Source organism: Brachionichthys hirsutus, chromosome 18 (genome assembly GCF_040956055.1).
Source record: "Brachionichthys hirsutus isolate HB-005 chromosome 18, CSIRO-AGI_Bhir_v1, whole genome shotgun sequence".
Lineage (NCBI taxonomy): Eukaryota > Metazoa > Chordata > Actinopteri > Lophiiformes > Brachionichthyidae > Brachionichthys > Brachionichthys hirsutus.
Window position 1 is genome coordinate 8,422,634 of NC_090914.1, and position 222,466 is coordinate 8,645,099.

At 42.9% G+C, this 222,466-nt stretch overlaps 23 protein-coding genes, 1 non-coding gene and 1 pseudogene across 27 annotated transcripts; 14 read left to right on the forward strand and 11 right to left on the reverse strand.

Annotated features, from left to right (window-relative positions):
• Nucleotides 1-4,284: 4,284 nt before the first annotated feature.
• Nucleotides 4,285-11,078, reverse strand: LOC137908006 (4-galactosyl-N-acetylglucosaminide 3-alpha-L-fucosyltransferase 9-like). Of its 2 annotated transcripts, XM_068752370.1 has the most exons (2): nt 11,056-11,078; nt 4,285-6,275 (listed from the first exon to the last, which is right to left on the reverse strand). In XM_068752370.1, the coding sequence occupies exons 1-2, from the start codon at nt 11,076-11,078 to the stop codon at nt 5,219-5,221; spliced, it is 1,080 nt and encodes a 359-aa protein (XP_068608471.1). In that variant the 3' UTR covers nt 4,285-5,218. The 2 variants fall into 2 exon arrangements, with proteins under 2 accessions (XP_068608471.1, XP_068608470.1); XM_068752369.1 differs by lacking the exon at nt 11,056-11,078 and having other exon boundaries at nt 4,285-6,298.
• Nucleotides 6,640-10,403, forward strand: LOC137908007 (4-galactosyl-N-acetylglucosaminide 3-alpha-L-fucosyltransferase 9-like; annotated as a pseudogene).
• Nucleotides 11,079-15,326: 4,248 nt separating the features above from the next.
• Nucleotides 15,327-16,476, forward strand: LOC137907314 (4-galactosyl-N-acetylglucosaminide 3-alpha-L-fucosyltransferase 9-like). Its single transcript, XM_068751630.1, has one exon. The coding sequence runs from the start codon at nt 15,327-15,329 to the stop codon at nt 16,404-16,406; it is 1,080 nt and encodes a 359-aa protein (XP_068607731.1). The 3' UTR covers nt 16,407-16,476.
• A 6,000-nt stretch (nt 16,477-22,476) lies between these two features.
• On the forward strand, nt 22,477-25,072 carry fhl5 (four and a half LIM domains 5). Its single transcript, XM_068751547.1, has 6 exons — nt 22,477-22,556; nt 22,731-22,908; nt 23,014-23,188; nt 23,465-23,634; nt 23,824-24,010; nt 24,113-25,072. The coding sequence occupies exons 2-6, from the start codon at nt 22,747-22,749 to the stop codon at nt 24,262-24,264; spliced, it is 846 nt and encodes a 281-aa protein (XP_068607648.1). The 5' UTR covers nt 22,477-22,556; nt 22,731-22,746; the 3' UTR covers nt 24,265-25,072.
• Nucleotides 25,073-25,611: 539 nt separating this feature from the next.
• On the forward strand, nt 25,612-29,669 carry si:ch211-266g18.9 (transforming growth factor-beta receptor-associated protein 1). The gene is made up of 11 exons (XM_068752120.1): nt 25,612-26,299; nt 26,443-26,637; nt 26,776-26,924; nt 27,362-27,444; nt 27,563-27,907; nt 28,085-28,142; nt 28,227-28,370; nt 28,568-28,702; nt 28,793-28,937; nt 29,012-29,433; nt 29,535-29,669. Exons 1-11 carry the CDS (start codon nt 25,612-25,614, stop codon nt 29,667-29,669), a joined length of 2,499 nt encoding a protein of 832 aa, XP_068608221.1.
• Nucleotides 29,670-43,216: 13,547 nt separating this feature from the next.
• Nucleotides 43,217-46,789, forward strand: col10a1a (collagen, type X, alpha 1a). Its single transcript, XM_068751964.1, has 2 exons — nt 43,217-43,343; nt 44,955-46,789. Exons 1-2 carry the CDS (start codon nt 43,217-43,219, stop codon nt 46,787-46,789), a joined length of 1,962 nt encoding a protein of 653 aa, XP_068608065.1.
• A 3,883-nt stretch (nt 46,790-50,672) lies between these two features.
• Nucleotides 50,673-52,153, reverse strand: LOC137908000 (myristoylated alanine-rich C-kinase substrate-like). The gene is made up of 2 exons (XM_068752362.1): nt 52,007-52,153; nt 50,673-51,209 (listed from the first exon to the last, which is right to left on the reverse strand). The coding sequence occupies exons 1-2, from the start codon at nt 52,100-52,102 to the stop codon at nt 50,694-50,696; spliced, it is 612 nt and encodes a 203-aa protein (XP_068608463.1). The 5' UTR covers nt 52,103-52,153; the 3' UTR covers nt 50,673-50,693.
• Nucleotides 52,154-57,754: 5,601 nt separating this feature from the next.
• On the forward strand, nt 57,755-62,547 carry LOC137907429 (tyrosine-protein kinase fyna-like). The gene is made up of 11 exons (XM_068751764.1): nt 57,755-58,001; nt 58,763-58,859; nt 59,039-59,137; nt 59,338-59,441; nt 59,782-59,931; nt 60,041-60,205; nt 61,052-61,231; nt 61,468-61,544; nt 61,655-61,808; nt 61,993-62,124; nt 62,339-62,547. The coding sequence occupies exons 1-11, from the start codon at nt 57,755-57,757 to the stop codon at nt 62,545-62,547; spliced, it is 1,614 nt and encodes a 537-aa protein (XP_068607865.1).
• Nucleotides 62,548-65,505: 2,958 nt separating this feature from the next.
• si:ch211-266g18.10 (axoneme-associated protein mst101(2)) lies at nt 65,506-83,668 on the forward strand. The gene is made up of 53 exons (XM_068752123.1): nt 65,506-65,823; nt 66,443-66,616; nt 66,701-66,784; nt 66,870-66,974; nt 67,070-67,225; nt 67,602-67,715; nt 67,807-67,950; nt 68,121-68,264; nt 68,600-68,713; nt 68,904-69,023; nt 69,123-69,257; nt 69,495-71,930; nt 72,225-72,320; nt 72,565-72,651; nt 72,977-73,018; nt 73,120-73,152; nt 73,327-73,422; nt 73,667-73,753; nt 74,079-74,120; nt 74,228-74,260; nt 74,435-74,530; nt 74,777-74,863; nt 75,189-75,230; nt 75,332-75,364; nt 75,539-75,634; nt 75,879-75,965; nt 76,291-76,332; nt 76,440-76,472; nt 76,647-76,742; nt 76,987-77,073; nt 77,399-77,440; nt 77,548-77,580; nt 77,755-77,850; nt 78,097-78,183; nt 78,687-78,728; nt 78,836-78,868; nt 79,043-79,138; nt 79,297-79,344; nt 79,419-79,460; nt 79,542-79,610; nt 79,746-79,793; nt 79,910-79,954; nt 80,239-80,280; nt 80,397-80,438; nt 80,529-80,585; nt 80,783-80,827; nt 81,089-81,136; nt 81,214-81,255; nt 81,344-81,388; nt 81,494-81,535; nt 81,616-81,657; nt 81,734-81,769; nt 81,891-83,668. The coding sequence occupies exons 1-53, from the start codon at nt 65,814-65,816 to the stop codon at nt 81,974-81,976; spliced, it is 6,159 nt and encodes a 2,052-aa protein (XP_068608224.1). The 5' UTR covers nt 65,506-65,813; the 3' UTR covers nt 81,977-83,668.
• Nucleotides 83,669-84,887: 1,219 nt separating this feature from the next.
• Nucleotides 84,888-86,116, reverse strand: fabp7a (fatty acid binding protein 7, brain, a). Its single transcript, XM_068752261.1, has 4 exons — nt 86,007-86,116; nt 85,598-85,770; nt 85,408-85,509; nt 84,888-85,164 (listed from the first exon to the last, which is right to left on the reverse strand). The coding sequence occupies exons 1-4, from the start codon at nt 86,077-86,079 to the stop codon at nt 85,114-85,116; spliced, it is 399 nt and encodes a 132-aa protein (XP_068608362.1). The 5' UTR covers nt 86,080-86,116; the 3' UTR covers nt 84,888-85,113.
• A 1,764-nt stretch (nt 86,117-87,880) lies between these two features.
• usp40 (ubiquitin specific peptidase 40) lies at nt 87,881-95,855 on the reverse strand. Its single transcript, XM_068751892.1, has 31 exons — nt 95,669-95,855; nt 95,527-95,594; nt 95,337-95,450; nt 94,877-95,041; nt 94,595-94,741; nt 94,259-94,402; nt 94,043-94,171; nt 93,749-93,865; nt 93,514-93,621; nt 93,211-93,390; nt 92,899-93,037; nt 92,616-92,697; nt 92,350-92,518; nt 92,188-92,272; nt 92,039-92,109; nt 91,513-91,901; nt 91,290-91,434; nt 91,114-91,174; nt 90,800-90,853; nt 90,478-90,566; nt 90,278-90,364; nt 90,149-90,185; nt 89,963-90,027; nt 89,634-89,708; nt 89,324-89,545; nt 89,080-89,198; nt 88,845-88,910; nt 88,549-88,759; nt 88,277-88,372; nt 88,103-88,197; nt 87,881-87,983 (listed from the first exon to the last, which is right to left on the reverse strand). Exons 1-31 carry the CDS (start codon nt 95,853-95,855, stop codon nt 87,881-87,883), a joined length of 3,819 nt encoding a protein of 1,272 aa, XP_068607993.1.
• A 1,053-nt stretch (nt 95,856-96,908) lies between these two features.
• Nucleotides 96,909-102,500, reverse strand: LOC137907851 (thrombospondin-type laminin G domain and EAR repeat-containing protein-like). Its single transcript, XM_068752204.1, has 13 exons — nt 102,416-102,500; nt 101,622-101,845; nt 100,994-101,352; nt 100,556-100,646; nt 100,311-100,467; nt 100,046-100,171; nt 99,883-99,953; nt 98,784-98,939; nt 98,511-98,688; nt 98,184-98,416; nt 97,400-97,578; nt 97,171-97,272; nt 96,909-97,062 (listed from the first exon to the last, which is right to left on the reverse strand). Exons 1-13 carry the CDS (start codon nt 102,498-102,500, stop codon nt 96,909-96,911), a joined length of 2,115 nt encoding a protein of 704 aa, XP_068608305.1.
• Nucleotides 102,501-106,911: 4,411 nt separating this feature from the next.
• sumo3a (small ubiquitin like modifier 3a) lies at nt 106,912-108,319 on the reverse strand. Its single transcript, XM_068751610.1, has 4 exons — nt 108,299-108,319; nt 107,310-107,438; nt 107,112-107,183; nt 106,912-106,974 (listed from the first exon to the last, which is right to left on the reverse strand). Exons 1-4 carry the CDS (start codon nt 108,317-108,319, stop codon nt 106,912-106,914), a joined length of 285 nt encoding a protein of 94 aa, XP_068607711.1.
• An 835-nt stretch (nt 108,320-109,154) lies between these two features.
• Nucleotides 109,155-113,830, reverse strand: pttg1ipa (PTTG1 interacting protein a). The gene is made up of 7 exons (XM_068751950.1): nt 113,655-113,830; nt 112,938-112,990; nt 112,551-112,659; nt 112,066-112,168; nt 111,136-111,201; nt 110,263-110,309; nt 109,155-109,881 (listed from the first exon to the last, which is right to left on the reverse strand). The coding sequence occupies exons 1-7, from the start codon at nt 113,767-113,769 to the stop codon at nt 109,844-109,846; spliced, it is 531 nt and encodes a 176-aa protein (XP_068608051.1). The 5' UTR covers nt 113,770-113,830; the 3' UTR covers nt 109,155-109,843.
• A 2,483-nt stretch (nt 113,831-116,313) lies between these two features.
• Nucleotides 116,314-133,286, reverse strand: myo10l1 (myosin X, like 1). The gene is made up of 43 exons (XM_068751704.1): nt 133,266-133,286; nt 130,021-130,119; nt 127,938-128,096; nt 127,322-127,509; nt 127,032-127,166; nt 126,822-126,946; nt 126,664-126,677; nt 126,466-126,550; nt 126,284-126,390; nt 125,873-126,002; nt 125,676-125,794; nt 125,439-125,585; nt 125,263-125,363; nt 124,914-124,980; nt 124,642-124,734; nt 124,470-124,538; nt 124,303-124,385; nt 124,125-124,227; nt 123,766-123,846; nt 123,496-123,620; nt 123,270-123,390; nt 123,043-123,149; nt 122,717-122,960; nt 121,762-122,586; nt 121,471-121,594; nt 121,213-121,354; nt 120,576-120,680; nt 120,379-120,474; nt 120,206-120,299; nt 120,051-120,106; nt 119,667-119,809; nt 119,335-119,529; nt 119,021-119,178; nt 118,812-118,932; nt 118,573-118,721; nt 118,265-118,413; nt 117,972-118,179; nt 117,755-117,891; nt 117,532-117,655; nt 117,097-117,450; nt 116,826-117,002; nt 116,540-116,731; nt 116,314-116,418 (listed from the first exon to the last, which is right to left on the reverse strand). Exons 1-43 carry the CDS (start codon nt 133,284-133,286, stop codon nt 116,314-116,316), a joined length of 6,177 nt encoding a protein of 2,058 aa, XP_068607805.1.
• A 4,790-nt stretch (nt 133,287-138,076) lies between these two features.
• On the forward strand, nt 138,077-145,348 carry atg9a (ATG9 autophagy related 9 homolog A (S. cerevisiae)). The gene is made up of 18 exons (XM_068751795.1): nt 138,077-138,179; nt 138,266-138,309; nt 138,403-138,467; nt 138,543-138,692; nt 138,793-138,934; nt 139,041-139,181; nt 139,290-139,410; nt 139,546-139,721; nt 139,830-139,952; nt 140,064-140,251; nt 140,541-140,694; nt 141,344-141,523; nt 142,465-142,677; nt 142,776-143,008; nt 143,177-143,294; nt 143,425-143,695; nt 143,972-144,114; nt 144,205-145,348. Exons 1-18 carry the CDS (start codon nt 138,077-138,079, stop codon nt 144,211-144,213), a joined length of 2,574 nt encoding a protein of 857 aa, XP_068607896.1. The 3' UTR covers nt 144,214-145,348.
• A 393-nt stretch (nt 145,349-145,741) lies between these two features.
• Nucleotides 145,742-145,814, forward strand: trnak-uuu (transfer RNA lysine (anticodon UUU)). Its single transcript has one exon. It is a non-coding gene; the product is annotated as a tRNA-Lys (tRNA).
• Nucleotides 145,815-146,482: 668 nt separating this feature from the next.
• Nucleotides 146,483-176,887, forward strand: pcnt (pericentrin). The gene is made up of 60 exons (XM_068752124.1): nt 146,483-146,530; nt 147,174-147,203; nt 149,020-149,196; nt 149,649-149,786; nt 150,704-150,853; nt 150,954-151,747; nt 151,831-152,151; nt 152,342-152,579; nt 152,969-153,382; nt 153,470-153,688; nt 153,978-154,073; nt 154,329-154,448; nt 154,785-155,031; nt 155,220-155,299; nt 155,436-155,661; nt 155,808-155,908; nt 156,092-156,182; nt 156,364-156,490; nt 156,805-156,924; nt 157,248-157,326; nt 157,562-157,654; nt 157,768-157,879; nt 157,955-157,995; nt 158,202-158,448; nt 158,573-158,723; nt 159,032-159,485; nt 159,590-159,787; nt 160,008-160,079; nt 160,397-160,501; nt 160,910-161,062; nt 161,703-161,849; nt 162,866-163,026; nt 163,304-163,476; nt 163,610-163,791; nt 163,933-164,095; nt 164,234-164,476; nt 164,908-165,140; nt 165,314-165,421; nt 165,727-165,747; nt 166,112-166,348; nt 166,429-166,602; nt 166,749-166,901; nt 166,983-167,162; nt 167,267-168,205; nt 169,066-169,236; nt 169,422-169,605; nt 169,833-170,161; nt 170,247-170,349; nt 170,691-170,863; nt 170,944-171,210; nt 171,358-171,485; nt 171,671-171,800; nt 171,948-172,739; nt 172,964-173,164; nt 173,358-173,576; nt 173,788-174,014; nt 174,100-174,179; nt 174,244-174,382; nt 174,515-174,642; nt 176,420-176,887. Exons 1-60 carry the CDS (start codon nt 146,483-146,485, stop codon nt 176,461-176,463), a joined length of 11,871 nt encoding a protein of 3,956 aa, XP_068608225.1. The 3' UTR covers nt 176,464-176,887.
• A 1,193-nt stretch (nt 176,888-178,080) lies between these two features.
• On the forward strand, nt 178,081-183,078 carry senp2 (SUMO specific peptidase 2). Its single transcript, XM_068752153.1, has 17 exons — nt 178,081-178,251; nt 178,461-178,522; nt 178,605-178,717; nt 178,993-179,059; nt 179,146-179,227; nt 179,357-179,531; nt 179,995-180,101; nt 180,184-180,251; nt 180,381-180,429; nt 180,515-180,587; nt 180,688-180,834; nt 180,909-181,040; nt 181,133-181,357; nt 181,557-181,636; nt 181,748-181,832; nt 181,928-182,023; nt 182,107-183,078. The coding sequence occupies exons 1-17, from the start codon at nt 178,082-178,084 to the stop codon at nt 182,167-182,169; spliced, it is 1,794 nt and encodes a 597-aa protein (XP_068608254.1). The 5' UTR covers nt 178,081; the 3' UTR covers nt 182,170-183,078.
• Nucleotides 183,079-183,645: 567 nt separating this feature from the next.
• Nucleotides 183,646-186,401, forward strand: LOC137907768 (transformer-2 protein homolog alpha-like). The gene is made up of 7 exons (XM_068752125.1): nt 183,646-183,678; nt 184,841-184,974; nt 185,108-185,261; nt 185,348-185,536; nt 185,690-185,805; nt 185,921-186,091; nt 186,263-186,401. Exons 1-7 carry the CDS (start codon nt 183,646-183,648, stop codon nt 186,399-186,401), a joined length of 936 nt encoding a protein of 311 aa, XP_068608226.1.
• Nucleotides 186,402-187,671: 1,270 nt separating this feature from the next.
• On the forward strand, nt 187,672-190,581 carry LOC137907224 (obg-like ATPase 1). Of its 2 annotated transcripts, XM_068751528.1 has the most exons (11): nt 187,672-187,737; nt 187,984-188,081; nt 188,193-188,336; nt 188,430-188,557; nt 188,871-189,046; nt 189,148-189,228; nt 189,463-189,560; nt 189,640-189,783; nt 189,966-190,062; nt 190,242-190,364; nt 190,447-190,581. In XM_068751528.1, the coding sequence occupies exons 2-11, from the start codon at nt 187,984-187,986 to the stop codon at nt 190,546-190,548; spliced, it is 1,191 nt and encodes a 396-aa protein (XP_068607629.1). In that variant the 5' UTR covers nt 187,672-187,737; the 3' UTR covers nt 190,549-190,581. The 2 variants fall into 2 exon arrangements, with proteins under 2 accessions (XP_068607629.1, XP_068607630.1); XM_068751529.1 differs by lacking the exon at nt 187,984-188,081 and having other exon boundaries at nt 187,689-187,737.
• A 2,235-nt stretch (nt 190,582-192,816) lies between these two features.
• Nucleotides 192,817-196,753, forward strand: sp3b (Sp3b transcription factor). The gene is made up of 8 exons (XM_068751527.1): nt 192,817-192,963; nt 193,873-194,103; nt 194,183-194,767; nt 195,022-195,207; nt 195,298-195,490; nt 195,611-195,800; nt 195,993-196,189; nt 196,414-196,753. Exons 1-8 carry the CDS (start codon nt 192,895-192,897, stop codon nt 196,665-196,667), a joined length of 1,905 nt encoding a protein of 634 aa, XP_068607628.1. The 5' UTR covers nt 192,817-192,894; the 3' UTR covers nt 196,668-196,753.
• A 1,488-nt stretch (nt 196,754-198,241) lies between these two features.
• fbxo30a (F-box protein 30a) lies at nt 198,242-203,292 on the reverse strand. Its single transcript, XM_068751958.1, has 3 exons — nt 203,127-203,292; nt 200,393-202,431; nt 198,242-200,315 (listed from the first exon to the last, which is right to left on the reverse strand). The coding sequence occupies exons 2-3, from the start codon at nt 202,382-202,384 to the stop codon at nt 200,112-200,114; spliced, it is 2,196 nt and encodes a 731-aa protein (XP_068608059.1). The 5' UTR covers nt 202,385-202,431; nt 203,127-203,292; the 3' UTR covers nt 198,242-200,111.
• Nucleotides 203,293-204,180: 888 nt separating this feature from the next.
• Nucleotides 204,181-206,413, reverse strand: LOC137907673 (pancreatic secretory granule membrane major glycoprotein GP2-like). 2 transcript variants are annotated; one of them, XR_011105938.1, is made up of 4 exons: nt 205,615-206,413; nt 204,819-205,063; nt 204,611-204,725; nt 204,181-204,495 (listed from the first exon to the last, which is right to left on the reverse strand). XR_011105938.1 is itself a non-coding variant. In XM_068752029.1 (4 exons), the coding sequence occupies exons 1-4, from the start codon at nt 205,692-205,694 to the stop codon at nt 204,326-204,328; spliced, it is 534 nt and encodes a 177-aa protein (XP_068608130.1). In that variant the 5' UTR covers nt 205,695-205,805; the 3' UTR covers nt 204,181-204,325. The 2 variants fall into 2 exon arrangements, 1 of the variants encoding a protein (XP_068608130.1); XM_068752029.1 differs by having other exon boundaries at nt 204,895-205,063; nt 205,615-205,805.
• A 4,523-nt stretch (nt 206,414-210,936) lies between these two features.
• On the reverse strand, nt 210,937-220,582 carry shprh (SNF2 histone linker PHD RING helicase). The gene is made up of 29 exons (XM_068751658.1): nt 220,019-220,582; nt 219,735-219,864; nt 219,379-219,597; nt 219,045-219,123; nt 218,747-218,897; nt 218,493-218,595; nt 218,144-218,403; nt 217,413-218,051; nt 216,981-217,232; nt 216,793-216,871; nt 216,549-216,712; nt 216,182-216,438; nt 215,882-216,003; nt 215,557-215,645; nt 215,124-215,216; nt 214,864-214,971; nt 214,411-214,553; nt 214,155-214,328; nt 213,951-214,013; nt 213,636-213,861; nt 213,290-213,427; nt 212,853-212,954; nt 212,706-212,777; nt 212,238-212,426; nt 211,970-212,062; nt 211,794-211,880; nt 211,472-211,650; nt 211,216-211,296; nt 210,937-211,121 (listed from the first exon to the last, which is right to left on the reverse strand). The coding sequence occupies exons 1-29, from the start codon at nt 220,580-220,582 to the stop codon at nt 211,025-211,027; spliced, it is 4,953 nt and encodes a 1,650-aa protein (XP_068607759.1). The 3' UTR covers nt 210,937-211,024.
• Between the last annotated feature and the right edge of the window lie 1,884 nt (nt 220,583-222,466).

The following is a 222,466-nucleotide window of genomic DNA, read 5'->3' on the forward strand; positions in this document are numbered from 1 at the left end:
TGTACAGGTCTCACTATGGCATTTTGAACAGTATTCCCTAAGAAAAATAACTGGATTCATCCCACTTTAAACAAATGGTCCCTTTGAAATTGAAAATATATCAAAACAACACCTAAACGTGAAACACGTTCAAGTATGTTGACTGAGAAGATCATCTCATCTTCATCTTGCATAAAATGTCGTTACAATGTTTTTGTACAGCACGTTTTGTAAGGATGTCAGTAGCTGCTGAGTGCTATTGAAATGCATTACTCTGTCAACATTTGAAAGCAATACAATATTTACAGATAGTGAGTTGTTGTTTTTTTTTGTAGTGAGATCTTGAGTTGTGTAGGTTGACTGGCAAGTCACACTGTAAACAGGTGTAAACAAACAATCTAGAAAAATATATGCCATATGCAACCTCTAACTCCCCAGACACTGCAGTATAATTGTACAGAAATAAAAATGAATGTTTCACATTGTCCTAACAGGTTCCAAATCAGTGGCTATATCTCACATGATCTGTGTTTCACGTGGTGGTTTTCATCTGGCTGAAAGGACCAGTCCACTATTTCAGCTCACATTGTGGGATGACAGTACAGTACTCACAGCGAAGTAGCTTCATCAAAAGATCGGGTACAACTTTACATTTGTGCTGATGAAGATGATGAATATATTTATTAGATAGAATGTTAAAGCACAAGTACAGTCACACAGAAGCATGTATTACAGTACAAATAAAGTCAAACATCCTGTCTAAGAGGAGCATTTCAAAAAAGCCCTTGCAGTCTTGTTTCCGTTGAAAGTCCTGCTCTTTCCCATAACCGTATCCATTTAAACATTACCTACAATTGTACAGTAGATCAAATCATTTATTTATTTATTTATTTATTTCGACCACGTAAACAACCAAGAATAAAATGATAAAACAATGCCAAATACATGCGCACACATATACATAAACATAAATACACATATATACTGTACACACATATGTAAAGACATATTCACACACACGCAGCACATGTAATATTAATTAACAATAACTCAAACAATAAATAATAACCATAATGCACTAACTATGCAATTTACGTTAGCGAAAGGGAGTAGGAAGAAGTAAATACTTATTTAACCCTACCCCTTCTAAACTTAAACATCATCTTTCCTTATCAATTTACTAGCTAATGTACATAAAATTATTTTCCTTTTTATAATATACATTATTTGCTATTAAAGATAGCAATTCACACCATGTTTGGACTCACGAGTGATATTGTCAGGTATTGTCCCTGTATGTTTGCAAAATCATTTATTTGTGCCTTCTTTTAAATAAAGTCAAACTCAACATATTTTTCATTTCATTACTCAGTCTATTCTACAGTCTTATTCCACAGACAGTAATACAAAAACCCTTCTTTGTTGTGCGTATTCTACGGACCTTTAGATTTGACATATTTCTGAAATTGTATCCCTGGTGTCTCTCATGAAACATTTTTTGTATATTGTGTGGTAATAAATAGTGTTTTGCCTTATATAAAACTTGAACTGTTTTGTGCTGTACTAAATCAAAAAATTTCAGACTTCGAGATTGCCAGAATAAATCATTAGTGTGTTGTAGGGGCCAAATGCAACTGATGGGGTGCGGTTCCTATTTTGTGCACTGTGTGGCACTGTGGCCATGTGGGGTATATAAGGCACGGCCAATCAGGCGGTGAATAGGTGTTGACCCAGAAGGGCACATAGGTTTTGACCGCTCTGGCGGGATCGCTGCACCCAGATGCTCGGGTTTATTGAATATTTTAAGTTGTTGTATTTTGTAATAAATTAGTGACATTTTATTCTCTTAAGCCCGCTTCTGGACTCTCCTTTTTTTTGGATACGGCGAAACCAAGACGTAGCCACAGAGCGCGTCGAACCGAGAACGACCGGCAACACTCCAATAGCCCAGCATTGGGCTGGCTATTATATGTGTGCTTTATAATCCACATTATGAACGATACGTATAGCTCTTTTCTGCAAAATAAAAATTGGTTGGAGTGCAGTTTTATATGTGTTTCCCCATATCTCTGAACAATAATGTAGATATGGCATGATTAGAGAGTTGTATAGAATAAATAAAGCTTTATGATCTAAGACATGCCGAGCTTTGACAAGGACTAAAATACTGCGAGAGACTTTTGATTTAACATATTTAATGTGAGGTTTCCAGCAAATGTTGTTGTCGATTATCACTCCCAAAAATTTTGTTTCCTTTACTGTTTCAATGTTCACACCATCAATTTGTACCTGATTCTGTATATTATAATCTCCAAAAAACCTAATTTTTGTTTTGCTCAAATTTATTGATAATTTATTTTTGTCACACCATATTTTTATTTTACTTAATTCCGAAGTGATAACATTCAAAAGTTGCTGCAAATTCTCACCCGTACAAAAAATATTTGTGTCATCAGCAAACAAAATACATTTAACCAGTCTAGATACGTTGCATATGTCATTAATGTAAAGGAGAAATAGTTTTGGTCCCAATACTGACCTCTGGGGGACCCCACACGTAATTGTCAGTCTTTCCGAAGAACAGTCACCGACCTTAACATATTGCTCTCTATTTTCTAAATAACTTTTAACCCAATTCAAAGCCACACCTCTGATCCCATATAACTCCAATTTCTTAATCAATATATCATGGTTAATTGTATCAAAAGCCTTCTTTAAATCAATGAATATTCCTGCTGCATATTGCTTTTTATCTATTGAATGAATGAATGAATGATTCGTTTATTTAACAGGGACAGCGCACATTAATAAACATTTCTGTCAATGTGCCTCTGGTGGAGCGGTTTAACCGTACCCTGGCCACCCAGCTTGCCATCCTCACCAGTCAACACCAGAAAGACTGGGACCGTCACTTGCCGCTGGTCCTGTGGTCCTATCGGTCTGCTGTTCAGGAGTCCAGCCAGTGCACGCCTGCCACTCTTATGTTTGGGAGAGAGCTCCGGACACCGGTGGACTTGGTGTTTGGTGCCCCGCCAGAGCCGGAAATCCCTGGGGGGCAGGAGATGGACTATTTTCGCAGGCTGAGAGAGCGCCTGCTGGTAGTACACGACTACACCCGCCAGGCCCAGGCGAACTCTGGCGTTCGGCAGAAGAGGGGCTACAACGTCCGTTGCAGAGGACGGGCCTTCATGCCAGGGGACAAGGTGCGGATCTACTGCCCTGTCCGCAAAAAGGGGATTTCTCCAAAGCTTCGCAGCCACTGGCAAGGCCCCTGTGACATCATAGACCGCTTGTCTGAGGTGGTGTATCGGGTGCGGATGTCCGGCAAGGGACGCATGGTGGTGCTGCACCAGGACAGACTCTCACCGTACCGACCCCTCGCCCCGGATGCTGGTGAGGCGAGTGGTGGCGGTAGTCCGTGCGCCGGCCCCTGTGACTCTCCGCCTGGCACGGCTCCTGCCAATCCTAGACGGCCTGTTCGCCGCCGTTGCCAGCCGGGGTATTTAAGAGACTTTGTGTTGGGTGATGGGGTCGCCGAGGACGTCTGACCCCTCAGGTGGGGGCTATGTAGCGATCGCGCGAGATCACGTGAGGCGCAATGCATCATGGGAGTGACTGGGTTGTGTTTTGGCACCATGAGTGAGAGGGGTGTTGCGTTGAATGTCCCCAGCGCAGCATCCACGTGCAGTCAAGTTGTCCTGTGTCACAATAAAGGCACTTGTTGACGCAAGCTCAATTCCAGTGTGGTTCTTCTCCTTGAGCTCCCTACGGTATATAGGAACAACACCTAGACGTGAAACACGTTCAAGTATGTTGACTGAGAAGATCATCTCATCTTCATCTTGCATAAAATGTCGTTACGATGTTTTTGTACGGTGCGTTTTGTAAGGATGTCAGTAGCTGCTGAGTGCTATTGAAATGCATTACTCTGTCAACATTTGAAAGCAATACAATATTTACAGATAGTGAGTTGTTGTTTTTTTTTGTAGTGAGATCTTGAGTTGTGTAGGTTGACTGGCAAGTCACACTGTAAACAGGTGTAAACAAACAATCTAGAAAAATATATGCCATATGCAACCTCTAACTCCCCAGACACTGCAGTATAATTGTACAGAAATAAAAATGAATGTTTCACATTGTCCTAACAGGTTCCAAATCAGTGGCTATATCTCACATGATCTGTTTTCACGTGGTGGTTTTCATCTGGCTGAAAGGACCAGTCCACTATTTCAGCTCACATTGTGGGATGACAGTACAGTACTCACAGCGAAGTAGCTTCATCAAAAGATCGGGTACAATGTTACATTTGTGCTGATGAAGATGATGAATATATTTATTAGATAGAATGTTAAAGCACAAGTACAGTCACACAGAAGCATGTATTACAGTACAAATAAAGTCAAACATCCTGTCTAAGAGGAGCATTTCAAAAAAGCCCTTGCGGTCTTGTTTCCGTTGAAAGTCCTGTTCTTTCCCATAACCGTATCCATTTAAACATTACCTACAATTGTACAGTAGATCAAATCATATTGCAATATAATGAGGTGTGCAATAATGCAGTACAGTACAATGGCTGTACTGTACACATGATTCTTATTTCACTGTGATACATCACATGTGACAATGAACAATTCACACAAGGATTAAAATAGTAACCTCCCCCTTGCAGACTTTTTTTTTTTTTTGCCATTATAGACTTCCCCGGTAATAACCTCCACTCTAAAGACATCATCAATATGGAAAGATAAAGAAACAGCTGGTTTAACAATACTAATGCAAACTTGCACAAGTATGGGAAACTACAATTGCTCTCAGCAGAATGCTTACTTCATAAAAAATAAAAATAAAAATAAAAAATCTTTCACCATGAATGTCATCTGTTACACGGGAAAACCCATGCAATAAAGCACTCATACGAACCAGAAATTAAAAACAGCAGCAATGTTAAATGAAATATGGATTGAAATAACAAAATAAAAAAATAAAGAATGGATCTGTAACCCATGAATTCTGTAACTGATAAAAAATTAAATGAATGGGTGAAAAAATTCAAAGTAAGGCTTAGCAAAATTGGTTGGCAAGTGAAAAATCAGACGGATGATTTACTGTGCCACTGAAACATGGAAAAACATCGTTGATAGCTCAGAAAAAAACAATAACCTTGTTGAAGCAAAAAACAAACAGCTAAAAACACTGCCTTTAAATTCCGAACAAACACTGCGCAGCCTTCAGAGCATGATCATCCCCAGTACCACTTCTCAAGATTATTGAGTGTCTTGTACTCCTTGTGCCGACGCAGGTAATCACAAGCTAAGCATGTGTGTTCGGCCCAGAAAAGGGCCTTCTTTACTTTAAAGTACCGTCGCCAGTCAAAGTACTTGAGGTACATTTCCTCATTCTTGTCCAGCAGCAGCAGGTAATCAGCCAGCTCTTTAGGCGAGGCGAAGTCGTCCACGTGGATGAAGGCGTCTCCCTGGATGAAGTTCTCATAATTCTGTCTGGGTGGGCCGAGAACCACTGGCACTGTTCCCACAGAGAGTGGGTTGTAGAGTTTTTCAGTAATGTAGTCTTTGTGGATGGAGTTCTCAAAAGACAGGTAGAACTTGCAGCTGGCTATGGTGGGGAAAAAGTCTTGGTCAGAAAGGCGTTCCCCAAAGGCTTGTCCATATGCATTAACCTCAATGTGTTTGTACAGTTCATTGTAGTATTTCACCCGGACATGATTCTGGTTCCAGTTGCTCACAATCCAGCAGATCAGCTTGTTTTTGCTGGGTGGGATAAAGTCTTCCTCACTATCCGCTACTACAATGGACCCATAAGGCACTTCAATGTCAGCATCCCTACGGTAACTGAGAGTCAGATTGAACAGGTTCTCAATCCCGGGCAGCTGGGTGGAGTGTGTGGGCGATTCAAAGTTCATCCATATCCATTTCTGGAAGGATGGTCGCTGGAGCTGTGGCAAGTTGGACAGATCGCTGCTGATGTCTCGATGGTGGATAATGACCGCATCTGACTTATTGTAGAGGTTTCTGTCTGCTGTGAGGAAACAGCCATCAATGTTGAAGAGAGAGCTGCACACGCTCAGCTCATAATTTTGACCGAAAGGCCAGAGCCAGATCAGTACCGTGGTCACATTTTTGCTGCTCTTGTTGGAGAACAAGCTCTTGACTTGGTCTGTGGGTGCAGTTGAATCCACAGAACCCAATAACCAACTGGTGGATGGTTTAAAATACATCAAGAACAGCATTGCAAAGCATCCCACTATGGAAGTGCTGACAAAAAGGAGTTTTAGACTCCTTTTTGTAGGTAGAGACGACATGTCCATTCCTAGAAAGGGCACATAAAAGAAAAGACAAGCCAGAATAAAGTCAAGGTCAAAAATATCCAAAATCCATCCAATGGTGTCAAAGTGTTGTACATTACATTACAACATGTGTTTATGTCTGTTTTAATTGCTCATTGATTCATTTGTGCTTCAGTTCAATATAATTTGCATATGAGGTTCTACAGGAAGAGACGGGGTACACCCTGGACGAGTCGCCTGCTAATTATAGGTTTTGGAAATATGCCATAAATTATCAATCAATCAATCAATCAAATCTTTATTGCAGACACAATGGTCCAATTAAAAAGCACACATAACATTTACAACATTTACAACGTTTACCCATTAAACACAGTAATCCTATAATAACATCAGGTACCAATGACATCAAATACCTGAGTTAAACTTCACAGCACTTAGGCTTGGCTGAGTCAGTGTTCTGATGATGTCATTCCCTGAGTCATGCAGCCGACATGTAAACCTGTATGACAGGTGCCTCAGCTGAGCATTAAGTGTGTTAACCCCGACACCACAGAACATCTCACTGGCGCTGGACCTGAATTAATTGCATTCAGATTTCTTATTATGTTCAAAGAAAAGATTACATCGCCATCTTTAAGTTAGGGTCACGCTGTTGCTACCGCACAGTGATATTACCTCCGCCAAGGAGGTTATGTTGTTGTCTGTGTTTCTCTGTCTGTTTGTCTGTCTTTTAGTAACATATGTCAAAAAGTTACAGACGAATCTTAATAAAATTTCCAGGAAACATTGGGAATGGATTTTATAAAACGGCAATACAGAAACAGTAAAGTTAGAGATTAAAAATTAGATTAACGCGATTAAAAATCATAACACGCTAAATATGACTAATTATTTCATCACAATTAACGTGATCATTTGACACCCCTAAAATCACAATAAAGGGGGACTGAGGTGCTTGGCGGAGGTCTTGACTCTCTGAGTGCTTTTCTAGTTCTGTATTTCCTTCCCCCTTAAATGAACCACAGCTGAATAAGTGACAGTCACGGCCGCGCTTGTTGATTTTCGAAGAAGGTTTCGAAGCAGTAGAATTTTCTACTTTGTAATCACAAACCTGAGTTACACACTAAAATGTTATAGTAAAAGTTAGGCAATAGATTATTACACAATTCGTTATTAACAAGCACTGAGGTGGAATATTTCAATGATGGGTCAACATTTTCCAAGTTTTACAGTTCAACAGCTGGAACCACGTTCCCTTCCAAAAGTATGAATGTTGTTTGCCCTCATGAAATTAAATGAAGACTTTTTGTTCATGACAAACATGAAACAGATCCCTGAAGTAAAAAGCAGTACAATTCCAAATGCATATAATATAAATAATGTAATAAAAAAACATGAAAACTATTTAGAACTTACGATTAGAAGATAGCATTGTCTCAAACTTCTCGCTCACCATCTTTTTTACGTACTACGAATATTGCTTCCAACTGCTTTTTGATGGTACATTTATGAGCTCTGCTCAATTCATCAAGATGTCGCAACAACCTGTCTTTCCACAAAGAAGTCTCAGTCACGCCTTCACTGAATTTCAACCAAGGCAGAGGATAGAGAAACAAAATTAAATATATGAGACATTAAATATCATGAAGTAACATGACTTAAGATGAAAAACACTTTAGTCTTTGGTGCTTCGACCATAAAAAGGTAAGGTAAGGTGACTTTATTTGTACCCGAAGGTAGATTTGGTTTACAGCAGTTACACTCTGCTGCTGGTCGCAGCGTGCGCATGCGCCCGGGCAATGTGGATGAAGTGTCTTGCCTAAATACACAACGACAGTGTACACATGGGTGGAAAGTAGATGGTAAATAGAGGAAGTAAACGAATACTGAGGTATGTGGCTACACAGCACACTAAAAACACAAAGGAGTAGCCAATTTACTGCTCTGAGGATGAAACTATTTGTTTGATTAAAATTGCTACCTCAAAAATTATTTGAGGTAGGATAGATAAAATAAAGTTTTTCAACAAAGTACGTTTTTCACTGCTGGTAGTAACATTTAGTTATTGTGTGACACACTTAAAGGAAACACACAGACGCATTAGCCATGGAGCTATGAGAGAACCACAGCTCTGTGCCACGCCCACATTCTCCCTGAATCAGGGGCAGAGACCTGTAGAACCTGCAGAACCTGCAGGTTCACGCACTGAATGGAACTCAGACACAGTGAAAAGAGAGTTACTTTTCCCTTGCGTGGGTAGGATGGCTGGCGAGCTTGAGTTTAGATTCTGCAGTAGATGCAGAGCTACTAAAAGGCATCCAGCATGCAGGCCTAAATGTGAGAACTTCTTGAGTGGATCACAATTGAATGAACTTCAGCCAGAAAACAGAGGAGGTTCTGGTGGCCTGAAACAGAGGCTGGATGTTCTCCCAAAGATATATTGTCTCTGCACAACCTCCTTGATTCAGACATGTTTCCCTCTCTGAAGGTTCTACCCAAGTTGCCCTAACAGTGCCCGTAAGCAGCTGCTCATGTGAAAGGTCCTTTAGTGCCCTGCGTCGGTTGCACTGCGTCGGTTGCACTGCGTCGGTTGCATTCCTGGCTGCATCAAACGAGCCAGAAAAGACTTCATAGTCTTGCAGTCATTGAAGAAGACGAGCTTCAGAATCACAACAGGGTGATTGACTCTTAGAAACAGACGGCGTTCTTTGATGCTTCCATCCACCAAGTAACTTGTAATTTGAGCCATTTATTTTATTGTTAATGCTGTGAACATCCTCTTACTGGTTAAACCTGTTTGTTGTTGTTTAAAACAGACTGAAATAATAATAATGTATAATTTCTCAGTCCTTGTTAGCCGTTTGTGAGGTTTTGTGCTCGTACGCTACATTTGCTCACATCCTGTGCATCTCCTGGGGGCTAAGCCCCCCCTGTCCTTAAAACCTAGTGACGCCCCTGGGCTCAATCCTATTTTTATATTGATATATTTACGTTCATCTATATAATGTAACTAAAAAACATTAAAACTATTCACGACTTACGATTAGAACATAGCATAGTCACAAACTTCTCGCTCCCCAACTTTTTACGTACTACGAATATTGCTTCCAACTGCTTTTTGATAGTTCAATCATGAGCTCTGCTCAATTCATCAAGATGTTGCAACCATAACATAACATAACAATAACCTGTCTTTCCACAAATGGACTGCATTTCAATCATGGGAGAGGATAGAGCCTATTATATTTTATTCGTTTTATGTCCTGCTTTCTCCCGTAGAGGGCTGTGCACACCCGAGTAAAACATGGAACATACAACCTGGACTCCCCACTCACATACACACAACTGCCCACCAACCTCCCCACCACAAAAATCCACTGCACTTTCTCCTCAGAACATTGTGTATTTGTCACTTTTTGTTTGTCCATGGATATGAATGGATTTTGAATCACCCTCACACGACTCAAAAGTACCTGGAATTGAGAATCTGTTCAATCTCACTCTCAATTACTGCCGTGATGCTGATATTAAAATACCTTATGGGTCAATTCAAGCATTGGATGGCGAGCAGGATTTTGTCCTAACCAGAAAAGACAAGCTGGTCTGCTGGATTGTGAGCAACTGGAGAGAAGACCTTGTGCGGGTGGCGTACTACAATGAACTGCGCAAACATATTAAAGTTAATCTCTATGGGAAATCCGTTCAGTAACTATTTCCAGACATTGTCATTATGACCAGCTGCAAGTTCTACCTGTCTTTTGAGAACTCCATCCACAAAGACTATATCACTGAAAAACTCTACAACCCACTCTCTGTGGGAACAGTGCCAGTGGTTCTCGGCCCACCCAGACAGGATTATGAGCGATTTATCCAGGGAGACGCATTCATCCACGTGGACGACTTCAGCTCACCGAAGGAGCTGGCTGATTACCTGCTGCTGCTGGACAAGAATGAGGAAATGTACCTCAAGTACTTTGAGTGGCGGCGGAACTTTGAAGTAAAGAAGTATACCGGTAATTGCAATCTCTGGGCCTTTCGTGCATGCTTAGCTTGTGATCACCTGCGCCGACATAAGGAGTACAAGACACGCAACCTTACTGAGTACTGGAATGAATAGTGTTGTGAAGGGCTGTGGAGTGTTTGGTTTGAAATTAAAGGCAGTGCTTTAAATGTTTTGTCCTTAACCAAGCAACAAGGTTCATTATTGTTCTGTCCTGAACGACAAATGTTGTTTTTCTGGGCAGAGAAACATCTCTCGGATTTTACTATTTCCCAGAAGCAATATTAACCAAATATGCTTCCAAAAACATTGTCTTTTGTTTCATTCAACGCAGGTGGACAAAAAGGGGGTGGGGGGTTGATCCGGAGAATGTCGTGATAACTATCTCCATTTTTGTCCCCCTAAAAGGTGTATTTTTAGGGCCGTTTTGAAGGAGGCCAAAGAGGTGCATGTTTTGAGGACAGGAGTCAAACAGTTCCACCCTTAGGTGGCAGTATTGTAAAAAGATGATTTACCCATGTTTGTCTTATAGGAGGGTGTAACCAGGTTGTTGTTTGAGCTCCCTCTCGTATTCTGGCTGTGGGTGTCACCTTTTTTGTGTGTGTGCGTGTGTGAGTGTATTTTGTGTTTACTGTTTTGTGTATGTTGTGGATAATGGAATTAAAAAAGCAGTATCACAAACCTCTCTCTCCCCAACTTTTTTCATGTACTGCGGATAATGCTTAACCCAGCCCAGGCTCTGTCTGACTCCATCCAGCTGCCTTGTAACTCATATAATGTTGCACTGCTCATTACCATGTTATTATCCCATTTAATGAAGTAAATTATTTATTATGAAGTTTGTGGATTTTTTTTTTATAGTGCAGTTCTGGTCTTCAATTCAAAACTTCCACCTGCCACATTCTATCGCATTGACCAAAAGAAAAAGAAAAAAAAAAAAGACATCGGTAGTCAATTTCTGTCATAATTATGAGATGAAGAGATCATATTTGCATACAAATATATTTTGAATATGATTATAAGACTATGAGATTCCACTCATAATCTCACACGTCCCATTTAATATGGATTTCCTCATCAATGCAGATAAGTCATATAATATAGGGACGAAGTGAACGGCCTAATGGCCTGGTGCAATTCACGCCTCCCCATCTGGTCAGGCTTCTACATCAACAATCGGTCAGTGGATGCTGTCCCAAATGTTATTACCATTTGGTGTCCGCCAGGGTGGGCTTCTTTCGCCGGTACTTTTTAACTTCTACATGCATGATCTCTCTGTGCAGCTCAACAGCTGTAACACTGGATGTATGCTTGGTGACACCTTGATCAATCACTTTATGTATGCTGACGACCTGGCCATATTGTCACCGAGCAGTGCTGGCTTCCAGCAGCTTCTGGACATATGCACTGGCTATGGTATCAGGTTTGATGTAAAGTATAATGCCAAGAAGAGTGCCGTCATGGTCTGCAGAACCAGAGAGGATAAGGGTTTGGACGTCCCAAAATTTTATCTGTCAGGGCAAGTGCTGTCTGTCTGCAGCAGAACTAAATATCTGGGCCACATCATCAATGACCAGCTGGGAGATGATGATGACATCATCAATGACCAGCTGGGAGATGATAATGACATGTATAGACAGCGGCGGATGCTGTATGCGCAGGCTAACATGCTCTGAAGCGGTCAAAGTCACCCTCTTCAGGGCCTTTTGTACGCCACTCTATACTGCCCCCTTGTGGATCAAGTACAAACAGGCCAGCATGCAGAAGTTGAGGGTGGCATACAATGACTGCATGCGGATACTTCTCAGGAAGCCAAGATGGTCCAGCGCCAGTGAGATGTTCTGTGGTGTCGGGGTTAACACACTTAATGCTCAGCTGAGGCACCTGTCATACAGGTTTATATGTCGGCTGCATGACTCAGGGAATGACATCATCAGAACACTGATTCAGCCAAGCCTAAGTGCTGTGAAGTTTAACTCAGGTATTTGGTGTCATTGGTACCTGATGTTATTATAGGATTACTGTGTTTACTGTGGAAACGTTGTAAATGTTGTAAATGTTATGTGTGCTTTTTAATTGGACCATTGTGTCTGCAATAAAGATTTTGATTGATTGATTGATTGTTAATATCAAATAATTAGTAATGATAACGATTACTCTTAATTAGCATGAGTATTAATTCTTATTATTTGATATTCATTACATTACTCTTACTCATCGTGTTTGTGACTATTTTTATGTGCTTCTTTTTTTTTGTTTCATTTTATATTGTTTAGTATACTGTATTGCTCAATACTTCTTAATTCGGTACTTTTTAGTTTGTTTGTATTTGGGATGCAAAACAGTATCTCATATTTAGATGGACACAATGTTAGACATCTGAATTCAATAAATCTATGACGCATTTGCAGAGACTAAATTAATATGATTTATTAGGCAATCTTCTCAAAATATGATTTGTCCCTCCCATAATAGCACATGCATTTATTTATATAAAATATAAAACTATATATAAACTTAAACTGGAGTATGAACCGGAAATATTTTCTGTTACATTAAATGAGTTTGAGTTTATAAACATAATACATTTTTGACCAACGATGAAATATATGCTAAGTCAATCATTATAATTGTCTGGTGCAGTGTCACTTTCGCTGCGCGCTCCCGTGAGGCGGATGCAATTCGCGGCGGGTACGCGGAATTCAGTACAACATCAGCAGTCATAGTCCAGATAAGAAATAATCTGCATTCACACACCTCACATTAGATTCTTTGGCTCTACGTGACACGCTCAAACAGATGATGGAAGAGGATTTGCACTGAATCCCACTCACTCACATGCGCGCACGCGCGCACGCACACACGCACACACATACAATGAACCTCGGCCGGCTGCAGCTGCATTGACAGAAAACGGGACAAGGTAGCGCATGGGCAGCCAGCAGGGAATTATTCCACATCGCATCACATCCCTGAGCATGCATGGCGTCCTTACGCACCGACTCTGCGCATTTAGTGCGGAACGCGAAGAGAGAGGCGCCGGATATTTTAATTCTTTAACGTTGACTCGGCGTGCAGCATCGGCGCAGAGTCATCATCGCGCACTGCCGGCGCAGGTGCCATCACTTTCTGACGATGGACGGTGGATTCACATAAATGTATTTCTGCATCCACGTCTTCTCTCCTGCGAGGTGTCGAGAGGACTGCGGGCATCTGGGGGAAATGAGAAGAAAGGTGTATTTTGACTTGCGCCTGTCGAGATGGTGAGTGAAATGTCTCCAGCCGTTCTTCATGCAGATCGACCTGGTTCTGGTGCCAAAGCCAGCTATTTAGAAAATTGCGTCCCATTAAATTCACTAACCGTTGCTTTCCCATTCTCCTTTGGGATGTCTTTAATGCAGCGTGATTTATAGCCTCTTTTTCCAGTGGATGTGGAATCTTACATTGCTTTTTTTTATTTATTTATTTTTTTTTAGCTGTGGTCGCATTGCGAGTGCACATTTTACATTCAATCCTTCACGCTCGGCTATTATTTGTATTCTGCGCGTTTTCGGTGCGCGCCAGCGAGGATCTACATTTCTCATCAACATCATGCAGTATTCCGCCAAAAGACAACCATTTTAACCAGAGGGTCGACCTCAACGCCGATTTCGTTTAAAATGACCTTCAGTGGTCGAGCGCTGGGAATTGATTCTCACCTGGGATGGCGTGTCCTTTCGTAATCAGCGTTATACGCACATGAACATGAGGATGGGGGGGGGGGTCTGTGTTTGCAGGGCATGATCTGTTTCATTTTGCACTTCAACTGCACCTGCTACCAAAACCGCATCAGGGATTGGCAGCATCGCTGTGGCTGATGCTACACCAAAACCTTTGGTTATGTGTTTTTCATTTCAAACGCAGCCTCGCTGCAAACTACTCATCTATGCTGGTCTCTTTCCGTGCCCCAAATACATCACAATGCATTTGACAAGCTCCAAGTTACTCTATGCAAAATAAGGGCAAATGTTTGAGCTGCACATGTCTCACTTAAGTCTTATTTTTGGGAAGAAGACGAAAGGGAATCAAATTTGTGAGCCATATCACACTCTCATTTTAAACAACGTCACTGTGGAGACACTAATTTTACCACGCCGCATATGGATACGTAAGATATTATGTGAAGTATCAGAGCTCTTATTTGTTAAAACGTGGATCATAGATATGTGGAATAAAAGAAAAGTCACAACTCAAGGGCTGTTTCTGCACTTTTCAATCTGTTTGTGGGGCATTTTAATGCAGCACAGGTGAGTTGAACCCCAGGGAGCTGTTGAATCAGAGGGCCTTTCGACTCTCCTCAGCCTTAGGATGGCAGCATTCTCTTATAATAAGTGGTCCATGCAAAAACTAGCACAGCCCCACCTTGAATCCATGCTTAAGGAGCCACTTTAAAATAACATCTGATTAAATGCGCATGTTGACATAACATCTGTCTTTTTATTTCATTTTACAGCCAATTTTAATTGAGATAAAGCTCAAATCTGACTGTTGAATGCCTTTATCCTATAGACATGGCACTGCATGCTGTTCAGTTAATGATGCTGAATTTTCTTCCCCTCCTCTGGCACTAATTGATTCTCTCTATCTGTTTCTTTCTGCCCACCTGAAGGAGGAATTATTAAGAAGACCTATGCATTCAAGATCAAACTCACCTCATACGATAATTATGGATTATTGTCATTCAGCACAAAAGCAAAGAGCCATGTGTGACCGGAAACTTTATTTTGTTTATGATCCCTGAATCAAAAAAGAAGATTGAGCCCACTGTCAGGCCATTGTAGGAACCGATATCTCAAAAGGTCTCTGCTCTTGTTTGGATTTCAGCGTTCATTCTACTCCACCAGGTTTGTATTATTATGTTAATTAAGATGTTTTCGTCTTTTAAAAGATGTCAACAGATTATGGCGGTCATGTGCAACAAAATCACAATATGAGAGGGTCATTCTGGAGTTTGCTTGACTTTATTTTGGCTTTTCTTTTATTCCCTTTCCAGGACAGAGCATGTCATCTGCACCCACTCACAGAATTCTACGACTCCTTCTGCTTGGCACTTTCATACTGGGATGCTTTGTAACTCTGTTTTTGATGTATTTTAAACCATCCACCGGTTGGTTATTGGGTTCTGTGGATTCAACTGCACCCACAGACCAAGTCAAGAGCTTGTTCTCCAACAAGAACAACAAAAATGTGACCACGGTACTGATCTGGCTCTGGCCTTTCGGTCAAAATTATGAGCTGAGCGTGTGCAGCTCTCTCTACAACATTGATGGCTGTTTCCTCACAGCAGACAGAAACCTCTACAATAAGTCAGATGCGGTCATTATCCACCATCGAGACATCTGCAGCGATCTGTCCAACTTGCCACAGCTCCAGCGACCATCCTTCCAGAAATGGGTATGGATGAACTTTGAGTCGCCCTCACACTCCATCCAGCTGCCCGGGATTGAGAACCTGTTCAATCTGACTCTCAGTTACCGTAGGGATGCTGACATTGAAGTGCCTTATGGGTCCATTGTAGTAGCGGATAGTGAGGAAGACTTTATCCCACCCAGCAAAAACAAGCTGATCTGCTGGATTGTGAGCAACTGGAACCAGGATCATGTCCGGGTGAAATACTACAATGAACTGTACAAACACATTGAGGTTAATGCATATGGACAAGCCTTTGGGGAACACGTTTCTGACCAAGACTATTTCCCCACCATAGCCAGCTGTAAGTTCTACCTGTCTTTTGAGAACTCCATCCACAAAGACTACATTACTGAAAAACTCTACAACCCACTCTCTGTGGGAACAGTGCCAGTGGTTCTCGGCCCACCCAGACAGAATTATGAGAACTTCATCCAGGGAGACGCCTTCATCCACGTGGACGACTTCGCCTCGCCTAAAGAGCTGGCTGATTACCTGCTGCTGCTGGACAAGAATGAGGAAATGTACCTCAAGTACTTTGACTGGCGACGGTACTTTAAAGTAAAGAAGGCCCTTTTCTGGGCCGAACACACATGCTTAGCTTGTGATTACCTGCGTCGGCACAAGGAGTACAAGACACTCAATAATCTTGAGAAGTGGTACTGGGGATGATCATGCTCTGAAGGCTGCGCAGTGTTTGTTCGGAATTTAAAGGCAGTGTTTTTAGCTGTTTGTTTTTTGCTTCAACAAGGTTATTGTTATTTTCTGAGCTACCAATGATGTTTTTTCATGTTTCAGTGGCACAGTAAATCATCCGTCTGATTTTTCACTTGCCAACCAATTTTGCTAAGCCTTACTTTGAATTTTTTCACTCATTCATTTAATTTTTTATCAGTTACAGAATTCATGGGTTACAGATCCATTCTTTATTTTTTTATTTTGTTATTTCAATCCATATTTCATTTAACATTGCTGCTGTTTTTAATTTCTGGTTCGTATGAGTGCTTTATTGCATGGGTTTTCCCGTGTAACAGATGACATTCATGGTGAAAGATTTTTTTATATATTAACTTTTTAAAGTCAAGTGGTACACAGTGGACACTTGAATAGTATTGACTGTGGATGGAGACTGGCATTAAAAGTAAAATTATTTATGTAATATTATTACAATGAGGCATTATAGGACAAAAGTGTTAGTAACACAGTCACCTATGCATTATCGAGTGAATCGTGACAGTAGTTCCATTGTGTCATGTACATATTGGGTATTTTTATTTATTTATGTAGCTTTCGTTTTTACCTCTGCCTTTGAGTTTATTTCAGTTTGTTGCTCGATCGGTTGTTTTGGTGCAAATCCCGATAAAGGTGCATCCAAGAATCTCTTATAACTTTCCTGAAAAATGTCAGATATGGCATTTTCCTTCCTTTTCCTATAACTATTGAACTGATTCCCACAAAACATGGTGGAGAGGTGGATCCCGAATCAGGAACATTAAATAGATGTCTGCAGGATTGTTATGAAGTAAGCATTCTGCTGAGAGCAATTGTAGTTTCCCATACTTGTGCAAGTTTGCATTAGTATTGTTAAACCAGCTGTTTCTTTATCTTTCCATATTGATGATGTCTTTAGAGTGGAGGTTATTACCGGGGAAGTCTATAATGGCAAAAAAAAAAAAAGTCTGCAAGAGGGAGGTTACTATTTTAATCCTTGTGTGAATTGTTCATTGTCACATGTGATGTATCACAGTGAAATAAGAATCATGTGTACAGTACAGCCATTGTACTGCATTATTGCACACCTCATTATATTGCAATATGATTTGATCTACTGTACAATTGTAGGTAATGTTTAAATGGATACGGTTATGGGAAAGAGCACAAATGTAACTTTGAACCCGATCTTTTGATGAAGCTACTTCGCTCTGAGTACTGTACTGTCATCCCACAATGTGAGCTGAAATAGTGGACTGGTCCTTTCAGCCAGATGAAAACCACCACGTGAAAACAGATCATGTGAGATATAGCCACTGATTTGGAACCTGTTAGGACTATGTGAAACGTTCATTTTTATTTCTGTACAATTATACTGCAGTGTCTGGGGAGTTAGAGGTTGCATATGGCATATATTTTTCTAGATTGTTTGTTTACACCTGTTTACAGTGTGACTTGCCAGTCAACCTACACAACTCAAGATCTCACTACAAAAAAAAAACAACAACTCACTATCTGTAAATATTGTATTGCTTTCAAATGTTGACAGAGTAATGCATTTCAATAGCACTCAGCAGCTACTGACATCCTTACAAAACGTGCTGTACAAAAACATTGTAACGACATTTTATGCAAGATGAAGATGAGATGATCTTCTCAGTCAACATACTTGAACGTGTTTCACGTTTAGGTGTTGTTTTGATATATTTTCAATTTCAAAGGGACCATTTGTTTAAAGTGGGATGAATTCAGTTATTTTTCTTAGGGAATATTGTTCAAAATGCCATAGTGAGACCTGCACATAAACCTTGTAATGAACTGAATCATCCTCCACAACACTAACACAGATCATTCCTGTCTGTGCGCCAGGAGGGATTTCCTACAGTTTTGCATTAATGGGGAAAATAATCAAAGTGCTGTATATATTTTTAAGTGTTGTCATGTTGTGAATGTAATTTTTGCTGCCCCTTTTGAAGTTTTGAGGCGATTGGATAAATACTTGAAAAAGATAAATGTGACAGACAAATATTTTGTGTTTCATCAAGGGAGGCAATTGTTATTATTTTTTACCAAAGCTTCCCCCTGCCCCCTCCTTGAGATGTGTTCCTCTTGGCATGACCTATTTGAGCATGTCGTGCCAAAATGCAGCAGAGATATAGCACTTTTATTCACAGTCTAGATGGCGCCATTGTAAGTTAATTCATCCAAGCCCTTGGCTGTCCCACAGATAGACCATGAAACTCATGGTTTCATATTATTCCGTCCAATCTCATGTGTGACCAAAAGGTTTCTTGTCAAATGTAGTTGGTGAATTAAATGAAAAATGATCTGTTTTTTTGTGATGTTTGTCTCTTTTTTTCTTTTTTGCACACAAACGAGCACGAGCAGCGATGCCCCCCCCTTAGAGGTTGTGAGCGTCGCATCGGGTCTGGATAGTGTCTGATCTGCTACTGAGTTTGCTGGAGTCCTTAAAAACACTGCATACTGGGTGGGATTAAATATTTTATGGTGTGTTTGAATGTGAAGTGAAATCCAGAAATAATAATTTTCTGACATTTTACTGAAATCAGTGAGTCAATCAGTATAAGGTTGTTTTTTGTCTTCTTACATCTGAATTGCCACGTGATTTCCATCGATGTTGCTCACACTGTAGTCCAGTGCCATGCGATGCAGGCAAATCTATAAATAACCACCCAAAAGCCTTGATAGGCGATTGATGAGTGTGAAGAGAGTGTGTTGTGGTGGTTACGCTTCGATCGTCCCGCTGTTGTTAGTTACTCTATATCCTCGCTAGCACTCTGGCATTTACAGTCACCTCCTCTACCACACAAGGAATACATAACTTTGTTGACTGTCCTGAAAGATGTGTGTGAAAGATGTCCGCATTGCCAGGATCAGCGGTGTGGATAATCCATTGATGTCAGTTGGGGATTAATCTAAAAGTTCAGATGGCATGAGGGCGTTTGCGTCCCCTCTATGCAACCCAAGATAAAGTCAGGAAAGCAAGATTTCATTTTAAGCATTAGATCGTACCACACAAACTTCAAACGTCCTGTTTCGAATCCAAGCAGAAGCTGACATTTTAATGACTGATGGACTTTTTGCATCCATACAGTGTGGTTCAATTTGTATCTCTGCTTTACAGGCTGGGACTAACTAAAGTCATATTTATAAATGTCTTATCTTGGTGATACATTAAGTATTTATTATATTTGTACTTGTTATTGTTGACATTTAATGGGTTTTGCATTCCTAAGGGTAGACAACTTTCTCTGCTCTTTAGTGGCGGAGATTGTATATCTGGCTCCGTGATAGGTCTTACCTCCCACTCATACCATGACTCATTTTAGTGAGAAATAGGAAGGGGGCGTCCCACAGCTTTAGCAGAGGCATTACCGAAGTCTTCACAGGCATCCCAAAAGGGGTGTAAGGTTTTGCGAGATAGTGGGATTGTAGATTAAATCTCCTTGCCCCCTGGCAACCTCCTGCGTGGTTATCCTATTCAGCATTGAAAGCGAGGTCTCCATATCGCAAAAGAGTGCTCAAATACCCAGGTGTGTGTGAGTCCTCTCAATTACTATTAGAGCTGCCCCTCTTCTCCACCTAATGGATCCCACTTATGCTGTCATCACCATGCCAACCAACTGTCTGCTCCGGTGTGGTTCGACTTTTGTCCTGCACAAAGTTGCAACTGTGTTATGTTGATCATCGCCTCAAAGGGGCCACCAAAGTAAATGTTGTTCCTTCATTGAGATCAGTTGGCAAAGAGCGGTGGAGGGGGGGGGGGGGGATTCCTCTGACACCTTATTGTAAAAGTGAAATGCACAGGATAAGGGGACACCTGAGTCCAGGTGAAATAAAGGGCTATTTATTTGGGGCTAGACAAGCTGCGTTTGAAATCTGTTGGCAGCCGCTCAGTAGTTCACTTCAGAGGATGAAGCAGGCATTAAAAAAATATGTGAGATCAGCAAGATTTTCTGCTCCACAGAGATGGCGCTGTCTGATGTAGAAGTTCATAATACATGAGACAAAAATCAGCACCTCTAATCTATCACATACCAATCAGATCAGTTGTAATACAATTACTAATGGGCATGCAAGAATGCAGATGAATATGGAGCCTGTACAGAAAATATACAGTTACATCCTTTAATATCCTGCACAAGAATGCCGACATGGAATTTGTTTCATATTATCTTTTTGTTGGCTGGTGAATATAGGTCACGACCATCGCTTGATGCCACATGATGACTGACATACTGTGCAGCAGCCAGCAATGCAACAAAGATTAGAAGCCGGCCTGAGGCTGTGACTATACAAGTCCTACAGTTGGTTCTGGGTTTATTTAAGGTCTGCATTGCTTTGTGATTTGCAACTGCTGAGCTGGACAGCAGCATGGAGCGAGGGTACAATGCAGCAGCGGTAATTTAATCCAGCACACCAGATGACTCAGTGTAATCCGAAGGATCCACCTTCTTAGAAAAAAGTATAACCTCTGAGGGATGGCACCGCGTCAAATCAGAGATATTCCCTGAATATTTCATTTTTGGCACATGATATGCTTGTATTGCGTGTAAAGGCATAAATAACATGAATCGTCTATGTAAAAAGTCTTGCTTTATTCCTTAGAAGACTGTTGACACCGCCTATAAACACCACAGATACATATTCCAAAATAATGATCCAAATGTCCTTCTGATATTTTTATTTTCAGGGGTGTAATTCCAGTTGAATTTCTTTAGGAGGTGGTATTGAAGAGAAAATAGAGGTGAAGAGAGTTCATCCCTGTCACTGTCCTTCTTGTGTGCATGCATGTATGAGGGATTAAGCCGGTGGGCCGGGTTAATGGTCTTCTCAGGCTATTTTTACAAAGATCTTTTCCCACTGGCGTTTTGGAAAATTGATGTGAGCACATGTGCCTTGAATGAATGTAAATAACTGACTGTCAGACTTGGGATCGGGGACTTTTCTTCAGGTTGTTTTCCATTATGGGATAGTACTTCCACTGAGCAGGCAAAACTGTCTTGGTGCAACATTTCTCATGTTCCTCTCATCACGTTTCAAGGACAGGAACATCTGCAGTAAAGAGGTTTTGCCGCTTCAGTGTGGCAGCAAATGATGTGCATGCACTGCACTCTGCGGGATAGTCTGTGCATGCCAGACACTGACCGAACAGAGGTCTGTGATACTTCAAGTGACATTTTAGCACCAGCTCAGCTTGCTTGGAAGCACAATAGAGGCGGTAGGTTAAAAGAAGTACCAAGTATCAGATATCTTTTCCGAATGGGAAATCTTTTTTACATTTAAAAACCTTATTGTAAAAAAATAAGATGAGTGTTACCATGTAAAGTGAACCAGTTTTTGTGTCAGGGGTACAACATATTGTTCAGACTTTTGCTTATTTTTCAATGCCTATTCTATTATTGTGCTTTTAATGAGGTCCCTATCAGCAAGAGGGTCGCCATCAAACTGTCCTCCTTTATTTTCTCATGGAACCCCCACTGACTCACAGTTTCGCCATTCTGATCTGCTGCCAATGTGCTCTCAATAGCCACTGAGAGCATCCTGGCATTGTTCAATACCTGGCAACCACAAAGCTGCAGGCGCCTACCTCTCATAAGCCATCTGCAACTGCTTGTGTGTGCCATGCAAGGCCAAAAGTCTGTTCAGACACATCGTAGCATCCAAGTATCTCGTTTCTGCTATGTACAGATATCCAAACTGATATTAGTAAAGAAGAATCTCATCTTGTGTTTCTATGTGAAATTGGTTCTTGTGCATAAATGTTAGCTGTCATGTTTTCCAACAAAGCAAAACTGCATTTTGTCATTGTGTTAATGTATTTCTGAAATGATTAAATCAGGTTAGAGGTTTTGCCATCTCTGCACCATTAGCTCCCTTAAATGGTGCCCAGTGATGTAGCGGCGCATGTTCATTCTCCACAGAGATTAACACTAATGAAAGAGGGACAGTATTTATAGAAAGCCCCCTCCCAGTAGACACCCCTAATCCTTGCTCTCCCCTTTTTTATCCCTGCTCCATCTCTGTGTCAGGACTTTTTGTTCTCTGTAGCCACAAGCATCAGCTTCATCCTTCTCTTCATCAACTGAGGTATTGACTTATTTAACATTCAACACTGCTTCTTTTTTTTAAGATTTGTTTGACAGAAAGGTGAAAATTATTTCACCTCCTGGCTTGCTTGATGGGACGTGCAGAAATTGCTTTAAAAGGGCATTTCCCATCTTTCTCAATATTCCTTATTGTCTAAACTTTGTCCTCCTGCAGCTAAAAAAAACCTAAAATGTCCATAAACGAGCGTTTCGATTGCCATTACTGCAAAGATTCCCTACTGGGTAAGAAGTACATTATGAAAGAGGATACTCAATACTGCACAAAGTGCTATGAGAACCTGTTTGCCAACTGCTGTGAGGGCTGCTCTTCACCCATTGGCTGCAACTGCAAGGTAATGTAAGAATGTATGCTGTTTATTCATAGAAATGCCAATTCTCTTCCATATTATTCTTATATTTCTGCGCTTGTACATTCTAAATTAATTTATTTCATGTAGGACTTGTCCTACAAGGATCGCCACTGGCATGACCAGTGTTTTAAGTGTGCAAAATGCAGCCGATCTCTGGTGGAAAAGGCCTTTGCTGCCAAGGATGATTTGCTGCTCTGCACTGAGTGCTATGCAAATGAGTATTCCTCAAAGTGCACAACCTGCCAGAACACCATCATGCCAGGTATGTCGAGATGATGATCATGAATGCAGCTGGAGAATAAAAATGTATATAATGATGCACTGAGACATGTATGTAAATGTCAATAAATGTTTTTAAAAGAAAATGTATTGAGAGAGAAAGTAACTTTTCTGACATTGAAACCAGCAATTGACAATCTTAATATGTAGATTCCATTTTGCTCTCTCTACTTATTAAGGAAGAGTATTTCGGGCTGTAGTGTATTTCTGTCATAGACATACCATATGCTGACAAAGCTGCTCTCATCCCCTGTGCCAGGTTCCCGCAAAATGGAATACAAGGGGAACAGCTGGCATGAGACCTGCTTCCTGTGCCACCGCTGTCAACAGCCAATAGGAACAAAGTCCTTCATCCCAAAAGACGCCGGCTACTTTTGTGTTGCCTGCTTCGAGAAGCAGTTTGCCTACCAGTGCTGTGCTTGCAAGAGGGTAGGGTTACAGAAGGGTGTCATATGTATTGACTTCTGCAGTACAGTAAATCCCCCCCCCCCCCCCCCCGGCTCTAGTACTTATATTTTACTAGCACTGTGGCTGCATAGTAAAATGATGCACATCAATATAAATGTCAGTACTTGTTTTCCTTCACTCTTGCCTTGTCTGGATTTGTGTTACGTTTAGTCCATTACGACAGGTGGAGTGACCTACCAGGAAAAGCCCTGGCACCGCGAGTGTTTCCTTTGCATCGGCTGCAGAAAGCAGCTGTCGGGTCAGCGCTTCACCTCCAGGGAAAACTACCCCTACTGCCTTGAATGCTTCAGCAACCTGTATGCAAAGAAGTGCGTGGGCTGCACCAAGCCAATCACCAGTGAGTCAAAGGCCGTGCTCATGTGTTCATTTATTCATGCCCATATATGAAATGCATCAGTATGCACCTTATGCAAATACACAACTATTAAATTGTGTGCAGGTCTGGCAGGTGCAAAGTACATCTCCTTTGAGGAGCGCCAGTGGCACAGTGAGTGTTTCACCTGCATGCAGTGCTCCGTGTCGCTGGTGGGACGTGGATTCCTCACCCAGCGAGACAACATCTTGTGCACCGACTGCGGCAGGGAGAAGTAACCTTTCAATAAATGGATGACAGATACAGCAACAGAGTTCATTTTCTGATACAGATAAATAGCATGCATATGCAAATCGCCATATTGTGTAATCACAAATATTATTCTTTAGCATGTCTTGTAGATACACTCATCAATTCAGCTGTTTATTTTGGTGTTTAAATTAAGTTTAGTCCTCTGGTATTTCCCACGTTTCCATGAAGGCATGCGTATGTCAGGAATCAATCTTCCATTGTTTGATTATTAATTCTAATTCTTTATTATCATTTCACACAGTGATGCAATGAAATTAAGTAGGCTCCACACAAGTACAAGAAATAGTGAAGGTGAATTAAAAAAAAAAGAACAAGAACAATACAAAGGACAGAGGACAGAGCAGGCATATTTATTAAAATTATAAATGTCCATCAGCGAGCTATGTGCGTTAACTCCAAACAATGCAATTACATTACAAAGCAAAGCATCATAAATGAAATAAAGTGTGTAAAAAAAAAAGAATGTGTGTTGTTTTGGAGAAATTTACACGAATGTCACCGAACATGAAGAAATAGCATCACTGGCTGCAGCTGATTATGTGGTTACCATTACATGGTTTGTGAATGTTAAGCTTAATAAATGTATTTGCACTCATGAAACAAAAGGTGCATTTAAAAAAAAATAAAAACATCATAGTAGATCTTGTGTTAATATGTCTAATTTCATTCTAACAAAGCCTACATTGCTGATATATTTTCCCGATGGGATTACAAAAATATTCTGATTCTGATTCTGATAAGTAGTAAGAAAAATGTGTTAGGTGGGAGGTTTGAATACAGATCTTTTTATGACTGTGTTGTCCTTATTTCTTAGTGATTTATAGTCACTGCTATAAAACAAACCTCTGGAGTGTTCCTGTCGCCTTTTGACCTCATTACACTCATTTAAATTTACATTGTAAGCAAACAGAGCAACCGAAGATGATTTGAACGGTATCAATTCCCACTTTGATCCATGCTCAAGAATGCAAGTGGCCATGAATGTTGCCGCTTGTTTTCTTCCCTTCCTGTTTTGATACTTTTAAAATTGGATTTGTTGGTGAAGACTGCTGGATGAGTTGTGCAACTTGTCCCGCACGGAAGAATGAGCAGCGTAAAATGCTGACATAGACTTCCTGTCAGGCTGTAGTCACATGGAGAGAGGAGGTGAAACTACTTCACACTTCATAAACTGAAGAAGGAATCAGAGAGAAAGTGAGAAGAGCAAAGAGGTAGGGACATTTTATCCTTCATAGATATTTGACAGGAGACCTCTTCCTTTGATCCTAGATACTATCATAACTTAACGAACATAACAGGTTTACAGGTTTATAATGGCTTTTAGAGCATTTACACTGACACATATATATGCAAAACAAGGAACGGCAAAAGAAATGGGCAAATCCAGCATTCAGTGCATTGAGTGCTGTGATCAAACTATGTATATAGGGAGCAAAGATGCAACTGTCCAGCAGCTTGTTTTCCCCAGTAGCACAAATCTAGGTCTGGATCAGAGCAAAGCCACAGAAGCTAGGGCAAGAAAACTCGGGTCAAACGTCCAAGTGTCCAAACTGAAGGCCGTCCCACTTTTCAATCATCTGCTGGTGCTGTGGGATCGAAGCCTGTCTGTCCTCAGCATGTTCTCCCTGGAGCCTGTTCCAGCTCTGAAGAAGATCCCACATATATCTCTGTTTGAGGTGTGCGACTCTTTGCCGGCAGCCCAGACAGATGGCAATGGTGTGCAGATGGTGACTTCCTCCAGCCGCAGAAAGGTATTCCAGATCCACGTGGTGAAAGTGGACCAGTGGTCGGTTCTAAGGGAAGTTCCTCTCCTCCTTGACCCTGTGGCGTTTGCCATAGATGGTGATATTCTGTGTGTGGCTACCATCGACAAGTATCTCCTCTGTGATGCTAAAACTGGGAACATTGAGGAGCTTTTTCCTCACAATCTCAGCAGGCAGCAAGTAATTACTGCCTCAGTAGGGTCAGGGGAATTCCTCCTGAATGGGCCTGGCTCCTTAGGTAAGAGCTACAAAATTATATATGGCACATGTTGATCTGCATGCCTATTTTCTAGTTCATTTCTCATCTTAGATTAGTCCCACCTCTAGCCAGAGGAAGTTTATTTATTGCGAAGAATCAATTGCTCCATCTTCATCCCTTAGGCATGTTTGTGATGAAGACAGGGATATGCCAGCGGCCTCCTCTGCAGTGGCCCCAAGAGGTGCTGGCAGCCGGCGTGTGTTTCCCTTACATCTTAACTCTAGAGTCCCAATTGTTGTCTGTCTACAGCGTAGTAGATCAGCAACACAAACAGACTGTGAGTCTCAGCGGCGCAAAGGGTCTCCTCTCTACGGCAGGTAAAGCAGGCAACGTGAATTCATTCTGATCCTGGCAGACGTCTGACCGACAAGCTGTCAGATAGCAGTTTTATTCTTGCTCCTTTTATGCACAATACACTGACCCCCCCCCCTCAAAAAAAAAAAAACTCCCTTCAGATGGTGTGTTAGTGTTCACAGAGAGAGACATTTTCAGCCTGCGTCTGGTGCCATTCCAAGAGCAGATCCAAGCACTTGTACAGCTTGAGAGGGTCGAGGAGGCTTTGGTGCTGTTGGAAGGAGTTCAAGGCCAATTTGACTCACACAAGGTGAAACACACATTAAAATCTTTTTCATACACCATTCAGCATTGTTAGAATGTCATTGTTTCCTGCACATCTAAACGCTGTGGATAAATTACTGGACCCTGAATGGTAGTGTAAGAATTTAACATTCTGTAACGCACATTGGGCCGGGCTGTTGAGGCGTAGGCTGTCTACATTGTTGTGAGTTGCTATAATAGGTGTGTTCCCATTGGGTGAATGCGACTGATAGCAGCAGATGGTGTTGGGGATTTAGTGTAATCTGTGCCAGATCTCAGGTTACAGGTTAGAGGTGAGTTTGTCGCAATTATAAGACAGTGAGTCACAAGTCATTCCTTTGTGGTGTTTTAATACTGATGATTACTCTCTGAATGATTTTACTGACAAATCAGTCCATGAATAAAAGCCTGATTTTAAGAGATCTATTTTTATTTTGCTGGCAGGAGCTGCTGAAAGGTGTCACTTGCCTGACTGGATTTGTTCATTTTTACCAGCAGGGGTTTTCCAAGGCGACAGATCTATTTATGTGAGAGAAAATCCCCTTTTCACGCCACGTTGTATTACAAACCTGCAAATAATTCTCAGAAAACTATGGTACTGTGTGAATTTTGTGAATAGTGGTTATTTTCTCATGACTTGAACAGCAAAGGTGAGCTGGACCCCAGAGAAATAATCGATCTCTATCCTGCTATACGGCCGTGTCTCCGCGAGGACCTTCAATCCCAGCATGATCAGGTGAAAGCCGGGATCCTCCAGGCGCACTGGCAAGAGGACAGGGACACGTTTCATCGTTATCTTGGCTTTCTGGGAGATTTTCTCACAGTAGTAAGGGAGACCCCGCAAGCCCTGAAGTGCATTATGGAGGTGGACTGCGCCCTCCTGAGGTTGTATGTGGAATTGGAGGATACTGGAAAACTGCAGCAGCTCCTGGCAATTCCCAATGAGTGTGACCTGGATCGCTGTGCTTCTTTTTTGGAGGAAAACAAACGGTGAAGATGAAAGAATATTTAAAATGATTATTTTAAGATTGATTATTAAAAAGTATGGTTTATTAGAGTCCAGCCTTTTTTTTTTTTTTGTTGGTTGACAAATCATTCTTGAAAAAGGTTGCAATTCAATGTTGACTGTTTTTGAAGCAGCATGTTTTTCATCTTCTTTTTTTTTAGATATTATGCATTAGGTTGCCTCTTTCAAAGCCATGGACGTCACGTTGAGGCAATTCAGGTAAAACATCGAAATAATACAATGTCATTCCATAATAAGCAACAGAACAAAAGAAGTGTGTTTTAGCCAGTTATGTTCTTCCAGACTTGGGTGAATATTGCTGATGGCATCCATAAAGACCCATCTTCTTCGGATCCATATGAACACATAGTGCGGACTCTGAGTCAACTGCAAGACGGAGATCTTGTCTGGAAATTTGCAGACTGGATTCTGGAAAGAGATCAGGAGGTGATTTTTCATTCTCCAATCACTCAACAAGGGACAGAATTGTTCAACCATGTCATACATTCTGAAACACAGCAATTGAAGTCCTCTGTGAAATCAATTGGTTTACTTAAAAGGCAGTTATTTGTTGTTATTAATATTTTTTTGCATTCCGCAAATAATGACCACTAAAAATGTGGTATTTCCTTTATTTGAAAAAGACTGGATTGCAGATTTTTACCAGCCACCCTCAAGTCGATCAAATTAAGACACAAGAAGTTCTTACTCTCCTACAGAAGTACCCGCTGGCATTGCTTCTGTATCTCGAGTTTTTAATCTATGAACTGAATAGTGTGGTGGGTAAACCGTCCTCTACTTATTCCGATAGCCCGATCCTTTATTAAATGCAATAAAACATGTAATCTTGATGTATAATTTTCCCCCAGGAGGAGGAGCATCACAACCGTCTGGCCCTGGCATATGCTGCTCAGGCATTGCAAGAGGAAAAGGAAGCAGGTTTCAGGAAATCCAACTGGAAGTTGCAGCAGCTGCTATGGGAGTCCGGATTCTATGATATCGCCACTGTGTATGGTGCGTCTGTGTCTCATGAGACAAAGCATTACTGATTCCTTACTAAAATATAAGATGTTTTTATTCCATTTCAGAAAGTGTTAAGGCAACGAACCTGCACAGAGAGAAAGCCATTCTTCTAGTGAGGATGGGTGAATACAGTCAGGCACTACAGGAGCTTGTTCACCATGAGCAAGACCCCCGGGCTGCTGAGGCCTTCTGCTACAGGGCTGCCCAGGGTCATGACTCCCAGTTCAAGCAGACCCTGCTGCTCAATCTGATCCAAATCTACCTGAACTCAGAGATTCTCTCAAGTGCTGCTGTTGATCTGCTTAACAACAACCCTCAGGACTATGCATCAGAGAAGGTCCTCCAGCTCCTGCCTGATTCCTGGTCCGTTCATCTCGTCTCCCAGTTCATAACTGGATTCCTCAGAGACACCTTGCACCAAAGGCGGATGACAAAGCTGCAAATGGGTTTGAGCCGGGTGGAGCTGATGCGGCACCGGGTTGTTTGGGTGAGTTAGATTTGTTTAGTTTGCACAAGTAAACATTGAATGTACCGCATTGTATTCTTCATGTCTTACATTTCTGAACCCTCCTTCCTTAACTGCTGCAGATGCAAGCCTCAAGAACAAAGCTCAGTCTCCACAAGGGACAGAAGTGCATGGTTTGTCAGAGAGAACTCATAGAGCCACACTTCGTCTGGAGTCTTCACAGTGACCCAATGCACACAAGCTGCAATGGGCCATAAAGACAGTTTGACCAATCTGTTGTCTATTTATGCAAATGCATGTGTCTCTGCAATTGAAGAAGTGACTGCATCCCACCCAATAATTTATCTCAATTAGTGTCATCTGGGCAAACTCTGCAAAAGGAGTCAAGGAAAAAACACTTTCCATAATTAGAAAAAAGAAAATAAATTGTGTAAATAGCTGGTTTCAAAATGCAAAAGAGCATACAGTGCACTTTTTCAGGGCGGCATGTCTGAGCTATTTCCTAGAGACACTGCAGACAGCAATAGCTATAAAGTGAATTGTGGAGGACACACCAGGGGCACATATTCACTGATCAGACTGTGGTGTTTTACATGGAAACCACCTGTGGTCGACCAGAGGGAATTTCACCATCCTCCATCCGTGTATATATGCATCCCCACATCTTGGTTTCCACTGTGTATATTTGTCTGCTTAAAGCTGGAGAGCGAAAGTCAACAAGTGAGAGTTTGCACATGACAGATTTTGTTCTATTCAGCTTGTACATTAATATAAATTTATGACCAGGAAAAAAGAAAAAAAAAAATCACAATTACAGGTTTAAAAATGAAAAGCAAACAAGTCAAGGAAGTGCAGCATTTTTAGCCATGTTTGATTCTTATAAGCAAATACAGACAGATGTCTGTGCATGATCTGTGTCTGGAGCATGACATCACCAGCAATTTGGCCCTCATTGCCATTCATTATGCGGGAACATGACAAGCATGTACTCCTAATAATAACACCCAATCAACCGTTTATAGAGAATGAAAAGATTAAATGTACAGTATAAAATATGCAATTAAAGACCTATAATTAAGTTAAATGACGTTCCAGATGAATTTGTCTATTTCTGTTGGGCGGAGTGGACAGGTCCGGTCCACTCCACTCCACTCCGCCCAGGTCTGCCCCAGGTCTACCCTGCTATCCCTGCTCTAGCTCAGTCCTGGAGTGGAATCTGAAAACAGTGCCCGTTTTAAACAAGTCAACAATGCTACCAACTATGCCACCGTGTTGGTGAGGAAACCCCCCAACTGTAGCAATGACAAAAAAAGTTTGATCCTCATGCTTCCAGGAAGCATGTGTTGGACCACTATTCGGAATGTATCTAAATGTATCTTCTGATAAACAAACAGTTTCATAACCCAGAAACCACAAGAAAAACACCTTCTTCACGTTTCTCTTTTGCGGTAGCAGGAAACTTGTAATTTTGATAATCTGTGATTTAGTTTTAATCTACTGTTCAGTCGCTGTAAACCCCCCAGGATAAACTGATCATCGTATAGAGACGCCTTTCAGCAGCTTCTTCCTTGATGTTCTGAGATGTGAACTCTCAAGAGTTAAGGACTGACTGTGTGGACTGCTGCTCTGTGACTGGTGGAGATTTGGGCTGTGCCTGTTGACAAGTGATCACGGGTTGGACCTGAAGGCAGGATTACGGTCTCCTAAATTTCCCCTCCATGGACAACCTCAGTTCGGTGCAAGTGCATTCGGAGGTTCGGGATCGCTGCAGGGTTCCAGTCAGATAGACCATAAAACATGAAGGAGCTGGAACCAAGAAGGAGCAAGAGGAAGGAACAGGATATCCAGACATTGGTCTCCCATTTTAATTATCTACACTGCCACAAACACTTCACAGAGGGAAAACAAACACATTTTCTTCCTCCACTTTGCTCAATTCAAGTAAAATTGTTGGTCAGGCCGTACCATAGAATGTTATTGTTTACATGCTGATATAGACTTCTTTTTGGAAGCAGGAATTAGACTTTTACATCATAGAAAACAGTGAACCCTAAGGTTACTTATGACAAGTGAAATTGATGGTGTCTGCTAAATAAAATGAATTACTTCTCTGTTTGGACTCTGACAGACTTCGGCTGTAAAACATGGTTGGATTTATTTTAAATAAGTTTTACCGATAGTTTGTTTACGAGGGGCCTCAAGGCCTCTCTGGGGTGTAATTAACTGTAAATAGTGTTGCTTTGAAGGGCGAAGTTTGAATTTATAGACTAGATATAAAAGGAATATATATATTACATGGCAATATGCAATATTTCCTTATGTAGTGGCATGATTATGCTTGATGAATTCCAGTTTTCTCATGTGTTCATGATCAGTTTGTTGTGACTTGCAAAGACAAAGATATAAACATGGAAAAGGTTGGAGAAAAGAATGCAGGAGTGAGCTACATGGAAACTACGAGAAATGACAACAGTCATCAAAATACTGTTAGAACTGTCATGAAACCCAGTGAACCGAATTATTTGTTCATTATCATGAAAACAGATTATTTAAATGCTGCCTCGGGATTATGATGGGTATACCTCACTAATGGGGTCTATGAGAAAATGAATGCACAATGCTTCACTGTGCATCATGCATCATATTTATAGTCAAAGCCACAAATTACTGTATCATGTCCCTTATGACGCATTTTTCAGTCTTTTAGTGGTTGCACAGAGACAAGGAGAATCTTAATTTGCAACCCTTTTGGTAGCAATAATGGTAAGGTAGCAGAAAACCTAAATGATTGAACTTTAATTCCAACTTTCCCCAGCAAAGCTAATTCTATAGATATTTCAGAACAAGCTTTGGAATAAATAGATGAAGATGGTGTTTTTGTCTTTTTTTAACTCCTAGGGCTTTCATTTCCATGGCTTGCTACCTTGGGGTTTGGCAGAATGCCACTGGGAGAAATGTGTCAGATCGCCCTGCCTAAGGAGACTCAGAGGGCAGAGAGTGACCACAGACACTCACTCCACCATGCTGCATGGAGGCAGAGGTTATATGCATCCTAATAGAGAGGCATAGAGAGATCAAACCACGCCGACAGGGATTATGCTGTTCACTGCCTGCTTCTGTTATGCTCAAAATTGACTATTTGAGAAAGACAAGGCATATTTTAATGTTGTGCAGGGTTTATCCAGTAAGTGTTGGAACTATTCTGGTGTCATTGGATTTATTCGACCAATAATAACATTTGATTTTATTGTCCAGTTTTTCCACATAACAAAACTGTAAGTCAAGACTTTAAAGGTTTATTTATGTTTATAAAAATAAATAAAAAACGGTCCCAGTATGGGACAGAATGTTTTGAGAATATTTTCCCAATGGTCTTTAGTTTATTCAGAACCATAGCCTCCACATGGAAGAATTCCCTAAATAGAAGTATTCCTAAATGAACAGCTGGTATTTGCTTAATGATCTGTATTCTGTATAACTAATGACTGAGTTTTGTATGAAATGACGAATGAAAGTTCATTTTTAGAGTACTCTCTGGCTGGTTCATGTGCTTTCACTGTTCTTTTATAATGAGTGAATTTCAGGTGGAGAGCTAAATGCTCGGCCCAAATGGTCAAGCTGTGTTTTTTATTCAATCTTCATGCATATATCTCATTCCCAGGTGCAGCACCTTTCATCTCCGGACCATTTGGGTTTCTGGGAACAGAAACACAGACCAGCTGACTAATCTAAACGCCGGGCAGAAACTACAATCTGATGTGTAACTGCTCCATACCCATTTATTCACTTCATTAGCTATATGATTTTAAAGCATAACAAATAAGATTTTGTCAATCTTGTTGAAGGGTTTATTTGAACATATAAGTAGCCTAGAAAATTTGGCAAGTGCAAATCTCATTCCCTTCCTAACTGGATTTACACCGTCCACATGGTGATCTGGATCATGATCACAAGGTTATATATTATTCTTGGTATCTTTATATACCAAGCATGAAAAATAAAAGTGAATCAGAGTTGATGTCTATTTTTAACTGATTTTTGAATCCATAAATTGTTTTTTTCATCAAGATCCATCCGGCAGTTTTTCCATAATTCTGCTAACAAACAGACAAACAACCTCCTTGGCATATTTACATGTCAGACACATTTAGAGTTCTACCTTTCGTAGATCTTAAATTCTCTTGCTGGCAAGTGATGAACACATCACCACAAAAATGACTTCTTGGTTTCTACTCTGTGTAACAGACATAAATAAATCTCTAACAGCAGACAGGACGTGTGTTCTGCACCACAGGGTCCCCGATTCTGGGATTTATCTGGAGGACTGGGCTTCATGTGGTATTTGGCAGTGATTACAGAGCATGGCTCACATTAAGTTGCTGTTACTGTACCCTGGGAAAGTTGAGAACGTGGGGTCGCATATAATTAGACATTTAGCACCAATCCTCACAACTAAACACACCCTTCACCACAACACACAGACCAGGGAGTTAAAAATGTCCCTGTGTGCCCCAATATCAACCGCCGGAGTCAAAAACGCCCTCCCTCTGCTATCTAGGACTGAACTTACTGTAACCCACACAATAAAAACCAAAGAGCAGGGCGAAAGCCGACTCCAAGCCCAAAAAGGCCTCGTTCAATCTTCCATTTGAAGCCACTGAAGCAGGAATCGCTGGTAATCTGTATTTTAGAGCAGAAAAGCACATTCATAAACTAATTATAGTAAACAACGCTCCAATCAGCGCTCGGACAAATTAGAGGTGCATTGCGTTTTAGCATAGAATTACAATTCTATTTCTACAGATCGAACATCTCTGAGAGTATGGCACCGAAAGCATTTCAAGGCTTTCATTAAGTCTTTCAGGAACCCTAACTACCCCCGAGTGCCGAGGAACGGACCGATTCTCGGCTGATGCGAAGCTGCACGACAGCTCTGTGGTTTCATGCACAAACACACACCTATACTTGAGGCTATTTCAAGAGCACTTCAATAATTTCCCTCTAAAAAGGCAGTTCCCAAAGAGTATTGAATGTTCTCTGACCACAAGGGTACCTAAGAAAAGCTAATATTTGTTCTGTTTGGCTTCTGTTGCGGTGATATTTTAATTTCAATCCCATTTTAAGGTTAATAATAATTTGTGCAGCAGGAATTCATTCTTTCTCACTCATGAATCATCTAAACTTGATCGAAGGCATCAAGCTTGCCACCTCCTCTTTCGATGGCAAGGCAAATGCCAGCTCACAGGCTTTTGTTCACAGTACAGATTGTCCTCCCACATTGCCTCCACAGACACAAAGACCATAGAGAAGTCATTTTATAAAGTCAGATGAAACTAATGAATAAAGATTCTGTTTCTGCACATATTTTAGCGCATTGTTTAACTGTATGGGTGACTGTTGTTAACAGGAGTATTGCATGTGTTGCTTATTTCTTGTCAAAGGCATATTTCAGCTGTTTAGCTTACATACAATGCTCGCGATCGTCCGGCCGGGTTACTGTTTCTCACCAGCGCCATCTTTGATGGATTATTTGCTGTGTGTTCGGTTAGATTTCAACATATGCTCAACCCCTGTGAGTCCAGATACAGCAGTTTCACACACTGAATCACAGCGTCCGGGAAAAAAAACCTCTCCATTGTCTAAACACCTAAACCAACACCAGGCTTTATTACATTATTGCATTTCATCACACATCAGGAAGCTTAAACTGTCTGAAGGAGCTCGCCTCAGCTCTCCTGCAGACTGGAGGAGAAGACCCAAACTGGAGCTTATGTTTAAGCTGTGTGCTGACAACTGATGCCAACCCACTGCTGACTGGAGAGACCGGGCACGTTTTCACTCCTGACAACTCCACAGCTTATAATGTCAGGCTTTGGCACATTTCCGACCTTTAATTTGAAGAGGGTGTTTCACAGTCATGAAACCTTGAAGAGATAATAGAGGGTGAAAGTATACCTTACGGTAGTTGCGTGTGTGCAGGCATGGAATATAATTAGTTTAATTTCAATGAGGCAAACCGCTTGTCTGTGAGCTCGATGGGATCAAACTGCAATCAACGGTGGGGGAGAGGGGGGGGGGGGGGGGGGGGGGCACATGGGAGTGAAAGTGGAAGACTTTGGAGAAAAGAGTGCAAACAAAGAAACTAATCTTATTTAGGTTTTAAATCTTGAATTTCAGATCTGTTAGGAAAGCATACGCAGCACATGTAAATGACTAAAGAGCCAAATAACAGGAAAGAATCATTCTTTTCTACGTACGTAATGCAACGCCAGACTACAAACGTTTCCCGTCTGTGTGACTTCCTGCACGATGGAACCTGCAAATGCGAGCTATGTTCAAAGAAAACTTCTCCGTTATTTGAAGCTTACTTGGTCGGTTATAGTTTTAGCAAACGATGAGTGTCCAGCCTAAATGGAGCACTTCTAATCAATATTTCCAAAGGACATGTCCGGAGGAACAATACCACCGTCAAATCCTGATCTCCAAAACGTTTAACCTTCTCTGTCCCTCTTATTGCCTCATTTCTAGTCCCTCTTATTGCTTCATTTCTAATCCTATCCAACTTGGTCACTCCCAAGAAGAACCTCAGCCTCTTCATTGCCGCCACTTCTAGCTCCGCCTCCTGTCTTTTCCTCAGAGCCACTGTCTCTAAGCCGTCCATCATGGCTGGTCTCACCACTGTCTTTCCCTTCATCCTCGCTGACACTCTCCTACCACAGAGCACACCTGATACTTTCCTCCACCTGCCTGCACACAATTCTTCACTTCCTGTCCACATTCTCCATCACTCTGCACTGTTGACCCGATGTACTCAAAGTCCTCTGAGAAAGCTGCTGCCATTTATTCCTACAGGTGTTTGAAGGCGCCGCCTGAATCCACCTGTCTGTCTGGCATGAAACATGATTAAACAGCAACTACAGTTTAATTCAACCACGAGCTGTTGCAATTTGACCAGAATGAGACAAGACCAACGTAAACTCTGTAGCAGGAAAGTGAACCAGTATTCGTACTGTGACTCTCTCTTCCTTGACCACAGAACCGTAAACTTCCACATTTGGAGATTTTGTTTGAAATGCAGACCTTTAATAGCTGAGAAAAATACCAACTGTGCAGATGTAGCAGTTCACCTTGTGCCAGACTCTGTCCAGCTCCAAAGGCATACACTTACTGGCTTAAGCTGAGCCTTAAAAGCAAAGCCCGTACCTTTGGAAAAATGCTATTTACAGTCGATGCATTATCTAGGAAAAAGAAAAAAAAGATTTGGTGCAGGAATTATAGAGGAGATTAACAGAGGCTCTTTGTTGGGAAATAAGGTCATACCAAAACATTCATCAGGGCTGTCCTAAAAGGATCTTTCAGCAAGCTGCTGGAGGCAGAAAGGTCTGGGAAGTGGCATTATAATTTATGTTTAGAGGAAAGGAAAGTTTTACATGTGGATCAATCTGGTTAACAGCTGTGGTCACTTAAGACAGCTCCAGTGTGCCCTAATGACTAGCAGTCGCTTGTCATTAAAGACCACTTGGCTCTGTTCTGGATGGGACAGGCAGACAAACCAGTGGCTCACTGGAATAAAACAAAACAAAACTGACAACTCAGCCTTAACCTTTAAACACAGGGGGGGGGGGGTATGCATGCCCGTGTAAATGTTAAAACAGAAGATTACAAATGTGCAACCTGCTCAAAAAAGAACTGGTTTAACAGCCCATTTCATTTTAATGAAGGTCTAATAGCTCCATTAAATAGTTTTTCAACCATAATTTTTGTATGTGTGGGGAAAATAAAGTTTAAATCACTGCAGAATAATTTCTCATTATCCTGAAGAACTGCTCACACAAAAGTTCATTCATTGTGTTTTATACAGTTCTGAGAAAACACAAATCGGCCAAATTTAGCTTGTGAGAAGTTTGACTTCAGATTTGTTTTGTCTAAATGTCAGGGACGTTCTCGGATGACCTGTGGCGAGACATGTTTAACGCTCTATGGTATCCCTTATGGTAGGTGTTCAAAAGAGACACTGAAGTCAAGAAATATCTTGGGCGCATGCATTTCCACCATCGCAGGCCACTTCAGACTCTGGACATACTCACAACACAACACAAGTGTTTTTGCAACTTGGATCCACCTTTGGCATGAATCTTCAGAATATCCTACAAATATGACTTCTGGTGACCAAAACCCTTTAAACAAACATCAAGACGCCAGCTACCAACTTGTAAACCTTGTGGAATGAATCTTCACTTGTGTGTTATCCAGATTTAGTCTGGGATTTTCTCCTCTCTGTGGATTACCAATAACAAATTCCAAAACATCTGTAGTGAACCACTCGTCTCAGTGTTGGGTTTTCTGTTTGTTTATTTTTTTCCAAATTGCAGAGCCAGATGAAATGTTTTTGTTGTTTTTATTATAACACAGACCGGCAATGTTATATATATATATAATCAATCCGATCTGATTTCCTCTATTTTAACAGAAATAAATCTGCTGGTATATATAATACAGTTCAAACAACCGATTTCACAGAAATGAAGCTTCTTGGGTGAGAAATGATATCTTCAAATTCTGATTTAACCTTTGACGACTGCCATAATCCGGATGATAAGAAAACAGAGCAATCATTTTATATGTGGGCCCCTACTCTGTTCCTTCTATGTATTTATCCTGTTTTTAAAACATGTATTTGAGTCCATCGTCAACGCAGAACTGCCTGAATGGCGACTTTAACCTGAGCAACATTATGGACATGTTGTGCATTACACCCCAGCTGATCTGCTGTGGTCATGTCTTTACAAAGACTATGAGCAAAGACACGTGAAATGTGTGGGCACTAACTAGCAGTTCAGCTCCTACGTTGGCTCCTTCCTTTATTTTTAGATGACTGGACACGAACCGAAAACACTTGTCCTGTCTCTCCACAAGCCATTATGTCGCAGCTCTGTCTCAGAAAGTGAGGTGACATTAAAATGCATAAACATTGTTTTTCCAAGCATTTCAGTCGTTCGCCCCACACATCCCACATGCAGTTTGTGTTTAAGTCGAATGCAATCACGCACCGAGGTCTAAAATAAATCCACCTCTGCAATGAAAAGGAACGGGGCGTTTTCAGCCTGCTGTCTTTCCCTTCTCCACTTTACTTGTGAAATGGTTGACTCTGCCTGATACAGAGAGCGGAGCCTGACATTTTCACAGGCTTAATGTCTCTGATTAGTTAGGAATCCACCGCCTTCACTTAAATGCTAAAAATCTCTTGATGGTAGTTTCTTTTTTTTTACTTTGATACCACGATAAGTAGATGCTCCCAGCAGTCTGTCTCTTTGATGGGGAATATTCTATAAGAAAGCAAGGCCATTAAAAGTATAGTAGACTGATGAAATGGAAAAAGCAACTGTTTTCCTTGCTGGATAAAATAATATCTTTATATGCTATTCTGACCTTTTTACCTTTGTAGTAAATCATGAGAGCAACATAAACTGTCTGGCTTCTAGTTCAATGGTTTTTTTCGCTGCTGCAGCTATTAAAATCTGATTTCCTCAAATGGGCAGAAATAAATGTTGGAAGCATTCAAATCTCACAGTCGAGATCAAGCAGCACATGGTTGACTGGCAGTAGGCAGGTCCCTGCTTCCAGAGGTATGTGTGAAAACGGTCTGGTGATAACATCACAGGAGGCAAACGAGCGTACATTTCCAAGCATTTTTAACTTAATTACAGAGTGAATTTCATGAGTTTTCACGATTAAACACATTCACGGTGTCTGGCTGTTGAACCTCAGGACAATTTGCCTGCTTTAGATTCAAGAGCTGACATGAATTCACACATGGATGTTCTTGAGGGACATCGGACGGTTTCCGTCTCATCCATGTCCCCCCGTTTTCCTGCCGTTCTGGGACTTCAAACTGGTGACCTCTAAAACATATCAAAGGCTGCCATCACCACCACCATTTCTCAGTTACTTTTACACTTCCGGCTCCATTTAGGTCCATGTTTGTTTTCAGGACCCTGTAATTTCCCCACCAATCACTCACGAGGGCCCCCGTCAAGTCTGCCATTCATAAAGTTTAAAGTAGCTCTTAGTGGTCCATGGAGTTTATTGAAACATTAAATTTGTATCCCAGCCATGATGGTATATCTTTAGCCGTTGCTTAACTCACATGCTCGGTCGGATCCCCTTATATCAACTGCCAATTATGTTCTCTTCTTGGGTGTAGGTTGAGCCTCGGTCCGCAAGGCAGAGAAACCAGAAACGTCAATTCATGTCTATTGGAGAGAACAAAATGTGAAAACCTTTCTTCCAAACACTGTTATCGTTATAGAGTAAATTCACAAACATGACTAACATTTCCAGAAACAAGGCCCAGCTTCGGCAAACTCTATGGGATGTTGTCAGATATGAATGAAAGCCTCAGCAACAAGTAAGACCTCAAATGCCATCATCTGTCTTGTGCAGAGGCAAAAAAGAAAATGTGCATCGTCACAGCTTCCCATGCTTGTTTTTTTCCCCATATTTATTTTGAATCTATAATCTGTACAAGTTAATAAATCATTCTAATATGAACCCAGTGGTGGATGTCTTTTTTTCAATATTCTTCATTTTAAGTTTCAACATTGGAGAGGTTTGAAGAAATTTAGTTTTGATGCCTAAGAGAAGCTTTAGTGTGCTCTCTTTGGGTGCAGAAAAAAGAATTTGGGTGTGTGCTGTTCAAAATTACCATTTTTCTTCTCCTCAAATGCAATAAAAGCATTTCAGGCCACGTATTACATGTTTGAAGTGACACAAAACTGAAAGACCATGCGTATTTCACACCGAGGGGCTCCCAACAATATGAGTGTAGATCGACGTCACGGTCTTCGGTTTGAAGACTGTTAACGTAAGTCCTGATGGTTATTTCAATAAAATCTGGCAACCACATCAAGCTGCTGTGGTGCTGTAATGAGCTGAGCAGAGAGACTCTGGCATGTGTTTTCATATAGCCTTCAATTCTGCAAGCACATGGAGACCAGAGTCTTTCGCAAACGAGTGTAGTGGCGTGTTTGGAAAACAAAAAAATATGCTGCGAGGTTATAAACAACATCCAAATTACACTGTTAATTCAAAGTCTTCCTCAAGCTAAAGTACACTATGGTTCCAGCGCTGAGGATGAGTGTGTCTGCGTCTTCTCTGGCTCACGTGTAGACGTGAAGCTGTTGTTGCTTTTTTATTCAGAAAGAGATGAAACATTGTTCTCAGACCATTGAACTAAAAACAGCAGAACTCTGGCGGTGGTTTGGCCTGCAAAATGCATAAAAAACATGAACTGAAATCATTTGAACCTAAAAACACGTAAAGTCCAAACGCCACCGTCTTTTGCTCATTTCTTCTAAATTACACTAAATTCGGCATAGTCTCCTCTTGGGCCGCAAGTATAAAGATTTTAGAATAAAATAATGTATTATCTATAGAGTCACCATCTGCATGCTGAATGCATGCTGGATAAACACCATGTTGCTCTGCTGATAAAACAAGAGCAAATATCAGCAACCGCCAGCATTTGTAATTTTGCGTTGAGATTCATCTTCTATTTGCTTGACTTGTACATGCAGTTTTATGTTATTTTCTCAATGCTCAACAGCCACAGGTCGTCAGTCAGTCTGCATGTTTTGCTGCAGGCCAGTAACTCATGTCTCGGTTCTCAAATTTCAAGCATTTGGAAATGAAGATCACAAATTACTTTATTTTTTATTGGACAGGAAGAGCAAACTCAAACATTGTTTGCCAAATGTGATGCAAGGCAACACTTTGGAAAATTGCAGATAATTTTACCTAATTCGCAGGCTGAAAAAAAGGTAGCATGCCCCATTTTGTAGAATCTTTAATTATACCCCAGTGAAAGACGCCTGTCTGTCAAACACGTGTGGTATGGCCGCCTCACATAGAAGCCCAAATGCTCGTCATCCTCCTTTCTGCAAATATATTCATGTTGTCAGCAGTATGTACATTTTAAGAGCACAAGATCATTCCGGCATGGTCCTCTACACAACATTTATGGCTTCTTGTGTATTTGGCAACATGTGATTATTTGGGTGTATGCATTTCCCATGTGGCTGGGCTGAAATTGAGAAATTACAGTTGGAAGATTTCAACATAAGCAATGCAAGGTGGAGGGTTAGGGCGAGGGAGGATAAGAGAGGATGGAGCTGATTGAGGAAAATACAGCATCACAACAGAAAGTATATGTAATTGTAGGCCTGAATCCTTTGATGTTGTGTGTAGGCACCCAGGGAACCAAAAATAACAAGCGGCCACAGCGGCATGGCCCCTTCTCCACAGCAGCAGCATCATCATCGTGTTCCAATTGAGAGAAGCTGCCCAGTGGTAGAACCTGCCCTCTGGTGTGCAAATAGTAAACTACAATTGAGGGCTGAAGGACATTAGGTGGCATTCACAAGACAGTGCAGAGACAAACCCAAATGCCTTCTCCAGTGGCTCCTTATATAGATTTATAAGCACTTTGAAGGGTAGCCCTTTTTAAAAATACATAAGAGAACAGTGTCCATCCTGAAATGGTCCAAGGCTACTTTGTGCAATAAGCCAAAAAGATATGACCAAAAAATACCGTGAGGAAAAGTGCTAAAATTAAATGAGAATCCCTACGAAGATGGGATTCTATTAGGACTAAGCATATGTATTTTTTTGCTTTCAATCCAAAGCAATTAGAACCTGCTGTGCATCTCTCGCCAACGTTTCCCTTCTTTACCCCATCAATGCAAGGGTGGAGGAGATCAGACAGTCAGGATAGGTATGGGTGAGTCTCCACCAGCTGGCTGGACGAGATGCAAATGAGTCGGGTACTGTGCATCCTCAATGCAGGCTTTGTGAAGGTGACACTACAAATATGGTGCCTTTTTTTTAGAGACGTGCTTTGACTATTTTCAGAAGTTGTCGTATTTAAACAGGGGGTCTTGTAAACATTCAGAAATTTAAATGTATCCTGAGCTCATGTTGATGAACAACAGTTTAGACGAGTGCAAAACAATGTCAACGTATTTCTGGATTACATTCGTTCCTCCCGCATTGCTTTTGCTTGTGTTCTTTCTCATGTATTAACTCAATTTATTTATTTATTTTTACTTTGAACGTGATTGTTTTGTAGCTCAAAAGACGACTGGAATAAGGGATAATCATGTGTCTGTATACTCAAGACATGGAGGCACCTTGATGTGACATGCCTGCTTTGGGCAGATCTGTTTGTTAATTGCAGCCTAGCTCTGAGGAGGGAGGTACTTGCCTGGTGGGGGCTTTTTCTTTTTTTTTAATGATGCAAGGAGTAGATATGGTATAAATACCCACATCATTGTACTGGAAAGCAGCATATCCTCAGTAGAGCGCATACTCTAAGGATATACAGAAGCACCAGGAGACCGCTGGTGCTGAAGAGACTGACCTTCCCCACTTTGGATGCTGGTATGTATATTTTCTCTTCACCTCTAAACAGCCCTTTTAACTCAGCGGGAATGCTTTGGGGATCTGGGCTTTGTTTAGGCCTTGAGTTGTTCCTATGGAAAACTGGAGAAGTGAGCATGAGTTTGACTTACTTTAACAGACTGACGAAAATCCCAGAAGTTACAGGATGCTCTGAATGATTCCATATCAAAATGTGCATCAATCTATTTGCTAAACATGAGCTTATGGTAAAGATTTGCAACCTGTACACTCAGCAAAGTCTCAACTCGATTAATTATATATATTTTTATTTTTTTATACAGCGAAGGCTTGCTAGTAGTAGTGCTGATTGTTTCCTTGTTATTCCGTACAGGTTGGACTTTGTAAGATGGACTTACGAGTAGCAAGCATCTTCCTCGTCATGGTGGCCTTGACTGCAGCCACCAGGGAGCGGTATGTGGTAAGGGCGGTGAAGGCTTCCCCCCAGTACCAGCCCTACTCTGTAAAGAGCCAGGGTAAGAAAGCATATCTCTCTGCAGTCTGTGCAACATGTTTGGCAATGGAGCATGCTAGCATTTGAGCATTTGAGTTGTTGTCATCTATTTTGTCCGTAAATTGCTTCTAAAGCCAGATTTTCTTCACTGAAGGCAATTTTACTTGACCAACATTTAAGACAGTCCTGCATTACCTCTGAATATTCGACTCAGAAATCAGCATCTCAGGAAACCCATGCATTAATACTGGTCACACATAGATGCCTATTTCTTTGAAAACTCAAACTCCACCTTGCTCTGGTGTTGCTGTGTGCTCTGATTGGCTCCAGCAGTCTGCATGCTTCTCCAATCACATCAGGTCAACTTAGAGCTAAGTTTTGAATATTATGGGATTAATTTTTTAAGAGTCTTTCATTCATCCTATGGATTTAGCTTTATTAAAATGAAATTATAATGGGACATTTTTTTCTAAAGTGCTCTGCATGCTCACCAAATTTGAAGAACTGATTATTGTTTTGATTTACTTGAACTAAATATCTAAAGTTTTGAGGAACATTAAGTTGCAAGACAACATGGATTCCCAAAAGAGGTTCTCTTCTATATTATAGTGTAAACTCTATTCTCTTCATAGTTCTGTTAAAAGTGTTTAGCTGCCTTTTGAAGATGTTACTTAAGATGGGCTTTTGGGTGATGGCTAAAATGCTGCATGAAACATGAAATATTGCTTTTTTTTAATGAATCAACATGCTGCTATATTTTATTCGAGAATGTAGCTGTTACTGAATTATTTTTAGTTTGACACCAATAATTATAGTCCAGTCAGTCACCCAAGAGTGTGGTTTGTTTGGGTGTGCCTTTTTCACGCAGAAGTAGAAACATCTGTTTGGGTTCAACCAAATGCAGCAGCAGTGAACCACGGATCGAGCCTTTTACGCTCGAAAACATGTGACCACATTAAGGCAGCAAATAAAAAAGCTCCTTTTCATTTAGATCTACTGCTTCACAGACAAAGTCGCACAACACATGTCTGTGCATCTTACAAAACAACAATTAAATTAAATAAATAGATGAATTTAAAATATTGCAAAGTTAATCAGCACCATTAAGTGAACCCTCCAAACTACAAGACTGTTCCTGGGAATAAAAACTGCTTCTCCTATAGTACTCAAGTATCTTTGAATTAGAACATTCAATTGTTTTTCATGCATCAAACATTTTTAATTATATAATGACATAAAAACATTTGCTGCATATTTGATTATTGAACATTTACCCAATAAGATTTAATTGACCCTTGGCATTCAAATCTGGCAAATGCATCTCTGTTCAAGTGATCATAGGCAATAGAGATATTAGACCCTTGTTCCGCGAGGCTACTGTCTGAATATGTTTATGTATATAATATAGCTTTACATTTCCTTTAACATCTACTGGAAAGTGTCTGAAGTGTCTGTTTTATATTTCCACTCTTATTTGTAGGTTTACATTTGTTCAACATCATTTCATTACTTTACAAGCACAATTTTGAAAGTGAGAGTAACAACACAGTTCAAGAGTGCTTCTTCATCGCAGCTTTATGTGCTTGCTTCTTTGTTTGTTTGTTTGTGGTACTAATGATGGTCACTTTTTCAGTTGCAGGCGAGCCTGGTCCTCCAGGTGAGCCCGGACCTGAGGGACCTGCTGGACCTCCTGGACCAGCAGGTGAGAACGGTGAAGGCTTCCCTGGACCACAAGGACCACCTGGGTCCCCTGGATCTCCTGGTCGCTCAATTGCTGGCAAACCCGGAAGCAATGGTGGACCTGGCAAACCTGGAAGTCCTGGAGCGCATGGAGAGAAGGGAGACACCGGGGCCAGTGGCCCTCAGGGACCAAGGGGAGCCCCTGGATCTCATGGAAGCCCTGGACCTGCTGGCCTCTCCGCTAATGGAAAGCCTGGACCTGGAGGTTTGCCTGGAGCAATGGGACCCAGAGGAGAATCTGGTCTGAAAGGACATCCAGGTATACCTGGACTACCAGGAGCAAGGGGTGATAGAGGGCTGGGAGCTCCTGGAGCTCAGGGAGAGACAGGGCCTGAAGGACCCGTGGGAGCAACTGGTGCACCAGGTATATCTGGAGTTGGAAAGCCAGGAAGAGCAGGTATGCCCGGTGAGTCAGGAAAGTCAGGTAGCCCAGGTAGAGATGGTGCCCCAGGTCCAATGGGAGCAATGGGAGCCAAGGGACACACTGGTGCCCCAGGTGTAGGTGTTTCAGGAAAACCAGGAGAGAATGGAGCCCCAGGTCTGCCTGGTCCAGTTGGCCCTAAAGGTCACCAGGGACCCGCTGGAGCTTCAGGTGCCCCGGGAGTCCCCGGATATGGAAAGCCTGGTTCAAATGGAGAAAAGGGAGAGAGGGGAGCTACAGGTAGCACAGGTGCCCCAGGTACAAAGGGTGAGCAAGGTCCAACTGGTTATACTGGAGCTTCTGGTGCAGCTGGTGCCACTGGTTCTGCTGGACCTCAGGGTGCAAGAGGTTTCCAAGGTGCACCTGGTTCTGCTGGTGCTAAAGGTGATACGGGTCCAAGTGGACCTCAAGGATCTAAAGGAAACAAGGGAGATCAGGGATCACAGGGATTTACAGGCAAGCAGGGTTATCCAGGTGCAGCTGGTCCTCCTGGACCCAGAGGAGGCACTGGAGCCACAGGTGACAAAGGTAACATAGGAGCTCCAGGTACCCCAGGTTCCCCAGGTATTCCAGGCCCTGCTGGACCCAAAGGTCACACAGGCCGTCCGGGTGAGACAGGCGTCTCTGGTTCCGATGGTGGTCCAGGCGCAAGAGGGCCCACTGGGCCTCAAGGTCCTACTGGTGCTCCCGGCCTTAAGGGACATTCAGGTCTCCCTGGTCCTCCTGGCCCTGCTGGTTTGTCCGCTAAAGGTATCACTGGACCAGAAGGTCCTTCAGGTCAGCCTGGTGAACCTGGTGCTGATGGAGAAACAGGCCCAGTTGGCCCTCCTGGTCCCCCTGGCCCTCCTGGTCCTCCTGCTGAAATGGTGTATGAGAAAGGCATGGAAATGAGTGAGATTATGGTCAAGTCCCCCATGTCTGCTTTCACTGCATCTCTGACCACCCCCTACCCTGCCGCTGGCAGTCCCATTAGGTTTGACCATATCGTGTACAACGCTGAGAATCACTATGACCCTGAGTCTGGCATTTTCACCTGCCAGATTCCTGGTGTTTACTACTTTTCCTATAGCATCCATGTTAATGGTGCTCATGCCCTGGTGGCTCTGTACAAGAATGGCCAGCCTGTTATGTTCACGTACGATGAATACAACAAGGGCTTCCTGGACCAGATGTCCGGTAGTGCCGTGCTCTTGCTTGATGAACAGGACACGGTCTACATCCAAATCCCTGATGAGGAGGCTAATGGGGTCTTTGCTGCTGAGAATGTTCACTGCTCGTTCTCTGGATTCCTTATCGCTTCAACGTGATAGGTTGATACTAGTTCCAAAAAGCCACCCAACTAAATTTGCAATCTATTTCTCAAACTAAAGTAAACTCCCAATTTTTTTTTTCCCCTTCCCTCATCCAAACAGACAGGTTGTTCACCCTTATTTGAGGAATAGTTGCATCACGACTTGAAATCTACAAGAAAAGGGGGCTTAGGAGAAGTAAAATTAATTTATGAAAACAGGTAATCAGGGATGGAAGAAGCAATCCACAAAGTTACCAGTGAGTTTTAGCAAAGGAGACAGCGTGTGAAATCGAGGATTTATAACTGTGTTGTGACCTGACTTTTCTTTTCCACTCTGTTCCTTTTATACTGACCTAAACTGATGATTCTTAATTTAGTGTTCGTCCATTTTTTTTTTTTACATTTTGTGCCTGCTTGTTTTTGTTTGAGTGACCAATAATCTTCTTAAAAGTAAAGAAATACTTTCTGTGCAACACGTTGTAACTGTAATCCTTGTATGTGACTTGAATATTGTGAAATGGCAATGGTCAAATTGACCATTATAATGAGTCACCAGAATACTGTCATACAAACACCGACTACCAGCAACTTTGTTATATCCCTGAGCATGCGTCATGTCATGTAAAGCATAATTACCAAAATAAAAGATGTCTAAACAAAAGTTTTTTTTCTCAGAAGTACTTGTTGAATGATTTTGAACATTTATACAGACACAATAATTGGAAGCACAAATGAAATATCTTGTGCAAAAACACACTTACAAATCATTAACCTTCAACTCATAGTTTTAAGATGAAAGAGCAGAGTTAGAGTTCACTCCACAATCCCCACACCGGATGAGAGGATGCAGAAAGTGAATAAATGAAAGGTAGATTTCACCAAACTGGATAGAACTGAAAATCTGACACTCTTGTAAATTAACTGAGCTCCTTTTCATTCATTCATCCATTTTATTATGCAGATTTTGTTTTTTAAACTTCACCCTATGAATTTACCTAGTATGACCTCCAATATAATCCCAATCTCACTGAATTTTACAAACAAGCTACTGTGTTGCACCACAAGTGTGAAACACATGGTATCAATCCAAAAATTGCTGCAACAGAGACATAACTGAGCATGGGAATGGTCATCCTGTACTTCCATCATAATGTTCTAAGGTCTTTTGCACCCTAAACGTCCAAGGCATTATAAGCGTTGACATTGGAGGCCTTCTGGAAGCATTAGGCTATATGAGATCACGGACATATCTTCAACACAGTTATGGTCTTTAATCACTATAATCGCACAAAGAAAAGTTTATTGTGTTCCTCATGTTGATGATGTTTGTGTGTGGGACGGACTTTTACTTCAGAACAAAATCTTTGAAGAATTTGATTCCCGCACCACAAAAAAAAAAAAAAAGAAGCAAGTGATGTGTATTTCCTTCATTGAGCTGCATAAACTAGAAATACCACGTCAGTACTTGAGAGCAATAAATATCCTTCACACGACTGCTCTCTGTATAGAAGCTGAGACGGATAGGGATCATAAAGTATAAGTTCCTACCCACATGACGGCCACTGGGTGCTTACTTGACAGCCAAATTTTATGCCGAATGTTACCCTGCCATGCATGTCTGAATATAGGTACGCTGAAAATAGTCCTAGTGTGTGGGATGAGGAACAGGGATGGTCCCCTGGCAGGGCAGCTGCTGTTTGATCTTCCCCGGGAGAGAGAGCAAGACTGCGGTTAGGTGAGGGGCCCGAGGTGAGGTGAGGTTAGGTGAGGGGCCCGAGGAGAGAGGAAGACTGCTGAGGGAAACCGCTGGAGATGGCCGTCTGTCATTCGGAGACCGCCTGCCAGCCCATCAGTGCATGAGGTGCAGAGCTACTTGTTGGTCAATTTCACAAGCAATACTCTGAAATTAAGATGCACTTCCAAGAATATGTTTCCCTTTAATCTACCGTATATCTGCTGTCTAGCAGGCGTGCATAGATATCTGTCCGAATTTGTGTGCGTCTGATAAGTATGATTCAGGATGTAGAGTGCTGCATGGTTACGATCCCTGAATGAGGGACACTATAGTCTGACAGGGGAAGAATATCCCTAAAAGAAAAGCTGACTAAGATGCACATGAAGAACAGAAATAGAGATATTATGTGTGGCACACACCCTTCCTGTGGTGGCCATGGGTTGGATGACTCAAGGTTAAATTGGGTGCACAGGAAATAGTTGGTTTGAAACGAGCATCGGTCCAACTGTGGGTGGCTAAAAACACCCACAGGACTCCAAGAAGGTGCTGTTTGTATGGGCTTTGTAGAATGAACTCCAGCACATCGATGGTGAGCACAGGTGTTGGGTTTGTGCTGCCGTAGACACTATAAAAATGTTTGTTTTAAACTATCATTAAGGGTCCAAACGCTCCACGTCTGAGTCGAACCAAATGTCGTCACATTGCAACCAGTCGTCTGTTAAAAATATCTGCGGGGAAGCAAGCATCTTTGTCATCGCCCAGATTTCAGAAAAAATGTTTGCAATTATAACTTGAATTTTAGGTCCTAAAATGTGCTAAAATATAGGATGTCCAGACATGGCTGGTTTCATAAATACATATTTCGCCGTTTCTTTCGGTCTTATCGCTCAAGATTTTTTTTATTACCTCTGTCAAATAAGTTGTTTATACCAGTGATTGCATAACAGTACTTTGTGACAAAAGTTCAACCACACATCAAAATATGACCAAGATTATAGTTATATTTCAGACCCCATGTATGCGTAGGGGTCACAGAATAACGCTGACACGAATCGCAAAAATCGGAATTGAGGCCGCGGCGATTCAATCGGGCCTCTCCTTGGATGCCCTTTTCATTTTAATCAACTTACATTTTTTTGTGATATATTGCATCATCTTGAGTATAGGTCCCAAATCCTGCCCAACAGATGTTTGGAATACTGTATCTCCACACACTAAGTGATGCTTTCCTCCGCCACAAGAGGGAGCTGCTAAGTACCTGTGTGAATTCATTTTCCCCTCAGTGCTGATTTGTCAAAAGTCACCATATAAACCCCTCCTAACCATCTGGAGCCACCCGAGGTCTGCTCAACACGCTGAATCAATGAGCTGCTTCTCACTTCAATCCTTTATTGTAGCATAGCTTTCAAGCAGAACTGGAGTCATCACAACTTGCAAAATTTGCTTAAAACATCTCCCAATTTTATTCAATCTTACAAATGGTGAAAAACAAGAAAACTTCATTTACAATGGGTTATCTTTTAAAAACTTCAGTCATCGCGGTACATCTCAGTCATAAAACCAGTTATATCAAATTCTATACAACATGCATTACTACAGTTTTGAAATGGTGGAATCACGACAGAAAGTGATGAGCACCAATTTTGACAGTTCACTAAATCTAGGTGGGTTTTTTTTTTTTTTTTTTTTTAAAGAAATGGTTGTGTCCACAGGAGCATCGAATGTAAGAGTTGTAAACAACTGTGCACTGCAAAGACGACATTAAAGACTTGGTTTGGGGCTTTCCCTTTAAATAGCACAATGTTTCAGATCTTGCAGACACAGCTTTAGCGGCTACATCCAATCGCCCAGCACCAAATAGTTTGATAAGACATGTCGAATTCAGCAAAGTGTCAACACAGTCATGGTTTCATGTAGAAAATCATCCACGCTCGCTCCCACTCACCATGTCACAAATGCAAGCACCAATGAGCAGTGAGGAAGCAGCATGAACGCCAGTACACCTCCTCTACATCACTGCCAAGAACATTGCAGTCATTATGGATGAGATGGTTTCAGAATAAACAAACACCAACAAAACAAAAAAAAACATGGAGAAAAAAAAATCCCTGGTTTTAGACAAGTCCTCACATTCCTTCACTCGGGCTCCACGGCCTCCTTCATTCTGGCTTCTCGCTCAGCAGGATTACTCGGCGGCGGCTGCAGCCTCCGCTGTCGTCTCTGGTTCAGCAGGTGAAGCTTCAGCTGGTTTCTCCTCTCCTCCCTCTGCGTTCACCTCCTCCTCGGCTGCAGCTTCATTGGCTCCTTCCTCACCGCCCTCTGCTTGTTTCACCTCCTCGGCAGGTGCTCCCTCTGATGCCGGCTCTCCCTTCGCGTCGGGTGACCCTTCCGCCGCTGCGCCCTCCTCAGATTCTTTCTTGGCCTTCTTAAACGAGAAGCCGCTGAGCTTGAAGGAGGGCTTCTTGAAGGAGAAACGCTTCTTCTTCTGTTTCCCGTCCTCACTAGTGGACGGAGTGCCTTCCTCTGGCTTGGCCGAGGCCTCTCCATTTGTGGCGGCGGGCTCCTGCTCGCCATTGGCATCGGCACCCTCTACTTTCGGTGCCTCCTCAGTCGGAGTGGCGCCATTGGCCTGAACATCAGCCTTGTTGGCGTCCTCTGCAGCCGGAGAGGTATCCCCATTGGTTTTGGCGTGGCCGTTCTCCTTGAAGAAGAAATAAATGTCCATTTAGAATGAGAAAATTTAACAATGCATCAAATTTTAATGCTTGCGAGATTTGTTATTAAGCATAATTTAACCAGCAGTGGTTACCAATAACCAAAAAATGCAGCAACATCTGTTACTCCGTGCGTGACGCATGCGGCCTGTTAGACTGCAGTCCCACCGGGACACGCCAGGGGGCGTTCGGGATGGAGCCGGTAGCTTCAACATAGGAATTATTTTTCTTTAAATGAGCTTTTTCGTCAAAAGGAAATGTGACTTAATCATAATTCAGAAACATCATTCACGCCATTGTCTGTGATTTCTGATTTCCTGCGCGTTTTAAAGGCCGCGCGTTTGTACGCAGATCCGGCTTCTTCCATCAGCCTGGCAACAAAGGCGTGGTGGCGTTTTGTAAAATGGCCATGCCAGCAGTGAGAGCGACCACGAACCCCTCTGCACACATTTTAAATATTGAGTATAAAAGATGCCCTCGGTGCTGAGGAGCGCCGCAGCGCGGATCGACAACGAATACCTTTTTGAATATTTCCATAATCAATAATCAGGTTTAATCGTTTCGCCGCGCGTTGGATAAATGGATAAATTAATTATCTTAAATTGGCGCGATTGATGCGTTAAAACATTCCAGCTGGAGAAGCCGGATACATGTGCCCGCTGTCCCTGCATGCCGGTGAGCGTGCGGGAAACATCGCGCACGCCATTGACGCAGCACGCCGCTAAAACGAGACAAAATCCCCCCCTCGATCATTTAAGAGTTGAGTAATTTGGATGTTATCTACCTGTCCGTTTGTTTTAGCCGCAACAGCTGCGCCTTCTGCGGGCTTCTCCACTCCGGCGTCGCCGTTTCCAGCGGTTTTGGAGATATGCGCTCCCATGCTTTTTTTTTTTTGGCGCAACAAAGGATCCCAGCCGATCAAATAATCGAACAAAGACCGCAAAGCTTCTCAAAAATTCAAGCCGACACCTCCTTCTCCGAACGAAGCCGAGGAATCAACCCGAAACCGAAATGGCCGCAATTTAATGTTTGCCAAAAAAATATATATATATATTTAAGGCCGAGACGAAAAAGACACGAAATCTTCCCCCCAAAAAAATTATTCTCAAGCAGAGTTTGTAAACGCAGAAAATTTGGCCCCACCGCAAATGAGATGCGGAGTACAACGCCCGAGTCGGCTGATGAATGGACGCGTGGGCCGTGACGACACAGCCGCTGCGTCTCCACCAATCACAGGTCCGTGGGATTGGTGGAGGGGGAAACGGTGACGCGTGGACAATAGAGACAACAACATGGCCAAGAACTTCTCCTCAAATCCACTTAAAAACCGGACTAATGTGGCAAAGGCAGCGCAGCAATAAGTATGAACGGGCCCGCATCTGAAGGGCGCATTAAAGGAGATTAAAGAGTTTAAACCAGAAACTGATCAACAGTTTCTCTACAATAAAGCCAAGATGCCCAATTGATGTGGTTTAATGTTAAATTGTGTTTTTTTTTAATTCTAGCAAACAGGCTGGCAACTTCTAAATGTCTAAATACAGAAGAACGATAAAGTTGTTTCTTTTACAGCATTTTGGTCCGTTGCCCGGCCTGCATATTGCAGCGCTTTTAACCTAATGTGCAGCAAAACACATTTGTTAATGTACCAAAAACAAAATGGTTGAAGGAGTCGTTTATCACAACCTTTAGAGATACAAGGATCAAAAGAACAGAATGATTTGGACGACCCCTGTAGCTGTAAGTCCGACTCCTCTTGCATAATAACATCTTGTCTGCATGCTGCAGCTGGAGCATCTCAGTGACCCAGATATAATGAGAGTTCATGGTCCTCTCTCTCTCTCTCTGCAATCACTGCATGACCCACATCGCTATGGTTACCAGTTTTAAATGGCTCTTATGAAGAGGCTGCAAGTCGTGCGCATAAAGCGACCATGACTACTTGTTTTAGAGAAGCGGGATGAGCATGCATTTAAAAAAAAATAAGAAACACCAAGCAGCTCAGACAACAGTTTGGGGATTAGGGTGACTTCTTTCACCGACCGTCTCTTCATCAGGCTAACGAGGCCACGCTCATTGTTGTGATATTCTGATTACATGCAAAGCTCCCATTATTATGGAAAGCCCCTCACGAATGTGTAAACTGGGTTTCAGGAACACTTTGCAAACACCAGACACCCAGAGATTAAAATGTCACATGTAAAGAACCCCTTGTCAGAAGGTGGTGTTTGTGAGTCAGCACCTCGCCAGATTAAAAGCAGAACACATAGAGTATTAAACGGGTCCAAAAGTTTCCATTGAACTTCTATTATATAGTTTTTCACTGTCCCAAACAAAGAAGTGTGAACAATCACATACCTTTTCTAACTCTTCTTCATATGAGTATGCAGCTTGATGGTAAATTAATTTTAAGTTGTCTTTAGGGAGGGACTGCAATCTGATTTGTGAAGTTTGGGGCCGGTTGGATCATTAATAGTAGAGTTAAAACAATTTATTGATTTAAAGTGAAACACAAAACATAACACAAACTTTGTTGGAGGAAACTTTAAATCTTCAATATATGTATTTGTATATCTGAGGCTTAAATAAATGCAACAAATAATATAAATGTAAAAACATGCACGTAAGCAGGGCTTTGAAATACTAACCTTGCCTTGTTCTTCAGGACACGCACGAGGAGGCGGTGTCCATTAACAAATAACGTCCTCTGATTGGACCGAACCCTTGTCAATGACAGCTGTTGGTCGGCGTGCGTCCGCATCAGCTGCGCGCAATCACTGCTGCGTAAAGACGCGCGCAGAAATACCGGAAATATTAGTCAAAATAAAAGCACGAGACATACAGCCTATCGATAAATAATGCAATGAGCGTCTGTAACAATATTAATAAGAATAAATTCAGTAGAGCATAAGTGTCCTATAAACAGTTTGACATATTGAATTGCTTTTTTCTTTGTTCTTATTCCTAACTAAAAGGCGCACGGGCGCGTTCCTGTTCAGGCAGCGTTTATTCTGGTGAGATTATCCAAACACTTCCGGTGTTGTTGTTGTTGAATTGACGGCTGGCTGCCGTCGTCATCTTCTGCGAGCACGGCGGCGGCAGGAGCTGCTGTCTCTGGGACGAGTTTCCCTCCGCTGCCTTCTCTCAATGCGAGGAAGAAACAAACCCGGGGAGTAGAAAAATATCAGTGACCCCCCCCCCCCCCCGACGGAAACGCCTCCTGGAAACCGATGGATTAATCTGGTCTTCTCTGTGGTAAGAACGCGCCCCCCCCCCCCCCCCCCCCTCTCTGTGTTGAATTTCCATCGGTGCACCCGACTCGTCCCTTATTTTGCGCTGTGGAGATGGAGTCAGCTCAGGAGAGAGAGAGAGAGAGAGAGAGAGGAGGTGATGCATGTCACATTCCGGGTCACCCGAGTCATGCTCCGGGTGGAGGTGTGTGCGTTCTAAAGATGACCTGGCCTCCAGAAGTGAGCAAACAGGCGCCGTTGTGGATCGGGGATCATGTTTTGCTGAGTCTGTTGCAGCAGCAGCAGCAGCAGGGATGGATGGATGGATGCATGGATGGATGGATGGATGGATGGATGCGCTGCAGAGCCAGAACTGACCATTGAGGCCACGCCACCACAGCCTGCAGACGACCTCCATTGATTCACCCCCCCCCCCCCCCCCCCCCCAGAATAATGGTTGTATTGCTTTCAAATAAAAAAAATGACAGACGTGCTTGTTTTAAAAGCTGACCTCGCCGGGTTAGCAGATGCGGGCGGAGGTGTAGCTCCCCATCATGGAGGCGAAGAGGCTCCAGCCACCAGAGGTGCGGAGCCACTTTCATCCAAGTAAGTTGATGCTGAGTGTCAATTTTGCACTCGGCACCCTGAAGCCACGAGTAGCCGCAGCCTGCCATTGGTCCGTGAATGGATGCACAACGAATCGCATCAAATGTGAGTGAAAGGAGTCGCATTAGTGTTTCATGGACCCCCCCGTATCCATAGAGACAGACGGGCATTTATCAGGTCTATCTAAGATTATGTCATCACGGAGGTGAAGCATCTACTCTCGTCTGTTAAATGTTTGTTTGTTTGTTATTTATATAATATTAAGTTTCCACCCACAGCCGTAGCCGTACGTCTAATCAAGTTTTCATTCATTTTGTCAAGTTGCCAACCAAGTTTCCAGATACTCGACGGGTCCGGATCCTCAGATGTGACGTTCAGCTGCTTTTCTTTGTCTTAACGTGATGTAATCTGCGTATTGATGCTTTGATCCTGTAATCACAAGGAGCTGCTTGGTGACGGGCATGTGTCGGGACTGGAGTAGTAACGTCTGTCAACTCCTTTTTATATACTGTAGTCTTCAAATCCAGCAATTCAGCTAATTGTACGGATGGTACGTGGTTTTTCTGCTGCTATTTTTAGGTTAGGTTAGTTTCATGTTGTCTTCATTTACTTTAAAGTAGTGAATGTATTTTGCGAGGCTCATTTTCTATGCTGTTTCGAGCCAGTGCCGTACAGCAGATGACCGAAGGGATAAACCAGTTGATAAAATTGCGAGTCTTTTCTATGTTCGTGTGATTCTCAGGATTCCCCTTGACTTGGTACGACGCCGGATTTAATTGCTGCGTTGCACAAGCGGCTGCACAATAATTGCCCGTTTTCAAAAATAACCTGCAGATGATTCAAGACATGAGGACTGAAGCTAATTCTTATTTGAGCGATCAAGCGAATAAGGTAGATTAATCCACAATCATATTGCTCATATATTGTCAGTCGCTGCATCCCAAAGGTCCTTGTCGATGTTTTCATGTCTTGTTTTGAGTTAGTAACAGTAAATGGAGAGAGATTCTCACTCTGCACATTTTCTTTCTGTCCAGATCCACCAGTATTTATGGTTTTCTGTTAAAAACCCACGAGTTTGATTATGGATGAGGCTTTATTGCATTAAATGGGACTGTTTGGACCTTGGCAATGATTTTCGTGCAATTGACTGGCGTTCCAGTTTGGCCTTGCGCTAATTGATGAACCATCTAATTCTTGCAGCTCAACGTACCGCCCTCGCGCTCCATGTGGCTTCTGCATCATTTACCCTTCCACCAAAAGCTGCCTACCCTCCATACACTGTGGACCCACCACATCATTATTTCCAGTGGATTCTTACATTGCCCTCCACTGGCACAAGATTTGGAAAGAACCGTTAAACCCTCAGTACAGACTGACAGGCAGAAGAAGCAAGAATCTGATCCGGAGTAGACAACGTTTTCCTATTTCACCCCTTTTCTCCCATTTGGAAAATATTCATCTACTATAGGTACAAATCTAATTTACAATGACCTCAGTGATTTAACAACATGACTCAGCATATACTCAACCGTGAACATTGTGACTGTTAGGCTTAAACCCACACGTGCATACTGTATGAAGCTCAGCTGTGGGATTTACAACTACTTCATTCACTAGAAGAAGAATGCTTTGAAAGCCTTAACAGTGAATTTCATTGTGCTGGTGATCTTGTCGGAGAGTGAAAAGTGGTCATTGTCTTGTTGTTGGTTCGCTGAATGAACTTAGTTGTCTGATACACAAGCAAATATCGTAACTATTTGGAGAATGGCAGCCATAAAGACGAGGTTGTCCGGCCTGCGAACGCATCGCGGAGTTTCATGTGCGTCGAATTGCAAAATGATCGCGTTACGAAGAGGTTTGCAATTGTATTAGGGTTAACCTTTTGGGTTAAAGAGTTTGCAAGTCAAATGCAAAATGTTACAATGATTTATATGTTATATGCCCCCCCCCCCCCCCTCATGGAGCCAAAACAAGAACAACATTTGTTTATTCTTTCTAGAACTCTGCTCTTTATTGTCTCTGTCACTTGCAGAAACATTTGAAATAGGATGCATCTGTGCTCCTAACGTGGATCTGAATGCAATAGTTTCCATATTCCTCTGCGGCGGCGCTGCCATCTGACCCCTACGCCACCGCTCTCGACCCTCTGCCACTGTAAACAAGTGTGTTTCCAATTAGCCGCCTCCAAAGTCAGCTGGTTGCTGAAGCTGATGAAAGACATCAGTGCTGTCAGCGGCGTCTTCCTCGCTGCGTCTGCTTCATGAGATTCCAGCGCTGTGAGCTGAAACGTGCATTAGTTTAACTGGGCCTTTAGAGATAAGAGTCATTTTAATGGGCAGATTGCCTCATTCATTGCAGTAAATGCTGCACGTAAAACCATAATGAATTGTTTCGCTGCAAGTCCTGGGCATGAAGTATTTCACATCAACATCGACGTTTGAACACGCTCGCCACGGTCCTCGTATTATCCTCGGGCTTCAGCCCCGTCCTGTTGTTCTCCTCTGCATGATCAGCAGCGGCGTTTCAAGCGTCGGGTTTAATCTCAGCCTAATTGAAAGACTTTTCATAAGATTCTAGCCCGCAGAGGGAGCGTTGAACTAATGGAGCATCGACTCACGGTTTCCCCCAACGGAGTCGACTTTTACTTCACCCATTTACTAATTCCGTCTCCGTCTCTTTCCACCTGCAGAAAGTAGAGAATGGGTTGTGTCCAATGTAAGGATAAAGAAGCAGCAAAACTCACGGACGATCGGGATGCCAGCCTGTCTCACAACTCGGGGTATCGCTATGGGTCCGACCCCACGCCACAGCACTACCCCGGCTTTGGGGTCACCACCATCCCCAACTACAACAACTTCCACAGCGGCGCCACACAGGGGGTCACCGTGTTTGGAGGAATCCACACGTCCTCGCAGTCTGGGACGCTTCGGTCTCGGGGGGGAACGGGTAACGGCAAATATGTTTTTTTGCTACAATACCGCGCTCCTGTCTAAAGTACCTTTTACTTGCAACAGCACGTATGCATGCGGGTCAGTTTAGCAAAGCGTCAGGTCCAGAAGTATGAAGAAAGAGCCTTCCTTTTCTAAATGCCAAAATGTCAACGTGTTCTCTTAGAGCAGAGCGACACTAGAACATTGTAATTCTGTCTCTCGACAAGTTTCAAATTAAAGAGAGGCCAGTTAAAAGAACACGAATGTCCAAGTGAACACTAGTCAGCTTGTATGAATAAGGACTGACCCGAGGAGGACAGCGCTGCACAACGTTTGTGTTTGAGAGACAGTGAAGGATTCAGCGAGGACGGAGCGGAGGCCTCGTCAGGCCCCTCCGGTCTTTGTGAGGTCCGTTCGGTAAAATTCAGCGAATTGTGTTTTAAGGATTTTCCCGGGACGAATGAGATCATATCAGAAAATGAAATCATTCTACAGTTTCAGCCCCATTAAGAGATGCCAGGACTCCAGGGCAGGTCCAGATCAGCCTCACCGTCCCCAGAGGACTCTACATCCAGTTATGAATTCAATGCTGGTCGGTTGGTTGGCTCACTTGCAGGATTACGCAAAAAGAAATCCTCTTAAATGGATCGACACAAATGTTGCTAGCAGGGCAACAATACAACCCACTGCATATTATAATAGAAGCAAATAAAACCTTTCATCCATGCACTCTGCCTCCTCTAATTGTAACGGCGGTGTTTTATCCTCGTCCTGCAGGGGTGACTCTGTTTGTGGCTCTTTACGACTATGAAGCCCGGACCGAGGACGACCTCAGCTTCCGGAAGGGGGAGAGGTTCCAGATCCTTAACAGCACGTAAGTATGGGAGGCAGACGCTGCTAAAGGCACATGGGCCTCTCTCCGCTAGTCCTGATCCGGGTTATCGTAATGTTTAGTGTCTATTTGTGACTGCATCACATATCAGAGCTGATCGCCCTCTCTTATTATTCCATCCTGCCTTCATTCTTCCTCTCTCTTTATCATTCTCTCCCCAGTGAGGGAGACTGGTGGGAGGCTCGATCTCTCACTACAGGTGGAACCGGTTACATTCCCAGCAATTATGTTGCTCCAGTAGACTCCATCCAAGCCGAGGAGTGAGTAGTAAAACACTTTTATGAGCTCACACACATTCCCCGATGCACAGCAGCTTAATCAGCACGTCACACACACATCTGAGGTCGCTCCTCTCCGACGTAGCAGCGAGGCCGAAATACTCCTCATGGTTTTATTTAGATGACGTATACTATCATAACTTTGATTCCTTGTGGGGTTGTTTTCTTATTATTTTTTACAGCTGGTATTTTGGTAAACTAGGCCGAAAGGATGCAGAGAGGCAGCTGCTCTCCAACGGAAGCGCCAGAGGCACTTTCCTCATCCGCGAGAGTGAAACTACCAAAGGTACTCGGACATCCAACAAACTGCCATGGTGAATGACTTGGAGTATGGAGGAAATACATGCGTGAATAAGCAAATATGCAGGATCATCCTGCTGAAATGTGCTTTGTCGTTTGTAAAAGCCATTTACTTACTGAAAAACGTGCAACGTGGACGGAGAGCGCAGCTATAAACTCTGATTGAGGTCACGCTCCATGTTCATTGCTATGAGTATTTGCACTGCGTGTGCATCATCATGTACTCCCCACGTGTTCTGCGATTTCTAAGCCTTACCAGATGTTTTGCTATAATCGGCCTGAATCTGTCTCTTTTTCTTTCAATGGCTCTGTTGTGTCCGTTCCAGGGGCCTACTCTCTATCCATTCAGGACTGGGATGAAATCAAGGGAGACCATGTCAAACACTATAAGATTCGCAAGCTGGACAGCGGCGGCTACTACATCACCACCAGGGCCCAGTTTGAGACACTCCAGCAGCTCGTACAGCACTACTCTGGTGAGACGCTCGGGACGTGATTAAAATCGAGCTGATTTTCCTCTTCAGAATATAACAGTGTCCTCTGGTGTTATCTTACTTCATCTAAACATCTCAACGCTCGATCCAGCCAGGGCTGCAGGGCTGTGCTGTCGACTCATCGTGCCGTGCCACAAAGGCATGCCTCGTCTGACCGACCTGTCCGTCAAAACCAAAGACGTGTGGGAGATCCCGAGGGAGTCTCTGCAGCTCATCAAACGCCTTGGCAACGGCCAGTTCGGAGAGGTCTGGATGGGTGTGTATCTCTCTGCCGTCGTCTTTTTGGCGTGGAAGAGGAAATGGACAGCTGTGAGCCGTGTTGCGAAACATGCTGTATGTGTTGGATCATTCAAAAGTGAGACCGAGCCGAATCGAGGCGAATTCGTCGTCAATTATTTCATTTAGAAATTTCGATTCTGGAGAGACCTCTGAATGGAGTCATCGTCCTTTTTGACTGAACCTCCCATGAGTTGAATCTGGCATTTTTCCTGCTGGACATGTCTCTTCTAAACGCTGCTCAGGCACATCCTGTAGTTATTGTAGTTTAGCTTCACTTCAATTAAGCGTGTTTCCTTCCACATTTAGTTGTGTAAACTCTCTGTGTGTGTCTGATCTGCTGCGATCTGATCACGTCGGTACCGCAGACATGCGTCAAGTCCTTAGAAAAACATTGTCTCGCATTAAGTCCATAAATGGAAGCTTGTTTTTGTCACAAAAGCTAAAATAAAGTTTTTATTTAGCATTTTTTTCCCCCCTCAATAACATAGGAGTTCAGAATGCAGGGAGATGTTTGTCATCAATAAATAAACTTCCATCTTAGTCTTAAGGGTCCATGAATGTTAAAGAAAGTTATCAGTTGTACACTTTGAAATTTTAACTCATATTTTATTTTTGAGTTATGGGATTATTCTGGCTTTACTATATTTATTTCTACCTAATAGCAAAAAATGCAAGCGTGTGCGTTGGTGCAACTTCGCTCAGCGTGTTTTTGCAGCAGCCGAGCGGATGCACCGTCGCTAAATGGCTCCTGCTTAAACGTTAATATGCTTGCGTTTTCTTCCTCTCCTCTTTCATTCTGTCATTTTAACGGCGAATACCTCAGGGACGTGGAACGGTACCACCAAGGTGGCGGTGAAGACTCTGAAGCCCGGGACCATGTCTCCCGAGTCGTTCCTGGAGGAGGCCCAGATCATGAAGAAGCTGCGACACGACAAGTTGGTGCAGCTCTACGCCGTGGTGTCCGAAGAACCCATCTATATTGTCACTGAGTACATGTGCAAAGGTAGACTATGGATATTGCATACGCTTCTGTGCATCCACCTACACAGCGTGCTCATGATTTATGCAGTGGCATTGACAGTTCTGTGTATGTCTTACTTTTATACAGCAGAGATCCTCACACAGCAATAACAAACAAATACAAATCTGACACAAGAGCAGGGATTCCAGAAGCGATGCCTCATCGGTTCCAGTGAGACAACAGATCTTATTTCTTCTTCTTCTGTTTTTCTTTTTTAGGGAGTTTGCTTGACTTCCTGAAAGACGGAGAAGGACGAGCCCTCAAACTGCCAAACCTAGTGGATATGGCAGCTCAGGTTTAAATAATTAACAGAGATGAAAAAAAAAATAAACAAATCGTTCTTATTTCATCATTAAACTGTTCAAGGATGCAATAGTCATTGGAAAAATCAACTTCATTTCCCAGGTGGCAGCAGGCATGGCATATATTGAGAGGATGAACTACATCCACAGAGACCTGCGATCCGCCAACATCCTTGTTGGAGAAGGTCTGGTGTGCAAAATCGCCGACTTCGGTCTGGCCAGGCTCATTGAAGACAACGAATACACAGCGAGACAAGGTGCGGGAGGCCTTGAGGCCGGGTTGCACCAGTTTTCAAATCCTTGTGTGACATCCATTTGTAGTTGAAAACTTTATTCTTGCGCGAATAAAGACGACCCCCGCCCTACTTACTGCTTTGAAATGGCACAAATGTGGCTTTACGTTGTGAAAATTAGAAATTCATGCATCTGAATTTCTTTTAGGTGCAAAGTTCCCGATAAAGTGGACGGCTCCTGAGGCGGCGCTCTACGGGAAGTTCACCATCAAGTCAGATGTGTGGTCGTTCGGCATCCTGCTGACAGAGCTGGTGACCAAGGGCAGAGTGCCCTATCCGGGTGAGTGTGTCCATCCATGGATAGGGTCATCCCTTCTTGACCGTAGGCCACTGCTTGTGTTTGATTGATGCAGCTCGCACGCCAAGTTTGAAGTAGATCAAATGTATTCAAGTTAGCAGAATTCAAATTTAAAGGAGACTGTAATGGTTGCGCTGCTATTGTGCAAATGGGTGTTTGTCCACCTTTGCCTGAGTCTCTGTGTTCCTCTTTCCAGGCATGAACAACCGTGAGGTGCTGGAGCAGGTGGAGCGGGGATATCGGATGCCGTGCCCACAGGACTGCCCCATATCCTTGCATGAGCTGATGGTGCAGTGCTGGAAGAAAGACCCAGAGGAGAGGCCCACCTTTGAGTACCTGCAGGCCTTTTTGGAGGACTACTTCACTGCCACAGAGCCACAGTACCAGCCTGGAGATAATCTCTGAGCAGCGCTGCCTTTTCCTTCATGTCATGTTACTGGCTGCCCTGCAGAGGGAGTCAGACCCCACCTATTTCCTCATCCTGCGTCACTCTTAAGAACTCATTTACGGTACTCTTTGACTTCCAAGCTTCATTCTGCAGGGACCGTGCAGCTCTGGCAGCGTACAGACGTTCAAATCAAAGGATGCTTTGGAGGAAGAGGGGCCGCTTAGTTAAAAACGACTGCCATCCATGACTGAAATGAGTCGCATCGTTTAATTTGTATGTAGTGTAAATATGAATTGCTTGTTGATTTATTTCTTTTTTTTGGGGGGGGGGGGGTCATTTTATATTACTTTTGATATTTTGGAAATGTGCGAATTTTTTTTTTTACTCCAAGGTTATTTCAGATTCGCAGATCATAGAAAAACACGCAAAGCTAACAGCAGATGATGACTTGTGACAATAATTTTAGGAATGGTAATAGTTCGAAATCTTACGATGAAGTATCTCGGAAAGCTTTTTTTTTCTGGAAGTCTACCTACCTTTTTTTACAAGGTTAATATAACAATGCTTCTCTCCTCTTCTCAAGGAACTTAGATGTACTATAACACCTGTTCTTGCCTTTTCTTGTTTAGTAATATTCTTATAACGTAATGGAATGCCTTCATGCTTTCTACACATTAACTTCATGCATCATGGACTCTTACATTCAGACTTGTACGCCATCTGCACTAATTGTAAGTGCATTCATCCCATTTTAGCTTCAGCCAATGATTTATTGATAGGCCTAAAGTAACTTTTAGTTCCTGCTTCTTGTAGTTGACAAGGAAGATGACATTCTCTCCAACTGTAACCACCGTTCGGCTGACTGCTTATTATACTGGCGATATTTTAAAGTGTGCGTTGAATTATTGTATGGCATTAGGCTGTGTAAGGCGTTTTGTCTCTTTGCTTCAGCTGCCAAACATACAACCTGCCACTCACATGGCAGGAAGTGAAGTGTGCGTTTGCCCTTTCAAAATGTGTATCTAACATATTTTTTTTAACGAGACCAAACATGTTTAATTTTTTTTTTTTTAATTCTCAGCATTTATCAGTTTAATGCTGATAAAACGTGACATTTTTATCATCCTGAAGTGTCAAAATTCTCCCTGGGTGAGAAATTCCATCTCAGGCTAAGACTGGGATGGAAGACTTCACTGCTATTTCAGTGTGTCTAAAAATTAGCAAAAACTTCCATTTCAAATCGCTTTGATTTGTAGATATACAGAAAGCTAGTTTGGTCTCTACATTATTTATTGTCTGTCTGTCACTTGTGCACAACTGGTTTTGAAATAAACAATCTTGCCATCACCACATTGTGTATTTACATGAACATAACTGTAATATTAGTTTGCTTTTAAGAATAATCCATTTATTCCTAAACCATGAATCATCCCCTGATCCTTAAATCGACCGTTGTGTTCCGGCTTCTGTCTGCTTTAGTTGAATATGTTTACCCCCCAGAAACACGGCAGAAGAATCATGACCTGCATGAATCAATCATCTAAGCATAAAGAGACACTCCTGCGTGTTTATGAGCTTGGTTCTCTGGGTAAAAATCACTCGAACCAGTCCAACCAGACTGGGATCGTGATTAATGTTGCAGTAAACGGAGCTTCAAAAATGTGTTCCACAATATCTTGATTATTGACTGATGTTTATGGAATTTGACACAGTCATGTAGGGTGGGGACCTCTGTCTATCTTTATATTTATCATTTTCAAAAGGGTCGATGGGAATAATGAGTTGTCTTTGCCACTAAGATCTGATTCCGATTCCTTTGTGTCTCTTCACTGCTGAGCGTACAATCATGCTAAGGGCGCTTTTGTTGTTTTCTTTACTGAAAATGGAAACAACTGCTGAATTATTCTGATTCCTAACGCAAACAAATGCAAAATAAAAGTTCTCAGTCAGTTTCAGCTTTAGACTTTTGAATTAAATGTAATTTTCAAGCAGTAGATGACTCTGAAATATTTTCAACAGCCTTCAACCTTGATCATCATCGCCGTCAGTCCACTGCACGAGGCAGACATTGAGAGTTCTGCGGTGGACAGCCGTGGACGAACCACCAGATATTTTCACGCCACAGTGAGTGCATGTTTGGTCTTCGTGCAAATGAGGCACGACGGTCAGAAGAAGAATTGCAAGTAGGTGCTTAGGCTTTTAATTCTATTTTTGCCAGATGTAGAATGAATTCATCCTGCAAGGAAGATTGAATTTCAGATTCATTTCCTGAAAGCATCCCTGGTCAGAAAGAGGATTTTTAACATTTACTCTTACTGAGTTTTGCAGTTACTTCACTCTTTTTCTCGTTTTCACTCAAACATTTCTTTTCTACAAAAAAAAAATGAAATAAAATTATATAGTATGAGAATTATGCATCTATATCAATTTAAATCCATGTACAATCTCCCGCGACTTGAGGGGATGGCTTTCCTCCGCTGACGTAACCCAGCACCTGTAACGCTATAAATATTTTAAGAACATTCTTGGTCCCCAGAGGGATCCCAATGACTTTGAAGAGCTTCTGAGCGGCGACAGGCTGGATTAGCATGGCATTATTGTGACATTTGATGAAAGTCATGAATGTGAGAGTAATGTTTGCTGTTGCCGGGCATTGAATCGTTTTACAGTTTCCAGCGGTATTATTGTTATTCCTCATCAAGAAGCGCTGATATATTCCGGGTTAGTGAGCAGATCATCCCACCAACTGATAGGACACACACCCCTTCAAACGCCAAAAAAGGCCCGGCAGAGCGGCTGGTGTGCAGAGCTCCAGCTAAGAATAACCAAGACCTTCTGCGGGGTAAAGTTACCTTGAAGCCCCCCATGCTGTGCTGTGACATGTCACCCCCTCACCCTACCCAGCCCTGTGCTTAGCTCGGTTCTTTCCTTGTCTTGTCTCGCTTTGCTTTGCCCCACCATTGCCAGACCGCCCTCATCAATGCTGCCCCGTCGGCAGCACCAAATTCCCCAACATCTTGAGAAACTTTCATGTTTGATTCTCCATTTCCTTCCTTTTAAAAAAAGAATCTGTTCTTTTCAAGCTGCGGACTACATGGTTCATCGAACAAGACTGCAATCGGCGCATTGAAATGGGATAATTCAACAACTGGGACTTTTTTTTTTATCAGCTGATTGGATTCCTCCCTTTGATTCCTATCGTGGGTTTTTTTCCATCGCTTCTGCATGAGGAGGCTTTGCCCCCATCTCCAGGGATAATACTTGAAACTGTCTCTCTGCCGCCATGGCTGAAGGTAGGACTGTTATGGCTTGCAGCGGCACAGACAGCCCAGGTGATATCTAACAAAGAAGTTGCTGTAATGGCAGGAGTCATCGTGGGAAGACGTGTTGAAAGCTGGCTGCTATAAATACAGGATGTCCTGTAGCCAGAGTCTCTGCTGTGACGGACAGTCCTGCTGCTGAGGCCGGCCTCGGCTTTCCATCAGCTTGTAAAAATAAGTCTGTGACTGGCCTCAACAAGTTCTTCTCATCAAGCAAGCCTTATTTTTGGTTGAGTCAGAATTTAAAATGAATGCTTGAGTGGGCAAAAGGAGCTTTACTGTGCATTTAGTTTAGGAGGAGGAGACTGTTTTGAGTTTAATCCAGTATTTGTAAATGAGGAAGTGACTCATGAGTCAAGCATGCACCGCGGACTGTTTGACGATGTCTCTAACAGATTGTTGATGCTAGTAAGGATACGGTTTTTAATGCTGTTTAAAGACTTTCCCCCTGCATATTTGCATTTCTTTAATCATTTGGATCCCCATTCGCCGCCACCAAGGTAGCAACCTTTTTTCCCCCGGGGTCAATATGCTCCAACACTTGTTGGAGCATATTTGAGCATATTTGAGCATATTTAATCTTCCTCCACAGCCGATGGGGCCAATGGAGTGGCAGCACGGGCAGGATCCGTCAGGGCCAAAGGTCTGGGGCTCCTTGGGAAGCTGAAGATGTCCGCGGAGCTGCTGATTGCTCTGGCTGCTCTCCTGTCCTGGGTGGTCGTGGGAGTAGTGATGTTTGACTTTGTGGAGCACAAGACGGTTCCTGGTGGGTCCCAAACGTTCACAAGTGATTTGTTTCTGATCTTCTATCGTGACGCGTGATCCCCTTCATGTCCGCTGTAACTCCCAGACATTCAGCAGATCATGACGGACCCTGTTCAAGCCGTCAACGACGCCGTTGACGAAGTATCCAGTCTGCTTCATAAGATCCAAGGTTAACAAAAGAAGGACATGCCGCATGATTTTAGTACTGTTGAAATAAGCAGCACAATAAGTGACTCTTATTTCTGTGCCACTAGAATGCGCGCCTGATTTAAGCGATCCCATGTCTGCTGCCACTTACGCTGCCGAAGAAATAGCGGAGGCAAAAGATGGATTTGTTCACTACTTTTCAGATGAGGAAGGTAAGACGGCAATCAACCAGGAGAGAAAGGTGTCTGCATGTTCAGCATTCCTGTGTCGTACCTCACAATAACTCTGCGCCTCATGGAAAACTCAGGGAACTTCTACCTCAGCTACGTTGACCCCGTGACCATCGGCAGAAGAGCTTTCCACTCAACTAATGAGTTCATGTGTGGAGTCCTTGGCTCCTTCAGGGACACACTTTGTGCTACTGCGGATTCAGTTCTGGGAACTATATCGAACATAAATATTGGTATGTACTCCATGATTTCATTTTTGTTACCTCTGTCAAAGAGGTTATGTTTTTGCTGGCGTTTATCTGTCTGTTAGCAAGATAACTCAAAAAGTGACGGACAGATCTTGATGAAATCGTCAGGAAAGATTGGGAATGCTACCAGGAACAGATTATTCCATTTTGGTGATGTTCCAGAAGAGATCCTGGATTCTGGATAACTTTAACATTTTCATTAACATTGCAGTAAACGTTTCTAGTTTCTGACTGCATTTCTCCTTCATTTGCATCCAAATAAACACAAAAGTAATCCAAATAAAATGAGTCAAGACGATTGATTCATGCAGTTAAAGGAAGCATTAATGTGTGTGTTTTGTTTGACCTTTTCTCGACCCAGTGGTCACAGGCAGACGTGCCTTCAGTGTGATGAATGACTTCATAAACGGAGTGGCGGGCAACATCCGGGATGCGCTGTGTGCCATTGTGGGCACGGTTCTGGATGTGGTGAAAGGTGATTAAACTCATGGCCTCTATTTAACACAGCGCGTTACACGCTTAGCACTTTTGTCCTTTATGCTCATCATTCTGTCTGTCTTCCAAAGGAACCACTGATGTTAGCTTCATGGACCCCGTGGCCGTTGGCAGACGTATCTTCAGTGTGACCAACGACACTGTGAGTGGAATAGTGGGCTCCATCCAGGATGTGCTCTGTGTCATCATAGACAAAGTCATGGACACAATAACAGGTTCCGGCTTTATATTTTAACCTTTATAATGCTAAATATGATTCTGTCTGTATTATTGCATCTTTAGATTCATTACTAAATCAACAGGTTTTACTTAATGGCACTTTTAAACGGCCGACGGTCTTTTCATGTGTCTGTATGTGTGGGTGGGTGCGCACTGCTCTCCTCAGGAATCACTGAAGTGAGCTTCATTGATCCCGTGGTAGTCGGCAGGAAGGCCTTCAGTGCTGCGAATGACTTTGTGAGTGGAATGGCAGGATCCATCCAGGATGTACTCTGTGCAGTCGTGGATGTAATATTGGAGACAATACAAGGTGCAGTAACTGTCACGGTTTTTATCCTTTACCTCATCTATGTAGTATTTGTTCTAACTACAGACATTACCCAGAAAAATGAGTTTATTATGCACATTTTAAATGTCATTTAAAAGCAACATGGATGCATCAGTAATCCAAAAACAACATATGGAATAATTAAACACTGACATAATCTATTTTTCTGTACATTGAGTACATTTATTTTTAATGCTTTAACCCAATATTACTGGTAATACCTATACATACTTTCATGAAGTACCATAACAGGCTGAATACTTCTTCCATGTATTATCTGCTGCTGCCTGTTTTCACTTTGACTTTTTTGTTAACAGAAATCCAGAAAGCTGTGGGGTTCAGCCCAACAGCAGTTCTGAGCAGAGCAGTAGAAGCCACTAAAGAACAGATAAGCGTCTTTATGAACTACAGCTCCACAACGCTGACCAGCGGTAAAGGTCTTTCTAAACATGTCAGAATATATCAGCTCTGTTCCATGTGCAGTATATTGTAATGCATTGTGTATTAAAGAGAAACAATAATATGATTAAGCATGGAGGTGGAAGAGAAATGTAATAATATGCAGATGAATGTTTTAGTCTTATGTTGTGCAGCTGATGCTTTGGTGTGATGCTGTTTCAGGGATCATGCCTGAAGTGTCCATTGACCCCATGAAAGTTGTTGAAGATGCCTTGTTGGAGTTCACAGACAAGAAAGATATGTTGTTGGCTTACATGTCGAGCATGCTTACGAGTGATCAAGGTATTTATTTGTATTTCTTCACACACACATGTATATATATTGATGCATATTTTACTGTATTGTATAGTTTTTCCTCTGAACACATGCTGTTATTTACAGACCTCAAAGCCACAGAAACTGAAAAGGAAGTGGGGAAAGAGGAGGAGGACACAATCGAGGACACTATTGAGGTAAAATTAAAGGAAGAAGAGATAGCAGCTGTACCGCTTGACAAGAAGCCACAGAAGGTCAAAGGTAATAATTACACATGAAGGACAACGTACAAAATGCTGTGCTTGTAAAGGGACAATGATTAGAATAAAACTGTTACTGTAAGTAAAGCTTACAAAATGTGATTGAAATATAGCCATAATTACAAACCTTGGTTTGTCAAGGGTGTATAAACCACCTAGAGCACTATTAGCACTCAATAATAATTGTATTGGGATATTTTTTTTTTAATTACATGATTTTAAAACTAATTGTTTTCAGATGATGAAGTAAAGCAACCACTTGTGAAAGAGACTGAAGTCAAGAAATCAACCAAAGATGTAAAGAAGCCATCTAAAGAAGTGAAAAGCAAAAAGAAACCATCTATGGAGGAGAAAGAAGTAAAGCAGCCATCTAAAGAGATAAAAGAACATAAGACATTACCTAAGGAAGAGAAAGAAATGAAGGAACCATCTCAAGAAGAAAAAGAAGTTAAGAAGCCATACAAGGAAGAGAAAGAAGACAAGATACCTACTAAAGAATATAAGGATGTCAAGAAGCCATTTAAAAAGAAAGAGGTCAAGAAGCCATCTAAAGAAGAGAAAGAAGTTAAAAAACAATCTAAGGAAATGAAAGAAGTCATGAAACCACCTAATGAAAAGAAAGAAGTTAAGAAACCATACAAAGAAGAGGCAAAAGTCAAGAAAACATCAAAAGAAGAGAGAGAAGTCAAGAAACCATCTAAAGAAGAGAAAGAAGTTAAAAAACAATCTAAGGAAATGAAAGAAGTCATGAAACCACCTAATGAAAAGAAAGAAGTTAAGAAGCCTTCTAAAGAAGAGGCAAAAGTCAAGAAACCATCAAAAGAAGAGAGAGAAGTTAAGAAGCCTTCTAAAGAAGAGGAAAAATTCAAGAAACCATCCAAGGAAGAGAAAGAAGTAAAGAAACGATCCAAAGAACAGAAAGAAGTCAAGAAGCCATCTAAAGAAAAGAAAGATGTAAAGAAAACATCCAAAGAAGAGGCAGAATTTAAGAAACCATCTAAGGAGGTGAAAGAAGTAAAGAAACCGTCCAAAGAAGAGGCAGAAGTTAAGAAACTATCTAAAGCAGAGAAAGAAGTCAAGAAACAATCCAAAGAAGAGAGAGAAGTCAAAAAGCCTTCTAAAGAAGAGGAAAAATTCAAGAAACCATCCAAGGAAACGAAAGAAGGAACGAAACAATCTAAGAAAGAGAAAGATGTACAGAAAACATCCAAGGAAGAGGCAGAATTGAAGAAACCATCTAAGGAGGTGAAAGAAGTAAAGACAACATCAAAAGAAGAGGCAGAAGTAAAGAAACTATCTAAGGATGAGAAAGAAGTCAAGAAACCATCCAAAGAAGAGAAAGAAGTTAAAAAACAATCTAAGGAAACGAAAGAAGTCAAGAAGCCATCTAATGAAAAGATAGATGTAAAGAAAACATCAAAAGAAGAGGCAGAATTGAAGAAACCATCTAAGAAAGAGAAAGAAGTAAAGAAACCGTCCAAAGAAGAGAGAGAAGTCAAGAAACCATCTAAAGAAGAGAAAGAAGTTAAAAAACAATCTAAGGAAATGAAAGAAGTCAAGAAGCCGTCTAATGAAAAGAAAGATGTAAAGAAACCGTCCAAAGAAGAGAGAGAAGTCAAAAAGCCTTCTAAAGAAGAGGAAAAATTCATGAAACGATCTAAGGAAATGAAAGAAGGAACGAAACCATCTAAGAAAGAGAAAGATGTAAAGAAAACATCAAAAGAAGAGGCAGAAGTCACGATACCATCCAAAGAAGAGAGAGAAGTAAAGAAGCCTTCTAAAGCAGAGGCAAAATTAAAGAAACCATCTAAGGAAGAGAAAGAAGTCAACAAACCATCTAAAGAAGAGAAAGAAGTTAAAAAACAATCTAAGGAAATGAAAGAAATCAAGAAGCCGTCTAATGAAAAGAAAGATGTAAAGAAAACATCCAAAGAAGAGGCAGAATTGAAGAAACCATCTAAGGAGGTGAAAGAAGTAAAGAAACCATCCAAAGGAGAGAGAGAAGTCAAAAAGCCTTCTAAAGAAGAGGAAAAATTCATGAAACAATCTAAGGAAACGAAAGAAGGAACGAAACCATCTAAGAAAGAGAAAGATGTAAAGAAAACATCAAAAGAAGAGGCAGAAGTTAAGAAACTATCTAAGGATGAGAGAGAAGTAAAGAAACCATCCAAAGAAGAGGCAGAAGTTAAGAAACTATCTAAGGATGAGAAAGAAGTCAAGAAACCATCCAAAGAAGAGAAAGAAGTTAAGAAACCATCCAAAGAAGAAGTAGAAGTAAGAAGATCATCCAAAGATGAGAAAGAAGTTGAGAATCTATCTCAGGAGGGAAAAGTGGTCAAGAGGCCCTCCAAAGAAGAGGCAGGAGTAAAGATGCGTTCTAAGGAGGTGAAAGATATCATGAAGCAAATCAAAGAGAAAGCAGTAAAGAAACAATCTAAAGAAGCAGCAGAAGTAACAGAACCATCAAAGGAAGAATTAGGGAAACATTTAAAGGCGCCTTCCAAAGAAGAACCAAAGAAACACTCTAAAGAACAAGAACAAGGGGAACGTTCCAGCCTGGTTGATGTCAAAATGAGTCCCACTGAAGAAACGGAACCAGATAAGAGCTCTAAAGAAAAAACCCGGCCAACCAAGGCTTCCAAAGAACCTGTCAAGAAGAGAGACACAAAGACAGGTTCAAAATGCAATTTTTACAATGATTACACAATATTAGGAGCCACTGACTATCATTGCCAAAATCATTAAATATACAACGGCTTTAACACTTGAGGTAAATTAATCGTGCTTCTGCTGCTTCTTTAGAGTCACTAATTATTTATACATAAATTCACTTGGCAATCCATCCAAAAGTTATACTGTAATATATAGAATAATATCAATATATAACAATATGAACCTGGTGGGGGAAAGTAATGTACTTATGTTTGTATATCTACATGATCTTGTTCAATCATCTGTTCTGTTTCAGACTCTAAACTGAAAAAACTTCCAAGGAGAATCCAACTATTCAAGGAGGAGGTCGTGTCCGTCCTGAAAAAGGAGCATCTTAACATTACAAAAACAAGTGAGTCCATTCAGCTGAAGAGGAGGTCACAGTCACATTTTCAGATGTAGTTGCTCTTTGAAGGATGTTAAATGACCTTTCAGTCATGTATTTTTGACTCGGCCGTCACAAAACTGACAAAGTTGCTCCGACTTCATCAGAAATACTGTATAATGGGGTGTAAAATCAAACTAAAATATAAAGAGTAAAATGTAAAAACTGTCATCATTCTGACACGATAGAATAAGCCTTCTGTGCATTTCAGCTGATGGGCCCAGGAAGGAAGTAAAAGCTGTCAAAAAGCAGATTGTTCCTGTCCTAAAGAAGAAACATGTGACTGCTACAAGAGCAGGTCAGTAAGGGATCAGGGCGAGTTGCAGTGTGTCATCACAAACAAAAGATGTATTGACGTGACCTATCAGGTCGCATTTTGAGTTCCACCATCTTTAAACATTCTGGCGTCACACAATCTACTGTAACTATGGTTTGCTCATAGTGTAACCATTACATGTAATTATGCAGTTTCACAGCAAGACAAATGGAATATGTTATTAAAGAGAAACTCATGAAGTTTCTAAGATAAAGACCAAACAAGAAACTGAAAATAATGTTTTAATGATGCTTTAAAATTATTTTTTTAAATTGCAAAGTTAAAACAACTTTGTGTTTTGTGACAGAAATTCCAAAGGATAAAGCAAACGCAGCTCCTGCTAAGAAAGGTAAAATAAACATATTGTTGGTTCATGAATTAGAACTTCTTGATTTCATCACAACAGCAAAATAATAATCACAAAGTCTAATAAATGTTTTTGACACACAGAAGCTGAAGTCAAACCAGTCGTATCGGCACAAGGTAAAAGTGGTGATTCATGTTAGCATTAACTGCATTTTAGATTTACATCCTCACATTAGGCTCCAAAGAGTCATCAATCGTTCTCCTTTGTTCATCGCAGAGTATAAAGTATTTATGTCTACATATCGATATATTGATATGCGATCCTGTTCAATCATCTGTTCTGTTTGTCAGACTCTAAACTGAAAAAGCCGCCAATGAGAATCAAAGTGCTGAAGAAGGAGGTCGTGTCCGTCCTGAAAAAGGAGCATCTTAACATTACAAAAACAAGTGAGTCCATTCAGCTGAAGAGGAGGTCACAGTCACATTTTCAGATGTAGTTGCTCTTTGAAGGATGTTAAATGACCTTTCAGTCATGTATTTTTGACTCGGCCGTCACAAAACTGACAAAGTTGCTCCGACTTCATCAGAAATACTGTATAATGGGGTGTAAAATCAAACTAAAATATAAAGAGTAAAATTTAAAAACTGTCATCATTCTGACACGATAGAATAAGCTTTCTGTGCATTTCAGCTGATGGGCCCAGGAAGGAAGTAAAAGCTGTCAAAAAGCAGATTGTTCCTGTCCTAAAGAAGAAACATGTGACTGCTACAAGAGCAGGTCAGTAAGGGGTCAGGGCGAGTTGCAGTGTGTCACCACAAACAAAAGATGTATTGACGTGACCTATCAGGTCGCATTTTGAGTTCCACCATCTTTAAACATTTTGGGGTCACACAATCTACTGTAACCATGGTTTGCTCATAGTGTAACCATTACATGTAATTATGCAGTTTCACAGCAAGACAAATGGAATATGTTATTAAAGAGAAACTCATGAAGTTTCTAAGATAAAGACCAAACAAGAAACTGACAATAATGTTTTAATGATGCTTTAAAATTATTTTTAAAAATTGCAAAGTTAAAATAACTTTGTGTTTTGTGACAGAAGTTCCAAAGGATAAAGCAAAAGCAGCTCCTGCTAAGAAAGGTAAAATAAACATATTGTTGGTTCATGAATTAGAACTTCTTGATAATCATTTCATCACAACAGCAAAATAATAATCACAAAGTCTAATAAATGTTTTTGACACACAGAAGCTGAAGTCAAACCAGTCGCATCAGCACAAGGTAAAAGTGGCGATTCATATTAGCATTAACTGCATTTTAGATTTACATCCTCACATTAGGCTCCAAAGAGTCATTGATCGTTCTCCTTTGTTCATCGGAGAGTATAAAGTATTTATGTCTACATATCGATATATTGATATGCGATCCTGTTCAATCATCTGTTCTGTTTGTCAGACTCTAAACTGAAAAAGCCGCCAATGAGAATCAAAGTGCTGAAGAAGGAGGTCGTGTCCGTCCTGAAAAAGGAGCATCTTAACATTACAAAAACAAGTGAGTCCATTCAGCTGAAGAGGAGGTCACAGTCACATTTTCAGATGTAGTTGCTCTTTGAAGGATGTTAAATGACCTCTTTCAATCGTGTATTTTTGACTCGTCCGTCACAAAACTGACAAAGTTGCTCCGACTTCATCAGAAATACTGTATAATGGGGTGTAAAATCAAACTAAAATATAAAGAGTAAAATTCAGAAACTGTCATCATTCTGACATGATAGAATAAGCTTTCTGTGCATTTCAGCTGATGGGCCCAGGAAGGAAGTAAAAGCTGTCAAAAAGCAGATTGTTCCTGTCCTAAAGAAGAAACACGTGACTGCTACAAGAGCAGGTCAGTAAGGGATCAGGGCGAGTTGCAGTGTGTCATCACAAACAAAAGATGTATTGATGTGACCTATCAGGTCGCATTTTTAGTTCCACCATCTTTAAACATTCTGGCGTCACACATTCTACTGTAACTATGGTTTGCTCATAGTGTAACCATTACATGTAATTATGCAGTTTCACAGCAAGACAAATGGAATATGTTATTAAAGAGAAACTCATGAAGTTTCTAAGATAGAGACCAAACAAGAAATTGACAATAATGTTTTAATGATGCTTTAAAATTATTTTTAAAAATTGCAAAGTTAAAACAACTTTGTGTTTTGTGACAGAAATTCCAAGGGATAAAGCAAAAGCAGCTCCTGCTAAGAAAGGTAAAATAAACATATTGTTGGTTCATGAATTATAACTTCTTGATTTCATCACAACAGCAAAATAATAATCACAAAGTCTAATAAATGTTTTTGACACACAGAAGCTGAAGTCAAACCAGTCGTATCGGCACAAGGTAAAAGTGGTGATTCATGTTAGCATTAACTGCATTTTAGATTTACATCCTCACATTAGGCTCCAAAGAGTCATCGATAGTTCTCCTTTGTTCATCGCAGAGTATAAAGTATTTATGTCTACATATCGATATATTGATATGCGATCCTGTTCAATCATCTGTTCTGTTTGTCAGACTCTAAACTGAAAAAGCCGCCAATGAGAATCAAAGTGCTGAAGAAGGAGGTCGTGTCCGTCCTGAAAAAGGAGCATCTTAACATTACAAAAACAAGTGAGTCCATTCAGCTGAAGAGGAGGTCACAGTCACATTTTCAGATGTAGTTGCTCTTGGAAGGATGTTAAATGACCTTTCAGTCATGTATTTTTGACTCGGCCGTCACAAAACTGACAAAGTTGCTCCGACTTCATCAGAAATACTGTATAATGGGGTGTAAAATCAAACTAAAATATAAAGAGTAAAATTCAGAAACTGTCATCATTCTGACACGATAGAATAAGCCTTCTGTGCATTTCAGCTGATGGGCCCAGGAAGGAAGTAAAAGCTGTCAAAAAGCAGATTGTTCCTGTCCTAAAGAAGAAACACGTGACTGCTACAAGAGCAGGTCAGTAAGGGGTCGGGGCGAGTTGCAGTGTGTCATCACAAACAAAAGATGTATTGACGTGACCTATCAGGTCGCATTTTGAGTTCCACCATCTTTAAACATTCTGGCGTCACACAATCTACTGTAACTATGGTTTGCTCATAGTGTAACCATTACATGTAATTATGCAGTTTCACAGCAAGACAAATGGAATATGTTATTAAAGAGAAACTCATGAAGTTTCTAAGATAAAGACCAAACAAGAAACTGAAAATAATGTTTTAATGATGCTTTAAAATTATTTTTTTAAATTGCAAAGTTAAAACAACTTTGTGTTTTGTGACAGAAGTTCCAAAGGATAAAGCAAACGCAGCTCCTGCTAAGAAAGGTAAAATAAACATATTGTTGGTTCATGAATTAGAACTTCTTGATAATCATTTCATCACAACAGCAAAATAATAATCACAAAGTCTAATAAATGTTTTTGACACACAGAAGCTGAAGTCAAACCAGTCGCATCGGCACAAGGTAAAAGTGGTGATTCATGTTAGCATTAACTGCATTTTAGATTTACATCCTCACATTAGGCTCCAAAGAGTCATCAATCGTTCTCCTTTGTTCATCGCAGAGTATAAAGTATTTATGTCTACATATCGATATATTGATATGCGATCCTGTTCAATCATCTGTTCTGTTTGTCAGACTCTAAACTGAAAAAGCCGCCAATGAGAATCAAAGTGCTGAAGAAGGAGGTCGTGTCCGTCCTGAAAAAGGAGCATCTTAACATTACAAAAACAAGTGAGTCCATTCAGCTGAAGAGGAGGTCACAGTCACATTTTCAGATGTAGTTGCTCTTTGAAGGATGTTAAATGACCTTTCAGTCATGTATTTTTGACTCGGCCGTCACAAAACTGACAAAGTTGCTCCGACTTCATCAGAAATACTGTATAATGGGGTGTAAAATCAAACTAAAATATAAAGAGTAAAATTTAAAAACTGTCATCATTCTGACACGATAGAATAAGCTTTCTGTGCATTTCAGCTGATGGGCCCAGGAAGGAAGTAAAAGCTGTCAAAAAGCAGATTGTTCCTGTCCTAAAGAAGAAACATGTGACTGCTACAAGAGCAGGTCAGTAAGGGGTCAGGGCGAGTTGCAGTGTGTCACCACAAACAAAAGATGTATTGACGTGACCTATCAGGTCGCATTTTGAGTTCCACCATCTTTAAACATTTTGGGGTCACACAATCTACTGTAACCATGGTTTGCTCATAGTGTAACCATTACATGTAATTATGCAGTTTCACAGCAAGACAAATGGAATATGTTATTAAAGAGAAACTCATGAAGTTTCTAAGATAAAGACCAAACAAGAAACTGACAATAATGTTTTAATGATGCTTTAAAATTATTTTTTTAAATTGCAAAGTTAAAACAACTTTGTGTTTTGTGACAGAAGTTCCAAAGGATAAAGCAAACGCAGCTCCTGCTAAGAAAGGTAAAATAAACATATTGTTGGTTCATGAATTAGAACTTCTTGATAATCATTTCATCACAACAGCAAAATAATAATCACAAAGTCTAATAAATGTTTTTGACACACAGAAGCTGAAGTCAAACCAGTCGCATCGGCACAAGGTAAAAGTGGTGATTCATGTTAGCATTAACTGCATTTTAGATTTACATCCTCACATTAGGCTCCAAAGAGTCATCGATCGTTCTCCTTTGTTCATCGCAGAGTATAAAGTATTTATGTCTACATATCGATATATTGATATGCGATCCTGTTCAATCATCTGTTCTGTTTGTCAGACTCTAAACTGAAAAAGCCGCCAATGAAAATCAAAGTGCTGAAGAAGGAGGTTGTGTCCGTCCTGAAAAAGGAGCATCTTAACATTACAAAAACAAGTGAGTCCATTCAGCTGAAGAGGAGGTCACAGTCACATTTTCAGATGTAGTTGCTCTTTGAAGGATGTTAAATGACCTCTTTCAGTCGTGTATTTTTGACTCGGCCGTCACAAAACTGACAAAGTTGCTCCGACTTCATCAGAAATACTGTATAATGGGGTGTAAAATCAAACTAAAATATAAAGAGTAAAATTCAGAAACTGTCATCATTCTGACATGATAGAATAAGCTTTCTGTGCATTTCAGCTGATGGGCCCAGGAAGGAAGTAAAAGCTGTCAAAAAGCAGATTGTTCCTGTCCTAAAGAAGAAACACGTGACTGCTACAAGAGCAGGTCAGTAAGGGATCAGGGCGAGTTGCAGTGTGTCATCACAAACAAAAGATGTATTGATGTGACCTATCAGGTCGCATTTTTAGTTCCACCATCTTTAAACATTCTGGCGTCACACAATCTACTGGAACTATGGTTTGCGCTTAGTGTAACATTACATGTAATTATGCAGTTTCACAGCAAGACAAATGGAATATGTTATTAAAGAGAAACTCATGAAGTTTCTAAGATAAAGACCAAACAAGAAACTGAAAATAATCTTTATAAATTGGTATATGAGGAAATATAAATGCAAATCCCGTGTAATGAACTTCATCTCATTAAGACCTATTAAAATACTCCAAGGAAGAATATTTGAGATGTGATTGTTGCCTTCTCATAGCAACACAGAGATATGGTAACTTCAGTCAGCTTACAGTCTCAGTCTCAGTGACGATATTGTTTTAATGATGCTCAAAATTATTTTAAAAATTGCAAAGTTAAAACAACTTTGTGTTTTGTGACAGAAGTTCCAAAGGATAAAGCAAAAGCAGCTCCTGCTAAGAAAGGTAAAATAAACATATTGTTGGTTCATGAATTAGAACTTCTTGATAATCATTTCATCACAACAGCAAAATAATAATCACAAAGTCTAATAAATGTTTTTGACACACAGAAGCTGAAGTCAAACCAGTCGCATCGGCACAAGGTAAAAGTGGTGATTCATATTAGCATTAACTGCATTTTAGATTTACATCCTCACATTAGGCTCCAAAGAGTCATCGATAGTTCTCCTTTGTTCATCGGAGAGTATAAAGTATTTATGTCTACATATTGATATATTGATATGCGGTCCTGTTCAATCATCTGTTCTGTTTGTCAGACTCTAAACTGAAAAAGCCGCCAATGAGAATCAAAGTGCTGAAGAAGGAGGTTGTGTCCGTCCTGAAAAAGGAGCATCTTAACATTACAAAAACAAGTGAGTCCATTCAGCTGAAGAGGAGGTCACAGTCAAAAAAATTTGTTTCAGTGAGTGGGATCAATGATCGCACTTACGGCGCATTTCAAACAACCGCATGTGCATGAAATTGGTCATCTTTGTTTTCCGCTCTGAACGTCTCGTTATGTGTTTTCCAGCAGCCGAGGTTTCAAAACAGAAAAGCAAACCAGTTTCAACAAAGAGAGGTGAATCCTAACTCTTGTATTCATTCAGTGTTATTCCATTTTCTGGTGTAATAAACATGAATCTCTTCAAACAGAACCTGCTCCACTCAAGACAAAACCAGCCCCAGTAGTAAAAGGTGAGAGGAGGAGACTGATCAACACTTCTGATCCTACATAATCAGCCCATTGATTTTCCTACTGAATGCTTGTTTTGACAGAGGCAGAAGTACCACACAAAAATGTGTCTTTAATAAAGGAGCGGGCCAAAGCTGTGCCACTAAAGAAATGTACGTCTGTTTGGTTACACACAACAACGTTTAATATTTGTACTGTGTACTTGCATTAGAAAGTGTTCAACATCCATGAGTGACTTTTGAATTTTAAGCAAAGACTAATACTCATTTGTAATATTTTCTCTTCAGTACCTGTAACACCTAAGAAGAAGGCTGAATCAGTGACCGCTGCAAAAAGTCGGTTTTTCTTTTATGTTTAAAATCTGTCTCGCCAATAGTTTTAAATTACATTTTATTTTTGTAAGATGACATTGTACACATTAGAAATATAATACTGTTGTGTGTTTTTCTAGTATCTGTTATTAAAGTAAAACCTAGATCTGCAGAAAAGAGAAAAGGTATGCAGTGTGTGTGTGTGTTTCTGTACAGTTTTAAGGCTTCTGCTCGTCCACGGCTCGTTTACCACCACGCAACACTTGCATAGGCGTTGCTGATAAAGTTGCTTTAAAAATACCTTTTATATATTTTGTAGATGCATACCTTTCACACAGCAAAGATGACTCCAGGCTCTTTAGAATTATTAAAGCTAAAAGCTACAATAACGTAGAATTGTTTCTTAGATTTGCAGCTTTTAAGATACTTGTTGAGATATTTTTTTCTTTTTGTTTTTCTTTTCATGTAGAAGCTGCAGAAGAAAAAGAAAAAGCAAGAACTTCTCAGAAAGGTAGCTGACATTCTGCTTTCAGAACTCTGCAGTTATAAAATGATCATCACTTTTAGGGACACAGTTATTTACGTTTTACATAAACCTAACTCATTTCCATCGTGTGTTATATCCAGCAGCTGGTGTTACAAAGGAGAAGCCAAAGATAGAACAAAAAGGTAAAAGCTGAATTAAAACAAGCCTTGTACACATTTATTCTTTTATTTTTTTATACTAAAATGTTTTGAAAATGTCTTCTTTTGAATCAGCTCCTAAAATAGCTGCTGAAAGAAAGGAAAAGGTCAAATCACTCCTAAAAAAGAAAGGTAGCATGTTAGCATCTGAGTGACACTGCGTCAGTCTGCACTAGTTGTAGCTATTGCTGCTCATAATAAAGTGGCAGCTGAGTGTTTATTATTGTACTGTAGTGTTACTAGTGACAATCAGAACATGCCGTCACTTATTTATTATTATTTATTATTTACTGATTAACGATAGCCGTTCGCATTCTTATTTCACTCAGGGCCCAAAGTCCCAGAGGACAAAGTCCAACCAGCTGTTAAAAAAGGTACCGTCAATTTCACGTCTCGTATTTCCATGTTTAGTGACAAATACATGCTTTATTCCTAAAGCAGAATATAATGCTTGCAATGGGTTTTTAATGTACATTAAATGGAGAAGGGTTTCTCTGCAGCAGCTCCATTACCAGACAGATGCTTCTATTCAGTGATGAGAACAAGATTATCACTTAAAAACAGTTCAGTTCAGTTCAGTTCAGCAAACATATTTTTCTTTTCTGCTTGTTGTTTGTTTCAAATTTGGGAAACAGTGCCTGAGGTTTCAAAAGAAAATGTCAAACCTAGTGCAGCGAAGAAAGGTATTGCACGCATTCCACCTGAAGTGCATGAAGAAATCGATCGTGTGCAGCTGGTAACCATTTGTGATTCATTCCAGAGAACAGAGTCGTTCGAGAAAATCCGGAGCCTGTGATGAAAGGTACTTCACTGTTAAGGAACTGAATGTTTTACTTATAATACTCCAAACATCCCTCTGATCTGTTTGTTTGTTTGTTTGTTTGCGCTAGAAAAAATGGTTGAGCAGAAAGCAGCCAAGGGAGAGAAAGCTAAAGGTACACCGAGCAACCAGAATGAAACAATGCAATCATCAAGTCATTAAAATGTCTGTGTGGAATATGAGCAAATGTGTAAAATGAATATTTGTTACCCAATTTAAGAAGACAGAGTTCTTAAAGAGATACAGGAGCCAGCAAAGAAAGGTACAATTGTAAATAAGCGACTCATTCTGAAAAAGATCTCCAGGGCCTTTATTCACCCCCGCCGTCCTTTCTTTGTGTAGCAGATAGATCTGCCGAGAAGAAAGCGGCCAAAGAGGACGAAGGTACTTTATAGAGGAGCTGCAAGTAAAGGCCACATGAAATCATCTCCTGGTTAACATGTAGCTCTCGTTCTGACAGTGGAGCCTTCTGTATCAGGCGGCTTTCCAATGGGCGGTGAGTCCAGATTCCCTTATCACGAGTGAAATATCGTACAAGTGTGCAAACTTCACACTCTTCTCAGAATTCCAGACAGAGGTGAGGAACATATTGTGCTGAGCCGTGAATTCCTCCACAGATGAGCTGCCCTACTTCCAGTGCTTCTTTGTGGACGAGGACGAGGCCCAGTTCCCGTTTTACGCCTTCTCGCCGCTGCAGGTCTGAAGCTTCAGTCTGAATCTGAGATTTAGCCATGATGATAAGGTCACGTCACGCCCCGCGGTGCTGAAACTGCTGGCCTCCCCCCGGACAGCAGGGAAAGACGGGCGGTTTTATGTGATGGATCGATTTTATTTCTATTTCCAAAGTTGGTTGAGCTCTCAATAACAAATAGTGTCATTCCTCTCACTTACTTCTATTTATTTATTTATTCCCTGTGTATATTTGTATTCTTTTGAAAGGTGGATGTCACTGGAACATTTACATGGAGCAATATGCAGCATGCATTTATGCCCTCGCAGCGACGCACGCAAATCAGAACGATGACTTGTTTATAAAGAGGAAATAGAACGCAGAATATGTTTCACTATTGTTTCAAATAGGTACAAAATGCCACTGGTGTCTAAGATAACATGTACTTGAAAAATACCTTGTAGAGTAATCACACAAGTATTTTACCCTCATTTATTTGGGTAAGTTTATCCTTTTTCCACTGCAGACAGTATTCCTATTCAAATATTCCTATTTCTTCCCCCAATGGGTGCAAACCAGGAATCAAGGCGTTAACTAAAGGAATACGTTTTTTTTTTTCTTTTGTCTTTTGATTATGTGTCAAAAGGAATGTTGCACACTGTATATGAGAGCTCCCAACAATACCTGACACACTGCATTTACAGTCCACGTAGACGTGTGGTCACCAGCGCCGTGAGTTCAACGCCGGTGCTGCAGTAAGAACAAGCGTTTCTTGTCTGCACCGTCAAAGTGGCTTTTACTTGACATTTATTTTTTTCTATCAAGCATCAGATTCGTTCTAGAATTGGACGGCACCGTTAGAAACGTGAAGTCTTTTCTTGCACTGATATCAAAGATGCCGAAGTACAGCAAGGGCACAAGAGATTCATCTTCAGTCACAAGGGACGACGGCACTTCCTTTGATCGACCAAAGCCACTCGCCGCTACTGGTCAGTGACTGTTAGTCTCTGTGCGCAATGCAGAAACACAATCGAGCTCAGCGACCTTTTGATCGGCTTCTAAGGAACTGCAGCAGGTCTTTGAAAGCATCATCTTTTTGTATATATATATTTAACATCTTATTAACTGTGACGCTAATCATGAATCCACTTATCTTTTCATTGAAATAGCGGAAGCACAGTCTTTATCAGTCCGTACTGTGGCAGCTGATCCTCTGCAGGAAGCAGCCGCTTTAGGGAGATGCTCCGTCTGACTGATGAAGTTGTGGGAATTATTTCTATGAGTTGCTGAAAGACAGCATTTTCTTTCACGGTAACAGAAGATAAATATTTGTTTGTTTGTTTTTAAATCTTTTTACCAAAATAACATACAGTACATACATTTTTGAACACTTGATCAAAATATTGTATGTTTGTCCCTTGAATGAAATGCGCATGATGTTTTTTTGTGTTTTTGTTTTGCAGTCCCAAATCTTTTTGTGACGATTTACCCAACTTTAAGAATAGCAACACAAAGTGCTGCACTTGAATGTCAGTCTGCTTGCTAAAATACAAAGGCAATAATTTATTTTTAAATCATCTTATTGTAAATAGCAACATTAATGGGAAAAATATATGCTGAACGATTAAACTAAAACTGCTCAGTTGAAATCAGATGTAACATTTGACAATTATGGTTTATGTTTGTAAAAAAGTAGCAATCTGACATTAAAACATAGCAATGCAAGTGTTTCTTTGTTGGATTGTGTTTTTCCTCCGATGATACCAACCACAACATTATTAATGCAAAGAGAAATGCAGATTTTCGTTTTCCTACAGGTGACAGAAATGGTCATTCTAGTACTCGTCTACAGGTGCGGGTAGGAATTCCCCCCAATTTAAATGTTGTTATTGATATATTTTGATTGATATTCTTGAATTTCTGTATGAGTTTTAGCTGCTTTTGTTTTTCAATGCAAGTTAGGGGAGATGGTCACCATGTATTTCCTTAATAAAGCCAAGACGTCACAACAGGCCAGTTTACACCAAGGACACAGATTCCACACATCCTTTCCTGGGATGCAGAAGATGCTACACCGAATTAATATTATTTCTCTCTTTCTCCAACACGGAATGCGATTAGCTGCCCTGTCCTGGAGGGAATACTGTGATCTGACCATGTGTTTTCACACCAAATGCATATGCAAATCATTTGACCTGATTCCGTGGGAGCTGGGAAACTTTTTCGCATGCGCTGCTTTGAGTATAAGAATGGATTTTAATTTAAATTAATTCAGCTAGCAATGGCCCAATGAGTTCCACTCCAGTTACCACAGTTTCTTTGTGTCGCAACCTATTCAAAGGAGTCAGGGGGGGGGGGGCGAAAACTTGGCAGCCCATGTTGCGATGAGAAGAAGGGCCACTTGTTTCACACAGCTCACAGCAGATGCTTCTCAAAATGTGGGCGAGATGAGGGAACTTTCCACCGAACGAAAGCTTTAAAACAGTGCCCTGTGATTGAAAAGGATACTTGGATATCATAAACACTTTATTACTTTTAGCTACTAACAGTGGGATACTGGGCAGAGAAGCTACACAGTGTTGTTCCTCACCGTGTCAGCAGCAGCATTCATTCGTGGTTGGTCCGCGCACCGTCGAACGATGCCTCTACGTAATGACACCACGACTAAAACCGGATTATCTCCAGTGACATCACCGCCACCCACCCCTACTCATCCCTGTCCATCTGGAGGTTACTGGAGGACATTCGCACCCGTGGGTTCAGTGGTCACACCGGCTGCTGCTGCTGCACCATAACCCTGCAGCTGTCACCTGGAGCTCACCCATCACAGGGACAGCACTGTTCCCACGACGGAGAGTGAACGAAACGTAGGGCGCTTTCAAGCACACACACACACAAGAACCCTCTAAATGAGAGCTACAGCTCTTAAAATTACCACAAAAAATGCCTGTGACAGCTATATTCAGCCAAGTGTTTTATATTTTCCTTCTTTCAGACATGATACACAGAGGGAAATAGTTTAGGTTCGAATTTCAAACAAATGATCTTACAAAAAAGATTTTCACAAAATTCAGATCTCATGTTGATAGAGCAAATCACTGCAAACCGTAGAAACGTTTTTGTTTGAATTGTCGCAGTGAAGAGATGACTTAATGGCTCGAGTGCTCGAATCAGGCTTTCTCATACGTGCGGATCGCCTGGACTCCCTCAAATGTCAAAGTCTGAGGGTAGAGAAGAGAAAAAGCAACAGACAGCTTGAGTTACATGATGGCAGTTTAATTTAATGCAGACTGGTTGTTAAAGCTTCAGTCCGTCAAACATCTCAATTAACCCTTTGGATAATAAGGGCCCAAGTTAGGTTATAAAGCTATAAACGCACCCGCAATGACAGAAGCAGAACGATTTCTCCTTAGCTGTAGATGTAGACGTTGATATAATCATCTACACGTGTTATTGAATCTTACCATCACCATCTTTCCGTCCTTTATTTCTCTGACAAATTTGGTTTCCTTGCCATCCCACTTCTGTACTTGCACCAGGTTGTCTCCCTCCATGGTGAAAGTAGACTGCAAGCAAAAAACAAACACAAAGATTTACATCATCTCAGGTTGACCTCCAAGTCAGAGACATGGAGCTGATGTACCCTCTGCTCACTTTCACATGTCGGTCATCCGGTGTGGTCTCATCAAACTCCTCTCCCAGCTTGGTGGAGAGCTCGGTGTTCCTGAAGGTGCTCAGGGTTTTCACCACCAGTTTGTCTCCGTCCTGGCTGAGTATTACAGTTGGTTTGGTGACATTGCCCACTTGTCTTGTGGCAAAACCAACACCTGTTACAAAACGAACAAAAAGACACAAGAACAACGCCTTTAATTTTATATTATTGAATTTTCATAATTTCTCCAATTCAATATGAATATGAGAAAGAATAAGCAACCTTTATCCCTGATTTGAAAACAAATTCTCCAGCGCAAGTGCAGCCTAAAGTTACAGCAGACATTTATTACAATACCTCCTCTTATTTGAAGGTGTAATATTAATTAACAACAAATCAAATTAAGCTCACCAAGTGCCTTCATGTATTCGTCAAAGTTCTGGCTGTCGACCAGTTTCCACGTAGCGCAGAAAGCATCAACCATTTTTGCAAATGTTCTTGGTCCAGTTCGGTATTAAAGTGAGAGACAGGCGCTGCGCTCCCGGCGCGTCCAAATCCACTGGAGCGGGAGGCGGGGTTGGAGCTGCAGTCTAAAAGGTGATTGGATGTCCCGCTGTCCCCGCGGGCAGTGATTGGTCATAGATTATTCAGCGTTATTCCATTGCGACTCAAGACAAAAACTACTCTGCATGTACTGTATTCCAGTTTTAAAGTTCTCAAGTTGGGCCAATGAGTGCAAATGATTGGTGCATTTATACATTTTTAGAGTCTAAATGAAAGTGTTAATTTTGCTGACATTTGGTCATAAATCAAATGAAAATGACAACCAATCTGATAATAGTGCTGCATGTCTGAAAGGATTTTCTCTCCACTCCAGTAATCTTTAGGGGTTTCCGATATGTATTCCTAAAAACTTCCCCGCTTTCTATTCCCTTAGAATAACGTCATCCACACTTACAACAATCATTTTGCTGGCTGGTAGAAGGACGATGAGTAACAAGTTATCATTATCAGTGCCAAAGTGATTCATTTTGGGACAAATTAATACGAAATGACTGACAAATACCACCACAAAACTTTAATCTCAGTAAAATACTTCCTGTAGATACAATCTGACACTGATAGTCGTCTAGAGTACCAATGGCAGATGAGTCCTTTCATCAATTATACTAGTACATAACAATAATATACTGCATGATTAAACCTCAATGTTCCAGGGAATATTAATATTCTTCCTGCATTGGCCAAAGAAAATTAAATTTCTATATGGCACCACACAAAAGAAAAACACTTGCAGTGTGAAAAACATTTTGCAATTAATATAGTATACAAAATAAATTATAACATCCCTGAAATTAATATAAGAAGAACTTAAACACTCTCCAATGAAAGCCCATGTTACAGCTCAGGGATATTTACTTTTTCTTAATCAAGGAGAATAATGCCAGAGAGGCATCTCCGATGCAGCGACGTCCTCTCGTTCTGACATGTTGCAGTTCACTGTTTGGACAAGTGGGGGAGGTAGAGAGCGAGGTGGGGAGGGCAGAACAGCACTGAGGCTTCTTCACATTAAGGCCTATCGCTCCTCCTTTATCAACCTGAAATAAGCCCGTGATTATGACTCTTGTTCTTGGCACACAGTGGTTTGTCATAAAAACGAATGAGCATCACTATAAACACAATTCCTTATGGGAAACAATGAGACTTCATGTAGTTTGTCGTTCCATCTTAACGTTACGAGACAGATTAAACATATTAGAGGTCAAAAGTGGCTGGTTTGTACTCAGCAGTTTAGTTTTCATTGTTTACCCCAATTACTTCTTCTACGCAACAAAATCCAGAAACTCTTGTTAACACGTGTCACCATATAACCAAAAAACTAATCCCCAGAGATGTTTACTCGGGTCTTATAATGTCAGCTTCAGGTCACAAATCAACTGCTAACCAGCAACATTAAAGTCAATAAAAGATTTTAAAAAACATTAAAAAAACAAAAGGCATGTGTGGTGGCTCAAATATAGAACATAACTACATTAGAATAAAGTTAATAACTGTAAATTGTTACTTAGCAGCAAATCAAGAAGCCAATATAAAATTAATTTTCTTCCTGCCAACAAATTAGGCCAATGAGAAGGAATTACAGCTCGGCTTGGATTTTAAGTATTTTAAAACGATAACACAGGGTTACCGAGCGGATTGTCTTACAGTGCGAGTGGCACTGTGTGTTTGCAAATGTCCTTTGACAGGCAGTTGTGATTCATCCACACAGCTGAAGGAGCAGGCTGCTATCTGAATACGCCAACGCTGATCGACAGCGCCACCTCCGGTTTCCTGACTTTGTTCAGTCCAGTCTTTTTCTGAGGCCCGTCACCGCCTGTAGCCTGCTCTCTGCAAAACAAACAGAAGAAAAAAATAAAAGGGTGAAGCTTTCATTTCATGGTGTCACGGGTGCAACATATCCCGAAGATGGCCGAATGACAAATGCTATAAAAGGTTTGACATCTCACCCTTTCCGGCGTTCCTCTGCCTGCTCCCTGAGCCTCTGCTGGCCCTGCTCGTCCTCAAGGGTGACAAAGTCCCTGTTGTTGTCGATCAGAAGATTCTGAGAAAAATATTCAAGTTCCATTCAGTTCAATCAATCAATCAGATTAGTTGATAAAACCAGCGGTTTAGCCATTGACCTTGATGCCGATCGTGTCGCCATCTTTAAAGTGAAACGGGGCACCCAGCAGCGATTCCGCTTTCTTCTTCCTTTTCTTTTTGGAAACCTGCTGGCTCTGAAGCAAATACGACACGATTCATTGATAATGAGATGAATTACCAAAATATACCAAGGTGGAGTTTTTTCGTTCGTCCCGTTAGATGAGGTCACATCCATCATTTGCTGACCCAACCTTTGTAGGCTTTCCCTCAACTAATTCAACAGGAGAAGAAAGAAATGATTTAATGGTACCCAGTTTGAGATCTCTTCCCAGGTGTGTTTGGCAGGCTGGTGTTTGGCCAACAGCAGAGAGTCTGGGGAGAGGCCATAGTGTGCAGCCAGACAAGAACGCAGAGAATGAGGAGCGGAGTCATGGGACGCATCCCATATTAGCTCTTCTGCAGGGTAGTAGCGCCTCTCCCCTGGTACTCCCATTTTAACATGAAGCAACATCTCCTTAGGGCTTAGGAATAAAAGGAAAAAAAAAAATTCCACCATGAAAAAAGATTCTGCATAAATTAGAAACCTGATGATGTCCAAATCCTCACCTAAGATCTTCCTCTTTAAGCAACTGTTGCACACAAAGGTCCGTACCACCGGTCAGCTTCAGCTTCCTGATCAGGAGGCAACATGTAAACAAGCCTGCATTATCTATCATTAGAGATGTGCAGTGTGACCGAAACGTCATTGTGATACACTGAGAATAATACATAACAACATGTAGAGTACTTCACTGTAAAGAGTACGATGATTTGTGGCAGGGAACGAAAGAAGTGTGCGTACTTGAGCGTAAACTGTTGCCCTCTGAGGATTCGTGCCAACTGCCCTCCATCAAGCTGCCACACACGCACGAACGCAGCGGTTGGCACGCACACATCCTGAAGGGCAGGCAGAGTCAACACCTGAGAGCAAAATACACAGCAAAGTAAAATAAGAGGAACATTTCCAAACTTTTGGTTAGAAGAGAAAATTCGGTGACGGTCGACTCCTGCTAATGACGACGCATGCTGTAACCTTCGCGTCCTACCTGAGTCTTCAGATCCTCCAGGGTGGCGTCTTCTGAGATCTCCACCTGTCCCGCGTTCCTCAGCTGTGCCCTGTCGTCAGCACACAGAGGAGGTGAGCGACGGGGCCGTTCCATCACAACCGCCAGCGTTGGCTCCTCGGGGCGGCCGTCGTCAGTGTGATTGAACTGCAGGGCGGCGTTAGCGGGATCCAGATACAACCACACGGACAGCTTGAGAAAACCCTGATAAAAACACAAGACACCACAAAGGCTAAAGAGAGAGGTCATATTACAGCACAGAACGAATCCCCAGCCAAAAACATCCAAGCACCTTTGGCGGAAGCTGTCCTTCCGTGATGATTAATATCTCTCCGTTGATTATCTTCAGCTCTGACAGAGAAGCATCCTGAGAATTGGCAGCAGTCGGTCCAGAGTTAGTATTTCAAACATACATTTGTTTGGGCATGCGAGCGAGTTTTGCTTTCAAATACATTTCTCCTTTGGGCAAATTTCCATTTGAGTTTGCAGATGATATTCTATCTACCGGTATGTATTTTGTTCCATGGAAAATACCATTGGGGCAAAAAAAAGTATGTTCAATGAGAAGTGTAAAAATGTTAAAATTATCCGTGTTCCTGATTTAATGAATCAAAAACTCACCTCATCCATAAGTGGCTCTCCTACTTCCTCACACCAGTCGAGTCTACTCAAGTGCCAACAGGTGCCTGCAAACACATGTGGAAGTATAGTGTATTGTAAGATCTGTTTGACTGCAGCCTCACACATGTTATGGTAGTCATCACACAAAAAACAAAGGATGAGCCTGCAAAATGTATTCCATCTTACCATCAAGTCCAACGCAATCCAGCATCGCCTTGAGACACTGAAAATAACAATCGTGATTTTCAAAAGTACAAACATCTCACACGGGCAAATTTTTTCCCCCAACATTTAAATTGTACATTTTCTCCTCACCTCTTTCACAGTACAACTGTTTTCCACAATTATGTCCATCTCTATGCCAGCAGGGGGCGCTGCGCCCACAGAGAAGTGCAAAAAGATCTGTACCGCAAGCAGGAAAACGCACATCAATGGCGCTGAGAGATTCTGTAGCATTCATCCATGCAGCTGCAAGTACACAAGGTTTACTGAAGACTTCAGATTAATAGGCACACCTGTGAGGCCTTAGGGGCATTTCCCGGACAGAGTGTCAGCGTGGTCATGAGTCGCACGCCTGCATCCCGAACACTCAGCTCCTCACACACTGCCGGGGGGGAAGCAGGAAAAACAAGTGCGCTGCGTAAATATGCATTAAAACTTCAAAAACAGACGATGAGAAGAAACATTAGAAGCAGGGGGAGTACAGATTAAACATTTTATGGAGGTTCCGGTGTCCAGGAATGCATGCGGTAATATTTTGTTACAATGGGGGGGTTTCCAGTCCTTCAAGTGATCTTCAACATTAAACTCTCTGCCAGGTGAGAAATGAGTCGGTACCTGGAGGAAGGAGTTTCCCTGTGCAGTCCATCTGCCTCAGACAGAACCGTGCATCTGGTCAGAGACGGCAAACAGCTGATTTAAGAATGCATGCAAACAATCTGATAATATAGTAGATGACGCGATATTAGACAGTAATAGTGTACGCACTTATTTCAATGTGGTACAGACTATAAAGACCCTTCAGTCACGCAGCAAAAAGCGACTGATGAATTACATTTGATGCATCTGACGGATGCGTGCTGCTGCTCTGCTGCTGAAACTAATACCAACTGGGACTCTTCATATACAAGTAGCTGGTAACGAATGCTTGCCTCGGGGCTGCTTGTTCAACTGCAGCTCCTCTATGGCCCTCCGTTTCACCTCCCACAGGAGCTGCAAGAGCGGCACCAAACCAAACGTGAAGTTTTTAGGAGCGGCAACAGGACACTCAGAAACTTAAAGACAACCGAGTGACACGCCGCAAAAACAGCAGCACACAATGACGAACCATATTTCCCGTAGCAGGAACCTTAATCTTTCTCCTCTCCTCCTCTTCCTCTTCTACTCCCACAGGTGGTCGAAACTCCACCATGAGCCATCGGCAGTCAGACGGCGTAGTCACGGTGACTATGTCTCCGTTCAGAGTGAACACACTGAACAAAGTTAAGACAACAGCAGTAAAACACGCACTTAAAGGACAGGACACGAGCTTCTACCGCAGAGAAACTCACCTGCTATCCAGAGACTGCGGCTCCAGCACCAACAACGCGTCGCCATCTTTCAGCGACAGCTCCTTCAGCGTCCGCTGCATGTCAGCAGGGGGGAACAGCCTCCATCCAGTCGCCCCGCCTCCTTCTCCCTCACCCTGCTCACCTCTCGGCCCCCCCTTGCGCTCCTGGCACAGCAGAATCTGCTTGGGCTCCCCGAGTGCCGCCCTCACCTGCCCAAGCGTCACAGCACCTGCAAAACCTCTCGCCTCCCGTTTAAGTCTAGCTCCCCCATTTTCCGATCCTCCACTCCCCGCCTCACACTCTGCTGCATCTTGCCCCAAAAAGGGCCGAACTACGGTCAGCAGCACCGGCTCCCACTCAGCTCCAGTTAGGACGCTCACACCACACACCTGAAGAGGCACACGAAAAACACGCAGGCTATGCTATGCTAACCACCCCAAAAACTCTTAATCAAACCACTTATTTATGACCACTGTCGGGTGATCTTCCTGCCTGAGGTCTAACGTTTTGGACTGTTTGTTCTCACCTCTTTGCCGTTCCACACAAACAGGTCAGAGTTTGTCTGGATACCTGCACCGTACAGGGAAACGCCGTCATCTGTAAAAAGTGGAACAACCAGAATGTACTTGGAACACAAACTCCTTTCATCTCTTGGAAGCATGGCGAGTATCTCACCTGTCATGGTGTTGTACAGGTGCAAACCTGCAGGAAGACTCTTGGCCATAGTTAGAGCCATATCCCCTTCCCACAGTTCCTGCATCTATTTAAGAAATGGGAAACGTATATAAAAATAAAAAAATAAACGCATACAGCCGCTGATTTTGGACAAGACCTTACCTGATAAATAGCTAAACGAAGATCTCCCACAGTCTTTCTGCGGTCAAAACTCAGAGCGCTGCTCCCATTCTGCTTGCTGATTGGCTGCAGTGCTCCATTCTCCAGCCTGTAACGGTGTGCCAAGTGGAGACGCAGCTCTATAGTATTGTTCGTAGCCTCAAACTTCTCTCTGGGAAAGAAACAAAGTCGACTGCGATTAACAATTTATGTGAATGCATGTATGAATGTATCTTTTGTTTGTTCGATGGAAATGTGCGTTTCTCTACCGCATCTGCTGGAGTTTGACGTTTTCCTCTTTGGCCAGTTGGATGAGATGAGGAGGAACTTTATATTGGGGATTGTTCAGTGCTGCAAGTGTAGAAGAGAAACAAAAAACAATTTTACCTTCTCTGTATTTCATGTCCAAACAATAAAACAAATAATACTAAATGTAATACATTATCAAAATCAAATCAGGGCCCCAATGCTAAATAGCGGAAAAGTTATCTTCTGTATGTGAGCTCCTCACACACTTTTCCAATGCTAATGCCCTAGCATGGGGTGCATTACCCTCACTGGGTCTGTGCAGCTGTGTTTTTCTATAGAACAGCATGTATGCACTCTCCTTGCCCTGGAACTGCTTCTCTATGTCAGACTTCCTGATGGATGTCACCGTGGAGTCGTTCAAGTCGAACCAGTGGCTGCCCTGCTGACAAGGCAAAGAAGAAACAGCGTGAGAAACGGGCATGAAAGGAACCACGGAAGGCCAGCAGGCGCGCAGATTAAAAGCAGGACATAACTGGGTGTCATTTTGTTTTTAAGGGGTTCAGTTTCATTTTTAGAGCACGCCTTCCGGCTGAACTGCGGTTGCTGGTGTAATACCTCGTCTTCGGGTTCTTGTTGTTTTGAATCTTTGGGGTTTGCATGTGTTGAACGGTCAGCGTTAGTGGCGTGGTCTGCTGGGCCAGGAGGTGCGGTCACAGGGCCCGGCGTGTTTGGCTTCAATGTCACTTGAGTGCCGTTGGATAGCAACATAAAAACATCATTGTGGGACTTCAGGAACTACACCGAGAGAGAGAGAGAGAGAGAGAGAGAGAGAGTAAAGACATGCCCAGTACAATGCACAAAGAACACCAGATTTAAAAACAGCATCAAAATTATTTAAAACAGAGAAAGTAGTCTTACCTTTCCAATAGGACCGTAGTGCTTTCTGAACCGTTTGCTCCAGGATGAACCAATCTTATCCATGAGTTTCTGTCCCAGTTGGTCCAACAGAACAATCTTTGATGGCTCCTAGTGGATAAACAGTAAAGATCGCCTAATTAACAATTACCCACAGCTATCAAACTCACGCAGAGACAAACCCAGACAGAATTCAGACACTACAAAACAGCGCTTTTTAGATTTGCTGTTAAAATACCTGGGAAACAATCGCAGTGAGGACAGACAAAGGGTCATCTTCTTGTAACGTTGGCCCGCATGCTTCGTTCTTGATCTCCTCCACTTTTTTCTGGGTCTTCAGTTTACATTCCTCCTCCTGAGAACAAGGCAGAGGCCTTTCGTGACATATATACGTGCACAAAAACTACCAAGATGTATGCAATGCTGGCCGTAATGCAAGTCAGAAGAATCTCGCATTAAACGGCTTTTAAGGTGTTTCATCAGAAACGAGGGGAAAAAAGCAACACCTTTTACGACTTTTTCTTTTTCTTACCGGTGGCTCCCACTTGAACAGCTGATCAATATCCCTGATATAAACATGGTAATGGCCGCCATAGCAGCCACCCTTATGGATAATCACCGAGAACAGGTCGTAGGAGTAATCAGGGTCCTCCCCATCAGTCTGTAAGGAAGAATGTTAACTTATGTAAGCGCTGGCCTGGAACGCAAGAAGAATCCTACAAGTCTAAAAGCACGTGAGGCAAAGTACCTGCTCACAGAACGGCTGCAGGTTGATGGCGAAGGGGAAATTGTAGCGTCCCGTCTCCTTGTAGCGTTCACATTTAACAAAGTCGAAGCTGAATCTCAGCAAAGACATGGTGATGAAGGGGGGAAGCTTCCTAAGCTTGGCGGACTGAGTGGGAGCAAAACACAAACCCTATTGAGGTGAAACACTTTTTATACAAAAGGGTTAGCACAAGTTCTGTGCATGGCTAGCTCCTCCTCTTTTTTTTTTTATTCAACTGTTTAATATGCAGGATTTTAACATCTCAAGGTCCACTGCATCACGCCCTTTGGTGGCCCCGGTCCGATATCTGGCACTGACCTTGGCAGCTGTAACCAGCCGGTCACACTGTCCACAGCGGTACAGGTTATTACCCTCAAACAGCTCTTCCTCCACAAACATGTGCCACAGAGTCTCCTCCAGGCTGGACACGCCGCAGACACACAGCGTCAGGTCCAGGAAGTCCTCCTGTAAAAACAAACAACCTTCACTACATCTCACTGAACCAAAGACAAAAAGATATTTTCTGCCGAATTGTATTTAAGCGAAATGATAAAAAAAAAAAAAGAACTAGCGAGAGAAGCCCCGCCAACGCCGGCACACCTGTCTCTGGCTGACATTGCCACACTCCTTGCAGACAATGCTGTTGACGATGGTGCCGTGGTACAGCTGCTGGATGAAAGCGCTGCCAGAGGTAGCCACGAGAGAATGCTCCAGGGCACTGAACAGGATCCTGTTCAGCTCCTGCACATCGTGCTGGTTCGTTCCCTGAAAGGGGAAATGTTACGTACATAGTGTCGTAATTACAGACGATTTGTTAATGGTGTGGTATACAAGCGCATATTAAATTACACGTTGTATACATTGCTCATGTCGTTACTTAATACAAACTCATGTACCTCGCTGTACATGGATGATCTTCCATTGGACTCGTAGCAGGATACATTTCTCATCTCTCGTCTCTATTTTCAATCCCATCATAACAACCTTGGGTTCTTCCATTCATTTAAATAGGATTTAAGTAATTCTGTCTGGAATGCAAAGCACAATAACGGACCCGAACCTCAGTGCTGTTCCAGCCGAAACTATCGGTGAGGTCTGCAGTCGAGGCGCTCTGCTGATCCACCAGCAGCAAACTGGCAAACAGTCTCTGCAGCTCCAGCGGGATTACTCTGACCTGCAAAGAAGGGACCAAACCCAAGTACGCATCGGCGGCGTGCATCAGGGGCGACACACGAAGGAGACAAACTTACTTTGGCCCCCGGCTTCTCTTTGTCCGACAGGCTTCCGAGTTCTTCTGGCCCCAGACTGAACAGCTTCTCTGCAAAACCCAAACGCATGGAGTACCGGCCTCTATTCATCTGTTGCACTGGGGGGGGGGCATGATGGACTCACCTCTGAACTCTGGCGTGAACAGCAGGGTCTGCAGCAGAGAGTTGAGGTAGCAGGTCCCCCCTTGGTTCTTGATGCCGCACACATTGCTTCTTCCTCGGGGCGGAGGTGGCTCGTCTCTCCCCGTGGAGGAAGCCGCTGCGAAGCCGTTCTCCTCTTCCTCCTCCTGATCGAACAGATTGCCAAACATCCTGAGTTTCCCCCCCCCCCTCCCACACCAACCAGGTGTGTCGGTATCGAGCCTTGCTTTAGCGCCCCAATGTGCCCTCTTGTTATCTCATCTTGGTCTTCCCGAGTTCTCGGTTGACAATGATTGGACTGACTCTGAAATAAGAAGACTTGACGGGGCAAAACATGGCGACGATACCCGCCTCCGACCTGAATGCGTTTCACTCGGACTCGCGGCTTTTGTGTATCTTAACGCGCAAACGTAAATCGGTCGCGGTCCGGCACTGCCGAGTATGTTGACATCTCGCGAAAATGTGAAGTAAAAGACTGTCGGCAACGCGAACGGTGTCACTGCGAGCGGAACAAAATGGCCCTTCTTCGCGAAATTCTATCGACTGGCTGCAGAGCGTCGCTATCGCTGCAGACGAAGTCTTGTTTCTTCTGCTGTGCGCCATAAAACGCGTAACAAGCGAAACGTAAATAACACTGTCGGCTGTGTGTAGGCAGCCATGTTTCTTCCAGGTAGCGCATTGAATGGTGCATTGTGGTCTTTGTAGTCCCATATTTAGCTCCGGATGCGTTTTCATAATGAATTGAATTGGTTGGTCGCTAAGTCGTTTAAAAGCCTTCAGATGAAGACGGATATAATTATTGTGGAGTATACTATTACTTAATGTCATTGTTTATTAATTATTTTACCAAATGTTGTCAAATGTAAGGTTATTTAAATCCAAGAAAAATCATATTCTTCAAAACCCACAATGTGAAATTATATTTTGAAATTGTTGAATGTGGAATCCTTGTGAGGTTTATTTTTAGAATCGCAAAAAAAAAACTACAGAAAGAAAACAAAAGTCATGAACTTAATGGTTCCTAAAGTCACTGACTCCATGCAAATTGTGACCTTTATGCACAATGGCACATGCACACACACACACACACACACACTTGCAAACGTTCCATCATCAGCACACGCATTTTCTCTGACAGGGACACACAGATACTTACAAATAAAGGCATGTATACACAGAAAACTACACTACACAACGCCACTTGTGCACACTGTTTTTCCTCCCTAAAATGTTTTCAGTTTGAAAACTTTGGAGAGAGGTGCTTTAGCGCTGGAGTAGATTAGATATGATTCCCCTTTAGAGCTGAAAAATTCCCAGTCACTGCACCCAATTGTTGGAAGCCAGTGAACAGGAACAAAGCCTTCATATCCCTGCCACCTAAAAAAAAAAGAGCAGACAAATCAAATAAAAGGTGTATTTGAATATTTAAAAAAAAAACATTGACCTAAAATTTGTTGTGAGTGAGTGTGTTAACAAAGTGCATACCTGTAAATGATGCTGTTGAGAGAGTAGGATTCTCCATTGAAGGAGTTTGCAACAACCAGAAAATATTCTTTCCCAAGACTGAAGAACTCCCAGTCCACTGCACTGGAGACACGGAAAAGCTACGTCACCATGACATATGGTTGAAATGTGCTCTTAACTCGTGGAAAACTAAAAGGTGACTTGAGTTACAGAGCGGAAGCTATAGACTGCCATGTTTGTATATCCGTACCTGTAGGTGACGATATCCTGGAAGCGCACGAACAGCTGTCCGCTCATGTCCAGTTCGTAGATAGTGGAGTTGATGGCGTACTGACTCGGCCCGTTGGCATGGTGTCTGTGTCCGTTGGCAACTGCTAAGAAGACTCGACTGTCAATCTGAAACATCTCCCAGTCTGTGGCGCAGAACGTCTGCATTGACAGAGAGAGAAGGAAGCCGTTAATCTGTGGTAGGGTGAATTGTGTTTAACAGGCTTGCAATGACAGAGTGATACTCGTGTTTACTACAGTGAGAGAAAAAAATACATTTTCACTTATTTCTGGATTAGTTGAGGGAATTAGTTTCTTGTCCCAAGGTGTTTATGTGAATCCTCATATCCAGCTGTGGAGTTCCCCTTAGTCGTATAATTATGTCTTCAATGTGTCAACACTCTTTCCTCACTTGTGGCTCTGTTTGATGATGGCTCACTATGATGAGCACGATCACTCTTGCAAATTATGGCAAATCACATGCTCCGTTTCAGGCACTTTGTTGCATGTCCTTTTCCCTCACCGCCCTTAACCTTTTATCTCTCCCTGTTTGCATTCACTTCCTTCTCTGTGTACAAACAAGGTTTCATACTTTTCACAGAGACACAGGTCTCAGCAAAGCCCACCTGGTGAGAAGGTGCAGAAACCACACACAAATGTGCTCAATTTTTAGGATTATTATTAAGTCTCATTGTTCTGCGGTGGCGGTGCAAACCGAATCAATTACACAGGATCAATTATGCATTGCTTTTAAGTTCACTGCATACCTTAATTGTCTGGAACACCTGGAAGGTTCCATTTACCCAAATATAGATGACTGAATCTACAGAGGTTGTCGTTCCATCAAAGGCATTTGCAACCACCAGGAAATGATACGGTCCGACCGTGAAGAACTCCCAGTCGTACGCCCCTAAGGTCGGCAGCAGCTGGTGGACCTCAAAAGCTTTTCTTAACCTGTTCCATTTGTATATCACACTGTTTATACTGTGATTATTATTACCTGGAAGATCAGAGAGGGAGAGAAGACAGCGGATTAGCTTGGCTATTTTCTGGATGTCAGGTTGATATTCATTCGATGGACGTTTACATTTTACCTTGTCTATGATTGGCCACAGCCAGATAGGTTTGCCGATTAATGCTAAAGGCCTCCCAGTCCCGTGCACAGTGGGTCTGCAGAGTCTGGATCTGCACAAACTGTTTTCTTCTTTTGCTCCACTTGTAAATCACAGAGAAGTCGATCTCTGTGCCAGAGTTAGACACCACCATAAATCCCTAGAATGAAGAGCCAAAACACAGACGTTCAACTCACCAAACTGTTTCTACCGGGCGCCGAAACCATCACGCTCAACTGATATTTGATATCACACCCTATTGCCCATGCTGAAGTGCCTCCATGCAAGAGCGCCATGTGTGCTGATGTTCTGGTAGAGCTGGAAGCCGGTGTGGTTCCACAGGTACACAGCAGAGGCCGTCGAACGATGAGCCATAGCAGCCATCAGACCCACGCCAGGTACCTGGAACACCTGGGCATTAAAGAACAGCAAACCCTGTAACTGAAAATGGCACCAAGGAAACAGAGAAATTGAAGGGTTTTTGAAAGTGCGGTAATATCCTCATTGAGAATTTGATGCCGCAAACACATTTCAAGAAAGTTGGGACAGGGTTTGCTGCTGTGTTTCATTCCCTCTTCTTCCAGCAAACATGCTTCAAACATTTGGGAACTGAGGACACCAGTCACTGTTTTAAAAGTGGAATGTTTTCTCATTCTGGCCTGATACAGGGTGATCAGGTGCTTCAGGGTTCAAGAGTTCAGGGTGTGTTTCTTCAAATTTTACATTTCACAATAAGCCAAAAAATATTCACTGGATGACAAGTCGGAAATGCAGCGTAGCTAGTTTGGCACCCGGACTCTTCAACTACGGAGCCAAGATAATAAGGAATCTGCTATGTCTTGTAGAAATAAGCCTTAACTGAGCAAAATGTCACTCACTTGGCATCAAATGCATTACTCTGCCGTTTACCCACATTATGCACTAACCTGCACTAACGTCATCACAGGTGCGTGTTTGAACTATATCCAAAAATATGTTTTACAAATTTGATTCACCAGACCAGAAGACAGGTTTTCCACTTCACTCCAGTCCATCTTAAATGAGCTCCGGTCCGATGAAGGTGTATCTGGCTCTGGATTACGCACAGTTACCTCTTTGCATCGTGGACTTTCACCTGTCGGTTGTGACAGTCCATACAGTGATGTCACTGCGTAATCATGTCTCTTTTTAAATGCAGCGCTGTCTGGCAGGAAGATCACCACCAATAGTTTCCGGGCTTGTCCCTTGTTTGCAAGATTTGTTTATGCGTTGCCACCAACAAAAGCAAAATCCGTTGCTGTTTAGATTTTACGCAATTTTGCCACACTTGTTTGGGTTATACATATGTATTAATGTTCAAAAAATGAAAAGATACCTCCACGTCATGTGTCTCTGAGCCGGTGGTGATGACCTGATGCTCCACCACGTAGTCCAGCCGTTTCTGATCTGAGGAGGCGGAAGAGATGAGAGTCAATGTCAATTTTACAAGCTAAACTGAGAAAAGACTTCGGGGTGGATGTTTAAGCTGGGATGCCTACCTTCCAGCACAGCGATCCACACTTTACCGTCACAGAGGTAGAGGCCTTTCCGAAGTGGATTGAACCACAGCTGGCCTTGGAGCAGCTCTGAGCACGACTGCGCCGGTACCGCTGACACTCGCTCCACTGTTTTAACAGTTTGTGATTAAAATAATGGCAACCAGACAATCAAAGAAGTAAAAAAAAGCTTCCACCAGAAGGCACATATGTCATGTCTTACATCATTCTGTACCAAATATCATATAAAATTAAATCTGCAAGTTACCATAGGTGGACGTCTGTCCAGCACCCTCCCTCCTCATCGAGGGCGGGCCTGAGAGAAGCTGTGGTATGGATAGGACCGCTAGCTGCGGGTCGTTAGAGGGGCAGATGTGATGGGTGGCATCTGACCCGGGCACCAAAACCAGCTGACGCAAGAGACCCTGTGCACAGGGCATCAATTAGAAGTAATAAGAGTGGATTCAGAGAAAACAGTTCAGCAACTTACTCCTTATGAAAGGTGAGTCTTACTGTGTACAAGTCTTTACGTCTCCCCCGACTACCGATGTGGAAACTTGATCCCTGAATGCTGAGGACTGAAGGAAAAGGCCTGGAGGGAACACTGTTTGCCATAAAAAAAGAACTATTTATATTTAATTGCTGGGATGAGATGTTTTTCACCTATAAATTAACTATTAGCTTCTGTAATCAAAGTAATACACCGACAGGAATTGCATGCAATGTATGGCGGGTGATTCCTCCCTTCTGTGCACCAGAGGGAGTTTCCACGTCAAACCATCCATCACATGCTGTCAGCCCACTGTGATATAGCTGCAGGGTGTTTGGAGCAGTGCCATTGTACTGTGTTGACAGATATACAGCAACCGACTACAGTTCAAAGGGAACAGGGAACATGGGAGATCATGTACCCCTCAAGTGTTTCGGATCACACAAAACATAGGAGCTTACATTTCCAGTGGCGGTCTGCAGTCCACCGTGAGCCTGACATGACGGCTACCAGTGGACAAAACCAAAGTATGCCACTGGTTATCAGCCAGTCGAATGTCTCGAAACCTCCAATACTCCATGACCCCTCCATGACCTCTAAATAAGAAGCGCAGACTTTTTCTGGACAGCCTCAGTCCCAGGATGATCCGTCCACGTGTCCCGTTACCCTTCATCCGCATCTTTTTATCCCCCTCTTCACGTCGCTCCCAGTCCTGTTGCCTTCCCAAATCTTTCTCTGTATTGTTCCGCTCTTCCCCCACCCCCACACGTCCTTTCTTTAATTGTTTTGGCGCCATCAAGGATAACAGGTATTCATTTCTCTGAAAGGTAAATGGGAAAAGCAACGTGTTTTTATTGTGGCTTTAAATATCATGGTCCATTTGTGAAGCTACTGCACTCTGACACATTTGAAAGGCGTTGCATGTAATTGACTAACTAATAATTAAAATAATTTTCACATGTATCACAACAGACAGCAATATTGCTGCTGCAGTAACTTTAGTTCATATTATTTCTGTATATTACAGAAATGTGGTATTTTTTATTTAAATAAAGAACACTAACCTGTTTGTGTGTCAAACATGCTCACCTTGGCCGCACGGCGATTGACCTTTAGAGTCACAACAATGGAGAACTCTTCAGGAAAGACGTCGCAGTCCACCAGCAGCTGGGAGGATGGAAAGCTCATGGAGTTATATGGAGGTCGTGAGATATGCACACCTCTCACCCCACCAGCCTGCTCCACTTGCACCCCCAGAAGTTTGGAGGTGTCCTGCTCAAGGACGAAGGAGAGAAGATCCAAAGGGAACAATTCTGAAAGGAATGAGTGAATAATGAAAATTCTTATACCATTCATAAACCAATTGTTCCTAAACTTAGGCTCAGCTGACTTAGGAGTGCAACATACATATTTTCCTGTTGTTCCCCATCTTTAAAATTGAAATAAATAAACGGCAGAGTGGGTTAGTAATAGCGTTGGGTGGCAGTAAAAATACAGAGGATTTCCAGAATAGTCGTTTTTTTAAGAAAGACACTCCTTGAGAAGCCAGATCCATAAATTACACCACAACTGAAGAGGCATTATAGCAAAGTGGACTTTGGCTTGTTTTGGAAAACCTAACCCCGTCCTATGTCTTTACTTGTGCGTGGATATTATTTTTAAATTAACACTGTACAAAATGATTTGCACAGAAACACTCCCGCTGTGAAGCAGACACTGACAGTTGGATTATCCAAAGGAATTGTAGCTTGAGGGGCATCCCAGATTTTAGATGAGACTATAAACTCTCCGCCTAATAATCATTAACTCAAACATCAGCTGCGTTGAAATGAACTGAAGAAAAGCGGAATGTAGGGAAAGATAAAGAGCAAACAGCAGCGTACCTGTGCAGTGTATCCGTGCGTCTGTGGTGGTGTCGATGACCTTTAACCCCAAGAGAAGGAACTGCACAAATCTCAGTGATGACATCACAGGTATCATGTTAGGGTTAGTTGCCAGCTGGTACAAATATCTCCATGATGAAAGTATCTCCCGATGTCTCGCTCTCTTAGTTCCTGCCTTAAGTGACGACGCACTCCGAACGACGGCACGGTCTCCTTACTGGCACAAGTGCGAACATTCAGAGCTTCCAAACTCAAAAGAGACCCTGCTGAAAATCATCAAAGTTCTTCTGTCTGTGGAGCATTCATTCTGAAACAGGACGTCAGCTCCCGGAGAGTTCATGCATCTGTCTGGTGGATTCTGCACCTGCAGCTCCTTTTAAACATCAGAGCCATGCAAATCACTTACCGCGCTGTCACTCAGCCTGGAACTGCCTCTGAGGACGTGACGGATCTGCCAGAGGGGTGAGATTCTCCAGTGCGTGCATGCGCATGTGAATGGTAGTCCAGCAGAGTCGTTCGTGCACTGACGCAAGAAATGTCTCCTACAGTCATAAAAAAAAAGAGGCCTCACTATACAAAGGTGTGTTTCAATCAAAAAGCAGTCTTTAAATAAGTACATGAGGAATCTCTGGTTTGAATCTGTAGCTGTTGTCCCGTAATTTATTACCTGACAAACTGAGGTATGTGTGCCATGATTTAAGTCTCAAACTATTACCGGTACCTGCAGAAGAGTGAAATTACCAGTACATAAAACACTGGAGTATTAAAGTACTATGAGGGCCTGAGTCCAATAATATTTGGTCTCCCAACGATTGCCGCTGTAACTAACTTTCTGGGCCCCTTATCCCATGGCTATTTGAGCGATATTTGCTGGTTGCTAGGTAAATAATCCGCGTGTGTTTTGAGGCGCCAGCATGTGTCAGATATCTGAATCCTGTCATACTTTGGTTGGCACAATTACAAAACAAATACAATAAGAAAGAAGGGCAGAGATTGTAGGATGATAACCTGGAGGAAGATCAGGAAACAACCTGATTCCCTACTTGTTTTTCTTGTCTTCAAATGAATCCTTTAATCTTTCTTCCTTCCAGACATGGCCCGGAGGAGCTGTTGCACCCTGATGTGCGGTTTCGGAGGGAGGCGTTATAATAAAATTCCATAGAGATATTTTTCTTCAGTGAATTCATCACCTGCAGCAACTTGTCGTGATCATCATTCAGGAAGTATCCATATTGCATATACACTTTTTGGACATAAGTATTGGGACACGTGGCCCTCACACAGGCAGGAGACTTTGTGAGATCAGAGGAGGCCTGGCCCGCAATGTCAGTTCCAGTTCAACCCAAAGGTGTTTGGTGGGGTTCTGAGGTCAGGGCTTAGTGAAGCAACTCAAATTCTTCCATACCAAACTTACATCTTTGTAAAAAGCAGGCAGAATGATGAAGTGAAAGGCTGCATACACTTGTAATCCAAATAAAGGACATGAATGATGTTGTTGCACGTGTTCACATAAGGTATATCTTAGCAGAAGTATGAACAACCTTCATCATACCTCCTGTTATACACCTACGTGTATATATATATAAATATTATTTTGCATTTTAGATGCTAGTCTGCCTTTCAGCGTCTCACTTTGAAATGACATTATTATTCAATCTCATCTCCTCTTCTGAAGGTTCCATAGCAGAACGAAACTAGACCGAAGGACTTTCAACGGAAACAAGACCGCAAGGGCTTTTTTGAAATGCTCCTCTTAGACAGGATGTTTGACTCTATTTGTACTGTAATACATGCTACTGTGTGACTGTACTTGTACTCTAACATTATATCTAATAAATATATTCATCATTCATCATTATCACCAGGAAGACGTGAGATCAGCATAGATCTTTGTCTCCACCTAGCGGGGGGGGGGGTGGTTCCCTCCACAGCAGGAAGGATCCCTGGGGAAACTGAAAACCTGCCTTGTAATGCATCATACAGTAAGAATAACTGACTAAAGCAACTAAACTAAAGTATTCACAAAATATTCTGATATTTCTATTTGGAGAATATAAAAGAACATTTAACACAACAGCACATTAAAGATTGCAGCTTTGCTTTTGCTCTTGAAATCAATTGTTATTGATTAGTTATGTGGCCCCCTCTCTGGAAAATGAATTAAAATGTTTCCACATCAAAATAACCCAAAATATACTAGTTAAGTGTAAATACCATTTCAGCAAATCAGTTAATTAGATGGAAATGAAGCACATGACAGCAAAGCAAATCTGAGTACCAAACTATATTTATTGTATACAGTAGTAAAAGACAACAAATAATGTACAAATCAGTAGAGAAACAAATAACATGGCAAGACCTGGGACCCGTTCTTCATACAGTTCATGGTTAAGATCGAATGTCAGCCAGCTTTGTCCAGATTCGTTAATCAAATGCAAATGGATATCAGTCTGTGCTCTTAATTTATGAGACTGGAAACACGATCATTGGCTGGCTTGTGTGGAGAAACGTCAGACTTTACATTTCTGTGGAAGAAAGAGTTGCAAAGCGATTGACGTTAATGACTGTGGGAAAGAAGGTTGCGAGACCTCCGGTTAGAATATTTCAAATGGCAGGCAGTAGTCCAATTTAGCGGCTCCAAAGTTGTCAAATATTAATTACAAAGCAAATTAATTTGAGTTGTGAATTTATTAGAATGTATATATAATGCAGATTATGAAACATCTGGTCAACAGCAGGACATGATTAAATAGGTCACGGTCAGACGTTAATGTGCTGCAAAGCTCTGAGTAATTAATTTACACGGTGTCAAGATTTTGTTCCTTGCAAGTTTTGTTTTGTTCCCATGACTACTGCACCCAAGATTCTGTTAGCCTGTGATAATACTGACGGCTTTAAAAATAAAAAATAAAGAGAAAGGTGGAACCTTGTCAAAGCAAATTGAAATTGCCTAAAGCTATAATATTCTGGTACATTTTAATTCTGATTGAACTGAATAATCTGAGCTCATGTCAGGCCATCAACAATCAAATCAAGCCAACTCATGTTATCCGTGTACAGTACAAAGAACAAGGCTGTTTATAGAACATTTATCTCCCAAATTATATTGGTTTGACCTCCCTGCCCTCCTGATACGCAGCAAACTGCATACATCTTCCCAACGTGTAAATAACTAGAGACACTAATCACCATTTGGGATATCCTGACTGTTAGCAGCACTGCAGTCAGGTTGGGATTTTGTTTTTAAATTGTTTTAATAAACGGCCTACAACACCTGAATTTTACACAAGGAACAGCTCCAAAGATGACAAAGCAGTGAAAAGTCTCTTCATTCTGCTGGATATCCTTGCTCAAACCGGAAGCCATTCGCTTTCAAAACGCATTTAGAATCACTTGTCTCTTCGGCAAACACAGAGATAAGACATCCGATTCACAAAATGGCTCCTCCCAATAACCTCCCAGTTATTCCCCACCCTCCCAAAAATTAACACCCACAAGCAGGACAGCTTGCGAGCATCGTACGGACTGGCTTCTGTGGAAGATAGAGAAATGAAACAAAGATGTATGCGTCCTGCGTGACGAGACTATCACACAGCTAAGAGGAGGAACACAATTCTAACAGATTAATTCAACTGTCCACCCCTTAAACAGGCATTTATCTGAATGAATGAACAAGTCTGAACCAGATGACCAAAATGGAAACAAACTCCCTTAAAATATGACCTTGCATTTTGCTTTTAGGGTAATCCAAGTACATCACATGTGAAAGAAAAGTTCAGTCTTTTCCCCATAACATTTATCTAACATCCACTCTGATGCGTATGTACAGAAAGGAAAAGACTTCTGCTGGGTGTTAATTCTTAAAGGAAACAAAAAAACAAAAAACATTGCAGAAGCCTTAAGCGACAATCTAAAATGCAAAGAGAATTTAAAACACCTTAAATACCTTATTTGACAGGAGTCACTGTTAAGAACAAAATAACAAAACAAGGAAACAAGAAATTGAAGTGAAATGGAAAGCAAGTGTGTATTAAGTTCAAATCGTGCTTCCATCTCCAAACATTTTCATTCTCCCTGACTGTGGACGACGACCCCCCGCCCCCTCCCCAGACAAAAACTCGGGAGAGTCTTGCATTCGACCAAAAGTATGAAATCCAAGACAAACTACTGGATAAGATTTCACTGCACAGTAAATAAGAAGCACTGACAAACCAGGAAGAGCTGTGACGCACTGTTGGACCAATCACAGCCCGCAGTGCCGAGGAAATATTGTCCCGATTGGCCAGTAGAGACTGCCGACGTCGTTCAGTGCCGGCTGAAACTGTACAGACACATCTGAGGAGCCCCCCCCGCCCCCCTGACGGAAAACGGTGACATCTTCAAACAAGAAAACATAGTAACAATAATAATAATATAATGAGCGGAGAGGAGCGATGGGGGGGGGGGAAAGACAGTGAAGGTGGCTGAGGGTGGTCGTCGATGAGGTGGGGAGGACTCTAGCAGCATCCGCCCGTCTGCTGCTGGAATACATCTATGGTGTCTTCGTCCTCCATCTCCAGCTAAGGGGAGCAGAGGGAACGAGGCTCGGGTCACCGGACGCACACGTGAAATGACTTCACACCACTTAGGCCGCCGACACGCGACCATTTCAGCGAGGCTTCAAGAGAACACGCGACCGCCGAGCAACAATCTTTACCTGTGCAGGTGTGTCCATCTCGTTGATCGGCTGGCCATCGAACCTGAACCTGATCTGCCTTATTGCAAGGCCCTGGAAGAAAACGAAGGTAACGATTAAGGCATGCACGGAGCCTCCTGATGCAGAAAGAGCAAAATAAGGGAATATTATTACAGCATGATTTTATATATTAGCATCCATCTGGAGCGTTTAGCTCACCTGTCGTTCGCAGTACGCCTTCATTAGTTTGTTGAGAGGTGTGTGCCTCTTGATTTTGAACTGGACCACAGAACCGTCCTGCCCCGCAACCTTGAGGTTGATGTGATCGTTCTCGGTCTTCACTCCCTCCTGCAGAGACAAACGCGTTCCGTAAAATAGCCGTTTCATTTACACGAGATAAAAGGCCACCAGAAACCATTGAAAGGCTGGACATATGCCCAGCAAGCTAAGGTGCGTGCTACATGTAGCATGAAGACCCACGACCCACATAAGCGGTTTTAACGTGGCGTTTATCCAATTAATGAAGCCGCACTACTTTTATTTTCCCACATTTTGGCCGAAACAAACCCGCCTTGCCCACATTAATCCAGGCAGGCTCCACAATTGCTAGGCGGACAGTTACAGATGCTAACGGTGCCGGGATTAGCTCCGGGCTAACCCTCCAGACACCGACGTCTAGCGGGGCTAGCGGCTAACGTTGCGGGCTTTTCGTATCACACAGCAGGCCAACAAACCCCGGCAAGTCACAAAGCACCAGACCCACGACGGATGCGAGGTTTTTTGGAGTTTATTCGGTACCAGTGCGTCACCTCCATTAGCGCCCTTTTGTCGCCGCTATGGCTTTTTTTTTTTTTTTTTTTTTTTGCGTCATTCGGACGTAGCGTGGTCCCGACAAAGGAAAAATCCGCAAATGACAATCATTGCGTTACCGGCGTGAATTCTAACAACACCGTAGCCGGTAGTTGATGAAACACAAACACTTCGATTGCCCTGCAGTGTTGTTGGGTGCGTATAAACACACACACACGCACACAAAAAAAAAAAAAAAAAAGAGGCTGTGCTGGTAATCATTCATTTGCGAAACAAACACTGCGCCGTTTCAGAGAAACGTGCAAACCAGGCCATTTTGCGCTGCGCGTAGATGGTTGGCAGGACCTCGACTGGGGCATCAGTAAAAACCCGCAGCCCTCCGGAGCTCGACGCCTTACCTTCGGCTTCTCGTCTGACATCCTGGCTTTATTTCGTGCGCGTGTTTTCGAATAGTCGAATAATTGATCTTTATTTGCCTTTCTGCCGCCTTCTGCCTTCTGCTCTCCGCCGTCGACTGGAGCGCGCTTTGGACCGCTGTTATAAATAAATGATTGGCTCCCCAGAACTACGTGACCACTTACACGCGGGAACGCGGACGCGGGAACGCGCCCCAGTGCAAAACGCGCGGTCACGTGAACTGGAAAGCCTCCATAGGTAACCCACTGAGAATATTGGATTTTCACAAACGCAATCTATAATTGGCTTTGAAAGAAATATAGAAATATAATTATTGAAAAAAATGTTTTGTTTTGTTTGTATTGTATTTGTACATGCGGTTTTGATACCTGCTGTATTCTACAGGTGCAATCCTTTATGGTAGCTGTTCACATTTTGCAGCTATTTTTCTTCATAAAATTTTGAAATAGACTACGGCATCTTTGTGAAGTTCATGTTAAACAAATGGTTTGAAGTAAAAAATGAAATGCGATATAATCAGCCACCTCACATCATTAAAGTCAAAATCTATGTAACATATAAAGCTGTGCTAAAACTTATATTTACATCAAGGAATTTCATTCATGCCTATTCCTATCAATTCCAACAAGACACTGGAATCACTGATAAGTTCCATGAAAGAAGTTCGATGACCTAATTTAGCAAGATTGAAAAATGTCCTTGTCAAATGGAAATAATTCCACAATATCAAATATTTCCATATATAAAATACCTCAAACCACTGGAAAATAAAAATGTCAAAAATTTAATTCAAGCCTAAATGAAGCAAAACACAAATGGCAGCATTCTATTCCATTCCAGACTTTTATTAGTATTGTTTAATGGGATATACATACAAATTCGAAACATGGCTAACATTCAAATAAAGTTAATGATTTCCACATAAATTCACAGTGCAAGACTAAATACTTTATTTTAATTAACACATTTTCAAAACCCATTAACCTGCAATAACATCTTTTTCTACAAGTAACATTTAGGAACAGTAATGAGCCAATTTGATATAAAAAGAAAATCACACCAACTAAAAAAGGACTTAATTTTTTGTGTATTATTGCCACATCATCAACTCAAAGAAACAAAACTTTAATCTAGAAGTTTGAAGAGGCATTCGGGTTTCTGGAATAAAATAATATAACCACACTGGACTGCTTACATAAATATGTACTTCATCTTATACAAAACATATCGTTAGACTGATAAGGCAGAAACCACAGGATGGGGAAAGCACTTGAAAAACACTGCTTTTATATACATCTATTCTCGCTTTCATTTCAAGCCGTCGTCATAGAGTCATCACATTGAACATTGTATAGGCAGTCATTGGCCGACTGTCTATACAAAACGCTTTCATTTTTCCAAGGTCGTCTGGGTTACAGTCATGCGAGGTTGAGTCTACTTTCACAACCACAGGACAGATTTCTGATTTCGTTCAAAAGGTCAGAATCCGGTGAAAAACAGAAGCGTTTTGATGTTCACAGATCCCCTTATGAGAATTTGGAGTACGGATTTGGCCCAGTTAGCCCTGGAAAGACATAAAACAGTCAGTAAAGTCAAGCAAAAATATTTTATAGCTTACCGGTACATCCCCACCATTTCCCCTGAACAATAATAATTCATCATTTCAATAACCATTTATTTCTCACCTTGATTTTCTTGCAATTATTCTTTATTTAGTTTAAGAAATTATTCATTTAGATCAAGGGCTTGTCTTGCCTGTTCATTGTTTCATGAGAAAAGAAGGTCAATGTGAATGAATGAAAATGCCACCATAGGAGAAATAGCTCGACTCCCTTAAAACTTAAAATCATGAAATTCAATAATGAAATTCATTCCCACATTCTCTGAATGGGTAAATGAGGGGGGGGGGGGGGGGTCCAAGGGAAGAAAAAACGATGAAGCTCACCAAATTTCTTCCTGATTTCCTCATGTTTCACTTTCATCGCTGCTTTCCTGTAAGAGCAAAACATTCTCTTTAGAACTGATAATATGTTCGTCTCAAACATTCCCAAAGCTCATATATTTGGTCACAAACCAGTTTGGCACCAGAACAGTTTGACGCATGTATCTATCTTTTGTTTGTGGTGCTTTTGAAACTGACGTCGCTCACGACCCACAATACAATGTGGGCTGCTGGTGAGTCACGCAAATTGAAAACCAGTAAACATAGAAAGAGACAATGCATGATGAATGACGGATAACATGTGTTCATCAAACCAGCACTTAATGCAGCTGCTAAATGTGACGTCTCCTCGAGTGGATGTTTAGTGGCTTGAACAGCTTTCATTCTTCTTACAGAGAGAAAATATTTTGTTTCACCTTTTATCCAGGAAAAGGGGAATTTAAGGGATATTAACTGGCCCTGGGGGGTGTCTAAGATTTTTGTTTGGGTTATTTAAAATTTGGGTTAGGCCAAACATTATCTCTCATTTGTATCTATTTTAATATGTCATATCCGTCATACTTGGGAATCTAATGAGCATTATTAACATTCTAGCATAACTTGGTATTAATCATATGCCATGAGAAGTGATTCAGAGTTATGTAGTCACACTAGTTCAGATTAATATTAAAACACGTTAAACACATTAAATACATTAAAACAGCAGCGTAAACCCTGAAGAACAGCGGAGAGTTAAACATTTAAAGGACTACATAAAAAACATCAAGGCTGGTGAAAACATACAAAAATTACAAATTACAAATGTGACGAGATGCTTTTCTGGACAGAAGAGTTTCTGGTTTTAATCTCTAACACAAGGAGAACATTCCTGCTCACCTGTCTTGCTGCCTGGTTCTCGTTTTATCAGCCTGCTTCTGCATCTTGGCCTCAAATCTTTGGCCACTGAAAAGACGGTTAAAACCCAACATGAATACAATGACAGTACGGTACGTGCTTAAGGTGCAGGAAAGCAACCCCACCGGAGCTAGTCTGAAATGTACAGAATGCACTGCAGCCAGGTTATGTCATCAGGATCAGATTATCTCATCAGGATCAGATGATCCCGACACCATCTTGTTGCCACTTCAGGACAAATGTGACAAACCTCTTTCATGACACGTGACAGGCGTACTGCAGTCATCCTACAATGACTTGTTACGCTGGCCTTAACTGTGACGAGCACATTCTTACGCGTGCACCCAACAGAGTGCACGCCTCCGCTGGGCCTAGCCGTTAAGGCATGGAATCAAAAGAACTCAGAGTTCTCAAAATATTACAGAATATAAAAAGGAAATTCTGCAGGAACTTTTTTTTTAAACAAACATGACTTTCACAAACCTCCAATATCAATGTTTAAGCACGTTTAGAAAGGGCTGGAAGGGGAGGAGGATTGGGATGCAACTCCCAAAACTCGTGATGCAAATTAAATACAAACCCTGTGATCCAAGTAGACAACTTTCAGCTTTCAATTTCTCAACTGACATATGATGTTGGATTTAGTCACAGGTTCAAATACACTTTAAAGAAATGCAAGTATTTGAGATTAAAAGTCTCTTATTTCTTCCAAATTTCATATATACACTAAGCAGTCGCTAAAAGCATAGAAAGTCATGTTTGAGCTATTTTCAAAGTTCATTATGAAAGTACTGTAAATATGGCTGCCATAAAGATGATATTAATCTGAGACTGAGTTTCACTAAAATGACCCAAACGTGCACTTTATTGCTGCGAGGGATGTGTGTCCATCCCAGCTCGCTGCACACTTACCCAAAGTTCTCACACTTGCAGCAACAGAACAAGCAGATTAGGAAGGCGATGATGAGAATTCCACCGATCACGGCGAAGGTAATGATCAATATCTGGAAATTAACTGCAGACAGAGGAAAAAAAATAAGAAAATCCTCAGTAAAAGTTTTTCGACTCTATTGTCTAGTTTATGATTCTATACAAGGGATTAAGCAGTGATGATAAAGTTCGACAGGAACCCACAACCGTCTCTGAAATAGAAAACAAAACCTGCTTAAAATTATTTATCTCAATGACTTTTTTATATATCGTAAATGAGAAGAAAAAAACCCTGAAATTCAAATGCCTTAGGCCAAAATAAATGAGGAAACAAACTCATGTTTGAAGTGAGGGTGTGATGGATTTGTATTTGGTTTAAATTCTAACCTCTCGGAAGCTTTTATTTCCGTTTCTACACACAAATGCGGTATAAAGCTATGAATAAACCCGTGCATATATTGTCTTACTCCAGCATTTCCCCCAGCGAGCATCATTCAGTGGGCAGAGTGAGTGGGGTGGAAGGATGGTCTTCACTGGATATGTTACACAGGACTTAGTTGGGATACACCACAAGCACTGTAAAGACACCAAAACACGTGATGACCTCTTTTGTCTGAACAGACAATGAATCCAGAAGACACTGGAAACACACACACACACACACACAGGGAGAGAGAGAAAAAGCAGAAAACGGAGAAGGGGGATGGGAATAGCAGACATAGCTGTGACTCCTCAAACCAGTCAAACCGGTTTGCAGACAGGAGGAGTCACTGGAGGCGCTTCCACACAAACACACGGTGAAAACCAGATCAAGATCAACCCGGCAGACAAAGAATGTTTCTGTCGCTTCTTACCGAGACGTTCCCCAGACATTCCTCACAGCTGGTCCCATTTTTCGCCTCACAAGCTGAGAGAGAAATTTAAGTTTGGGTGAAGCAGTCAAAGAATAACACAGTAGATTGTATGAAAAAGGAGGGTGGGGACGTGTGTGTGTTCCGGTGCCGATCCTCCTGGGGAATTTTCTATGGAAACACAGCCAGCAAACAAGCCTTCAGATCAGTCCAGTGATTTACTCAGGTCGACCACTCTGTGTCCACGTAGCTACTAATCTGTAGAACAACAGCATAAGAAAACAAGGCCTCCTTTTTGGGTGGTCTGTATGTTTACGTGTTTGCTTATGCCATCTCCACCTGAAACAACAGGTGAGCTGAGACTCGACAGGAGGGCCCACACAGGGACCCAGTGTTACCAGCATTCATTACTTGGTTTTGTTTTAGTCTCATAAACTGTTGAATTGTTGTTGTTTTTTTTACAATAAATGACACCAAAACACACAACACAAAGGTAAATATGCAATTTGTCGATCAACAAGGTCAAAACAAGATTGCCTTTGCTTTGCGTCATCCATCCTTTTTATTCTAAGACACCTGAGCTCTAGCTTTGGTCCCAAACTGAGAAGATCCAATGTAAAGTCACGACATCTGGTGACTTTCTACTTTTTTTTTTTGGTGACCTCGAGCTGCCTTGAATTCTTCAGTCACCACGGAGAAGTCGCTGCTTTGCGCTCTTACCTACGCCAGGTGCGGGAGTCTGAGCCAAAACCGTGGCCAAACCGAATCCGAGCAGGAGAGCAGCGACAGAAATCCGCGGATTCATGGCTCGACCGAGGAGACGCAGATTATCCATGAGTTGTTTCTCGGCTGGAACCTGCGAGCACTAGAAGAGGAAATGCGAAACTCACTGGAAGAACTTGCCGAGAAGGAACTAAACGCCGAATCATGACGCACGCTCGTCACGCACCGTGGGCAGAGGCGGGGAAGCGCATGCCTGCGTCTCTGCGTATTTCTTTCTTGACGCAACAGGTAAAGGTAAACAGGTAAAAGCATCACAATACTTCTTACGCCCAAGGCTTTTACTACTGAAAACCTTATGTAGACATACAATTATTTAATGGGTTTAATTTCAAACATGTAAAAATAGAATTTTAACTGTTAATCACATTATATTTCCATCATTGTTTTTAGGCTTCGGTGTGTCACAATAAATTCACAACTAGACAACATAACAGAGGACAATAGTTCCAATAATTTATTAAAGCATCATTTTGTAAAGCCAGTTACAAATAAAAAGAACAGCAAACACATATCTCTCTCTCTTTTTTCTTCTTTTTTTTCAACAAGCACAATATATACTACGTGATGATGATAATAAGCCTAACATAAGAGAAGGAGGGGCCCCAGTCCGGCCGCCTGCGGCTGATAACAGGACCCTTTGTGATGAAGTTGCCCTTGGAAACCGATAATGCAGACTCCTACTTCAGGAGCCGCCCAATATTAGAACCATTTTCAGGTGAAATTCTGTGGAAATTATTGATTTAAAACTGGTTTGCAGACTTGAGTTAAATTAAATAAATATCGAACATGCTGTGAAATTAGAAAGTATTTGCTTTAAGATATAGAGAGGCATGAAGGATATCATCGACCTGCGGTGTCGCGCAGTAAAGTGATATTGCCGGAACAGTGACTTAACTTTCAGTCCATGAACACACAAAGCAGTGATGGCGTTCCATCATTCATCATTAGCTCATACCCTCGCAGTGTCCCATCTGCTCCTCTCACACTGGGACTGAAAAATCACCTTCTATATAAACGTTATCCTCCAAAAACACACTTTGCAATACACAGTTCAAGAATAATTAAATAACCCACAACCCTCCCTCCCGATCCCATGGTTTTCCCTTTAACTCACGATCAAAAAAGTATTCTTTGCAAAGGTTAGTCACGTAAATACGTCATATTTCCAAGGAATACACTCAGTAAACTTCACCCGTATTTTCTCCTCTCCCTTTTCTTTTCCAGATTTTTGGGTCACGCCATAAATACACTCGTACACACACACACACACACACACAGCAACATTCCAGACACAGTACTTCATGGTGGTTAAGATAGTGTGGGGTGGCATACAATAATCATTTTCACATTTTCATAAAGACTTTGGAAACACAGACAAACTGGTGCTCTTATGCATTATTCTTTAAGTCACCGAGCCTAGCAAACAAACAACAACAAAAAGTGACAAAAGCATGAGCAGAATGAGATTTGCAGTATTTATGGCTCCAACGAACGCTGCTGAGCCCCGCAGCCAGTCTCATTACAGCTTAAGAGTTAATGCTTATTTCTCTGTGAGTCACATTAATGGCACAGCCAGTGAATGATGCATCTTATTCAGCACCATTTACCTGCATGTATTTCACTCCATTGCATTCAGTGCGACATCTGTACAGTGCAGTGACCACATAATACTTCTTCTGTCTTATACAATACATATTGAATTCATCTGTATGTGAATATACAGTAGATAATGTGTGTTATACAGTATGTGGACATTATCGGGTAATGTCTCCTATTCTGGTTTATAGCGTCCTCCTTATAGAGACGTTCTCTGTGAAGTCAACCTTCACTCTTTCGTACCAAAAACACCTTTTTCATATTGTTCATAGATATTTGAAGCTGTATGATATTCTAGTGGCCACATGGTGGCACTGACGAGTGAGAGGATTTAACCTCCCTGCCCTGTTAGCCCTGATGAAGAATCCACATCGAGTCATTTCTCTCAGTCATAAAGAGATGTGATAGCAGCTGATGCTACAGATAAAAGACAGACCAAACAACAACAGACAGACAGACAGAAAGAGAGTCAGAGGAAGAATGCAATACCAAACAAAGATGGAGGAAGAATTAAGAGAAAGAGAGAGAGTGAGGAAGAAAGAGATTTAACTGGGAAATGTGCCTTTCTCCTATCTGGCAGTGCGCTGCGGGGGGGTCGTTTGCCTCGGCCTGGGACGGACCGCGACTTGGCGGCTGAGTTGTGCTTGTTGTTGAGTTTCATCCGGAAAGGAGAGCGGAGAGAAGTTTGGAGTGCGCTTGAACATCTACATGCAGGACTAAAGCTGGGGGGGGGGGGGGGGTGTTATGCATTTGAAAGGGATGTACACATTTGCAGGTCGTTCCTTCTTTTGATCCATATTTCTGTAATCCCGATGCCAGGCCGATGGAGTGTCCATGTGGCTTCCTGTATCTTTCTTTTCCCCACCACCCTTTGATTCAACCATGAGATTTAGCTGTGTGGTGCGACTGCCTCCACGAAGACCAAGCGACCACTGCTGGGGTATCTGCTACCACTGGTTGAACCGCGGGGGGGGGGGGGGGCTGACCTGGAGGGTTGTAATCACCTGACCCAGGAACTCGTCACGCTGCTTACTGACATGATACTGCAGCGTTTCTTTACCACCATGTTAATATAGGCCCTCATTATTTTGGTGATCTCCCCAACCTAAGGGCAGAGAAACAAAACAAACCATGCCTTTATCGGACTGTGCATGCACTATAATCTTTAGCTGCAGCTAAACATAAACAGGAAGAAAAACTCTGAGAAAAGAAATAAAAGCCCTCACCAGCGGCGTCTCAAAGAACATCTCCCTCTCGTCCACGATGATCTTGTAGGTGCAGAGCTGTGAGGCGCCAAAGAAGGTGATGTGTTCGTACTGGAAGGTCTCCAGTGGCTTCGGGTCACCCCGTTTGTACACAGATGTGTTATCAGCGCTCACACTCAACCACAGGTCGTGAGGGAACCCGCCTTCTTTACACTACCGGGGAGAAAATATGTTTTTCAGTAGGTATTTGAGCAGATCTCTGACATCCATCATTTATTTTAATTTTTTGTTTCCTTTTTTTACATGCCTCCACGTCAAACAGAGTGGATCCGTATCCGGGCCATTCCTTGACGATGCTCATGTATTTGAGCATGGCCTGATGCTGCGGCATTCCCTGCAGCCGGGTCCACTTTTCCAGAACGCTGGTTCTTGTGGCTGACGTCTCCTCCTTCACCCACATCTCCAACATCTGCTCCTCCTCCACCTGCGACAACACAGGTCATCAGTCAATCAAGGCTAGAAGGACTTGGCTGACCAGATATCATATCATATCAGCTAAAACCAGTTCCACCACTGACTTTCTGCTTCTTCAGTGACCCAGTCTTGAAGCTTCTCCTCAGGGTGCCATCCAGAAAGCTCGGCGTCTTTCGTTTCTCTGGCCCGACCGGGACACCTCCCTGTCCCCCAACCAAGCCCTTTCCATCTCCTGGTCCTCCTCCACCAGCTCCTCCAGCTCCACCTCCTGCGCCCACTCCTTGTTTGGTGGAGTGGAGGATACGATTACGTAGACGTCCAGTTGGATAAACGCTTCCCAGGCTCCAGCCGGCCCGACCTGCGCCGTCACCATGGAGATATTGAAGCCGTAAAGCGGCTAAATGCTGCAAGGTCTCCTCTGAGGCTGGGAAATGACCGCTTATCAGCGATTCGTGGGCCTGAGAGCGAGAGACAAAGAAGCAGGTTCGGTTTTATTGGGAGATTTTGAAGATGAGGCAAACCAAAGCAGGAAAGCTCACCTGCTCAAACATAAAGGCAAACTCCACTCCTTCTTTTGGCATGCTCTCCACATCCAAGAAGCAGTAGAGCTTGAAGTAAAGTTTCCATTCACCTTCCTCTTCCTCTTCTTCACTGCCTGCCAGTCTGGAAACAAATATAGCAGGCCCAGAATGAATTACCAAACAGATCAAAACAGAGCCGTTACTGTTATAACGTATTTAGACCAATTAAAAACGGAGTTACCTTTCAAACTTGGCCAGAACATCGGCCACAATCACTCTGCTCTCCAGCGCTCGGTCAGTAACGGTGTTGTGTTCAAACAGAGAAAACAGATTCTTGCTGTCCTCCATGGCCAAACCTCTGATTAGCTTCTCCACAACCTGCAGGAGTGACACAAAAACATGGATCAGCTTTTAACAGCCTGCCGTTCCAACATTATAGAGGAAGATGTGTCCTCTACCTCGCCGGCTGTGGTGTGTGAATTGATGGAGATCTTGCAGGAGCCTCCTCCATGGCAATAAACCGTTGTGCTCATCTCCTGTCTCACCAACAGGGCGGCGATCTCCTCTTGAGAGGGAACAAATTCACGAGTCTTGGTCTGCTTCAGGGATTCTCCGATGAAAGTGGCGTATCGTTCGATATCTGTGCCAGGAAATCTTTCACGCACTCTGAATCAGATCACATTTCACATCTGTTACGCACATCAAGAATCATGCAGCGTGTGAAGGAAAAGTGAAGCCTAAACAAACAGACCTCTTGAGGTGGAAGCGGAGGTATCTGAGGATGGCCCGGCTGGGTAGAAAGGTGCAGCTCATGCAGGTCAGCAGATGCCAGTGAGCCCGATTGGCTGGGCTGTTTGGCTGAGACACATGATTGGTCTGCTTGATCACCTGACAGTACACCTGAAAAACATTTATCAGCAAAAACATGTCAGAAACCCAAGCAATCAGCAGATCAATCAATTTCTTTAAAACTCAATAACCAAATCGCTGTTTCTCTATGAAATATTAATTCTATTTATCCTCTTTTTTTATTATCCATGACGAGATTTAAGAAGGTACCTCGTCCCTGAGAGGACGCAGGTCCTGGCAGGTCTGCAGGATGCCCTGGATGATGGGCACCGTGTCTGCCAGAGTCTCCATCTCCTGCAGTGAGTTGAAAACTCGCACTGCCTCGTCCTGCAGACTGGCATAGCCCTGCTGCCTTTGTGCTGCGCACAGACAAGGATAAAAGAAAAGGAAAGAGTGAGACAAAAACAGAGAAGTAGTCAGTTTTAAGGCCGAGTTGACCTTTCACTCACAGCTGGTGACCTCTCCGTAAGGGAGTGGCAGGAGGGGAGCGTGCAGAGGATGCTGGGTGTATCTGAGGATAGGATTCCTCCTGTACATTTGCTCCACGATGTCCGGGTTCACACTGTTCTCCTGAGGGGACGGGAGAGAACAGATGAGATTCTGGAGCGACTTTGTAAAGCCCAACGCCTTTGTGTGTGTTCGTCGTTGTGCGTCTCACCTTGATATCTCTGATGAGCTGCAGCGTTGGCGTTTCTATGGGAGTCTTGCTGTCTATGACTCCCTGGACGGCAGCCGTCCACCGTATGGCCTCATTAAGCATCTTGGTATAGAGGCGGTAGGAATGCTTCCGCCCGTAAACGATGATGTTCCAATACCCTGAGGAAACATTTATTATAGTATTGAATAGAAATGAAGTATTACCGCCAAGGGGAGATAAACTATTTATATTGGACATCAGCTAATACTTTCTTGTGTCTAACTGTGAAAATGGTTGCAAAAATCTGTCATAATTGCCCACTTCTCTTTCCTCACCTGTCTCCCTGTGCACCCGCTCGTCCGGCTGAATGATGGCGCAGAGGGAGTTGAGGACCAGGGTTCCCATCTTGGAGGAGTTTCGCTCTGAGCTCTTGTAGTAATCCAGGGAGTTGTGGGTCAAGACGAACCAGCGCTTCTTCAGCTTCAGGGAGGTGCTCTTATTGTTTGTCTTCATCTCCTTTTGGAGCCAGCCTGAGAGATGAGGAGGCAGGGGGAGAAACACATGGAAGAATGTAGCGTAATGCCGTGTCTAAACTCAAAGGTTTACATTTGCATCCTGTAATATTCAGAAAATCCTTAAACAGGAATACAATCTTTTCTATTCCCACCTCTGACGAGGAATTCCTGTCCGTCTATCCTGGCATCTCCTTTGGGTTTCTGCAGAAGGCTAATCCAGTGATGCATCTCCTCCGGCGTGTCGCTGTTGCAGTGGATCACACGGTTGGCTGTAATGATGACGAAGGAGTTGGGCCTGTAGAGGACAAAAGGAAAAACGCTCATCTTCAGATAATTGAGGGTTATCTTAGTAAAATAAACACGGATGGCTTTTCAAAGTAAAATAAAAAATGAGGTTATAGTCACATTGCATCATGGTTTATTGACACAAAACTACATGGATGGATTGACTTTTCTACAAAAGCATAAAAAAAAAAAGACACATTTAACAGGAACCAGCTTCTCTTCTCTTTTATTTTGCGGTTCATTCAACTAACCGATCAGGGTTGTCGGAAGCACAAACGGAGTCGATCAGCCCCACGTCTAGAGTTCCCTGAAAGAGGACACAAAGGGGCAGGGAAGAACAATTTAAAGGGTTAATAATTATTGCTGCATCATTCAGGTGCAGCAACACATACAAGTTCCCTCTTACCACTGCGTTCTTTGGGTTGGCCTGTTCATGGGACATGTCCAGCAGCTGCTCAGGGGTGCACACGCGAACCTTCCTGAGCACGTTAAACCAGCCGCTGCGCAGGGAGGCAAACGTTAGAAGAACATATGACATCTACACAGGTGCAAATATCAGTCTGGTTCCATCCACCTCACCTGGCATCCTCTGGTGACTCGGCAAAAACCTGATAGGTCCTCTCGTCTGTCACAATGTTCAGGGCGTTCTCCTTTTCGTGATTATCCACGATCTCCCTGCAAAGATGCAGGAAGCGTCTGAGACAGGCAGGTCCGGTCCAGACGGTGGGAATGCCAAAGAGGGAGTCATGCGTGCATGAATGGGCTACAGATCTCACTTGGCCGCTCGGATGTCGATCGTTCCCTTCAGCTTCTCTTCACTGTCGTTGTCGTAGTACATCAGTTTGCTGTCTCTCAGCACAAACCAGCGCATCTTCCAATTTCTGACACGGAAGAACAAGACAGTCCAACATTATAAAAGTTTATGCGAGTTCATAAACAATGTGTGTTGAGAGCGCCGTTTTCTTTGAACAGTTCTAACATATGTGTATCCTGTAAATTCGTGCGCCACTTCAGACAGAGCTCATTCAGTTGTCAGTATTTGTCTCATCCAACATTGGTCACCTTGTTTAAATACACTACAAAAATACATAGATAATCTTAAATGTTATTTCTTTGCATGATATGTAGATTTTTTTTATTTTACTTTTTGTCTTGTTTTTTTTTCATGCCTGGACGAGCTTGTTTCTGTTCATGATAGAATGAAACCAAGCAAAGCATCAAGTTGATGAGCTCCAGCTTTGGAGGGATTCTGCTGTCTTCAAGCGCCGCAGAGGGTTCAGAGGGTTTATTCAAACAGAGAGACACGAGGGTTATCGATGAAAGCAAGCGAACGCTCACATCGTGTCTTACACAAGCGTCTTTATAACAGTCAGGCCGTTAGTAATTACTGTCACGCCCAGTGACAACTACAACAACCTGCGCGAGAGGGTGGAGAGGCCTCCTCCCTTCTTGTAGAGCCATCCGGACTTGAGCGACTCTTGTTTGGACCGGAACCACATGAAGGTTTCATCTTTCAACACACACCAACGCCTCCTCCACGGGATCATCAGACCAGCTGCAGGAACAGAAAATAAAGCACATGAAATGACCAGAACTATTTTAAAGTCACATTTCCCCCCCCCAAACATTACCTAACAATTAATCAGCAACACACAAACACACAATATATACCTTTCATGTAGAGGTAGCCGTGGAAATAGGGTGGTCCGTTCCCATTGAGCAAGGTCACTCTCCCATTAGTCACTTCTTCATCGGTGTCCATCATGCCATCGTGTTCGTCGTCGCTGTCTGCGTACTGCAACAGCAAAGGATCGTTGAATGAATGAGCTCGCCATACGGATCGTCGTCATCCGATTTTCAACAGAACTGAGTTAAATGTAAAAAAAATCGGTCACGGTGCAGTGCTGCTCATACGTATCTGCGTGCACGCGTGCGAGGATGCGTGTGAGTGTGTGTCCTCACAGAGTCGGAGCTGCCTCTGTAGGACTCCATGCTAGCGTTGGTGCAGGTTGACTTCCTCGGGTGCTCCTCATCCGTCACCGTAGCGCTCCCGCGGTTGCTCCCCGATACCGAGCTGTCGTCTCCGGCAGTGAGGGACCCCTCCTCCTCTTCCTGATCGTAATCCGACTCTGTGTCCGCGGGCATGCTGTAGATTGGCTCCTCCCCGTCCACCAGACTGTCCACCATGCTGACCTTTCTCTCTGACTCTGCTTTGGCTCCATCTTTCTTCTGCCCCTCTCCCGGAAGAGGTGGAGAGATGGTGGAGACATCCCCAAATGGAGGTAGAGGAGGAGGGGGAGGAATCCCAGTCACACCGTCTGTGGGCAGGGGAGACGGAGGAGGAACTGTTCCCTCTGCAAAAGCAGGAGGCGGGGGAGGGAGGTGAACAAATATGTCCTGATCCAGAGGAGCATCCGTCTCCGCAGGAGGAGGGAAGTCAGGCAGAGGGATGCATTCCTCCTCAGCGTGAAACCCTTCATCCACCTCATCTTCTTTGGACGCACTCCTCGGGGCACTGGGAGGTCTCGCAGCTTTCTGCTCTGCGGCAAATGTCTCTGAGGCCGCTCCTTGTGAAGGATCCACTCCGGCAAAGTTAAGGAGGTCGATGAGCTCTGTGGCTTTGCGGGACGCCACCTTCTTCATCCGTTTGAGTTCGGCATCGCGGCGCAGCTGCAGCTCCTGCTTGGAGGACTCACACAGCTGGGACACCTCGTCCTCTCTCTTCTTCTGCAAACGTTCGATTTCTCGCTCCAACTGCAAAATCTCCTCCATCTGCTGGGCGTCATCCTGGGCGGGAGGGGGGAGACGGAAGGGACAGATGAAGCATGACATTGGCTCGAAAGGTGATTTGCTTCTCAACCTCAAAAGGAAAAGAATGTTTTAATTTAAATGGATTCTAAAAATCTAAATATTTAACCTTTGCCTCATCACTCGCTTCCTCCTGATGCCCATCGCCCAATAGCTTCTCCTCCTCCTCTTTCTCCCTCTTCTTCTTCTCGTCTCTGAGTTTTCGAACTTGGGCGCGGGCCACCTGGCCTCGCCTGTGTCTCTGCAGCACGAGCACCGCCTTACGTTTCCTAACGAACCGTCTGTGATGGAGGTGCTTCCTGAGGTATTTCTGGATGGTGAGAATACCGGCACAAACACGCTTGAAGTGTTTCCTGTCGGAAGAACAGATCAACAGTCAATAAGACCTGACAAATATATCGGTTTTAGACATTGTTTCCTTTGTTCATTTCTTACTTGGCAGAGAAAGTGAGTAGATGGCCTCGAATTATCATGGCAGCTTGGCGTCGGACTTCATCCCTGTCTTTCTCCAGGCGCTGCTCCAGACATTCTTTCATGAACACCTGCAGCACAAAGGCAAATGTTTACCGGAAAATATTTAAAATACAAGTACCTCAACTCTGTACTTCAGTAGTAGATTAAAAAATACTTTGGATCACAGACAAAATGCGAATAAATCTCACCTTGGTCTTGCCCAGCTGCCAATCTCTCTTGGTCTTGTCGTATTTGTAAAGAAGGTCCGTACTCCTCTTCTTATCATCTGCTGCTGCATTTGGAACTTTCTCTTTCACGATAATCTTATATCTGACAGAAAACAAGTACAGCAAAATATGGGGGGACAACAAATGAGAGATCTTAGCAATAACCTCTCAAAAGGAATAAAGTTCAGAACCATGCAGAGAAGCTTACCGAGAAAAGAAATCTTTGAACGTTCTGCGGACGGGGAATCCAGCTCGACGGATCTTCACGGTCTCCAGCATCCCAGAATACCTCAACTGGTTCTGGACGATCTCTGGGTCAAACACGTTTGGATTCTATGCGTAAAATGATAGGAGAGGGATGAATTGATCCAAAAAGCACACTATCTAAGGTTTGGGGCAATACTTGGATCAGGCATTTTCAGCGTGTTAAACAACATGCTGGAATTCTTTCAATAAGAGGTGCAGGAAAGAAACCGACCTTTTCAATGTTGGGCTTAATGCAGCGAATGAAGAAAGGATTCGATACACTCAGCGTTGCCATGAGAGCATGGAGGGAGTCCTGAGGGAGCAGAGAAAGGATTCCTATTTACAGTCCTTTCAAATGGCAGTGTGTTTATATAGCCCATTAAAGTCCGACCAACTTGTTGAAGCATGTTTAATGATTTGATATCGACGTCAGGGACATGATTTCATGTGGTCAAGTCAGACACAGTTCACTGTCGGCTGGCAGAAATGTCAGAACAGTGCAAGCTGGAACTTTGCAAATGCTTGAATCTCATTTCTTGAATCTCCAGTCTGAACTGACGTTACAGATCTTAAGCTGCTTGCATTACTCACCCTGAACTGGGAGCTGACAGTAGGTTTACGTCTGGCCGTTCCCATCTTCTCCTCACTGTTCCTGCTGCCGACCTTTTCAAACAAGTCGTAGATGAAGTCCAGTCTGAGGGGCAACAACGTCAACACTTTTCATCACAGCTCCGTGAAGCTATTTGTTTTGTGCATCTGCGTGTCCTACTTGCTGTCCTTGAGCATATTCAGGATGTCGTCTCTGAAGGTGTCTCTGTTCTTCTCAAGGATCCCTCTAACGTCATACAGGACCTAACCGAGACGAACAGGGTCACACTGAGTCTCCCCGAAGACACTAAATGCTGACATGATGGGATTCAGTTCCTTATAACTCACCTCCCCAGCATAGTGTTTGATGCCGAACTGATACTCAGCAAGCCTGGGCTTGACATAGTAAGGGTTTGTCTGCAGACATAGAAAATAGCCCCCCCAAAAATACATCATTATGTGATGCTTTGGCACATATTTGTGCTGATGATGCATTAAGTTTGTTTGTGTAATAACTCACGGAGTGTCTGCTGTGCAACTTCTCCAGCAGAGTGAAGTCAGTTCCTTTGGGGAATCGACTCTCTTCATTCACGAGCGCCAACAAACCCAGTTTCTAAGAACGATAAGGGGGGTGGAAATCATGTTACTGCATCAACTGTATGAAATCAGAACCGCTCCCTGAAACTGCAGCCCAGTAATGTTGCACAGAGAGCATCTGAACCAAGAGTCCCACACACCTCGGCTTACATCGGATGAACAGAAGCTATTGAGTTTGTTATACCAGTTTCTTACTTTCTCTATGAGGTCCAGACACTCGGCATTATCCATCCAGTCTATGGCGTCCCACTGGACTCCTTCCCTATGGGGAGTAAATCTCAATGTTAGAGATGGAAAACTGATGGGCACTATTTTAAATCATTTTTGTTCTGTGGCCACTGCTAGGCATGTGCTCACATACATATTGGGATATCTTTCAGTATATCTCTGTGTATCTTCAGTAAAGTTGTTTGAACTTTTTTATTTCTTGCCTCTGTCTCTGCATTCTGAGGTCCACCAGCTCCATCATTTCAGCCTGCCATTCTAAATTAGTTGTATTACTGAGTTTTTTAAAAAATAGCTAATGCTGGTTTTGAGGGTGTACCTGTTGTACTCGAGCTGCTCCAGGGAGAAAATGTGCTTGTTGAAGTACTCCTGAAGTTTCTCGTTGGCGTAGTTAATGTTAAATTGCTCAAACCGATTCACCTGGAAGCAAAGACAGTCTCACACACAGATTGACCAACTGACACTCAAAAAAACACAGTCGAGAGAAACAAGCACCTCAAAGTTCTCAAAGCCAAAAATGTCAAGGATGCCGATGGATTTGAAATTTTCCTTCCCTTTTATCTTCTGATTGATCTTGAGGATGATCCAGGAAAAACACTGGGAATACAAAGCCATGGCAACAGAGTCTCTGCAATCCACAGCCTGTAACAATGAGAGGGGAACCGGAGAAAGCGTTAGGGTGGATGTGATGGAGGGGTCAGGCCAGAAGGGGGGAATAGATGTCTGTGCTACCTGCTCTATGGTGAGGGGGGAGCAGATTTCCTCCCCTCTGAGGATTATGGAACGCTGAGTGAGGACTTCAGACAGCTGGAAGGGATCCAGGCCCAGAAGTTCACTGGCATTAATGACAACTGAGAGATGGACAAAGACACTCCGGTAATATCTTCATCGAGAATAACCTTTCCTACGTCACGCTGCGTTGAACTGACCCTGATTGGTGGTGATCTGGGCGCCTCCAGCGGTCATGAACTCAATGTTTCCCAGCTGCAAGACTCCCGACAGCAGCTTAAACATGTCTCTGATCTCCTCCTCTGTGAACTCCAACACCTTCAGTGCCTCCTGCACGGAGAAAAGCATTGGACAAAACCGGGAGTTGGGCAATGATATTTAATTTGGCAGGAAGCATATCAACGTCAAGCAACGCCATCAGAGTTTGCTATGCCTGAGGTGCAATGATTTTATTATTGATAAGCAATAATTGTCCTAGTGCAGGCATCCACTGTAATTGTACTCCAGTTTATAGCTGTTGTTTCTTATATAATGCAGTTTGCAGGATGAAATAATATGTTATAAGCTTGAAAATGATATAGAAATGGAACAAGATGGATGCAGTGACAGACCATAACACTGTTAAACAGTTCTTTGTCATTCAGGCTCTTGTCTTTCAGGCATCCTGATTGGCTGAGGTAGTGGAAAGATTCAGGATGGTCTTCCAGGAAGTAAAGGCCTAGTAGAGGAAACACATGACAGTGAGATGACAAAGAAAAAAGCATGACTGATATAGCTTTCTGTTTGTCCTCACTCTTATGATTCTTGTTCGCTCCAGCCAGCAGAGCATAGAAGATGTGGTAGTTTCGTTCTCCGGGGTTTTGTCGTACCACTCGGTTCTGCAAAAAAATATAATAAACATAACTTAACATAATTTTATGATTCCCAACGCAAACAGACAATATACTCCCGACTTTTAAATGGACACGTCCAGGCTGGTCGACTTGGTTACCTTCTCCAGTAAATCTGAAATGTGGAGAGTAAAGGAAACAAACTCGTGTGCATCGTTAATTTACTCCACAGAGGCATCTCAAATAATAACACAATAATAAATCCATACAAAAAAAAATGCATCAATTAATTATTTCATATTTAAAAATATAAGGATACAGTCAATGACACAGCCTCCCTGGATGTTGCCGCATTCAGAGAAGTGAAGCTGGATGAACTTCCCAAACCGACTGGAGTTGTTGTTATAAACAGTCTTAGCGTTACCAAATGCCTCCATTATGGGACTGCAGGGAAAATCCAACACAGAGTACAGTCACCATATGCAGTCTGACTTCAAAAACGCTTCTTATTCATGCGCCTCAGCTGTACCTGCTCTGAACGATGGCCTCCTCCACTCTCGTACTTTTCTCGGATGGAGACGTCCCGGCTGAATTCTGGCTCATCACAGACAGGAACTGAAGCAACAGTTTAGTACTTTCCGTCTTCCCAGCACCGGATTCGCCACTGGAGTAGACACACAAAGACGACCCAAATTCATGGGATGGACTTACATATCATATGGTTAATTAATAATAGATTAATATCTTAACAGACAGAGTAAGATGAGGGGGAGGGGGGGAGGCATCATCAAAACAACTTCCTCCACGGTTGAAACTCACCTGATGAGGACGCACTGACTGTCATGGCGTTTCCAGATGCAACGGTAGCATTCGTTAGCCACGGCAAAGATGTGTGGAGGGAGCTCCCCTAAATGGTGCTTGGAATACAGATGCACCCTCTCCAGGTCATAGAGACCCGGAATCTGCTTGTAGGGGTTCACAGCTGCCAGGATGCTGCCAATGTTAGTCTGAAAAGAGTAAAGGACCATTTCAGGATCTGTAAATATCACTTTTTAGCTTTTGGTCTCTTCCTAATTTTTATTTGCATCATTCCTTTGGTTGTGCATTTGAAACTATTTTTCACAAACATGCAAACACATTGGATATATCTTCAAAAAAAAGATTTAAAGAAGTGGATTAATTTGTAAGTCGTTTCAACCATGCAAAAACCTTTTCATTCCGGTCTTGTCGCGTTAAAAGGATGTCTTTGCTTATTCCACTGAGGGAACATGTTTCTTAAGATGATTTGTGCTTCCCACTAAAAGCTTTTTCCATCCAAACAATACTGGAAAAGGAGGAGTGGGGGAACATCAAGACATGCACACACATCTTTAGCCACATACATGCTCACACACTCTCACACACTATCCAAACATGCCTATCTGGGAGCACTTACATATATGTTATCCTTCTGGTAGCGCTGGTACAGGTTGTGCATGATGGCAGCCTCGTGCAGCTCAGCCAGCGCTGACATATCCTCCACCCCATCGATGCTGGACTGGTGCATGGCAGACACCCGCTCCCTGGTAACCTCCGCCTGTTGCAAGTACAACACCTGGAGGACGACAACGCATGCAATCGCATTCAGATGCAGAATAGGGTGTAATTTCTCTCTTTGATTTCTTTCTCTCTCACATTTCCCAGTCTTCATTTATTAATCCCTCAGACCCTGGCTGCACGGCCCACTTTTTGCAATGAAAGGGCTCGTTATGATGCAACACGATGAAAATCCACGATGAGAATACAAAGCTTAATGTCTCATCTGTTATCTTAATGTCTCACCCCTGTATCATATATGCAATACTAACCTTTGCAATAAAAGGTTAGTGTGTGTGTGTGTGTTTGTGTGCACATGCATGTGCATGTGCATTGCTAAAACAGATGTGTTGGACGTCTGTTCAGACTGGCAGGGGGGCATGCTTGCAGTGAAGGGATTGCTAGCTATTACTGCTTTCCCATTATCATTCGCTAAAGACACTTGTGCATCTCAGTGCGAATACAATTTCACACTCGCATAGAGCGGCTGGCACAGCTTTATTTTAAAACCCTCTGATGTCTGAAGCTGCTTTACATGATTCAGGAGAGCCAGGGGAGGAAAGCCTGCTCGTCTGACTTCACATATTATCAGCAGCCGGAGTGAGGAGAGGGGGCGATGAAGATAGAGCATGGCGAGAGAGACCTGTGGGCACAGTGACCTACATATTCTGCAGAGCTCAAGATGTAGTACCAGAGAGCGGGCGTGCATACACACACACACACACACACCTGCAGCTCTCCTCACTGGTCTTGGGTCAGAAGTTGGTGACCTCCACAGGACAGAGTAGAATTATGGAATGGACTGTGATCTAGTTCCTCAGATCAGATTATATTTAAGTTTAAAGAAAAGGATCCGCTGGAAGCGCAGGGGGGCCGTCGATTTACGACTACAATTGGTTCCGAGGGTTTTGTCGTTAACTGACTGGGGCGTGCTTACATTTTCTTCTCTTTTCGTTTCGCACCGGTTGTACCGTTTCATGTTTTCATCTGTTTGTATTTTGACAGTCTGCCCTCATCCCTACCACTACAACTACTGTATATTGTTGTGTCCAGTTCCCCGTTGACCTAGTTCACCACAGGTTCAATAAAGTTCCATCTGATCGGATCAAATCTAATTGTGTTCTCTGTGCAGTATGTAAGATATAAAGACAAAAAGGAAAGAGAAAACCTTGGATTATGAGCTATTTGCCCACAATGCAGAGTTTAAACAGTCCAGCCTGGGACCGCCAACAAGGGCCAGCTCCTAGGACAGCAGGGAAAAGCTTCCCAACCTGCTGATTTTCTATCAAATATTCACCACCTCCCGCAGAGCTAACATTTATGCACAGCATTTAAGCAAAGGGGGGAGGGGGCAAGGAGAACAGGATTCTGCCTGGGGAGGTTGAGCACTTTCATAATCCAGAGAATAGAGAACGCCTGTTCCTATAACCAGAGCGCTATTTTTGGAAATGCCTGTATGTCCCTGCTGTGTCCTCTTACAAGAACAATGAACCAGCCACATCAAAGGCCGATGGTTTTAGAGCACTAATTAGTATGTTCAGGCCGTGAAACACGAATTCATTGTACATGTGACAATGAGGAAGCAGATGCGGACCCTCCATGGGTGTGAAGGCAGAACTGAGACTCTGGAATTCAGGCTAAAGAACTCTTTCTATTATTAGTTCCCTCCAAATGCTGCTAACTGGAGCGTGTGCCTGTCCTAGCTGTCCTACATACTCAATAGGTTTTAAATATCAATTTCCATCACGGTGTGGTGTTAAACATCAGGGCTGACATCTGACGCCTGGCATCCTAAAACAAACCAGCATGTGCTTTTGTGTTTGATCATCCTTTCAGTCTCATCCACATATAAACCATATCTCCACAGGCAAATATGATCTGACATTATATGACATGAGCCATTGGTGTGGATGTGTGGATGTGTGGATGTGTACGTTACGTACCTCTCCATAGTCAGTTGTGACAACCAGTGTTCCATCTCCACAGGAGTTGACCGTGGCAGGAACCAGCTGCTCCTTCTCTCTGACCCAAACTCGGGCCCCCTAGAATGCAGACACACAGACTGAGTACAGCCAGAAGAGTATTTGATCTGTTACCTCATCCAAGGAGGTTATGCGTTTGAGGGAATCTGCCAGGTTGTTAGCAGGATTACTGAAAGACACTTCTGGCCCCAAGTCTGCATTGTTTTAAACATCTTCGGCGCCACCAAGCTTGTTTCAATGACCTTGATAATCCACCTGCACAGATGCGGCGTTCCCTCTAATGATGTCAGCTTTATAGGAGAATAATGAAGATGAACAAACACAAACATTTTCATCTCTTAAGTGTAATTGTTCTGCTTCGTGGAGCACAGTCTGTTGGTAATATCAGCTTTGTCTGCCCTGAACTTGGTGAGGAAGTCCTGTTGGACGCTGTCAAAGAGGCTACCATGTGCAGTCGCCTTGTTTCATTATTGTGCCGCCTCTCTGATCCATCTCCTCGAGTGAAGCTTGTGTCAGAGACCTAAACTGTGTCAGTAATATTCCGTTAAAGGTGATAATACAATTGGGCCGGCAAGGCTTTCAGCAGATTATAGCAGCTGGAAGGACATCAACATGTGTTTATGTGTGGGTGTCACCTGATCTATGTGAGTCACATCTGGGCAGTGAAAGAGATTACGCTTACAAAATAAAATAAATAAAATAAATACCAAACACATACACACTCCACAAACGCACACAAACAGTCAGAGCCACTTTAGATATTGGAGCATCAAGAGATTTAAGAGCCTCATAAACCCAGTTTGGCGTTGCTCTGAAATATCTGACGCTTTAGACGGGAAACCTTTTAACCTGTCCTGAATTCCAAAACCAACACGTGAATGATTTAGCCAAAGTAAACCAGATGCGTGTGTGTTTGTGTGTATGCATGTGTGCGTGCGTGCGTGCACAGTATTTTGAGACGCCCGTTTTAAGAAGCCTGCTAATTATCACATTTTCTCTCATCTCGGATTAGACTACAGTTGCACGCCCCCACCCCCACTGTCACTCGAGCAACCAAACTCCACGGCAACCGTATGGAAACAGGGCACCATGGAAACAGCCTCTCTTTTCTAAGACACAAAGGATTCTGGGAGATAGTGTTCGGGCACGTAGAATTTTGGAATTTAGTACGACAGCCTCTTAATTAAGTTGATGTTATTTACTCTGTAGATTTATTGTGCATCTTGGACAATTTTCAGTTGAAGAATTTTTACATTTGACAATATATTAGGTGAAAAGGTTTTATGTCTTTAACTTTTAAACTCTTTTAAAACAAAACAATTATTAATTAATTAGAATTATTAGCATTTTGTACTTCTGTGTTTTACATTTAAACTAAATAATTCGATTTTTGTTTTGTTTTCCTTAGACCAAATAATAATAATAATAATAATCATAATTTCAGTTCAGTTCAATTCAATGTATTTATTTTGTATCAAATCAAAACAGAAAATTATACCAAGGCACTTTTTATTCTACAGAGATCCAACAATCGCTCATGAAATAAAAATAAGAGGGAGAATGGCAAGGAAATAAATAATACCAGAGGGAGGAGAGACACTGGCAGATCTACATCAAAGTGGTTTGGTTAACTGAGATGGAGATGCACCAAGTGAGTGGCTGCAGGGAGGAAGACTGCATCAGAGGGAAGCGACTGAAAGAAGAAAGAAAGAAGCAAAGCTGGTGCAGCTTCTGAGCAGAACAAATGCGTTTGGAGCGGCTGAATATAGGTCACACATCTCCAGTGACTGTTCCCCCTCCACTGAAGCAGTTTCCTGCAATATAAGTCTTCGTTTACATTTCTGTGTTCTGTTACTTACATTTTACATTTATTAGGAAAGAACATGTACCAAGGAGTAATAATCTAAATTGCAATCTGTAATTTTGATTATTACATTTATAAAGGTAGAAAAATATGCTGGGATCACACTCATCACACATCTTACTGCAATAATTTAATATTCTTGTCCTTTCTTAGTAAATTGTAACGTACACCTAATGTCTTGTTCTGTTTCCAAGTTTAATAGCTATACCCTAACCAGATAAAGATGGATTTTTATTTGTATTTACAGCACACAGCGTCACTACAACTTGCATAAACCAATCCAGTTTCAATATGAGGGGATTATACCATGGTGCACTGCCACCTGACATTTCATGCTTGGCTGGTCGGCCAACTATCATGTTTTCTGCCTGGCTTGAGAGAAAGCCAAAGAGAGAGATCAGCTGTTCCCTCTGTCTGATTAAACGAATATATAGTGGACAAATGGAGGGATAGAAAACAGCAGCATGAACTATTTATGAGTAACAAATATGCATCTCATTCACAACTACAGGCTTGAACATCGCAATTGAATAAGTTACCCCATTTTCAAGTTTCACATATCGGCTTTTGGGGTCTGTACCATTTGTGGCTGCAGGCTTGGTGATGTGGTGGCCAGCTAATCGATGCTATGATCAATATATCACAAAGAGGCTGGTGGTGGCGAATGGAGCAGAGATGCTGATTTTTGCATTTAGCTCTTGCTGGATTGTCTGAACCGGTTTCGTGGTTATAACGCGTTATCAGATGCCATTTTCCTGTTCCTTGGAACGCCATTGCTCACCAGGGATTTGGTACCAACTCCTAAACCGCACACACCAATAAAGTAAGAAGGACATTTGAATGGAAACACATGTGTGTATAGGCTGAATTATGAAATTTATGATAAACCAAATTAGTGTTTGTCTACGATTCCACTCACACACGTATGCCTCATCCCTCTCCTCCTTTCCCCCACTTTTTAAATAACCAGACACCCTCCTCCACCACCGCCACACACCCCCACCCTCACCCCCAATTCCAGCAAGCAAGCATGTACCGGCACACCCATGGATACTCCATTTGCAAAAGAATAATGGTCTTTTAACGACAGCGTGGTGTGGATAGGACCCACAGATTGCTTTAATCCGAGTGTCAGCCTCGTATGAATTCATCTGCGGTGATGAACATAAACCGGGTCTGTGATTTATTTAAAGTCTCTCCAACGTGAATAAAACCAAAACCCGTAAAAAAGCATCTTCCATCACAGGCCGCGCCGCGTCGCAAATGTGGACCGTCTCTCGCGCAATCTGCCGGTCACGTTAAACGGCGTTAAAAGAGATGAGGCGCATCCGCCGTCGCTTACCTCTACAAAGAACGCGTCCATCCTTCCTTCGCCTCGGCCGGGCCCCCAGAGCAGAGACACCAGCTCCGGTCCCGGGTCTGTTTATCTCCCCGATGGAGGGATGAGCGTGCCTGTCGGGGTCGGGGAGAGGTAGCAGTGCCTCTGTGTTTGTGACTCCCATTCACCGAGCGGTAATCTTCATCCCCGGAATGGCTCAGCTGCTCAAACGCACCTCAGCAACAGCCGGGCGCTATGCGCAAAAAAGGCGCATGCATGGGAAAAAAAAAAAAATCATGGGTGCGATGTGATGAAAAATTTAAAACGTCCACGGAGGAGCGCTAATTGAAGCTCTCCGGCTTTAAGGGCCTCCTATATGTGCAATGTGCCACTGTGTGTGTGTGTGTGTATACAGCATGTGCGTGAACGCGTGCGTCTTTACGCGAGGGGGGAGATTGCGAGGGCTCACTTGCCTTGCCGTCACTCAATAGAGGAACAGATTTTGTATGATGATATTAGAAAGGTTAGGTTTTAGTTTTTGCTTGTGTGTTCAGAATATTTGATCTTTATATTTGTGTATTATTCTTATTATTTTATATTATAGTATCTCTGCTCTTGTTATTTTTTTTTATATGATTGTATATATTTGTTTTGCCACTTTTAAGTATTCCAGTGTGTTGAAGGAATTACACAAATGAAGGATTTGTGTAATTAGTGAAATGTAAGTTCTCTCCCTTCAACAGGGCGCTCAGAGGGGATCTCGCCTGGGGTGTTATTCCATGGAGAACTGCCAACTCTGTCACATAGTTTTTAATGTTGGTGGAGGTGAAGGTATCTTTATCAAAAAATAAGGGATTCAGTGTCTTGGTCAAGATATCTTGGCCAAACCAATAGCCATAATCTAAAATTAATGAAACATTTACTTGAAAAATCAATCAATTAATGAATTTCTAATTATTTTATGGTCTTTTTTCATCTTTAATCCACTCCTCTAATGCATTGTTAGCTATACTCCAAATGCTGACCATAAACACGTGTTTGTGGGCTTGTATAGTATCAACAAATGATCTGATTATCATTATATTGGCATTAGATCTGAGTAACGCAATGTCGTCCTGGTGACGGGTGTAATGATTCAATGACTGGTGGCCTTTTCACAGTGCTACAAAATGCAAGTGTGTCTTCTTGTATATATGCTGATGGATCTGAAAGGGCTCTAATGTGAGGAATCTATTTCCTGATTGGTCAGGATTTAGTGTCAAGCCTCTCCAAGTGATTGTGAAGGGCCACCGAACATCTGAATCAGACTCCAGTTATGAATAATTAATATTTACAAATGCAGTCTTGCATCATTGCAAGATCTCCCTCTTATTGACTCAAATTTATGGTTTCTTGATTGTGCTTTATTACCCTTTTATTGATCTATTGTTAACATATATTGGTGCAGCTTTGTTTATTACCTTTATCTTGTGGATGACTCTTAGGTGTTGAAATTATTTATGATCTACGGGAAGCTGAAACAACACAAGGGAAGGAATCATTTGCAAAGAGGTGTCACTATGATCTATAATTGTATCATACACACAAAATATGTGAACTCCTTGTCCCTTTAGTCCATGTTGTACAAAACAAATAATCAAATGCATTTTTAACATGCATGGAATTTAGAACAAATTCAAAAGAGTCCCAGAGGAGTTCATCAGAAGTTGCTGCTGTCCATAATTATATAGTTAGTAGCCATCAACCCAATATGTATATGAACACATGCATGCATTGAGATGTGCATTGCAATAGACAGATATTAGAACGTCTAGACTTTTAAATTATCATTGCGATGACATCATCAGGACAAAGTGACCTACAGCAGTGAATTGTGGGATAGATTTTGTTCTCTGTTAGTCAGGAGCAGAACACTGCTTACTCATCTGACCACAGCGCCCATGTCTCCCTCCTCTCTCTTTCTCCTTGATGTCTCCTTCTCCTCTTACTTACTTACACCGTGTGTGTGTGTGTGTGTGTGTTCGTTTCAGACAGATCATCAATATGTTCTCTGGTTTCCTGAGTGAAGACATAGACAGATGATCGTAGAGCCAAGACCCCTCGTCAGGGCATTCACATATTTAGTGAAGCACAATCACCAGCAGAGATTTTATCACATGTATCCAGTACCGGGTGTCTGAGTGTGTCTATGTGCACGCATGACATATGCTGCATGTGCTAGGAGCCCTCATTCACAATGTCACAGCCAATCCATTTTATGGCCAAAGCATCCATAAATCTCTCTTCGGTTATTAACCTCTCTCTATTTCAGTAACCCCTCTTCTGTTCCCAGCTCTCTTCCTGCAGACACGTCGGTTTATGGCAGTCTAGGAGACCACACTGAGACAAAGTCAGTGGTTGTTCGTCAACCTTGAATTGTGCTGGTTAAACTGAAGGCCTGGCGGCTAAAAGCTCTCTCGTACCTTTTTAAATGATCCCAGAGGGACAAAGGGGCATCTTTTCTGGTCAAATTCAAAGAAAGTTTTGGAGTAAATTAAAAAAATCAAGATTTAAACGTTAAAATGTTCAATGCCTTGTTCCTTCTCATCCCAAATATTTTTAGCATGGCTGTGCTCTGCTTCCCTTTACATTTCAACATAATGTATAGCCAATGAACAAATCCCATTTAACAACAGGGATCTATCAGATACACATGTCGCCATGTGTGTGTGCATTCCATACCTGCTGTGTTGGGTTTAAATGGGTGCATGTACAGGATGAAGCTTTATCTAATTAAGTTACCCCAGGGAAATGACTTCATCCAGACTCTCTTTTCCCTGCCCCCTTCCCGGCACACCCACCCCCCCCCCCCCCCCCCCCCCCCATTTACCACATCCTGTCCCTCACCCCTGCTATCTCAGCACCCCATGGGTCGCTTGGCAGCATGATGGCACATCTTTTAGACAAATTAGCTGTCAATGCAACCCCCTAATTCCCAACAGACAGAGTGGTAATTTAATCAGCAAGATGAATCCTGCAGTAGATTAGGTTTACCAACATGCACACACAATATTACAGAATTATCATATAGAATAAAACAAGACGTAAAGTTAAAAACATGAAATAAGTAACCTCTTGCCAGCTTCCCGTATTTATTCTTTGCAACATTGGCAATTTTACGGTAACAAATTCCTGTACAGTTAGTTAAGAAGAATACAATTACATCAAATGGTTTAAGGTGGAAATTCCTGTTAATTTCTGTTGGGCACCTTTTGAATATAGTCCTGCTTTGTTTTACGGTACTTTTATGTTTATGTGCAGTTGCATTATTGTGTTCGTCAGCTTGTGAGCTTCATTGTGACAGACTTTTCTGCAGGATTATACTGAAGACTAATCCTAATCAGAACAGATTAAATTACCCTGATCACAATAATAACTAGATTACACAGAATCCCCTTGAACTCAAGGCAGCCCTGGCCTTTTTTGAAATATCCATTTAGACAGTGCAGCTTGTTATTACTACTACTGCTACTACTACTACTACTACTACTACTAATAATAATAATACCATTATAATAAATAATTTTTGACCATCCTGGAAGGTTTAAGATCTATTTCTTTTATGTATAGTAGAATTTCAATAAAGGCATCACTTTTTGTGCTTACGGTACCTGACACCATTGTGATGAAACCTAACAACCAGACGGTGGAAGCAAAACGTCATTTTCCGCATTCATTTTTTAAAATAAAATGTTATTTCAAAACGTATACAAAACAGTATATAAAGATCACAGAACAATTGCCAGGGGGTAATATGCAAAACCATTATATACATTCAAATAATTGTAGTTGATACAGATATTGAAAGTTTTTTAAGCCTTTTTATTCAATAAACCACTAATTAATTTTAGATGATTATAAACTATCATTATAAAAATGTTTGAAGGCAGGTCTTTTCTTATTTTTGTGGATCTATAACTAATTTCCCCCATTAATTTAGGGCGTGCTGTCGAGCTCGCTGACGTGCGTCACTTCCTCCTGGAGTCGGCCTCTGCTTGCGTGTGATTGGCTGATGGGCTAATCCTTTTCCTGATTGGGTAGCGCTCCTGCCAGTGAACGGAGACGGACGCCACACTGCTAGGCTGTTTCGAAAATGAAACTGGACTCGAGGTAACCGAAAGAAAACGAAACCCAGACGATCGTCAGATAAACTCGACTTGGCTTCGGCGTTTTAAATGGCGTCGCGAACCCGCAACGACGTAACGACGCGGAAGCGCTGCGGGTTTTGGGCGTGACGTTTTTATGGCCTGCGCTGTCACACCGCGACAACAACACCTGAATCAGTCCTGCCGTGTTCGCTTCATGTGTGAGTTCCCCCCCCCCCCCCCCCCCACTAATGATCAATTACTAATCATTATCAAACACAACAGCATTTTCTTTCCGTCTGAGAATGTCGATCTGAATCCTGTACTGCTCCCATTGACATAAGAGCACAGTGGTAACTCTTGTTTACAGCTGGGAATGCTGAGAAAACGACTGAGCTGGATGACACGTACTGAAATGCAATGGAGGTAAGAATGCATATCTTTACTTTGACAGTCAATAACTATATCGTTTCCCCACCTCTCATGTTCTGTACACAATATGATCTTAACATCTGGCCTCCATTAGGATCAATTAAAGTAGATGTTTTTCCTTCCAGATCTGGTCTAGGTGTAATGGTGCCGGTTCCTTCTTGGCATGTTGAACTACTTGTTAATACCCATTCAACCTGCTTTTCCTCTCCCTGTGGTTCTCCCTGCTCCAGTCTGTCACAGTGTGTTTAGTGACCTGGTGAGACTGAAGCTGATGTCACTATGGCACACTTTGACACAGAGTATCAGCGCCTGGAGGCATCCTATAACGACTCCCCCCCTGGAGAGGAGAACTTGTTGATGCATGTACCTGAAGGAGCCAAATGTATGACATGCGTACACAAACAAATTTTGACCTTAAACACACATACTTCTTTTCCACTGTTGGTGATATAAATAAATCCTTTGCAGCCCAATGGCACCACATCGAGAACCTGGACCTGTTCTTCCAGAGAATATCCTTTTGTTGGGTTTTTGGCCCAACTGTTTCAAAAGTTTAACCCAATAAAATGTCTAACCTCAGATAAATGTTCCTTAACGCTCATTACGTATATAATCTTCACCAGAAGAATGGATTCACCTGTATGCTGCTAGGGGAGATCTTTGAGTTGGTGTACGTATCTTATCCGTCAGAATGATTGATGTGTCCAGCAATCCTGGATTCTAACTCTTTTTATTCTTCATGCAGTCAGTTGCTATTCGTGGTTGGCTTCACGGTCTTCCTGGCTAACTGCGTGGACTACGACATTCTCTTCGCTAACAAGTTTGTAAATCACACCGACTCGTCGAAAGTCACTTTGCCTGATGCCTTCCTCCCAGTGGACGTGTGCAGTGCCCGGTGAGTGCGAAGTCATAATGGTGATGTGCCAGGAGTTCCATCAGGAGGATGATACCTTGATTTCGAGAGAATTTAGCGAAGTGAACTTTTTCTTCCACAGTATCCGAGACAACGCGTTTGTGATCTTCGTCCTAATAATCTCTGGGGTTTTCTGGCTTCATCGCTTTGTCAAATTCATCTACAATGTCTGCTGTTACTGGGAGATCCGCTGCTTCTACATCAACGCACTCAAGATGACCATGGTGAGGCAGAGTGGCGCTGTTGAGCTTTTATTGTTATTTATTATCTTGGGCAGATTTGTAGCATCATTTTCTTAACAAGAAAATCAATGTTGCAACTTCTTTTCAGTCAGAGCTGCCTTACGCAACGTGGCAGGAGGTTCAGGTCAGGATAGTTGAAATCCAGAAAGAGCACCAGATCTGCATCCATAAGAAAGAGCTGACAGAGCTGGACGTTTACCATCGCATCCTCCGCTTTAAGAATTACATGGTACGTTCTTTGTTTTGCTTTTTTGTTTTTTTGCTGAAATATCCATGTCTTTTCAAGCTTCTTGCAAAAAAGAAATAATTACAAAGCAAACTAAAGCTCTCTTTCTAGGTTGCCATGGTAAACAAATCACTCCTTCCCGTGCGATTTCAACTTCCCGTACTCAGGGACTGTGTGTTCTACACTCGGGGGCTGAAATACAACTTTGAGCTCATCTTCTTCTGGGGTCCAGGTGTGTCCATGTGTGATATTCATCATACTATATGCTGTGTGCATTATATCCAGATGTGCATGCTCATATGTTTACGTTTTGGAGTGACAAGCATGCCTACTTTTCGCCTCCTTTTTTCTTTTCCTTCCTCTCTAGGCTCTCTGTTTGAGAATGAGTGGAGCCTGAAGCCAGAGTACAAGAGAGGAGGTAACAGGCTCGAGTTAGCAGACAGACTGGCGTCCCGTATTTTGTGCATTGGGATTGCTAATCTTCTGTTGTGTCCTGTCATCCTGGTGTGGCAGATTCTCTACGCCTTCTTTAGTTACACAGAGGTATCTGGTTTATATATGCTACACACGGTACATTGTGGAATTTCCTTTCATATTCAGGGCCCTGGACAAGAGGCTCTTGTGATTGCGCTTCTGTTTGTGTGTGCCCAGGTGATTAAGAGAGAGCCTGGTTCTCTGGGGGCGAGATGCTGGTCGCTTTATGGTCGATGCTACCTGCGCCACTTCAATGAGTTGGACCATGAGCTTATGTCACGTCTCAGCAAAGGCTACAAGGTTATTTTCCAGTTTCATTTCCTGCCTTTTACAATCAGTGGACCTTTGAAGCCTTTTCATAATGACGTTTGTCTTCATCTTTTTCTCCCCCTCTTCCTTCGTTCCATTCAGCCTTCATCCAAGTATATGAACTGTTTCCTCTCACCCCTGCTGACGGTAGTTGCCAAAAACGTGGCATTCTTTGCTGGGTCCATTCTGGCTGTCCTCATCGCTCTGACCATCTACGATGAGGATGTTCTTGCAGTGGAACATGTTCTCTCATCAATCACACTGCTTGGAGTGTGCGTCACAGTGTGCAGGTAGTGATAACCAAGTACAGAAGCCTGCATTTCCAATGAAGTCATGCATAATAAAGAACAAAAATGACTACAATGCATCACTATGCACTTGTTAGTCTTTTACATATAGAAAATATAAATATAAGCCAATAATCTTCAGAGAGCTACATCTACACAAACCTTTATGACTTTTAACCACAAATTATTTGGTGATTGTCCTTTTCAGTTTACCCAGAGTAACTTTAATGCTATTTGGCAACTTATGGACTGATGTGGTTGGACTGATTTCTTTTCTCTCACCTCTCCTCAGATCATTCATTCCTGATAAGAACATGGTGTTTTGTCCTGAGCAGCTGCTACGGGTTATCCTGGCCCATATCCATTACATGCCAGACCACTGGCAGGGCAATGCCCACAGATATGAGACCCGAGACCAGTTCTCCCAGCTATTCCAGTACAAAGCTGTGAGTATAAGTGGCGATAAATGCCAGGGAATTAACTTCTACTGTGACTCAAAACACCTACATGTACCGGTAGTAACTTTGTGAAATCCTATTTGAAAATCTAATTCTATATAGCTGATCATTTTCTGGAGAATATTTACTGAGCTCTGATGCAGAGCTTTAGACTCATTACAGACTCAAACATCACTGCGTTTCTGCTGTTAATGATGAAGCAGACCCACCAAAGCCACCGGGGGGGGGGTCTCACACCATGCTAAGAAGCTGTCTAAGTACCTCCATTCAGACTGTCCCAGTGGGTGGCGGTGTGAGGCGAGATTTAAATTTAGGATTTGATGTACCTTACCACTTATTATTACTCAAGGAGACCAGTGACTGACTCTTTCTAACCAGTAATTATTTGGATTAAAATTAAATGTTCCTGTGATGTAATGTACAGTAACAAAAGCAGATTTTACTTTTGGTGAAAAGTAGAGATTTTTTTTTAAATTACTCTAATGCTGTTGTTCCATAATTCAAGTTACTGGTTACTTTGCAGAGTCAGAATATTAATAGCAAATTGAAATGCTATTTAAATGGTGACTTACTAATATTTTAAATGACAACAGTTTACAGTCTCCAGTTAAAAATATTTTTTCCTGAATTTCTCCAGGTGTTTATTCTAGAGGAGCTGCTCAGTCCAGTGGTGACTCCCATCATCCTGATCTTCAGCCTGAGGAGGAAGTCTCTGGAGATCATTGACTTTTTCCGGAACTTCACTGTGGAGGTGGTCGGGGTAGGAGACACCTGCTCCTTTGCCCAGATGGACATCAGGCAGCATGGGCACCCCGCGGTAAGGACTGCCACACGTGGATACCTGGATAAAGACAGCCATTAAGTATCTAATCCACTATTTACCGTAATTGCTGAACTATTATGCGCACCTGTGAAAAAGCCGCACCCACTGAATTTTAAAAAAATATTTATTTTGTACAAAAATAAGCCGCACATATTCGTAAACTGCAGGTGTCTACCGGTACATTGAAACAAATGCTATTTAACGGAACACGGCTCGTAACGATATCCGCAGCAGGTCTCCAAGGTGAACAGCCTCTGGCATGTTAGATCAAGGGAAGTCGGCAAATCAGATCCGTAACTTCGGGATAAGGATTGGCTCTAGGGGCTGGGTCGGTCGGGCTGGGGTGCGAAGCGGGGCTGGGCTCGAGCCGCGGCTGGGGGAGCAGTCGCCCCGTCGCCCTCCCCTCTCCGCCCTCCCCTCTCCGCCCGTCGGAGGCTGCGCGCGCGCCCGCTTGGCGGGGTGTCCCCGTCCCCCTTGCCCCCGTGCCCCTCATCCTCCGTCCGCGGGAGCGTGGTGCGGCAGGGGTGGGGACGCCCGGGAGGTCGAGGGGGCGGGTTCCTTCCCCGCGGGTCGGCGCGTCCGACGCCGCGTAGCGGATGGCGGACAGGCGCCGGGGACCGGGTACGGCGGTCTGGCGGCGGCGACTCTGGACGCGCGCCGGGCCCTTCTCGCGGATCTCCCCAGCTACGCGCAAGCGGGGCTTTCCCTCCGGGCGGGCGGGCGTTAATTTCGTAACGAAAATAAATAGACTTTAACGAAACACGGCTCGTAACGAAAGTGGGAAAATATACGTAAATTTGCCGCGTCGTTGCATAAACCGCAAGGTTCAAAATATTGGAAAAAAGTAGCGGCTTGTACACCGGGAATTACGGTATGCATAAACTGTGAGAATTGAATTCTTTTAATTCATTGAAACATGAATCCTGCCTGTACAGTGGATGTCAGAGGGCAAGACCAAAGCTTCTATTTACCAACAAGCAGAGGATGGGAAGACGGAATTATCTTTGATGCATTTTGCCATCACCAATCCTCAGTGGCAGCCTCCTCAGGAGACAACACACTTCATCAGTCAGCTGAAAGAGCGAGTTCACAGAGAGGCCATGGGAGCTAATTCAGACGCACATCCATTCTCCCCGTCTCAGTCTGAGGTATAGTGCTAAGCTAACATTCACACTTAGATCTCATCTCATCGTCAGAGGTAAAAAAAAAATGATTTACTGTCTCTTGACCTTTCTCCCTCTTGTAGCCACGGAGCCTCATTGCAAACCTCTTTGGAGGTCCCTCTTTACTGGCCTCTGTTCATTTCGCCAGGGACGGCTCAATGACCAATCAAGCTGCGGGTGGCGTAAGTGATGGAGCTTCTGCCTTACGCTCCCTTTCCCCAATCAGCAGCAGTGTACACCTGAGAGGCAGTTTGACTGCTGCTCACGGGGCAGCTGTCCACTCTTCAGCCATGAACAAAGCAATGGCAGGCTCTGGGTAGGAACGCCCTCCTTCTGCATTAACTTTTAACTCGGTTCTTTTCACGGAGATGGAAAATTCACCATTTCAATTGCATAATCCAACATATTGCACTTCAAAGAGGTTATTATTGTGATGAATAACCTCATCTTCATGTCTTTATATTTTTGCATCATCTTTCTGTAGGACTGATGCTCGAACTGTGAGCTCAGGCAGCAGTGCATGGGAGGGTCAACTCACCAGTATGGTCTTATCAGAGTATGCCTCCACTGAGATGAGCATCCATGCGCTTTACATCCATGAGGTAATTGCATATGGACATGTATAGAGTGTAAAGGACATCTGCTGGGATGAATTTAGCACATTTCTCTTCTTACGCTAGATATCTCGCCGACTTTCATCCGTTTTACCGCCTCGATATTTTTCCCTTGCAGCTCCACAAACAGCAGTCTTATGGCGGGCTGTCTCGACACGCTTGGCACAGGCAGGCTAGCGACGAGAGCAGTGACAGCGCCCCGGATGAAGTGAGGAGCGAACCCAAGCCTCACTCGAGACATTTTCCTCGTTCACACACTTTCCCCACCACAGTCCCCAGTCCCAGTACCATTCCCACTTCAGCTTCAGCCACCAGCAGTACCACCATGGGCCAGGATCGGGCGTCATCACAGAGCAGCACTCAGCAGCAGAGAAGTGATCCTTCCATAGGTATCCTTGTTAGGATGCGGTCACGCTGTGTGCGTTTTATAATAATGGAGTTTATTTCTGTTCCGACCTTTCCCAACTATTCTGCTCACCTTGCAGCACCACCAATTTTTCAAACTAAAAATAATAAATGGACTAAATACACATTTATACAAAATATATTTCAGTAAAGAGTCTTGTCATAGAAATGTAGTCACTTCAGAAAAGAAAATATGATATTGCAAGGTCACTTAGCACAGGTGGCATACATTAAACAGGAAAATGCTTTCTGTATTCCAGGCTCTTTCGGTGCGGGGACAAGGGTAGTCAGGTCAGCCCGTGTCCCAATGGGAGGATGGGCAGAGGAAAGTCAAGCACCACAACGTCATGAGCCTCTAGCCGAGGAGAGCTCAGAGGATGAAATGCCTCCTCACATCCTCAAAGTAAATCCTGATTGCGTGAATATTTGCGTTCATTTGCTCACTATGCACTGAAACTAAATGGACCTATCTTTTCTCTTCCTCTCACTTTAGGTAACGTAAAGACCATGTAAGTGTCGGTGTACCATCCTCCATAGATAACTAAACATATCTCTCTGTCTTGGAGCAAACAAATGTATATGAGTGACCATCACAAGAGACACAGAAGAAGAAGGGCATGTGAAAGAGAGCTGTTCCCAAGAAACACGGAAACTTTGAAATCATCTGGAAAGGTCATGACTGATGATGCTATCGTTCCTTCAAAGGCGATATACAGTATGACTTCTTACAGGAAGAAAGGGTATATTTTAATTCGATATCCGATATGAAACTACACGATCAAGTAATTTGTAATAAGCAAAGATGGCATTAGAAAAGACCACACTCCTTTATATGATCAGTAAATTTTAAATAAAGTCCATATGTTTTACTGCACGGTACAGAGAAATTGTGAATATGTCAGTGCTACAGGGGGGATGCAGAACATTTAGCCGCAAATGTGATTTATGTGATAATACAAGCTGTATTTCAGCTTGTATTACGCCTCCATTTGCACATATAGGCAAATAAATTGCAACGCACATACTGACGTTCTACGCAAGGCAAATGTAAAAGAAAATTGTCAGGCTATTTCACAGCAGTCGTTATGACATTGCATTAATTAAATTTAGATGGCGGTGAAGTCAGTAAATGTGGGACGCTTAAGCAGTGCACATTCAGCGAAATAGACTTTTGTACGGGTGCAACAGACAAGGCTGTTTTAAGCATTTACAATTACAACTGACTTCTGCGCCATATGAAAAGTGCATGATCATTCAAGAGTCGTAAATCGTCCCATAGTAAACACTGATGTCACCGTCCCCTTCTGCTTAATCACATGATGTTCTTGTTTCCAGTAAGTAAGCTTCGGTTCTTCAGAAGAAAATGTATGCACTTTATTAATTAGTCAATGTAGATGGTGTCACTTGTACATATAGCATATATTTTGTAATTGGTTAATTTAACAAAGAGCTGTTGCGTGTCATTTGGTCATGGTTAAAAATAGATAAGTAAAAAAATAACACCGCGAACATGAGCTGATGATATGTTAAGCAGACGGTGATTAAGTGTATTGATGGTATTTATGTTTTTTGTTTTATAAATCCTGTAAAATACCATTTTGTACAGCTGTAAAGTCATCCATTAAAACCAGGCAATAATCCTGTTTGTGTCGTCTGAATCATCAACTCACATGAACCAAGAGATGGCGCAAAAGCTGAATGGAACAGATGTGAGTTTCTTCTTCATTCTTTAGAATGGACTGAGCCCTAACAGTGCAAACATCAATTTTCAGCAAAGGTGGTCAAAATCAATTATATAGGGTCATTGCAGAAACAGGATAGTGAAAAATCTAACAGATAAAGCAGGAACTAGTTAGGTCAGAACAGCGCACACAACGTGATTGGTTGTCAGAGATTGGCCTGGAAATGTGGTTTGCTTGCAAATTAACGCAACACAATTGATTTGTATTTTTTTCGTATACGAAAAGTGCTTATTTATTTATTTACCTCCATCTTACTCTAAATAATGGCGTATTCGAATGGCCTGCAGAGCCCGGATAGCTCAGTCGGTAGAGCATCAGACTTTTAATCTGAGGGTCCAGGGTTCAAGTCCCTGTTCGGGCGTTCGAATTTTTTGTTTTTCAAGTTTAGTTTCAACCATCATATTTTTTATCATCCCATAGTAAACACTGATCAATTATTTTGCTGTTTCTACTAAGATTGTTAAAATGAAGACCAACAAGAATATAAAAAGTAGAGTTTTGTAAAACATAAAATGCTTAAAAACCTAAGCAGGCCATGCTTAGGAATTCTAGTGGGGGGTCCAGTCACCTTCAAAGTTAAGAAGCAGAAAATTATAAGATATGTTCTGAGGTAGTGGACGCCGGATCTTTTCTAGACAAAACAGTATTCGAATATATTTTTTTGTAGTTCCTTGTCCTAATTTGTTACAAGGGCCTTATTTTCTAAAATGATTTGCTTCACAGGGACGAATAGATTGTAGTTTTGAGATATGCAAAGCACGGGCAGGAGCGCGGACATAAAAGGAAACTTCAAATCTTAAAAATGTGTGAAGCGATGATCTGATTGGTGCGTGCACTCACAGAAACTCGATAAGGGCGGAGTTAAGACCTCTCGGCCCCCATATTGAATGTTCTCTGTTGACACTTTAGTCTAAAGGAGGCTGAAAGATTTAGTCTACTTAAAACTTACTAAAAAAATAAGGTGTCTTTGGTTTGCAGTTGAATCGGGACGTATGCGTTTAACTCTTAGTTGTTTTAGTTGACGGAGAGATGGATGAAGATGAAAGGCAGAGGAAATTAGACGCTGGGAGAGCTAAGGTTTGTTGCTAACAGCTAACGCATGCTAATAAGTGCTAGCGCCTAGCAGTTGAAGCTAGTCAACTCTTTTGTGATAGCTGTGTTTGTCCACTGTCTACTGTATCCACATCAAACGCTACTGTAGGGCTCTATTAATTTGCTGCCCATATGTAGTAGCATGCATTGCCTTTGTGATAAAAAAGAATAATATTTAGACTATTAAGTAGTCAACTATTCTATCTCCTCTATTTGCACCTGAAGTCTAGCAGAGACAGAATGATGGCATTATTTACAAAGAAGAGGGATTCTTACTTTAGCATGCAAACCTGATGGGTTCATTTAGCATATTACAAAGGCTTTCCATTTAGCTTTGCAATGCATTATATCCGACGTCTTAGCACGTTGTTTAGATTCATCAAGCTACTGTTGCATTTTAAGACTTCCGTCGAAACTTCTTAGTTATCACAGCTGTTAACAAGGATCGATAAATGCAATACAGGGAGGATGAAAATGTATTAAAAATCCTAATATTAGCTTTTAAATGTTCTTCAAATCCCTTACCAATATTCTTCAAATAATCTACCATCAGAACCCTTTGAGAATATATAGCTGGTACCTTTATATTATACATAATAACAAATACTGCTGGTATTCATTATAACAGAAATCCTCCAACATGCCTCAAGGCCATTCGGTAAGTATAGAACCTGGTGACTGGTGTAGACTTTTGAATTTGCGTCGTGATTCTTTGCATTTCTGTATTTCTTTGTCATTTTGGTATTCTTCCTTTTTCTTCTGGGGTGTGCAATCAGGGATTTCTAATGTTTTGCGGTTGCTTTAATTCTGTAATTTAAGGGAATAAATAATTATTATTTTATCAAAAATCATAGACCTGAAATAAAGTACATCTTATATGAATTACTTCAATGTTCGATATAGCCACACGCCTTGCCATGTTGGGTACAGGCCATCAGGTGGTGCAGTGAGCTCATGAGATTTGGTGAGGTTGAATATGTTACACTTGCATCTCACGGGAACGGTGTTGCTATGGTAATGCAGTGCTGTCAGTCGTCGTTGCTGTATTGGCGGATCAAATATTTCAGATGTATTTGTCGTACTGAGAGGAGATTAGGTTTGGATTAGAAATGTTGTAGCTTTCAAGGAATGATTGTTTCAAGCAAAGCAATTCAAGGAGCGATGCTGTGTTTGTGGATGCATTGCATGGTGGGAAATGGGAGTACAAAGCAGATCTGCACTGTGCTTTTATGACTAGCCACCTAGCACCGAATCAGAATTTACACTGACACAAATACACACACACACAGCGGTGTCTTGTGCATATATATGAGTCATCGTCACACAAAGCAAAAAAAAGGGCCGTGAAATCTCAGTTGAATTGAGCATGCACGCTGGTGCTGCTCACCACACACGGAGCGCTGTCTCCTCCTCTCCGTGTGAATGTTCTGCCCAGTCTCCACCCTCTTTTCTTAGTCTAGACGCATGCCTTTCCCTGCGCAGAGTTTTTGGATCTCTGCTTTGGCTGGAGTAGAGCGTTCTAGCATGAAGGTTTGGCACAATGTGCCGTCGGCTGCGTGTGACGAGATGTGCATTTACTGGAGAATCGGAGAACTGCTCCAAACGGAAGAAGCGATGGGTCTGACCACCAACGGAAAAGGAGGTCGATGACTGACTGTCGCTCAGGACTCAGGAGGGCTTCGTGAAAGTGTCTGTCAGTGCGAACTGCTTAAAGGGAGCGGATCACCTGATGGAGTGACGAGAAGAGGTGTGTTGCAAACAGATGCAACCTGAAGTGGATTTATACCAAACTGTTCCCTTTGGAATTACTGTTACAAATCATGGCTTGACTTGGGGATTTTGTTTTGTGAATGAACTTCACAAATTCTGCATTTATTCCATTTTAACTTAATGTTTTTGTCATCTCATTTGTGATGCTTTATAAAGCTCCTGTCAGCCAGTTTTGATTGTCACTGTCTTTGACTTTTCTGCAAGTGGAAAAATGGAAAGTGACTGGAGGATGTGGTGTTTTGCTCTTTTTTGTTTCTGGGCTTCTGAGAGATTGTCTAAAGTGCGTCACTCCATTTTTCAAGGCTTTGCTGCAGCTCTGTTGAGATTTGACAATATTTAGCACTATCGCCTCATTTCAGATTTGGATGCCTCGTCAGGATGTGGTTTAGGCTATTTGGAGTGTTAATTTGGGATTTTCCGCTTGGCTATTTTTTTGGCACTGTCTTTCCGTTCTGTTCTGACCCTTCAAAATAAGGAGCTCTGTGAAAATGTTCTAGCTGCATTTCTTACAGCATGGACTGTCAGCCATTCAATGCCAGAATGATGTTCTGATTACTACTTAGTGATTTCCAACTTTGGTGATAAATCTGGCCTCAAGCGTTTCCTCACCCTTCACCCCCGAGTCTCACTATGCTAATTGTGTGGTGGTGCTCAGTGGTCTTGACCTATGTGTCCATGTACATCTCACTGTCCTTCCTGCGCAGCTTGCTCGCTTCCGACAGAAGCGGGCGAAAGGCGACTGTGCGGGGCCGTCGAAAAAGACGCAGAAGAGGAAGGGCCAGACTGTCTCGCAGGTTGACAGCGCAGCGCAAGACGGTCATGTAGAACCGGCGCCGGGTTCGGTCGGGGACTCGGAGCTGAACAGCAAGAGCAACCAGGAGGTAAAGATTGAGATGATCCATCAATAATAAGGTTCAAGGGGAGATTAAACAATTTGATATTTGTGGTAAGCTATTTGACTTTTCATTTAATTTAAACATCAAATCATCACTTTTTTTTTTATATGACTTCACAAAGGCGATCCATGAAATCACTGAACCTGACCTCTATTATTCCGTACTGTGTGTTCGTCGTACGCTTTAACGAGTGATGTGTTCCCAACGCTTGGTAAATATGAGAAAATAGGGGCATGTACGAGAGAAATGGGTCACTAACCATCACGTACCCTGTAGGGCATGTTGTCATAGAAACCTGGCCAGGATTAACTCTTGTGTTATTTACTTATTTAAGTTCACCCACAGCATAAGATGTACAGTGGCATAATGAATGGCTTTTATCTTTATTTTATGTTTTACATTAAAACGCTTAATTCTTCAACTTTTTTATTCTTAAGAAATCTCAGAAGCCAGGGACGTCAGCGCTTCACCAGAAACGGACCGCCCAGCCTCCCCCCTTGAATCCTGGCCCATCCCCTATGGAAGATTTTAGAGACGAGGAGCTACTGGAAGTAACTGGAAAAGAGCAATTAAAGGTATAGATGGTCAATGATTAAACATTCAGAGAGGCTTCAAACATTTAAGGCTATGATATGTATCTTCGGTTGTGAATTTGTGTCTTTTCTGTGTCCTCACCCACCCATGAGTAATGTAATGCTGTCTGCTGTATTTTCAGATCAATGCAGCCATGCAGAGAAGCGTAGTTCATTTACATTATGCATGTGTTTCTGTAGAGGGATGGGTTTAGACTTTCTCATTGTGGAAATGATTTAAGAGGTCTAAAATTACACCACATGAATTCTATATATTTGCCTTGACAGCATTGAGAGTTTACTAAGGGATGCGTAATTAGGAACAGCTCGTCTGAATTCACTGAATTCTGTTTGTTGGAACCTCTAAGGTCTGCACCTAAAAATTGGTTGCTCCAATTTACTTGTGTTTTATGCACATTTGCACCAACGCTGCATTTGTGTACCGTAATCATGCTCACCTTTAGGGGCTGTGACCTATCCACATCCCAAAAGCAGCAGGATACATTTTAAGTTCATTTCACACATGCCGCATAAGAGGACTTAAAGATGTGTGTCTCATAATTGCTCTCTTCTATTTGCTTATTTATTTTACTCTTCTAAACACATTTGAGCTTTGCTGATTTTCATCTGACTGCTTCTCCTCTGATGGAGGATGATGGTCTGTCAACATCAGCACATGTTTTGAGCGAGTTTTTGTAGTGGAGGGACTCATCCGTTACATTGGACACGCGTTTTCTATTTGATACTCAAGGAAACGGATCTTATTTCTTTCTATGTCTGATTTTTTTTTCGGACTGGCAACTGAAAATAAATCCGGTATAATGAGATTATTTAATCTTCAAACTGGTTTTAAGGTTGGAATACATTCTATGAAAGTTTTAAAATGTCCCGTACTTCTCATACTTTTATTTAACTTGCAGCAGTTGCAGCAGGCTGTGGAGAAACGTAATGAAATAATTGCGAGGCTCAGTTCAAACCTGCAGGAAGCTTTGAGCAGTCGAGACCAGGTGCAACTGGAAGCGCAGTCACTTGCCGGACAGATTCAGGCACTACAGAGGCAACTCCAGCAGGTAAGTACCGCTCGGAGCTAAATCTGTTGCAGCATCGGATTATTGTTGCATAGATCATGTCCAGCTACTGAACTTGCATATTCTCTGAATTGTCTTTCAGACCGGTGTAGAGTTTCTCCGCATTAAAAGTCAGTCTGGGTGTGAGATCCTTAACGCTCATCAGCATGGAATTTTCACCCAAGAGGGAGATGTCAGCCATAAAGAGGGACTATCTGGGGAATCGGAGAGTGAAAGACCCGGCTCAGAGTTGAGTGTTGAGGGCTTCGGCGCAGACGATGACGTGGAGTCTATTCTGCACAAACTGAGGGCTGAGCTGGAAGAAGAAAGGGAGAAATGCCAATGCATAAGTGCTGAACTAGCGGAGGAGATGGGAAAACACCAACATGTGCTTTGTTTGCTAAAAAACGAGAAGAAAAGCAGGGAAGAGGAGAGGGAGGCAAGTTTACAAGACCTCCAGACCCATTTAAGCTCCGTCCAAAGTCGGTGCCTTGAGCTGCAGCGGTACAAAGAAGAGAAAGAGAACCTGAACAGGGAGGTGGCGGAGTTGAAGAAAAGGCTTCAGGAAGAGAGATTTAATGAGGAGGTGGCTCGTTCGAACCATCGTCTACAGAGCCTTGAAGAGGATAGCAGGAGGCAGGCAGACGAGAAAGAGCTGAAAACCTCTGAGGACCACCAGAACCAAACGAAAGCCGATCTTAGTTGTGATAAAATGAACAGTATTGATGAGGCTGATTTGGAAAGTGGACTTGATCAGAACGGCGTGAATCTCTCAATATCTGGGGGTGTTCTGATGGAGCGCTACTTGTCTTCAGTTCCACTTGCACACTCGCAGTGTTCAGAGGGCCCTGGAAGCCTCAAATACGGCAATCAGCTGGACGCCTCTGCAGACTGCAGGTTAGAGAAATGCCCCTTCCCGTATCTCTGTTGTGTGTTTCTATTTAATGGGTAGTTAATTTCATCTCTGTCTTTCTTCGTAGTTTTGAACTGAACAGTGACGTGTTCGAAGAAGAGCCTCTGTTATCAATTTCAAATCGTTTCCCAGAAGACAACAGCAACCTCCACAGCAGTCCTATCGCGCACTGCTCTACTGGCATCTCTGGCGTTGATTCCAACCAACCGTCTATATCGCTTAACAACTCCACTTCTGGTGATCTGGAGGAGACGGACCTGGAGAAAGTGCTGCTGAATCAGCAGTGCGGAGAACTCCGTGAGGAGCTTGCAGTCAAGGACAGAGAATTGAATGTGTTAAGAGAGGATGTTATAAAGAGTTCTGAAGAGCTGGAGGAGGCCAGGGTCAGGTAAATAATACAATTTCTATGCATTTATTTGAAATATTTTTAAATGTGTGGTTTTTTTTTTGTTGTTGTTGGCTCTTTTCACGCGTACTTGACAGAGCTATCATAATGCTTGTGATGACTTTGATTTTGAAGGCAAATGTTTTAGGCCAACATTTTCACTGCCACATAATAGTTTTGTTTTTTTATTCAGGTGGGCCCAAGTATCAGAAGAGCTCAGGCAAGTTCTCAGAGAAATTGAGGAGGAGAAGGAGAAAAGGAGACTTGTTGAGGAGGAGAACGCCCACGATCAAGAATTCCTGCAGAAACAAATTTGTGCCTTAATTGATGAAAGAGAAAAAGAAAAATCAGTGCAGTTGATTGGAAAGGAAGGTGCTGAAGGATGCCTGCTGGTCTCTGCTACTCCTCCGTCAGATGAGGACAACAGAATGGTAAGGGATATTTAAAACACAAAAACAAGCTTGGAAAGGAGGCTACACTCTAATCCCATCAAAAACAGCACGATCGGGTGGGATTGTCTCTGCTGGAGTAAAAGCTGGCTTCAGAATCTGTCGAACAGACCTAGATGACAACAAGCTGCGAACACACCAGGTGTCCCAATGAGCTTCTGTCAGCCTGTTAGTAATAATGTAAACATGTCGACACACATTTCCTTTATACTCATTTAAATATATATAAATCCTACTGTAAAGAAGTATATACTATGGTTATGCTAAAATGCTTCAAAGGGAGGATGAAAATGAATGGATAATATACTACTAATGATCACTGTTCTCGCCCAAAAATCTCCATTAATTTAATGTCCCCCCCCCCCCCCTAGGATAATTGTGAACTTCTGTCAGAGCCAGAGGAGGCAAAGACATTGTATGAAACCACTGCAGCCCTACTAGTACAAAGGACTATTCAGCTGGACGAAGCATTAAAGGAGCTCGACGCGACACGTGCACAAGTTATAGATGTTCAAACGGAGGTGGTAAGGATGCAGAAGGAGCTGGAGGAGAGCCACAACAGTTTGGAAAGTGCTGAAAAATTGAAGACTGAGCTGGAATCTCAGATCCTCTTGTTGGGACCAAACTTGGCCAGCCTGGGCAAGGCCCAAGCCCGGGCAGTGCAGGAGAAGGAGCAACACAGGAGAAAGGAAGAGGAGATGGCTCAACGGATTAAAAAAATGGAACAAGTGTTAGAGGAGGAACTGGAGCAGTTTGAGGACTTGCTAAAAGCCAAGGATGTTGAGGTGAGATATTAAATGCAATAATTTCTTCGTCATTTAACTGCTATTTAAAAGATATTAAGGTGGTTAAAAAAAAAATCTTCTCTGCAGCTGGCTGATGAGAAGGAGAAATGGGAGGAAGAGAGGCAGGAAAAGGAGAAAGAGCTCCTGTCTGTGAGGCATTGCATGGAAGAGATGAGGAGGGAGATGGAGGAGGAAGTGAAGGCTCTCCTGGAGAAGCAGGAGATCCTGGTTGTTGAGGCTACAGAAAGGCTTGAACATTCCCACCAGCAGGATGCCAAAGACCTGATGGAGAGACACCAACGAGAGGCGAGATACTCAAACGCCAGAGGCTGTTCATGTCACAGATTTATGATGCCTCTTTTATAGGAGTTTAATTATTTATAATTGTTCTGTTTCTTTCACCACACTGTTTTTGCATTGTGAGAAATAAATGTTATATACTTTTATTATATATTATCTTCTCATGAGCTGCCACACTAGTCTTGAAAGGGGACAATAAAACGTTGTTTTGTTTCTTATTTGATACAGAATATACAGCTAGGGAATGCAGAATAATTCTTAAATGTCTTAAATGTTTTCCTGCATAATTTCTTAGATTTCTGGGTTGAACACTCGGCTGGAGTCAGAGCTACTGAAGCTGAAGAACACCATGGGGGAAGAACAGAAGAAGCAGATCAGTCTTATCAAACAGGTATCAGAACTCAAAAATATGAACACTCGAGAGGAGCAGTTAACTCTCAGGGATCTGCGCCGCAGTAGAGACTTGCAATCTAGTCCCGCTTTTTTCTCTCTCCTACATAGAAAGGACAACCACTTCAACAGAGTGTTTTCACTGAGGAATTCAAGATTATGCCTTATACTGATTAATTTGAGGATGTTGGGTGATAGGTCATCAGATGACTCTAGATCTAGTTCTTCTTCAGCTGCTCATTCTGTCTTTCTCCAGGTGACTGAACGTGAACATGATAGGATGGTTACAGAGTTGACTGCCAAACACAATGAGGAGCTTATTCAACTGAGGGAGAGCATGGAGGCTGCCCACCAGGCTGAACTGCATCAGGAACAGGTTATACTACATGTACATGTCTGGGCCTCTTCAACCACAATATGTTGCAAAGTGTTACTCAGTCTGTTCCTCAGTCGCACAATTATTTCATGGCCAAATGACTTTAATGAGCGGCAATGACTTTTTTTTTTTTTTTTTTTTTTTGTCCATAGTAGAATTTGGCACAGGTATTTCCTAACACTTGAGATTAATTTATAAAATATTATCCTGGTTTGTGTCTGTTATGAAATGGTATGGATTATAAGTGTGTAAGCTTAATGACAAAAATGTACATTTACCACCTTTGCAATCAGGAAACGCTCTCATGCAAACCACACTTCATTTCATTTCTTTCAGGACCAGAAGATCAGTGAGCTTGATGCCTTGCGTCTGAGCCTAGCCAATGTGCACACATCCCAGATGCAGCACTCCCAGGCAAACTTGCAGCAAGAGCATGAGGCCGCCCTCACAAAGGTTGAGGCCTCCCTGAGGGAGAGAGTTACCCAGGAAAGTGCAGCTCTGCATCAGTCAGAACTGGATCAGATCAGAAAGCAGAACCAGGAGCACCAGGAGAGAATTCTTGAAATGCACCAACAAGAAATTAGTGAGTTCTTTTCAGTTTTATATTTAGTATGCTTTTTCCCATGTTTGCCTTCAGGTGCGCTCAACATGTCTGCCATAATGGATGTGTGCACAGACCTGAACAGAACTCCGCGTCGGATGCAACCTTCAAATGATTTGTTTTTGAATCGTTTTTGTCTTTTGTCTTTTTTAATTTATGTGTGTGTTCAGATCAATTGCGGCAGCAGTGGGAGTCTTCTGTTGCCAAGGAAAGAGCTGCCCTGGACGAGAAGCAGGCCAAAGAGATACAGGTCAAGCTTTATAAAGATATTGCATCCGAATGTTTGAAAGCTGGTTGAAGCAATCGCCCTTTTCATGCCATGTTTTGTTCGTTGAATCGTGTATAACTTATTTTAATATTAGTTCATTTTGTTTTGTTTTTCTTAGGATTTGAGATCGCAGTTTGAGAAGGATGCTGAGACCACCCAGTCGAACCTCCAAACAGCAGAGACCCAGAGCAGCCTTACTGTTGCTCAAACAGAACTAACTCACACCCAGGCAACTCTGTCCCAGACCCGGTCAGAGCTGCAGGAGTCCCAGGACAAGGTGGAGGCACTCCAGACTTCCAGTGCAGAGCTAAAAGAAGCCTGGGCTGACAGAGATGATGCTGCCCGTGAGTTGTATTTTTCTGCGATCCTCCACTTCAGAGTGTATGCTCCCACAATCTTATTAATGATTGTTGCACAACACATTTTATTCTGTGTCCCTTTTAGTATGAGCTTTTTATTTTTGCTTTTCTTCACTTCCTTTCCTGCTTAGGAGCTCTGGAGGAATTGGTTTGTAGTTACAAAGCCATGTTGCAGGAGAAGGAGCAGCAAGCATTGCTCCTAGAGGAGAAAGAGCGTCAACTGCAACAAGAGGTGCAATCATGGATAACGCATTAATAAGTTGCTAAATTGTTGATTTCTCTTTTTATTGAACAAGCCTTATAGTGAATGAACGGAATGTAATTTTTTTTAATAGCTATCTGACTCAGTGGTTTGTACCATTCTTAAAAATGGATTTTCCTCACTGTGAATTAGGTTTTACACCTAGAGGAGGAGAAGACTTTACTAAAACAGAGCTCAGAACAAGAAGTGGGTCAGCTGTGGACCCAGCTGGAGAGCATGAGGGCTAGTCGGCTGGAGTTGGGAGGTGAGATTGATTCACCATCAAAAACCTCACAAGTGTGGAGTACAAAACCTGTTTCCTTGTCGACAGTAACTGTTATCTACAGCAGGAAATATCATTTAAGGACGACATCAAATCCCTGCGTGTATTTTCGGTTGCTGTTTTCTTACTGTTTTTGGTCTCGGTCCGTCTTATTCACTGACAGAGCTCAAGGAGCAGCTTCTGGCTCGCTCATCTCGTGTTGATGATATTGAGCGCCTAAAGACAGAATTCAATCACCAAAAACAGGAAATAAAGGTGCACAACGAGGCTGAGCTGGAAAGCCTGAGGAGGTATGCAAACGGTCACACCGGCACACAATCTTGATTGCGCTTGCATTTTTTTTTCTCCATCGTTTTCCGTGAAACCCTCAACTATTTTCAGATGGAGGGAAAACTCCAAGGACTTGAATATGCTAAAGAAGATAGATTGTAGAAAGTGCTTGAATGTATACTGTATATTCTATGCAATAAACAAAACAGAAGTTTTTGTGACATTTTTGAAGTTGTGTTGGCCAAGTTGAGGACTCTGCTGCTACTGAATGCCTTCTGCCTTGTTCTGCCATCGCTGTAATGCGTCACAGTGAGAATTGTTTTTCTTCTTAAAGATACTTTGAGCAGCGATTGCAGGTGACAGAAGAGAACCACAGAGAGGAAATCGCTCTGCTCCAGTTGAGGCTGGTGGAAGGTGCCTTGGAGGAATCGGTGTTAAAAACCACAGACGACAGGTATTCCACTAAGAGCAGAGTCATGCACGGCCCGGAGTCATGTGATCGGCGGTGTTTGTCTGTCCGTCTGTCTGTTAGCAAGATAACTCAAACGTTTCTGAACGGATCTTGATGAAATGTTGACATTGAAAACCCAATTTACAGATTAAAAAATCTGTTAAATACACATCAAGTCTGATTCACTTTTACTTTTCATGGTTGGTGTATAAAGATACCAAGAACAATCTAGAACCTTTTGATGATGATCCAGATCACCATGTGATCGGCGGAGGTCTGCCCTCTCTGAGTGCTTTTCTAGTTTAATATGTTTTTGTGTCTTTCAGTTTTAATTTTGAAGGCCAAACTGGAGAGGAAAAGAAACACGAGCTTTCTGGTATTGGCCTGAATCATGAGACATCAAAGGTGAGGACATTATATTGGAAAATAATTTGCATAAGACATTTTTGATGACCTGTCCTGCTCTCATTACATACAGCATGGAACACTTCCTTGATCAAAGTTGAATTTGTGTGGAGTAAAATAGAATTTTAATGACATCATCACAGAATTTATAAATAGTACCCAGAAATGTTCCCCAAATTTCAGCTGCATTAGTTTTGTGATGGTTTATATGATGTAAATATTACGTCCTATCCAGGAAATGTTTGACAGTTTCCAACTTCAATTGGAAGAAAAGCACACAATGGAACTTGCCAGTCTTCAGTCATCTATGTCTGAAGAACTGCAACAGGTCAGATTCAAATTCAGTCCTTCAAAATTTAAGGAGTTTTATGAAACTACTGGCTGCTGCATAGGCGCCTCTTCTCTCTTTCATACAATTTTATGTCATTACTTTTACATTAGGTGCGCTCAGATCTTACTGACCGCTATTATGAAGAGCTGCAGGAAATGAAAACGCGTCATTCACTGGAGCTGGAGCAACTCAGAGCCAAACTTTCTGACCATCACTTACAAGGTACTTCACACATACAAATACAGACACAGGCCATTTATTAAGTTAAGTAATTCCTTAAATCTCTTTTTGGTACAGAGCTTACCAGAGTTCGTTTGGAGGCTGCAAGGCAGGTTGAGGTGAGGAAAGAATGATGTTTTTTGCATTAGCAAAACTATACATAAAAAATAATAATTTGACATTTCCAGAGATACAAAGAAACACACAGTAACACACACTTAAACCTGTAAAAACATACTGAGACTTTTATGAGAACACTAATGTGAATGAACGGATATGGAAATTTCAAACCAGGTTATTTTTCTTCCGTCCAACCGTTTTGCAGTCAAAACAAGATTTTTCTGAGGGGCTTGTTCTTCTTGAGAAAGCTCGGACACAGGAAAGGGAGAATGTGCAGGAAGAGATGAAGAGGCTTAGAGTAGAGCTCCAAGAAAAACATGAAGTTGAGCTCGCTTCCTTGAGGTCAGAGCTTGACGGAGATATGGAAAAGGAGAGGACTCGACTTGTGAAAGCACTTGATGAGGAGAAAGAGAAGTTAAAGTCTTTCCGAGCTGCATTGGACGACGATGACAGTAAGAATTTTTGAAATCTGTGTTTAGAATGATCATTATAAATTATTGTAACTTCATACATCAACAAAATGGAAGGCATTCAAGCAGTGGCTCTTCAGCGGGTTGTAACGCGTTTGACTTTTAGGCTCACAGGTCCTAATTGTAAAGCAGCGACTGAAGGCTGAGTTTGACAGTGAGCTGCAAAGAGCAAATAGCTGCATGGAAAAGGAAATCAAGGAGCTCACTGGACTCCTCCAGGTCCAGGGTCAGGAGGAACTACGGCATGCCCAAGAGAGGTGAGCCGTGTTGAGCGCAAGATCATTCAAAATGTTTGAAGTTATTGTTTATCAAGGATTAAACCTGAAGTCATGCTTGTATTGGTCCTTTTAAATAAATGCAGTTTTGGTTTTGCACTTGAATCTTCTTTGCTCATGCATCATGCAAAGATTTTAAAAAACTATCAAAGGTGAAAATGCTGAAAATAAAACCAAGTCAGCTGTGACTTTTATTGTACTGCATATGCCAAAGTTTCAGCTGCAGTCACATGTTATCTTGACACTTGAAAATGAATCTTATTTCCAATTTGGATTGATTTTCTCTTCAGGTTCAAAGAGGAAAAAAATCTGTTGGAGCAGACTTTTGCCCAAAAGTATGAAATCTCTTTGAAAGAGCTAAAGAGCAGCCTTCAAGCAGAGCTGGAACAGGAGATAACAACTCTTCTGAACAAACACTCCACAGAGATGGACAGACTCTATGCCAGACACGAAGCACAAATAGCGTCACTCAGTGCCGGTCACAGAGATGAGCTTGCTGCTATGGCTGTTGAGCATGAATCCAAACACAAAGCTGAGCTTGTTGCCTTGGAAGCTGCTCTTGATTCTAAACGAAAGGCAGACCTTGAAAGTATAGACGCCGTCTTTCAGAAGACCAGTCTGGCTCGGCTGGAAGCTTTAGAAGCCGATTTAGTTTGCAAACACCAAGAAGAGAGGCATGAACTGGAGAGAAGGATGCTCAGTAATATGGACACTTTGGAATCCACATACCTGAAGGAAGTGCAAGTATGACGCAATAATACTTAAAGAAAATACAATACTAAGCCAAATTAAAAACACTGCTATTGTTCAGGATTTCCTTGCATTAAATTCTGTCCTTTCATTCGCAGGCACTGCGTGATGCAATATTGCATCTTGAAGAGAAACACCGTCAGGAACTGAATCGCCAGAAATCAGAACATGGGCAGATGATGGCGCAACATGCGTCGGAGCAGCTCTCCATCAGGGAGGAACTGAGGAAAGAGCTTGCTCGGGTGCACGTGGAAAAGTTTAGTGCCATGGCGGCAGAGCTCAGCTGCGCTCACAAGGTGAGAAATAAAGATAGTGTGTGGATCTTGGATTCTTTCATGTTCTTGACCGCTTATCCAAAATCCGTTTCACGGGATTTACTGCAGCCTATCCCAGCTGTCTACAGGCGAGAGGCTGGGTACACCCTGAATGAGCCGCCAGTTCAGCACATATATTGTCATCAATTAATTAATAGGCACAAGTACAGGTATGTCTCCTGGTTTGTTTTCTTTCTTACAGAGTGAGCTGGCTGCTCAAAAGGAGGCCCTAGATACTGAACACTGCAGAGCTCTGGAGACTCTAAGGAAGCAGGTAGTTGCCGTTATGTGAGGAATTGCTTATTTGGGTTTCTTATCTATTAAGGAGCTCACATTTAAAAGTTTATTATCTAGTCAAATCAAAACAATGATTTCCCTAATGGAAAATAATTTAAATTTGTGCCGCATGTCTGCATCAGACTTGTAGTCATTACGAACATGAATTGGAGTCGCTCTACAGCCTACACAAGGCCAATGAAATGGTTAAATTCTTTTTCAGATATTCTGAAAATAGCTAATACATTAAACGGTGGTGAAAATGCCATGACATTTGACTCATTTGCAAGCTGTTTTTTTTGTTTTCCCCTTCAGGTTTTAGAGCTGGAGCAACAACACAGCACTGCCCTTCAGGAGCTCTCACAAAGCTATGCTACAGAGAAGCAGCAGCTCGTGAAGCAACACCACCTCCAGCTACAGGTTTGTCTCAATATGTTTTTTACAGTTGAGTTGTCTCTTTACACAGTGTGAAACAGAATCACACAGTGGTATTGTTTGTCTTTTTATAATGGAGTGTTTGTGTGCAAAGTAGCTGTTTGGATATTTCTGAGAAGCAATTTGAATTTTGACACACAAATAAAACCCAACCATAATTACTGAAATTAACAAACAGCTGTTCTCCAGAATGCCACGCTTCTCTCATCAAATGCTTTCTGCTATCTTGCCTCTTTCAAAAAAAAAAACGATTTTTGCCATTATTTCTGGATCCTTATATGCAGCATGACTGTATGCAAAACAGCTGTTTGATTTCAATTAAAAGCAGTTTAGTATGCTAACAGAAAGTTGTGCTACATGTATGTGCAAATACATGACGTGTGTCCGCTGTAGGAGTTGAGGGGTGTTTCTGCACGAGAATTGGAGGCATGCCGCCGGGAACTGGAAGAAGAGTCATCAAGGCAGCGGCAGCATTTCCTAGAAGAGATGGAGCTTCTCAAAGTCCAATCAGAAGAGAGACTGCAGGACAAGATTAATCAGCTGAAGGTAAAAACATGCTTATGAAGATGATGATGATGTGGTGCGGGAGGGGAGGGGCGGGGGGGTAGCTATTGAAGCAACCTTTTGCACAATATCTTTAATTGTACATTGTTGATGCAGCCATGTTGCCTGTGTGAGGCTAGGGTAAAGATCCTTGCCCATGTTGTTCTAAATTGTGCATGTATTTGACTCTCAAAACATCATTATGTAATAACTGTTGCGTAATGGCCTGCGTGTGTGTTGTTGTTGGCATTGCCCTCTAAGCTCCAGCTGCACCAGTTCACTACTAGGGGGTAGTGTTACAGTCGCCACATAATCCTAGCATCGTATGGAGACGTTTTCACGTCTGTTCTCTGAATCTGTCGGCCTGTGCGTGTGTATTTGTTGCTCCCATGTGAACAGTGGCCAAATGGATGAATCTAAGCTTTTTATCCTCTGATGCAGAAGGTTTTAAGGCTGAAGGTATTTTTTTTTTCAGACAGTTGGCATTTAACCATCTGAAATGTAAAAGCCTCCAGTCAGTCATAAGCCATGGTCAGAGAGCTCTTGATGAGAGGAACAAATAACCCTCTGCTATAATGCAGCTTTTAAAGGTAGTGATCAGCCGTTTTTCATTTATCTACCTACGCGACTGCTTTCTGTGAAGACGGAGTTTGAAGATCTTAAGTGGGCGGAGCTTGATGACCTGAGGCGGCGCTTCACATCTGAACAGGAAGAGAAGGAGCGGAGCTACACTGGCAAAATGAGCCAGCTCAATGCCCAACTACAGCAGTTGGACACTGTCGTGGCCCAGGTACTAGTCTCTCTCTCTCTCTGACTCTGTCTCTCTGTCGCCCTCATGCTCGCTCCCTCTCTCTATAAATGGTTCTTGTTTTCTAGCTTTGCATTTTGTAAATGTTTTTTCTATATATATATATATATACCCACACATCAAGTTGTGCATTTTCTTTCTATTTTTAACAATGAAAAGACCATCAATAATCACTTAGTTAAAAAGATTTCTATTTTCATCTGTTAACTTCAATTCTGGATACGGTCAGAGAACATCAGACCTCTGACGGGTCGCAGGTGCCGGACATGGTGAGATACTAACAGTCACCCGCACCCATGGGATTAGCACACGGAAGCGTAAGAGATTGGGTGGGAGCCGTTGTCAAGACGACACCATTGTTTTGTTGAAGCAGGTGGCTGCTTCAGATGTATTTGATAGGAGGGAGAGGGAAAACGAGGGGGAAGATGTGGTGAAAAGGACAAGCGGAACATGAATGAGTTGAGGACGCAAAGGTAGGAATAAAGACGACGGACCCAGAACAAAGACTTTCCTCAGCGTTTCGCTGCAGTGTGTCTAGACTGCGGCTCGCCTCAGTCCCACACAGACTTGGCACTTTAGCCACATCACCTCTGCCAAGGATGCCTGTTGATTTGTCAGTCTGCGTGCATGTATGCTCTCTAAGCTGGTTTCAGAGGAGGAGGAATGGGGTTTTGTCTTGCATTGAATGTGTAATGATTACAACAGTCATTTGGGGATGTGGAGGATCCTTCTGACACTCGACAGCTGGCTTTGATTTATTTTCTATGCACAACAAATCTTGTTTTTTACGTTTTGATGAAATACAATGATTTGATTAGTCTAGAGGTATTAATTTAATGTATTTTTGCTTGAAGGTCTTGCTCTGTATCATTCCGTTTCTCCTCTCTCTGATACTCCAGTGCTCACATGACTAGTTTTTGGTCATAACACAAGTGGGGAAAGGGGCAGTTAATAAGTTTGTGTTCATAGAAATGACTTCACTACATCTGTTTGTCCAGCTTCAAGCAGAAATTGGATGCCTGCAGGCGGACCTGAAGGGGAAGCGTGCTGAGATGGATACTTTGGATACTCTCCTCCAGCGAAAGGAGCGAGAGGGTCAGGAAGGAAACAACCTTGTAAAGATGCTCACTGATGACTTACAAGCTGCTAAAGAGGAAAGGTGAGGGATAGTCTGTGTATGCTTTAGGAATTTTATGTGCGTTGCCATTCTAGATATGTATAAGAGTTTTGCTCTTTGAATGAGGTATAGCTAAGATAAGATATTCCTTTTATTAGTCTCAAAATGGGAACATTTCATAGCTTATAATGCACATTTTAAATTTATTTCATTCACACTGTTTTCTTAACATCTTTACAGGAAACATGGGACTCCATTGTGTGTTAAGTGTAGCCGATCGGTGTATGATGTCACTCCTGTTGTTTATTTATTTTTACAGACATGAACTGGACCAGGCCAATGAAAAGCTGAGAAAGGTGTTGATTGAAATGATTCGCGGCACCATTGCGACTGAAGAGCTGATTGGCAAGAAGATCAGTGTCGCAGCCAAAATTTCTGAGCAGGCGACGCATCAGAGCAGCTCAACGGGGAACAAAGATGCACAAGAATCAGGTCTGTTCGTCTCATTCATTCATTTATGATGTAGGGAATGTTAATGCTTTGTAATAACTGGTTTCTTATGTCTTTCTACATTTTGTTTTCCTAGATACAATTTTGACTTGCCTATTTTTTTATTTTTTTTTAGGTATCTCAGTTGCAGAATTCTCTTCAGGTGACTTGGAGCTGACTCACCAGCTCTGTGAGAGCCTGCTGATATCAGATACTCAGCTCAATCCTGGTGGAGAAGAAGCAGCTTTGAACGCTTGCAGCAGACTGCGGCTCACCGTTGATATCCTGCTGGAGCTTCTCAACCAAGCCAACGCACAGGTAAGGGGCGTATAGCCCTACTGATATCTCATCTGATAGTGATGGCTAAAAAAAACCCCAGAATAAACCCTTTTGCTATAGACTCAGTTCTGTTTTATGGTGGTGTTAGCTCCAGTTATGGGTTTGTCTCATTTTCCACAGCTGGAGCATACTCATAATGTCCACCTTTCACTGGAGGAAAAGTTCTCTCAGGGCAGAGAAGACTCTGCCCAGCTCCTCGAGCAGCACAAACTCCTGTTGGAGCAGCTCGATCAAGAGGCAAAGCTGAAAAGTCAACTTCAGCTGGAACTCCACAAGTCTGAGGGTGAGCAATGTGTCCTTGTTTTCTCTGCTTCATATATTCGTCCTGCTCTGTTAAGTTCCATTTCACAAACTCGTATGCATATCCTTCTCATTAATATTTTTGACTAACTCAACAATTTTGATTGATTTTCTCCCTAAGGTCTCCTGGATGGTTATGTGGCTGAGAAGGCAGTCCTAGAGGAATCTCTGCAGCAAAAGGAAGCGCGAGAGGAGAGGCTAGTTGAGGAGCTAGAGAAGCTGAGGGAGAAGCTGCATCGCATGCAGGGCATCACGGCAGAGCTGGACAGCCTTAGACTGAAGCATCAGGAGCTCGGTGAGGAACATGCGCTTCTCCTGCGCCAGAAGGAGCATCTCTCTGCTGACCTGGGGGAGAGGGAGAAAGGTGAGTGATTGGAGCAAGCCAGAAATGAATCATGTGACTTTATGGTGACCTTTACCCCCTACGTTCATAATGTCTGTGCTCAGACGTGTCTCTTCTCCATAGGCCGCTGGCTCAATTTAGATCCTGATGCAGGTCAGAGTTATAGCCGTGTGTGATGTGGGCATTTTGGATGAATATGCAGTATGTTTGCAGAATATTTACAGTGCTGTGTGGGGGTGCTTTTTGGAACACTACCATTTGCAGTAACTTGGAGCAAATGCTCTTGTAGTGGTGTGTCAACTTGAAGAACTTTAGTGTTCAGTGCTGTTGTGAGAGAGAGCTATGTTCTGGAGAAAGGCACAGCATGTATAGTTCCTGTATTTTTTTTAACTCCTTATGTCCTGCATTTATGCCGAAGCAATTTCCCTCACTTTCCTCTTTTAATTTTTAAGCTTTGCTGGCAGAAACGGAGCATTTGGCCCAGGATAGGCTGGACTTGCAGCGACAGGCAGAGAAGGACCACAGTTCTCTGTCACTGCGCCTCCAGGCCCTAGAAAGAGAGCTGGAAGAGCAAGAATCAAAGGGCTTGGAAACAGAGGAGCACCACAAAACCAACACCGAAGACCTCTACCAGCAGGTCCAAGCCCTTGAGAAGCAACTTAAACACAACCGTCACTTCATAGAGGTTAGTTTTAACTACATGTTTAAATCTGGGAATAACAAAATATCCCTTTTATTCTTAATCTAGTTTTGTTTCTTCAGGTCGTTGTCTAAACGCTTGCGATTTGTCAGCATCACAGATATTTTGTGATGTTTTTGTTGAATACGGTCTTGAATTATTTGTTCCCGTGCATTTAGGAGCAGGCTGTGGAGCGTGAACATGAGAGGGATGAGTTCCAGCAGGAGATCCGAAGGCTTGAGTCCCAACTCAGGCAGACAGCCAGTGTGGATAATAAAGGCTACAAGGTGAGGCCCATCATTTAACAGAAAGAACTCGGTATGCCGTAAACTTGAACAAGATAATATTTCTGAGTTGGACAATCTCATCCATAATGGCTCTGTTTCGAGAGAAAGCTAATAAGAGTAAATTGCATTTGCATCGTTTGAAGTGTTTTTGTGTGATTAGTCTCTAATGCATTGGTTTATGGCCGACGACTGAACAGAAGTGTTTGTAGTTGAACTTGGAGATAGAAGAGATGAATGCTTTCACATTTGCCAGTGAACCTGACCTTTGCCGTGTGTTTATTTCTGTGCCAAATGGATTGCTGTAGTTTGAGGACTTGGTTATGCAGGTATGAAAGCTAACCGTAGCGTACGTCTTTTAGCTCCCCCGACTTCTTTGCATGGTGTGTTGTACTGTACGTCATTTCTGTTAAATCCTTCATAGATAGATTACTAGTGCCTGTATGCGCTTTCCATAATTGCTATGTTCACTTCCTTTTCGTAATCCATTTAACTTTCATTTGCTGTTGTTTTACATTGCATTTGTCTTTCCTACTTCCCTCTGCAATGGTGGAAAAACCTTTTAACAAAATTTGGTAGCAGTGACTGCAGTCACAGAATGGCTCATCTGCAAATCAAGCTTTTCTTTCACACATTTTGTATAAAACCCGATAAAGATATTACAAAAATGTCCCCTGTTCTTTGTCTCTGCAGGTGGAGAATCTACAAGTTAGCATTAGGGAGAAAAATGAGGAACATTCCTCCTTGTTTGTAACCAATCAGCAAGCCCAACGTGACCTGACGGAACGCAATGACGAGATAGATAAGCTAGCCGGGCGAATCAGAGAGCTAGAACAAGCGCTGCTTAACAGCACTGAGAGTAATAGGTCTGTTATTCAACTGCAACAAGAGCTCCACCGGGCGAAAATGAGAGAACAGGAACTCTCACAAGTAAGAAAACGTGCATTCACCACTGTCCTGAATCTACGTCAGAGCATCCTGTCTCTCATAAATGCCCTCATTTCATTCAGGATAAGCAGGCCTTGGAGCAGCAGGAGCTCTCCAACAGGCTCCAAATCTCCGCCCTTCAGTCCAAACTGGATGAGACGAGACATTGTTACCATGAAAACACACGTGACCCCACCCAGGAGCTTAGGGATGCCCTGGACACTGCTCAGCAAAGCCTACAAAGCAAAGAGCAAGCGGTCTGTCGGATTTAATGTAAAGCTGGTGTAGAGTTGCTGAGATTTAGTGGACTGAGAAGTGATTGTTGATTGTTAAATGTGATGGCAACGTCAGATTTGAGCATTTGTGTTTGAGTTTTAATGGCTAATACATTTATATCTTTTAGATTGAAGTTCTGCATGGCCAGCTGGAAAGTGTGCAGAGGGATTTGACCATTAAGGAGGTCGAACTGAAGCAGCTCACATTACAGGTGGAACTACTGACCAATCAGAACGCAGCTCATGTTAATGAGCTCCAAGAGCAAATTGCTGCCCTAAAAGTAAGCATTTCTTTTTCATGCCAAATGATTGGCTCTTTTATTTCGCTGATTTCTAAGTGAAACGTACACATCTGCTTGCAGGAGAATGTGTCTGCTCTAACCATACAGAAGGAAGAGCAAGGACCGGAAAGTGAAAAGGAGGACGCAGAAGAGGAGTCCCTTCCATCAGCATTACTTGAGGAGAAGAATCAGGAAATTGACCACCTCAGCAATGAGATCCAAAGACTGGAACAGGAGCTGGTGAACACCACGGAGAACAAGGTCAGAATCTGAAAGGAATGCATGCTGACACTGCAGAAATTCTTGCAGTTGGTGAGGTTGTCGTGACAGTTCAGATCTGATCATTGCAATCTTTCTGACTAAAGGTTTTGGAGGCTGAGCTTGAGGATCTTCACTCACAGGTGGAACACCTTCAGTCTGAAATTCTGAGGGTGCGTGAGGACAAACGGGAAGAAGAAGAGCGGTTTAATGAGGTGATCAGCACACTGCAGGCGGAACTCGCCACATTAGGCCCCAACCTGCATGAAGTGAGTGACTCTCAGGATGGAGACAGCATCAATCCCTCACCAGCTCCCAGCCCTGAACCTCAACACGATAACATGCAGGAGCAAGAGAGGAGGGGGGGCCCAAGCAGCCTGAAGCAGGAGCTCAGTCTGACCCATTCGGCCTCACCGCTGTCCCTAAGATCTCGGCTCAAGGCCCTTCAGAGTAAGCTTGAAACTGTCGTGGCGGAGAAAGAAGGACTGGAGCGATTGCTGCTCACTCAGGAGGAAGAATACAGAGGACACGACGAGGAGTTTGGAAAGATGCTGAAAGAGGAGCGAGAGAGGGCCGACGAGCTCCAAGGTCTCCTCGTGCTCAAAGAAGCTGCGATGGAGGATGTCAAAGCCCAGCTAGAGAAGAATGGTGACACAAAAATTCAAGCCAATGAGAAGAACAGCCAACTCATTATGGAACTCCAACAGAAGGAATTGGAGAATGTAAACACGCTCCAGTCTCTAAAAACCAAGGAACAGGAGATGAACTCTGAAATGGAAGCCCTGAGAGAAACCAGTCTTGCGCTCGAGAGACAAGTGCAGGAGGTGAGAGCTGAGATGGTCGGCATGGAGGAACTGGTTGCTGAGGAGAGGGCGAAGGTTGAGCTCTCAGTTGAACGTGAGGCACTGAGGAGGCGGGAGATCCAGCTGCAGAAGGAAATTGAGAGGCTGAGGCAGGAAGTGACTTCATTGAGAGGTTGTATCCAGGAAACGGTTCAACTCAATGAGGGGGAAACTAACCAGGAAGAAACGCAAAAGGAAGTGCTGGTGAGTTTAACCAAAAGAAACTATTCCTTTTAATAAAGGGCACACATTTTTAATTTTATTGGTATTTTTTCCTAAATTGGTAGAACAGGTAAATGATAATATTTCTGGTCTGCATTTCTTTTATTGGATTTTAGAAAACTACTGGCTGGGTTTTATTGTGGTCAGAAGAGCCACAGCAAGTCTTTAAATCTCCATGTTTGAAGAGGAACTCATTTTATTCTGCAAATGAATCTATAATACTTTTCTAAACCTGCTTCAACGGGCCTCGCGTTTAGACAGGAAACACTTCGCTCTGCCCCTTTTTCACTAGCATACAGCTGCCGACTGCACTCGGCAACATCTGGATGTAATTAAATGCCGTAACACGTCATCGCAGCGTCGGCCCAGAGAAGGCAAGCCTTACTAACACGGAGGAAGTGACATTAAAATGAGGAAGAAGCAGGAGAATCTTTGTTAGCTGCTGGTTTTAAAGCTCTTGCGCATTTTATGTATGTTTTTTGCATCCGTTCTTGGTAGGATTACGGTAAGGATTGTTTCGATTGTTTCAAAGAAAGCTTGAGGGCTGTAATGCTTCTGTTGAAATGCTTATCTTATGATTTTGTTTTTGACGAGTTGATAGCAAATGTAGGCCTTGTTACACTGCGCTAAAGCGGTATCTGGCAGACATAAAGACTGAATCAGAAGTTGTAAAACTCTTCTTTTAATTATTTAATTTCTACATTTCAAAGGATGTTGCTTTTCTTGTGTAAACAATAGTTTAAAACAGGAAGCTATGTATAAAATTACACTTAACGGTGCTCTCTGCATGCAGTGTTTCATGAAACTGTTACAAGAAAAGCTCTTTGTTGTTGTTTTCTCAGACGCATGCAGAGGTGACCATAGTGAAGGTGGACGCTGCTTTGAGGCAGAAGGAGGAGGAGCTTGCAAGACTGAGAGCAGAACGCCAGGTTCTGAGGGAAGAGCTGACTGCAGTGAAGCAGGGCCTGAGTGCCAGTAGAGAAAGAGCTGAGACGCTACACGAACAAGCACAGGTATGACATAAACCGGCAACAATACATAGAATTTGAATTGCAGCAAGAGTTGATCTGTCAGGGATTTACTCTTTCTAGGCAATAGTAGGACATTTAAAAATGTGGTAGTATTAAATTATTGCAGTATGTGGAGTATTATGAGGCTAGCAACTATATTTTGATGTCACTTATTTCTATGCTCTCAGACCAAAGACTGTGCCCTTGAAGAGCTGGCGACAGATAACCTGCCGCTGAAGACGGCGCTACGAGGTCTACAAGATGATGTCGCTGTGCAGGAAAGGGAACTGACCTATCAGAAAAGAGAGCTCCAGCAGCTTAGACAACACCAACAGGACAGACATCCTCACCAGCACGGATACCCTCCGAAGAGTGAGTGCCGAATGCATATTTTTCAATATTTAGTATTAAATACTAAAAAGCATAAATGTTTCATTCCCTTGTCGTCTTGTAGCAAATCCAAAGCTACATTTAGATATATGTCTAGAGTCAATTTGTGTTCCCGAGGCCTTGCAACAAACATGCATTTACTTCCTAAAACATTTGCAAATGCAATTTTAAAAGTATTTATTTGTATTTTTGTTTTCTTCCTCTGTCAGATACTGCTCACAGAGCTTTTGAGGATATTGTGAGCGTCTGTCGTGACGAAGCCTCTTTGAGTTCTCCGGAGGTTTTAAGGAGACTTGAATGCTCCGAAGACGGAATCCAAGAGCGCTTCCATGTTTCCGTTCTCGGATCTCGGCTGTCCGAGATCAGCGCTCTAAACAGCACCGGCCTGGATCCTCAGCACGTGAAGACATCTCCCAAGGTTGTGATGGAGCCAACATGTTCCAGGACTATCACACCAGATCCAGTCACACGGAGTACCCACTCACCAGGCTCGGTCTCTGACAACTTCTCCATGGTGGAGTCACTGGACACTGACAGAGTATGTGGTTTAACAGTTTCAAGCAGAAGTTTTCTTTCTTTTGTTCCTCAAATGTGAGTAAAACAAACATTGTTGTCTTTTAAAGGTATGTGAAATGGAAGGACCTGACTTTACAGCACCTCCTTCTCCTCTTGGCTCCACGTCTTCTTTCTCAGCGCATGAATGGGCCAGTGACGGATATGGCAGCAGTGAGTAGCTCCACACTGGAGCTGATAATTGTATGATTGGTAAAAAAAAAAAGAAAAGTCTGTCTCATAGTTTCTCGAAACTGTCAAGACAACTGGACTACAACGTGATTTAGCAGTACAAGAAAAATCTTCAACTGTTTTACAGCATAGCCTTCCATATACAAACATCTTTTAAAAACTGTTCACATATCTATATTTTAAGGCACGAAGAAATTGATCACAAAATAAAACAAATGATGCTTCCGCTACAGATGCATCTCACGCGTGGTTTTGATCTTTTTATTGTGATTTAAACAATGAAGACTATCAATAGACTCTTGTGTTCTGTCCTTGACTTTCAGATGTCAGTTCAGAATTGGGTGCAAGGCTGAGAGTGGAGCTGGAACAGACTGAAAGGCTGGATGCTCAGTTTGTTGACTATCTCCGCTGCCGAGGAATCAACCCCACAGTTAACACAGATAGTGCTGCAGGCAGTATGAGCCACAGCGATGACCTACTCTCACCTGAGCTTCAGGTGGGCTTCATTTACTTGTAGCACTAATTTCGTTTGATTGACACACAACATTTTACTTTAGTTCTTTATTTTTTTTTTAGGGTCTTCTGAAGAAAGTGTATCAAGAAAGCTGCAGAATTCTAACCATTTCCCAATGTCGTGCCGCTTCAACATCCCATCCTCATGTGTCGGACTTAAAAACATTCTCGCTGAGTCACAATGAGCGTGATCCTGACGATGGCTCAGCCCTTCTGGACAAATCTTCTTCCATTCCCCCGATGGGTTGGCAGCAGGAGAAGAGGGCGCTGCAGGAAACTGTGATTGCTCTCAGGGAGCTGCTCTGTCGAATGGCCCAGCGGCACACACGGGTGAGAGATGTGACATGTGGCATGATTCTAGTGTTACAGTGAGTATAATATAATTGGTTTGATGTAAGATGAGAGGGATTTAAAGTAACATTGTAACCCACCTTTTATGTTTCATCAACAAAATCATCTTCATCTTTGTTCTTTTAGACCGAGGAAGATCAGCTCTGTGGACAAGTTGAATCCCAGCTGAGAGCAGAGCTGGAGGCGACCCGCAAACAGTTGGAGCGTGCTCGGGAAACTCATCAAGGACAAACTAACGAGATCCAGTCGCTCGGGTACATTTCACACAGCAAATTACAGCATTCAAGCATGTCCAGCTCACAACGTGACATATTATACAAATGCAGATTACATCATATATTGTATTGAGGGAAAATCCGCTTTATTAGGATGCAACTTGCATTATTCTTTTATTATCTTGTGTTGGCTAACGTGCATCTTGGATTGTGCTCTTCATCAGACGTGCAGTAGAGGAGGGTGAGGAAGCTTTGAGGACGATGCAGACCGGCGTTCAGGAGCTTCAACAACAGCTGGAGCGTGAGAGAGTTGTTGGTCTTCACAAGGACAGAGAAGAGGAGGAGAAGAGAGTGGTGTGTTGACAACAAGGCACATTCTGAATATTCTAGTAATACTTGGGGCAAAATTTACAGGGAAGAATTAGTTTTAGGCATCAAATAATGGGAAGAATTTAGTGTGTGTGTGAATAAAAAAAAATGGCACTCCTCTTTCCTCTCCAGGCTTTCAAACTATCTTCTGAGCAGCAGAGGTCACATGTTAAGTCTCTGACTGATCAGGTGGAGCAGGACAGGGTGGCCCTCAGCAACCTCAGGCAGGAGCTTCAGATTGAGCAGTCCCGAAGTGTGTTGCTGGAGAAACGTCTAAATGACACCCAGAAGGAAATAGAAAACGAACGGCAGCTTTCGACTCGCCAACAAGAGCAAAACATCCAAGAGAAGATTCATCTTGAGCGCCTCCTCACTGAAGCACAATCTCGTTCAGCAGAAATCCACTCGAAACTTGCAGATGCTCACAAGAAGCTGGACGAGGAGAGGGACCGTTGCTCCAGGCAGATGGATGACGTTAGCCGCAGACACGAGGCTGATGCAGCCAGAGACGGAAGGTTCATCGCCGACATGCGTGCCCAGCTGGAGCAGGAGCGAAGGCAGGGCGAGGAACTCGTAGCTGTGATGGACAAACTGAGATCTGAACTACTGCAAAACAAAAGGAAATGGGAAGAGGATGACAAAACGAGGAGAGGGGACCTGCAGAGGGAGCAGGAGGCCTCCGCCCGTCAACGTGTAGCTATGGAGACCCTGAAGGAGCAGAAACGGGAAACCTGCCACGCTTTGGAATTGGAGCGAGAGAAGTCCAAATGTCATGGGGTTGAACTCACTGAGCTGAAGGCCAAACTGCGACTGTTGAAGGACAAAGAGAGAGCGAGGGAGGAGCAGTGGGAGCGAGAGAAGAGAAAAGTGAGGCAAGAGCAGGTGGAGAGGGAGAGACGGCAGGAGAGGACCAATAATAAACTGGTAAAGCATCATCAATATAATTGTTATATTCCTTTAACGTTCAAGCACTCAAGGGATTTAAAGATGCACCATTGTGTTACTTTGCAATTTACACAATACATATGCCGTATGAATAAAAAATAAACTATCCTAAAACATGAACATTTTAAGTACCATCAAGATAATTTTGGATTCACAACCTGCTGCCTTGTAATTTCTTTTTTTTTTTTTTTTTCTTTACCCAGCGAGAGTTGGAGTTGTTGCGGCAAAAAGATCAGCATCGCATGCAGGAGCTGCAGCGGACTCTGTCAGAGCTGGAAAGGGAGCAGCGGGAGATGGCTGCTCAGAGGCTGGCTGGACAAACCACGGAGCAGCAACGCAAGGATGCATCTTCACAGAGTCTGCAAAACAACTTCCAGGCAGACCGCGCACAGCAAAATCAGCAGGTGGGGTGATTGTTTCGTTGTGATTCGGTGAATGATGTAGGAACTAGTAAATGTAAAACAAATCCCAAAGGTTTGCCGTGTTCAGATCTTGGACACTGTTCCCTGTATTTATTGCCCTTGGAGCTCTACGTTTGGGAATATGAGTCGAATTTCACTTGATTGTTGGAAATGAAATGTTCTTTTCTCACCGTAGATACCATCCATGCATCCATCATCCGATCTGCTGGGAAGGCTGTTAAAGGAGAATTCTGAGCTGACGGAGCGTGTGACGTCACTGAGTCAGGACAGAGCCACCCTCAAACATCGGCTCGCCTACGTGGAACGACAGCTCCGAAGCAGAGAGGACGAGCTCTCCGAGGTCGTCGCGGAAACTGAAAACAGACCGATCAGTGACGTTTCCAGCAACAGCAAGGTCAGAAGGGCGCAGCAGCACTGGTATTATTGTTTTTTGCTGTTGCAAGTAAAGCTGATGCCTTTTTCACTGAAGCATTTTAACGCAGCGCACAGCAGAAATGTTAGCGGTTTCAAAAGCAGGGATAGAAAATATCCCATGAAAAGCACATCAAAAAATAATTTAAAAAAAGTCTTCTGCTTCTTTGTGTAAACGTGTGTTGTGCCTGCAGGTGCAGCGTCTACATGAGCGCTATCTACGTGCTGAGAGCTACAGGAAAGCTCTGGTTTACCAGAAACGTTACCTGCTGCTGCTCCTGGGAGGTTTCCAAGATTGTGAACAAGCAGCACTGCGTCTCGTAGCCCAAATGGGAGCGTCGCCGTCTATTCCGTCCTCCTCCCAGCGCAGACCCCTGGGACGATTTAGGGCTGCTGTACACGTCGTCATTGCCATCTCGAGGTAGAGAGGATACCAGGATGTGAATACTTGTCTCGGCTTACATCCTGATTATTGAAAAACAAAATGATGACACACTGTTTTCCAGAATGAGGTTCTTGATGAGGAAATGGAATAAGGCAACCAGAAGATTGGCTGTCCCTGGGACTGTCGGTAGTCATGGTCTAGGTCAGTTCCGTTTACCCATTGATTATGTGATTTAGTGGGTTTTTAATCGTTGCGTCTCTTGCAGGGCCGAAAGTTGCAGTTTTAAGAGAACAGCCAATATTAAATTCTGACTCGCCACCGAACAGAGATGGCAGTGTTGACCACAGAGGTGCGGTGTCAGCCCTCGTACCGCCTATCAAATCACCCTTTAGGTTGTACAAAAGGTCTGTGCGTCTCTTCAACCACTCTTTCTCAGCTTTAGATGTGAAGCTGAAGGCTCACATTAGAATTTGAAATATTGTTTTAATGGATTTCATGTGATTTTGCGAAACCTGCGCTTTATTTTTTTTGTACAGGACACATTCGGGCGCCAGTGTAACCTCGGGGTGTTCAGAGGGAATGTCTCAGGATCAGGAGCGATCACTCACCGACTTTATCCACCATCTCGAGAAGGTCCAGCAGCGGTTGGTGGGAGCCACAACTGGTGAGCAGCATTAAGTATGAACGGGGTGAAAGTGGAGCATGTCGAGGCGGAAGGTGAAGTTTAACGCACCGAGGTGGAGAAACCTTTATTTGGGGGTTTGGTGCACACTGGAAACGGATCTTGGTTGATTTCATGCAGACAGTAATAAAGGCAGGGCTGCCATTGTCATTCATCCTGGAAATTATTCTGGTTATCAGACTTCTCTAAAAACCTTTTGGATTCTGACGTTTTTGCACTGGGTGATGCTTCACGGGACTGAATTCATGTATTTTTGGATGTTCCTGAGATCAGAACACACAATATTAGACCCTTAATTTTTTTTGGGGTGGTTGGCCTAACACTTGCATGGAAGCAGCATGTTAATACTGTAAATCCCATGAAAGCTGTGTGCTCTATCATCTCCTAACCCAGTAAGCAAGACTCATTTAGCTTCACCCCCTAAAGAGGAAAGGAGGATACAGTCGGCCTGTTCTCCTGATATGATCGGTTATCGGCAGCGCTGGCTGCAGGAGAATAGGACGTGGCTATACCTGAGCTGCTTGTCCCCCCTTTACCTGAATGGTCCAGATGAGTGTGAGTATAACACACTCGCGCCGCCAAATAACAAAGCAGCACTTGTCAGGATGGGAACCGACGTGTCAGAGAGGGCACTAGTTGAGAGGTGGGGACACTCTGGTCAGGAACATAAAGGTCCTGCATTTGGCCTTCTTGCCCCACATAAACTGTACTTCATTCGTGTTACAGCTGAACCTTTGCAAATCGCACACGCATAACTTTACTACTATCTTGGTTCTGGATCTGGGGATTTTGCCTACTATTATTCAGGACCTTTGGGATAAATTAGAATAGTATGAACATTAAGATTCTAGATGTTTTTGTCCATTCCCTATCTATTATCCTGGTCCAGATGCGTATTTCAATCCTACAATTAAGAATAATTCTATTGTGTGTATGACAGTCCTCATCTTGAATTTATTTTGGTTAATCCATCAATATTGTGCCACTTGTTCTAGTCCAAGTGACATTTAATTAATTTATTAGGAATTGTTGTTTACTGTTTAACAGCCCAGACCTATACAAACTGTACCTTCGAATTATATTCATATGCCTCCATGACGACAAAAAAAGAGAAAGTTGCAGGTGTTATTCTTTGCTTTAAAATGTATTACACTTTAGTCCTCCAGTTATTGCTAATAGTTTTAGCTGTGAGTAATGATTCTGTACTGAAAAAGCTTGAAGAGCCTAAACAGACAGCCATAATCTTGAAAAAGTGTATCCAAAATGAAAAGGCAATGCCTTAAAGAAATGGTATCTAGTAAATTGATAATTTAATTTATATCTTAAGGACTGCCACAAACAAAGCCATCAGTATAATCTTGTAATGGATCTGGTAATTTCTCACAATGGAAAAACATCTGCAAGACATTTAAAGAGCAGATTGTCACAGCTCTGCCAACATGAAACTATTTGTACTTATTTTATTTCAATTGCAGGAGCATTTTCCGATTGATTGATTGATTATATGTGAATATTTGTTTTGTTGATGATATATGCTGCCGAAATGGCTTTGAGTTATTGACTAATGTGTTAACTATTACTTGACGTGTTATGGTCTTTGACAACAGTGAGCAGTAGTCACAAATGATGCAAAAACCGTTGTCTTTTTAGCTTTTCTCAAATGCACTGGTGAAGGTGTTGTGCTGGCCAGTCTGAATGTGATCAAATAAATAATATTCTTTATTGTCGCCTGATGTTTTGTGTACTCGTGTCCCGTCAGGTCCGTCCATTCTCCAGCCTGATCCGAAACTCTTGGACCAATGAAGGAATGTCTCCAGCCTGCATGTCACGAAACTGTCCATGCCTTACATTAGTGTAGAAAGGAATACATCACATGTTGAATTATATGAGGACATTATTTTTTACATAACAAATTATTTTTGAGTTGTTTCAAATGTTTGTATTCTATGTACTCAGTAGTAGTGGTAGTATACTAGTATTTTGAAGGCTACTGTTGAATTGTTGCCAGAGCAAATGTTTTTAATGACTTCTTTAAATGAATGGGTAAAGTTTTTATCCTAACTGTTTTATACCCTTTAGTGTAATTGTATGTAAATAGGACTGATGTGTCCAAATTTGCACTTCAAACCAGCCATTGAGCGAATAATTACATAAATGTGAACATGTGCTTTTTATATTATCTGTTTCTGCCATAAAGTTGATAAATATTTCAATTGTGTGATTGAAATCCAGTCTGTCTTTGTGGAAGCTTTTAAAATTCACACTTACTGTGAGATGTCAGACTTTAATAATGAAAATTCTTAAAAAGGAAGTCCAAACTACAGTCTTTAATTTTAATGCTGTTTATTAATTCAAGCACATACAGCATAGCCACACTGTACTCTATATCTTGTTGCCAGTTGCTGTAAAATAATATAACTGGACTAAACATAACACACAATATACCTCATTAAAAGTAATATCAGGCAAGAAAAGGATGATTATAGAGGTCGCTCGCACAGGAACCAAACAATTGGCGTTAGGATTCAGCATTACATTCTAGACTCAAATCCAGCTTTGTTTTGGGTTTTTTATTTTTGCTTTAATGGAGCAGCTTAATTACTGCCATGACTATAGTAATTATGAATTACTATTCGGACTCCATAAAGTTGTCCTTTGTTATTCTATTATTTACATGATTATAATCTGGTTTTACAATCTCGGCAAAGAAGCTATTTTTAAAAAAAAGCACTAAATGTGCATTATATTATTATTATTATTATTTTTATTATTATATTCGCCATTAGTTAAAGAGTAAAGTAAAAAGTATTTAAAAGTTTTCGTCGCGTGCATCCGTTGTCTTGTATCTGGGACCTGAAACCAGAGTTTACGTCAGCAGCACAGCAACCAATGGGCGTCTGATCCGTCACTGCGCTCAGCAACCAATGGTCGTCTGATCCGTCACTGACGTCACTGACGGATCAGACGCCCATTGGTTGCTGAGCGCGTCATTGACGGATCAGACGACCATTGGTTGCTGATCCGTCACTCTGCTCAGCGGCCAATGGTCGTCTGATCCGTCACTGCGCTCAGCAGCCAATGGTCGTCTGATCCGTCAGTGGCGTCAGAGACGCATCAGACAACCATTGGTTGCTGAGCGCAGTGACGGATCAGACGCCCATTGGTTGCTGAGCGCGTCATTGACGGATCAGACGACCATTGGTTGCTGATCCGTCACTCCGCTCAGCAACCAATGGGCGTCTGATCCGTCACTGACGCGTAGAATGACGCATATCTTTCGCGTTTCTGTACAGTTCTGCTAACAGCTAAGCTAAGTCAGCTGCTGACAGCGTCGAGGATCGTAGTATTTTGTTTTATCGCTGTTGAAATAGTCCTGGCACACTTCAAAGAGTTCGGTAGAATTTTATCGTATGTGTCTGGGATGTATGGATGGATCGTTGACGGAATTTCGTCGCTATTTGAGCCCGTTCATGGGCAAAATCCCACCGAGTGGCCCAGGAGAGATAACGTTAGCGAGGAGGTGTACCCGCGACCTGGCGTGTTAGCGGGGGAACAGAACCACAACAGACCGGCTAAACGGAACTACCAGAGGTCGGTTAACGCTTCAATCGGTCCCTGTGCTGTATTATGCTTAGGCTAATGGCTAATACGTTCAATGAACTGTCCCTGAGTTACACAGGTGTGTCCTTTGGTTAAACAGGACAGCAATCGGTCAATAAGTCTGCCTTCAATTTGCTGATATTATGGTGTTGGGAAATGTATTAATGTTTGATTGTTGTTGTTTTTTTTTACTTTTACAGTGTCGATGTTGCAGACGGTGTTTCCCACAGTGACCCGGTGGAGGTGAAAAGACGCAGAAGGGGTTTGTTTAAAAATAAAATAAACAAATGCTGCTGTTAATTCCAAATAAAGACAGCTGTTGACATTTGCCTCCTGTGTTTCAGATGTGGTTCTAAGCTTTGTAAAGAAGACTGCGGTTCGGGTAGCAGGTCTGCTCATGCGCCGGAAACCGCTGACGACTATATCTGAACGGCCCGGGGATTATGAAGAGACGCAGGTTTGTGCGCCATTCATAAATAAATGCATTTTTTTTACTCGCTTATGCCGTTAATCTGCCTGCAAAACTAACACGTTTTTGAATCCTATGTGTAAAACAAGGCATATAAATTATTATGATAACGTGAGCGGTGACCGAGTGGATCAACGCGTTTATCAGGACACATGTCAATGTCACAGTCTGAATTGCAATATTAAAGCAGATTTGTCAAGTCGGGCGTCTCATTTATTTTTGTATTCAACTTAAATGACCTTTCACCTCCTCCGTTGGTGCAGCCGGTGACCCTGATGGGAATAGATGAGCTGCACACCTCGTGGCTGAACAGTACTGAGTGGAGAATGAGTAAGTGAGACCAGCAGTTGGGATTATTAGTCCTGTACGGTCCTTATCCTCAGTAGCATTTGACTGACTGTGTTATCGCTCCACAGGTAAACCAATGGGTGGATTGAACGAGAGGGTTGGGAAGAATCCCTTCCAGAGCGCCTCTCCTACTTTAATGAGGAAACACAGGCAAGTAGGCCACTGTCATGGCACAGTCATCCCTATTTACTGTAAATACACCTCTGGAGCTGCATAATTCGGTATTATCGCTGATTGACAGTGTTCCCCTCTTAGTTTACCTAAACCTTTTGAATCCAGCAGAGCAGGGCTGCCTGGAGGGATCCCTGACAGAGGGAAGGACAGGGAGAAGAGAGGTTCTCTCCAGCTGCTGCCCTCCAGACCGACTCTGAGGATGGGAACCAGTAACGTTGATACGGCATGCCACGTCTTCGGACATAGCCGCTGCTATAAACCCAATCTCACAGTGGAAGAGGTAGAATAATTATGTTAGAGTCTTTATGTATTTACTTTTTAATAACGTATCATGTTATTATGCATTTACATCATATTTATGAATTTGACAGGGAGTCTTTCAATCCCCTGATGCTTTAAGGAGAGATAAGAAATCTGATAATTATGTTAAGTCCAACTGATATTAGTTTTTTGAGGCTCTCACTGATATCAATATTTGAGAGTTCCAAAACCAATAATGTTTTAAGCATATCTACAGGGGAAATAGAATATCTTAAATTTACCTTTTGCAGGCTGGTCAACAGATTCTGTAAGTGATGGTGTTTAATTTCTTGTGTTACTGAATTTGGTATATTCAGAGCGCCTATTATATTTATTATAGTTTTATTTACCATGTCAATAAACTGAACACACTTCTAATTCTTCTCTTATTAGACTGTGCACCATTTGGCTCAGTAATCATGTGCTTTGGTTTTTCCCTTTAGGCTATAAAGCAGAATAATAAGGAGCACTATAGGCGATTGTTCGAGATGGTGAGAGAGAAATACAGCAAAAGCCAACCATTACCTTTCAACCAAACAAAACCGCAAGAGTGAGTAGAAGTAGAATCAAAATCCATTTAACAATCCGCCCTTTGGGACACGAGCTGATCCTTTTCTCCTGTTTTCTCCCAGCGAGCCTTCATTACATTGTGGTCCCAAAAGAGCTTCTGAAACAGTGCCCAGAAAGATTGGATACACAGGTAGTTCACCTGGATGCATAAAGAGCTTTTATATTACAGAGTCCGATAAATCATCTGGGCTGACAAGCATTCCGTAAACATGTTTTAATGTTTCTAAATCGCTCAATGGATGCATCCCGTTTTGCACAGCTTCTTCAAGTGTGTTTACATGGAAGCATGGACCCGTAGTGAAGGACAGGTCGGTAGTGTTCACGTGTTGTGTGGGTGTCTGTGATCTATATTGATGAGTTCTGATCATTTGCTCCGATGCGTTTCGTCTCCAGGAGGGCTAGCTTGACATTTGGTAAGACTTTCAGTGGAACCTTCGAGGACACGCAGCCTGCCAGATGTGCAAAGGTGTGGATTTCTCTTTCTGTCACGGCAAGTCGAAGCACCTGTTGAGGTATAATTACGCGTCGAGACTCAAATGTATTACTTCCGTCAACCTGTTTTACAGCAGCGACCGGTGACGGATCTGGACCTTTCGACAGAAGTAGCTACTCGCCTCAGTCTGGAGGATAGAGAAAGCCCTGCGGTCAGTCTTACAGGCGTACAATCAACACGCACAAGATACAGCAATGAAGACATACCTTGGCTGACAAAGGTGGGGCTATCATGAGTGAGCTGTGTTGAAGGAAGCTTTTTATCTTACTGCATGCATTTGTTCTTTGCGTGCAGGAAATGGCAGCCGAGGTGAGTTGTGCTCTGAGTCAGAGTGATCCGAACCTGGTTCTGAGCGCGGCTTTCAAACTACGCATCACGCAGAGAGACCTGTCCACCCTGCGGGAAGGAAGCTGGCTAAACGACGAGGTATGTGCGCAGTGTGGAGTAATCAAATCGGTATATGTATCAACGTAATGCATCTTGAATGAACTGTGTCTCTCCTGTTTCCTCTCACAAAGATTATTAACTTCTACCTTAACCTGGTCATGGAGCGGAGCTCCGGTGGCGCAGCGGCGCTAAAAGTCTACTCGTTCAGCACCTTCTTCTTCCCAAAGCTGCGGAGCGGCGGAGGCGTGCAGGAAGGCGGTCACGCTGCCGTGAGGCGCTGGACCAAAGCCGTTGACCTTTTCCTGTACGACCTCATCCTGGTCCCTCTTCATCTGGGCGTCCACTGGGCAATGGCTGTGAGTCACACGCACACACACACACACACAACAACTGTAGATATATTATTTGTTGGTCTGTCACATTCATCTTCTTCAGTATGTGATCAACAGATGTTGCTTTTGGTAATTTATTATCGACTACAGTAATTCTATCCGTGAAAAATGGGCCTACTTTATATTTTAATTGTTTTTTCTCTGACCGACATTCTCATTCCAGGTGATTGATTTCAAGTCAAAGACGGTGAAGTCCTACGACTCCATGGGCCGGAGACACGACGACATATGTAGCGTTTTACTGTGAGTTTTCATTATACCGTTAAGATTCAGCTATTTGGCTGCTGTATATTATTTTTCCATGTGTTGACCTGTATTCTCACAGTTAACGACATCGTTGCACTAAAATTTCAGACTCTACCTTCAAGAGGAGCACAAAATAAAGAGAGGCAGAGAGCTCGACGGCTTCAGGTGGGCCGTCGGAAGTACGAGGGTTACTGTAAGTTAAACAAAAATAACCGCTGTGTCACTAAAACTGATATTTTCATTTGGACTGTGTGAAAAACGCATTCCTAACTGCTCATGTTTCTGTAGGAGATTCCCCAGCAGAGCAATGGTAGTGATTGTGGTGTTTTTGCCTGTAAATATGCTGACTATATCGCTAAAGGAAGGCCTCTCACCTTTAAGCAGGTATGTGATGGCTTTTTCTTGTTTTTTGTGTGCGTTATTTTAAAAATAACGGCTAAACAAAGTATTTGTCTCTTTCTCTGCAGTGCCACATGCCTCTCTTCAGGAAGTTAATGATCTGGGAAATCCTCAATCAGAAGCTGCTATAGAGGGACACAAGAATCTCAATTAGTGCCCCATCAAACATTTGTATTGGGAAGGAAAGGGAATATGTGGGCCAAAGATGGACTTTACTGACTGCATATAGAATATCTGGACTGAAACGCAGTCCAGATATTCTTGACTGAAGAACTCATAAGTCAACTCATAACACAAGTCTTAACACTAGTTGATGATATTGTTTAAGGACTTTTTGTTAAGTCTGATTAGTTTTTGAGATGTTATGATGTGATAAGTGTAAGTCTTACACAAGCTATGGCACTACTGACTGAAATGGCTTTGCGTTTTTTTTTTTTTATATATAGATTTTGAATTTGAAGTTCTGCCTGCAGTGCCTTCAGTCCTTTGACACTGATTTCATCTTAGAGCTTTTTCATTGTCTCATACAACTCTAAATAATTTCCTCATGGAAATGGACTGTTGCAAGTCATTCATTTTTGTGTGTCATTTTGCTGTTTACCTTTCGGTTATGACGCACACAATGAACAGCAACTAATATTTATTTAGAGTCACATTCAGTCTCTTGAAGAAATAGAGATTTAAAAAAAAATCTCTGCAGTATTTTTTCTGAACAGAAATGCATGGATGAGTGTTTGGTGCATTTGTTTTGCTATTTATGATGTGACTGAATGAAAAGGTATTTGTGTATATATGTATGTAGATGTGATTCATTTTTTAGTTTTTCCTGCTTAAGCATTAATCGTTGCTTAATGTGTAACATAAGATGCCATTATATCTGAATCCATGAACATACTGCAAAAGTTGATTTAGGGCTATGAGACTGATTCACACGTACACAATCTAAACTACTGTACGCAGCTGCATGTTTGAGTTCATGTTTTAAAAAAGTGGATTTCTTTTTTCCTCTGTAATAAAGTATTTCTTTTTTTTTATTTGAATTTTGTTTACTGTGTGTGGAGCATTTCAAATCAATTCATTTTTATTTATATAATGCCAGATCATAGCAAAGTTGATCACAAGGCACTTTGCAAGCAGGACAGGGAATGATAGAACCCAACTTGTCCTGTGAACTGTGTTTCTCAATTATGCCACACATCAGTATTTTTCATAGCACTATTACTACTCTAGATGTACTCTGGTATACTATCAGTGATTACAAACAGGAGAGTACTAATTTGGTCATTTTAAATCCAGAAGAACACAATAATTACAGATCACAAGGATAGTCTTTGTGATTATTGCTTTGTTAAAAATATGCTTTGATTTCATGACTAGTTGTAATTACGCTATTTTGGCTGAGAGCAGGAGGTGGCGGTAATGCGCCAACAAGCTAAATGCCATCCTCTCTAACGGACGAAGAAGAACGCACTAGCAGCAGAAGGCCCTTGCTGTCGTTCGGGTGGCTCGAAGCGTAGCGTTGAATTTAGCATTAGGCCAAGTCAAATCACCCTTTACGGGCGGTGTAGCGCAGACTTCACACACATTTGCAGTTTAGTTTCAGTATAATGAGCGACAACGAGAAAGAGTTCAGGGAGCAGGTGAGTTGTGATTAATAGAATAATACGTGGACAGACGGCGCGCTAGCTAAGATTAGCTAGTAAACTTAGCTGCAGCGTAATGGCCGCACATTTTGATAATAAGCTTACATATTTCGACATTTGTGTTCGCCATGTACTAATATATTTTCAAGTTCTTGATTAAAATACTATTTATGTCTTAAGTTTATAGTGAACCAAACTCGGCAAGCAGCGATGCTCGTATCGTCAGCTAACCTAACACGCGGCCGACAAAGAAATCGAGATGTGGTTGCGGCCTACCGCGAATTTACTTTTTTCGGGTTATATTTGGCTAAACTCTTCAAATACTGGTTAATTTTAAACATCTATTGTAATTTTGATTATTGTACCGTCTTTGTATTTACGGACAATTAGCTTCGAACCAAATCACCCTCACTCAAGCTAAAATTCAAAGATGTATTCAGCTAATCGATGTTGTTGATCTGGTTTCTCTGTTTTTCTCTGAATACCTTGGTTCTTACAAAAACATGCCTCTATCATCCTTGTTTGTTCTTTGTTAAGGTTGAGGTTGGAAGAAAGAAAAAGGCTGAAGACGTTTCAGATGTGAAGTTGTTAATATTTGAAGCTGATGGTGTTGATGCATGCTAATGTGTTGGATGCTGAAAGAAGCGGTCAAGATCTGTCTCCACTACTAGTGTTGTAATGGCAGATGGGAAAAGGGGGAAGAGGAGGAAAAAGAAGTCATAATGTCAAACAGAAGAAAGAAGAAATGAAGGGTTGTTTTGAAGTAATGAAGTTATGAAGTTAGGATCAGAAGTTTACCAGGGTATGAGTAATTTCCTATCAGCCTGCTGTTATTACTCTATTTCGTCCTGTTTCTTTCTCTTAAGCATGCACAATTTTTTCCCCCCACTATTACAAGAGCATAATTTGGCATATATCTCCATACATCTTTATGAAATCTTATTTCATTTAAACTAATACTACCTATAATATTTGTTGCAATGTGTGACTTGGCATACCGGTAATATATTTTTTTAAATATAAGTCTCAAAACTTGTAAACGTAAAAAAAAAAAATACTACCAACTTTCTAAAGGCGGCGTCACCTTTTGGCCCGACATTGTTGTTTGTCGCACGCTCTGCTTCACAAGATTCCTTACCTTCGTATCTGATCTGTCAAGGACTCTCGGCATGGCTCGAGGAGCGCGTCCCCCCGACAAGCCGCGAGGTCGACCAGCCAGTCTCCTGTGCAGTCTAAAGATGGCTCCCGTCATTCCAGGTCCCGGTCTCGTTCCCGTTCCAGATCAAAATCCAGGTAAGATGATTTCCCACGTTTCTCATTTACAGGTGATGGTTTTTAAAGTTTAATACTAAAGCGTAGGCTCAAGAACTAAACTGTGTCTGTGACACAGATGCGTTTCAGACTCAGACTTAACTTCTGTCATCAGGTCCCGTTCCCACCGAAGCTCGCGCAGGCACTACTCTCGTTCTCGTTCCCGCTCCCATCGCCGGCACTCCAGGAGCCGGTCTCGTAGCTGGCGCCGAAGGAGGAGCCACAGCCGCTCCCCCATGTCAAACCGCCGCAGACACATTGGAAACCGGGCATGTGTTCTATTGATCTAACGATCCCGATCAAAATCTAGGAGGTCACAGACGAGGGATTTACGTTCCTCTTTTCATTCTCACAGGCCAACCCAGACCCCAACTGCTGTGTGGGTGTGTTCGGACTGAGTCTGTACACCACTGAGAGGGACCTCAGGGACGTCTTCTCTAAATATGGCCCCTTGAGTAACGTCAACATTGTGTACGACCAGCAGTCGCGTCGCTCAAGAGGCTTCGCTTTTGTCTACTTTGAAAACTCTGAGGACTCTAAAGAGGTAAAGATGAGACGCAATGTGTATTTTAAAACTTGTTATCAAGACACACAGGCAGCTATTTTTTTTAACGATGCCAAATAAAAGCTAAATGTTAATGGGATGTGTTGCATGAATGAAACTGTGGCTGCCATCTAAACCTGTTATGGGTTCAAGGCTAAGGAGCGTGCTAACGGAATGGAACTTGATGGAAGAAGGATCCGTGTCGATTTCTCCATTACGAAACGAGCCCACACTCCCACTCCTGGAATATACATGGGGCGCCCAACATAGTGAGTTTTTGGACCTGGACCACCTTTTATATTGTATAACGGGGACATTTTCCTGAACTTGCTGGGGCTGTTATATTCTGAGGTGTCACTTAACTTTATTCTGTATTTTTTATAGTGGCGGCGGGGGCAGCAGCAGCAGCGGCGGCGGCGGTGGAGGTAGCAGTAGTTGCGGTGGCTCGTCACGGCGCAACTCAAGAGATTACGACAGGGGCTACGACAGAGGCTATGACCGGGGTTATGAGCGAGACTATGATCGCTATGACGACCGAGAATACAGATCATACAGGTGATTTCCTTTATCTGAAGCTCAGGAGTAACTGTCAGAAAGTAAGATGGCCTTTTAAAGTGTAATGCATAATTTAGCTTGTAGATTTTAGGACTCTGAGGAATGTGATTAACCCTGACGACATGCAACATCAAAGGCTTCCAGTTCAGTGTTTGGTTTTTCCTCCTACAGACGCAGGTCGCCATCTCCTTATTATAACCGAGGGTACCGCTCTCGATCCCGCTCACGGTCCTACTCGCCACGTATGTTTACACATTTCAATCATTACACCGCAAGCGTTGCTATATTTGTTTGCCTAAGAATTGTGTAACATTCTCACATACCAAACTTAAGTGTTGTTAATTTGACGCTGTCCTGTAATTCTTTTCACAGGCCACTACTGAGCAGCGAGAGAAGAGTCGAGTACAAATTCAGTGCTGTTGCTTGGCTGCTTTTGTCTTTTTGTTCATGAATTGAGTTCTTTTACAAAAATAAAGGTTTTAAGAAATACACCAACAATGTTACATTTCCTTGAGTCCACCAGAAAATAATGCATTTAGGAAAAATAAATGTTTTTATATGTAATGGAAGCTGTGGATTTGTATGTTTGTTTGATTACAGTTTGTTTGTAAAAATCCAGCCTTGAGAAGTGCAGTGTCTGTGAAGAGTTAATCATTACCAATTTGTAGGGGATCTTGTGAAATAAGATATTTTGCTCAAAATTTTTAACTGCAAAAACTTCAAGCAGAAATGGACAATTTTCTGGATTTAGACAAATGTAAGTATTGTTGGCTGGCTTTTATCCTGTTATAAAATGTAATTCTGGGTTGCTCTAGCAAATTACGACTAAGTCCAAAATCCAACCTGTTTGGTGGTGGTTATTCAACCGGTTTTATATGCTGGACAGACTACTGTGGCAATCGTTGCAATTTCCTATTTTCCTTTTTGAATTTGCTTTGATTTACGGTAAACTGAGTTTGTAGTCTGAAATATTACCATGCTTGTTTTTTTTCTTTCTGATGGAAGCAACTTCTTTGGTCATGTATAAGCAATAAAGTATTACTGTACATGGGAAGTTTGTAAAAGTCTGCTTTAATAGTTTTAGACATGGGACTTCCGGTTATTGTATTAGGTGGCATCAAACATCTGTGATTTTCAACACTTGTTTGGACTTAATGGAAGCATTTGTTTGTGATTTTTCAGTAATCGTCACAGATCCAAGGTTTTCATATCTAATTGCGTTGTTATAGACTGTTACGGACTATACAGGTCTGACGCCTAATGGTCAATCCGCCCCCATTAAGCATTATTTTTGGGGTAACTGTTGCGTAGGACAGCCTGAGATAGAAAATAAATAATAATTTGACCAAATTTGTACAATTTTGAACAGTGAAGGGATGTTGTTTGAACCACTGTTTCCAAATTCAAGAATAAACATACATTCTTAAGCAGTACTGTAAACGTATAACTTAACATTTGCTAAATTAAGTATAAATGTTGCTAAACGCATCCGGTCCACTCGTGGACTCACACCGGAAGGGCTCACGGTTAATATCAAAATACTTCCGGGTTGGTGTCAAACTTGCCTTTCCCCCCGGAGTGGCTGGTGAGAGCAGATTTCTGCGGGTTGAAACACCACGTAGACTGTCAGCAAAAAGGCGTAAAAGGTGCGGAAAGAGCCGCCTTCTAAACGCGGTTGATTTTAATATTTATTGAGGGTAGAAAATGTTGATATTAGTATCTGTTTATGTATTCTAGGCTAGCTAACAAGAAGCAAGGAGTGTTTTCAGCTGTTAGCTAAAGCTAGCATTGGATGAGCATATGACTGGACCCTGTCTGCACGTTTCTTAGTGGCGTTTTGAGATGCTTTTGTTGCTGAAACTTTTTTTTTTAACTTGTTGAAAATCCCCCAGATGCCCCCCAAAAAGGGAGAAGCCCCAAAACAGGCTCCATTAATTGGACGATTTGGATCCTCTCTGAAAATAGGAATTGTGGGATTGCCAAATATTGGGTATGTGCAGGTTGTAATTAAACGGAAAAGCATGAATGTTGCACGAGTTGTTTGATTCAGCATTCAGAGTTTCCACCGCTGCTGACATGATCCCAACCTCGTCTACCACAGGAAATCCACCTTTTTCAACGTGCTGACCAAAAGCCAAGCGGCTGCAGAGAACTTCCCATTCTGCACGATCGACCCAAATGAGAGCAGGGTGCCTGTGCCCGATGAGCGCTTTGATTATCTCTGCCAGTACCACAAACCAGTCAGGTGTGTGTCGCGTCAGCGTCTCCTGACGGCCAGTTGTCATTTGTTCGACGTCCATGGATTTCTGTTTCGCTGAATCCTTTTCTGGCTCTTCAGTAAGGTTCCAGCTTTTCTCAATGTTGTGGACATTGCTGGTCTGGTGAAGGGAGCCCACTCAGGACAAGGGCTTGGAAATGCCTTTCTCTCTCACATCAGTGCCTGTGACGGCATCTTCCATATGACTCGTGAGTCGTCATTTCTGCTGTCTTGTCGTACGTAGAGTGGAAAGGTGCTGGGGGTCAAGTTAAGAGCCATTACTAACCCAAATAATGTCTGTCTTTAGAAGTAGAGAATATTTATAACATATTTTTATTTATTCAGACTGGTCTGAAATGACCTATTTTTTGGAATATTCTACTTTGGATTTAGCACGGTGCAAAATATTTGTTGATGAATTAAATCAACTTTTTTGTTGTAGTAATGAATGGCCTTCAGGTTTCAGAATGTGTAAATGTTTGTAACCAACTGAGTACTTCTGTCAATACTCTTGTTCTTTAGGTGCTTTTGACGATGAGGATATTGTCCATGTGGAGGGTAACGTTGACCCAGTGAGGGACATAGAGATCATCCACGAGGAGCTGCGACTAAAAGACGAGGAAATGATCGGTCCAATCATTGACAAACTGGAGAAGACTGCCGTTAGGGGAAGTGACAAAAAGCTCAAACCTGAATATGTGCGTAAAGCTGCTTTTTTTTTTGTGTGTGTGTACCGGTAACTATATTTTGGCCTTTGGACACCAACTGGGATCTAAATACAGACTGCTTTTTGCTTTAGGACATCATTTTGAAGATCAAGAACTGGATCCAGGAAGAGAAGAAACATATCAGATTTTACCACGACTGGAACGACAAGGAGGTAATGAAGGCTGATTAATTGTTTGTTAGTCTGTGTTTACTGTAATATTTTTAAACGGATGTATTAACATGATATTAAAGGATGTAGTGTCTTTTTTATTAATAGTTTCTCACTATAGACAGAGTGATTTCTTCACATGTGTTTTTTCTTTTGATGGATTGGGTCATTCTGTTCGGTCACCGTTGCATCATCTCAGTAGAGCCAGTGGACTCAACTGTTCCATCTCATCTGCAGATCGAGGTGTTGAACAAATACCTGCTGCTGACATCCAAGCCCATGATCTACCTGGTTAATCTATCAGAGAAGGATTACATCAGGAAAAAGAACAAGTGGTATGTTTGCTTTTGGTGGAACATATCTGATCTCATGCAGCCGCTTCAAAATAATTTATCTGCATGCACGCTTTTCCAGGTTGGCAAAAATCAAGGAGTGGGTAGATGCCCACGATCCCGGTGCTCTGGTGATTCCCGTAAGTGGAGCTCTTGAGTCTAAACTGCTGGACATGGAGGGCGAGGAGGAGAGAAGAAAGTACTGTGAGGAGCAGAAGACGCAAAGGTGAGTTTGAAACACAGCTGAGCAAAAATATTTAAAGAACCGGTTTAACCGGCGTAGCCGTGGGAAATATCCTTCATACGTTGGCACTGTAGGTTAAATGTGTGTATTATTAAGGAGCTGCGCACAAACCAGGCTTTGGGTTTCTTAGCTTGGAGTTTCACATTCATTTTGTTTGTTCCCAGTGCTCTAACCAAAATAATAAAGGCCGGCTATGCAGCACTACAGCTGGAATACTTCTTCACAGCAGGGCCAGATGAGGTGCGAGCATGGACCCTCAGGGTGAGTGTGTGTTGCTTTTGTTTGACAGTGCCACTCGTGCCTCATTTCTTTCAAGCATACACCACATTCTCCGTTTATTCTTGCTCTTTAGGGGACAATATATTTAGATATGTTGCCGTTGGCTTTGACATATTTTCAATTATGTTTTTGCCATTTTTCCTGTATTGTTCCTCCAACAGAAAGGCACCAAGGCTCCTCAAGCCGCAGGAAAAATCCACACCGACTTCGAGAAAGGTTTCATCATGGCCGAAGTCATGAAGTACGCTGACTTCAAAGAGGAGGGTAGTGAAAGTGCCGCCAAGGTGCGTGCTTCATATAAACACGGTAATTGTCCCCGAATGCTTTTTAAACACGTCCTCTTTATTTACATTCCCTCTTTTGTAGGCTGCTGGGAAATACAGGCAACAGGGCAGGAACTACATCGTCGAGGATGGAGACATCATCTTTTTCAAATTTAACACGCCCAATGCACCTAAAAAGAAATGAGACCACACAATTCTGAACAAAACAGAACTCACAATACAGTTTAGTGCGGCCCTGGTTTTCATAGCTCTCTTTTGAATTCAGAAGTCCTGGTTGACCTCTCTCGCTGTCCCGGACCAGAATCCATTAAAATGATTCTATAATAATCTTCTTGTACACGATGATCATGCATTCATACCCGAGTAATATTCTGAGAGTGAAATGAGAACACTCAAACATTTTTGAACTGCTGTACTCCAGCTGTGACTTAAACAGTCAGAACTGAAGTCAGAATTATCTTTGACTTTATGTGAAATAGCCTAATGGGAGACAAAAAGACAGCGAACTGCATATTGTTTTGAACTTTATGTTGACACTGTCCACTTTTAATATGCATGAAACTTTTAATCTTTTTTGACGTCATCTTTCATTCGTCAGAGTAATAACAGGTTGCGTTGTTATTACTTGTTATTACTTGACAGTTGCTGTTATGATGGCTGCTGATTGATTTGCACGCTCCACACTGACAATGCTTCCTTGCAATTATAGGTGTGGTCAGTCTGTAAAGCAAACAGTGCTGCCATGAATGAGATCAATATGCAGCATCAATAAATTCACAACACCAGAAACGTTCAATAACGCCAAAATTTGCAGTCTGTAAATGTTTGACTGTTGCTGTGTTCAAAAGTAAGAGAAAATGAAAACCAGCGCTCCACGTTACATTTGGGCCTGTACTGTGCTCCGTTCTGAGTGGGATGATGTTGGCATCTTTTTAAAATGCCTGCTCACACCACATTTGAGAGGTTTAACACTTTTGAGTTGGTTGATTAAAAACTACACCCCCCACACGGTGAACTCCTCTTCCACCAGGACAAAGCTTTGTGGGTCATTGAGTCTGGTCCAGCTTGTTTCACATTTCTTTGCTGTGTGAATGTCTATTTTCCAGGTTCTTTTTTTGACAAATCCCCTCAAGCGTCTTGCCAGCTCGTGGCTTAAAATATAAACCGTGTTAAACTAAAAGACAATAAAATGTCATATAAACCAATGGAAACATAAGTATTGATGCTTTGTGTGTTAGTTTTCCTTGCAAATCCTGGATTGTATTGCTGTGATAATGATGTGTCACTTGAAAGCTGATATTCAAGCCATTACAAATGGAACTACGGTACTCTGTTTGCTATTAAATGAGGCATTAGTGGGAAAAGTGCAAAGCTAAAGCCACAAAGTGTTTGTGAACATGCGATATGAATTGTAGTTCATGTGAATGTAGGTGTCAAAATATGCATTTCCATCCAATCAACACAATAATTATTTCAACTGCCATTTGAGGTTGCAAACTATTAAGTTTTAATAGTGGACCTTTACGCAGTCCGTAATTTAAAAAGTAAACCCTATTGCCAGTCTACTGTAATGGCGGAAAGACATGCAAGACTTGGTTGTCCAAAAGGAGATTTATTTTCCATTTCAACATTTACAGTCAGACAGTGCAGCATAAGGATAAATATATTTCATAGCCCAATTAAAGACTAGCATAACTCCCAGTGAACCGAGTTCTCCTTTTTCAGAGGTCTACATTTGTTTATAACATCTAATGTTTAAGATATATATCCTCATGGGACATTAAAAGGAAAACATTAAGTATATAACATTGTTAAAAACAACCACTTCCTCGGTATCGCGGTTGATAAAAAAGAGCTGCATTCCATCTCTTGTTTCTCAATACCAAACAGGAAACATACGTACTATAAAAAAAATATTGCCATTTGTGTTATCCAATGACGTTCGCCCAACTATCTGATTAGCCAATCGTCCTAGAGAAGAAGGGCGGGACATCCTGTAATGTGACGCAAATTCGACAGTCACGCTTGTTAGTCCCACCTTTTTGTGTTTCCCGCACCGTCAATCAAAATAGAAAAAAAAAAATCGACCCGAATTCACCGATCAACACTAGCCCGCCTTTGATAAAATAATCATGTTTGGAGTTTAGTTGATTAAATAATCCTTCCCGTTACTACCATTCACACTATGACTGGTACGTAAACATTTACCGCATCGAAGCGTGCAACTAATCGGTGAGTTTGTGAGTTTACAGCGAAGCAAGCTGCGTCTTTATAGCTTTTGCTCTGTTGCTAACTAGCTAGATGTGGTTAGCCAGCAGAGCTAGCTGGCTAGCCACGGAGTTTAAAGTAAACAACCAATCCGGGCGAAATTCCCTTTGAATCTTCGCTGCAAAGTTGAAAATCGAGGTCTGCGCCCTTCGGACTGGAGAGTGGGGATGCTTTGCGAGGCCGGAGTCGACGATTACAGAGTTTTGCTGAGTTTCCCCCTCTCTCCCTGCTAGCACCAAAGCAGCCTCTGAAACAAGGAGAAATGGCGTCCGCGGACGTGGACAGCAGTCAAAGCGAGTTTCTGCAACCCGGCAGCGCGGCGGAAACGCAGGTATCCGACATTTTCTAGCTCGTCATTTTTCCCCCTTCGTTCCAATTGCCGGTTATGTTTTTGAGAGCGTGAAGTTCAGACGTTTTAAAATTTTGATGGCATGGGGTGAAAGCCGTACACTTCCTGTGTTCCCCTCAATAACGGCCACCCACTTTACCCCGGTAAAACCCGCCCATAGTGGGTAGGACGCTGGAGTCAGTCACTCGGGCCGGCTCGCTCGGAGATAGCCGGCGTCCCTTCGGCTGGGAGGTTGCTTGCTTTGATAATGTTTGTCAGGGAAGCGTCCATAATCAAATCGGAGCTCTTATAATAGCCGCCCATCCCCCCACGCCCCGTGGGTTCCCGAGCCGGTTCTCTTCACTGCGTGGGTGGTTGCGTTTATGCTCGTAGCGTCTTCCACCTTTCGCCTCTGCACAAATCCGGCCTACGACATATTCTCTTTATTATTAATATGATGATGATGAATATATTTATTAGTGGTATGTATGACAGTACAAGTACAGTGAAACAGTAGCATGTATTACAGTACAAGTACAGTGAAACATCCTGTCTAACACGATATCATTATTAGAACAGTATAAACATTTGCAAAATTATACATATATATATATATTATTTGCATAATATTTAAGAAGCTTCATTTGTCGTATACAATCACCAAAAATGTTCTCTGGTTTTTACCCGCGTCTGAGGAGCAGCGGTTAGCGCTTAAGGTACCAAATTGGGGTTCAGTGTGTTGCCCCTTTTTTTTCATGTAGACTGAGCTGGGGCTTGAGCCACCGACCTTCTGGTAAGAGGGCAGCCCCCCCCCCCCCCCACGGAAAGACTTGGTTCCCTTTCCTGTGATCTAACGTAAACCTGTGCAGAAATGTCCGTTCTTGTTAATCTGAGTGTAAGTCTCGCTCCCAGACGACCGACATGTCGGCCATTCAGATGACGGGTTCGGACCGATGGGAGGTGTTGACTCCCGTCTCAGCCGGGAAGGAAGACCATGGAGTTGTTCACATTCCAAACTCGGGGATTGTCACGTCCAACGGTCAGTACGTGCTTCCCATCGGGGGTCTCCCCAACCAGCCGATCTACGTTACGGCGTCGGGGAATGACGCCGCGGCCAACGGCGTGTCGGGGATCCAGTATCAGGTAAAAAGACGGAGACCTTTACGCGACGGAGGACGTTCTCTGGGATCCTGGTAAAAACGCATATTGCCCTCTTTTCCAGCTCATCCCCCAAATCCAGAATGCCGACGGGACACTTTCAGGATTCCCAACGCAGGGACTGGACGACGGCACGGGGCAGATCCAGCTCCTACAAGACGGCTGCCATGGCAGCATCGGCATCAGCTGCGCCACGACCGCGTCCACGGACCTCCTGACGCAGGCGGGTCAAGGCGTCCAGCTAACTGGGGGGTCGGCGTACACGGGCACGGTGCCCGTGGGGCTACCCGGCAACATCACGTTTGTCCCGATAAATAGTTTGGATCTGGAGTCTTTGGGGTTTACGGGAGCACAGACGGTCCCCATTGCAACGGGGATCACGTCTGAAGGTCAGCTAATCATGAGCGGCCAGATGCTGGAGGGTCAAGGTCAGGGTCAGGGTCACGGCACCAAACAGCAGCTGGTGACTCTGAGCGGTGCCGGCGCCAATCCAGAACTCTACGTGCCAACCACCACCAATTCCTCCTCCTTCCCCGAGACCATCGACGGCACCGGGGTGCTGACCCAAGCTACCGCTGTGTCTGCAGGCGTGGCTGACCCCTCCTCCTCGGCAAACTTCAACTCCCACAACCACCTGCAGCAAATCCAGGTCAGAGTGTGTACGTGTGGCCGGGGGCAGGACAATTTAATCTGGAAGACGGGGAAACGCATTTTATTTTCTATATCGCTGCTGAAATGTTCTTCATGCTGGCCTCAAATAAATGTCCAGATTTGCTTGTCATGCTTGTTTTGTGACGTATTTCAAAATGTTCTGCATCCCACGACCAGTTAAAAATGCTTTTAAACGTGCAAAGTTATTATCTCATGTTACAATATATATTCTACATTTTTATTACGTTGCAGGTCTCATCGTCGAACTCCACCGCGCTCTCCCAGCCTATCCTGCAGCTCTCTGGGGACGCTCAGGGTCAAGACCTGAACGCAGCAGGTCAGACGCTACAGAGCGTACAGCTGGTCAACCCGGGGACGTTCCTCATCCAGGCCCAGACCGTCACTGCAACCGGACAGATCCAGTGGCAGACCTTCCAGGTACCCCCCCCCCCCACCCCCCCAAGGAGCAGACGGGGCAAAAGAGCCAGCTTCCAATGGGTAGAATAATAATCCATATTGCATCTCTAGGTTCAGGGTGTCCAGTCACTCCAGGGGCTCCAGTTGCCCCAGGGACAGGGGCAGGCCCAGCAACTGACTTTAGCCCCGGTGCAGACCCTCCCTCTGGGCCAGACGGGTCAGGTCAGCCTGCCCAACCTGCAAACAGTTACTGTGAACTCTGGAATCCAGTACACACAAGGAGAGGACACAAACAGCCCAATTGGTGAGCACCGCCTGAATGCATCCTCACGCACGGCTCTTCTTACTTGTGAGCAAATCTTCCATTGTTTTGTGTTAAATGAGTGGAAGAGCTCCTAAGTCTGCTGCTTCCTCCTCGGCTCAGGTATTCAAATCAAAGAAGAGCCCGACTCTGAGGAGTGGCAGCTCAGCGGCGACTCCACGCTCAACCCCAGTGACCTGAACAACCTACGCGTTCAGATGGGAGAGGAAGACATGGAGACGGCGAGCGGCGAGGGCAAGAGGCTCCGGAGAGTCGCCTGCACCTGCCCCAACTGCAAGGAGTCCGGCGGAAGGTGGGGGGGGGGGTTAGGGTTAGGAACTATGACACTAAAGCTAAACCTGATGATCCTACTACTATTACCATTTTGAACTGATTTCATTCTGTCATTTTTTTTTGTTGCTGGTTCTTATTCCTTGCGTTATTTGCTTTGATTCTTATGTTAACATCATTTCTTTTCCATCCCCCCCCCCCATTTGTTTCGCAGAGGTTCGGGCATGGGGAAGAAGAAGCAGCACATTTGCCATATCGTCGGCTGCGGCAAAGTCTACGGGAAGACGTCTCACCTCCGAGCCCACTTGCGCTGGCACAGCGGAGAGAGACCTTTCGTCTGCAACTGGATGTACTGCGGGAAGAGGTTCACCCGGAGCGACGAGCTGCAGAGACACCGGCGGACACACACGGGTGAGGCGGGGCGCGGGCGGGTGTCCGATTTCAGGTCGCCTGAGAAAGAGCCTAAAGGCTGAGCAGTTAGTGGCGAACGCGTAAAACGCAGGCGCGGTGAAGTTTTCCTCGCTTTCTGCACGTACTTTCACGCCTCCTCTGGAGCCCGTTTAAAAACCGATTGGATGGTGGCGCCCCGGCGACGGTTCCGCCGTCTGACCCGCGTGTTCGGCGTCTCTTCACAGGAGAGAAGAAGTTCGTGTGCACCGAGTGCTCCAAGAGGTTCATGCGAAGCGACCACCTGGCCAAGCACATAAAGACTCACCAGAACAAAAAGGGCGTTTCCTCCGCGTCTCCGCCCACCACCACCACCACCGACACCGTCATCACCGCCGACGGCACCACGCTCATCCTCCAGACCACCACCCACGACCTCGTGAGCAACCAGGAGATCCCATTACAGCTGGTCACCGTGGCCCCCGGCGAGGTCATGGAATGAGGAGGTGAAGGAGGTGGCGTTTGTTTGTTTTATGTTTTGTTTTTTTGTGAGAATTGACCTATCACAGGGACATCTTGGGCTTTTCTCTTTCCCTCTTACCTTTTGTTTGTTTGTTTTTTTACATATGAATATATATATACGTAAATATATATAACAAATATATATATTTTAAGTAAGAGTTATCTTGACTTTATGTTGTTTATTTTGCAGTCTTTTTATAGACGGGCAAAAAAAACTTTCAAATGTGGTTGCTATGTACACACACAGACGCACACACACACACACACACACAAGATAACACTCAAACACGTGACATAAATACGCAACACAATGAAATGCCTTATTTTGTATTATACTCTTGTATAAAAATGCTGGAGGTGCATGTGTTTTTTAAGCTTTGCAGATGATGTAACTAACAGAGATAACGCGTTTGTAACGTGGAGATGATGATGATGATGATGAGGAGGAGAAGGAGGAGGAGTTTCTGAAATGGAAAGCAGCGAACCTCTGGAATGTTCGGATCTATCTGGGGAGTTCTTACATCATCCACGCCGCACTGCTGCCGTCACGAATGAACGTTTTTGTAGATGCAAGTCGCTCTGAAGTGACGGCCACCTCTTCCAGCATCTGGTCCTTCCGAACAGAATGTCTCATCAGTCCTCACGAGCACACCGTCCTCTGTGCTTGAATGGAGGTGTCTTTCTTTTGTAACCCCCCCCCCGCCCCCCCCCTCATTTTAACTTGTCCTTTTATTTGTGCGTCTCTTTGCTGATTTGGTGTCGTCTGAATGGAAAGAAGCGAGGTTGTGATCAGTAAGTGTTTGAGGGATCTTTATTTCCCTCGTAAACTGCACGTGTGCGACCGGAAGAAAACTGAGAAGCTGATGCAACAAGCATTAAAGCCCCCCCCCCGGGGGCACTTGTGTCATCAAACATTCCAGGAGGAAACCGGATGACGTTGGATCAGTTCTGCCCCGTCGGTAATTCCTGCCAGATGTCACTCAAGTTAAAAGGAAACAACCATGCCATTGTTTTTTATTTTATTTTATTATTTTTGTAATTTTAATTAATGTAATCCCTTCCTCTCTTGTCTTCATGTTTTTAGCGTTCATTTACTTGTATATTATCTTCTTTTCCACATTGTTTATAGAAGCCATTACTTAGTTAAATGAATTTGTTCTATCAAAACCTTATTTTAAGTGATTTCTTTTTTTTAAAGAATTGGTGTAAAAATTGAATGTTACCTTTTGTAAAACCTTTTTTTCAAATGGATCACAATAAAAGTTTGAAACCTTACAGTTCATGTCTGTGTATTGACGGTAATTCTTAATTTTAAAGTTTGTTTCTCTTACCTTCCCTTGGAGATGACAATTTTGAGATGTTATTTAATGAGATTCCATGGATAGAACTCATGAATAAAATAAGTTCTATTTTGTAATCTAACTCCATTAGGATTCAATCTGATGAAACTTTATTGGTCTGAAAAAAGGCAATGATTCAACAGAACCAAAAAGAAACAGGCTCTCAGGAAGTTTCATCTCAACATGCCTGGAATCGGCCCCAATAAAACAAACATTTAAAAACAGCCTCTTTATTAAAATGCTTCAAAAGGTCAAACAAATGAAGCTGGCAGATTGTGAAAGAGACACTTCAGCAGCAGTGAACACAATTAAAAATGCTGACTTAAGTGTTGATAACCTTCAGGTGCCTCCAGAGATTAAATTCATTTTACTCAAATTCATATAAAACATCACAGAGCAGAGCTTGACTGATTTCATGCTTTGTGTACCTGACATTCACCTGAAGACTGAGGGTATGTGATCTGTTCATCATTAAAAAAACACTATATGAAAGTCCTGAACCGATGAGCTGAGAAAAAAACCCCAAGAAACATGTTTACGATTTAAACGTGAATCATTTTCCAGACGTCAAACTCACACGCAAAACACGAGGGACTTGGAGAAAAGGTGACCCTCAGCAGGATATTCATTTTACAGTACCGTACATGTCTTAATGTGCAAATCAATTCAAATCTAGACATTACAGAGGCAGATTCTTTTTCAGTCCAAATAAAAAGTACCAACACAAATAAACCCAACACGGATCAGAGTAAAAAGACAACTTGAGTTTTCTATCAGACTCCGATAACGCAAAAACATGTTCCTCAAAAAGGTCGGATTTTCCACCAACATTTTCTTTTCTGTCGTTTTCAACCAATCCTAGATCTTAAGATATATTTTACTCCAAACCAAAATTAGAATCTAAGTCACCAAGTCTCATCACTGCAAAAAACAACAACTTTCAAAGCAGCATTTTTGCTGGCAGCCTATTGGACGCCGCTGATGGACAACAAACGTGCTTCGAGAGTACAAACTGTTATAACACTGATCGCGGTACGCCAGTCACTTCTAAGACCTCACAACAAGCAGGCAGCCGATTCGTCAACCATCAGCAACCCCCAATGAAACAAAGCTTCACACGACGACCCTGAAACACCAACATTTGAGCCGAGTGGACGCGGAGGGCCAAAAACACACAACTAAAACAATGAATGTGAACCGAATTAGCGACGAGGGAGGGAAGCGATTGTGCCCGCCTCACGACGCCTGGCCTGCAGGGCATCGTGAGGTTGGGCTCAAAGTGACCACTGCTGCGGTTAGTTAGGTGGAGGTGTAGGGCAGCTTCTAGCACTGGGGTGGGGGGGGGCAAGAAGGGGTCCAGAGAGGCTGGACAGGAGAGCGTCGTTTGTCCTCCACTGCTGGTGCAGTCACCTGGCAGGACAAGGTCTTTTTGAGACACTGAGCAAGTGAACAGAAGCGTCAAGTTCCTAACGGTTTGAATAATAATAATAATACTGTTGACCACGAGTCTTGTTGTAGTTCTGCAACAATGTGAGGTTGCAGCGCTGCAAAAGTTCTGCATCATCATCTGGTCGGAAGGCAGCCCGACCACTCGGGGATTCTTACATCCACTGAGTACATTCAACATTTGAACCTACAAATAGTTGCTGGTTGTGAAAATCGCTGGTAGAGAAGAGAAGTTACCCCCCCCCCCCTCAGAGGTGACCGGGGGGGTTACTGTTATAACCTGCAAAACAAAGCCAAACGTGATGACAGTGCTTCATAGTAGTGACAAACGGCAACACTCGGTGTAGAATACGCTGCGCAGACGTTTGGTCAGTGTTAAAGTTAAAGTCCCGACATCGGCGAGCTTGAAGCAGGAAACAAATCACTCTGAGGATATGCAACAAGGTAGAAGTAAAAGCAAGTGTTCACAAGGTCCTTCTGCTCATAGTGCTGACTGACATAAATAAAAATAACATTTGGATTATTTACGCTGCTACCATCGAACATGTAAACGCCGGAGAAAAAAAAAGAAAAGAGAGACTTTTAGTTCTAATGTTCTCACAAACGTCCGAGAACACGCTTTCATGCCTGGGAAACATTTAAGCTACTGGTTTGAGGACTGAACGTAAACACCGGCCCTCTTTCGTGAGCTCTCTGGTGAAGCACATGCACGGCAGCGGGATGGCCTCCTCCCGCCGCGCGATCGTGTTGAACGTGCACTTCTTGAGGTGGTCGGCCATGCTGGCGATGTTGGCAAACTTCCACTCGTTCACCGTGCCGAACGCCGTGCTGAATCGCCACACCTGGAGAAGAAAGGCAGACGATCGGATTCATTGATTTTCACACAAGAGAGACTCTTTGAGGGCGATTTTTGTCCGACCTTGTCGGTGATCTGCCACGACGGAGAGCCGTCGGCGCGCCGCTTCTTCCCCCACAGCAGGACGACCATGCCGCGCATCTGCAGCAGAGTGGCGCACACGTCCCTCATGGTGCGAGACGCTCGGGAGAGTTGACACAAGCTGAAGCTGTCGAGGAAGCTGGCCACGTGCTGGAGCACCTCGAACGGAAGGCCGCTGAACCGATCGCACCGGGAGTCGAAGCAGCAGGCGCTTCCCGGCAGGCCGTCCCCGGGTTCGAAGGCCGCGCTGGGCTGAACCCCGAACGAGCCGAGGTGCCGGTCGTGGATTATCCTGAAGCCCTGCACGGACGGGCAGAACCGCCTTTGGGAGTAGGTGCAGCCGTAGTAGGCCAGGGGGCAGCGCTGCTCCATCCAGCCGTTGAGCCCGGCGTGAATATCCCCGTGAACGTTTTTGAAATGAGACGAGAACTCGTCCCGCCGGAACAGCTGCCCGCAGACAAAGGTGAACATCGAGCGCTGCTTGGTCTGGTACCGAGCCACGCACTCGAGCACGAGGTCCAGCCGGAGCGTGTGGAAGGGGCTCGGATTGGAAAGCTGCGGGCTGGCGTGATCGCAGGCCGACGCCGACGCGATGTCGCCGACCATGGTGTCGGTCGCGAGGATGGCCGAGGGGAAGGAGAACGTCTGCGTGCCAAAGTCGATGTGGTAGCCGTCGACGAACCGGCTGTCCGAGATCCCTCGACCCCCCGGAGAGTCGCCGAGGCAGAAGAGCAGAGCCGCCGTGATGAGGTCGATGCCGTGGAGGCCCATGGGGTCGTCCGCCACGTCCAGATCCGACGTGTCGACCGATTTGTCCTCCATCTTTGCCCTGAAGAGGTACGGGTCCGACAGAAGAGCCCGCCGGCCGTTAAACGTGAACATACTTATTCCCCTGAGCACGTCCACATTCTGAAGTTTGCGCTCCAAACACCGATACCGGAGCTCCGTAGGCAAGTGGTGCAAGAAGTTATTCCTCACATGATCAGAAAGCAGGAACGGCCTCGGAGGGGAAACCGCCGCCTGTTGAGGCACGGGACGTCCCGGTGCCGGAACGGGCACGCGATCCGGAGGCGTCGCCGGCCAGACAGGGCCGGGATCATTTATTGGCTCCTCGGCGATGTCGTCGCTCGCTTCAAAAAACAACTCCACAAAATCCCTCCCTCCCGCCCAGCCAACGCGCTCCTCCTCTCCGTCCGCTCCCGCGGCGCAGTCGACTCCTCCCACTGCTCCGAGCTCGCGTTCAGAATCAGAATCGCTCACCTCCATATCTACATTCCTCCCACCCTCCGCGAGACGAACATCACGACTATCGCCATTTTCTCCGGCGCCATTTCCTCCATTTAAATTTCCAACAAGGTCGCCGATATCTGCGGCGTTAGTCAGGATGTCCAAAGCCGCTGCTAAACTTCTGCTCGTCTCCACCGAGGCCCTGAACAACTCATCGTAGGACTCCTCTTCCATTTCCACGGTTCCGTTAGCCAACGCGGTCTCGGGCAGACTTGACGCGGTGGCCATTTTGTCACGCTCGTCGACTTCCTGCTCTCCACGCTTGGACACGTTGGTCGTAACCTTCAGGGACTCCAACAGCATCCTCTGATCCTGCAGGGCCAAGGCCATATCGAGCTGCTCGACCTCATCAAAGTCTTTGCTCAAGTTCTCATACGACTTGCGATCGGAGTAGCTCACGGGCCAGCGGTTCCACTCCATCGTGCAGCAGACGATACTCGCCGGGCACGTCTCGAGGTGTCGCGCCATCTTGATCCTCCTAATAGAGAGCGGGCAGCCGAACTCCCGGTTCAGGCACGGCCGCCGTTCGTACGGACACAGCAGACGGTGCTCCTCCAGTTTACACGAGTGGAAAACCGCCCCGCACACGAGAGCACAGCCAATGAGATCGCAGGAAACGCCCGCCTCTGGTCGCACCATGCACCTTCTGTTGATGCATTTAAGGCAGTGGGAGTGGAGGCTCTCCATCTTTAACCGTGTCCCTCGACGGCAGAGAGAAGGGGCGAAGATCAGCCCTGAAACAAAGTCGGCAAGAAATAAATCAAAGACGTGCAGTCTGATCTGATGATAAATGGTCGCTACGCGACTCTTAACACGTGGGATCCGGTTCATGAGCTCCATCTTTCAGATCATCTCGCAACCGGCGTCCATCAGCGTGTTTTGCCAAGCCTGCAGGCTGTGCTAACGTTTCACAACACCCCTCTTAAGTTTCACGGTGACTCTGGCTCTTCCACGCCAACCTGAGCGCTCCATCTTTAGGATCCGAGATTCGAGCCGCTAGGAAACCACGGGGGGGGGTAAACAAACCTCAAGCATTAGCGTGATTTGACTGTTCGGTTCCTTAAAGACCGGCTAGAACGCCGCAAGTCAAACCCGCAAAGCCACACCGGAGAGCTATTGTTAAAGACTGTGCAGCTCTGGCCAGCGACAGCTAGCTTAATTACGCAAACATAATCTGACAGGTTAGCAAACATAGCAGCAGCCGGTTTTAATGGTAACAGCTAATTATGGTCTGAGCGCTAATAACAACGCCGACGCTGTTTAGCACCGCTAGCTGTAAACCGCGTAGCCGCCGAACGCGTAAATTTGCAGCCGACAAAACTTTGAAACAAAAGAAAAAGCAACATGGCCATACAGTTAGCACTAGCTAGCAGCAACACTTCGTTAGCCTACCCCACTAGCTAGGTGGTGGACTCCAGAAACTGCTTACCCAATGTATGGCGCCGTCCGGCTGTGTTTTAGAACTTCTTTGAGTTTTTTTTTTTTAGCAGAGTACAGCAACATACACACAGTTTTAAATATGTCAAAACCTTCCTTTGTATTAATTGGCTGCAGCTGATTCTCCGGCTGAGTCCCTCGCTGGTCTGAGTTAGTCGGCGTTTGCGTTGATCCTGGAGTGAGGCGACGCAGTACTACGTCATCACGTAGATGACGTAGGGCATTAATGTTATGGACGCAGACTTGTGGGAGAGCACAGAAATAGACTCACTGGGGAAAAACCCTGCAGCTTTACATGGAGTTTTTCATGGCATGACTGCGCTGTTAATTTTTCACTTTATTTATAACTATACAACCAAAATTATCCTACTCGAAGCAACTATGAAAAATGATGAACGATCAGCGATTGCAATAATCAAACAACTGTTTAAATAGCTGATATAGTTGTAATATATGTTGTGTCGAGCTATTGAGACTGTTCTTGTTTGAGATGGTTTTTGCTTACAGCTGATAAATTTTACAAATAATCCCAATATGCAACAGGAATTTCATTGTTTTGCATTTGCATTTCTATTTTATATAGACAACATACATAAGAGATTAAATGGTGAATAAAGTACAGAGGTGTTGATAACCTATATTAATTCCATTAGAAGTAACAAATATGATGAATATCAACGTCGACCTGACAAATATTCACGTGTGTGTGTGTGTGTGCGTGTGTGTGTGCGTGTACTGTAGGTGGTGCTCACTGGGGGCCCTCTCCTGGTACAATGCTGCTGCTTCCCTGCCCTGTTGAACACCTTGAGCAGGTAGCAAATAATGCAAAGAGCATTCTTGGCTGGAATGAGCCAGATCAGAGCTAAAGCTAATTTGAACCATATTTAATAGCATACTGATAATCATGCAAGATTCAGATTTAATACACAAATAACTTTATAAACATTGAGTCAATATTTTCCTCTGGAAATGCAGTAAAATATAAAAAAATAAAGTAGGATTAAATTAGAAAAAAACCTCCAAATGACACAAATAGAGGGACAACACTTTATGGAGATCTTTATTAAGTCATACAATTTTAAGAAGAAAAACAAAGTTTCCATCATTATTTTTAAAAATAAATCCTGCACGTGTGTTTATACATGTTTTGTATGTCCATGTCTTTGCTCCAAAAGGTCTTCGACCCCCCATTCATGACGCTACCTCTGAGATGTGGTGAATATTGGACAGGGTGAGTTGCGCCTCCTGCGCCGGGTAGAAACGTCTGGAGCGGAGCCACAACCTCCCAAACACACCTGTGATCAGCAGCAGGATAACCAGCAGCCCCCCGAGGACAAAGGTCTCCACGGGAGGAACCCCACCTGCATCCACAGAGGAGAGGACACACTGGAAATGAATTGGGTGCACTTATTTAGAAGCACCGAAGAGAAGATCATGTTCAGAATTACTTAGATGGAGTAACAGGTGACAACATACTCAGCTTTGGCTTGTCTTTTTCTGTTAGCAGTCGTCTGATTGGTCCATATGACACCGTATGGGACAGAGGGATGTCTCTCCGTAGCCTCGTTAATCCAGCATCAACGGAACAGTTCTGTTTGGCAAAAAAACAGATTAACTGCAAGTTCATGCAGCCGAAAAAAAAAACGTTTCCAGGATCTATGTTAAGGACATAATCCGCACATACAGCAGGCTACTTGTTTGAACCGGCCCCTGAGTACCAATACCAAACAGAGGAATGAGAGTTGAATGAGTTCGCTCACTGGCTGGCACGGACCCCCGGTGTTGTGACAGATCTGGACGTTGCAGTGGAGGAAGACGTTTGTGTAAGAGCCGCCAACAAACTTGAACATTTGTATCCTGAACATGGCCTCTGGACCCTGGCCATTCTTCAGCATGCTTAGGGTCTGTTGGTTTGACAACACCGGGCAGCTGCAGGAGGGACAAAAACAAGTTGGGGGTGGGGGGGTGGGGGGATTGTTACTTGTAATATTTCAATCTAGGATTAAATACTGTGCTTTTTTAGCAGATACAAGGAGTGCGTCATGCGGGTGATGAATTGTAAGGCCGAGCAGTAATGCAAACACCATCCAGAGACTGTTTTCCTTTCCCTCAGGCATTTCGTTGCTCTACTGTTGCTAACAGAACCAAAATACTGCCTGTTGTTAAGGACATGCACAGCTGTCGGAGTGAAACACATATGGCCTCTCAGGCAGGAGTCACATGACCCAGGCTCTAAGGGCTGTCAGCTCAACAAGAAACAAATTCTCGTATTTCAGATTTCAACAGCGCCCCCGTCAGAGCACTGTGTTGAAAGCGTGATGCAATATCGCGTCAAGGGGGCTGCTTTAAGGTTCTATTTAATATACATGTTAAATTTACATTGTCTTACTTTTTCAGCAAAATAAATGTCAAGCATTTTAGAAGTATTTTCTCATATTCCAACCTCAATCGGGTTTAATTTGGACCGTCCCGAGGCAGACCTGTCTCTGATGAAGGCGTACTGGATATTGCTGTATGGCTCGCTGCTCGGCGTGGCCCAGCATCTCTCCACACGCAGCATCAGTTGGGCTGGTATCTGTGGCACAGAGAGGACGGACAAACAAATCTTTACACAATCATTTCAGAGTCAGCTCATAGTAAACAACAACTGCACCAAGATGTTCTCTGGCTGCACTCATCTATCTTCATCATAGGAGTGTTAGTTTTCCAGTGTTGCTTCATGTGTTCAAAGGCCTCATCCACAAATAGCTGTCAATAATAAGCATACTTTACACGCTGCAATGTGTTTCCAAAGCTTTGTTAAGCATGTTATTACAATCTGACAAAGGTATTCCTTGTAACTAAAGGTTATTTACCATAAGAACCTTCACAAAGATGTCATCGTCTAGTGTCAGTGATGGCACGGACGTCCATCTGTCCTCAAAGGCTTCGTCTTTGTACAGTAGCATCGACACTGAAAAGTTGCCGTCCTCTGTGTTCAGGGTGATTGTCCTGCACAGAAAACAACATGCCAAAACTATAGGAGAGGCTAAAAAGTCAAACTTCGGTAACATTTTCCTGTGAAATACTAATATATATACAGTCGGACTGCATTGCTTGTCAGTTTTGGGATCTATGATCTGATGATGTGATTTTTCTGCTTGAAAGTGTTGGAAACAGTTTTAGTTTGTGTCAATGAAATGTCGTGTAAGACTTTATAACAAAAATTCATTTTGAATTTTATTTCCTTTGAAAACAACAGCAGCTAAAAGTGATTAATTAATAGACCCAATAAAAACAACTTCTCGTAACGACCTACCAGCTATGAAATCTCGATTTGACTAAAGCCGCCGCTCACCTGACATCCACTTTAATCATGTTTTCTCCATTGGGCTGTTGGACCATGTAGTTGATGGGGTAGCGGCACACAAATGTTATGTTGATGTAGTTTCTCGTGATGATGTCTGTATTGTTGTTGTGTATGGTGTTGGTGAACATGATGTGTGTGTCGTCTGAAGCCTGCAGAGAGGAAAACAAAAACAAACAAAAAGTCACTGGGAGGACAAAGAAAACAACAATGAAAAATAATTGTAATAAGTAATAATTGTAAAAGTAAATGTACAGCAAAATACTAGTGTCAGGAAGCTCCACGTCCCTAAATTCATTATAAAAAACATTATTTACACTATGTAGATGATACAAATCTGAGTGCTGGAAACATTAGCATACTCCATTTTAGGAACTTTACCAACCTGGTGGTTCCAGATTTTTTTTTTAACCAATTAGTTGTCATGAATTTAACCGCTGGGTCCTAAGATTTATCATATGATAAGAATCTACGTTTTTATCACCAAAGTAGTGACATAGTTTGACCCTGTTCAGGGTCCCTGTGGACTTAAAGGCAAATAACAAAGCGTATAATCAAGTATCTGTTGTTGTTCTGCAGGTAAAAAAAAAAGAAAAAAGGCCTATATTGTATAAGGGACAGTAAAACAGTATGTGTGAATGTGTAAAGGTGTGGTTAGAGGGCAAATTGACGCCATAGATGCATCAATTCCTGGCTGTGAGAATCCCATTAAAAAGTAACCGGGCATTCCTTTAAGAACATCAAGCTGTAACTTCAGCCGTTGTCCTTTCACACACTGTAAATGTCAGTCATGCTGCTAAATATTCGACGGTTGGCAGCCGGCAAAGGTGACGGCCATAAAACGTGGATGGGGGGGGGGGTTGCATCCAGCGTTTGTCTGGAATCCTGCTGATTGCAGATGGAGCGTGGCTTCTTATAGGAACTGAGCCGGAGGAAACGGTTTGAGCTCTAACCTTCCAAACGTCTTTTACTGCCTCTGGGTAAACAAACTCCAGTGTCCTCCTGGCTCCACCGCAGAACCTCACTAACAAGGCAGAACTCTCAGGGAAACACGAGCGAGTCCGCTGTCACGTTTTAATAAAAATAAAATAGAAGCTTGACCTTTAGACCTTTAGACCTAATAATCAGGGCGCTTGTTGACAAATGATTTGCAACATTTCTATACCTTAAAAATGTATAAACAATCATTCCCATGTAAATCCTGATCATGCAGAACTAGGAGGCCCCTTTGAATGAGCGCGCATGTTGCTGAAGGCAATAGGGACACACTTCTTTCTTGACACACAAGTCAACCACCTCCCCATCTTTTCTCATACCCCTTCTCTCTCCTGACTCAGACACAAAGGTCTCCAGTTATGTAAAGCACAGTGGAAAATGCTTTGACATTGAAAGGGTGCTGATGGAGCAGCCAGTTGCCATGAGAACAAAGAAGTAATCTATTAACGCAGGAATCTTTTGCTGCAGATAAAACAGATATCAAGCCAGTTTGTCTGTATCCTTTCATCCTTTGTTAGGAGCTGCTCTCAACGTCTGAGGTCACACACTGAATCCACTCATCACTGAATGACGAGTTCAGGCTTTAAAGCAGATGCTGAGTAAAACAACTGGTACCATTATTGTCCCGCAGTCTGAGAGATTTGTCTTTATGCTGAAAACGTAGTCGTCCCCAACCGCAACGCCGCGGCACTCGGGATCATTTAGATGCAAATCCCGAACCTAAACATGGAAAAACACAATTAGGATGTAAAACCCAAACAATTAATGATGTCAGTGCTCGGGATTGTTGAGGCAAAGAGTTCTGTCGGCGCTCACTCACATAAACTGGAGGCACTTTGTTTAGAAAGAAAGCACTGGGAATAACAACCTGCATGCGGTCGTTGGTGCAGATGACAGTGTCATTGAGCTCTAACAGAAAGAAAAGAACAAACAAAACATTAATCGCACAAAACCATTGCTTTCAGAACGTTTCTGATATTTTTGTCTAAGTGTAACAAATATTTACTTTGAGTCCAGCGGCTGATCTGAAGTTCAGCAGCGTAATTTATGTAGGACGGTATCAGGCCTCGAGGTCTCAGCGGGGATTGGATGAAGGAACAGATTTGAGATTTTTCATTTTGACATTTCCTTGAATTTCTCAGGGAATAATGTGTGGATCTTGGTGAAATCAGGCCAGATTAGTGGGTTGGTATCTATATGTTCCAAATAGAAATCACCTCTGCTGAAGATATTATGTGTGTTTTTAACAGGGTTACATAAAAACAGATTTTTGCATGTTCAAGGAAAAGTATAATTTACAAAAATACACTTCCTTTAACATCGCAAGCTCTTTTCAGCATGTTTAACAATTACACGTGAACTACGTAGATTAGGATTATAATTTGTTTTAATGGCTATTCTCTGATTGCAAAACCCTTTTTTTATAGGACTACTTGTTTTCTATGTAAAACTGGTGAATATTTATTAGAAGAGTTAATTGTAAATTCTAAAAATGTCTTCCTGATCACTAGAGATAATAACACTTCTAGTTCAAGTGTTGTAGTATTTTTCTGCACTGTACTACATTTTAGAGGGACATATCGTACCCACAACATTTACCTGAAGTTATAATTTGTGGAGAATGTAGCCAACAAGCTAAACTATTTATCTAGAAGTACATCTAGTACTCTTAGTACTCATACTCTGCTCGTTTATAAATCACTGAATGGTTTAGGGTCATTACTGATCTGCTGCTCCATTATGAACCATCCAGACGCTTCAGGTCTGCTTTCTGTCCCCAGAGTCAGAACCAAACTAGGAGTCACCGAGTCCAGTTTTCATGTTGCACATATCTGGAACAAACTCCTCCAGATATTCCACTGCAAATCACATCTTTTTAAATCCTTTTAGTTCATTTCTAAATTGCTTTACATGCATTTTATCTTTATCTTTTTATGTGTTAAATAAAGCACTCTGAAATGCCTCCGTTAGAAATAAGAAATTATTATTTATATTATAAGCTTCTCTCTCATATGTAATGCTTAAAACACACACAAAAACATTTCAGACCACCTTTAATCAAAACCCTTGAGGCCTTTATTGTTACTCTACATGATATTGTAAATTAAATTCCAGTTGTTAATATGTGAAGCTTTTTCATATCGTCATGTTCCGTAGATGATCTGATGCTTATTAATTTCAATACCAGCTGACAATATCGATGATTTAATCTTTGATATTTTGTCAATAAAACACCAGATTACTTTAACACACAAAGTATAGTCAAGGTGAGAATTGAAGTATATTTTTAATCATTTCCGTTTAAGTCTTTCAAAAAATTATTGTTTTGTAATCGTTTCATTTGCTTCCTGGTTGAGTGATGTGATCTCACCTTCCTCCTCCTCTTCAGGCTCCAAATAAACTGACGAGGAGACCATCATGGTGAACAGTAACCATGCAAGAACCAGGCTGGCAGGTACCATCTTCATCCTCAGCCACTCCGCTACCTCTCCACCAGTCTTCTGGGGACTATTCACCACAAGACGTAGTACCCCCCTCTTACCCCAGCCCTCGAAGCACAGCTCTAATGAACTGGGAGCCTCCCTCTGGCCTTAAAACACCAGCTTGAATGATGTCTCCTGCAACAATGAGATTCCGCACATGAATAGCGGGAATTGAGGGGCGTCCAAGGTAACTCGTACGTTAGCGCCTACTGAGCTGGTGTCCTCTTAGTAAACATCGTGCAACTGTTTCTTACTACAGGGAGCAACGAGAAGTCTGGTAACCATGTAAAGAGAGACAGCTCAGGGAGGGCACTCTTTGTCGTCTACCTCCTTTGTTCGGACATTTTAAAATCTTTACTGGAGCGGGAGCCAGAGTCAGTCAGGCGAAAAGAAAGTCAAGGGCAATTTGACCTGTGAGTGTGTGGTGGGACAAACCATAAACGACTTCCAAACAAATCAGGATTATCACAGTCGCATTAGAAACACGAGGCATGTAATTACTAAACTGTACTGATTCTAAGTGGGATTGTAAGAAAAGGAAAACTTCAGTCTTTCTAACTTGTGAGTTTCATTTACAAGAATAGTTTCAAAGACAGAGACTTTATCCCTTTTTTTTTGTCTTGCAAATGAGGCAGGCAGATCTTTCCCTTCTACTGTGAAGGTCAGTGGCTTCCTTCCTGCTTCCATTTTTTACTACATAAGAATAAACCGCAATAAAACCACTGGAGGAGAAGAGCAGGTCAAGCAAGTTGATGATGGACTTTTATTTCCTGGAAGTTGTGATTTCTGCATTTAACTCACAGTTAAGTGTCGATGCATATATTTAATAACAGATGAACACAAGCACCAGCACTGCACAGTCTAGTCTGACGTAATCATAAAAGATGCGCTTGATCGGCTGAAGTGGTTGAATCAAACAAGAAGTGAGCCAAATACACAAAGATTAAAAATTAAATAAGGTTGAGAAACATCTCGGGAATGCAGTCGACAGTTTTAGGATGATTATGTATAAAATGTGCAACATCAGAGCAGGTTGAAAACGACGACGTGACGAGCGGCATCTCTTCACTCCAGATGTTCCGTGTCGTCAGTGAACAAGTCGGCGAGGTCGGCTACCGTCAGAACGGAGGCCTCCGAGTGCTTCATGGTCGTGCTGGTGTGGCTGGAATTGCAAAAACGTTTGTGGGTCTTTTCCGAGTCGAAACATTTAGAAGGGAATTTCTGCATAGAAAATGAGGCGTGTTTGAGGCTCTCACCTTTTCTCTGCTGTCTTCAGCATCGCCTGCATTCTCTCTTCAATTGTGGATTTGATAAGAAATCTGTGAACAAACGTCGGCCTGGCGGACACAAAATGCAGCAATTACACAGAATGTAAAGTGCAGTATTAAGGAAACACTGCACAGGCGACACCGCGGCTGGAATGGGACAGAATTCCTTAAGTAACTTAAGCAGTTCTCACGTGTAAGTCAAAACAGCTGGAAAGGTCTCTAGATTAAAGTTCCTGCCTCTTACTTGGTTTGGCCAATCCGGTGCACCCTGCCTATGGCCTGCAGCTCGTGAGCAGGATTGAGGATGGGCTCTACCAGCAACACGTGAGTCGCCTCGATGATGTTCAGACCGTTGGAGCCGGTGTGCAGCGGAAGGAGGAGGATGTTGATTTTTTCTTCATATTTAAAGGAGCTCAGATTTTCCTGGAATGTTAGAAAATGATGCACTAGTTACATTAGTTACATTCGATTGTGAGTAAACCGCTACAATCCAGTCTTTGATCTTTGGTCCGTCATGAGATCTATGCACTTAAGTGTCTAGCCGAGATTACCACAGTTTCTCTAACCTGGAATTTGTGAATCCCGTTGATTTGAGAGAACTCCATGTTGTTGTCAAACAAGGCCTTAGCGATGATGTCCAGCACACTCAGCCACTGAGCAGGAGAGAAAAGGAAACAAAGTGGGGCAGGTCCAAACTCGATATCATCAAAATAAAAAAAACTACCTTATAGTTTAGTGTTACCGTGGAGAAGACGAGACACTTGGCACCGGGGTCGGCCCCTTGAATCTTCTTCAGTGTTCTCACCACTGCTTCCACTTTGGTGGAGTGGCTTCCCTGACAACAACGGGGAACAGGAAAATTAGCCTATGCTGCAAATTCATTTTAAAAATGCCCAAAATAAAGTTGTGAATGTCAGAAGTGAATCAAAGTGTAACCACTTAATAAGAGCAAGTTACGGTCAAAAGCAGACAAGCACGAATGAATCTAGCGGGGGACGGTGCAGACTGACTTTGACCGGTATGTCCTGGTCCTGGCTGGACGACTGGGTGGTGAACACGTAGGAGATCTCAGCGTGTGATGTGGTCTGTCTGCAAATGGCGCATTTGATGGCTCGCCGCCTCGATCCCACGCTGTACTGCTCCACGATGATGGCGATGCACTCATTACAGAAGCAGTGGCCGCAGGTAAGCACCGCCCACTGGAAGAGAGGATTTATCCAACAGATACTCTATTTAAATCATTCTTCTGCAAACAGAATCACTTAGAAAAAAAAGCCAAAGACAAAGCAATACGATTAAACATCATTCAGTCAGTTTTATAGAGCACATTTTAGCTGAAGAGAGAACAAAAGAAGTTGTTGTTTGGATATTGCGACAGCAAAAAGAGAAACTAGAGGCAGCATGGAGGGAGTAAAGACCGTCAACGATCATCTGATCGCTGTGAGACATTTAAGATCAACCTCCTAGACAGCGCTCACCTCCTGTCCTAGGGGACGGGCACAGATGGGACATGGCTCTGGGTTCAGACCTCCAGTAGACTTGTCCTGAGACTGGAACAAGGAAGGTCATGTTCTGAGCTGGGAAAGAATTTGATTGATTTGTAGTTCCTATTAAAAGCAGCTTACCTTCTCCAGATTGGTGAGGTACAGAAACTGGCCGAGCTTCTTTTGGAGCTGCGAGTTAGCCACCGCCTGGTCGTTCAGGAGCTTCGCCCGGTTCTGCTCCACCTGGAAGCAAATCACCCGAGGGCGTGGGGGTCGAGAATGCCATGAAGATAGTTGAGGCAGAATATTACATCCTTGGAAACTTTCAAGACGACTGTGCACAACACCGAGAGGCGAGATGTGGGCTTTTAATGCAAAACCAGCATGTTCATATAACAGCATGTTAAAAACACTGCAGCTGAAATTATCCAAAGGAGAGCTAAAGCTAAACAAAGTTAGGGACTGTGGAGTGTGGACGGCATCATGAGTCTGTTCAGACCTGGTATTGATGTCCCTCCTGAGTGATCGGATCAGAATCACAGCCCGGAAGACAAGAATAAACACAAATGCTCTTTCACCTCATGAGGCTCGATGATGTGCAGCAATTTGGGCTTCGGTTCGTCGGGCAGACGCACACGTAGTCTCTCTGTGGCCATTCCCAGTTCATCGATTGCCGACACGTGATTCCTCAGCACCATCCAGTACTCGTGAAGCACCTAAGGCAGAGTAGCTTTCTCTAATTAATATCAGCGCAAAACCAGCTAATGATTACTGTTGATGTTGATGATGATGATGATTTTTTTTTTATTTTGGTTGTCAGATTGAGACAAAAAAATTAATAAATACAACTTAAACAAAACTAAACAAATTACTACAAATAAACATCTCCAGCGTATCAGAAGCCCGGAGAGGGTTTTTGCAAACCTTGTACTCTTTCTTCCAGTTCTCAAACAGCTCCATGAAAGTGTTGCCCTCCTCCACCAGCTCCGGGTCCAGCCGTTTCACTTTAGCAAAGGACAAGATGGCTTTCAGGGTGCGCTCCATCTCGCTGGCCGCCCACAGACCTCGGCTGGTGGTGGGTAGACGGTCGTCCACCAGTCCCTCTTCATCTTCAATCATTTCTTCAAAGATGGCCGTCTGACCTTTCACCCTGTTGGAAAATCCTTGTTGTAATCAGTTTTTTTTTAAAGAAAATGTTTTTTTATTAACACGATTATCTGAAAATGCTGCTCTACTTACGTATGAGAGAACAGCTTGGACTCATACTCTGTGAAAAGCTCATCTGCTTTGCAAAAAACACAACTGCAACAGGATAAGACAAGAATGAGTCACAATTTGTTTTTGCTGGTAACCATGTAAAGAGAGACATTCCATTAATTATAAGAAAATGCAGGCGTTCAGGAAGCTGAAGTTTATAAAGCACATTTAAAATGTGTATTTTACTTATTGAGCGGCAGCCTCATAGGTCTGAGGTGACAGATGGTGACCTCGTCAATCACGTTCTGCGAAGCCGGGCCTTCAAGACTTTTCACCGCGTCCTGCACAGTCTTCTGGGATTTCATCAGATCCTTCATTTGAGAAGTGAGCAAAAACTGCAGACCGCAGGCGTCACGAAACCTGCAGGACGACCAAAACGGTTCGTCACGTTTAGAGTGAGGATGAACTATCAACCTGTTTTGAAATAAATAAAAGTGTTTACTTGTCTGCCATGGACAGTTTGTGGGCTTGTTGTTTGTAGCTGGACGTCAGCTCGTTCTTGACACGGGACACCAGATCGTCATCGGTCGTGCACCGGATCGCCCTCTGGATGACATCCAGCCACCAGGGGGAATTCAGCTTGACCTTGAGAAAGATGCTGATGCTAAGTTTCCTTCCTAATTTTATATATTAAAACATATTAATTATATTCAAACTGTGAAATTTTGGGATGTTGCAGACAAAATGAGTTTTGAGTTCTGTTTCTATTAATCCAAATACAGTTCGAGGAGTTTTAAGCCTGTCTGACAGAGTTTAACTGCAATAAACATTTACAAAATTGCTGACTTTTGACAGAAGACAGTTGCTTGTACATCAAATCTAGATGAACTTCCCATCCCGTCTGTTCCAACATGAAGCACAATTGGCCTGAAGGTGGATGTAAAATAGTTCTCACTTTGCGTTTCAGCTCCTTGATGTTCTGCAGCACCGGCTGCAGGCTCTGATAGGCGTCCGCTACCTCGGAGTCATATTTGGTCATGTAGTGCTGCCGTAGCTGCTCGGCCTACAGAGACACGGACTAGAGTCAACACAAACTAGAGAACTAAAATAAAACTGATGGATGCCTCACAGGTTTCCTCCCAAAGCTAACAAGTGCATATTCCTATGAAAAACGTCCTCTAAGACAGAAAATAGTAGCAAATATTAGTGACTCGCCTCCTCGCTTAGTCGGTGATCTCTCAGGGTAGGGGGTATCCCAGGATGCTTCGCACCCAGCAACTCCATCAAGTTGTGGGTTGCATGAAGCCTCTGTTTTAACACAACAGTAAAAAAGACAGAAGTGATGCTAGCAGCACTCTCACAATCCACCGGTTCCATTTTTGGCCCATATTCCCCTTCCTTCATAAAGTATCAGTTATGGAAATGATCTGCGACTGACTAGAATGGTCAAAAAAAAACACCTTGTTTTTCATAAATGAAAAATGGACGGTTGAAGTATAAATTTCTCAAAACAAAGCAAATGTCCAGTGTTTTATTGTAGAACCACTGTTGTATAAATGGAAACACGTTAGACATTGACATATCCCACAGCTCCATATGTTAATCACGTACATATGTTTAAAGACATGAGTGGGAGGAGGCAACATACCTGTAAAGAATCCGTTTTCAGTCGGTCTTTGTGCTCTTCTGATGAACGGAGCACTTCTCTATACAACTCTGCCGCCTCTACAAACTCATCTGTGGGGAGAAATGTTGACTATCAGCGACAGCATGTTGCGTGCTGCGTCAATGAGGAGTGATACGCAACCACAGCACAAGCAGCCACTTTATACAGATCACTGAATCTTCCTGCAACAAAGTCCCACAGAATAAAAAGTGCTGAGGGACGCAAAGATGAGATCACAGCTTGTGTTTTGTTTGAACTGGTTCCCATGGGAGACTGGGAGTACAAGCACAGAAGTGGGGATTTATACCTCTGATGATGTGGATTCCAGCCAGGCCGTTCAGGGCGCACACCAATTGTCTGTGAGCTTCTTCGCACTCCACTCGACATTTCTTCTGCAGGGACTTGAGGAGCTCCTCCATCGTCATGGTGCTGCAAATCGCATCAGAATGGGTCAAATTTACATAAACTCAATTGCACTATGTATAATTGCAAAAGGTTTCTGCGGTCTATTACTGGTGCAGCAATGCTCTATTTAGTCAAGACCTATAGTTAATTAAGCATTGCAGCTGCATTCACATAAAGACACTCAAAAACAAGTGTCACGGACCTCTTCTGCAGGGGCAGGAACTCCCCCCTCACAGCCTGTGGATGGCAGCAGGCCTGACGCAGCCTCAGCAACGGACACAGGATGGTGCTGACGGTGCGGCGATCGAGGGTGCCGAGCTTCAGGGTCCAGTCGGAGATCTTCCTGAGCTTCACCAAAGCGTCCTGTGAGCAGACCTCATGTTGCCGGTGGTAGAAATGACCCTCGACTGGGGAGAAGTGCAACCAATGGACTTCCTCTGTCTGAGGCGGGATTTGGATCTGGGAAAGCAAATCGATCCAAAAACTCCGATGTTCGATGTGTTTTGTCTCGTATGGAAGCGATGCAAGTAAAACATACTTGACAATTAAGAAAATCCTTATCACCTCACCTGATCAATGACATCTTTTTTAGCTGAACGCCATAGTAACTGAGCAATTACACGGTACAGCGGCTCTGGGTTACCCCGTCGATAAGGGCGATAGAGCAGCTGGTCCCACCAGTGTTTCACCCAGTATGGGTCGACTCCCAAGAAAAGAACGAGGCCGTACAGATCTGTACAGGAAATAATTTCAGTCCGGAGCCTTAAGAGACCGGCCACCTGCCTCTGATTCAGATGCTGCTGCGACGTTTACCTTCCAGGCCTCTCTGGACAGGCGTGCCACTGACACACCAGCGGTTGACAGATGCAAGGCGTAGCGCCATCTCTGCAGCCTGGAACGAAAATATAAGAAAGCTTCGACAGACGGACTGAAAAAATGATTTATTGTTCATAGAAACGCGACTCAAAAAGTTAGATTATCTGTTGACTCCCTCCACTCACCTTTGCAGTGGGACATTCAACCATCTGAGCTTCGTCCAGGCAGACCCGCCACCACTCCACCGCCACCAGAGGGCTGGGTATGGCCATGTAGCGCTTCTGGTTGCGGAAGCGGCGTCCGTCCTTGCTGTTACTGTGGGGAATGTCGACATAGTTGAGCTCCGACCGCAGCACATCGTACGTGGTGATGACCACATCCTGCTCGGCGAGCACATGTGGCTGAATGAATCCATGCTTCTTTACACCCTGATAAACCTGCGACGAAGAAGTAATTTTATTTAGAGGCGCATTGTCCTCATTTACAGACGTTTTCTATCGTCTAATTCCATTCCAGCTGCAACAGCAGGAACGTAAACACACCATCTGTCACTTGACAGTCCCGCCCTGCGCTTAAAACATATTTCCAATACAGAACACAATCATCTACATTCTCACCAGCACGCGCAGCGAGGAGGACCTGATGTGCCGGTTGATCTCCTCCACCCACTGGTGGCAGATGGAGCTCGGGGAAATGATGAGGGTGGCACCGGTTGAGACGGGTTTCATGGCGACTAGGCAGTGAGGGCAGTAGAAAGGTGTGGTTTCGAGACTTTCTTGTTTGTAGTTTACGCAGTCCGCATGCTGCCACAGCTGGCAGTTCATGCACTGGACACGGGCCTTGTAGTCGACGAGGCCCAGTTCACCGCAGATACACTCGAAGCGGTAGTCGGGGGTGTTGAACGGGAACAGAGACGCTCTGGTGGGGGGTTCTGTCTCCTCGTGTGAAGTGAGCTGAAGAGTCGCTCCTCTTTCTGTAGGCAGATCATCCATTGTGAGAGTTTCCTGTGTGTCTGACTTAACCTGAGAGATCTGCGAAGCAGTCGCAGACATGTCCAGCGAGCCGTCCAACTGATCTGCCTTCTCGCTCAGAGTGTCATTCCCCTCCATCGGTCTTTCTGGTGCGACACAGTCAGACATTGTAGAGCACAGATCACTTTGATCCTCCAGGAGAGAGTTTTGCAGGGCGGCTTCTGCCTTCTCCTTTGCTCGTCTCTGAAACAGTTTCCGGGGTGTGCACTCTGAGTTTTTACAATTCTGAAAAAACAGCAGAAAAACATTCAAGAGGCGGCCCAACTTACAAATACTTGAAGTCTACAGCATTTATATTTAAAGCTTTTTATTCTTACAGACTTTGACGCCCCTGCTACCATCTTCTTTGTTTCTTTATACTTCTTCCCCAGCCTGAATGACCCAGCCAAGCCTCGACCTTTGACTTGGTCAACCAGCCCTTCAGTTATCAGCTTCGCCAGCGTCTTCCTGATGTGGTTACGATTTTTTAAGAGGTCAAAACCATAAGTGGCACGGATGTACGTGAAGATAGCATTGACCGAGGCTCCTTTGCCGGATCTCATCTCCTTAATTGCAGTGAGGAGCATGACACGCACAGCTGCACAAAAGTAACGTGCAAATCAAATTAAATTAAAACTGAAGAGACAAAAAAAGATGTTACATGTAAGAGGACAGTGAGTGTCATACTTGGGCATGATGTTTTCTTTTTAGGCTGAATTTCAATCTTGCAGCGAGCAACTTTCTTTCTTTCAAGTGGAGGTGGAGGCACAAAATAATTGACAGATTTTCCCTATAAGAAGCGATAAAGGCAAACAGACACTTAAGAGAAGACAAATATCCTACATTATAAACTGACTAAATAATAAAAGACAACACTAATGGGATTTAGGTAAAGAGGGAGAGTTTATATTTGATATTTATAACGTCCTACTGAGGCTCACCACTGGCAGGGTGAGGGCCTCCTGCTCCAGGTCCTGTCGAGTGTGAAACAGGATTAGAGCCAGAACTTCCACCGTCTTTCCAAGGCCCATTTCATCAGCCAAGATGCCACTAGGCCACTCCACGCCGGCGAGGGGATATTCTCGGATTACGCTGGGGGAAAAAAGACAATTCTGATGTGAGTCAGGGCTCCTACAGATGAAAAATAAGATTCAGATTTGTTTTGGTATCAACAATTAGTACTAAAATCTAAAATATGTTTTTGTAGATGGCACAGCTGAAAAACTTTGAAGCTCTTACCAGCCAGTAAACGGGTTGTAGAACAATTTCTTGCCACACAAGGTAATCAGCTCTCGCCAGAGGAAATGCAGCGATTGTTCTGCAAAGGCATTATAAATATTCACAAGGTCATTCCTCACAGATCTAATGTAGGTGTTTTCTTTTTAAATACAGGAGTGTAAGAACTTAATGTGTTTTCATTGTCATGGGTGCATCTGTTCTCCTCTTCCTGATTTAGGAGGAACGTTTTTGAACTGAACTTCCCATGTTGTAAGACCATGTCTCTGGACTAATGATTAGAACAACCTTTGAAGAATGCAGCAGGAATTCAGTGTCCCGGACAAAACTTGAATACCTTTAGGGGAGGTGATCCTGAATTTCTCTCTCCCCAGCATCCAGTTGACGGCCTGGCTCTGATAAGGTCTCAGAACGGGGATGAGAGCTTCGTGCTGGACATCATAGTTCCCCTCCTGGCTTTCTTTCTGATGAACATGCCGGACATAATCATAGAGTTCCTCCACGTTTTGCCTCTCCAGGTCTGTGTCGCATTCCTTCTCCTCATTGTCGACAACTTCTACATGGAACAGCAGAAAAGTGTTACTCCTGTTTTTAGCACTATGTTTCCTTCAGGGAACACACTGCTTTACATTAGATCTACTTGTGACGCTGCTCTTTAAGAACTTTATCATCTTTTAGACAAAAGCTGCTTACCAGGGATAATGAAATCATAGAAATACTCCATTAACTTCTGCATTAGTTGATTTGTTTTCTTTAGTCGAGCATTTCCCTCACTTAGAAACTCGGGCTTACCAAGCCCAGATTCCAGCAAGTAAATCCCCACCTATCAGAGACAAACAATTATGAAAAGAATGATGAAGATCTGATGGAAGAAATGGCCTCAAACAAAAGCAATCCATCTTTCAATCTGCTTGAGGACAAGTAGATAAGAGCATTTTTAGTTTTTGAGTATATAGTATCCTGAAATAGCTTCTTACCCTGACTGAGACACCCTCCTTCTGATAGCAGAGCTGAAGCGACCTCCTCTTCTGCATCCAGTCGAGGTCCTCCAGCGGGATCCAACTGAGGCTGCACTCCACTGTGCTTGTGTCCTCTGAGCTCTCACCGCAGATGCTGTAACTGATCCAGAGCTGATCACCCATCCTGCGCAGGATGAAAGCTTTGTGGTCACAGTCAGAGGGGATGGAAGCCGGCCGGACAATAAACTCCCCAATGAGCGCCTTCCAGATGTGGCCCAGTTTTGAAGCTGGCTCCACAGAGAGGGCCAGGGAGGCTGAACCCGAGCTGCTGTCTGACAACGTGCCAGGGAGTTCTTCTGTAAAACGGTCAGAGCCGGTGCATGCAGCCTCAAAAACATCTCCAGGGTTCGAGAGGATGGATCTGGTGTGGGTCGCGCCGACAGAAGGAATGGAGCAGGTTGGTAACTGATCATCTTCCCGGACAGGCTCCTTTTTACGGTCCTCCAGCATGTTCCAGTCAAACCTCTTCTTGTCTTCATCGTCTACCCTCACAGGAGGAGCTTTTTTTCTTCGGCTACTCATGGCTAAATTCTACATGGACAACAAAATGTTGATTACAAACTAAAAGTGTATGATAATCAACAGTTGGTAGACAGAATATGTATCATCTAACACCCAGCTAATGTTTTAAGGAATGAAATGTGTGAAATAATGGTGGTTTTACTCCAAACTTATATTTATTAAAAGCTAATAATAATAATATATCAACGCTTATATATAAATATAAATAGGAAAAGACGAAAAAAAATAAATTAAATATCATGTGAAGCTGTATATTCTCTTGGAATTTTATCTAAAGATCCAAAGAACCCCTGACAGGAAAGTATTGTAAGATAGGAGGTATGTATCCCGATATCGATCACTGTTCTAGGACATCTGCGTGTCTGGTTTGTCTGCGAGAGTGCCATTATTCCACATAGAAAACAAACAATACGAGCTCAACAGCTAACTTGTTTATTTCATGTCAAGCAAGGGTAAGAGTTAAGTAAATACAACTGGCTAACATGTTGACTACCGGAGGTATGATTGCTGTAAAATGCACACATTCCTGTTTAAAGTTTTAGTCCAAGGGAAAGGCAGCCGGACTAAAATGTATGAACACTGTGCGACACAATGAAAACACTCTCAGGCTCCGTTTGACTTTAAAAAGAAGAGACGAAAATGCGCGTTTACTTTTCGAACCTCCCCCAAAGACGTCTGGTTTCTATCGCTGCATCATATGTGGTTTATCGTCCCAGCAGTTCCGAATAAGCAGGTGGGCATGCATCAAAACACTAAAATTTACTTCAATCTTCCAGTCCGCCATTTTTAAATTCAGGAAGTGACGTCCTATCGGTGCGACGCGCGTGAACCGTGTCATGATTTATTTGTTTATTTTTTGTCTTTAATTCAAGTTGTTATGATTCATTCATTTGTTTTTACTTTTTAATATTTTATATTCTCCGTTTTCCCTACCTACTTGCTAGTATTGAACATTTGAATATAAGTAACGTAGAAAATGTTGAGAACGTTTAATTTGTGCTTCCTTTACATTTTGTTTTCCTTGCATTCATACTCTAAGTATATATCTTATGTACTTAGAGTACTTTGTATAAGTACATAACAAAAACCCCTGTTTTGATGTTTTAAATTAATTTTTTCAAAGTTCACAAAGCTGTTATGGAAGAACTTATTATTTAAAAAAAAATTACTTAAATCGCATTCACCCCTATCAAGTACAGTACAATGATCCTAATGAGCAATTACAGGGAAAGAAACATACATTAAATAGTAAAAATGTAAATGTCTTCGAATATAAGTCTGCAATTATAAAACGTTCTTTCGTCTTTAAAAAGTCAAAATTATGGATTTATTTATTCTTAGGGTTCTGATTTTAAGGAGGCAACGTACATTGAGCGACATTTTAACAAAATAAAGTTTTGCATTCCTGTCGTGGTGAAGCCACAGTTCCTATTGCGACCACAGAACGGCAGTCGATATTTGCAGAATTGCAGCAGCAGGAGGATCAATACTCTGACAACGTTAGTCCACAGCTGGACTAACAATGCGAAGTTTAATCCTTGTCTTCAATCTTTTATTCAGGGAATAGACAGATTTCAATTTAACGTAGGTTTTACTCTGTCGTCAGCTCATAATTGTCTACATGTATCCCATGAGAAAATTATGAGAAGGTGGCACCTCATGATCAACAGAGAGAGAGAGAGAGAGAGAGAGAGAGAGAGAGAGAGATGCACAATGATCCTTTACAGACGAGCTGGAGTCCACGACACAGACCCGCTATCCGTTCCAGAAAGGTATAGTAGTACCATTTATCAGATTCGCTTTTCATTTCATTGGCATGCTCGACTAATCAGTCTTACTATGAAATAGCCTGCACCGTTAAATTGAGACGCATGTACACGCATA

Coding starts and splice junctions, on each gene's coding strand:
- pcnt (XM_068752124.1), top strand. CDS start 146,483: ATGGATGAAGATGAAAGGCAGAGGAAATTAGACGCTGGGAGAGCTAAG. Junction 157,880..157,954: donor TTCTGACCATCACTTACAAG/GTACTTCACACA, acceptor TTTTTGGTACAG/AGCTTACCAGAGTTCGTTTG. Junction 160,080..160,396: donor TGGAGACTCTAAGGAAGCAG/GTAGTTGCCGTT, acceptor TTTCCCCTTCAG/GTTTTAGAGCTGGAGCAACA.
- si:ch211-266g18.9 (XM_068752120.1), top strand. CDS start 25,612: ATGGCTTTTAGAGCATTTACACTGACACATATATATGCAAAACAAGGA. Junction 28,143..28,226: donor GTCACGTTGAGGCAATTCAG/GTAAAACATCGA, acceptor ATGTTCTTCCAG/ACTTGGGTGAATATTGCTGA. Junction 28,703..28,792: donor TCTATGAACTGAATAGTGTG/GTGGGTAAACCG, acceptor ATTTTCCCCCAG/GAGGAGGAGCATCACAACCG.
- myo10l1 (XM_068751704.1), bottom strand. CDS start 133,286: ATGGACGCGTTCTTTGTAGAG. Junction 128,097..130,020: donor TCACAACTGACTATGGAGAG/GTACGTAACGTA, acceptor GTCGTCCTCCAG/GTGTTGTACTTGCAACAGGC. Junction 124,981..125,262: donor GAGCAGCTCGAGTACAACAG/GTACACCCTCAA, acceptor TACTCCCCATAG/GGAAGGAGTCCAGTGGGACG.
- LOC137907429 (XM_068751764.1), top strand. CDS start 57,755: ATGGGTTGTGTCCAATGTAAGGATAAAGAAGCAGCAAAACTCACGGAC. Junction 59,138..59,337: donor GACTCCATCCAAGCCGAGGA/GTGAGTAGTAAA, acceptor TATTTTTTACAG/CTGGTATTTTGGTAAACTAG. Junction 59,932..60,040: donor GCTCGTACAGCACTACTCTG/GTGAGACGCTCG, acceptor CGCTCGATCCAG/CCAGGGCTGCAGGGCTGTGC.
- LOC137907673 (XM_068752029.1), bottom strand. CDS start 205,694: ATGCTGCGTGTGGAGAGATGCTGGGCCACGCCGAGCAGCGAGCCATAC. Junction 205,064..205,614: donor TACGCCTTCATCAGAGACAG/GTCTGCCTCGGG, acceptor TCCCTCCTGCAG/CTGCCCGGTGTTGTCAAACC. Junction 204,726..204,894: donor CCGGGGGTCCGTGCCAGCCA/GTGAGCGAACTC, acceptor TTTGCCAAACAG/AACTGTTCCGTTGATGCTGG.
- LOC137907224 (XM_068751528.1), top strand. CDS start 187,984: ATGCCCCCCAAAAAGGGAGAAGCCCCAAAACAGGCTCCATTAATTGGA. Junction 188,337..188,429: donor CAGTACCACAAACCAGTCAG/GTGTGTGTCGCG, acceptor CTGGCTCTTCAG/TAAGGTTCCAGCTTTTCTCA. Junction 188,558..188,870: donor CGGCATCTTCCATATGACTC/GTGAGTCGTCAT, acceptor CTTGTTCTTTAG/GTGCTTTTGACGATGAGGAT.
- shprh (XM_068751658.1), bottom strand. CDS start 220,582: ATGAGTAGCCGAAGAAAAAAAGCTCCTCCTGTGAGGGTAGACGATGAA. Junction 218,404..218,492: donor AAAGAAAACATCATGCCCAA/GTATGACACTCA, acceptor ACTTTTGTGCAG/CTGTGCGTGTCATGCTCCTC. Junction 211,122..211,215: donor CTGAAGACAGCAGAGAAAAG/GTGAGAGCCTCA, acceptor TTGCAATTCCAG/CCACACCAGCACGACCATGA.
- usp40 (XM_068751892.1), bottom strand. CDS start 95,855: ATGTTTGGCAATCTGTTCGATCAGGAGGAGGAAGAGGAGAACGGCTTC. Junction 92,110..92,187: donor CCTGTACAACACCATGACAG/GTGAGATACTCG, acceptor CACTTTTTACAG/ATGACGGCGTTTCCCTGTAC. Junction 88,911..89,079: donor GGGCAACAGTTTACGCTCAA/GTACGCACACTT, acceptor CCTCCTGATCAG/GAAGCTGAAGCTGACCGGTG.
- fhl5 (XM_068751547.1), top strand. CDS start 22,747: ATGTCCATAAACGAGCGTTTCGATTGCCATTACTGCAAAGATTCCCTA. Junction 23,189..23,464: donor CCAGAACACCATCATGCCAG/GTATGTCGAGAT, acceptor CCCCTGTGCCAG/GTTCCCGCAAAATGGAATAC. Junction 24,011..24,112: donor CTGCACCAAGCCAATCACCA/GTGAGTCAAAGG, acceptor AATTGTGTGCAG/GTCTGGCAGGTGCAAAGTAC.
- col10a1a (XM_068751964.1), top strand. CDS start 43,217: ATGGACTTACGAGTAGCAAGCATCTTCCTCGTCATGGTGGCCTTGACT. Junction 43,344..44,954: donor CTACTCTGTAAAGAGCCAGG/GTAAGAAAGCAT, acceptor TCACTTTTTCAG/TTGCAGGCGAGCCTGGTCCT.
- si:ch211-266g18.10 (XM_068752123.1), top strand. Junction 81,256..81,343: donor TCCGGAGCCTGTGATGAAAG/GTACTTCACTGT, acceptor TGTTTGCGCTAG/AAAAAATGGTTGAGCAGAAA. Junction 81,770..81,890: donor AGGCGGCTTTCCAATGGGCG/GTGAGTCCAGAT, acceptor ATTCCTCCACAG/ATGAGCTGCCCTACTTCCAG.
- LOC137908006 (XM_068752370.1), bottom strand. CDS start 11,078: ATGAGCAGTGCAACATTATATGA. Junction 6,276..11,055: donor AGCAGTGCAACATTATATGA/GTTACAAGGCAG, acceptor ACCTACAAAAAG/GAGTCTAAAACTCCTTTTTG.
- pttg1ipa (XM_068751950.1), bottom strand. CDS start 113,769: ATGGATAATCTGCGTCTCCTCGGTCGAGCCATGAATCCGCGGATTTCT. Junction 112,991..113,654: donor GACTCCCGCACCTGGCGTAG/GTAAGAGCGCAA, acceptor TTTCTCTCTCAG/CTTGTGAGGCGAAAAATGGG. Junction 110,310..111,135: donor AGAACCAGGCAGCAAGACAG/GTGAGCAGGAAT, acceptor TTGCTCTTACAG/GAAAGCAGCGATGAAAGTGA.
- LOC137908000 (XM_068752362.1), bottom strand. CDS start 52,102: ATGGGAGCGCATATCTCCAAAACCGCTGGAAACGGCGACGCCGGAGTG. Junction 51,210..52,006: donor CGGCTAAAACAAACGGACAG/GTAGATAACATC, acceptor TTCTTCTTCAAG/GAGAACGGCCACGCCAAAAC.
- LOC137907314 (XM_068751630.1), top strand. CDS start 15,327: ATGTCATCTGCACCCACTCACAGAATTCTACGACTCCTTCTGCTTGGC.
- LOC137907851 (XM_068752204.1), bottom strand. CDS start 102,500: ATGTCATCACTGAGATTTGTGCAGTTCCTTCTCTTGGGGTTAAAGGTC. Junction 98,417..98,510: donor TGTGGCCAATCATAGACAAG/GTAAAATGTAAA, acceptor CTGATCTTCCAG/GTAATAATAATCACAGTATA. Junction 97,579..98,183: donor AGGTGTTCCAGACAATTAAG/GTATGCAGTGAA, acceptor CTGTCAATGCAG/ACGTTCTGCGCCACAGACTG.
- sp3b (XM_068751527.1), top strand. CDS start 192,895: ATGGCGTCCGCGGACGTGGACAGCAGTCAAAGCGAGTTTCTGCAACCC. Junction 195,208..195,297: donor TCCAGTGGCAGACCTTCCAG/GTACCCCCCCCC, acceptor TTGCATCTCTAG/GTTCAGGGTGTCCAGTCACT. Junction 195,491..195,610: donor GGACACAAACAGCCCAATTG/GTGAGCACCGCC, acceptor TCCTCGGCTCAG/GTATTCAAATCAAAGAAGAG.
- senp2 (XM_068752153.1), top strand. CDS start 178,082: ATGTATGGATGGATCGTTGACGGAATTTCGTCGCTATTTGAGCCCGTT. Junction 180,102..180,183: donor AACCAAACAAAACCGCAAGA/GTGAGTAGAAGT, acceptor GTTTTCTCCCAG/CGAGCCTTCATTACATTGTG. Junction 181,041..181,132: donor GAAGCTGGCTAAACGACGAG/GTATGTGCGCAG, acceptor CCTCTCACAAAG/ATTATTAACTTCTACCTTAA.
- atg9a (XM_068751795.1), top strand. CDS start 138,077: ATGGCACACTTTGACACAGAGTATCAGCGCCTGGAGGCATCCTATAAC. Junction 138,468..138,542: donor GGGGAGATCTTTGAGTTGGT/GTACGTATCTTA, acceptor TTCTTCATGCAG/TCAGTTGCTATTCGTGGTTG. Junction 138,693..138,792: donor GTGGACGTGTGCAGTGCCCG/GTGAGTGCGAAG, acceptor TTTCTTCCACAG/TATCCGAGACAACGCGTTTG.
- fabp7a (XM_068752261.1), bottom strand. CDS start 86,079: ATGGTTGATGCTTTCTGCGCTACGTGGAAACTGGTCGACAGCCAGAAC. Junction 85,771..86,006: donor CGAATACATGAAGGCACTTG/GTGAGCTTAATT, acceptor GTTTTGTAACAG/GTGTTGGTTTTGCCACAAGA. Junction 85,165..85,407: donor AGGACGGAAAGATGGTGATG/GTAAGATTCAAT, acceptor CTCTACCCTCAG/ACTTTGACATTTGAGGGAGT.
- fbxo30a (XM_068751958.1), bottom strand. CDS start 202,384: ATGGAGAGCCTCCACTCCCACTGCCTTAAATGCATCAACAGAAGGTGC. Junction 200,316..200,392: donor CGTGGCAGATCACCGACAAG/GTCGGACAAAAA, acceptor TTTCTTCTCCAG/GTGTGGCGATTCAGCACGGC.
- LOC137907768 (XM_068752125.1), top strand. CDS start 183,646: ATGAGCGACAACGAGAAAGAGTTCAGGGAGCAG. Junction 183,679..184,840: donor AGAAAGAGTTCAGGGAGCAG/GTGAGTTGTGAT, acceptor TGATCTGTCAAG/GACTCTCGGCATGGCTCGAG. Junction 185,806..185,920: donor TACATGGGGCGCCCAACATA/GTGAGTTTTTGG, acceptor TATTTTTTATAG/TGGCGGCGGGGGCAGCAGCA.
- sumo3a (XM_068751610.1), bottom strand. CDS start 108,319: ATGTCAGACGAGAAGCCGAAG. Junction 107,439..108,298: donor TGTCAGACGAGAAGCCGAAG/GTAAGGCGTCGA, acceptor TTGTCTCTGCAG/GAGGGAGTGAAGACCGAGAA. Junction 106,975..107,111: donor AGATGGACACACCTGCACAG/GTAAAGATTGTT, acceptor TGCTCCCCTTAG/CTGGAGATGGAGGACGAAGA.